The following is a 288,358-nucleotide window of genomic DNA, read 5'->3' on the forward strand; positions in this document are numbered from 1 at the left end:
ATATAAGATGTGGTTTGTCCTGTCTGTTTAATTCCTTAAGACATTATGTTTACTTTATTTTTTTGCTTTCAAGACTATGTATACTTTCATTTTGCATCATAAAAACTTTTTGAGACGTGCAAGGACGCATGCACGAGGTCTCTTCATAAAGTGTGGTGGAAGCATTTGAAACTGAAAGCCTTCTGTCAGTGAGTTTCCTATGTTTAATATATAAGCACTGCATTCCAAATAACGTAAATGAAGCCTTCATATAGCATTTGTAAGGAAAATACCGGCGGGTGAGAACACGCTCTGTAAGCGTAACATCAAGCAAAGCGCACATTTCTCAAAGCGCACGTTTCTCAAAGCGCATATCCTGTGCAATGAATCCCACGAATGTCACTGTAATTCGCTTAAACCTTTCCAAACTTTATTAAATATTATTTTAGGTTTTGGTAGAGTGTGTGAGAGGAAATGGAAGCAAGCAGAATACGGTTGTTTCTAAAACACACGCAACCCCATTGCGCACATACAGTTAAAATCTAAGCTCACATTTGTTCCGGAATCATTGGAGAGAGAATCTTTTTTCCCAGCCCATTGTATATTATGACTAACACAATATTAGATCGATTAAATACAAACTGTTCTTTCTTGTAGGCCAAGTTGGTGCTTCTTCTGCAGACTGCGCGTCATGTGACCAGAGTGTAATCGCAGCCATTGCGGTTTAAAAATCTTTTGTCATATCGCAATATTATCGCAAAAGCAATTTATTGTTAAGCCTTACTTCAGATCCACCTCTTTAAGTACTGACAAACTCTCCCTGTTGCAGTTTAAAAATACGTGAGCTGCCCCAGATTACTTGTTTAATGACTACAGTAGATTTCACCTCCTCATTTTTGGTTGTATTCATTCATTTCTTTTCTAAAACTTAACATTAAAAGTGTCAATATGTTTGCGGTATCTACATGGAAGAGGAAACTTCTGAATTTAGGAAGAGCCTTCCTCTTTTACTTCCTCAGTCCTGCTCTCCTACTTTCTCTCTTTCCATTACTTCATCTCTTTTTAACTCTTTAAATCGTATGCTGTATTTCAGCACTCCCCTTATGAATAGTCAAGGGTTTGTTCATACATGGCTGAAAGATTTACTAATAAACTTGTCCTTTGAACTCTCTATTCATCAAAGAATCCTGAAAAATGTTTCAGAAAACTAATGATTAAGCAGCACAGCTGTTTTCAACATTGATGATAAGAAATGTTACTTGAGTGGCAAATCAGCATATTAGAATGATTCTGAAGGACACTGAAGACTGGATGTAAATATTTTAAAGTTTTTCACGTCTTCACTATCACACATTCTCTGTGCACAGTGTAAAGATTCGACAAATTAATAATAAAATGTATTGCTGCCTGTTTTCATTATTGATTATTATATAATGATTATATCTTAAAATTAAATGACTAAATCATGTAGTAGGTGATTGACTGATTAGAGGAAGTCTCAGTGAGAAGTGGAACGTGAACAGTGTAAGGTGTTATGAGCACAAGCGATGGAAACGCGAGTGTTGTGTAAGCGTTGTGGAATGTAAAAGAAGTGTGTTTGGCAGTAAGTACGTCCCTATGAGGGACCAAAGCAAAGAACAGCACAGCAGAGTTTATATCGCAGTTCATATCCAGACAATCCGGCTCTAGACAGTCATTCACAGTAAATAATGTTAGTGGACGATTTATTAACAATCTGGTCATGCTTGAAAAAATCTGTATATTATTAGTTTGAAAACCTTAATGTATATTTTAAAAACATGTATATTTTAAATACATTAAAATTTAATTTATGTCATGATTTACCCACTCTGACGTCATTCCAAATCTGTATGACTTACTTTCTTCTGCAGAACAGAATAATATTTTATAAGATATTTTGAAGAATGTTGGTGACCAAACAGTTTTGGAGACCATTGACTTCCATTTCTCAGAAAATCTTTTTTTGTGTTCCACAGAAGAATGATAGCATGATTATATGATACTATTTTCATTTTAGCCATACTTAATGTTTCAACATTATTGCATTAGAATATAATAATTAATAATTATATAATATAATATAATAAACAACCAAATGACAATTATTTTTCTTTTATTGTTATTATGAAAGATAAGAAAAATATTTCAATAAGAGTTTTGGTAGGCTTTAAATTATAAAAAAGAAAGAAAAAAAGGTTATGATTAATGTTACTGATGAAAATGTGCGATGATATTAATTTGTTAATCACTGACATCTCTTTGCAATCACTGATCTGACGCAGTTAAATTTATATTTTTATAAGTGTGGCTTAAGTGTATGAATATTTTTGGCCACTTTGTGTTTCTGCTTTCTGACCTCTCTTTATTTCTCTCTGTAATTCTGTCAGGCGGCAGACAGTGACTAGCACCCCCTGCTGGATAGAGCTGCACCTGAACGGTCCTCTGCAGTGGCTGGACAAAGTGCTCACTCAGATGGGCTCCCCCTCCATTCGCTGCTCGAGTGTGTCATAGGAAAAACGCTCCCTGCACTAACACAACATTTACCACAAGATCTGGAAATAAAAAGTTCCTTCAGGAGTCGAAGGCTGAAAACATTTATACCTGCCAACTAATTGGGTTCCACAGACTCGGTAGCACTTTCACATGTGTTTGTCTCATGTTGGAGGAGTGTATTACAGAATGTGTATATACTTGTTTTTATGTTGTTATTATTAGCCATTTTTATTGCCATTATTGATATAAAATATTGCCATTTATATACATTTTGTTATACTGTAGCATGTGTATGTAAGATCTCTCCTCTGTTGTGATGCTGTTATGTTAGGTACATTTTTACCATAACAGAGGCTTTGTTTTTTTTAAGAGATACTTTTTTTTTTAAAGTGAAGATATTACGTTTTTCAAATATCAGTTAAACTGTATTGTTGAGCTTCTTTTTTTTTTTTTTGGTTTGATCAAAATAATGGAAACTTGGCCCATGTCATAATGTTATGTAGTACATATCAAGAGGTCTTGCCCTTGTTTATGAGAAGGAAACAGGATGTCTTTGACTTCTTGTGTCCAACATGACACTTTTAGCAGTGTGTTCAGATATTGAATACTCAAATTAATATTGCTTTTCGGGTTTCTTCAACACATTACATTTCCACATCACATTTTGTCCAAGCCAGTGAAATATGCTGGACAGCACTTTAAAAAAAAATCATTAAACCGAATACTATATAACAACCTTCATATGTGCACATAACAGTTTATGTAACACTTGTGAACGTGTTATCTAGGTTTCACAGTATCTCTGTTATGTTTGTTGAAATGTTAGGGGCTTTTGTCATTGTACAGGTGGTGAGAGCCTGATACTCCTCCTACAGCAGATTTCCAGTTGTAGTGTTTTTCATCTCTCATTACAGACCCATGCTAAGCATGTATGTATGTGTGTTGAGGGTTATATGAGGCTGTTTTACCTGTTTCAGCCGCCCTCTGTGAGTGTTTTGTAGTATCCAATTTCAACTTTGTCTGCAGCGAGCCGGCTGTCTGTTCTGTGGGACTGGAGTGAATGAATGTGAATTATTATTGAGTTTTACAGGATTAATCACTCATAACTTCATGTGTTGTGCCGCACTTTCATTTGTTATTCTTTAGTGAGTGGGTGAGGAGCTGTTCAAGGTCTGGTGAGGTCTCTGAGTTGTCTGCTTTGGAAATGAAACTTCATCTTTGTGTTGTGGTAGTTTTTGAAAACTGGGCATTGCATATTTTTGCATACTAAGCATTTAATGCTTCATGTCTCACAGTGTTGGTTGTGTCTAAACATTTATAGTTATACACACTTACCTGTGAGCCTGTGTCCTCACATCCTCTAGAAATAAAACCGAGTGAGTGTGCCTTCTCATCAACTTTCACAACAGTTTGTAAATGGAATATCTGAGACTTCTTCACAGGCATTCATCCATATTGATCAAGTGGGTTGTCCAGTGTTGGACCACTCAGGGTTGTGATCTTTTCTCAGCTGAACTTGTAAATATATCTGATAAATTGATTATGCATGCCTATTTTCTGAAATTCATGCCATTTGTACTGTAGACTCTATTTTGCTACCAAATATTTTTTCAGAAGTGGTACGGGAAAGTAAATGCTCTTACCTCTGTGTCTGTAACCGTCGAAAGGGGGGTGTACTGCTGGCAGGTTTTTGTAAGGTTAACCCTGTATTTTTATATATGTCAGTCGGATACTCATAGGATATGGAGAAGGGCTTGAAGAAGGGAAATGTCAGATCATGTACAGTACTTTCAGTTAGCAGCAGATCAGTGTGATGCGCTTGCAATGAGCAGCTCTGCATGCCTTTTGAATTCTCCCAACGTGTTATTAAGGAATCATGGAGGAAAGTTGCGTTTAGCATCATGTACTTCACAGATAGGAGAAAAGATGTGTGACATCTGTGTGCTTACTTTTTAAAAAGGACTGTTGTGGGATTTAGATGCTCTAAGACTTAACTTTGATAAAGTTGACGGGTTATTGTATGAATAGGATTCCTCAAAATGTATTTAAAATCTATTGATGTCATCCGGCAAGATAAAACAGAAGGTACTGATATTATTCAGGAAATGATTTATTGTCCATCTAAGCAAACATGTTTTCTTTGAGGGGAAGAAAATCAAATCTCGTTCTCAACAAATTGTTGAATATATTTTAAGTAATGTGCATTTATTGTGCTTGTGTTAAACTTTCACATTCAGTGATGTTGTGGCTTAGTGGTGATTGTTGTGCTTTCCATGTGTTAGATTTCGTCTCTGTATAAGTATATAATCTTTATTATTTCTCTCCATCTTTTAAAGCTTGTCAGGAGATAAAAATAATTGTTATTGTTGTACTTTTAATAAATATGTAAATGTAAAAGTCAGACCTGATTTGTGTCTTGTACAAACATTCTCCTTTAAGTTCCAGTAGAGTTCTGCTTATTTACTTTTTTTTTTTTAATTATGACAAAAATGTTAATCATCGTGTATTGGATACAGGTAATAAACCTGGCGTGTTCCTTTCTCTTTGCTGCAATAGGCTATGAAAGAGTCAGGGAGGCATGTGAATACTTCTGAACAGTGATTAGGCTACACAAATAATTTCAGGCAAATGCTACTATGCAGCATTACAAAACATCTATAGGCTACCTTATCGATGGATCAGACCGACACCAGAGTTTAGCTGCTTAAACTCTCAACCCAGTTCTGCTGCTGAAAAATTTACACTGAGGTTTGAGGGTCAAAACCTACTAACACGGAGGCTCATAAATGATTTACAGCTTCTCGAATGTGTGGGGCACTGTTTCAAGGTTTGCTTCAGGTTCATGAGGCAACTGAGTTTATTTCGTTAACTTTTTTCCCTTCCAAACTCCAGGTTAGGTGTAGGCTAACAGTAGTCCGGTGGATGATTTCCTTCGTGCTGGCGCTCTCTGTGGGCAGATGAGAGAAACGCATCACCACATTTCGCTGTCACAAGTTTTGTGTATGAAGCAGTGAGACGTCGATGATTGTTTTCGCTGTTGAAACCATCACTCATCGTTAAATGCCTGATTCTTTCTTCTTTCTTTTTTTTCATTCAACCAAAACACTTCACACCTTTATTGCAGAGTAAAATTTATATTAGAGTTTCTGGGCTTCACCTTTATTGGCGGGTTTTTATTGTAGTAAACAGACCGAATTCGGAGGTTCCCGAATATTCGAAGCCTATGTGATGCCTGAAATATATTATTTACTTACCCATTAGGCGACTGGAGCTGAGGGCAGACTTCACGTCTGGGTTTAAACCTTAATCATAGGGTTTAAACGAATGGCGGAAAATTCAACAGACAGTTCAGGTAAAAAAATACTGATGAAGAAGTGTGTTAATTTGTTACAACTTATTTTGTTTATCATCAATTATTTTTGCGTGTTCTTTTACTTGTGTCTTAGACTACAGACCATAAAAAAAAATACTGACACTGAATCTTCACTAGCCTACCTTCCACTGAAGAAAAGTGAAGGGGCCAACGTCCTATGGCGCTGCAGACATCTTGTGCAGATTTGGGATGAAAAATACACTTCTTTGGTACACACTTCCGTCAAAAACACACTTCTTTGGTAACATTGTTGATTTCGTGAAGTCCTGTGACAGCAGTGACCATAGAGATCCACTTTTGCAACACGACTGAAGCGTGATGTTGTGACACTTCCCGTCATTTCTGCATTTCAATTGGTTCAAATGCAGGGCTGCCTTCCCATGAGGGTCGCTGGTGCGTGCACCCTTCCGGGAAAAGAGCCCGTAAGGCCCATACAAGGACATTCCGCCCTGTTGACGTCAAGCGGACTCATACTCGGAAAAAAAACTCTCCAAAACTTGTGAGAAACCGGAATTCCAGTATTCTTGACACAGAAATACTCCATCAAAATTCCAACTTAGTTTTTGAAACTTTGTCCATTTTTAGGATGGGAATCCAAGTCTTTAACAGTGTAAAAAGCTGTCACAAAAATAAAAATACATGTCACAAAATATTAATCTGCTTGTGCTACAGTGTAAAAAAATATTTAGGAAAAAGTTACCTGGTTGCCTTAAAATTTTGAATTCATTGAAATTAAAATTTTGAGTTAATACAATGAACATTTTTTGAGATTCAACCACCTTTGTTAAAATATTAATAAAAAATTGTGTACGCATATTGGGTAATTATGTGTGTTTTATTTCTGATTACGCATGCAGTGAAACATGCCAAATAGTGCTATTTTCATGATTTATCAAATTTTTTATGTGGTTCAGACACAATAATATTTTGAGTTCCTATTTATTAAACAAATTTTCTTCATTGTATCAACTAAATTTTTTAATTTCAATAAAATCTAAATTTCAAGGCAACCAGGTTACTTACTTTTATAAGTTAAACCAAAAAAAAAAAAAAAAATTATAGTGTTGGCCTATTTTCTATTAGGTAAACTGTGTATAGACTACATATTTGTAGTTAAACTACTTTTCTCTTCTGCTCCTTTGAGTAGTGAAAATGACAACAAATAGGCCTAATCATATTTTAAAACATAAAAACATTGGTGCAAAATAAAACAGTTAAGTGCAGGGTGAACTAACTTATCGAACTACGCATAGCATTAGATTTAGATGAAAAATAAAGTGGAATAAAAGAAGGAAGGACCCTGTTATAATCATAAGTAGGCCTGTAATACAGACTGGAAGTCTTTATTATTAAAGACTAGCACTTTAGCATCACTGGATAGTGAAAGATGTCCTTACAGCTTTTGATGAAAGACTGACAGAGATAAACTGAACACATGACTCCACCTCCCTCTCATCCGGCTTACAGCATCAGGGCTAGTGACAGCCACTACCTATATTGGTAAACAAATTAATCTTCTTAAAGGTCACAATTTGCTGTAGCACGTCGCTGTCTATCGGTCTCTCTCTCTCCGTTCCCTCTTGATGAGCGCGGGAGAGGCTGTCAGATTCCCCTGCTATCAGCATTCTGCTCAGGTGACTCACACCTGATTGCGGCGCTACGCACTGCTGCGTCACAGCTGTCTCCGGACAGAAGATAAGACAGGGCCTCGCGTCTCCAACTGCCGCGCACTGGAACTCTGCCCAACGGGCGATGCGTATCTGTGTTACTGGCCAGCATTTCTCCATTCAAGCCTTCTGTCGGCGACAAAGATGTACTCTCCGTTTCTCTTTTAGATCGTGAACACCTGTTCTGCTTAAGACCTCGGCTCGGTCTCCAGAGAGCTGAGCCTCAGCGCAAAGCAAAATGATCAGGATCGTAGAACTAGGCTGCGTGTGTTAGATGTAGGCATATTTACTGTTAAAAGAAAAGGGCTTCACACACCAAATTGAGTGGAAGTCACAGGACTGATGCTATTTACTTTTTCATTGAAGTGAATGCATGTGTCAATATGTGATCACAGACAATAAACACACAAAGTGTGCTATCACCTTGTAGCCCAAGACTGTTGCCCTCTGCCACTGCAGCTAAGCAGGGTTGAGCCTGGTCAGTACCTGGATGGGAGACCTCCATAAGGAAACTAAGTTGCTGTTGGAAGAGGTGTTAGTGAGGCCAGCAGGGGGTGCTCACCCTGTAGTTTGTGTGGGTCCTAACACTCCAGTATAGTGATTGGGACACTGTCTGTATCTGAAGCTGACTCTTTGCCTTACCTTATCAGACAATGGCTTGTACGGCAGCATTTTGTGCAAGAAGGCACCTCACAAAACAAATTTCGGACAGACTTCTAAGGCAGTGTAACAGTTTAATGATCTATAGCAGAATAGTGTGAGCTTTGGTGAGGACTTGTGGGACCTAACACTTCAGACACTGTATGCTAGGGGTCTCCAAACTCTGTCCTGCAGGGCCACTCTCCTGCAGAGTTTAGCTCCAACCCCAGTTAAAAACACCCGAACCACCTAATCAGTGTCTAACTAGGGCCTTGTAAGACACTGGCTGTGACACTGGCTGACCTTATAAGGCTGCGTCCAAAACCTAGGCAGCTGACATGTTGTCTCGCTGCCTTATCAGGCAATGATTTGTAAGGCATTCACAGGAAGACAGGAAGTGAAGCTAGCATTAGATTTGAGCCTTGATGCCTTCCTACCTTAAAATGTGTTCTCTGAACGAAGGCATCCTTTTCCAGGTTTCGGACGCTGCCACTAAGCTGGTTCAGGTGTGTTTATTTGGGGTTTGAGCTAAACTCTGCAGGACAGCGGCCCTCCAGGACTGAGTTTGAAGACCCCTGCTGTGTCAAAAAGCTCTGTCCTTTGGATGAGGGCCATGAGGTGTTAAAGCGAAACCCTGAATCTCCATGCTCATTAAAAATACCATGTCATTTGAAAAAGAGTAGGGGTGTAACCCCAGCATCCTGGACAAATTTACCCATTGGTCTCTGTCCATCATCATGGCCTCCTAATCATTCCCATATATAATGATTGGCTTCATCATCCTATGGTGGGCGTTCTGTCGCAATATGGCTGCCATCGCATCAACCGGGTGGATGCTGAACATTTATGGTGTTTGAGGAGATTCCCCCTTCCATGTAAAATGGTTTGAGTGCTGAGAAGAGTGCTATAGCTAACTAATTTTTATTAATTAATTAAGTCCACATTTATTAGTGCTTTCATTTTGTCCTTCACATTCTCAGGGTTCTCTTTTGAGTGCATTAATGAAAAGGCATTTTTGTGAATTAGTGTGTTACTTTAAAAATAACTCATTTAATCCCTTTCACAGCACCAAACTGGTCCTTTTCACACCTCAATGTTTGTGTGAAGAAGTTTCAATGGAGAGTTTCCAGCTCAGAGTTTGAATAGTCAGAAACTAATGGCTTGAATTTCCTAAATGTGTAGTTATATCATGCTAGTAATAGTCAACAGAGCAGTGTAAATAATTATAAAATAGTTAAGACTGAAATGTCACTGTCTGCAAATGTATTAGGGATGAAATATAAATTGGAGATTACAAAAAGAGAAACAAAGAAAACACTAATGTTCTACGTAAAACAAGCTTAAAAACTGGGCTTGAACTTCATTAATCCGTACATGTGCATTTCTCATTTTTTATGAACATCAGCTTCATACTGTTATACAAGCTAACAACAGTTTAAAATGTGTTCATTATCAAGTTCAACTATGATAGTTGAATTGTTTTATCAAACTTACCAACGGTCTATTGTCATGTAGCTATGCCATGTGACGTCATGTGGACTGTGGAAAAGGCCTATTAAATATGCTTGTGAAAGCAATCACCTCCCTGTTCCACAGACTGCAAATCTAACAGTTTTAGTTTTAGTCCAGCAGCTGCCAAGCTCCTGATTAATGACCGCTCAATCCCTGCCCAATGAAGAGTAGCCATTTGAGTGGGACAGAAATCAAGACAGCGACCCATTACTAATAACATTCTACTCCAGCAATCTATTGAGCGCTCAGACCACTAGTGGTTATTGTACTGGTTGATGGCTGTGAGAACCATATGTGAGGCAGGGCAGCAGGTTAATAATCTTACGTTTCAGTCTGACCATTCATATCCATTTGCACTATACACTTACCTTGGTCATTTACTGCAGTACCTTATTTGATAATGGTAGAACTGAAGTCTTGATCTTGTTTATTACATGGTACTTGGTACTACATGCTCTCACAAGGTCTTGCAGTGACCTGTGGTCTTTGACTCTTTAGATTCTCATGGCTCTTTATTATTTAAGACTGCTTCAGGTTATCTAATACCTTATACCAGGAAAAACTTGGATGGCTTATTACATGTATACAACAATAGCCCTGTTAAATGTTTCTTGATCATTTTGGCCAATCATTGCCATTATATTTGAATGCATAATTTCTTTAATTTAATATACTATAGGATACTGCACGAATGTCTACACAATAAGCTACATGAAGTAATATAAATGTATTATTATCTTAGTAGCTAAAATATAAAGAAACAATTCAACAGTGCTGGGTTCAATTATTTATTTGTTTTTTAGCTTAAGTGGTACCCCACCCCAAAATGATAGTTTTCTCATCATTCACCCTCACCCTCATGCCTTTCCAGATGTATGAGAGAATTTTAATTGTTGGGTGGAGAATCCCTTTAATATCATTGGCATTGGATTGATAGATTAACTGATCCAGTCAGGGCAGCTGTAGGGTCTGTTTGGGTCATGGTATAATGTGCAACTTAATGTAGACAGATGGATTTCAATCAAAGCAACAGTTGTTGAAGTGGAGAGAAAGACAAAATAATTTCTTCTCTGTTATTAACTTACCAAATGTTGACAACGAAGTCTCAAGCCAATTTGTTCATTCCAAATTTGTGTGGTATCTCTGTCAAAGCAGTTTAGCTGCAGGGAGGAAAGGAGCAGCATCTGGATACTAATGAAGCACTGAAGAGCTTGTGCTGTTCCTAGTTGTGCTGTCATGTCATGTTGTCCTCTTGTCAGCATCACAGAGATGTTTTTATCTTCCAGTGTTCAGAAATAAGTAAAATAGCCCATTTGGTGTCATGTAATTTGATTAATGAATTTGATCAGTGTAGACCCTATAAATCACACAATTTATCAAACATATAATATTCATATGTTAAATCTCCTCTTTATGAGCAACTTTGACTCAAGATCCACTGCTGACATTTAAAGGTGCACTATGCAACTTTCCGTCCACTGGAGGGCGCCTATTCTAAACAAAGGCGTAGTTTGATGAGGCCAAGTTTGAGCACAGAATCTTGGGATATGTGATCTTCACCTCACAGCCGGTGGAAAATAGGACACGGGCAGAAATCATGTTGATGGATGCTGTTATTAACGTTACTGTAGTGTAAAGCAGAGCAGGGCCGAGTGTTGTGGAGTTGAGCAAGGCTGCTGGAGCGATTGTTAAACAAGCACACGGCTCGCGAGTACCGGGACTTTTATTATGATGGGACGGGACACAGTCGCCGAGCTCCCGCACTTCCGCGTTTCCGGTTATGATTATATGGTTAAGCAGCTCTGTTTATCATATTAGATACATTTAATTGTGTTTAAAATGATGTTATGACGTTACTCTGTGCGTTTGCTCGGCGCTGCTGTGACATGTTCACACTGCTAAAGGAAAAGTGCTTCTGCCATATAAAACTGAGGGTAACGCAGATATGACACAATTGACAGGCGACTCCCTTAAACGCTATGCTGACACGTCCTGGTTCATTAGTTAAAATAGCAATTTTCTCACAATTTACAAATAGTTGGAATAATTTGGGATATTGTAAGTACATATATACAAAATATATAACACTGGCCTAGTTTTTGGATATTTTGCAAAAATACTACATAGTGCACCTTTAAATCATTCGTTAAATATTTGCGATTATTTGAAAAACTTTTTTGACCTCCTCATAGGCTGTTTGTCCGATTTCAGCAAAACTTGATATGCATCATCTAGAGACCCTCATGGCAAAAAGTTATTAAAAGAATTTTGATCTAACAGGTAATTTTGAAGAAACATGCTTAGTTTCATGAATGTCTGTTGAAGTTTTTACAATTTAGAAATTGGAAAATGGTTTAGTATGTTTACTTTGCATTTAGAATTACGAGAACATCAGCACACACACACACACACACGTCTGGTTCACTATCTTTGTGGGGACTATCAGACGTAATGGTTTTTATACATACAAACCATATTTTCTGTCCCCCTACACTGCCCCTGCCCCTAAACCTACCCATCACAAGAAACATTCAGCATTTTTACTTTCTCAAAAAAACTCATCCTGTATGATTTATAAGCCTTTTGAAAAGTGGGGACCGCTGCTGGTTCCCACAATGTAGGTAATCTCAGGTTTTACAAACCTTATGGGGACATTTGGTCCCCACAATGTAATATAAACAAGGGCACACACACACACACACACACACACACACACACACACACACACACACACAGTAAATTCTAAACTAAAGTAAGTAAACTGTCAGACACAGACGAGGACACAGATTAGTGCAAGTGCAAAGTTTATTATCAGAGGTAACAGACACAGGTGATACTTAGATGGATGGTGACACTCAGACGAAGGACGTTGGAAGTGAAGACGATGATGATGGTAAAGACGAAGATGACGAAGGAGACGATGATGCTGAAGACGAAGAAGGTTACAGGTGAGGGCTTCGATGAAGGACAGGTAGTCACGGGTGGATCGGTGCAAGATCAGACAGTGAGTGTGAAGGTGAGGAGTGCGAATAATATGAATTATCGCATATGCAATAATTATAATGGGAACACTTTATTTTGTATAATTACTACAGTAATAACAGTAAATTATACATAATTACAAGTAACCAATCATAAATCAAACCCTATGTATTATAACCAGAGGTGGACAGTAACTAAGTACATTTACTTGAGTACTGTACTTAAGTACACTTTTTGAGTATCTGTACTTTACTTGAGTATTAGATTTTCCGGAAACTTGTGACTTTTACTTTACTACATCTGAAAGACAAATATTGTACTTTTTACTGCTCTACATTTCTATCAAAGTCGAAAGTCGTTTCTGTAGCAGCTTTGAAAGTCAGTGGATGATTTTTTTCTTCTTTAAAAGGTGTTTTTGAACACTGATCAGTTTATAGCTAAATGGAAGAAGATGGATGTCAAAAGGTTCATTTTGGCAAGTATTCACATAAACAAAGTAGATTATGTCTTAAGTTAACATAAACAGTTGGGAGAATATCAGATGTGTATCAATGTATAGGATCCGTGCGTTCGGCCGCAGAGCTCTGTAACTTTTATACAAGTTTAAATGAGTTTAAGTTAGTTGTATGCTATTATGTCAGATGGAACATCACTGACTGGCTTAAACCATGATGGCATAGTTTACATTCATACAACAACAATAAAATAATGTGCTGACATAAAAAAAAGAAATGTACTTTTGAAAACAAATACTTCTGTACTTTTACTTAAGTAAAAATCGTTTTTTACAACTTTCACTTGTGACGGAGTTATATTTGACCAGTAGTCCTGTTACTTTTACTCAAGTAATGAAGTTGTGTACTTTGTCCACCCCTGATTATAACCCTATAGTAATGTATATTACATTACATTTAATAAAGACACCTTAAAAAAGAGTGTAACCAAAATATTTAAATTTAATTTCCATCACAAAATGGAAGATTACTTTTGTTCCATCAAGCAAAATGAATAGTTTGTGAAGTTGGGAATAAGTTTAAAAATAATTTGCCTGGTATTGCCACTATTATAAACTATAGAGATAGACAAAAATGTGTGCTTTAGAGTTTAAGTTCACAGAGCAAAAAGTGCCTTTAGTCAAGGAAACATCCAACATTATACAAATATATGGTGCAAACCTGCTTTTGTCAAATATGTATTTATTTACTCTTATATATGTGAATTTCTGACAAAAAAGGGAGTGCGAGAGTCTCATTTACACATTAATACGTTGTTAATTACACCCATAATGTCCCCCTGCTAGCTACACCATGTTGCTGACTAATTGAATATATGAGTCGAAGATGTTTGAAAGCCTGTAACTGATTTAATTAATGCAGATTTTGCTTTAAGCATTGCCCGTTAAAAGATCTCCGTACGTCGGTGTGTTGAGGTGTGTATGTCTGTGCGTAGCAGTGTTAATCCTCCTGTCAATGATCAGTGTTTGTCTTGATTTCTGGCAGCTGGCAGCCAACTGGAAACACATCAGGTCTTCCAGGAGGGCAATTCCCCAGCATCCCTCATTATGGATCTCTCTCTTTTTCTCTCTCTTGCCTGCAGGTCCATCACACACGCACGCACGCACACACAGCCATCACAGATTTGAGGCAGCCTTCTCGTCTTATTCAAATTGGTCTCGGCAGGAAAATGGGTTCATGATGATGGGGGTAATAACAGTGTAGAAAAGAGAGCGTCTTCAGCTTCAAACACCATTTAATTTGGAGATTAAGCTAATAAAAAGCCATTAAGGCCAATGCCTTGCTGTTGTAGCAGGCCGTAGTGATACACAGTAATTCCTTCTCATTTAACGCAAATGAGCTATAAAAGATTAGGACTGGGCGTGTTATTCCTTTTATGTTTATATGTTTCCCAAGGTTTATGGAAAAGAATAATCAGTCTGTTTTAATGTGTTGCTTTTTTCCCCGACTATGGTTTCACAACACGAGGACCCTTTGTGCAGAGAAAACAAAAAACAGCCAGATTTATACACAGGTTTTAATCAAATTTGCAGTCAAAATGATTAGCTATAATGTCTGATATTATTTAGCTCTAATTACCAGCAGATGGTGTCTTTATCTGCACTTAGGGCACACAAGTCTTGGAAATGCTGCATGCACAAGAATAATTAAGAAGTTGACTTGAGCTGTTTTTTTTCTGGTCTACTTTTGTGAGCTTTAATAGTCAGACTCAGCAGCCTCATGTTAATTAGTGCTAATTTGATAATTTGATTACATTTATTCCTTTAAATCCAAGCATTCTCGATTGTTGCTCAATGCGCTTTATTGGCATAGCAAATAATGGTATATTTGTATTTCAGTAGTAGCAGTAGCTTCTCTCTCTCTCTCTCTCTCTCTCTCTCTCTCTCTCTCTCTCTCTCTCTCTCTCTCTCTCTCTCTCTCTCTCTCTTTCTCTCTCTCTCTCCTCTAAATGCAATTATATGTATTATTCATGCAGGAGATGATCTTGTAAGAGTACAATTCCTCCTCACCTCTGGAGATAGATGGACACTTATGTCTGTCTGTGATGTTGTTGGGAATGGGAACACAGCGCTCACCTGTGGAGAGGGAAGCAGACCAGCTCACTGGGGTATTGATGGAGTCATGCAGAGTTAATCAGACTCAATGCCAGCAATGATTCCTTCATTTCCTGCAATGCAGAATTAGAGGGTAATACAGACCCTGTTGGAACTTTATCAGCATATGCTCTTGTGTAATGTGCCTGTTCCATTAGGTATAGATACATTCCGTAGGACAGAATCGCGTTACCCGAAACGTAGTTGTAAAACTGTGGTTTTGGAAAGTACCCACTCTGCCCACAACAAAGCTGAATATTGACATTCAGTAATCTCTTGCAATCTGTCACTCACACGAGATCACAGCAATAGCAAATGAAAACAAACCAATCAATTCAAGGCAAAACTGAGCCCTGCCCTACTTTTTTTTTTTTTTTTTTATAGATGGCATGCAATGACGTCACATCCCGCTGGGACAGCCGGACTGAGTGGCAAAACATCCTGACTGGCTCCTGGCTTTACTTGTGAAAACAACACACTGTAAAAAATAAATTAAGGTCTCCAATTGAAAATTTTCTAGTGACTGATCACATCTAAACTGTTCAGTTTGCCGAATTGAATTTCAGTGAATTAAATTGCATCAATTCACAGAATTTCAATTCGGCCAACTAAAAAATATAGATGTGATCAGTCACTAGAAAATTTTCAATTGGAGACTTTCTTTTTTTTTTTACAGTGAGAGTAAAACAAATGAGTATCTGCTTAAATTAAAGGCATCTTGGCTTGACAACTGATCCTCACAACTCACAACCAAGGAACCAGTGGTCCGTGTACATTGACATGTGGCCAGAAATTGGGCCTGCCTGCCTAGGGTTCAGTTGTTTCTGCAAAATCCATTGGCTTTTCTGAATCTTTGTTAATCAAGTATTCTCTTCAAATATTATATAATTGACCAACAGTATAAGAGAAAGTATGAGCTGTTGTGTGCTCAAGTAGGCCAGCTGCCTAGATTTCACGTTTGCAATGTATTTGTTTATGTCCAAAAGTGTCCTTGATGGCTTATGAGTGTCCCGATCATAAAACCTTTTAGATATGTAGTATACATTCAGCATGTTTGTAAAAAATAGGTGATTTGATAGGATAATTTGAGTGGGATTTGGACGTAATTATGGAGGAATAAGCGAAGGCTTTGCTTTGATGTTATTGTCTGCTGTGAGAGCAAGTGAGGCAAGCTCTTCGTTCTGCTGCAATTACAGACCCTTCAGTGTAAGGCTTATTTGAGCTTAACAGTTGGCAGTGCATTTATTTAATATGTAATCAGTACACATAGGCCTAAAATGTACATTTTTCTTAAACTTACAAAGATTTTCTGCCACACTTTAATTACTATGTTTCACTGCTAGACAGGAAGCTTATGTAAACAAATTATGAAGTTTCACGGTGTCCTGCAAGCACCTTTTATAAATACGCCTTTTATTTTTATTTTTTTACTAGTCACCTACTGTATCACGCAGAACAAGCTGTTAGCTCACTTTAATTCTCAGGGTGACATAGTTAGTATCCATCCCATAATTGTAGTGGTATCTGCACTGTTAATTACTGAAGTAAATGGTTGAACTGCTGCCAAGGACCCATTGTGTTGGGGCTTTGAATTGTGTTTTTACCATCTGTAGAATTGGGAAGAGGAGAGAGGGGAGCAAAGGAGCAGGGGGAGGCTGAAGTGCAAGCTCACAGCCTCGGGGTCTGAGGCCATATGGAGCCAGCACTTCGCCTGCGCTTTATTGCACACCTTGCTGTTTTAATCAATGGCAAGCCTGTTCACAGGACACATAGAACAGAGGTTATTGCACTGTGTCAGTGGGTTTTTTTCTGCTTGATTGTTTCTTTCTCATGTCCAGAAAACTTTTGCACTTGACTTTACATGTGCTTATATATTGTTTGTGAACTGTGGTGTGTGTTTGTTTCTATGGTTGAATATATTTATTCCACTATGCTGTTTCCTTAGTTTTTTCAAACATAAGCTGAACAAATGTCTTTTTCTCGTGCATAACTCATCGTTCTAAAAATGCAGCACTAAATTCACTCTTTAAAATCTGCATCTCGAAACATTTTTTTTGTTTTTTACATACCTATGCCCGTGTGTTTTCCATTTTTCAACGCTAAAACATGAATGTTCTGAATGTTCCCCTAAACTGTCTATTTTGCTCTGCCAATAAAAGTGGTTCCAAACAAAGCCACGGTAGAATTAATTGCTCACATCCAAGCACAATACAGTAGCTGTGTGTGTCTGAATGAATCAGTGTTGTTGAATGAATTGCTTGAGTGAATGATTCAGTGACTCAGTAGTAAAGACACTTAATGATTCTGTAGCTGTGTCTCATTTCAGAAAGGCTGCATCCTCCGGAGGTCGCATTCAAAGGGTGCATACGTCATAAGGCCGTCTCATTTCAAAAAAGTGAGTAGGACTCTCCAAATGCGACCTTCGAATGCGTCCTTCTTTCACAGGAATTCGGAGTGTACATGAGGTGTAGCCTTCAGGGCTGGAGATAACCCACAATTCTTTGCATCTCCGTTAACAACCGTCATTTTTTTTGTTATTGTATGAAAAAACGGCGTCACCGCGCCAGATATACATGCGAGCGTAGGTGTGGTGTTTAAAATAAGTAGTTCAAGCTTTTTTTTTTTTTTTTTTTTAAGGTCTATTACCTCAAACAGATATTTTGGTAAACAGGATTAAAACTGTTTAGTGCATTTTAAACGTTTAGAACAGTACATTGCTGTCAAGACAAGAAACATTTCATAGTCATTTTCAAGTTATAAATAATTTTCATTCATATAACTGCCATGAGAGGCTGAACTTGTTGGCATAGCAACATGATACTTCCTGCCTGTGTGTCCTCCGAAGGACGTCTCGTTTAATTCTGTTTGAGGACACTCCATATACTGCATCCTAAACAGGACATGTCCTCCGGAGGACGCAGCCTTCGAAATTTAACGAAATGAGACACAGCTTGTGTTTTCAAACGATTTGACGGAGTGAGTGATTCAATGGCCCTTTCCAAATACCATACTTGTGGTCTTGGCCACTTGTGAACCCATATACTTGACAAAAAGTAAATGTACAAGACTATTATGTCTAATAAATGCCTAATCTCAATGTCCTTTATACACACTAAACCCACACCCCTAGGCTAATCGTTGCCCATTATTTATCATGTTCTGGAACTAATGTGCCTGAAATCACAAGTTGTTGAGTAAAACTTTCCAGATAAATTGATAAAAATGTATATTACATTATAGTACATTGTAGTATTTCAGTGGTGCAGAATGTTTATTTTGAATACTGTTTGCAACTACTTTTTACTTAATTAGAAACACCATAATTACTAAACCACATATATTGTTTAGTAGACCCAATGGTTATTTTAATGTTAAAACAAGAAAATGATAAGCTCTTTAAAACACTATAAGCGGGTAATCAAAAATAATCAGGTAATCAAAAGTTCTAAACACACTTGCAGCCTTCACCCACTTTAACACCGGAGCCGACTGTAAATGTGTCATCTAAGTAGACAAGTGGTCAAGTACAAAGACCACAAAGACTTAGTTGAGTGTATTTGAACAAACGGGTTGAACATTCACTTATAAAGTGTCAAAAGATTCAACTTTGTATAATGCTTTTATCCAAATACAGGTTATACAATTAGTCAAACAGCCACATCACAGTTTGGCTTGCTCATTCTCCACTATTGGCTTAGTGCAGTCATTATGCCTGGCTGGTGAGGCCTAATGTTACAGCTTGTGGTAATGGTTACACTGTGTGTAATGGTGAGTTTGTGTGTGAAACTCTTCATTGCAACGTTATAGTTTGTGTTAATGGGGCAGAGAGCGTGATGGGGCGTGTGTATTTGTGTGTAGGAGTGCATGGCAGGTTCAGTCAAATGTTATAGTTTGTGTTAATGGTGCATTTAGAGTGCTAACTGCTACAGTCCCAGCTGTAGACACAGCTAGGCCTCCCTCGCCCCAGTTAAACCCAACCCTCCCCAAAAGCTGAGAGTGGCTCCTGCTATTTGCCAGCCTGTGTGCATATTGTTTAATTATTGGCTGTTCTGGGAGCACCACAGGAGGGAACCCGCTGAAACTTACCGAGATGAATGCAAGGTTACTCATTTTGTACTATGCAAGGTAATCAAACCACATGTTTTTTTCATGGAGAGGATATCAAGTTTGCCTGTTGTTGAAGTGGCTGTATTAGGGCATATTCAGGTTAACAGCCCGAGGCAAGAGTGTGTGTTTCAACTGACTTATGACAGTAACTGTGCTGGGCAGCAGCAGTGTCCTCAATTATATTCATTCATCACACACTGACTCGGTATAGTATCAGCAGATGGAGACGTCTTTCCTTTATAAAAGTGATTTAGATTTAAAGTGCTTTTCTGTTAAGATTTTACTTGTGGTATGTTAAAACAAATTGCATGGCTTTCCCTGCAAATTGGTGTATGTATTTAATTTGATTTGTTTTATACATCAGCGTAGAAAGGATTGATTAAAATTTCACACCAAATAGAGTATGGCTAATGGAAATTCAGATTTCCCATCACAGAAATAAATTAATAGAAAACTTATACAAAAAAATTCTTTAAAAAAAAACATTAAAAAACGTAAACGACCACAAATGTTTGTTTAAAATTCGCCAAATTCAAAGTGAGTGTTAATTCTTTAAAAGCAATGTAAATAACATCTTAATCAACAACATTCTCGAGGGCATGAAATCTTTAAAAATACATTGCTTTACTAATCAAGCAATTTGCTGTTGAGAAAAATCAATAGTTACTATGAGAGTGGGTTAACAGTAAGGGCAGCAGCATTTGAAAGCAGGTGATCATTATCGCCTGACTCAAGTTATTGAATTGTGAATAAATGCAGCGTGCCTGGAGTCTGCAGGCGCGGCCACCCTCAATTACTAACCTGAGGGACCTCCTGCAGAAATCTTCACACAGCAATTAACAACATAATTAAGAGGTAAAGTCATTGTGCCATTCTCCCACAGCAGAAACAAGAGTGCCATTGACCAGATGAAAGAGGGCTGGCCTCTGATTGATCGTCCAGTTGACTTGCTTGCACAGGCATTTATCACCCTCTCCAGGATAGAGTGAGAGAGAGAGAGAGAGAGTATGGCTGTGTTTATAGGGAAGATGATGTGCTTAGTCTTGGTAAAGTGTCAGGGGCCTTGTATTTCACATCATTAGACAATTGTGTGTTAATGAGCTGTCACATCCATCTCTAGTTGAAATGTTTCTGATGCACATCCTTGTGTATTTCTACAGATGCAAGAAACAAATGGTTCTCTTATTTCACATCCTTTACCAAACTGGCTCTGTTTTTTCCCCCATTCAGATCAGCTGCCATTACGCAGAAGTCCCCCTTATTGAATGTCTGCTCATCTGATTGAACAGATGTAGGTGTACAGCAAAAGGTTAAGCATTTTTCATTCAGTGCTCCAGGAACGTAATGACTGCAGATGTGTTTTTGCCAACACCAAACTATCTACATTTAAAAGCCCAATATTCCCTACTGAACTGCTTGTTGTAACATTAATTGGTCCTTTGTAAGATTGCATGTCTGTTATATGTTACATTCATATACCATGTAACTCAGCTATTCATGTTTATAATTTTTTTTATTTAGTTTAGTTTAGTGTTATATGTGATAAACAAAAACAGTCGTCTGATACATTAGTTTCAGTTTATTTAATGTAAAAACCATATCTTTCATTTTGTAACATTTCAAGTTACAAGTTTTCTCTCATTATATGAGGAATCTAAAACAGATTAGCCACTATGTGGACTCAAAGGATCGAGGGACCTCCAAGCGTTATAACACCTGTGATAGATTTCTCATTTATATAGCTTCTGTTTCTCACCCTCCCGTGGGATCTGTGAAATTGAGAGGCAAACATGAGGAAGGTTGGAACACTCTGTGATGGAACATCAAATAAACTGCCAGGTCTTATTGTGTCGATAAACTAATTTCTCGTTTAGGGTTTGACCTTTGACCTCTAGCCGCTGGACCATCCGGGGTTGTGACAGGAGAGAAAATCTCTTGGGAAGGAGATGGGGGAATGAGAAACAGAGTGAGAGTGAGATTGTACCCATCAAGGATGTGTCAACAAAATATCCCCCACACATCGACTCTAGCAATAATAAAGTTCCTTCCTGTTTCCTCATGTGCTGCATGTTTTACAGATGGATCCCCTGCTACAAAGCGAGCACACCTAATGAGCCATCTCCATTTCCTTCCACACAATCATGGAATGAGGTCTGCTCACAATGCCTTTGTTTGCCAAGAAGCTGTTGTCTGTTTATACAGAACTATGGCCTCTTAGCAGATTCTTCTGAGGTATGTTCTCTTTTTTTGTTTCAATGATGTGAGGTGCTCAATTCATTTCCACCACCAGAGGGCATCATTATATGGACAGAATGGGAAGGAACTCCATCAGGATCCTTCCTTTAACTTCAAATTAGCGCATTACATCCATTTCTTTGACTTTAAAACGACCCTCAGATTTCAAATACAAACACACATTCATGAAGAAAATTCATAAAGACAAAAGTGCTATTCATCAAGCCTGCCGTCTCTGACCTGTGCAAGATTGAAACGTGTGGCCGGTCTCCATCACAGACAGGGGTCACAAGACACGACAGTCAAACATTTCCTGTGTCATTGGGGGGTTTTACAGTCTGAACTTTTACTCTGTAATCACACAAAGGCTCTTGCTAGTTCTACGCACACAAAGAAGCACAAAATCCCTAAATACAGCACAGCAGCTCGGTCAACAGACCATCACATGTTTATAGATATTTTCCACACTCTGTATGATATTTACAGGCTACTTTAGACTATGTAACATTAGCTGCTTATGTGCAATGGTACTCACAGCACTATATAAGTGCACTGAATCAGCTTTCTGCACACAAAGGGAGCTGGAGTCTTTCAAAACATTAAAGAAACCCACAAACATAAAAGCCCAAACGTTGCACGAAGTGCTGGACAAACCCAATTACATTCAATACTCCATTTACATTCAACCCTTTTGCAAAAACCTACTTCAATTTATCTATTTATTTACTGCTTTTTTTATTTTTTGAAGGCTAGCGTCAGGTCCTGTGTGTTTGCCCTTGTGTTAGATGGCTGCATTGTGGCTTTCCCTGAGGCTCAGCTGCAGGATTGTGGTTTTTAATGAAAAAGTGACGCTATAGAGCACAGGTACAGACTAGGCTTGTATTTCAGCTGCTTTTGTTATGTTTTACAATGAGGCAGTGCGGTTGGATTCTTACAGACACTGTAAATGACCCTCTGGAGCCTGCATGCTCATCATGCGGGCCGCTGGATTAGGCATACGGGAGCTGCTTTAGGATCGATACTGGGCAGAATACTTCTACCTTCTGCCTGTAGTTCTGCCCATTAAGTCTGTCTTATTTAGACGTATTATATAAATATAACTGAGACGGGGAGGCTGGGATATGTGATCAGTCTCACAGAGAAAAACCTAAACTAGAATGTGAATGTTGCAAGATACCAGGTTCAGATTTATTTCTAATATCCAATCAGAATTAGATTCAAAATACATTTCTTGGCCAGGTTGCACTTTATTATACGGTCAGTTGCAGCATTAGTGCTCAAAAATCTCCTAATAAAGACTGTTTTCAGTGGCAACACTATATCTCATCTATGAAACCTGTTTTTCAGTCTATTCAAAATCATTTTTTGTTATTTGTATCCATGTAATCAATGGAATAACAAAGTCAGTCATTTATTATCGCAAAATAAGATGATACTTTAAGATAATAAAATAAGATTGTTAAAAAAATAAGACCCTTCTGCTTGGTCATCCTGTTGGTGTTTTTATATTCAAAAGTTTGGGGTAAGATTTGTTAAATGTTTATATGGTTGCAATTTATTTCTGTGATGGCAAAGCTGGATTTTCAACATCATTCCTCCAGTCTTCAGTGTGTCACATGATCCTTCATAAATTATTCTAATATGATAATTTGGTGCTCAAGAAATATTTCTTATTATCAATGTTGTAATCAGTCGTGCTGCTTAATATTTAAACCGTGGTTACACCCTTAAAAATAAAGGTGCCAGGAAGAACCAAAAATAGAGTTTTACAGTGATGCCATAGAAGAACCATTTTCGGTTCCCCAGAGAACCGTTTTGTAACCATTTTATAGTCTAAAGAACCTTTTTACAGTACAAAGAACAGTTTGTGCAATGGAAAGGTTCTTTGGATATTAAAGGTCCTTCATGGAACCATACACCCTGCCAAAGAACCATTTAAAAACCTGTATTCTTTAAGAGTGTACGTTTTTTTCTTTAGGATTTTATGGTGAATATAAAGTTTGATAGAACAGTATTTGTTTGTTTTTCATTAGAATATTTTTTGGGGGGGCTTTTTCATAGTCAAGTCACCTTTATTTGTATGGCACTTTTTACAATGACAATTGTTTATATAGTTAGTTATTAACTGTGGCTGATCCAAATAAATAAATGTTGTATAGAAGTGTGTGTGTGTGTGTGTGTGTGTGTGTGTGTGTGTGTGTGTGTGTGTGTGTGTGTGTGTGTGTGTGTGTGTGTGTGTGTGTGTGTGTGTGTGTGTGTGTGCTGATGGTATCGCAGACATTACTGGATCTTATAACAGGACTGTGGTTGTCTAAAATAGAAGGAGTAGCACTTATTATGTCTTCATTATAGGTCAGATCTAGAGGCAGTGGTATTTGAGTACATTAACATACATGCTGGCAGAACGTTTAAGGTGACGAATAGGATAAGCTCAGAGGGCTGTGCTACCTGGCTCAGAGCTATTACCAGACCCCCTCAAGGCTTGATTTATCAACTCCCCTCTCGCAGTGTTTCTGCTCTGGTATGACTGTGGAAATGGAATAGTTTAAACACAAAACCTTGATCCCACTGACCTCTTAATATGCTTATAATGATCCCATTTAACAAACAGATGTTAGGGCAGACATGGCAAAGCCAGGCCACCATGGCATTGGCATGTAGAGACTTAAAAAGATGCAAGCGCCTTTGTCCGTCAACACACAGCAACAACAATATTATTATTGAATCTAGTACAAACACTGCTGTTGTAAAGCTGGTTTAGAACTGTCTTTTTTGAGATTCAATGCATTGTCTTGAAGAATTATTTATTACAGAACTTTACATTTTTGTAGGTAGGCCTTCCTGAAGGGAACCCTATATAAAAAAATTAATAAATTAAAAAAACTCTGTTTGTAATCAAGACTGCATTTATTTAATATATTTTCAAATAACATTTTTATTAGTGTGATCAGTGATGGTAAAGAGGTTTTTTCAGCAATCCGCAGTCTTGTGTCACATGGTCCTTCAGAAATCCTTCTAATATGATTTTATGGTCAAGAAAACCTTGATACATTTTTGTTCCATGATTCTCTGACGAATAGAAGGTTCAAAAGTACAGCATTTATTTGAAAGGCAAATCTTTTATAACATTGTAAATGTCTTGACTGTCACTTTAAATCTATTCAATTAATCCTTGATGAATAAAAGTGTTAATTTATTTTATAATTATTTATAAATAATTTCAAAATATATAATTATTGTTCAGGATATGATAAGACTGCATGCAGACATAAACTGCGGATAAAAAGTAACTATAAATAAATAGGTGGTGCCCGATGCAGACCCCTACTATGGTGATAGATGAGCATAAAATAAACAGGTAATGAAATATTCACAAGCCAATTAATTATGCATGTGCATCGCTACTTTATGGATGCAGTGAGGATCTCATTTACATATTGCTCATACTTTAGCTATTACAATCAGTGATGCTGGACTCATTCCTGATGCTGTGGATCAGCTGGGTGAGCGATGTGATGGTCAATACGGAATATATGCTGATCTCAGGAGGAGTGTGGAGTTTAGGGCATTGCAAGACTTTTTGCTGATTTGTATGATGAAACTTATCAGGCTAATCAAATGCCTTCCAAACGCCTTTTTAAAAAATCAAGAAATCAGTATGTAAGCCACATATAACACTTACTGGCATAAAAATATGCCTGGAAATGACGTTCGTCACCAGAGAGAAGTCTGTTGTTTTTACCTCAATTCAGGTCCAGTTACTACATTTTGATTACATATTTAGGAGTCAAAGCATTCATTTAGAAATAGGGTTCATTTCCATTTCAAGCCAACTTTATCAAATTATTTCCTCAGTTGCTGCTCCACTGATTTGCATTAAATAAATGTAGGTAACTCCCACGGTGCTTGGTTTTTTTGGCTTCTGGTGAAAATAATGATGTCCAAGGAACTTATGTGGCTTTTCTACCAAGACAGGGGAAGAACTCACTACAGACAATTTTGCTGTAATGGAAAATTCCTCAGCTTGTCTTTTGTTCCTCTTCTCCAGTGCCGAGAGTTAAACACCAGCAGCTCATGTGTCTGCAGTCAAACTGCTCTGTCTCAGCTAAGCAGCTTGTCGATGAAGAGGAAGAGAGAGAGAGACCGTTTGGCCTGATAAAATGTTTTTTAATTACCAGACACTGCATTCTAGCCCATGCTCTTCCTCACAGCTATTGGTCCAGTTTGATTTCTGATAATTGTGTTTGCTTATGTGGCATGTTTTTTTTTATACTGCACCAGACCTTAACAGCAGGTCCACAGAGGGACGACAAACTGCAGTTACTGTACATCTCTCTTGTAATCAGCACTTTACTGCTAGATACATTGAATCTGGTACTCCATTTCTGTCTACAATTCCGTCTGTAAACGGGCAACAATGAGACTCAGCCATTACTTTGTGCTGTTTGACACACAATCAATGTCATGCAGAGCAGCTGATGACTCATTCAGAGCATGAAGGGTTAACCACTCATTAGGTTCGATTGTGTTTATGAGCCACTTGTGGATTCAGCTGTTTACACAAACTGTACATTTTAGAGCTATCAAAACTATAACTCCTCAGTTGACGATTGTTATATGAGTAATACAATCTGATCATTAAATGGAGAGCTCTTAGTAAGTTTTCACTAACATCAGGAGGTTAAAACCTGACTGTTTCAATTGTACTTTGAGAATGGTCTTTATTCAATAGTGCACAACCCCATTGCGTATTTAAGCATTTTGCTATTATCCTCTTACAAAGTGAGCAAAGAAAACATTTATGGTGGCATTTTTCCACTATTCTTTCAGACTGCACATTTGTTCCATTGACAGGGCAGCTTTAGGGCCAATAATAAGGTCATTGATAGGCTGGAAGTGCTATTATTTTAAAGTTTGATGTGAGACCTGATCCTATTTGGAAGGATGTGATCATATCATTGTGGATTTTAGCTTCTCAGTCAGACTTCATTTTTATAGCTGTTTGTCATTACACGTTGCTCTAAATCTGCCAGCTATCAAGACTGCATTAGCTGAAATCTGAGGTCGAAAGAAACAAAACTCTACTTTGATGAAGGATCAATGTCTGTTGAGGCTTTTGCAATCAGGCTGTGACCATGAATGAATCGAATGAGTCTTCCCCTAAGATAAGGCTGTAATCAACAGGGCACTTAATGTTCTTTGTTGTACATTCAATTACATGCTAATGAGTTGTGCAAAGTGGAAATCTTTAATGCTATTTAATTTGATATAAATAAAGTAGAAAGAGGTAATAATAAAAGTACAATATGAAGCAGGTGGAGTAAATATAATAGAGGTAGCCTAAATGGGAAATTATTTACAATGGTAAAGAATAGGCTATATTAACCTTCTTATACCAAATACATATTTCAACATGCAATTAAATAAATAAATAAAAAGGTCTTTGAATAATTCAAATATAATCATTATTTTGTAATGATGACCATTCTACTATAGCTCACATATTACACTGTTTTTTTTTAACAAATAGCTAGGCTATATGTAAAATAATTATGCTTAAAGGTAAAACAAACAATTACTTTCATACACAGTTAAATCTGAATTTCATAGGTTTTTTTGTTAAAGTTTTGTTTTTTTTTTATGATCAAATGTAGGCTATGGGGTCAAATTATACAAACAGCTCAATTGAAAAAATATAATTTCAATATAATATAAATATAAAAACAATATAAAGTCTTTGTAGCAACTTTAAAAAAAAAAAAAAAAAAAAACACTGCAGCATTCTGGGTTAGCCTGCAAATTGACGACATGTTTTGAAATAATTATATACAAGCAAATGAAATAGATAAAGACACATCTAGCAGTCAGCTTCTATACATTATATGAGGCTTTTATATGTCTTCAGCTGACGTTCAGCTTCCGGGTAAATGTCGATACGCTTCCGCAAAAAACTACTTTCATTGTTGACAGTTTGTTAACTACTAGCGAAATACTTTTTTTATATTCTAGAAAGCAGTCGGATTAAATCTAGTCCGTTTATCTGGAATGACATGTCTCTCATTTATTAGTCGGACTGGCCGCTGCGTCAGTTGTGCGGTGAATGTTTTCTTCACAGTTAGTGAGCTAAGCAGCTAGCCGCCTAGCATGCTGTACAGCTGCTGTATGTCTGGGAATCTGCACTGAAAGCCAAGATTATGTTTCTCGGTGGGCCTTTGTTATGCTTTTACTTGTTTTAAATAACCTGTGCAGCATGGAATCTGAGGGAATCGTCATCCGGATAAAGACACCGGTGGGGGACATGGACTCATTAGTGGATTGTCCATCACATCTCAACTTTAATGATTTGCTAGTGAGTTGCTGTTTTACCTGTAGTATGTTTTCATGTGATGTTTCTCTATATTTTAGAGGGAGAAAACATTAATGGAGTAACTTAATACGTTCCTTGTTGAGTGGTTTTGAGAATAATGGTGCTGATTGACAGCTGTCAGTCAAATATTTATCTGCTCAATGGATTCTCTCGTTTGGCAGGCCGCGATCAGAGATGTCATGCCCGAAGCCACAGTCACAGCTTTTGAATGTGAGCATTGTTATTATATTTTAATTATTTTAATAATTGAGTTTTGTTTCAAGTTATAATTAGTATAGACTATAAAATGGTATGAAACAATCCAGAAAATATTCCTGATAAACTATCTTGTTCTCTTTTCAATGCTGTTGTCTTTATTGAACAAAACACATTTATTTTAACTTTAAAATGGATAAAAAATGGTTGTTTAAATTAGCAAGCGACTATCTTTTTCAGATGATGATTCAAATGATTCTCTTATATTTCAGATGAAGATGAAGTTGGCGACCGAATCACAGTTCGCAGTGATGAAGAGCTCAAAGCCATGCTGTCGTATGTGAGTGCACCTTATGTATAAATGCAGTTGATTCAGCTGTTAAACAGTAGGATTTCAGCATCATTTCTAAGGGGCCGTTTACTCTACACCGGTTTCAACTAAAAACGTTTTATGCATTTTAGCTGTTCATTTACACGACTTTGGTTTTGTGGGCCTGATAATGTAAGCTTTTGAAAACGGGCTTCAATGTGCAACAATTTGAAAATGATGCCAATACCGTTGTCTCCATGTAAACAACAAAAACGTGAATTTGTGAAAACTATCAGTGCGTCTCAATCAGCTCCCTATTTAGTACTCCGGTCACTGTTCAGGGAGTCAGCCACATTCATGTACACAATATACTGATTTATTTGAACATTCTGTTTGCACTATGGCAAAACAAAATTAGAACATTACAATAATTATGAATAACATAATAAAGATAAACAAACATGAATAACCAATACTATAGTTTAAAGTAGAACCAAATAGTAAATAAAAGGAAAGAAGAGGTCATTTCACAAATTAATAACAACATTGAGTACAGTGAAAAGTTTGTAGGCCATGCAACTGTACATGCTCCAAAGAGCTTTTTTGTAGCCAGAGTGAAATTGTAAATAAATAATCTTTTATCTCTTGTAAGAGTACTACAAAAATATGTAATTTATGAATGTAAAATCCACATAGAAAGAGAATTAGGTTTATTATAAAGAAGGCATTTGAATCTGCTTAAACAAACAAACAAATTTGAGGTTCATTGAAAAACTTTGTAAAATAGTACTTGAGGTAAACAAACTAACATCTTTCCAGAGCTGGAAAGTATAATGGCATGACCAAAACAAATGAAGAATAGTTTCAGTGTCATTCTGACAAAAGGAACATTTCGAAATTGTAAAAGAAATATGACAATAGCTGGTGTCCTCCATCACTCCATCAACATTTTTGCAAAATTTGGAAAACCTAATAGCATCTCAGACCGACTGAAACATGTCAGCTTGACGGTCGCACAGAAAACATCAAGCTCTGATCACATTTGCCCCCGTTGTAAGGCATTCATATTGCGATTAGATTTGTGTCTCACAAACTTTATTCAAATTTAGTCATTTCAGATGTGTTAGAACAATGACTTGAGAATAGTTACGCTAGTTATTTATTTACAATTTTTACATGACTACCAGATATAAAAACAGAAAGGCCTGATACAGAGCTGCTGTGTGGTGTTAACACATGATCACATTCCCCATCCTTCTCATCAAAGTAGCCGGTGTAACCAACATCTGGCAGCCGAGTGTTGTTCTTTGCGATTTCAATCGATTAGAAACGAGTTTGAATGGGCTCTTTGCCAGACTACTTGCAGAGCAAATCTAAATTTGCCAGAAGTTGTGTGTGTTTTCCCAGGCTAGCAGCCTTGGTGAGCAGAATATTTTTTTTTTCAAAAACATTAAATTGTAATTCCAAAACTTTATTTTTTTTTCTTGGCCATTGAAACACTCAAAATATGAGTCTAGTGAGGTGAAGCAAAATTTTGTAACCATAAACTGTACAAAAGTGTTCAAAAATAATGTATTATGTTTTCCATTTTTATGATGGATGATGTCACCTATTGTGTTGGAGTGTCATCCAGATACTGGATGGTGTTGGATTTTAACGATGATATTGAATGTGTAATACTAACTCACTATCAGCTTTTAAATGTTTTAATATGGGGCTATCGTCAGTACCGATACATTGCGACAGGTCTTGTTTGTAATGTTATGATTCATCTCGGAGCTGGTTGTTTCCTGAGACTCTTGTCTTCAATAAAACGGCTTTAAAGAAATGCCTATGGAGAAAATACTTCCGGAAAGCAAGCCTGGTGAAAAGTGGCTGGTCACCGTTGCGCTCTATTACAGTCTGTTGTATTAGACTTTTGAATGCTCAAAGTGTTTTGTTGGAACGGAAAAGCTATTACAAATCTTTTATTCCAGATCTATTCACCCCTGGGGAAAGTGTTCTCATTACTTTGCTGATTGGCAAGGATGACAAGTAGCTACATATTTTCTTTTTTTCTTTTCAATTTCTTCATCCATTTCCTTTTTTTCTGGCTTCACCTCTCCATGTTTCCATGGAAACGTGCGTCTCTGTCTTGCACCCCCTATTTTAAATTTTACAGGTGTTAACCAAGCAAGATTAGCAAAGGGAAAAGTGTAATATTAAAGTCCTGTTTATTTTCTTAGTATTCATTATTTTTGTGTTGACTCAGGCAGTGGCCTCCCTCTGTGACCAGGCACAAATTGAAAAATGTATTTGTGTCTCGTGTGTTTAATAAGAAGCTGTTGTAAACTTTTACCTGATCACGTGTTTAAATGGTCTTCCTTTTAAAGTCAGGTTGTTTCCTCTGTTCTTCTCTGTCTGCTTTTCATGTGTTGTTTTTAGTCTTCTTCTTTTGAGACAGCCGTAAAAGTGCTTTCAATACTTACTGCTCACATTGTGGACACCAAGCGTAATGACTCGTAATATTTTTTTTCCCCTTGTGAAGTACAGTGGAAGTTAAATGAACTATCAACTTTTATTATTTATTATTCAATACTTAAAGTTTCGCCTCATTAGAAGCACAGCCCTCCTGGGTAGAGGAATTTTTCAAAATCCACTTTCAGCTGGTGTTGTCTTTTACCCCCCATCAGCTCTCAATGACTCTCGAGTAGCCATGGGCTTCAAAACCACCACTTCTGCAGGAAATGAAATCACTTATATTTGATATTTATTTATTTTTAGATGCTTTATCAATGTTGTACCTCTCAAGGCCATTGCAGTCATTAGCCAGATTAGGCCAGAAGGTGACACACTGACAATGATGTCTCGCGGGTGTCCTGCACTGCCTGAGTGTAATTCAACTTTTTTCCCCGTCTTGATTAATTCTGCTGTCGCTGAGTAGCTGGTTTTGAAACGCACATTCTGACATTGGAGATATTTGCGGGAATGCAAGTATTCTCATCTGTTATCGCAACAATCTGCATTAATGCTAATGCGCGGAGAGATTTTCCTCTTAAGGAACGTGCCATCGCACATCACAAAATAATTCTTTGAGGCCATATTACTCTGACAGTGAATACTGCCGCGTTTTCCCGTTGCAGATTGCCTCCCAGTTGCATTTTGGTTAACAGCACAACTGAGTCCACCTTTTCTGAAAATGAGTTTTTCCTCCCATGATGCTGTTTGCTTCTCTGGGGAGAGCGCAAGCTGCTGAGAAAGGTGGAATTTAATATGCGTGTAACATGTTCTGAGGCTTGTGCCTATGTTTAAACTGATCATTGTGGCCATTTTTCAAGTGTGCGCCCTTTGACTTGGTGGCTCTTGGGGTCTCTGCGAGGACCTTTATAAATTCGCTTCAATTAATTCCATGTGAAGGGATCTACTGTTATGTAGTCTTAATATGAATTAAGAGATGACTTCTTGCTTTACAGGTGCGTAAGCTAATTCACCGAGCTCTCTGGTGGAAACCGACCTTCAAACTGTCTTCACTGCACTTTTTTTTTACCCTAGCAGCGACCATCATTCTGAGATCTCTGAGATGGTCTGGGTCCCTGGTGAACCCCTTCTTACCGTTAGCCTTATTAGGATGTTAGTTCAAAGTTAAAGACTGACCCGTGTCAGATGTAGCCTTGCCAACACACACTCACTCTCTCTCTCTCTCTCTCTCTCTCTCTCTCTCTCTCTCTCTCTCTCTCTCTCTCTCTCTCTCTCTCTCTCTCTCTCTCTCTCTCTCTCTCTCTCTCTCTCTCTCTCTCTATCTCTGTATCTCTGTCTTTCTCTCTCTCTCACACACACACACACAAACACACGCACACAGGCACTGATCTCCCAGGCTGGGCCAGCTAATTACAGAGCGCTTTACTTGGGGTGTGTTAATGATCGGGGTCCAACAGAGCGGAGGTCCGACTCCTCTGTTCCCTCCAGCTCTCAAGCTGCCTTTCTGTGATCAAACTGCCTTTAGTTATTGTCCAACAAAGGGAGGTTTCTTTTAATACACTGTTACAGATTAGTTAGGTAATTGCAGGCCTAATCGATAAAGCAACCGAGTGGAAAATTAAAGGTGTGTGTTTTGGTAGAGCTACATGGTTTCAGTGCCTGCAGGCAGTGCAGAGAGGTGACAGTGATAAATAGGGTATTTAATAACAGCTGCTCTAACACTGCTTCCTCTGCATGTCCTCGCGCGCGGCCCGGCGTATTCATCATGCATTCGCACGCGGCGGAGGGACGGTGCTGTACCGCCGGCCCCTTGGTTAGGCTTGCTTTTGACCTTTGTCTTGTTCTGCCTTTGTCTCTCTTTCCCTCTGTCTTTCTTTCAAACACTGACACTCTCCCCTCCTCTCTTGTCCATCTGGGTCTGTGGTTTTTAATGGCTTTATTGTGTGCGATGGGGCTCTGTGTTTGGACACAAAGGTCTCGTGCTGGACTGAGAGGAGAGGACGAGCGACCAGATGGTTCTGTTAACCAAAACGTCCATTGAATGTTCTTTTGGCAGGAGAGAGAAATTTGTACGCGCGTTTTGAAGTTTGAAAGAGTTCTTTTGAAACCGAATCGGCAAGATGACACGTCAACTGCAAGATCAACTTTAAAACAATATTATGAATTAGAAAAATCATTTCTAATATATAAAATAGTAATAATAATAATAAAAACCGGAGAATGTCGGATCGTATGTAAGTCAATGTAGTTTTAAAATTGCCTCTTTTTTTTAAATGTAGTTAATATATGACACAAAGTCTCAGCTGTAACTACAAGTACAGCACCAACAAAATTTGAAGTCTATATTGCTTTAAGTTAAAAAATGTTTTATTAACAGCATAGATTAATTAGAGAAAAATTATAATTACACAAAAAGCTTAACATGACATTAATAATATAATAAAAGGTTTATAAATGCCAGACTACATTTCAGCCTATTATGCAGTGTAATTAATTAATAGGCAGCCGTTACTGGCAGATTGCTTTTACATCAGGCTGAAATGAGAAAACCCAGTGATTGGGCTGCGCCTGGCAGCCATTACAACGGATGAATTGATACAGAGGGTGACTGGTGTTTCAAAAAGATTACCTGAGCAGGGTGCCCAATTCATTTAGCGTCTATTCCTTTCCTCCTTACACTGCAAGTAGCTCTAAAGAGAAAGAGAATGTAGAAATAAGATTGCTTTTATATACTCCGTGGGACTTTTTTTTCTGAAATATTTTCACAGAGCATAATATTGATTCTGTGTGTAATATAGCCTACTGATAAAAGGAACTGGACTGTTTTTAAGTTTTGTTTCACTTTATTCTCCGCAGTACTGCAACACAGTGATGGAGCATCGCATCAATGGACTGTTACCCGAGCCTTTACAGATATTTCACGAGGTGTGTAAAATGTGTGTTAGTGTGTTGACCCAAATTACAGTTTAACAGTGCAACAGGGAACGTGCCCGAGGCCCACCTAGAACCTAGATCACAGTTTAAAATCCCATATTCAGCACTGCCCTGTTCATGTGTGTTGGTGTGAGCGATTTCTGTTAGCAGATTTCACATTACTCATGCTCACTGTGAGAGGAATACATACAAAATTCTTTCTGAATACATACACATTCACGTACACATTATTCTTTATGATATACTTATAAGCTCCCTAAGCTGTATTTCAATGTCTGTTTTGTAATGTTACAGGGAGACTAATTCTGACATTTTAAACATTTAAAATATTCTGCTCATGTTCTTTTTCTCTGGCCTCCACGTGATCTACAATCTAGTCAATTCTCTTTTCAGCCGGTAAGACCCCAGGGATCCGCAACATACACGGCCTGAAGGTATGTGTCTCAATGATTGTTTCAGCAGAATTGGCCATGGATCGGTTATGCTGCATACACTTATTGAAATGTCAATTGAAGTCAAGAGTCTCTCTCTCTCTCTCTCTCTCTCTCTTTCTCTCTCTCTCTCTCTCTCTCTCTCTCTCTCTCTCTCTCTCTCTCTCTCTTTCTCTCTCTCTCTCTCTCTCTCTCTCTCTCTCTCTCTCTCTCTCTCTCTCTCTCTCTCTCTCTCTCTCTTATTTCTTATTTTCTACACCCCCCCCATTGTATTTTTTTTTATGAACCTGCTTATTTAATAAACCCTGTAAACCTAAAAAATTATGCTCACTAAGACTGCATTTATTTGATCAAAACAGTATGGAGCTATTATTGCAATTTAAAATGACTGTTTTTTTTTATATTATAAAATGCAATTTATTCCCGTGATGAAAAAGCTACATTTTTCAATGTCACAGGATCCTTCAGAAATCATTCTAATATGCTGATTTGGTGCTCAGGTAGAATTTCTTATCTAAGTTAAAACATTTGTGCTACTTAATGTTTCTGTGGAAATTTTTTTTTTTCTTGTTGTCAGTAATCTTATTAAAAAATAGATAGTTCAAAAGAACAGCATTGTTTTTAAATGGACATCTTTTTACATTATAAATGTCTATGGTCATTTTTGATTTAATTCATTTTGTCATTGCTGAATAATAAGTATTAATTATTAATTAAAACTATTAATCTATTTAGCAAAAAATACATACTAACCGTAAAGTGTTGAAGGCTAGTGTTGTTTCTGTTTACCTAAATAGTATGATTGTTCTTGTTTTGGTTTAATTCGGAATTAATTGGCTTGAAAAGGGTAAAAAAAAAGCCTAAATGGGGTCTTCATAGATACTAATTAAGAAGAGAATCACTGCTTTACTGCACTACACTATACAACCTACAGACCTCAATTAATCTACGTATTTATATAGTGTCTTAAAGCTTTTTTCCTTCATTCTCCCACTGCGATCCGTTAGCGTGGCTCTGACAACAAGCAGCTTTTTGAATTCTCTTTAATGACAAATAAAGGACGTGATGTTGATTCATTCTTTTCTTTTCTTTTTTAACCCAAGGATGTTCCCAGAGTTATATTTAATTTTGCCTGATAGATGAAGTGACCCCTTTCCTCAAGCCTCTCTCTTTATTTCTCTCTGTCTCCCCCACAGAAGCCAATTAACCTTGCGGCCAAACCAGGCAGTTTGCTGTTGAATCACAGGTTAATTAGCACAGGGTTCTGATTGTCTTTGTTTGCCCGCAGGTTAACACGCGGCCCGAATCCTCGAGTGGCAGGGGCTCCTCTGCAGCTGATTCCCGGTCCAGGGATAGGTAATACAATTCTATATTAATCCCTCAAGTTTTCTGCTTTGCTTGTTAAAAATCTTATGGTTATCAACTATATTTCTAATGAGAGGATTCCTCTATCCAATGCCTAAGAATGCTGCTTACCTGTGGTAAAATCTCTGTAATTTTGCAGCCTCTTTTGGCTTGTTGGCTAAATAGTGTTTTTTTAAATTAGGACCATAGCTTTTTAGGTGAATCCCTAAGCAAGGTCACAGTAAATTGATCAAAAGTGACAACAAAGACATTTATGTTACAAAATAGTTTTGTTTCAAGTAAATTATTTTCTTTTACTTTCTATTTCTAATCCTGACAAAAATTGGTTTGTTGTTAGCGGTTCATGGTTTGTTCATATTCACAGTGCATTAAGTAATTTTAACAAGATTTTAATAATGCATTAATAAATGTTGAAATTAACATTAACAAAGTGGTAACTAACAAGTAAGGGATAATGTACACCCAGCCGGTTGTTATCGCAGAATAAACCCCGACTAGTGTTGTCACGATACCAAAATTATGACTTCGATACGATATCAGACTAAAATATCGATATATCGATACTAAATCGATACCACAGTAAAAAAATAAATAAATAAAATAAATAAGATAAGATGCTTAATATGACAACAGAACTTGTTATTATTCATTGTTATTTTTTACTAAAAATTCATGTGGCCAGCATGTTCCTTAGGGTTGGGCATCGTTTTGATTTGAACAATTATTGATCAATTGATCAATTACTATTAAAATGATCTCACAAATGTTTGCTATCTCAATGTATTTTTTACAATGGGGTAATTGTGTTGCAATAGCTTACACACAGCACAAGAAAGCTTGATTTCGAATGGTATATTGAATTTAAAAAGACGAGTAAACAGTAATAAAATAAGAACAAATAAACAGATTACAAACAATAGCACAAATAAATGCAATAGAATAGAAGATACAAATTAAACAGACTGCTTTATTTTTTCAGGTAAGTCTAACATTCGGATAAGAAACTGAATTAAAAAAAATGCATAGTAATTACATTTAAAACAACATTGGATAATGTTCTTTGTAAAAAATTCAATAGCGTACAGATGAAACTATTAAAGTTACACAAGTTGATCAGTCAAGAGCAGTTGATTGTTTGTCTTTTTGTAGTTTGAATAGCAAATGACTGCGCTCCCTTTAAGACTAACGCACACATGGATCCTGAACACTGTTCCTGTTACTCGTTCTTCCTGAACTGTTTGCGACTGTGTTTACGGTAATACTCTTCCAGATGTGCACTGATCATTCTGTGAGTGTATTTGACCAATAATAAGCTGGAAAAGGAAGCAAATGTTTGCATTTGTATCATGTCAGAGGCGGCTTTATTACGGTAGGCTGTGTGTGTGCGCTTCAGATGTGAGCACGAAATCTGCGGGGATTAGTAGAATTAATTTATGTGCAATCCCGCGCGAAATTCAGACCAATCACTCACTAACACTAACACACTGTCATGAGGAAAAAGTCCAGCAGAACGCGCGTTCGCCGTGCTCAGAGGTTAACCGGGCTGAGTGAGAATATGCCGGTGTGTGTGTCAACTCGCTTTCGGTCGGAGAGGAGAGCGCAGCTGATATCGATACTGTAAAAACTGAGAATCGTATCGTTTCAGATATTCCAGTATCGATATATATCGAAATATCGATATTTTTGACAACACTAACCCCGACAGAGTGATCAGGACTTGCATCACTCTGAAGGGGTTTATTCTGCGATAAAAACCGGCTGGGTGTACATTATCCCGCTTATTACACGGCTACTAGTCTCAAATAAATAATTATTAGACACAAAATATTGTCTCGAGATTAAATATTTTATTTGCTCTTACACAAAGCTTCCGCAAAGGAAAACAGTTCCAACCTGCTTTAAGCCTTTATCTATTGCTGAAGATTTGAATGCTGAAAGGGTTAACGTTAGTTCACCCAAAAATGAAACCAAGCTTATGATTTACTCACCCTCAAGTTATCGTAGGTGTATATGACATTCTTCTTTCAGACAAATACAATCAGAGTTATATTTAAAAAGTCCAGGCTAACGTTAATCCAAGCAGTTGTTGTAGTTGTGTTTGAAGTCCATAAAAAATGCAGCTGTCCGTCAAATAACGTGCTCCACACGACTCCGATGGGTTAATAGAGCCTTCTGATTCGAATCGATCCGTTTGTGTAAGAAAAAGATCTATATTAAAAACGTTATAAAGGAAACCTGCCTTGATGTCTTCCATTGTAACCCACGGCTGTTTAAGCCAGAAGATGGCGCCAGCGTTAAGCATAGAAGTAGTACCGGTCAAGTAACTCGTAGTACCCGGATGAGCGGGTGTTATCTGGAAATAACGTACCGCTGGAATGCGCGATTGACCAATCAGAATCAAGTATTTCACAGAGCCGTGTAATAAAGTTAGTTAACAAATGGACCTTATTGTAAAGTGTTATTTATATTAAATTGGAGAACATTTCTTTAACATTTTAATAATATTTCACAATGTTACTGTTTTACTGTATTTTTGATCAAATAAATGCAGTTTAGATGAGCATTAGATACTTTTCAAAAACATAATTAAAAAATCTTTCTGACCTCAAACTTTTGAACATTAGTGTACATTGCTAATTTAAACAGAAGGCCTGAAAACAGACGCTGAGGTTGTGTTGTTTCTGCCCCATTGAACATAACATTAGTTTTGCTGTTTCACCCAGACTGCAAGATATTTAAATGTATGTAATGTTAGCTTTTTTAACAGTTTGTTGCGACTAACAACACAGTCTTGCTTGTACACTCTTGTGTGCTGGATGTTCATTTTTTTGTTCCTCGTTATTCGTTTGTCATCTTCAAAGGTGATGTTGATTTGTTTTTATATTAAAGGTCTAAATAATGTAATTCCCTTCAATAAGAGAAACACACACAGGAGCTGGGAGTCTTCATACCCTAAACATACAGCAGAAACATTTTGTTAGTTATAATTGGATCAGGTCTGGGATAATGAAACCCCCTGGCACAGGACAAAGACCTGCAGTCTGAAGGCCAGTGTGTGTGTATTCAGCAGTGATGCGTGTCAGATTAATACAGAGCCTTCTATTGAGTCTTCTAGTAAACAATTTCATACTTTGTATTTTTGCTTCAGCAGTTTAAAGAAGTCTTCAGCTGAGCTTAAGAAGATTTTGACGAATGGACAGGTATGGTAGCTCTCTCTTCACAACACACCAACTCTCTACAATGCGAGTAAATCGTCACTTTGGGCAACTAAATAATATCTATCATTAGCCATTGGCTAATAAATGCTTATATTTTAGTCGCCAGTGTGTGTTTTAGAGGCTAAAGCCCAGTTCACACCGCCAGCGATTTTGTCACTGCATGTCGCCAGAGATTCATTTCACTAGTGGGCGTTCCCACTACGGGTTGCATATAAACGTCATTAAATATATTTGTACTATAGTACCTTTTTTATTACTAGTGTTTTGCAGAACAGAGCAAGTTATTAGAATACATACACACTGTACTGTTATAGGTAAGGCATTTATTGCCTTGCCTTGCCTTGCCTTGCCTTGCCTTGCCTTGCCTACTGTAATAGGTAGACCATATTGCATGCAGTTTAGTCAAAACTTACTTTATATCCCCACAATCCAAGACACGTTTTTCCATGCATCATTTTTTTAAATGTGTCTCTGTATGTAGGCTACACAGAGACATATTATAAAGAACAGGGGGCTTGCTAAAAGCTAATATCAACAACTCCTTCGGACACCGCAGTAGCAGCAGTAAAGCAGACGGATCACGTGCACTCCACTGACTTCACTCCTATTGGTTGTCGCTCGCGAAAATCGCTTCTCGTTTGCATAAAGTTGAAATTTCTGAACTTTTGTCGCGTGTTTCGTGTCGCTTGACACGCCCACATTCTGTCGCCAACGGTCACTGTCGCTTGTGTCGCCGCAAGTCGCCAGCGCTCCATTGAAATGAATGGGATCATGTCGCTTTGTCGCTGCGTGTCGCTGGCGGTGTGAACGGGGCTTAAGAATACATTTATAATAGATATATCTTTACTCGCTGAACACTCAGAGAAAGAGTTTCACTCTCCATCAAGCAATCTGTCCATTTCAATGGAGCTTAACGGATGCGTAACATACCTGTATTTGACATGTTAGCACTGTTCTCTCTCTCTCTCTCTCTCTCTCTCTCTCTCTCTCTCTCTCTCTCTCTCTCTCTCTCTCTCTACAATAGTGTTTATAGTGATTTGTAACAACTGAGCATAAAAAACTAAACAAAATATTAATAATAAAATAAATTAATAATAAAAATAATACAATATGAATAGTAAAATAAATAAAGATTTATGATAAGAAAATCAAGCTAATTTGAATATAGAAAACGTAACGGCTGAACATATATACACTATATACATGGGTGCAGGTCTAATGGGTGTGTGTATTGGCTGTGAGAGAGTACACACTCACTGTGTGAGTCTCACTCTCACTCTCACTCACGCAAAGGGAGTCTTAAATACGCAGCATCGATGCGCTACATGTAAACCTCATTCTTTGTGGTATTTTTTTTTCCAACACTGTCTTCCCACAGAGACAAACACTATATTATAATATAATAATAATAATAATAATAATAATAATAATAATAAAAATAATAATAATAATAATAATTTAAAAAAAGGTACATTATTATCTTAACACCTGATGCATGCTAATCTTTGTTGTATTTTTTCTTTCAAAACAACAGTTCATTTGGAATTATTCAGCGCAAACAACAGTTTAATTGGCTGCTGCTCATCTATTACCTTCACTGTTTCGATTTCAGCAAATCAGTTTGAGCGAATGCAGACAATGTGATTTAATATTCATGAAACCAGCAGCTCATCAATCTTAAATCAACAATTTGTAGTAGTATTATTTTATTAAAAATATATATTTAATATATATTATTACTATTCATTATATTAAAAAGTATATTCTTAAATATATACATGCATCTGTAAATATGTATATACACATAATAATTATACACATTACACACATATTATGTAAACACAAACTTTTATTTTGGATGCGGATAATCACGATGAATCAATTTGACAGCACTAATATAAATAAAATAGTATATAGCATATCAGCATGGCGAGTAAACTAAAAAATGTTCTAGCAAATGGCGATTCTATTGCCACTGTGTGCCTATACATTTTTGATGCACACAGTATCATCAGTACCACTCAACCCTTTGATGCTTCACTTATCCCATTTAATTTCTCACTGTAGATGCTCTGTGTAAATGTGTGAAAGCATCTATTGATTGCTCCTAACAGTCTGTTCACTGACCCTTTCTCTGTGGTATGGTTGAGATCTTTATCTTGAGTGATCAGAGCTGTGTCCTTTTGCTGCCCATCCCTCCTCCTTTCCGTGTCACCTTTTCTCCCCCCTCCACAGGCCCCTAGCAGGCCAGTCTGTCAACTAAAGTGTGTCAGATAGACAATTAAGACAATCACATCCCCTGTGACACCAGTAACATGCACAGTTAATAGAGCAACAGCATCTTCCTTCACACACACACACACACACACACACACACATACACACGCGCGCACACACACACACAAACGCGCACACACACACATGCACACACACACCTCTCTCTCTCTCTCTCTCTCTCTCTCTCTCCCCCCTCTAACATACACACACACACACACACACACACACACACACACACACACACACACACACACACACACACAATGTCTCTCTCCCACACTTTAGCCTAATCAAATGTCCTGCATTGAGCCCCTGTAGTCGGGGTGAGGCCTGTCAGCAGAGCATTGGCTTCACATCAGGTCCAGTTCACAAGGGGAAACACTTCCCCCACAATAACACACACAACTGCTGACACCTAACCAGAGTGTGTTTTCCTTAGATACTAAAACATTTAGTGGGAAAAACATGGAAATAGGGGTCCAAAACATTTTGGGTGCCACTTTATATTAGGTGGATTTAACTACTATGTACTTACATCAAAAAATAAGTACATTATACTTATTGTGTTCATATTGTATTGCAAAACATTTTTGCTGATATTGAGATGGGATACGGGTGAAGTGAGGGACACGTGTGGTGGTATGGATAAATTTAAGGGTACGGTTAGGTGTAGGGAAGGGTCAACCGTGCAATTATAATGTAATTATAATAAATGTAATCCAATGCAGGTAATGTTTAAAATGTAAGCACAATGTAAAAACATGTATGTGCAGATGTATGTAAAGTAGATTGTGTCAAATTATTATTTTAAATGTTAATACATAGTATTTAAGGCCACCTAATATAAAGTGAAGCCATAATTTGTATCATATTATTTTAAAGCTGCAAGGACCTTTGAAATGATTTGGCAGACTTTTTATAAATATAAATCTGTTGATTTATTTATTTATGGGAACTTTTGCTGTGGTTTTTCATTAAATTCATTGACTATTCAGGTTTAAGCATTCAAAAGCCCTCGTGGCTTTCATACACTGCTCAAAAACATTAAAGCAACACTTTTTAATCAGAGAATAGTATCAATTCAGTTAAACTCCCGGGATATTGATCTGATCAGTTAAAGGGGTACTTCAGCGCTGGGAAGTTGAATCTGTATGTAAACTGGGTCATCAGTGTTGTAGAAATGTGAAATTATTTTTGAATTTGGTGCCTTCTAGACTGAGAAAAGACAGAAAATGTATTTTTGTCTTATGGGGATGAAAGACTACAATTCCCAGAATGCTTCGCTGCCCTGTGAGGCCATTCCCAAAGCCACCAACTTGATTACTGTGACTGAGTTGGAGAAGACACTACAATTAAAAACTGAAGGTGTCTGTTCAATATAATGAAAGAGTCACCGCGCGAGTATCACAGCACTGAGCACTAACTGCAGGAGTCAGATAAATGAGCTAATGAGCTCTCGTGATGAGAGCTGAGGTAATCACGACTACACTCGCGGCATACATCCACAATGCGAGTTCAGTCTGGCGCGTTTCAGTTCATGCCTTTGCAAGCTTAACTTTCATAGAAATTAATTTGAGAAGTTATAATACTTACATATCTCAGTTTTAATGATTGCCTGCAGCTGCGAGCGGAGCTCTGAGTGTGATCTCCCATCCCCCATGCGTGGGTTCAAAACATGCGGAAATGGCTCCCTCTGCTGGCTGTAGTCTTTAGCCAATTTGCATCATAGGAGGAATTATTCCAGAAATAAAATGCATAAATCTCTTGTCTCAGGGGGATATGAGGGGGGGGGGAAAGCACATTTATTTGAATATACTCCAGGGTTTCTACTGATACAAAGCCATATGCTAATCGCTGAAGTAACCCTTTAAGTAGCAGAAGAGGTTGTTAATCAGTTTCAGCTGCTTTTGTGTTAATGAAACTAACAAAATGTGCATTAGGTGTGCAACAATGAGATGACCCCTCCAAAACAGAAATGGTTTTAGAGGTGGAGGTCACTGACATTTCTTTTCCAAGTTATCTTTTCTGACTTTTCATCAGTTTTGCATTTGGCTAGGGTCAGTGTCACTGGTGATAGCATGAGGCGATACCTGAACCCTACAGAGGTTGCACAGGCAGTCCAACTCCTCCAGGATGGCACATCAATACGTGTTGTTGTGTCTCCCAGCACAGTCTTAAGAGCATGGATGAGATTCCAGGAGACAGACAGTTACTCTAGGAGAGCTGGACAGGGTTGTAGAAGGTCCTTAGCCCATCAGCAGGACTGGTATCTGCTGCTTTGTGCAAGGGGGAACAGGATGAGTACTGCCAGAGCCCTACAAAAAGACCTCCAGCAGACCACTGATGTGAATGTCTCTGACCAAACAATCAGAAACGGACTTCACAAGGGTGGCCTGAGGGCCCGGCGTCCTCTAGTGGACCCTGTGCTCACTGCCCAGCACCGTGGAGCTTGATTGGCAATTGCCATTGAACACCAGAATTTGCAGGTCCGCTACTTGTGCCCTGTGCTTTTAAAGCAAGCATGTGGGGGCCATACAAACTACTGAGTACCATATTTTGAGCTGCTGCAATGAAATTTTAGCAAAATGGACAAGCCTAATGCATAGATTTTTCACTTTGATTTTCAGGGTGTCTTTGAATTCAGTCCTCTGTAGGTTGATCATTTTCATTTCTTTCAAAAGATGTGGCATATTTCCGTTCATAACACATTACACAGTCCATTTAAGTAAAGATATCCAGCATGATATTTTCCCCAATGAGATCTGATATGTTTTCAAAGTGTTCTTTTAGTTTTTTTGAGCAGTGTATATTTCATTGACGGCTCTGATTTTAAAGTAAACAGAGTTGCTCTGAACTCAGTTCTAATGTCAATGATTGAGTGGGAGTTAATTTGTTGACTGGATGAATCAGTTCAAAGCTGGATCTGAAAATCCTCTGTTGCTGGAATTAGCATTTACAGGTCTGTCAGAAGATTACCAGAATGACCTTCCTCAGCGTTTTTGTGCTTTGTCAGCCTAAGAGATACTCTGGCCCTATGGAAGCTGCATCTGGTTGTTACAGGCCACTTATGTTACAAACCCTTAATGGTTAAAAAATGTGTTTAAATTAAATAGATTGTGGCACCTGGGCACTGATGTACAGTCTTACTCACAGGCTGGAAATCTGAAGCTCTGAGAATTAAGATCCCACAGCATGCATTTTATTTTTGTATTCAAAGAAATCAAAAGGTTGAAATAAATATGGAGGGCATTCTGGTGTGCATAAAACGGACTGCGTGTTAAAACATACTGGTCCCACTGGCCTCTCGGTGCCAGAAGGGTCTGTATTGTATTACCATTTTGACAGCTTTTGTCAAAGTCGAACATGACAGCATAGGCAAACAAATCATCATTAAACTTTCTATCACTCTCCTTGCTGATGTTGCCTTTTTATTTATTAGACAGGAAATGTTGTATTGATCCTCCCTTTTTGTCCGTCACTGAACTTCCAATGACCTTACAGTGGGATTTTTTAGGACCTCACTAGTTTTTTTTTCCCCACTTGGTGTTGCTTTTACTAATTCTTTCTTTCTTTCTTTCTTTCTTTCTTTCTTTCTTTCTTTCTTTCTTTCTTTCTTTCTTTCTTTCTTTCTTTCTTTCCTTCTTTCCTTCTTTCCTTCTTTCCTTCTTTCCTTCTTTCCTTCCTTCCTTCCTTCCCTCCCTCCCTCCCTCCCTCCCTCAAATAAGCTTTATTGGCATTGGCAATATTAAAAAAATCTCTCTCTCTCTCTCTCTCTCTCTCTCTCTCTCTCTCTCTCTCTCTCTCTCTCTCTCTCTCTCTCTCTCTCTCTCTCTCTCACCATTTTACACATTTATCAAGAAATAAAATATGTCTATGAATGCATGCATACACATAACCACGCAAAGAAATGCACAGAACCATCTGATTCCACACACACTGACACGCATAGTAACACACTTTTTCAAGATGTTTTAGATTATTACATAAAGTAGGATTGAAGAGTTTTGCTCCCCTTGAATAAAAACAGTATCTAGTATCCTTTTTCTTTTTCTTTGTTTGTTTAGATAAATGAACATGACCTCCAGTACCAGGAGCAGCTTGGCCATGGAAATGGTGGAACAGTTTACAAGTGAGTGCTTCTCTCGTGTTTTGAGATTTTAATTAGAGCGATTGTGGTCAGCCTCTTCATCCTTTAGTACAATCAATAGGTTGTCCGCACTTATGTTCTGATTAATTTTACATTGCTCATATTTTCAGACATCCTTCAAAACCTTCTCAATATTATGATTCTTTAAATTTCTTGAGACATCGGCGTAAAGGATGGTGCTGATTTAGGTTGAAGTGACTCTTTTTGACCCTTCTAAAGCTCCTTTCTGTGCCAAAACTATACACCCAGCCTAAAAGATAAAGGGATTTGACAGGACAAGGCCATCATCTTACACATACACAATCCATTTTATTAATTTGAACCTTGTTGACAAGGGTCTTTGTGCTTTTAACACAGGCTCTCATCATATTCTTCTCTTGCTGGAGGAGCGCACCTCTGTGTTGTTGGAAATTGTTCAACCATTTTAAAAAAGCCAATACTGCAACCCAAACAAGAATGCATTCTGACAAGCTCAGCACTAAATGTGTTTGCCTAGAATAATTTTTTCCCCTCAAACAAAAGAAAGTGCTGAATTTTGCATTCATCATCTCTTCATTCAAATACATTTTTCATTTTATTTCTCTTTAAAGTGATAAGAAATAGAGCTGTTCTAAACATTGACGTTTTATTTGTAAGTCTATATAGAACATCAATTGATAATCAATGATAACTTTGATCTCACTTTTTTTTTCACTGTATTTTCATGATCTTTAAAAAAAAAGGAAACAGTTATTGTGTTTCCTGCTCAGACTGACAGCTGCAGTACAGTACAGGCAGCGACAGGTGAAATGTAATGTAATATAATCTCTGATGTGGCTTGTAGGGAAATTTAGGCCAGTCTCCCATCCATCTCCACAGCTGTCCTCGTTCACCTCTACTGTGCTCCCTCACATACACCCAGTCTCATTTATGCAAAACACGCACATTTGTGACCATCAGACTGCACATAGGATGGAGCCAAGGGTATTTGCTTAAATTGCTTTCCATAAGAATAAATACATTTTTCTCTAAAGCTTTTACCTAACCTGCACCCCTTGATGTTGTGTTACTGTATTTATAACCCCGTGTCTTACATATCCAAGAAAAGATAAAGTAAACCAAACATTCTTACATTTTTATAGACTAAAATTCTGAAAAAGTATTGTATAGATGTAGGAAAATGCCACTTTCTACGTTTCTCTTGAATTGGTTTTGTGTTCCTTGTAATTCACCACTCACATCATATTATGGACAGTACAAACCATGTGAACGCATAATTAATGTAATCCTGTCATATTGTCTTTCACCATGTATTGTTTTGTTCATTGAGGACGTCACATTACCAAAATACTGTAGTTTGATTGGACACTGCCTGTGAAATCAACAACAAAAGATACGGGTTTATATATGTATAATATACATACATGCATTAATACATTGTACTGTATATGAACAATGCTAAATGCAAATAATCACAAATCATTATATATGTATACAATTATTTTTTGTAGTCATTTTCCTTTTAGCATAGTTCTTTCACTACTGATTATGTATCCTATTAGAACTAATCAGCGACTTATTTTTTAGGTCATGACCCATTGGTGTAGACTTTGTTTCTTCTCGCGCACCTCTCTTTATGGCTTTCTTTTCAGGTGAGGCGATCATCTGGTCATCTCAGGTTAGATGGCATAGAGAAAGAGACGGAGAGAACTGTCTGGTCCGCATTGGTCACTGTAATCGAAACCTGTTTGTGTGGTTGTGTGCGTGTGTGTTCGTCTGCAAACGCACATGCATGGGATGACTGTCTTCTAGAGGACCATGAATACTGCATGACAGAGCTTTCATTACCTTGGGCTCTGGAGTGTAAATAACAAACAGAGAATAGGGACACATTTACGGGGGTCAGGACCACACGTCACTACGTCACCTCGCTCTGACCATGCGTCTGTCAGTCTTAAATCATCCCCGCATGACTACTCAGCAGGGTCAAAGTTCAAGGACTTTAGCTGAACTTTGTTAATGGGCTTAGTAGGATCCATTACTGTTCAGGATGTCCTGAAGCGACCATTTAGACGACACCATTGGTTGGGTTGGCAAAGTTGGCTTTAGTGAGCAGCAAGTAGTCATTTAGCAGATGCTTCTATCCAAAACAACTTAAAGCATACATATTACACAGGCAATCCCTGTGGAAAGACCTAAGGTTAAGTGTCTTGCTCAAGGGCATAATGGTGATGGCTTATGACTTGATGAATACACAGTGTGGAACAACTGAGGACTGGCCTGAGCTATACCCGTCACTACCCATTAAGCCGTACAACCTCCAACAAGTGATATTGAGTTTGACTATTCCATTGATCATAAATTACTAGAAAACGTTCCCCTGGTTTCACAGATATGGCTTTAGCCTAGTCCCTGTTTTTTCTAGGCACGTTTATAGGAACTACTTACATGTCCTAATTGAACTAAAGCCAAATCTTGACTTAATCTTAGCCGTGTCTGTAAAAGCAGGCCTTTGATATTTAAAATGTTCCATACATATTAATTTAATAATATGTGTTCCCAATAAGCACATGTTGGGCGTATCACACTGTGTATCTTGTATGTCTCAGAATCATCCCAAGTGTAAAGTGTACCTGCAGAGGACTGTGAGGTGAGATGGGATTGAGTGTCGTCGCCCTAAATGAGGGAAGTTAGTCGTCGCGTCACTTAGAGCGACATTAATTAAGGGCTTGCTGGAGTTACGAGGTGTCTAGAGCTGTAACAAGATCAGCCATCTATTTCCCATAAATCACATGCACTGTCACAAACCATTACGAATTTGTTAACTGCAGATGTATACGCACCTATGAACAGAGCATCATAATCAAATCATTATTTTTCTTGTTCTGTTCTTTCTTTTGTTTGTTTCTTTCGTGTTCACACACACACACATGCAGTGCAGTGTGCATGTGTTGTTGAATCCACCCTCGTTTGGCAGCTGTCTGTTGTTATAGTATATTATCTGGTGGAATGGACCGTGTCGTGGGTTATTGTAACCCAAACCCTCTTCAGCACCTACTGCAGTAACCAGATCCACTGCTCGGAATGAGCAAGGATCATAATTAAATAATTGCGGCTTTGCCGTTAATTCGACCTGTAACAGGAGGCCTGTCTGGGAGAGCTCACACTGAAACGGGAACGGAGCTGATAACGCTCCACAGCTCAGAATGTCTGAGGTTTCGCAGGTGACTGACTCAAGGTTGACCTCACCTGCATTTGACACTTAGGATGAGGACACTCCTCCTCTGAGCTCTTTTTTGTAGCCATTAAGATGCGGATAATCTGTAAATAAATACAGATGTTTAAAAAGCACCTGCGTGTCTTTCTTAGTCATATAGATGTACATGTCAGGTTGCTCTGACTTAAACAAAAACATAGTTTTGATAGATTGTCTATCCTTACATTTTGTTGGCCTCATAATGTATTTGGATATTTTTAATATGCTTAAATGCATTAGATAGCACACATGTAATAGATAGCTCATTTAAATATCTAAGTAAAATGCATTTTATATAAAACTTTGGTGCCCGTAATGAAAAGAAGTCTATTATGCTTACCAATGCTGAGTTCAGAAACAATACAAACAGTCATATTGTGAAGGAAAAACTGTTTTCTATCTGGATCAATTTTCAAAGTTGATTAATTCCTGTGATGCAATGCTGAATTTTCAGCAGCCTTTACTCTAGTCTTCAGTAACACATGATCACATGATAGCCTATCATTTCTGTCTGAATGAATGTCTTACATATCTGTTATACATATCTGATATATGGAACATACTTGGATACAGTGACATGTGATAACGGATTACTCTAATTATGTAGAAATGCGCATTTCCTGTAAGCCCTATACAAATAAATGTGAATTGAATATATCTTTCAGAAATCATTCTAATATTCTGATTGGGTGCTCATGAAAGATTTCTTATCAATGTTAAAAACGCTGCTTATTTTTTGTGGAAACAGTGATATATTCTTTAGAATAGAAAGTTCACCAAACATTGGTGTGTATATAACATTTGTTTGTTTGTTTGTTTATTCATTTAATGTGTGCATTGACATTAATCATAGCTATTTCCTTTTTGACAGAGCATACCACCTGCTTGGGAAGGGAATTGTAGCAGTGAAGGTAAAAATGTACATATGACTATATATAAGCTTAAGAACTGAAAGCGCCCCACTCAAATGTTACATTAAGTTAAATTAATTTACTGATGTTGTTTAATCAACCTTAAAGAATGATAAACAATGTTAACATATTTTGTCATTGCATTTTGGCTTATTGTTCAGAATTACTTGGCTCACATGAAAACATTCCACAGACATATGATATTATAACTCACATTCCACTAATGGGTAAGAGAACTTTATAGCCAGTTTGCTTTTGAGAAAAGAATCTGCAGTGGTGAACTCAGGCAGGATGCCATGAATAACTGCTGGAGATGTTAATAGTGCTCTGCTAATTGAAGAGCACAAAAGAGCAAATCCAGCACTCCTGCACGCGCCGCCACAGTTAAGCTTGTTTGAGACATTGTGACCCTCATACACAAGAGGGTCTTCCTTTTTCTATCTAAGCTGTTCAGTCATTTCTTCTTCTGTTACTTTTCTCACATTTACCCCCCCCCCCCCCCCGTCATCCTCATTTACATCTGTTTAGTTATCCTCTCACTTCTCTTATGTCTTATCTCCTATCTTTCCTCCTTTCCTTTCATTTCTTCTGCTGTGTCTGCTCATCTTTCCGTCTGCTCTCTGCCTGGGTTTGCTCGAGCAGGGCTATCTATTTGGCTAAGGCTGTAAGTGATCTCTGCTGAGCTTTAACTGTGTGGCCTTGCCTTACTGCCTTACCTGTAATCAATTATTTCAGTGGGAGGCTGATAATCTAGCCTTAACTAAAGAAGCATTTTAGCTAGTCGCTGCTTCATTACAAAAGTGGGCAAGAGAGGGAGAGCAATTGGTTGCAACAACAAAAAAACTAGTTTCTAGTTCAAAACTTTAGTAATATTGGATGAAAATACAGCCTTGGAATGTCTTTTTTGCTGTTGTAAATGTAAGACTGTTGATTTTTCTGTCAATATTGGTTGAAGAGAAACTCTTTGTGCATGCTTCACAAACATCCATACTCAACCTCAAAGCGAGCTGAAACCGAAGTATTGATGCAGTTCATGTAGATGATTACAGTCTCAAAAGTTATTTTTTCAAGTTCTTTTTTCTTGGTGTAAAATTGTTGGGTAAAGGAATTTCACTGGTGTGTAAAGAGTCTATTATTGCATATGTGGGTTTGATATTTATTTAGTTGAAGAGTTCTCTTTCGGTGTAAATGGGTTTTAAATTTGTTATATTTGTAAAGTTTAACTTGAGTTTTTTTTTAAACGAGGCCCTTATGCTTAACTCTTCCAGGTTATTCCTCTCGACATTACGGTGGAGCTGCAGAAGCAAATCATGTCAGAGCTTGAGATCCTTTATAAGGTCTGAATCTTTTTTTCTCTGTCTCTTGATTACTTGATCTGTATCTATAGTCCTTTTTTCAGTGGCAAAAAGCAGTAACTTAATTTTGTAAATGTGCACACCCAGTGTGATCAACTACTTGTTGCTACAATGCCGTATTCCTCTAATTAAACTTTTTGCAATTTGCCCTCTCCTGAAAACTTAAGTGTCACTTAGTTAGCTTTCTGTCCTTAAAGATGTCGATACTTTAGTGAGAGATGAATATAGCATTGAGAATCAAAAGTAACGTGCATAAATACTCAAAATAATTTGCTCTGTATTCCTCACTTTGGTCTCGATTAAATTCTGAGTCCTTTTCCAGGTGAAAACCAAATTCGTTTGGAGCTGTGTGTGGTTTCAGATTTCAAATTAGGTGTGTTTGAGGTGTATGACCATGATAAGTATGAAAGAAGTGTCATTAATTATTCAGGGATCAGTGCCTATGTAGCTTAGTCCATCTGCTCTAGTAACCTGCTCTGACAACAGCTGCTAGATATACTTTAATTGATACCAATAACCCTTTGCAGCGACGAGCCAATCACATCGCATAATCAGCCAGTTTTACATATTGAATTAAATACTACTGACTGCGTCATTAGCATCACATGGCTTACTATAAATAACTACCAACTACCAGTCTCATCTTTTCATCAGTGGTATATGTTTCTTAATAATAAAGTATCAATGACAACCATCAGATGAATCATGCAAATTAGTTAGCCTAAAACAACCCTGTGCAATGCGAGTAAATCACTCGCCCATGCGACCGAAATTTCATGAGGTGACCAACAAAAAAAAAACCTTTAATTTGCCAATGGCTAGTAAATTGTATGATTACAGTCGCTTGAGTTAGAGCCAAAAAATTTTTTTTAGCACAGTTATAATTTCATTTTCTACTTAACACCGCGTTAAACACCGTCGCTTGGCTGAGAGCGCATGGCTGTCACTTTCTCTCAAACATGCACACAATGCAGGGCTTCAAGAGCAAGAAGATGCAAGCGATATATCTCGCGCATGCTGTGACAATTTGTGTGCGCAAACTTCTCATCTGAAGCACGCAACCAGATAGCCGGGTCTGACAGCATGTGAATACTGAATTAAGCTCTCTTTCACGTCGTCTTGCGCTTGAAAATGGCTGGCGAGTTTCCTAGTAAACATAGTCGGTTATGTCAGGGATCTCCAATCTTGGTTCTAGAGGGCCACTGTACTGCAGAGTTTAGCTCCAACAACAAAATTAAACACACCTGAAACAGCTAATCAATGTCTTACTAGGGGCCTTGTAAGACACTGGTTAGCTGGTACAGGTGTGTTTATTTTGGTTTTGGTTTATTTAGATTGGAGATCCCTGACTTAAGTCATGAACCGTGCCACCCCATATATACAGTGCCTTGTGAAAGTATTCGGCCCCCTTGAACATTGCGACCTTTTGCCACATTTCAGGCTTCAAACATAAAGATATAAAACTAATTTTTTTGTGAAGAACCAACTACAAGTGGGACACAATCATGAAGTGGAATGAAATTTATTGGATATTTCAAAGTTTTTAACAAATCTGAAAAATTGGGCGTGCAAAATTATTCGGCCCTTTTACTTTCAGTGCAGCAAACTCTCTCCAAAAGTTCAGTGAGGATCTCTGAATGATCCAATTTTGACCTAAATGACTAATGATGATAAATAGAATCCACCTGTGTGTAATCAAGTGTCGTATAAATGCACCTGCACTGTGATAGTCTCAGAGGTCCGTTTAAAGCGCAGAGAGCATCATGAAGAGCAAGGCACACACCAGGCAGGTCCGAGATACTGTTGTGGAGAAGTTTAAAGCCGGATTTGGATACAAAATGATTTACCAAGCTTTAAACATCCCAAGGAGCACTGTGCAAGTGATAATATTGAAATGGAAGGAGTATCAGACCACTGCAAATCTACCAAGACCTGGCTGTCCCTCTAAACTTTAGCTCATACAAGGAGAAGACTGATCAGAGATGCCGCCAAGAGGCCCATGATCACTCTGGATGAACTGCAGAGATCTACAGCTGAGTTGGGAGACTCTGTCCATAGGTCAACAATCAGTCATATACTGCACAAATCTGGCCTTTATGGAAGAGTGGCAAGAAGAAAGCCATTTCTTAAAGATATCCATAAAAAGTGTCGTTTAAAGTTTTCCACAAGCCACCTGGGAGACACACCAAACGTGGAAGAAGGTGCTCTGGTCAGATGAAACCAAAATTGAACTTTTTGGAAACAATGCAAAACGTTATGTTTGGCGTAAAAGCAACACAGCTTATCACCCTGAACACACCATCCCAACTGTCAAACATGGTGGTGGCAGCATCATGGTTTGGGCCTGCTTTTCTTCAGCAAGGACAGGGGAGATGGTTAAAATTGATGGGAAGATGGATGGAGCCAAATACAGGACCATTCTGGAAGAGAACCTGATGGAGTCTGCAAAAGACCTGAGACTGGGATGGAGATTTGTCTTCCAACAAGACAATGATCCAAAACATAAAGCAAAATCTACAATGGAATGGTTGAAAAATAAACATATCCAGGTGTTAGAATGGCCAAGTCAAAGTCCAGCCCTGAATCCAATCGAGAATCTGTGGAAAGAACTGAAAACTGCTGTTTACAAACGCTCTCCATCCAACCTCACTGAGCTCGAGCTGTTCTGCAAGGAGGAATGGGCAAAAATTTCAGTCTCTCGATGTGCAAAACTGATAGAGACACCCCAAGCGGCTTACAGCTGTAATCGCAGAAAAAGGTGGCTGTGGCGAGGGGGGCGTGGTTTAGCGAAGTCTGTGACAGGAGAGAGACTCAGGGGACGGGCAGCACGTAAGTAGGTCAAGTACAAATGACGTACACCTGTTTCTTGTTTCAGTAATTGGCGTGGAGAGACAGGATAAAAGCCTGAAGGAAAGGAGGAGCAAAGAGAGAGAGAACCACTACGGCTCTGTGACTCGTGGACGCTGACGCAGAGAGGCACTGCTAAAACCGACGATTGATCTAGGAAACGAGCTTGCTTTATGATTTATGTTTTGGGCGCGATGTGCACCCTGTTTTGTTGACCGAGAGAATAATAAAAGTTACTCACGAGTCCCAGACACGCCGACCCCTTGTCTTCTTCCTCACCCCACTCTGAACTGTTACATTGGTGCCGAAACCCGGGAGGAAGGAGGGACGCGCTGTCGGAGAGCCCTCGCTGCTGAGGGGGATCGCGGTGCTGAGGAGTTTGGGCAGCGTGGATGATGAAAGACCGCGAGTGACTGCCCGAGGCGGTGGTGCTGGAGCAGTGAAGACCGGTGGGACGGAGAGCTGCCGTGCCCCTGGGTCGAGGTGGGGTGGTGGCCGTCCTGGAGGGAGCAGAGGAGTTGCCGGAGCCTGCTGCCGTCCGCCAGAGTGGGGAGGAGCAGGGAACGCGGAGCTTGCTGCCGACTGCCCTCAATCGGAGGAGCCACCGCCTGCCGCCAGGGGGCGGAGGAGGATCGGGCCGTCCACCGGGCATCCAGCACCATCGCATAGCACCGCGAGGAAGAGCCTCTCGGCTGGTGAGGACCGAGCGGCAGTGTGTCGGGGAACCGGACCAGATTTTTTCTTTCTTTCTCTTTTTACCTCTCTCCCCTCTCTCGTTCTGTAGCTCCGTGATCCCGTCTCCATTTCTCTCGCCTCTCTGTCCTTACCCCCAGGTGCCGCGGCCGCCGTGATCGCGCCCCCCGGGAGAGGGGGGGGGGAGTTGGTAGAGCGCAGTCTCGGGAGTGCCCCCCGGCCTGCGAGGGGCGATGGGGGTATGTGGTGTGGCAAGCAGCGTGGCGAGGGACCGCGAGAGCGGCCGGTGACGAGTGGTAATGATTACCAGCTGCGTGACACACCGGTCTCGTCTCGCGGCCAAAGGACGGGAGCATAAAAGGAGGAACGAAGGCAGCGGAAGACGAGAGAGGACCAGGCCTGGAGTTTATGTTGAGTTCTGTTTTACGTGTGATTGTGTTAGTGGGCAGTCATCCGTGAGGGGCTGCCCATGTTTTATTTTGTGGCGGTTTTACTTTCGTTTTGTTTATTTATTTTGAATTAAAAAGTGTTTGAACGTTCGCCGGTTCCCGCCTCCTTCCTTCCATCCACAAACTTTATTACAGTGGCGCTACAAAGTATTAACTTAAGGGGGCCGAATATTTTTGCACGCCCAATTTTTCAGTTTTTGATTTGTTAAAAAAAGTTTGAAATTTCCAATAAATTTCGTTCCCCTTCATGATTGTGTTCCACTTGTTGTTGATTCTTCACAGAAAATTACAGTTTCATATCTTTATGTTTGAACCCTGAAATGTGGCAAGAGGTCACAAAGTTCAAGGGGGCCGAATACTTTCGCAAGGCACTGTATATATAGGTATATAGCTGCTGGTCATTAAAAAAGGTTGATTTATGTCACTAATTCCATAGAGCTCTGTGTCCAAGTTTATTAATTGAGAGGCAAAGGGAAGGAAAATATATGGTTGAAAAATAGTGTAACCTGGAGAGGATTGTGAAACAAAACCCATTCAAAAATGTGGGGGAGATTCACAGAGTGGACTGCAGCTGGAGTCAGTGCTTCAAGAACCACTACGCACAGAACTGTGCAAGACATGGGTTTCAGCTGTCGCATTACTTGTGTCAAGCCACTCTTGAACAACAAACGGCATCAGAAGCGTGTCACCTGGGCTAAAGACAAAAAGGACTGAACTGCTGCTGAGTGGTCCAAAGTCATGTTCTCTGATGAAAGTTAATTTTGCATTTCCTTTAGAAATTAGGGTCCTAGAGGTTGCTTGAGGTCCAGTGTAAAGTTTCCACAGTCAGTGATGGTCTGGGGTGCCATGTCATCTGCTGGTGTTGGTCCACTGTGTTTTCTGAGGTCCAAGGTCAACGCAGCCATTTACCAGGAAGTTTTAGAGCACTTCAGGCTTCCTGCTGCTGACCAACTTTATGGAGATGCAGATTTCATTTTCCAACAGGACTTGGCACCTGCACACAGCACCAAAGCAACCAATACATGGTTTAAGGACCATGGTATCCCTGTTCTTAATTGGCCAGCAAACTTGCCTGGCCTTGTTAAGAGGAAGATTCAATATGCCAGACCCAACAATGCAGAAGAGCTGAAGGCCACTATCAGAGCAACCTGGGCTCTCATAACACCTGAGCAGGGTCACAGACTGATCGACTCCATGCCACGCCGCATTGCTGCAGTAATTCAGGCAAAAGGAGCCTCAACTAAATATTGAGTGCTGTACATGCACTTACTTTTCATGTTCATACTTTTAACCTGGCCAATATTTCTAAAATAATTTATTTGTATTGGTCTTAGGGAATATTCTTTTTTTCTGAGAGACTGAGTTTGGAATTTTCCTTAGTTGTCAGTTATAATCATCAAAATTAAAAGAAATAAACATTTGAACTACATCAGTCTGTGTGTAAGGAATGAAAATATATACAAGTTTCACTTTTTGAATGGAATTAGTGAAAAAAATCAACTTTTTTGATTATATTCTAATTATATGACCAGCACCTTTGTGTATGTATGTGTGTATATTATATTATATTATATTATATTATATTAATTAATTATATTAATTATTATATTATATTAATTATATTATATTATATATTTTTTTTGCATTTCATGTAAAAAAAAAAAAGACTAGCAAATGGTGACTTGAGCTTCAGTGTCTCTGCAGAAGGTTGTAAAAGTATAAATAAATGCTCTTGTCATAATCATAAAGAAATGTTTATAACACTATATTGTCATAAACTAGCACAGATTCCTCATTCTATAAATGTGCATACACTACTATTCAAACATTTGGGGTCAAGATTTTTTTTAAAGACATTAATACTTTTATTCAGCTGGGACACATTCAATTGATCACAAGTGACAGAAAAGGCTTACTTCAAATAAACGCTGTTCTTTTGAATTTTCTTCATCAAAGAATCCTAAAAATGTATAACAGTTTCCACAAAAAAATTAAGCAGCTGTTTTCAACATTCATAATAATAATAATAAATGTTTGTTCAATATATATTAGAACAGAAACTAGTTGTTTTAAATTGCAATAATAATTCACAGTGGTACTGTTTTGTGCTTTTGATCAGATAAATGCAGCTTTGGTCAGCATCATTTGAACATTTGGGATAAACTTAGTGATCATTTTAGTGAGATAATTTGTGATAGTTCTGATATATTTGATTGTCTGTTTACAGTGTGATTCTCCATACATCATAAAGTTCTACAGTGCTTTCTTTGTGGAGAACAGAATATCAATATGCACAGAGTTTATGGATGGTGAGTCTCATCTGTTTTGGCATTGTCAGTAATCTGGGAGGCAACATTTGCACAGGAAGAGTTCTCTCTTCTCAACAAATTGAATTGAATTATTTGTGTTTGAAATAGGAGGTTCTCTGGATGTCTACTGGAGGATCCCAGAACATGTTTTGGGCAGGATTGCTGTTGCAGTAAGTCCTTTCAAGTCTTAAAACTTTTGTCGATTAAGCATATCAGAGAATTTTGAAAACTGGGAGATTTTGGCATATCCAGGCATGCGTTACAGCTCAGACTCCTATGTGTATGTGCAGGGCCGGCACAAGCTCATCTGCCGCTCTAGGCAAAAGATTGTTGTGCTGCCCTCCACTTCACACTCACAATTAAACACAATCTTTTGAAATGCATGTGAAAGACTGGAGATTTTGTTTAGCACAAGTCAGGTTTTTAAAAACATTAGGCACCAGTAGTAAAAGTCATCATCTTTAGTCTAGATAGTTTTATTCATTTTTGTTTATTGCAGATGCTCCTGTAAAAGTGGGTGGGGTGGGAGTGACACAACTAGGTAGAATGAAGGAAAGTTAACTTAGATTTAGAATAACTAATGGGGGGATAACTTGAAGTGCAGTAATTCCCTAGGCCGCTGCCTAGTTCGCCTATAGGCCCACGCTGCCCCTGTATATATGTGTTTTTTCTTTGTAACACTTTATTAGTGCTGAATTGTCATTTACTCCCGGTTCTGACCCTCATTACCCTCTCCCTCACGCTTTCTCACAATAATCAAAGATATGCCACTGTTTAGATAATTTACAACTCTATCCTCTACAGAGAGCAGACATAGACACTCACACCGAGTCTCTTCTGAGTTTGTTTTCATTGAGCATGGGTGTTTGTGTGTGTGTCAATAGGTGGTAAAAGGATTAACATACCTCTGGAGCCTGAAGATTTTACACAGAGGTGAGAAAGCTTGTAAACTTGTAAAACATTTGAAATAATAATAATTTAATATAATCATAATTACTTCATTTTTCATTTATGCATGTGTATTTAGCAGTAAATTAATTACACAGTTTAAAAGTTAATAATTTTATTCAGCAAGGGCGCATTATATTGATTCAATTAATTAAAGTTACAAAAGGTTTTCATCTCAAATAACTGCTTTTGAACTTTCTAGTCATCAAATAAAAATGTTAAAAAGTTAACACATCTTCGTTCAACATTGATAATGAGAAATGATTCTCAAACACCAAATCATTATATTAGAATGATTTCTGAAGGTTGAATAGTTGCTAAAAAAAAATAACTGCCATCACAAAAATAAATGACGTTTCAAAAATATATTCAAATAGAAAATGGTTATTTTAAATTGTAATAATATTATGCAAGGTTACAGTTTTGCTGTTACTTTTAATCAAGCCTGTAGTCTTGGTGCACATAAGAGACTCAAACCCCCCCATAAGCGACTCAGAAAACAATAAAAATTAAAGCTGCAAGCAGCATTTAGCGGGGTTCAAGCCTTTAAGGCCTTTTAAGCACATAGGCATTAAAGTCATTAAGTTTTATTTAGCAAGATTTTAAACACTAAAATAATAGATGGAAAAGTCCATTTACAGTCAATATAGGCAATTTAACATAGGAAATGCATGGTTCTTATAGCTTTTTAACAGTTATAGCGCCACCTATAGTCCAATCTCTTTAAAACTTTGCATGCTTCGTCAGCATGTTATGCCACATATACCCAACAATTTTCGTGAATTTTTGAGCTTCCCTTTTGAGTTAGCGCCAACTAGTGGCCGATTTCTTTCAAAATTCTTACAGACCTCTAGGACCATGAGTCAAACATGCCCACCGAGTTTCGTTCCGATCGACCTCTGTTAACCCCATCTAATAGGTGCTCAAACTTCATTGGCTGATGGCGGCCATGTTTTTTTAGATACACCAATGTCCTCATAGACATACATGGTGCCTTGGACCAAGACACTGCCTACCAATTTTCAAGTCAATCGGACTAGTGGTCACGTGGTTATAGCCCTTTTCATGTTTTTTTAACATTATAGCGCCACCAAGTGGTCAATCGTCGCGATTTTTTTATCGAGACCAAAGAATGAGCCCATACACATGTCTACCAAGTTTGGTGAAGATATCTCATTTCCTTCTTGAGTTATAGCCTTTTTAGTAAAATAGGCTCCGCCCACAACATTCTTTTTCCACCCCTTAGCAAGCGTGAATCGAAATTTCAACTTTTTCTCAATGAATATTGATATTCAGACTACAGAGAACATTTTGCCACTGGTTTGGTTTCAATCGGTCAAAAAACCAGGGACTAGTTCGCAAAAGTAGTTTTTCGACAAAATTCAAAATGGCGGAAAAATTTTCATGACGGAAATGAAATCGGAGATATACGTTTTGTTCGCCAAGGACTCAGCTTTCCAATGATATAAGACACTTGATTGTGGACCAAAGGGTTTAGGAGTTATGACCCTTTTTGCGCATTTGGTTGCTGTAGCGCCACCTATTGGCCAATCGGGGTCATACTTTCTGAGGTTCTCCCCAAATTGAGGACTACCATCTGACAAAGTTTCAAAGTTCCACGCTTTACGGTTTGGGCTGCACGATGCGTTTTAGCGGAGAATAATAATAATAATAATAAAAATCAGTACAATTACAATAGGGTTTCAGCACTTCGTGCTTGAACCCCTAAAAATCCTACTGAATCCAAACTTTTGACCGGTAGTATATGTGAAAACAGACATGTTGAGTAGGAATGACTTGGATTTGGAGTAAATTATGTAATCATATTACAGAAATCAAGTATTTATAAAAAGACATATATAGAGTCAGATTTGTTTTTATGCATTGTGTGAGACAATAATGTGCAATACATTTGTTGTTTATTCATTTTTTATTTTCTGAACAGACAGAAATGACAAGCATAGCATCACAGTCCAATGTAATTCTTTCCTTCGACAAACTAACAAGTTAACTATTAATAAAATGATTGTTAGTTTGTACTTAATGCAAAGAGTATTGCTTACATTTACATTAAAAGTTAAACTCTACCTGATTAACCTGGAGAAGTAATCTAGTCAAAGTGGTATTTGATGCTGACATAATGCATTGTTTCTCTGCACAGATGTGAAACCCTCCAACATGCTGGTTAACACACGGGGTCAGGTCAAGCTGTGTGACTTTGGAGTTAGCACGCAAGTATGGTTCAATTTATATCTTGTGATTTGTTTGCGTTTGTTTGCATGAATGTGTATACTCACACAAGTGCTCCTCATGTTGTGTATCTCTGTGTTTGTTGTGAGCACAGCCGTTGTCCCTTCAGTCTCCATGTCTCTGTTCTCTTCTTCGTCTCATTCCTCCAGGGACTTCGTGCCTTTGCTCCCTAACCCCCAGATACCCCCTAGATTGCTCCTCACTTCTCACTTCTCGCTCTTTCTAATTACCACATTGAACAGATATTCAGTGCATGTGAGTGACGGCGTGTGCGCGTGGCTGGAGACAATAGCTCAGACTGAGAAAGTCAGCATCAGTCTCTCCGCCTCTAATACACTCAGGAGCCCAACAAAGGGGCCCAATCACTCCAAACAGCCCTTTTTTAATTAATATTCATACCCATGTTCCCCGAAGAGATTGTAGTGGAAGCTGACCCCTGGATGAGGTGTGCGTGTGCGTTCTCCTCTGTGCCCGTTCAGACCATGACACTGTATAGTAAACCTATGTCTCTCTTATTCACTTACACACACACGCACACCGACTCACGTCAGGCCGCGGGGGAACACTCTCATTATGTTTGTCCTGTCATTGCTGACATGTGCCATTGTGCCCGTATCTCACTGTCTCTCCCCTGTGAGAGTACAAACTAAAATTAAACCAGGCTGGCATTTCAATAACACTTCACAATAACATGTTCTTTTCAGTAGATTTAAATCAGTTCCTCTTACTGTGTTCTTTAGCTTATGGCTTATGTGTGCGTGCGTGCGTGCGTGCGTGCGTGCGTGCGTGCGTGCGTGTGTGAGAGTGAGAGTGATGTACTAGTCTAGATATCCAATACTGTCACTGCTGAGATCTCCATCAGCTATTAGGATGAGTAACAGGAATCCGTTTGTTAGGTAGTTTTGAAGATAACACTTTACAATACAGTTCAATTTATTGATATAAGTTAATCTATTACCGGTATAGGCTATAGAAATTAGGAATAAACATTTTACATTTTTCAAACAGATTCAATTGTGTTTACCGATTAGGCTACCGTAATTCTGACCCGAATTGCTTTGTCGCCTTTCTGGCTGTTGTTGTATGGTGATATTTTTGCAAATGTTTCTGAAAAAAATCTATATTTGTCCACTGGAACGATCACTTTAAATTTAAAACGGTTTATTTAAAGGGATAGTTCACTTTAAAATGAAAATTCTGTCATCCTTTACTCACCTTCAAGTTGTTTCAAACCTGTATGAATGTCTTTCTTCATCTGAACACAAGGGAAGATATTTTGAAGAATGTCAGTAACCAAACAGTTAACTGGAGCCATTGACTTCCATAGTATTTTTTTCCTACTATGGAAGTCAATGGGTCCAGTTAACTGTTTGGTTACTGACATTCTTCAAAATATTTTCCCTTGTGTTCAGCTGAAGAAAGAAATTCATAAAGGTCTGAAACAACTTGAGGGTGAGTAAAGGATGCCAGAATTTTCATTTTAAAGTGAACTATCCCTTTAAAGCAATTCAATTTCCATCAAATAGATGGAATTAGAAATACATGCCTGCCCCAAATAAAAGCCTGCTTCAAATAAAAGCCGGCTCCCATCAGCAGTTCAGGTAAATAAAGTCCCCGGTCTTTATTTGAGGAATTACGGTAATTATCATGAACATAACCAACAATGCATTTTTGTTGTACGACTTTTACAGCATTTATTAAAGATGCACTCTGTACATTTTTGTGAATTGCAACCGCCCACCCCTCTTTTTCGAAGCAAATAGAGAAGCTATGGTGGCCGACACAAGACAAAGATGTCGTCTGAGACAGCAGACAGTATCTAGCGCTGTGTAGAGCAGTTTGTCCGTTTAGGGCTACTGTAGAAACATGACGGCGCAAAATGGCGACTTCACTGTAAGGTGACCCGCGGTGTATGTAGATAGAGATGGCTCATTCTAAGGTGATAAAAACATAACGGTTGTTTATGTAAGATCTTTAGACATCACTGAAAGCATATTTATGTATATTATATTGCATTTCTATCAATAGATCCTCATAAATACTACACACTGCACCTTTAATGTAGGTTACCGTTAATTTCTGGGTGTACTAATACAGTTCAAGACTCAAGTATTTATTTATGTTAATGTATTATAAACAAACATTTTTGTTTAATAATTAACATGAATCTAGATTTGTAAACACTGTAAATAATTGTGTTTCATTATTTAAATGTAGGGTATGTAAGAATTGTGACCCTGTCTGTGAAAACCCAGCTAAAGTCATTTTTTTGTGATTTACTGTTTTCTACATAAAATCATCCTACATAATGTAAAGAACATTCTGTTAAAATATAACCTTGATATCTCTAATATGAACTGAGTATGGCTATGTTAAAAATTTGCTGAATTTCAGGCTCAGAAAATCATGTTTTTGAGAAATTCCAATGTAAACACAAGCTTATTTTTAAAACTGCAGCACATTTGATGCATAATTATCCTGAATATGAGCCATATACCACATTGAATCTAAGATTCTCCCATTTTCAGTGATATATGACATATTTATGGGAAAATTCTTAAAGTTTTATAAAACAGGCCTATTTATTATGATGCGTATGTCCAAAAAGCACAAAAGCATTCAAACAAATTGGGGGTACAGGAGCTTGAATGTAGCAACAATTACCAAATCAATGAATTGAAATTATTTATATAACTTTATTAATAAAATTAAATATCCATGGAAAAAGTCATTAATATATTAATTAAGTAATATATTACATTTCAGTAGAAAATCTCTAACTCAAATTATTTTACAGGGCTACATTAAGTACAGTACTGGAGTAAAAATAAAGAAGCGGATAGTTTACCCAAAAATAAAAATTCTGTCATCATTTATTTACCCTCATGTTGTTCCAAACCTGCACTTTCTTCAATAAACCCGGTTATATCATTATTCGGGGTAATTCCACCGAGATTAATATCGGAAAAGCTGTTAAAGCAATCAGCTATTTTCTGTTCCTGCTCACGTTTTAAGTGCTGCCATGTCAAATAGCCTAGATAACTTAATTCATTAATCCAGTGTTTCCCAACCTTTTTTCAGTCATGGCGCCCTTTGAAAATGTTCTCAATTTTGTGGCACCGCCTCGCATACGTTACGCTAGGGGTGTAACGGTACAGATTGCTTACGATTCGGTTTATATCAAGGTTTTATGTTCAGTTTCAGGTTCACGGTTTCTGTATGGTTCGGGATTTGCTATGTTCATGGAACAAAGGACTACTGTCAAATAAAAATAAAAATAAAGAAAAGAACAAATAACTTAAATACAAGCAGCAGCACAAATAAAACTACAACTATTGAGCGAAGGCTTCTAATAAAATAATGCTTTTCGGGCTTTTCAGGTAGGTCTAACATTAGTTTTTAGGTAGAGAACCTGAATTAAGTAATCAAATGAAAAATTACTGCATATTTAACTGTTTAAATTAAATATTAATCCTTATTAAACTTACAAAAGCTATTCAATCAATAGCAGTGAGTGATTCCTGTCCTGTTCTTTGCTGTTGTAATGTATCACCGAGGAGCCAGCACGTGTATCCATCGACAGAAACATATATAACGCATTATTTTCAAGTTACAACCCATATTAAAGATGCGTCATCAGATGTGAGAAGCAAGTGCGTGCTGAAACCTTTTATACGGCACCCCGCGCACCCCGGTTGGGAAACACTGCATTAATCTGATGCACCACCATCCAAAAAATGTTTTATATTGACACATAGCAGGCCTAATATGACCTTAAATTAAGATGATTATTATAGGCACAGTGTTGAGCTACAAAACAAAGAAGAAAATATTAAAATATTGGCGATGACACAAAAATATCTCGCCAGACATCTGAACCCGGCTTAAGTCGCGATGACCTGATTGCCACTCGTGCCAATTTATATTAATGTCTTTCTCTTCCTAATGGTAAAAGAAGTTCCTGAACCGATCTATCATACAAATCAGTTTGTTGTGATGAAAACCCCCTGAGATGATTAAAATCGATGTTTAGGGAGCCCGCATCTGGTATTTTTTTGTGTGCAAAAGTATAAAGTGTAGTGTCAATAAAATCACTAATTTCAGTATTTATAATGTTCTGAATTAAAAATTGATTATTATATCTCAAATCCCTTAATGTAATTGATCATTTACAAGAATAAACACAAATTACCTATTTTCGTCATTTTTATGGCTATGGCACTTTAAAGTGACGATCAATTGACGATCATTATCTCATAATTAAATTTTGCGACTTTAGCCGGGGTTTCACAGACGGGGTCACAATTGGTTAAAACACTTTTTTCCCCAAATTTGTTGTTGTTATAAAGTTAGGGATAAATTGTTTTAAAAAAAATTAACTAGGCCCCTCATAATTATTAACTACCCAAATCTCGCTCTCTGTGATGCACATTTTAACATTTTGGGTTAATAGTTCTTGCGACAGATATTTGGCTATAAGCGTTCTAAAAATATAAAAGGTGCCATTCAGTAGTAATCACTATAGATCCGCAGTCTTTACAGACTACCGCTAAAGTTAAGGGGTTTCCGAGAAACGTGCATTAGTTGGTTAGCGAATCACAACACACTGGGCCCGAAACCATCAAACCGTTTTTACAAGGAGGGACAGAGCAGTGTAAAATAAAGGTAACATATATGAAAAATAATGCAATTTTTAAAAAATGAAGCATGAACATGTTACAGTGCACCCCACAAACACAATCAAGCCTTGAAAAGAATGTGTTTACCACTTCTTTAACATATCTTCTTATCAGAAGAATGCTCATACTAAGTGATTGACAGCTTCAGTGATTATAAAAGGATTTCTATTAGCTCACTATCTGTATATTATCCAATCAAAATATTTAATTTCATTATTTTTCATTATTATTATTTATAATGCTGGCAAGTACACAATGCAAAGTTTCGAGACTGACAGCTTTATTTAAATGTTTGGTTGACTAAATTGTAATGATTGACCAATTTTGCATAATTACATGCCACTAACCCTACCAAACCCTAATCTTAACCCTAAGTACATGTTTTTAATTAACATCACTCAGTACTTAAATGTATAATTACACTGTAACAAGGACATCTTAAAATAAAATGTAACCAATATTTCTCCTGCTTTCTTCCACAGTTAGTGAACTCCATTGCTAAAACATATGTCGGAACTAATGCATACATGGCGGTAAGTAGCGTTCATTTCTGTTTCTTTTCAGACAGTGTTTCTACTTACTGGAGTAGGGAACGCATAGGTCTTTCTTTTCTATAGTCACACAAATATTTTTTGTTTGTAAAGGCTGTCAGTCAAGTGTCTGTATATAATGCACACAATCAAATGCCTTTTGCAGAAAAATCAAATGCTTCCAGAAGTACAATTTACTCACATGCACACACACATATAAACAACAGAGCTTGTTAAATAGCTCATCCAAGAAACACTGTGACTGCATAAATGCTATGAATGTGTGTGACCTTCAGTACCAGATATACTCCAAGCACAATTAAATGTGTCATTGTAAGCTGCATTATAATGATCCTTTATGTGTCTTTGCTTCTATAGCCAGAGCGGATATCTGGGGAACAGTATGGTATTCACTCAGATGTGTGGAGCGTAGGGATCTCTTTCATGGAGGTAAAACAGTCATATAATAATTTCTTAATGTATGCTTTTATATAGGGTTGGGTGATTATACCGGTAGAAATTTGTCAACTGGTAGAGACTGTTATCTTTATTGCGGTTTATGCTCACGTGATGTTGCTGTGCTGTGTGGTCACGAAAGCTTATAATTTGAATGCATTTTTAAGCATTGCCTTTTAAAAACAAGTGATTTTAAACCATTGAAGAAGCAGAGAAAGTCAACATTTCACTACATGCGGGCACAGAGAGATTGTTTCTAAACACTGTCTGAGAGATGCGTGAACATAAAGCTGCTGCTCATAAAGCATGTAAGTACTGAACTTAACTGTAATTGAGTTCTTTTTGCTGCCTAATTGGGCTCGCAAGTTATGGCGAAAAGTTAGTTTTTTACTTAGGCTATTATTCAGGTTTTTTTTTGAGATATTGAAAATAGTGCCAATAATTATAAAATTTCAATATCAGAAATGTTTATATAACTTTATTTAAAGCAAAATTATAACTATGATATACAGAGGGTACAGAAAGTATTCAGACCCCCTTAAATTAAACTCTTTGTTATATTGCAGCCATTTGCTAAAATCATATAAGTTAATATATTTAACTCAGGTGCTGTCCATTTCTTCTGATCTTCCTTGAGATGGTTCTACATCTTCATCTGGACTTCAGTCCAGCTGTTTTTAAATATATTGATTGGACTTGTTTAGGAAAGCCACACACATACATAATACCTTACTGCTCTCAGTGGATGTCAGAATAAATGAGAATCATGAGGTGAAAGGAACTGCCTGAAGAGCTCAGAGACAGAATTGTGGTAAGGCACAGCCTCAAATCTGGCCATGATTACAAAAAAAATCTTTAGCACAATGGCTTCCATAATCCTTAAATGGAAGACATTTGGGACGACCAGAACCCTTCCTAGAGCTGGCCATCCGGCCAAACTGAGGTGAGAGAAGTAAAGAAGAACCCAAAGATCACTGTGGCCGAGCTCCAGAGATGCAGACGGGAGATGGGAGAAAGTTGTAGAAAGTCAACCATCACTGCAGTCCACCAGTCGGGGCTTTATTGCAGAATGGCCTGAAAGAAGCCTCGCCTCAGTGCGAGACACATGAAAGCCTGCATTGGGTTTGCTAAAAAACACCTGAAGGACTCCCAAGATGGTGAGAAATAAGATTCTCTGGTCTGATGAGACCAAGATAGAACTTTTTGGCCTTAATTCTCAGCAGTATGTGTGGAGAAAACCAGGCACTGCTTGTCGCCTGTCCAATACAGTCCTAACAGTGAAGCATGGTGGTGGCAGCATCATGCCGTGGGGGTGTTTTTCAGCTGCAGGGACAGGACGACTGGTTGCAATCAAGGGGAAGATGTATGCGGCTAAGTACAAGGATATCCTTCGCCAGAGTGCTCAAGACCTCTGACTGGACTGGGTCGAAGGTTCACCTTCCAACAAGACAATGACCCTAAGCACTGCTAAAACAACGAAGGAGTGGCTTCACAACAACTCTGTGACTGTTCTTGAATGGCCCAGCCAGAGCCCTGACTTAAACCCAATTGAGCATCTCTGGAGAGACCATAAAATGGCTGTCCACCAACATTTACCATCCAACCTGACAGAACTGGAAAGGATCTGCATGTAGGAATGGCAGAGGATCCCCAAATCCAGGTGTGAAAGACTTGTTGCATCTTTTCCCAAAAGAATCATGGCTGTATTAGATCAAAAGGGTGCTTCTATTGAATACTGCGCAAAGGGTCTGAATACTTAGGACCATGTGATATATAAGTTTTTCTTTTTTAATAAATCTGCAAAAATGTCAACAATTCTGTGTTTTTCTGTCAACATAGGGTGTATGTGTACATTAATAATAATAATACAAAAAGAACTTAAATGATTTTAGCAAATGGTTGCAATATAACAAAGAATGAAAAATGTAAGGGTGTCTGAATACTTTCCGTACTAACTATATATTGTTATTGTGAAATAAAATTGCTCATATGATGATTTTTAAGTTTTTAGTCATATCGCCCACCCCTTTCCATATACATATGGCCCACCATTCATAGTTCGAGTGGACTGGTGTCTTAGTGTTTCTGCTGAGTGCTGTTGATGGTCCCTGCAGGCAGCCTGTCCAAACAGATGTTGGCCTACAGCTATGCATGGATCACACTCAAGATCTCCCACTGACTGCTACACACACACACACACACACACACACACACACACACACACACACACACACACACACACTCTTATGTTCTGCGATCCTTTTGGACCATCTCCCCTTGAATTCCCATGACAGCCTAGAGTAAGGAATGAGATTGTTTTTTTTTTTTTGTGCGCGTATTTGTGGTTTCATTATATTAAAGAGAATTAATAAATACTATGGGTGTTTATTAAGAAAGGTGTGTGTGTGTGTATTGTGAAACCTTAAAGAAATGAGTGTGTGTGTAACTGAAAGATGTGGAGTCAGTGTGGCAAAACGCTATCAATCACTCAGCCAGCAGAACGTTCAGTAATTAGAGTGCTGTGTTCTCTACTTCAGAGGTGTGTGTGTGTGTGTGTGTGTTCCTAAAAAAGAAGAAAGGAGAGGTGTATGAGTGTAATGAATTTTTTTTGTAATGGATGTTTTTCTAAGCAGAAACTAAGCTGCATGAAATGTACGTATGAGTGGATTAGATTTTAGTATGGTGGTTTGACTTGTGTACTGAGAATGCCGTGCTGGTAGTTTTCATTGGCTTTATTGATTCCCATTTTGTAATTGTCAGCGGTTCTCATTGGCTGTGATGAATTGTTATTATATCCCTCGAGTTAATTCCTTGATTGCATTTATCAACACTGTTAGATATTATCAGTGAGATGTTTAGGGAGGGAAATATCAAGGGTCATATGGATTGACATTATCATTAGTTGATGAACAGTATATTGATCTGATTATGATTTAGTACTGACCTTACCATGTTGTTAGGGACGTGATCGATTTGGCTCGGCGCCTGGCATTTTAAAGCAGTACGGATGAAGTACCTTTGTGTTCTGTTGGCAGATTTCTTAACTAATGAACTGAAGTCACCTCCTGAACTGAGATGCGTATGCTTGATTTAATAAATGAATGCACTGTGGTTTGAGTTGGAATAATTTTCTAAATAACTGTAATCAAAGTATGGTTTGAAAATAGTTTGTCTTTGCTTTTGGTTTTTGCTGCTTTTTCTACATTCTTCTTTATGATAATCTTAAGCATATGCTGTAGTCTTCAGTCTTCACAGATTAACGCCTGCCGAAGTACATACACCTGCTGTGATGCTGGGATGTAGGCAGGATTAAGAACTTTACTGCTCCTTAAACCCTTGTGAAAAAAGTGCTCTTAATTGTATTGAATGCACTCTTGTACAGGGTTTTTCCTGCATTGAAAACATTTTGGCAGCTGCCAAAGTAAATTTTTGTCCTGCAAGAGATTTAGGTGATCTTTTAATGTGACCATATATGTTGTTCTGCAGTACCAGTGCCTGCTGATATCCGCTGCTTCAAAACACTCCCATGAGAGTTGTGTAAGCACTTTGTGAAGAGCATCAAAGGTTTCTTTCTATTTATGTGGTTTTGCAGAGTTGAGCTTTGTAGCCAATCACAGACATATCTGTTGAACGTTTGAACGCAGTTACCAATCGCTGGTGTTTAAGTCAATCATAATCCGCTCAACACCGCTTAAAACGCCAAAGTTTTTGTTCAGCATTCTACATGCTTGTGAACCCTTTCATTATAACCAACAAAATATAAACACAAGGCCATTAAGATGTTCATTGCACAGCGTAGAGTAGACGGCTTCATTGATTATAACCTTAACGTGACTTTTCGCAAAAGTGCAGCTTTGTGTACCTCGCATTATAATTGAAAGTTTCAGTGAGTGATCTTTGCTAGCTTTCTTATATACAATATTTCTGGGATTGACAACCGTATTTAAATGTTTGATCAAATCGAATTGACAGTAATAACCATAGCATCAGATGGAATAAAACAATGTCAAATGATCTTTATCAATTTTTTGTCATACTTTTTGGAAGTAAAGTGTGAAGTACTTGATTATAATTTTAACTGTAGTGTATTATTCATATTACATAAGTTTCAATAGAAATTACATTCAAGTTTTTTTTGTTTTTTTTGTTTACCATAAATGCTTGTCAGTACATTCAGTAGTACTTTTTAACCACATTTGCAAGACAATAGAATTATGAAAATATGTAAACATTTAAAGATCTACTTAAGTCCTTAAAAAAGTATAACAGTTTACATGTATATTAAATGTGGGTCAAAAAAACACTTTAAAGTTTAATATAAATGTAAACTGTCATACTTTTTTTTAATTAATTGCAATTATTATACCTGGAAATAAATCACCCTTTAGGTGTAGCAGTTGTATGTAATTTATTATTTAGAAATGTATTTTAATATGTTAATGTTAAGCAGATTTGATTGAGACATTGTCCGTCATAGTTGTGTATGTGAAAACTCATGTGCTTATACAGGTGTTTGTGAGTGAGTGTGTATGTGTATATACCTTTGTGCTTCATTATAAGTTAGCTTTCCCTTTGTTCTTTCATTTGCAGTTGGCGCTGGGCTCTTTTCCATATCCACAGGTGAGTCTGCTCCATCAAACCAGATACTAGTTAAACAAACGTAATGTTGAGCTCTTGAATCCTCAACATTTCTTTGCCCTGGAGGTATGGCAGAGACCAGTTCCTTCATGATCTTAGTGTATGGGCAGCTGTTCATCCTACAACTGCTCATCCCACTCTTGTTTGCTCAGTTTACATTACATAGAGTCCTGCTGACCTGCTCCATTTCTCAATCCCATCAACCCTGTAATCAGATTTCATGCAGGGATTTATCAAGATTATCCCATTTTAAGAATGACAAACCCGGATTAAAATTCGGATTTATCTGGAGGGTTCCCAGTTTAGGAACCACATAGCACCCATGTACAGAACATGTCAATTTATGGTGTCTGCATGTAGTATGACATGGTGTAGAATAAATGTTGTGTAGTATATTTAATCTACTTACTTACTTTAATGTAAGAAGTTGTTCTTATTTAAATTTAAAAAAAAATAAAAATGGGGGGGGGGTAATTAGTAATTAGTAATTACTTACTTTTGAGTAAATTACTCACAAAATGACTCGCATGAAAGCAACTCTAAAGGCCCCAATATAATCACGGCATGGTTATTTTTCGTTCTTCGTTTGGGGATAAAACAAAGTTTGAAATAAGTGACCAGTGATATACTGTTAAGATGCCGGGCAGTGTTGCTGAAAGATGTTGCTGTGGGCTTTTTCCCATTGGGAATGGGCAACAAATTTCTCTTTGCATATCCTCTTGGGGAAATGTGTTGCCCATTTTCAATGGGAAAGTGCCCACAGCAACATCTTTCAGCAACGTTGCTCAGAAAGTTGCCCTGTGTATCATCAGCTTGAGTGCACAGGTCCTTCTAAAACAATTAGCATATTGTGATAAAGTTCATTATTTTCCATAATGTAATGATAAAAATTAAACTTTCATATATTTTAGATTCAGTGCACTCCAACTGAAATATTTCAGGTCTTTTATTGTTTTAATACTGATGATTTTGGCGAACAGCTCATGAAAACCCCAAATTCCTATTTCAAAAAAATTAGCATATCATGAAAAGTTTCTCTAAACAAGCTATTAACCTAATCATCTCAATCAACTAATTAACTCTAAACACCTGCAAAAGATTCCTGAGGCTTTTAAAAACTCCCAGCCTGGTTCATTACTCAAAGCCGCAATCATGGGTAAGACTGCCGACCTCACTGCTGTCCAGAAGGCCATCATTGACACCCTCAAGCGAGAGGGTAGGACACAGAAAGAAATTTCTGAACGAATAGGCTGTTCCCAGAGTTCTGTATCAAGGCACCTCAATGGGAAGTCTGTGGCAAGGGAAAAGTGTGGCAAAAAACGCTGCACAACGAGAAGAGGTGACCGGACCCTGAGGAAGATTGTGGAGAAGGACCGATTCCAGACCTTGGGGGACCTGCGGAAGCAGTGGACTGAGTCTGGAGTAGAAACATCCAGAGCCACCGTGCACAGGCGTGTGCAGGAAATGGGCTACAGGTGCCGCATGCCCCAGGTCAAGCCACTTTTGAACAAGAAACAGCGGCAGAAGCACCTGACCTGGGCTACAGAGAAGCAGCACTAGACTCAAATTTGCTCAAATTTTGCATGTCATTCGGAAATCAAGGTGCCAGAGTCTGGAGGAAGACTGGGGAGAAGGAAATGCCAAAATGCCTGAAGTCCAGTGTCAAGTACCCACAGTCAGTGACCTGCTCACAGTGCCAAAACCACTGGTAAATGGTTTACTGACCATGGTATTACTGTGCTTAAAGGGGGGGTGAAACACTCAGTTTCAGTCAGTGTCATGTCAATCTTGAGTACCTATAGAGTAGCATTGCATCCTGCATATCTCCGAAAAGTTTTTATTTTTTTAATAATTATATAAGAAAGATGCGCTGTTCCGAGTCTTTCCGAAAAAAGCCGAGCGGGTGGGGGCGTGTCGTGTGAGCGGAGCTAAATAATGACGTGTGCAGCAGCGCGCTGTGTGATGAGTCGAGTGCATCCCTAACAGCGGAAAAAAACTTTATTCAAAATAAAAATATGGCTTTTAATCGGATACAGCCATACATCTATGATCCGGAATCAGACCCAGAGGCTGCAGTTGAACAGGAGCAGCAGCAAAAACGACTAGAGCAGGACGTCTGTATGTGGTAAGTTACAAGTTATACACTAACTATATAATATGCTTAGCGGCTTGTGTTATTTACATATTTATACTTGAATTATATCGTCGTATTTTTGTCTTTGAAGGTGTACATGTGGGAAGTGCAGTTGTGCACGTGTGTTTGTGTGTTTACGCGTGGTTTGTGTAGACAGTAAGGTGACTAAAAGCAGTCTCACTCACCCTTCTAACGTTGGGACTGCTCCATCCTTCAGCATTAGGCGATTGGGAAAATTCGGCGTCGCGCTGGGCCTTGTTTATGAAACAGCGAACAGATATAAACATTCGCGCAACTCAGTTGCTGATCCGGAAAAGCAAATTACATCCACTGTTGCCTTAACGCGGGGGTTTTGGCGAATCTGTGCAGGACTGTCTTGGTCTGGCAACCAAAAACCCACTTTTTTGGTGACATTGTTATGTGCTATGTGTAATTGTCACCTGTCCAGCATCCTACAAGCCCCGCTTTGATGGGCGTAGGCTGTTGCTTTCGCTCTCTCCCTCGCTCTCTCTCACGCGCAGGCTGTTGCTTTCGCTCTCTCCCTCGCTCTCTCTCACGCGCTTCCGGTAGAATTGTCCGTAAGGCCCATACAAGGAAATTCCGCCCCCACTAACGTCAATGGGGACGCATGATCTCAAAAAACTTGCCGAAACTTATGACTAACCGGAAGTAGTATTTTTGACAAAGAAATACTCCCATCAAACGTCCACCTTAACTTTTGAAACTTTGTCTATGTTTAGTATGGGATTCCAAGTCTTTAACAGTGTAAAAAGATCAGTATGCATGAAACAGCATTTCACCCCCCCTTTAATTGGCCTGCCAACTCTCCTGACCTGAACCCCATAGAGAATCTGTGGGATACTGTGAAGAGAAAGTTGAGAGACGCAAGACCCCACACTCTGGATGAGCTTAAGGCCGCTATCGAAGCATCCTGGGCCTCCATAACACCTCAGCAGTGCCACAGGCTGATCGCCTCCATGCCACGCCGCATTGAAGCAGTCATTTCTGCAAAAGGATTCACGACCAAGTATTGAGTGCATAACTGAACATAATTATTTGAAGGATTACTTTTTTTGTATTAAAAACACTTTTCTTTTATTGGTCGGATGAAATATGCAATTTTTTTTAGATGAATTTGGGGTTTTCATGAGCTGTATGCCAAAATCATCAGTATTAAAACAATAAAAGACCTGAAATATTTCAGTTGGTGTGCAATGAATCTAAAATATATGAAAGTTTAATTTTTATCATTACATTATGGAAAATAATGAATTTTATCACAATATGCTAATTTTTTGTGAAGGACCTGTACATCTGATTCCGCCCTCGCTGCTGAAAGCGGGGTTTAGATGAATATGTAAATATGTGCTGGACACTGTCCTCTCAATAAGAAAATTGAGAAGCAAGCATTTTTGTGATGCATGAGAAAGCATCATAGCAACATGGATATGTTTGCACGAGTTCTGCAATTCTACACTCCAGTAAAGTCCCATCCCGTTTATTCATATAGCACTTATACAATAGATTGCTTAAAATCAAGAAGCTTTACCGTATTAAACATGAAAAGTGTAAATGTTTCATCAGGACTAGGTTACAGCTTTTTCTACTATAAAGAAGCTTTTCAGGACATCTGACCTCAATGGACTGAACAGGAGAAATAAAGCAAAAAATATTTCCACCTAAAAGAAGGCACTCCGTAAACACCACAAACCAATGGTATTACAAAGATGTTTACCAGCCATAGCAAATTTTTCCAGAAAGGCTGTTTCGATCTCTCAAAACAAACTCCAAACAAAGTTCGTTTTGGTCTGGTTTTGTTCAAAATAACCTCACATTGGTTCATTCTTCGATTTCGCTTGAAGTATATCGAGGCCTTATGAGTTAAATAAACCAGTATTATTCTGAAAATTTCTATATAAATTGTTGTTTTGTTTATGAATAGCAGACTTAGTTTCAGTCTTTTATTAAAGGCAGCTATAGTTCTCTGTAAACTGCATTTTCTTTTCTAAATTAATTTATACATGGTAAATAAACATTACCTTTACATTATGACTAATGCATGAAGTATCATAAGTAATACTTTTCACAGAATCTATTAACCTAGGTTCATTTTAAGGATCAAAAGTGCTGTTCTTTTAAACTTTCTATCCATTAAAAATCCTACAAAAATACATAAAACCAATTAAGCAGTGCAATTTTTTTCAACATTGATAATAATAAGAAATGTCTCTTAAGCGCTTCTAAAGTAATCATATTAAAATGATTTCTGAAGGATCATGTGACACTAGCTGCGTCGAAACTGGCGGGCAGATTAAATTTGCTAGGATGCGTCTAGATTTCTAGGCTAGTTTTTACTGCATTTTTGATCAAATAAATAAGGACTTTGAGCATAAGGGATTTATAAATGCTCTAAAAGTATTGTTCATTGTTTGTTTGTAATGCCTTATGCATTGACTAATGTTAATACATTTAAAATGATTATACTGTAAAGTGTGACTTCAATTATTTAGTTTGGTGACAGGTTTCAGATGTGTGCGTATAGAAATATACTGTATACCCGATTCTGATTCAGTGGCCTAGTTTTTTTTTTTCTAATCAGACTCTCAGCTTTTAAAGTTCTGCATGTAAGAGTGCCGTGAGTTTAATGAGGGAAATGTTGACTAATGCTCAATAAATTACTCCCAGCATGCCTGTTGGGTTAATTAGCATATTAAAACAAAGCAGCCACTCAGGGCATGCAGGGGAAATCAGAAAGAAACATTTTGAGGCTGCATCTAGAGCCAAAGCCTTCAGCATCAAACAGTCACGGAGGCTGGGCTTGGCGTTGTGTGTGTGTGTGTTTGTACTTTATCTCACACTTCACTTGATGCAAAGCTATTGTGCACAATGGCAGAAGTAACAAAATAAAATCGATGTGCAATACATGAAATTTAAAGGACATTATGAGGAGTGCTATGATTAATCATAAGGTCTAATCTATTTTAGTATATATATATATTTGTAACCAAATAGGAAGACAGAATACAGGATGAACAAACAGTTTGAGCTGATGAATAGTTGATGGGTAAAAAAGAACATTAGAAGGCTAGAGGCCTGCATTCGTGTGTGCATTATCCCGGGGCCTAGAGGCTTGTCTCATTTGAAATTGTTTTTCTCTGCTCTCCAGCATTATCTATTAACAGGGCCATTATCATGTTAATCCACTGAGTATTATTACATAAACTAATGTATTCACATGTACACCCAAACACTTTATACACACGTAGTGTCTGGAACCATGATTGGATCTTTTGATGGTAAATATTGTATAGTATTTTTCATCCGAAATATGTCTTTTAGACGTTGGCCTCTACCTAACCCATCAAAACAAAAACAAAAACACTCGTAGACAGAGATATGAGAATGTGTGAAACCCATTCAGGTCTGTGGTTCTCCTCCGAGTGCATCATCATATATCATTATCAGATAAAGTGATGGCTGTTGAAACCAATGAATGGCAAAACTTTTGTTCTTGGCCCGTAGAGCCAGAGGCATTATACTGAAGCATTTCATGTATACACACCCCATTAATTCATTACTTCCTCCTTTAATCTTTCTTACTCTCCCTTTTCCCTGTTCCTGCATTTTAGAATTCGTTTGGAATGAAAATGGAGAGAGAAAGAGAGAGAGAAGCATGAAGGAGAAAGAGGGAGGGGGGATTAGTCAAGAAAGAAAGGGAGAGCTAAACCTCCCACTGCTAGAGCGTTTTTGCTCTTGATGTTAATTTTCACAGCTCCATATGGTGCTGCAGACTCTTCACCTGCAGGCATCGCACACACACGCGCTTGCACACGCCACCCAGCCAGCACACACGCTACCTCAGGCCTGGCCTGTCACTCACATCAGCCCAGGCATCTGTCTGTTCTCTCTCTCTCTCACACATACACGCTCGCAGAGTCATTGTCCATTGTGTGGCGAGATCTCGAGAGATGCCCTCTGTATTTCTGCATCAACTTCTGCGGCTCGACCCGCACTCAGAGCCACAAAACCGCCACTGTTTTGTGTGTGAGTGCATGCATGATTGCAAGGGTGTGTGTGTTTTCTATGTGTTATCTTGTCATTGATTATAAAAGGCTCTTTAATTTCGTCTCACCCCATGTTGGGATTAATTTGCATTCTTTGTCAGGAGTTAATGGCGTCTCCCGATGGCTCGCTCGGAAAATCTTTGAAGACTGCAGACTGGCTGGCGTGTGTATACAGCCTCCAGCGCTTCTCCTCCTGATTGATTTGTTGTTGCCTTTTCTGTTTTCCGGCTGTTTTGGTTTGAGCTCATTTTAAGCCCCGTATTCATCTGAATATATACTGTATGATTTTGCTCTCCTAAAGCTTTAATGCTATATTTAAGGAATATCACCCTAGCAAGAGTGTTGTTGTACAACAAGCTGTTGAGGCTAAAGGTACCGGTAATCACAGCCGTGGCCATATTTAGTATAACCTTTATACAACACAGTTCTGTAAACAAGAAGTTAATATTGAGTAACTTGCAGTTCAGAAAAAACAAGGCCTAAATGTTGTGTAGTCATTCTGCTCCAGCTCCACTCCAGGTTTTTCATTTTCCGCCACATGATCACTGATGAAACCTCATTGTGAGCGTTCCTGAAGTGAAAGAAAATATTGGCTGCTCCTTTTTTTAGGCAAAATCACACAACTCTGCACATACTTTTGCCTAGGACATTGCAAACACAGACAAGTGGCGTGATACAAGCAGAGAAGCATCGCAGAGTCATTACTAAATATCACAAGCTGGTTTGTTTGTATATTTTTCCTTACTATTATTGTTTGGACAACCTCTATCAGCATTATTTTTTTGTTTTTGTTATCTATACACTGACTTTTTTTATACTTTGAATTTTCACACCGAAACCGCCAGAAAATTTCACAAATATTTACAAAGAGACAAGAAGTAACACTCCATTAAACATGACATTTCAAAATAGAAAGACACAAATGTTATTTTCTTTTAACCTACTTAAATAAGCATTTAAATTACTTTGCGTTTAGTTTCCGTTTAGGAATTGTAGCACTTTAACATTTAAAAAAAGGAGCCGAGCTGATGTGTTTAAAGTCGTGTTGATTGTTTAGTGGAGATCACATTTAGGCATTACTCCAGTGGTGTAATTGGAAAACAGCACAAAACAAACAAATATTTATGCCTTTAATAGTCCGGTCCGGTGATTGCCATGCTTTGCAGTTTCAGCCAATGCTGTGTGTTATTTAGTTCCTACATTAAAGGTCCAACGTCTCCAGGTATTTAAAGAGAGCTGGGCCGTGTTTAATTGAGAAAGATAATCAATGACTTGCTTAATGTGTCATCAGAGTGGCTTCACATTGTTAGCTGTTAGCTTAAATTATGCGGTCCAGGCAGAAAGTTTAGACCAGATTGCATGAGGGAAGTGTTGGCCTCATGCGACCAGGTAAAAAAAAATAGCATTTAATTTGAAACAACAAAATATGTGAAACCGTTCTCTATCTCTATCTATTCCTGGAGATTTTTTAACCTTTCACTGGGTCTCCCCTTTCCAACAGAAACACTATGTATTGCGTTTTATAATCATGATTATATGTGAAAATGTATATAAAATAATGCCTATTGCAATAACATACAAACCTGGAAGTGAATAAAATGCAGGAAAATAACATTAATAGTAAAAAAAGGCTAAGCGAAGCTTGTCCTAATTGAGGATCAGACTTTTTGTGACCGTGTTTTCATTATGTAAACGATGTTAACACATCATGCCCATATATTACCATCAGGGTTTTATTAATCTTCCGCCTGTGATCATAAACATGTTCTGGTGCAGTGCTTGTGATTGTAACATGCTAATTGCATGTAGCTTGCTTTCACACCTAAATCCTTTTCTCTATTATGTTTCTCTCCATACAGATTCAAAAGAACCAGGGCTCCTTAATGGTAAGTGTTTTTCATGTATTTTCGGAGATGTAGGTGGCTCCTCTCGCAACCCCTTGCAGTTTTCTCCTCACTTCGCTTGGTTGCCTCCCTCTGAAGTTAATACCAGATAATAATACGCTCTGTCTTAACAGCCTGTATTCAGATTAGGTGCCATTAGAAATAAGAAAACATTACAGATCAAATGGCTTTTCCCGAGTCAGAGTGCATTTGATTAAGCTGTATTGCTACCTGTTTTATTGCATTAATGATTTTATTTCCTTTGCACTGTAAGGACGTTGTATGGGGTCTAATCTCTTTTTCTCCTACCCCCCTCTATCACAGCCTCTTCAGTTATTGCAGTGCATTGTTGATGAGGTGAGTCTGTGTCCCATGTACGAAACCGTCCCTAATGGGGTGGAAAGCTGATATTTTGTTTCCTAATGAAGCGAAGTGCATTATCAGCTCTGCTCAGGGTTTGAGCTCTGAAGAGCTAAAGCCGACGAGAGCTCGGCCGTGCTGATGTCAAGGCCTTTAACAGAACAATCGGCTTAACTCCAAATGTGGGAATTTTCGGCTAAACTTGACCGTAAAATAGTCATAGCTTAACAAATAAATGGCTAAATTATAAATTGTTTCGTTTGTTTTCTTATTTGTATAAAGTGTTTGTTTGTCGGCCTGTTTGCAGCTCAACATTTTTAAAAAACTTCTTTGTATTTTTCTCTCTCTTTACTTCTCAATCTCTCTTGTGTAAAACACTTGTGTAAACACACACACACACACACACACACACACACACACACACACACACACACACACACACACACACACACAGTTTTCTGGTTTAATGTAGCATGACAGGGCTCTGGACAACTGAGGGTTATGGACCACAGAGTTGTTGCATTAACCTTGACATCCGTTAGGCGCTAAAATACACCCAGCTAAACCCTGACACATTTTCTCACCCTCATCTCTCTGAGGAGTTGGGTCAGGGTCAGTTAAACCCGGATATTCCTTGAAATAGATACAGCTCTGTGTTAAACTCACTTCTCTGTGGCATGTATGTGGAATTGTATCCAGTGTTTCACCCAGTCAGGCTAGCAGTTCTTCACATTTTTACTTGAATAAATGTTGTTTTTTGCAAAGTTTGCTGCTTCAGTAATTGTAAATTATTTTATCCACACAAAAAAAACCCAATGGAAAACAATGAAAAACATTCAACATATTCAAAGAATCAATATATTTACAGAGTTGACCCTTCTTCTTCATAACCTCTGCGATCCGCTCTAGAATGCTGGATATCAGCTTCTGAGCCAAGTCCTGACTGATTTGGCGATCCATTCTTGCCCTATTAGTGCTGAGAGTTGATCATAATTTGTTGGCTTCTGCTTGTCCACTCTTTTTTAGGTTTGACCCCAGGCTCTCTGTGGGATTAAGATCCAGGGATTTGCCTGGCCACAGATCCAAATTTTCAATTAAATGATCTCCGAGCTACTTTATTATCACTCGTTCCTTGTGACGTGGTGCTCCATCGTGCTGGAAAATCATCACTAAATTGCTCCTGGGTTGTTGGGTGAAGTTGATTTTGCAGTGCATTTGGATTCCGTTCTTTATTCATAGAAGTGCTTTTGGGTAGAATTGTGAGCCCACTCCCTTGGATGGTATAGGATGCTTCACTGTTGGCACAGAACAGGACACTCATTCTGTCTTTGGATTTTTTGTGTATGTGTGTAGTTCAGAGTAGTTCCTCCCTTAAGGTGTTCACCGTTTCTTCTCCAAACGATCGATTTTCCAGATGTTCCAAACAATCAGAAGGAGGCTTCATCAGAGAAAATAACTTTGCACCTGTCTTCTGCTATCCAATCCTTGTACTTTCTGCAGAATTTCAGTCTGTCCTTGATGTTTTCTTGAAGAGAAGTGGCTTTTTTGCTTCTCATCTTGACACTACAACTTCTTGATGTTGTCCAAAAGTCTTGGCCTCACTGTGCGAGCTGATTCTCTCTCACTCATCTGCTGCCAATACTGAGCAAGCTCTGCATTGGTGGTGACACGATTTTAAAGCCCTCATGAGGAGACAGTCTTGGCGCTTGCTGGACCAAATGGGACGTCCTGAAGCCTTCTTCACTGCAGTTGAAACTCTCCTTGAAGATCTTGATGATCCAGTATCCAGTTCTTTCAGGTACAATATTCTTTACAGCAATTTCCTTGCATGTGAGGCCACTTTGATGCAAAGCGATGATGGCTACACATCTTTCTTTGGAGGTAACCATTGCTAATTCAAGAACACAAAGATTGGAAGCCTCCTTTTATAGCAATTAGCCTTCTCTTAAAATCCAATCAGAATTCTAGAGTAATTCTACTTAACTGGTACTTGTTCACACTTTCCATGTGCTAATGATTAGTGAAATTATGTTAGCTGGTTATTTTATTCCGGGGCCAAACAGTGAAATGTGGGTTTTTGTGTTTTTAAGTTTTTGACCAATTAAGCTTTTTTGCAATTATTTAAAATTTATCTCATTACTCTTCACAATAATCTACATATAATGTGAATTAAAACCACAGTTTTATTTAAATGGTTATTAAACTGTTTTATTGCAAAATATTATTACAATGTAAAATGTTTTCTATTTGAATAGATTTTGAAATGTAATAAGTTCCTGTGATGGTAAAGCAGAATTTCACCATTTGTCCAGTCTTCAGTGTCACATGATCCTCCTGAAACCCTTCTAATATACTGGTATGGTGCTCAAGAAAATTAGCCTGACAAGCCAGACCCACATCAAGATGTTTGGTCTGGGAACTCACCATTGACAGCTCAATCCCAGAGACGGGATAAACGGTTGTCTTTCAAATTCCCTCTGCACGCAATAGCATATTACTACAACCAACCATAATGTTAAGCCAGCCCACCAACTCTATACATGATGTGATTGGCCTGACTAGTGTTTGGTTTTTCCTGCCCACAATCAACAGAGAGTTGCTAGACAACCCCAGCAAATTAGATTTGCTGCCGTTAGGGTGCTTCTATATTTCTAGGCTACAAAAAAAAATGTATCATCAATTTTAAACAGTTATAAGAACAGTTATAAATCATAAGAAATGTTTCTTTGTAAATTATATTATAAATATATATTTTATTGATCTCACTTTTTTCCACGTCTTGCGGCAGGAACATTACATTTTTAAACAAGTTTTAAAATATTTGGAGGATAAAAGTTTCAACCGCACATTCTTTCCATACTGTTGTTCCCTGTCTAGCTATTATGAATTTGTTTGTTGTTTGCTCACTCAACAGCAGCCCTACACATTTTTCTAGTAAAATAAAGATGGCAAGATAACCGAAACATATGATCTGAATGGCTGTATCTCAGCAAGCCTCTGCTGATTCGATCATTAAATTAACAGATCTGAGGAAGTAGGAGAGGTCATCTCTTACCACATCCAACACTCAAACAATCTCCAAATTTGCATCGGGCTCCTCAGCATTTAGTTAAAGCCTGTAGGCCATGGTAACTTTGTCATTTAAATGCGCTTTCCACCACTATGTGAGTAATTAATAAGTAATTGTGTTAATTGTGTGTGTGGGGAGTGGGGGGTGGGTGCTCTTCCTTCTCCCTTCTCCTCTCTCCTCTCTGCTTGAGCTACTCACTGACACATGCTAATAACAGAACGCCACAGAGAGATGAAGGAGAGGGAAGCATAAACACACATTAAACATACCGTACGTGTCCTTTCTGCTATAGATTGCTGCACGTAATTAATAATTAAACGGCCGCTCGTGTAATGAGTTGACCCGCGCGAACCGTTCATTACTCACCCGGCAGAGGCATCACTCAAACTATTTTCTGCTGTGCCCTTCGCTCCGTCTCCCTCAGGCCAGAGAGCGCGCCGCCACGCTGCTACCGACTGCATTCAGCTGACCAAGGCCTTATTACTCACTGCCACTGATTTACAACCTTCGGAGGAGAGACAGTGAGAGGGAGCTTGAGATGGGAGTCGCGGGTGCTCCCCAGGACCTACTTTGAAGAGTAATCTAGTGCACAGACCGAGAAAGAGGCAGAGTGAATGTGATGGACTGAAAGAGCAGGAGAAAAGAGAACATTTAGAAACTGTACCTGAGAGAATATGAGAAAAAGACGGAATAAAGAGGATATTCACCCGAGAAGGACATAAAGACCAGTCTATTAGAAAAACGGGAAATATTATTCTGCGGCGTGAATGTACGATCTGAGACCCATTAAACGCGAGCTTACCGTCAGTAATGATGAAAAGTCACTATATGTGTGAAAGAGGTGTCATGAAGTAAATGGGAGAAAATCAGGAAGGTCACAGGTAGTTGATCTGGTAATCTGACCACTTTTACTTGGAGAGGATGCCATAATGACAGTCTAGCTTGTTTGAAGGGCATTGCGTTTGAGTATGTATGGCTGGTTTCCATGGTGACCTCAGTATAAATAATCAGCCGCAAGGTTTTGCGGGGCTCACGGGAAGGGTGAATAAACGGCTAAATGAGGTGAAGCATGCCAGAGACGTTTTTTTGTCGTCTTGTTTACGTTCTCGATCAGGTCCAGCTCTGCTCAGCATCTTGCTGATTTGTAGTGCGCTTCTTTGTAGGACGGGAGGCGGTCTATTTCAGAACTGCCCGTCTTTAATTGTCCCTCTCTGCTCTCGTATTGAAACAACCCTGATGCTTCTAATAAGACTCGGGCTTAAATTCACCTCTGTAATTACTGATCTAATTTTGCCTGATAATTGCTGCTGGGCAATTACATGTATATTTACTGCTGGTATTGTGGAGGGAAGACGGGCCGTGGTCTGGCTCTGTTTGTAGTGTTGGATAATGGCAGCAAGCTGCATAATATAACAGTGCTTTCATCATCATCATCCTCATCATGCAGCCGCCACATCAAAGACCCCCAAATGAAGGTGTTTGTGGGTCCGTAAGTGTATGTGCATCTGTTTGTGTACGTGTGTGAGGCCGTGTGCATCTCGCTGTATTTACATCTGCCTGGTTATGCGTGTCGCTCTGAATCTGTGCTTTTGGTCCAGGCATGGGACGTGTGTACTGTATGTGCTCTGTGGCCTCCGGGCTGTGAGTCTTGGCTGTGTAATGATGTATAGCTGTGCTTGTTCACCTCTGGCTATGTTCATTTAAAAAGGTGTTTGTTTCACGCTCTCTAGAAAATTACAAATAAAATAACTAGGGAGATGTTGGCTGCTAAAAAGAAACATTTAAGAGCCAAACAAACTGTATTAGTTGACTAATTACAGATTTGCTCAATAAGCATGCATTTAGTTCACTTCCTACTTTTCACAGACAGCGTTTTGTACACTTTATACTTTCCGCAACAGTTGTATTTACAGTTATATAGAAATACTGTTGTATTTGCATGTTTTATACTGGCACTCAAGTTGTAATAAATATTATAAATATTATTCTAGCATGTGACCTATGTTTTGAGTAATTATTCACGATTCCTTTTGAATTAGATATAGCTGAGAACTCTAGTTCAGTTGTGGAAAAACTCAGTAACAGCTCTGAATGAATCAATGACTGAGTCTGATTCTTGAATTAGTCATTAAAAAAAAACAGTTCATAAGAGTTGAATCCGACATCATGGCTGTTAATGGACAAAAGGTTTTCCTTACTGCGATAAGTACATTTTTGTTTTTGTTGTGGAGCCCCCAAAACAGCAGATCAGATTATTCCTTTCCGTTTTCCATTATTAATTTGTAAACTGCATGAGCTTCTATTGTGATGGAAAGGTATCATTTAATTTTTACTGGCTGTTAAACAGTTTCTTCACTTTGTCAGTCCTTTCCAGACACCTTGAATCTTAATTCTGTTTTTAACAACAAGGTTTTTGTGTTTGTTTAACATGTTGATATCATCTGTTCTTTCTTTTCTAAAGGTCATATTAATTCAAATTATTTTTGTGGTTGAATAAAAATAATCTCTAAAATAGGCCACTTTTTTCTTCTTCTCTAGTCTTAGATTTAAAAAGTCTCCTGTTTTCTGATAAATATATTACAATAAATGTCTCAGTTTGATCTCAGTGGTGTCTGAACACATGCCTTGATGCAAGTGTCCTATTCACACAATCTGAAAGATATCTGGAATGTGACTTTTTTCATTTAGTTTCAGTATGTTTGCCTATTACAAGTGGCTGCTTTAATTTGGTTACCATGTTAACTATTTGAAGGTTAAGGTTGTAACTAAATGTTCTTAACTGTATGCCTTCTGCTTCAAGTGCCAATGAATGACAATGTCTCTCTCTCTCTCTCTCTCTCTCTCTCTCTCTCTCTCTCTCTCTCTCTCTCTCTCTCTCTCTCTCTCTCTCTCTCTCTCTCTCTCTCTCTCTCTCTCTCTCTCTCTCTCTCTCTCTCTCTCTCTCTCTCTCTCTCTCTCTCTCTCTCTCTCTCAGCTTTTTGTCTGTTTGTGTGTTTTTCCCATGTTCTGTGCATAAGAAATCTTCTACTGTCCAACAAAAGAGGGGTTCAGGTGCTTCCAAAATTGAATATACACAGCTGCTTTTGACTGTCCGCCCATAGAATACCTCATTATGCATTGTAACCTTTCTGCAACCTAGTCAAGGCCACAAAAAGCCTACAAGTTATAAACTATATATATATATATATATATATATATATATATATATATATATATATATATATATATATATATATATATATATATATATATATATATATAAAATGTTTTGTTGTAAAGTATGAATGTTATTGATATTTTATTATATGTTGTGGATGTTTTTGTAAATGATAATTTTGACAATGTGTATATATGTTTATTTTAGGATCCTCCCGTGCTTCCAGTTGGACAGTTCAGTGAGAAATTTGTCCACTTCATTACACAATGGTGAGTGTTTCGAACCAAACATGTTTCTTCTCTTGTGCCTCTCATAAATAAACAAATCCTTATCATGTTGTGATGAATTTGCTTTGATAAACGACAACACAAACTTAAAATGATAATAAAATAAAAATTCAACAATGTAGTATATGTATGTATATATATATATATATATATATATATATATATATATATATATATATATATACACACATACACACACATTAATGCTGTCATTCGATTAAAAAATTGACTAATTCATTCCTTTACGTTTTTCTGTAATTAATTGCACCTAACATTAAAGTTTTTAAATGATTTTAATGTTGTTTTACTTTCACATTTAATCGACAACATGATATAGAAATAAACATAAAGACAGCATATTTTAAATATTAGTTTAATGGCATCTTTTTACTAAGCACTATGAATGTGGGCAATATCACTGATACCAATACTGATGTCTGTATGACATGGATTTTTTTAGCCATTAATTATAGCCATTTAACATAACAGTATAATCGGAAGCTATTGATTTTAACATGTAATAGGCTTCTTTTTTTTCTTTTAAAACACATAAACCATAAACCTGTGCCTTGTGTGGGGTCTAGTCAGGACAATTCACATTTTTACCTGCCTTGCTAAAATGCAGAAAAAAGTTATTGTTTTCCTTGTTTTTGACCTATGTAACCTTGTAAACAGTGCTTTAAGATTCTCAGGTAGGTATATATGCAGAAAATTGATAGTTATCAAACACTTCACACACTTTACTGCAAAAATGATACATTAAATATAGATGAATCCTTATTAAAGCTTCAAAAGTTAATTAGTCGATAGCAATAAGTGATTTTCTCTTGGTCTTTTGTTTCTTTGATTAACGTTAATCACAGGCAGGAGCAGGTTTATTAGGCTGTTGTCACTGTTGTCACAGCCTTTATTCGGCTGTTGTTTATTAGGCTGTTGACCTGAACCACGAAAACATGGCGTGGATCTGACACATTCTGTTTTTTCACAACTTGCATTACTTTAACACTTTTTAATTAATTTAAGACTGTGCTTATGAGGATACTTGACAAAATGGGAATTTTGGCATCATTTTGTGTTTTTGTCTGTTCAAGCAAGAAAGAGAACTTAATGCGGTGCTCAGACTGAAGCGGCATTCTGTGCGCATGTTTCGGGCATTTGTTAGAGAGCCACCTCTCTGACAGCGTGCAAGTAAAAATTTGAGTTCTTTTTTGCATCTTATTACACTTATATGGTGTACTGAATGATAGCATGATCATATTCTATAGGGTAGTTAAAGTAAAAAAAAAAACATATATATGGGGTATAACTGTACACATATTCGTACAGGGCTTTCGGTTCAGTGCAAGTGTGTACCAAAACCGTTCTGAATGAAATCTTTTACAGATAACTGTTAGAGTCGGCGTGTTTTAAGCGCGGCACATATTTCAGTCCCACACGATCATATGTAGTATTCAGTCCATGTTATCACGAAATTCAAACGATAAATTTGGTTTTGACGCTCTATAATGTGACGTGACTGTTCACTGGCATCTAGATGAGACAATTAATGTGCAAGGGCTCCCTATATAGTTTACAGCATTATCTTTAAGAAACATTTTGTTATAATGGAATTAATTTAAGGACAGACAAAGGACAGACGTGTTAATTTTTTTTCCAGCTAACCGGTTTAATAAAAATAATGCTGTACCAAACCCGTACCAAACCATGACTTCAAAACCGATTTATTTATTGATTTGTTTTAGAATTGTTATATTTCACAATGTAATTGTTTTAACCGGATTTTTGATCAAATAAATGCAGCATTTGGTTTCTTTCAGAAACATTTAAAAAATCTTACCGAGCATGAAGTGACCGAAAACACAATAGGCTTTACTGTGTCTACACACCAGACGGCACAGCAGTTAGACCAGCTATACACAACAGTAAATATTTATACAACATCTGTCCCTGGTCTGCTGACCTTGCTTGCACAAACACATCCACACTCAAATCTGCCCTTTACAGGTCATGCCCCAAGAAACCAGAATTCCCCACCAACCTCTTTTATGGTTTCTCTGGGGCTCTGTGCCTGTGGGCATGGTGGGTGAAGCCAGATGTTTTGGGATTTGTTTAGCAGCTGATGTTTACCTGCAACACACTTTATTTACACAAACAGGTCACCAGGCTCACTAGCGCCACCCCTGCCTGCCACTGCTCTTCCAACATCCTTTTCTATTATTAGCCTGCTTTGAGTGTGTGTCATTCATCATGATCCAAATGGGCCCCTCTGTAGGCTGCGCTGTCCCTATAATCCCTCCCATTTCTTTTCTGGGTCAGCTTGACTAATTTACTTGCACATAGGTGTGATCTGTGCCAAGGAGAATTGATAATTACTTACCTCTCCCTTTATCACTTTGTGATGCAGTTATATTAACCTCAACAGTACAATGATACAGAGGATGAGAGAATAAATATGATGTAGAAGGTATACTGGATGCAAGATCTAGTAGCTTTTATAGAAGGCATTTGTTGAAAAAAAATTGTTTTATTTTAAGTTGATAATATAAATAAAATGCTGTAAACTCTGTTAGAAATCTAAACATTCTCCTCAGTCTAAAAAAGGATATTGACAATAAACTACTAAGCTATTCTCTTATTCTTAGATTTCTGGTATCAGAAATTCAAATGCATGAATGTGATTTGTTTTGCACGTTAATCACGCTTATTAGAGCTGCGAGAATAAATGTTCAAAGATCGCGATCTCGATTAAAACACCCACGCGATCTTATTCCTAAATGACAAGGATTTGATTCTGTCTATTAAACCTTTGACAAGTATAGACTGTGATCACAACAGAACATTCGAAGCTGTGCTGGCGCTGCCTCTGAGCCAGAGAGAGCAGTTTTCACGTTTAGGTATGAAACCGCTTCACAAACAGTCTTTCAACCACGCAGTATCATTATTTCTGTTACAATCAAATGATCACAGAAGAACGGGGATAAATGTTTATAGTTCGGATATGAACAATGATGTCTAGGGAAGCGATTAAAAGAGAGTAAATCCTCTTTTGAAAGTAACTTGATGCTCCAGTATTTAAACAATTGAAGTCTTTATGAGGGAGTCATTGAATTATTCATTTAAAAAATAATTATATTAAATAGACATTTTGTCATGACTTGTGAATTACATTTATTTTGTTTAGTTGTCTATTCAGAATCATGGGAGTATTTTAACCTCTATTTTACCAACAAACAGTGATTCTCAATTTGGCAAGAATTGCACAGCTTTAACACTGATTCAGTGAACAGAAACTTGGCCTGCACAGTCACAGTGACATAATATAGAGAAAGGAGGAGATACGATTATTTACAAAGTCCCAAGGAGTGAATATGAGAGTAGTTCAATGAGAGAACCGAAAGCTGCTTGAATACTCTGTCAGATGGAAAACCTAAACCTTTTCTTTTGGCATTCTGATTGAATTTTAAAGATCATCTGGTGTTCCGCTTCACATTTTTGGACATAAATCAGTTGCATGTGGCAGGCGTAATGAAATGAGTCTAATACAGACCAAGTTCAATTCTCGTTATTTGTTTATTAGCATGCATATTAATAGAATTAATAGTACTTAAGCACATATTAATGTCTTATTCTGCATGACCTTATTCTACATCCCTCAATCCTACCCAGTACCTAAACTTAAATGCAACAACAACTAGCTTACTAATTATTAATAAGCAGTAAATTAGAAGTTTATTGAGGCAAAAGTCGTGATTAATAGTGAATGTGTTCCCCATACTAAAGTGTTACTGTTGAGACCACTTAACATTGATTTTTCAATGTTAAGTGGTCTCTTAATTTTTCCCAGAGCTGTATATATAATATTCTATAGTTTTAGTTTATTTTGGTTTAGTAATTTTACCTTGGGAACTATAGTTATAATAAAACAAGTTTAAGTTCATTTCAGTTATGATATTACTTTTTTTTTAAAAATGCTTTTAGAACTAGTTTTAATTCATGATGATAACCCTGATACAGACAGACCATGATGATAATGTAAAATGGATTGTGAAATAGTAGAATGAAGAGGGTGAAAGTTTTCTTTGCAGGTTCATGGACAGTTCGGTAGACTTGCCATCAGAGCCGTTTCTAGCCATTCTGATGCCCTAGGCGAAATCCTTATTGGTGCCTCAACTCATATATTAAAAAGCAACATTGATATTACTGGTATTAATTAACATATACATACATACATATATATATATATATATATATATATATATATATATATATATATATATATATATATATATATATATATATATATATATATATATATATATATATATATATATATATATATATATATATATATATATATATATATATGCTAAGAAATTGTTCTCTGACATGACTACATAATTATTACGTGTTATTATTACATTTCACGTGAAAATAACAACAATAAATACTGATTCTGTGATCTGTGCGTACGACATTGCTCGCATTAAGCGCTATTAGAACCGAATGAATACATTCAGCATTCAACACCATTCGTAAAGATGTGTTAAATTCAACAAAGGGATTTAATAAAGGATGTTTTAATGTTGTGAATTAGCACATTTTATTATAACATTTTTAAATTGGCCGTTAAAGTTTTATAATGGGACAATTACAAAATACACTGACCCCTTAACAATGCAAAAAAAAAAAAACACTTTTTGAGGTGTAAGTATGAGAAGACCGCTTTATAGAGTATAGAGTAAAATATAACTGCAAACTCTCTTCAGCATTTCGTTGCCTTTAACATAAACAAATGCTACCTGCCCATTTCACAGCATGATTTCTCGACTGCCACAAATACTGGCCTAACAAAACACAGATTTGTGCACTTTTTACTGTACCTTTGTTTTTTATTTATTTATTGACCTTTAGTTTTATTGTATGGTTAAAAATAAATGTGACCTTGCCAAAGCATTGGCCGAGCTCTTTGATCTAATGGTGTTGTTGAGTGCTCCAAAATAAATTGACAGTATTTGACAGTACTCTGATCCAATCGAATTGACGCTGTTCTTTCCAGACACATCAAAATTACTCAAACAACACAGCACATGCACTGATACAAAATGTCAACTTTTTTGACAGGAACAACTGTGCAAAGTCAGAGGTGCAGTGGGTCAGTGGGTTCTGATTTCAAAGTAAAATTTGTTGTTTTAGGTTATTCCACAACAAAATGACCCCCCCAAAAATCTTGATGAATTGTAAGCATCTGCATTGAGCTTAAAGAAAATATGTTCACACATTAAATGTTATGCTTAATTTATTATTATAATACATATATTGGCCATATTATAGGCCTTTATGTACCCCATGTATTCTGGCGCATGATTAAAGGGGGTGCTTGATGAAAAAGCAGGTACTTGAAGAGTCTTTAATCTGGTGTTAAAGAGTGGGAAACCCTGGGTTTGCTGTGTCTGGCTGTGTCTATGCAGAGACAACTTCTACATAAAAATCTTAACAGCACAGCAGCAAAAGATTATCTTTAGTAAATTATAAAATACATATTATATCAATCCTTTAAAAGTCTATGTTATGAACTTAAAGACTGCTTCAGACTGCTTTCAAGATTCATGTTTTGAATACATTAAATATTCCAGTTTTGATTTAAAACATTTATTATTAGTGTGAATCATTTGTATGTCATCATGCAAAACACATAACCAATATCACTGAAGCTTTAACTCATGAACACGAACGACTCAAGGTTTGTCCTCCTCAAACACATTTCTATTTATTCTCAAGGGGTTGTGACATGCTTCTTTTGCTTCATCCTTTTGAATTAACAGTGGAAGATTAATTGCTATATGCATCACATTTATAATTACCTCTTCTCCTTTTGTTCCCACAGTATGAGGAAGCAACCCAAAGAAAGACCAGCTCCAAACAACCTTATGGTGAGTTTTTTTTTTTTCCATCGCTTTTACACCCCCCCCCCCCCCCAGTCCAAATAAGCCTTCAATAGGATTATAAGATGAAATGCCAATTATTCAATGGGCAGAGTAAGTGAATGGGTGTATTTGATGGTAGGAAGGCTTTTGTTGGGACTCTGTGTAGGGGTTTGTATAAGACCTTGACCTTTTTGTTTCTTCTGGTTTTTGTTTGAAAACTTCTATCCTGTTTTCCATACTCCACAAATCTACACCATGCAAGTAAGTTCTATGACCGTCAGACTATTAATTTGAATTTTGTAAGTGTTGTGTAACCTTTGACACCTCTGCCGTGGATTCAGTTGAGGAAGGGTAAAACGGTGCTTGAGCATTGTGATATTAAACCCTTTTAAATGTTTTAAATGTGTTTCAACATCTTTAAAAAACATGTATATATTTTAATATTCTTGGAAATGTAAGCACTTCGTTTAGTCTTCTTCAATCAGTTTATATAAAAGGGATCATGAGGAGCAAAATCTTGTTGATTTTTTGAGTTTGTTGAGATTGTCAGCCAGAGGTTAATTAAAGACTGTAACAAGCTTTGAATGTTAAAAACGTCTGATCAGTGAGATTTCTGATGCATTTCTTTGCTCTCTAAATTAGAAATCAAAGAATTCACATACTCAAAATCATATAGAATCACCCTAGTGAACACAACTTTTTGTTTGGAAAATAAATATAATATCATTTAATTTATAATCAATGACTTATGATTTATAAACATATACACAATTATACATTTTTATGTTTCATTTTATGTTTAAAGTTCCACCTTTTCGTGGAAATTGTCATGTGCAATAAAGTTAAAGCAATAATTTTTTTTCCACACATTGTGTCCTCTTCCGTAAAGGAAACTTATGAACATTATTGTCTCATTTCTAGACTTAAATTAAATACGTAATGATTTATTCACTGGAGTTTTGAGTTTCAGCCTAGGCTAAATCTGTATCTGCAAATTTAGCCCACAGGCTCTAATGCTTATTAACTGAAAAACAAAAAAAGGCAGTGTCCTTTCTCCATTCTGTCTTTGTGCCACTCGGAACAACTTAAACTCCCCCATTGGCTGGGCTGATGTAATCTGAGGTTGTGTGTCGGCTCACACTGTCACAGAAGTAAGCAGCTTTTAAAAGCTGTCACATCTGCTGGGTTTCCTCAGCACCACGGACAGCGCAGTCCACAGAAAACTGACTGCTAATGCAGAGATGCTGCACACTGAGGCCCTGTTTACACCTGGTATTAAGATGCGTTTTGATCGGATCACAAGTGTACAACGCTAAACACAGGTGTAAACAGGGTCTACAGGGTTTTGAGCTTGTCCACTTTCAACCACTTCCAGAGATAGTCGAAAACGCATTCCACCAGATTGCTTTAATAGTTTAAAGAGTAAGCGGGTCTTTTGGGGCTGTTCCAACACATTAAAGTGTCTACAGTGTGTAGATAGTAATTCGGTGGGGTTTATTTTTTTATTTTTTATTTAATTAATTTTTTTTGGGGGGGGGGGGGGGGGGGGTTGTCACTTTTACTCAGGACATGCTAGCTGGCAACATAGGATTCCATTCATTATGCTAAGCTAAGCTAGCGGTGACCCTGCCAAACTAAAACAATGCATGCACTGAGACAAAAATGCATTTACCCACATATCTAAATGTAGGAAAGAAGTTGAATAAGCCCTATTTCTAAAAACGGTGGAGTGTTCCTTTAACTCATCCTTCTGAGAATGATGAGAAATTGGATGCTATACGGATCAAGTCACCTTTTTATAATTTTACAATAGATCTCAAATATATTTCAAATAACTGTTCTTATGAACTTTCTATTCATTTTCAACTGATAACAAAAGGAAGTGTTTAATGAGAAGAAAATCATTATTTTAGACTGATTTCTGAAGGATCATGTGACACTGAAGACTGGAGTAAAAATCAGTTTTGACATCACAGGAATGAATTACATTTCAAAATATATTATTAAATAAAAACTGAAGAAACATAACTGTATTCAACTTTTCTACTAATCACTTTTTTTATTTTTTATTTTTTTGCTTAATTCTGGAGATCCAGAATTTCCCCCTTTTTTATCTTCTGTTCATATGTCTGTAACGTGTAAAGCTTTCAGTTTTAGTTAGATACAGTGCAGTGATTGACATATTTCTCTCTCATTGTCAGTCAGCCTTTTAGCACCTTTTGTCCCCTCCTGGCCTTTGCCATCCCCCCTTTCCCTGCGGGCTGTCCAGGGGCTCAGCTGCAGCAGCCTCAGCCTGAGACAAAAAGCTGAAAGAGTCCAACCAACTCACAGAATCTGTCACAGCGCTCCTATATCCACCCCCACGTTTCCTGATTACGTGGGCTGATGAGCTAAGGAGCGATTGCTTGTGTTCATGTGTTTTAAGACCCATGGGAGCGGCTCTTAAAAAGACACGGCCTCGCTGAATGCCAGTGGCCTGTTCCGTGGGGATTCGGATGAGAACAGGCTTTGAAAGCCCTCTGACACCGCTCTGATGACTTGTTTACACATTAGCACGCTGAGGAGCTTCTTGAACTCCCCGGAGGGTAATCCTACCTTTTAGCTCTCTGATACTGTCTGTCTGTCATCCCTCCTTCTCACCCACCCCCTTAATAATGGGGGGTCTTCAAAGCTGCCGGACTCTCTTTGCCACAAAGACTTGGTCAAATGTTAGAGCTCAGAAAATCAGAATGACTCAACCGATTTCAGTTTAACTCTGGGCAGTTTTTAACATCTGACAAAGGCCAAGTTATATGGGTTTGTCTTTCATTCCTCTTAATAATTCCAGTTTACAGTAATGTAATGGTTACATTTAATGATTCGTGGAATTCATCTATTCCATTAATCATTATTTTAGTTTTTTAAAAGGATTAAATATATGGAAATATATATGGAAGAGTGAGAGTGTAATACACTTTAAAAAAAAAATTTCTATTTTTGTATATTTTAAAGTATTTACATTTATGTGATGGCAAAGCTGAATTCATTCTTACATGATCCTTCAGAAATCATTCTAATATGCTGATTTTACTTCTTAAGAAACATTTCTTATTATTATCAACAGCTGTGGAAATCATGATGAATTGTTTGATGAATAGAAAGTTATATCTGGTCTGACCCCAGACAATAGTGTATCTTTAAATACTTTTAAGTCCATATTTCTTTGATTCACTAGAAAGACCCAGAACGTAAGAGTAATTTGTTCTAGAATCAGTGTTAGCTCAGAATAAGAACATGTTTTTGGGTTCCCAGCCATAAGAAACATTATGTATTCAGTGTTCAGAAAACACTGAGTTTGAAACACAAATGTTTGGGTGTTGTTAATGTGTTTGTGTTTCATAGGTGTTGGTAGCCAACACTCCCATCTCACGTTAAATGGCTCGTTAAATTCCAGTGAGTGGTACGGCTCAGTATAGTTCCGTAAGGTACGCAATTTTTGCCGTTTCCATTATCAGAAGTTGAGAATGGTACCCTAATTCCAAACCGTACTGTACCACTTTCATGGCACCCCTCCATTGGGGTACCTAGCATAGTAGTCTGGTACCAAAGGGTGGAGCTAGATGTGGATTAGTTGACAGAGAATGCTGTTTTTCTCCTTGCAGTCTTGGCTTAAACAAAGCATGTCTTTGTAAACAGCCACATTCTGAGATGCAAGAACAAGATCTGCTGTACGTCTTCCATTGTTGTTTACTGTGTCACTTTCTTCTTCGCATGAGAATGACTTTGATCGCTACGCCATGCCTATCATATGGGTGCTGTTGGTGGTGGAAACGCAAGCCAGATCAGGGTTTATGGTCCCGAATCGTACTGTACTGTACTGTACTGAACCGAACCGTACTGTACCGCTCGGTGGAAACGGGCCATTAGTTGAACTATAAGTGAATAAGACCTACCCTGCAGCTTTTTAATCCAGATAGATGGTCTGTCCCATGGTGACTGCTGAATTAAAAGATCAGCATTTATGAAATCTTAACATCGTCATATACATCGTCCTGTATCCAGTGGGAGCAGGTCGTTAGTATGCAAATCTGAAAAGACCTAGTTATTACTCTGACTTCTTCACCTTCCTTACACTGTCTCCCTCTCTCTCTCTCTCTCTCTCTCTCTCTCTCTCTCTCTCTCTCTCTCTCTCTCTCTCTCTCTCTCTCTCTATCTCTCTCTCTCTCTCTCTCTCTCGTTTTGTCTCGGCTTCAATATCAGCCTCACGCACGCGCACACACACACACACACACACACAATGACACGCATTACGCCGAGCTGTCGCTGTTCTCCAACACATTCTAATGAGGTGATGACCAACCACTTGTTATAATTGCTTTGGACTCCTTTTAATTTTCAAGCTTATTAATCATATGTAGAGTTATTTAAAATTGCATAAATTAATCTTAGATTAAAAAGCCTTTAACAGACTCAAAACAATTAAAGAGAGAGGTGAGATTTCCCCTGGGTTTGGCAGTTTTACTTTAATAGAGAATTCAGGTGATTATCACACTTTGATATAGGGCTGTGATTAATGTAGCCACACTTTTAAATGAGATTTTGTCATTTATTTATTTTTTGTCCACGTGTTGGAGAGGTAAAGCAAGGAGACGATAATGACCTAACTAACAGAGTATTTATACTGCCTCTCCACTCTGCAAGTGTGCTAAGCTAGCAGCAGGTGGGTTAATTAATGGAGGTCCTGTTTCTGGCATGCTCCAGCACGCACACATGCATGGAACAGAGGGACACACAGGTGGTGCGCTTTGTGTGTTTGTGATCCGTCTCGGCACATCCAAACAAGCGGGTGACCATCTAAGATCTGATTTATTTCAGGTCATCCGACACACACCCCTAATGTATGTGTTTGCATTAGTTAGCAGACCAATGTTTGACATTTATTGTTAATGCACTTAAAGAGATAGTCCACACAGAAATACAATTTGTCATCTACTAACCCTCAAATTGTTCCAAATCTGTTTCTTTCTACTGTCGAAGACAAAAGAAGATATTTTAACGAATGTTAGTAACCAGACAGTTGACAGTAGAAAGACATTTGAAAAGTGATTTTTATAACACAACCCAAAAAGTTTTAATAGACCTAACCCCCCAGATATAAAAGTGCCTGAAGTTGCAGGAAAAAAAGTCATCTGTCATCATTTATTCATTACCTCCATCGGAGGGAGTAAAAAAATATAATATGAAAGTTGAAAGCTACGGTCAACTGACTAAAAAGAAGAACTTGAGGGTAAGTAAATGGCAGATTTTTCATTTTTATGCTCTTTAATTTCAGGCACTTTTATGTCGGAAGGGTTGGTTTTATTTAAACATTTTGGGTTTTGTTAAAATACAGCAAGTTTGCCCCTTATCAAGTTTTTTTTGAAAAGTTAGTATACTTTGTTATCAAAGAGATAACAGTGTCTCTAAAGTGCTTGAGAGGAAATTTGAGATATGACATGAGGAAAAAATGTGTGTTATCCTGTAATTGTCAGATTATGCTTATTAAAGTGTGTGTATTTAGGACATAAATGCAAGCCTTAAAAAACATGAAGAGTTTTTCATTTTATTTAAAATGTTATTTCTATGCCAGAGTGTTGTTGAACCATATTACAGGATGACACTGTGGTGGAAATGTTTGTTACTTTCAGGAAGAAAAAAAAAGACACAGTTTCTACTGTGACACATGTACTTGACATTGTTAGTGTTACAATTAGTAGTGTAGTGAAAACACAAAAAAGGGATTTTTAATGGTTCCATAGTATAGAAAACTATATTTAACTTGGCATAGTTGAATAATAAGTGTTCTGTATATACCATGAGTCTCATACACCATTGTTTTCTCTTTCATATTTAAATCTTGTGCTTGGAAAAAGACCACTGAAAAACGGAGGAATCCCAACATAACACAGACTGTGACATAACAGTCGGGATCATTAATATTTACCTCCCCAAATTTGCATATAGCCTACCAGCCCATGTTCTAGGCCAGGTTGCTACACAAGAACAAATAAATTTGTTTGTTTTCTTAAGGTGGCAAGAACAAAGTTAGTTCTGGCCAGGACATTTTATACTTCACAAGAAAAGCAGGTGTTGAACTTCTGGGGAGTCCTGGATTAACTCTGTCCACGTTAAATTTCTGACCAATCACACAATAGTTCTCGGACATCCACAAGAAAAAAAGTTCTGCTCAGATGATTGTCGAGAACAAGCTGCGAGAAGATCTCCTAAATCTGGGCTGCGAGAACTTAAATCATCAGAACTTCTTCTTGCGGGTATTGTGAAGATGAGAACCGTGTAGTGAAAGAAGAACATTCGAATATTCATGCTTGTGGTTGTGCTTGTGCTTTTTGCGATTGTCTTTGCTGAATAACTGCACTTGTATGAGCTACAGAAATGAGCCAATCAGAGCAGAGCTCAACATTATTATTCATCATTCATGACCCTTCCAAATGAGGCAGAAACAGACCATGTCATTCTAGAGACAAATCCTAGGGTTGTAAATGGACATAAACCCGTGCCCATTACCTGAGCCACATACTTTCTATGTAAATATCAAAGAACAATTTAAAATATTGTATCAATGCATCCTATAGCACCTTTAAGAGACTTTATTTCCAAGTTCAAACGAGCCCATAGTTGAAGAATTCTCGCTGGCCTCTTCTGTCAGGTCAGAAAGCAGGCTATCGCTGGGGTCAGACCCTAACCCGAGCGGAGGCAGAGCTGCATTTCACCTCAGCATGTATGGTTGTGGAGCTAGCACCCAGCGTTCGGCTGCCCAGGCTGTGTGATTGATGAGATGGGTGGCTGGTAGAGCCGCCCCGCAGGAGTCGGCAGGACTGCCCTCTCCAGCACTCCAGCACTGAGAGTGATTAACCTCACTGTGGCACAGGCAGAGCTCACCATTAAGAGGACAGAACGATTGATGGTATAGCGTTGTCCTCGTTGAGAGAGAAAGAAGGAAAGAATGAGAGGGGATGATGTGATGGAAGGGGATGAGGAGATCATCAAAGGCGTTGAGTGTACGTCAAATGAACATCAGGTTAAGATAACAGTTGCCGCTTGTTTACTGTTGATACGTTTTTTTTTAGGATGTATCGGATTGTTCAGCTTCAATTTAGCTTTTTTCCTCTTGCAGTTCCTTGTGTATCTCCTCATTAAGGCGTCCTAATGATTTTGCGTTGGGATCACTGTCATTCTATTGTAAGTTAAACTATTTAATACCAAGTACTTAAGAGGCTTTGTGGCTGAGAAATTAGGGTTGATGTGCTCATTTACGCTGCTCAATCTGTCACTTCATCTCAGTAGGCATCACCTTGGCATATCGTATTGCATCAGTCCTTCTATGAACAAGTGAACATAATTGTTGTTCACTCTCCATTGCTAATTTATTTTGCTGTTGTGTGTCATTGAAGATTGGAAATTAAAAATCCTTTATTTATCTGCCTTGTTCTGTTTTTCAGGATCACCCCTTTATCATGCAATATAACGACGGCAACACTGAGGTCGTGTCCATGTGGGTGTGCCGCAGCCTAGAGGACCGCAAAGCCCAGCAGCCACAGAGACTCATGTGAACAGCAGTGGCACAGGGTGGAATTATGGGAGATGGTGTCCACAATTCCTCACTTTATTCTTTCACTGAACCTAGAAACGCAGCAGCTGAACTTGCAGAACTTCCTCCCGTGCTTGAGTTGAATGGTGCACGGTGAGACAACTGCAACCAGTCTAACGCAGATTATGCTAGCATCCTGCACATAAGGATTTTTACCACGTATATTGGTTTGCATTGATGCAAATTTTTCACTTTGTTCTTCTGCAGTGGGTTTCTTTTGACTTTTTGTGCAGATTCCAAAGTAAATGTTTTCACAGAAGATCCTTGCGGGGGGCTGTTGCTCGCTTGACTCCACTTGAGTAAAAAATAGTCTCTGTCTGTACTTAAAGCCACAATCTGGCTTTGCCAAAACATTGTGGGCACGTCATAAATCATCTCGACTTCAGTGAAACATTACAGTTTTCAAATATATGGGGTTGCGTCGAGCATCGCTCCCTGCTGCAGTGCAAGTCATGCTGCTGTTGTTTTAAAAGACACTTTTTGTTGAGTTTCACAAATGGCCTGCCACTTGTGGCGATACCCCATTGAGGTTAGAAAAATGTGATGCCTTGTTACGGTGGAAGGCAGGGGATGGCAGCTTGTGCAGATGAGCTTTTAGATGGTCCAGCAGTAGCCGACTGTAATGCTACATTAGAGGCCAGCAGGTTTCGTTCTTGGCCTCATCCAGCATGAGCCCAATTGTGAACATGATGCAAGTGGTTTATGGGAATTGATTGCTTTGATTCATGCATTAACTAAATCTCCTTTTAAAGTTGGTTTTATGTACTTTTAACTCCGTACGCTACCATTTGAAAGTTCGGGGTCGGTAAGATACATTTTTTTTAAAGAAATTAAATATTTTATTCACCAAGTTCTAAATTGATCAAAAGTTAAAAACTATTTAAGTTTCAAATGCTGTTCTTCTGAACTTTTATCAAAGATTCCGGAAAAAAAGAAGCATGATTTCCTCCTAAATATTAAGCAGCACAACTATTTCAACATTGATGATGTTAATACATGATTTTTGAGCACCAAATCAGCATTTTGAAAGGATTTCTGAAGGATCAAGACTCGTTATGCTGAAAAAACAGCTTTTGCCAACACAGAAATACTTTACATTTTAAAATATACTTAACTAGAAAACAGCCCTTTTACATTGTAATCATATTTTGCAATATTATTTTTACTGTATTTTTTTATTTTTAAAAATAGCAGCCTTGTTAAGCACAAAAAAAATAATTGTTTTTAAAATCTTACTGACCCCAAACTTTTGACCGGTAGCCTAATCTACATGTCAAAGTTTTACAGCTAATCCTACCCGTATTTTATGAGGTGGCTAATTCGTACGATCTCAGTCGCACAAATTTCTATAATTTTTGTTCAATCATACACATTTTATGAGTTGCCTATTCATTTGAATTTGTAGGAATTACCTACCACTAACCCCGCCCCTAAACCTATACATCACTGGGGTTTAGCCAAATCATATGAATGAGGTCGTATGAATTAGCCACGTCATAAAATACATATGAATTGATAATGATTTAGCTTTGGCAAATCTTTCCATTTGGAAAAGAAAATTAACTTATGAAATTAACTTCAGTTGAGAATTTAGATCACATTAGCATATTAGTCTTAAGATATTCCTTCATACATATTAGCACAGCATGATCCGCTGAACTGTTGCAAGAATGGCAATAGTGACTCATAAAACCCCATAACAGAATCTGCTTTTGTCTTGTGCTTCATAAAATATTGAGCAAACTCCCAGTACAACTGTAAGCATCTGAATGAATGTCACTTGACTGATGATTTTATCAAAGCAAATCAGCAACCTCCTTACATTAACCTCACCAAGCCACAACATCCTTGTTTTCTGATATTTTAGTAGCCATTTTAATATCTCATCAGTATTACTTTAAAGTTTTTTTTTAAATGCAAGGTCAACATTTTTTTATTGTGGTTCATCAGTGCCTGTGTCTGTTGAGAAAATGTTTAGAATTATTACACGACACGACTCAACACAGTGGAGTTTTTCTATATAATGATGAATATGTATAGTTATGAAATGTAGTTGTCGCATACCAAAGCCAAATACATTCTATTGTTTTTTTTTTTTTTTTTACTGTATCATGTTATATTATTTGTTGCTCCTTTTTTTCTTAATATGTAGAACTCTCTCAAATTAATGTCTCAGATTATAAAGACAGTTGGCCAAAACAACATCTATAAGGATGAAAAACGAACCATGTGACTACCTAATGCAGTCGAAGTGAGGTTTGCACATAAAAATAACTTTTCTAAATAAAACCTTTCAGATCTAATTGTTTCATTTATCTGCATTTTTAATGTTTCCCTATTTTGCAGGATAATCTAAACTAGATTTTATATGATTTGTGAAGAAAACGTGGTGCTGTTGCTAGAAGCACACCTCTCCAGACCATTTGAGGTATCGTTCATGTCTGAAACGAGTTGTTTTCTCTGAATAAAACTCAGCAGTGCAAGACTGTATGGATTTGACCATGGAATGTAATATAAATGTATTTACATTTGGCTATCTGTATTCTGAAAGCCTGCTTAAGTTATTTATGAGATAAATAATTTAGTATATGGTATTATAAACCTACTTCCATCTTCAAAGACTCTATTTATTTAAACATACTCCTCTGGATTAGGTTTAGTTATATCCCTCAGATGATTAGCATTACATAGTTTACACTTTGTGTGTTTGAAAGGATAGTATTTGATTACACATAATTCATTAGTGGTCATGGGATGCAGTTTTGGTCCAGTGTTTTCCGAGTGTTGGGGTCCGTACAGGATGACTACAATGAGGAGGACAGGAATTTGATACGGAGGTCGGAGTCACTCTCCTCTTCCACATGAGTGCATATTGAACCGGATCAGTGTTAGTGTTCACTTACACAGTCCAACCTTAATGTTTACAATAACACCGTGCATCGGATGTAACATTATGGTGATCAATAGAAGAAGCATAATGAATATCCAGACGGAATGATTTTAGAGAGCATTTGTGTGTGTGTGTGTGTGCGTGCGTGCGTGCGTGCGTGTGTGTATAATATATATATATATATATATATATATATATATATATATATATATATATATATATATATATATATATATATATATATATATATATATATATATATATATATATATACACACACACATACATGGTACCGGTCAAAAGTTTGGAAACATACTTTTATTAAATGTTTATGAAAGAACTCTCTCATGCTTATCCAGCCTGCATTTATTTGATCAAAAATACAGAAAAAAAATGAAATTGTGAAATATTGATTTAAAATGATTTATTTCTGTGATGGTAAAGCTGAATTTTCAGCATCATTGCCCCAGTGCACATGATCCTTCAGAAATCATTCTAATATGCTGATTTGATACTCCATTATTATCAATGTAAACATTTCTGCTATGTGTTGGGAACCTGTGATTTGATATATATATACATACATTTTATTGATAACCCCAGACATGAACATTAGTGTATACTGTCAGAAAATATTTCTATTTTAAATAAATGCTGTTCTTTTTTATACATTTTTATTTCATCAAAGAATCCTGAAGAAAGTTAGCCTGACAAGCCAGACCCACATCAAGATGTTTAAATTAAATCAAATTAAATTTGCTGCCGCTAGGGTGCGTCTAGATTTCTAGGCTAGAAGAAAGTATCATGGGTTATATAAAAAAGCAGCACTACTGTTTTCAACATTGATAATAAAAGCAAATGTTATCAAATCATCATATTCAAATGATTTCTGAAGGATCAGGCGAAACTGAAGACTGGAGGAATGATGCTAAAAATTCAGCTTTGCATCACAGAAATACATTTTTTATGAATTATTTTATTAAGTAGACCTATTTTTTTATTTTCTGTTTTTGTTTTTCTGTTTATTTTTGATCAAATAAATGAAGGCTTGAGCATATATGATCATTCTTTCAAAAACATTAAAAATAGTAGGCTAAGTAATGTATGTTAGGATATATAGGTTCTTCACAAGGTAAGGAACAATTAAGTTAACAATATCAACGATAACTTTAGTTAATGGTCAATGAAAAATATAGCCAAACAATTGGAAGTACTTTTTGTGTCATATGGGGACAAAGGGTCAAACGGCAGTCCAATCAAACTGGACTGCAGGAGAAAGGTCTCGTTAGAGCAGCAGTATATGGGCCCCAGCAGCTAAAGGCCCTCAGTATTCCTCCTCCTTCAGCTGTTGGGGCCCATATACTGCTGCTCTAATGCGACCTTTCTCCTGCAGTCCAGTTTGATTAGCGCGGGGGCCGGACGAGCACTGAAAGACCTGTTCACAGCCATTACCGAGATTCCTTTATCAATGTCTAGTAATTAAAATGTCACCACTTAATTTTCAGGCCATGGTGAACCTCTTGTAGCAATCTTTTCCTAATAAAAACAGTAATCGAAACGCTATTTTCACTCGAAACAAAAAGGTTGCGGCAGGCGACTCGCCGGTGTCAAGGCGACAGAGATCAATATGAGAGAAGCTGATTGATCTCGCGCTAAAGTGAAATTTATTGGGGTCGTGCTTTTATACAGCGCGGATATACCGGTGACTGTAGAACACTGCTTTTCAGCTGATGCGTTTATTAAACCTCTCTTGCTGAATTAGTCTGCCTTTGATTTATGTGCCAATCTTCGCAATGACCTCCAGGACAGGATCTCTTGTTTTTTTTTATAAATCTGAGGTGGTTCTTATCTGAACTTCTTTGTAAAATAAAATTATATATTTGGTTTAAGATACCACCAGATACAAATGTATTGCTTCAGTTAAAGACTTAAAAACGTTTTTTTTTATTGATTGATTTTTTTTATTCAACCTAAAAAAAATCTAATCGCCTTGGAAATAAAGAGTTGCTTGATCTCATATTCATTGCCTTTATTTGTCTAAAACGGCAACCAGAGGGCATCAGTTCAAACTGTCCTGTAAGCGATGATGGCATTAGGGCATTCCTTTAAAAATAACTAGCGGCTGTGCCAGACTCACTCCAAGACATTCATGACAAATTAAAGATAGGTTATAATTTAGCCTATTTCCGTGTGGTATATGGTAAATACTGCTGTTGTAGGCTACTATAGGTCTTATTTCATATCTTCCCACTATTAGCACAACTTCATGTGCAGCTAATTATCTTTTAACAGCATGTAGACTAATATTTATTCCTAATGTCATTTAAAATATCATAGGCCTATGTAGGGAGTTATTTAATGAAGACCTTTAAAAATAATTAAAAAAAAGATTCTTTCATACTCAGCCACTGGCCTATATAAAGTTTCTTTAATTAGTTTACTCGTGCCCGTGTAATATAATAGCGCGTATATTAATGAGCCAATAATGGCATATGTCGTCCTGAAACACAATATTTATCGTATTGATTCAACCGTTATGTAAAAACAATCATTGATTATTTAATAGCATGTCAGAGAGGTTACTAAGCACATCAAGTTTAATATACAAAGTAACCTGGTTGGTACTAAAATGAATAGGGCATAGGCCACCTTTAAATTAATTGAAATGCATTTTTGTTGGATATATTGCAATACTGCGAGGAGGCGCATTATCACGTGAGTTACACATTTTTAAAGGGATATTATTCTGTGTTGATGATGATGGCAGGATGGCTTGTTTAAAGACGGGTGTCGTGTAGCTGTACCTGCTCTGGGAGGATCCAGTCTTGTAGGACATGTGAGCCCCTGTCCATCCGCTATAAACGCTAACAATGCTGCATTGAGTCTGACCACTAAATAATTAACAAGAAAGGAATAATTACAGAATAAAATTGTAATTATTGTTGGGCCAGAACGAAGCTTCTTGGTTGTGAAAGGAGACACGACGAGGCAGATCTGGTTAAAGTTTCCCTTCCTATTAATATTGAATTAGGTTAAGCCGTGGCCCCTTGGTCACAGGACATACTGAGCATCGCTTGACAGATTTTTAAACTTTCCCGTTTGTTTTCAACTCTGATGATATAATTGAACTAAGGCAAACATGGGCTATTCGGTTATTTTCATTCATTTATTTATTTATTGCTCGAATATTTTGAGAATGTTTTTTTTTTTTTTTTATAAAAACGCATCCATTTATCCTACTCGTGTCAAACAGCCTATAATACAACATATCCATAGCCTGCAGTTACATGTTAATGCAAAATACACTTGAGCTCGAAGGCTGTTCTGATGTAATGGCTCTGCTGATGAACCATTCCTCGAAGGCATTTTTTACATTATAAACTAATTGATTCGGGTGTTAACATTTTATATAATTAATTAGACCTACCGTTTAATCAAAGTTCTTTAAAAATAACATATAAGACGATATGTAAATAAAAAAAGGACCGTTGCTGAAATAGTAATTAAAAAAAAAAACATTCAAAATAGGTAAATGAAAAAAAAAACAAGATATAGCCTATCAGTTATTTTGTGAGTTTGTTTTTAATCCAGTGTCTGTCTTTGCAAACCCCCATAAGGGGAAGAAGCGCACCGAAACGCGTGACTGATGATGGTCCCTGACACATCGCCAAAACATTTCTGAGAGAAACAGTTTGAGTAGTGTCGTACTGTTCCAAATAGACAGCACAACTTTACCCGGTTCGATATTGATATCTTTACGTCAAGACATAGTGGGGTTAACTGAAGGGCATTGATCAGGTTTTAAATAGTTAATACGGCCATATAAGGTTGCACCACTTACCTCAGTCCATTGCTCTGATATATCACTGTTTGTACACACTAGCCGCTCTCACTGGCTGGTGTGTTTAACAAATGTGCATCATTCACCGGGAGACATGTGACGTAAAATGTGATGACCGCGAGCTTAATAGCAGTTTAGACTGCATGGCCCGTGGACATGTTGCCTAGAGGAAATGTTCAATGCAAATTCATAATGATATATTGTCGGGTTCCGAAGTGTCACTCAAACATGAACATTATTAAGTTCTAAAATTCATGGTGAACTTATTAGCCTAGTCTTTGAGGAAAAAAGACGCAGGTGTACATGATATGAGTGGTGGGGGTGTGTGTGGAATAAGCATATTGGAGAAATACGCATCATAATTTAGGCTACTGTTGTTCATTGTTATTCACCCTTTATTCATGCGCTATCGTCTATGCGCAAAATCGCTTAAATTACACTAAGCACGTCTATCTATCTATCTATCTATCTATCTATCTATCTATCTATCTATCTATCTATCTATCTATCTATCTATCTATCTATCTATCTATCTATCTATCTATCTATCTATCTATCTATCTATCTATCTAGCAGCTCAATGCAATTGGCAGTGATCTTTGTTTTGGAGTAGTGGAAGTAAACGGTTAATACCAGAATCGGATTTGATCTCAGTGGGTGTGCCTTCTTATTCTTTTTGGCGTGCTCTCTCTTGAAGTAGATCGCGCACAACCTATTAAGAAGAGGCACGAGCTCCGGGACTGCCATGTGGTCACTCAGCTCGCGCTCCCGTCAAAACGCACGAGAGCTGTGTGGGATGGAAACTCTAACGCTGTTTTGAGAGGGAAGACTGTCCAGCCTCGCAGTTGTCTTTACGCACTACAGACGGACGTTTTATCCTCCTTGTTTTAGGCCTGTTAATTTGACGCAACACACACTTGCTCATCTGACTCCTTTTCTTCATAAAAAGGTAGGTTTCTTTTTATATTTAACGCAGTATATTAAGCTGTTCAAAATGTTAATCAGCCTTGTATTTTCTTAAATCAACGCACTTATTATTGTAAAAAATAATCATTTTGGTCTACATTTAACAAAATGATTAGGTAGAAAGTAGCCTGTAATGTTTTAAAATATGCTGATCCTTGATTACGAAAGAGAATTTATAGCACCTAAATCAGGCTATTTAAAATATGACAAATCTAAAGAATATTTATACATGAACATTTAAACATTACGGAGACATAGGAAACGAAACCATGCGTAGGACCGAAATATAACAGCTCCTTGCGCAATGGTTTAATTATAAATGATACAACTTTTATTAACAGATCAAAGTCGAACAACACAGGCTGTGTAATTACACAGAAAGCGGCTTACTGCTTCTTTCCTTGTTGCTAAGCTTATTGGAGTAGCTAAAAGATTCTTCCCTTCTGCCCCTTTGCGTATTAGCGCCGTAAGAGGCCTTTAAGTAATCGCTCCGGCTTCTGAGCCGATTTGGAGACATTAAGCAATGATGCAGTCTCTCTCAGGTCAGAGAGTGCGAGCTTTTATAGATAATGTTATAGCCGTCAAAAAAAAGTATTAATTGTAAATATGAATTAGGCATATATCTGTTAATTAAAAGTGCTAGCTAAAATACTAACTTTACAGTATTTTAGGCTAATAGAATGCTAAAATAATTATTGTAAAAAATACAAAAAACATTTAGGGTATTATATTGCAAAAATAATTATACGAATAATTAAACAAAGTAACTAATTGTAGACAGGAAGGAGACATTTGAGAAAAACAGCCAGTATACTGGCTTTTTGTTTATTTTTTATTTATTTAGCCTTTTTATCGAAATAATGTTGCAGGCATATATTAGCCTATAATAAAAATACTAGTTATAACAAATAACGTGTTTATATTAGGATATCGTGAACATAAAGCACACACGGATAATTCTAGCTAATCTCTCAAGAGTTGCATAAAACTCAACTCCAGTTCTTGAATTGGATTGTAATTTTACATTTCCGACTCGTTCTTCACAGACTTCCAGGAATGGAGTCGATACCCGGTCAGCTTTCTACGGGACGAGATGCTTGCTCTTCCCCCAACTCGAAGCAAGAACTGCAGCCTTATTCTGGCAGCAGCTCGCTGAAGCCAAATCAAGTGAGTGAGACTGCGCTGTACGGAGTGCCCATCGTCTCTTTGGTCATCGACGGCCAGGAAAGACTGTGTCTGGCGCAGATTTCCAACACTTTACTGAAGAACTACAGCTATAACGAAATCCACAACAGACGCGTGGCGCTTGGAATTACGTGTGTGCAGTGCACACCGGTGCAGCTGGAGATCCTGAGGCGCGCGGGGGCCATGCCCATCTCCTCGCGCCGCTGTGGCATGATTACCAAACGCGAGGCCGAGCGCCTCTGCAAATCCTTTCTCGGGGCTCACAACCCTCCCAAATTACCCGAGAATTTTGCCTTCGATGTTTCACACGAGTGCGCCTGGGGCTGCCGAGGAAGCTTCATACCTGCGAGGTACAACAGCTCCAGGGCAAAATGCATCAAGTGCACCTATTGTAATATGTATTTTTCACCCAACAAGTTTATTTTTCACTCGCACCGCACACCTGAGTCTAAATACACACAGCCGGACGCGGCCAATTTTAATTCATGGAGACGCCATCTAAAGCTCACCGACAAAAGTTTGTCTGATGACATTTGTCACGCGTGGGAGGACGTCAAGGCCATGTTTAACGGCGGGAGCCGGAAACGGGCAATGCCGGGGAGTGGATCAGAAATGTCCTCCTCGCTCAAACCGCAGGCCTCTGGTAACATTACGCAGACCACCTCCCCTGACATTCCTCACAAAACTTTGCGCTGCGACGACGACCGTGGTAACCTCAGTTTGTCCAACAGCGTGCGTAACTACCCGGTCATTCCTGTGCCTAGTAAGAGTTTCGGCATGCTCCAGAAGATCCCGCCACCCATCTTCCCGCATCCGTATACTTTCCCAGCATTTGGACTGTGTCAAAAGAAGGATGATGGAGTTGGCGAGCAGAATAAGACTAATGTACCTGGTGTTTTCTGGCCAGGTGCGAAGGACGGTATCTATCCATCGTTCCCCATGTTTTGGCCCACCGCGGGCAGCCTACCGCTCTCGTCTTATCAACCAGCACAACTAAAACCACACACGGAGCTCATGAGTGGCCGGCAAACCGAAGCTGAGATGTCAGAAAGCGAGCGGGGAGGAAACACACCTAGAGACAGTCTGTTCGACACCGAGCGATGCTCCAGCTCGCAGTCCCTAAGGAACGACGAGGACAAATCCGGGGACGAGGCCAGGTCAAGTGAGGGTCAACCCAGCACCCCCAGAAAGTTGAGCTATATTTCTGCGTTCAGACCAGTTGTTAAAGATGCAGAAAGCATAGCCAAGCTCTACGGGAACAGGGACGCGTACAGCGGAGCTCACCCTGGCCATTTGTCGCCGGACTTTGTTAGTGAGAGCTCTAGCTACAGATCAGTCTCTCCGGGTGTGGATAGCGATGAAGAGCCAGATGTCGACGTGGAGACTCACAGAATTCCAGATGATGAGGAGTCTATACAACTTTCCGTGGATGATCGGCAAAGTCCCGTGGGGGAAAACTGTCAAACGCCGCAGCCGGACGATGACCAAACAGCCACTTTCAGTGACGCGGGCTCCCCTGAACAGAAGCAGAACAAGCAGGTGGCAAAGAAGAACGATGCCATTGCTTATGATGTGAGTCACAAAAACTGACATGTTCAATGGTATTAAAATAATAATTAAAACATCAAATAAATATCTACAGCTTAGTGTAAAATGATTTTAAATCAACAAACTGGCAGAGTGAATAAAAAAGTAATTGCTCAGAATGGCACTTGTCTCTTACAGCAGTCTTTCAAATCTAATAGCGAATGATGACGCTTAATTATGAGCATATGGGCTCTACCTTTATACTTTTCTATTTGTGAACACTTTGCAATTTGTGTTGTTATGGATACAGCTCGTTCAAATTCTTTTTATTAATGTAGAGCGATCTAAATAAAAGAACACAGCGGCGCGTAATTATAGTAAATTAAATGTTTAGAATGAATGGTCATTTCTGTCGTCGCCCGAGGGCTATTAGTGCATTGGTTTAAGGGCTCCCCTGTGGTTACTGCACAAATTATTCTCTTTGTCAGCCCATCTGACCGAATTTACCTTGTAATACGAGTAATTTGCCTTGATGTTGCCAAATATTCGTAGATAATTATAAGAGTAGGCTACCATTAAACGCAGTCTGTTATCTGACGCATGGTTGCGTGAGGGGAAAAAAAGAAGAAAATGATGCATAATTGGAGTTGCATTTATTTTTAATGCTTGGATATTTTTTGCAGGTGTACTCAAATGAAAAGGAGGGAGCTCTTCAAAGCACATGTTTGGCCTCTAAACTTCCTCGCGCCGCGCCGGAAACAAATGGTAAGACAATTTAAATAGGTGTATAATTCATATAGCCTAGGCTATAAAATGTAAACGAATTTAATTTGATCGATTTTTAGAACAATTATATTGAATTATGGCCTCTGAATAAATGGCCTGTTAACAAATATTTCCCTTTAGATTCACGCATTTCAACTGACGACGAATGTGAATCACAAAAATCTTGTTTGGACCAAATTAGCGTTAGCAAAGAGAACCTAAGTGAGTAGCAGATATAACAATTGTCATGTTATGTGTTTTTTTTTTTGTGTTTTTTTTTTTACACTAGCATATGGAATTCAGTAACCTATAATAATATCTTTCTTATTTTCTGGCAGGCGACGCTGCATTGAGAAGAACTGGTGACAGATTTAATTTCGAGAAAGACATCGAAAATATGGCGAAAGGTAGGCCTATACAAGAGGAAATATGGACGTTTTCTGGACAATCTTGAGCTGTGATATTCCAATCTAAGCTAAGATGTTAGGGAAATAACACATTTTACACAAAACAACTTGAATATTTACAAATACTCTGACCACCAATATATTTTTATGATTTAAACACAGATGCAACAAGGCACTGTCTTTTTAAAAGGCAAATATATAGGCGAGGCTGTTTTGGTGTAAGGCTACGTTTCCCCCTTTTTGCACGCATTATGCATTTAATAATAAGTGTAGCTAATCTCTACACGGTTGTGTATTACTGAGAGTTGTCCTTGAACTGCAGACGATCCACACTGTCAGGCTCGTTTTCCACACACCCCTCAGGCAACTGTCCTAATTATTTTGCAATGTCATGCTTGAGAACACGGGGACCGTGTGTTTAGCCTTAGTAACCTAAATAGCGCTATTAGACAAGAAAACCAAACAGAGGCGTTGAAAATACATGATCAAAAAATACAGTTCTGAAAAAAGACTAGCATACTCAAAAGCTATTGAGATATGTGTGGTGATTAAAAGTCACAGTGGTATGATAAATGATGGGATTTCTATCGGTTTCCACAGAGGAGCTCCAAAAGCAGCTCTTGGAGCAAGTGGAGTTGAGAAAAAAACTGGAACGGGATTTTCAAAGTTTGAAAGGTAAATAAGAAAGTGGATTTACACACAACATGCTTGTATTTGCTATATCATTTCTTCATTTTATAACTTAATACATGTTGACTCTAACAGATAATTTTCAGGATCAAATGAAGAGGGAACTGTCTTATCGAGAAGAGATGGTCCAGCAGCTGCAGATTGTACGAGGTAATGCATCATTTGCACTATTGAAAAGAAAAGAGGTCCGTTTAGAAAAAGTAACACTTGCATATTTTCAAAAGTACCACTTACATATAATTTTAAAAGAAAATATTAGGTCACACAGGGAATCTAAAACATTCAATAATGTTTGTGACCCACCTCAAAATGATTTATTCATTTTTCTTTTTATTTTATTTAGACACATTGTGCAACGAGTTGGATCAGGAGAGAAAGGCTCGTTATGCAATTCAGCAGAAGCTTAAAGGTAATTTATGAATAAAGGATACAATGCAATATCCGCCATTAAAGTGAAATGAATAAGATTTTTCACATTGTTCTAAGAGGACAGAAATATGCAAGTGCTACTTTTTACTCAAAGTACTTTAAATGCATCAAAATGTGTTTGACTAACTGTAAATTATAGTAGGGTGAATTCAGGTTAAATGGGACACTTTTTCCTAGTCATCTCAATGGCAAAAAGTGTCCCAATATACCTGAATGCACACTACTAATTAGAGAGGAGGATGCATGTGTATCATACGTCATACAGTATTTGGAGAATGATTCAGTAAAAGATTAGCTGTAGATTTCCCTTTTGCTGTGATGCATTGATCTCAATCAACCTTTTCCCTAGAAGCTCACGACGCTCTTCACCATTTCTCCTGCAAAATGCTCACTCCACGCCACTGCACAGGGACCTGCACCTTTAAGCCGCCCCTCTTACCACCTTAACTTAAAGCTGCATCCCAGGATCCCAGTGACATCTGTAAACCTCCCCTAAAGGAATTCTCCATGTACACACTGTTTGAGAGGTTCGAGATATGCACACTGGACACTGAGGACTGCTCAATCACAATCCATCCAAAGTGGCATTTGAACATTCTACTGTGGATGAAAGTGTCTAGGATAACTTAAGGAAAACAAACCAGAGGATTACAATAAACGTTCAAATAATTATACTGTTACTTGTGTAAATAGGTTGATTTTTTTAAACAATACAAATACATAATATGTGGCAATGTGCAATGAACTGTATAATGTGAAGTTTCATAAACTGGAATTGATTATTCTCATTATTTATGTGTTTTTACATGTAATTGTTTTTTTTTTCTTTCTCTAAACAAATTCACTGATGTGCTATCCCAAATTAATTGTATATCATCAATATTAAGCACTTTAAATAAGCAACATTTCAGACCAATCTATCCAAAATAATTAAACCCAAACTTATTGAAAATCAGCTGTACGTCATATTAATGTACAACAAAGCACTTATCCCATATTTCCAAAATAGACAATTGAGAAATACAGCAAATGTTGTAATTTCACATCAACGTGCTCAAACTAAATGTCATAAGACCACTGGATTGTTTCTTTACTTTTTTTTCCTTTTCTTTTTTTGTCGAAAAGAAAATTATCTCTTGGCTCATTCTTCAATAAAAGTTCAATCAAAGCCACAAGTATTGACTCGTGAATTCAAGATATTTCCTCACTTTTAATATTTTTTAATTGTCACAAATGAAATAAAATAGGCCTGTTTAATGCGAAATCCATAAACTCTAGGCCTACTGACCTTACCTGAAATGCATGACTGAAAACGTCAAGGCCTGCATTGCTTCAGGCTACCTTAAGAAAAATAAAATATATAATATAATATTAAACAACAATATTTAAATAGGTTTTCCATGAAAATATAGTTTCTTTCCCAATATTAAAGCTTAATAATTGCCAATAAATATATATTTACCCTACAAACGTGCCAACTGTGTTTTATTATCGTTTTATTTTTACAGAACTGCACACCGCCGCGCAGTAACCCACAGCTGAAACTGAGCCTCGCGTCTATACTATTGTGAAATACAACACTTCCATCTAGTGGAGAAAACTGTTACTGCAGATTCCAGTGTTTATTCAGCGGTCCTTTCGCTTCAATCGTGCACGTATGGTTCTATTTAAAGCGGTCAAACACACGATTCTGTTAAACGGGGTTATGAAACCATGACATAGCCTATGGCTCATATAGAAGATCTGATCTGAATACGTTCTCAACGGCGACAGTAAAAAATAAAAGAAAAAGAAATCGCCTGAATGTAACATTTTCTGTGGCGGGAGTTGTGTTGCTTTTATTAATCAACTTGTTTCTTGTTTAATAAACACGTGGTACTTATGCAACTGTACCCTTCAATTACAGAGTAGGCTATTTAATTTGATTATCCACTTATTCCGACCCATGCTAGCACCTGCAACTATCTCTGTGGAAAATGATTTATACTGGGGAGCAGGGGCATGGAAATGCAGAAGACAAAATGCTGATTCAAAGAAATACTTTGTAATGTATTCGTTGGTAGCCTACAGTTTGTAACCTATGTTTTTTTTTAGATAAATATAATCCATTTGAATGCGTACGGTTTAAAGGCGTCACTCTTCGATATGACACTTGTAGTAAGCATGCTTTCCCCCAACACAATCCAAGTTTTCCACGCAGTATTTTGAGCACTACTCGTTGCAAAACGTGTGAGCGGTTACGCCGGCAACGAGCTGCGCGTGGATACCACGTGACTCGATAGCGTCACGCCTGCGCTAGCAGTCACAAGATGGCGGAGAGTGCGGAACTAAAGGTAAAACGCTGCGCTCAATTTCCAGTCGGATAGTGTGTAGGGATATCTTATTCTACCCTTAGAAGTACGCGTACTACTTACCTGCTGTATCAAGGGGCCGCTATAATGCATTTAACCTCTGTTCTCGTAGCCAAAGTTGCATGAGAAATGATTTGGCAGTGGAGCTCTTGTAGAAAGCTTTCAGCGTGTTATTGTTGATGTAGAGGGAGCTGTCTGTCCACCGCTCTCCTCAGGGGAATTACTAACTTTAACTCTTTTCTCTCTAATAACTCACGTTAAGAGTAGTTGTTGGAAATCAGTCTCAGGCTCAGGTTATTTTAATATCTGATGCTAGTAGACCGTATGTGTGGATTTTTATGGTTAATCTGTGATGTAGTCGCCTGTACTTGTGGATTTGCTAGAAAGCTCCATCGCTTCGCGTGCAGGGCGCGAGCGCTGTTGACGTGCTGTCAATCAAGTGAGAGGAAGCGCACGAGAATCGCCACTCAAAATTTCAGCGCCGAAATAACAAGTGACATTGCAGTTGATCATCAAACTTCAGTCAGATATCATACCCAGTGAAAATCTAAGTTCACCATCATTAAGCTTCAATTTCAGGCGACATCTTTCTGTTCATATAAGGCTCACATAAGCTTTGCCTTCTTAAAAAAAAGAGTTCCAATATTGTATTATTATATTGCTGTTATTTAAAGTGTTAGTTCACACAAAATAAGAACTTCTGCGGAACAAAGTTTAGGCAGCAGAATGACAGCATCAGTCACCATTCGCTTTACTGTGTGATAAAAAGATATTATGAAAGTGAATGGTGACTCAAACTATGTTGCTGCATCTTGTGTTTCACAAAAGACAATATGTCATACAGAGTTGGAACAACATTTATTTTAGCATGAACCAACCCTTTAAGTTTAATGTAATATGTTTAACATTTAGGAGGGTCTGTGAGCGCCTAACTCTAAGAATGGAAAATAGCCCAATCAACATGCTAAAGCACTATTTTGTTTCTCTCTCTCTCATTTTAGCAAGCTGTGTGTGTCTGATAAAGCTTTTTGATATGTGTCTATGGAAACTGAAATCCTCTGCACACTGTTTTAAATGTCTGTGCTTCTGTGATTTTTGCTGCTCTTGTTTATTCATTCTCATTCAAGGTTTCATCTGGTCTTTTTGCTTTATAGTCAGTTAGAAAAAAAGAGCCCCCTTGTCCAGTTTTTCTACTTTTTTATTTATTACATATTGACCTATTGTTTGTCATTGGTGTCTTTGGCAGGTCCACTTCTTTACAATGCAAAGTCATAATTAGATTAGGCTTGCATCTAACCTGATATTTACAGCACCTCTTTTCCCTTTGCTTGCAGAACTGTTTAATAGCTACTTAAAGGCAGTAATCAGCAACTGTACACAATGTTACTTTGGTTTGAAACAACAGTCAAATTTACAGAAGGTGGGGTTAGGTGGATGAAACATCCTCACATGTTGCTTATTGGACTGATATTCATCATGCCTTCTAGGTGTCTAGTTGTCTCTCTGCACTTCTGCAGTCTTAAAGGGATAGTTCAACTTAAAATTCAAATTATTTCATTAATTTCTCACCCTCATGTTGTTTTAAACCAGTAAGACACTTTAACGCTTCAAAAAGTTCATAAAGCGATCGTAAAACTAATCCATTTGAATTGAGCTGTTTAGTCCAAGCATTTCTGAAACACAAACACAAATCGCTTTATATGATGAACAGATTGAATTTAGGCTTTTATTCACATTTAAAACATTCATCAATTCACACACCAGTTGTGGTAAACCAACAGAAGCTCAAGCATGTTTTCTTGACGTGCAAGAACCAATGAGGTTTGTTCTCACGCTTCTAGCAGGTCCGGTTAAGCATTTTGTTGTTCACTGATCATTGTTTATGTGTGAATAAAAGCCTAAATTAAAGCTGTTGATCATATAACACGGGCAAGTCACTTCAAAAAATGTGGGAAAAACTGCTCAGTTAAAATAGATTCATTTTACAATCTTGTTGGGAACTTTTTGAAGCGTCAAAGTTTAATTTGCGTAACTGTCTGTCTTTAGAGCACAGCAAGCTCAAAACGTGCTCCAGAGATGAACAAAAGTTTAACAGGTTTGGAATGACATGAGGTTATGTAAATTATGACAGAATTTTCATTTTTGGGTAAACTATTCACACTTGTGGTTTGGTTTACCCCCCCCCCCCCCCCCCAAAAAAAAAAAAAAACATTTACTCCTAGTCAGCTTATTTTTATCACCAAACCTAAAGACACCGATATCTTAAAATATACCAAAGATACTAGGCTGTGATGGGCAACATTACGACAGATGAGAAAAAACTGGTATGCGTGAGCATTTTGTCCTTTTTAGGGTCTTCCTTTTTTTATATATATATATTTTTTATACATATCTTTGCTCTGTGTTGCATTCATATTTCATTCGAATGGCTCTAGAGTTCATTTAAGAAGTGGACCACGATCCATCTTTTCAGTGGTTTCGCTCCACTTGTTTGGTGCGCAAGACTGCGTACCAGGGTTCGGATGGCAGTGATCACACTATTCAAATGCACCGCACTAACAGAGGAATCGTACCATGGTTCATTTTAATCAAACCAAACATGCCAAGTCTGAACACACCCTTAGAATGTGTGATGCAGTCCAATCTGAGCTGTATATTTAGTTAACTTTTTGGTGCTTTGAGGCATTTGGCAAAGATTCAGACTGTTCCTTCACTGCAAAAAATGTTTTTCTCACTTAGTATTTTTGTCTTGTTTCTAGTCACAATTTCTAAACATTCTTACATTAAGAAACATTTACTGGATAAGTAAAAAATTATTGTCTTGTTTTGGGGAAAAATAACTCAAATTAAGAGAGTTTTTGCTTAAAAGATTTTCCCAGTGGGGTAAGCAAATATTATTTAAAAGATTATTTTGCTTACCCGACTGGCAGATTATTTTGCTTATTTTAAGCAAAACCTCTCTTTTAATTTTGAGTTATTTTTTCCCCAAAACAAGACAATTAATTTAGCTTGTCTAAGTAAATACTTCTTGTTTTAAGAATTTTAAGATGTTTAGACTAGAAACAAGACAAAAATACTAAGTAAGAAAATCATTTTTTTGCAGTGTTCCTGGTAAACTCTATAGACTCTATGCATGCTGACTATTTCCGGTAAAATCTCAGTGCTACATTATCTTTCTTTATAGTATTCTCCAATAGCAGACTGTGGTATTAGCAAATTCTTTCTGTATTTCTAATAACTGCCGATAACAACAAATTATGTTTTATTATAATATATAGAGGTGCACTGATAGGAATTTTTTTTGGCTGATAAGCATTTTGACAAACAACTATTGGCCCATTCTAATACTTGTCATTGCTGCATCATCAAATAATTTCTATTGAACATGGATTGGATCCATTTAACATTCAGCTACAACACAAAAAAGATGCATATGAAATAAACAGTGCTTAGATCTAACAGTAGTTTTCAGGTACAGAAATAATGTAACCAAATGTAAAATATATTCCTCATTGTATAAATTAAATATATATAAATCCTTAAAGCTTAAAAAAAGTTATTGTAGTGTAGTGAGCGATTTTTGTCTTTTGTTGTTCAAATTAAAACAGACAGCAGCACAGTAGGAATATTAGGGCTACTGTCATTTCAAGAGCTGCATGGATCAGTACAGAATACTGGTACACATGCATTTTATTTCTCAACTTTTTACATTAATTTAAGATATAACTGAATATGTTTACAAGGATACTTGCTAGGGATGCTATTCTAAAAACAATACTGAACCGTTCGGTACGGCATTCATGGTTCATTACGTGCTTGTGAATTTCATTTTTTTTTTTTTTTTTTTTACATTTTTTTTACATTTAATTAATTATTTCTATTTCTCTCCGTTTGAAATATATCTCTCAGTTTATTTTGTCTCTGTTTGAGTGTGCCTGATATGAGCAAATATCCAATCATATATGCACTAAAGTTAGGGGGTGTTAGTTAGTTATTCACAATCATGAAAGTTCATTATTTGCATGCGTTTTAAAGCCTTGCGGTTAAACATTTCATTCAATAAATTATAGAAGTGATTGTTCATTGAGTCCATTGAATTACCGGAGTGATATGTTGGGTGGTCTAGACTGTATTCAACAAATCACTCATGTTTTGTTATTTATTTAAGAATTGCTCAGTCTCATTTTGGGTTAAGACTGAATTTAAAGGGGGGGTGAAATGCCGTTTCATGCATACTGAGCTTTTTACACTGTTAAAGACTTGGATTCCCATCCTAAACATAGACAAAGTTTCAAAAACTAATGTTGGATGTTTGATGGAGTATTTCTGTGTTAAAAATACTCCTTCCGGTTTCTCACAAGTTTCGGAGAGTTTTTTCAGAGTATGGGTCGACTTGACGTTAATAGAGCGGAAGGTCCTTGTATGGGCCGTACGGGCTCTTCTCCCGGAAGGGTGCGCGCACGTGTGACTAGAGCGAGAGAGGAAATGCACGCCCATAAACAATCAGGTGCAGATCCAGGCGCCGCGCTCCACTTTATTTCTATGGGTGACATCAAGCGACTTCAACGCTTCAGCACAGCATTCCGGGAAGGCAGTGCTGCATTTGAACCCGATTTGAACACAGAAATGACGGGAAGCTTCACAACATCGCTTCAGACGCGACGCAAAAGTGGATCTGCACCGTTCACTGCTGTCAGGACTTCACCAAATCATACCAAAGAAGTGTGTTTTTGACGGAGCGGTCCCAGCGATAAAGGTTCAGTCCTGCTTTGGAAGCAGCCGGTGAGTAAAACTGCTTCAAATGTCTGTGCTGTTGGCTATCGTCGCATTAGTAAACATCAGTAAACGACACGATCGCGTGCTTCGTCATTCAAATGCGCTAACGGACTCTATTGTTGTTCTATGTACACTAGTCTGACGTGCAAAACCGTTTTGCTTGCTACTGCTCCATAAACCGAATCATGTCCTCATAAACTGCGAGTAAAGACACAAATGTTGACAGGCCACTAAATACAGTACATACCACAGAGACTGACCGTTTCTCCTGTTCAATTTATTTTAGCCTCCGAATTATTCTGGATCATTATCTGTGATAGCCATGGGTTTCTCCACGCTTGAGGACGTCACCGCTTTGCACTTGTCATTCTTTAGCTCCGCCCACACGATACGCCTCCAGGCGCTCGTTTTTTTCCGGAAAGACTCGGTACAGCCCATATTTTTATAAATATAATAAAACTAAAGACTTTTAGGAGATATGAAGGATGCAATACTACTCTATAGTTACTCAAGATTGACATGAGATTGACTGAAACTGAGTGTTTCACCCCCCCTTTAATTAATCCCAAAAGGGATATCTGAGTCATGGATCAGATTATTTAACTTCACAATTCCTTAGACTTTCTTACATTTTCAGTCAGAGGAATTGTGTTGATTCCCACAGGAGCATTTGTATCTTCTGATTTATATAATAGTTATTAGGTAAGAGTTGATGTAACCTGAGCTGTTTTTAAAGCATGTGAGTTTTTTTTCTGCAGGAATTATCAGTATTCTGGGTGTAAACGTATTCCTTGTTTTATTATTTTAACCATTTGATGAGTTCCACGCACACTCATACTGATGTGCTCATTCCCTCTCAGGCTGTAGTCAGCTATCTCTGTCCACACAAATAGCCTCCATCAACACAGAGGTGATTAAGGTGGGGATTTTGGTTCTGTGTGTGTGTGTGTGTGTGTGCGCGCGTGTTTTATATCTCCCTTCAGCAGATGTTCTCTTACCTGGCTCTAGCTCCTGTACCAATTTCCTGGGGGTTTAGCTCACACTGCACGTTCTCACACACAATGCAGCACATATCCCAATACTGGAATAGAAAAATTTCTACCAGAAAATGTGGAATCATCCTACTGATCTGGGGTCATTTGCTGCTATTATGGCTTTATAAATATGTGTAGTCAGCTCAGCACTCATGCAGTGTTTGGACAAGGACTGTCCTCTTAATTGTGTATTAAACTCTTCCTGTCACCTCTCAGCATGCTTCACACTACATCACAGCATTATAGATGAATGAGGTTTAGATTTAAGACCCAATGAGCTCCACATGGCCAACAAATTAGATTTTATGTTTTTAAACCTGCCAAGAGACAGTGATGCACATGCAGACTGACTAAAGAAAGAGGATACTAAGAAGCACTAATCTTCTCATGCTGTCTGTGATTTGTTTGTACTTGAGGGTGTTTTGTAAATGCAGGTTATAGATCTTATTCATCCATGTATGTTTCATATTTTATTATTATTTATTATTAACCTTGCAATACTAAAAGTGTACAATTAAAAGGTGCATAACCCACAGTTTCTTTGAATCTCATGTTAACCTTGACTACCTTTAGAGTAGTATTGCATCCTTCATATCTCTGAAGAGTCGTTAGTTTTATCATAGTTATAAAAGACATACAATGTATCGATTGTTTCCGAAAACATTCAAGCTTGTGGATATGTGCAGTGGGTGGGGGCTAAAGATAGGGGCTAAAGGGGGGCACACACACACACACACACACACACAAACACACACACACACACACACAATATATGATGGGATTATCAAAAACTTCGATTTACTATACGTTTGTGTTGTTACATTTGATTTTGCCCTGCAACTCAGTCTGGAAACCCGTACATTCTTCTGTTACACTTTTGCGGGAACCAATCGCAGACTGGCTTATCCACCTGGCACGCTATTGCCGGGTTTAACATGATGACTGGTAGAGAAATGATGGGTCGTTGCCTGTTGATTGCGCCTCTTGTGGTCAGGTTTAAGGACTATCCAATTGCGTACAGAGTCATTCGAATAATGCTCGTTTATCACACCCCTTGTGCAGTAGACAATACAGAGCAGACTCCCCAGACCAATGTTTAATCTCAAATTGAGCTTGGTCTGTTGATAGCCAGACAATACCAAACACACATGACATTTGATGCAGTTTCACTTCCTGTGGTTTTGACTGGGAACAAACAAACACACTTGCAGAACTCAGTTGCTGCTCTGAAAAAACAAAACATCCACTGTTTCCTTAACGCTGGGTTATCTGGGAAGCTTATCTTTCCCTCACAACCAAAATCACACTTCTTTAGTGACATTGTTGATTTTGTGGTCTAAAATCAAAAGGACAGCGCTGCCGACAGCTTCTGTAACCCGAATGAAGCTTATTGATGGATGTGCTCGTGCTCTGGTTGACGTGCATACGTGCTCATCCGGGAGAAGTGCCCATAAAAGGAATTCTGCCCTTATTGGCGAATTTGGCGTCATAAAGTTGCCTTACTTGGAAAAAACGTTCCAGAACGTATACAAATCTTGAAGGAGTGTATTTGGCATAGAAATACTGTCATACCTAAAAATACATTTTGGTCATGTTTAGCATGAAAATTCAACACTTTAACAGTGTAAATAAGTCAGAATGCGTGAAATAGCATTAGAACCCCCCTTTAATCTAAGACTTTCCTCAGGTGATGTATGCTGGACTTCTCCAAGTCTGTTTTAAAACCAAAATATTCACAGAAACCCAAAAATATTATTGCAACAGCCAAATCTTAAAATCTAATCAACAACCGATGGATAGATCCAAATCCTTGCCTTACATTTTTTTTCTTTTACAATAATCCATTCCACTCAAATTTACATTACAATATGGAAGAAAATATCTCTTGATACTTCTGTTCCATCAAGACTTTAATATATGTGTACGGCCATGCTAATCAAGTAAATCTTATCTTGACCCTTCTCTCTCTTTTTTTTACCACCCTACAACTGTCACTAGTTTTTTTGCAGTTAGTTGTTTGGAAATGTTTAGAACATGAAGAGATGGGACAGCTTTAGATCTGAATGTCCGGACTCTGGGTGTGTTTGAGATATTTAATAGAGCTGGCTGTTCCTGAAGTGAAGGTATTACACAAGGACACACATTATTACATCAGGAAAAGTTTTTTTTTGGAATGCATTAGTGATTAGTAGTGGCTCGATCTGCACCTGCTTCATCAACATATGTGTAAGAATGCCATGTGGGCTCAGAAAGCTGGCGTATCCTACTCCACTTACTCCATCCTCCTGTTTATAGCAAATAATTTGGAAGTTTTCAAAACTGAACTTAATTGACTCAGGGACTCAATGATCATGATAGACCGATGTATCATTCAGGCTGATTATGTAGCCATTGGGAAATTGTCGGCATCTGTCGATAAGTGTCTGATTGACCCATTAACGGCAGTGTTGGTTCACTTTTTCTTTTTAAATAGTTTTGAAATGTACCAACAGTATTTTTAAGGCATACCCCATTTCTATTTTTGTGGGAAATAGGAACAGCAATGTTGTGTATATTTCGGTATTGTCATTTAAATTGTGGTATGTGAGTAAAGATAAAATAGAATTTAGTGGAACTTATGGCAGTTTCACACCGCAAGCGTGAGCGGCGCGTGAGCAGCGCATATTTTTTCCGGCGTCCATGTTAAAGGGGGGTGAAACACTCAGTTTCAGTCAATCTCATGTCAATCTTGAGTAACTATAGAGTAGTATTACATCCTTCATATCTCCAAAAAGTCTTTAGTTTTATTATATTTATAAAAGAAATATGGGCTGTACCGAGTCTTTCTGGAAAAAAACGAGCGCCTGGAGGCGTATCGTGTGGGCGGAGCTAAAGAATGACGAGCACGCAAAGCGGTGACGTCCTCAAGCGTGGAGAAACTCATGGCTATCAATCTCAGCTAATAGATGTATGATCCAGAATCATTCGGAGGCTGAAATAAATTGAACAGGAGAAACAGCAACAGCAGGACGTCCATCTCTGTGGTATGTGGTATTTAGTGGCCTGTCAACATTTGTGTGGGTTTACTCGCAGTTTATGAGGACATGATTCGGTTTATGGACTATTGTATGTGATTAAACCTTAGCAGTAGCAAGCAAAATGGTTTTGCACGTCAGACTAGTGTAACGTTATACAGAACAACAATGGAGTCCGTTAGCGCATTTGAATGACGAAGCACTCAATCGTGTCGTTTACTGATGTTTACTCATGCGACGGTAGCCAACAGCACAGACATTTGAAGCAGTTTTACTCACCGGCTGCTTCCAAAGCAGGACCGAACCTTTATTGCTGGGACCGCTCCGTCAAAAACACACTTCTTTGGTATGATTTGGTGAAGTCCTGACAGCAGTGAACGGTGGAGATCCACTTTGCGACGCGACTGAAGCGATGTTGTGAAGCTTCCCGTCATTTCTGCGTGCTGAAGCGTTGAAGTCGCTTGATGTCACCCATAGGAATAAAGTGGAGCGTGGCGGGAGTGTTTATGCTGCATTAATGCCATGTAATTTCTAAGAGATGGAAACTCGTGACGTATTTGGAGCGGTTCGAGACTCAAATTTATGCTTTTCAATGGCAACACTATCAATGCCAAAATGAATCTGCTGCAGTCAGGTGATACAGTGCTCAGGGGATACAAGTGTTTATGTTCATTTTTATGTGCTTTCAGAAAAGCACATAAAATTTTGTTTGCTCCCTGCTTTACGTGTTTATGTGTTTTAGAGAAGGCATGGTTTTGGAGATGCTCTGAATGGAGGGTGGGATCTTTAGCTTTCAAAGCTATAGCTCGCTATTGCTAACCTCTCCGAAAATCGTCTTACCTACCCTACGTTTCTTGTAAACAATTAGATTAACAGAGTGCAATTATAGCTTGTATACAAAAACGTTATAACATACGAAGTATACCCTAATGTAATGTATTTACTGTTGTTTTTTATTTTCCTAAAAATGTATAATTATTCTTGTGAACTCAGTCTATTTGACTTTACTCTTTAGCCTATAATAAACGCCCCCAAAACCTTAATTTTAAATGGTAGTTTTAACAAATTATTAGTTGTGCAAAGACTCCCGCTTTTTATAATCTTAATTTGAAAACATTACACTTTCTCAGTTAATTTCACCTTTTGTTGCTATCGTTGCTGGTGCTGCTAGCCTAGAAATCTAGACGCACCCTAGCGGCAGCAAATTTAATTTGCCCGCAAGTGTCGTCTAGGAACTCTCAATACACGTCTGAGCTGTATTCCTCAGAATCTGGACAGGCCAATCACATCGTGTATAGAGTCAGCGGGCGGGGGCCATAATGACGACTGCCGAGTTGCGTTTGTGTGCTTCTAGTAAACACAGAAACTGGCGAACGGCGGCCTTTCGAATCAGCTTTGACCACGATCCTGGAAGACTTGGAGTTAAGCTTTTCTCTGAGAAAAGAAAAAAGAACGGCACTGAAGTCATTCTTAAAAAGGGAAGATGTGTTCGGAGTTTAGCCGACCGGATACAGTGAATGTTTAGTCTATCAACAAGCTCTGTTTCACCTTCATTGCTCTGGTTGGTGGTAACGCTATCCTATCGCGTGCAGAGGGAGTTTGAAAGACAACCGTTTATCCCGCCCCTCGGATTGAGCCCTGTCTATGGTGAGTTTCCAGACCAAACATCTTGATGTGGGTCTGGCTTGTCAAGCTATGGTGCTGCTGTTGTTATAAACTTTTTTTAAATTCATAATGTGAAAATAAAATGGAACACAAACAGATACATTAAAGGAGTTCAGCGCTGGGAAGATGAATCTGTATTTTAACTTTAGGTCATTAATGTAGTAGAAATGTGAAATAATTTTTTAATTTGGTGCTTTCTAGACTGAGAAAAGACAGAAAACGTATTTTGTTTCATGGGGATGAAAGACAACAATTCCCAGAATGCTTTTCTGCCCTGTGAGGCCATTCCCAAAGCCACGCTACTAGATAACTGAATCACTTTCACTTTCCCACCACGACTGCGATCATCTTCACAAAATCAGTTCAGTTAGAGAACAGACACTACAATTAAAAACTGAACGTGTCTGTTCAATATGTGATTTAGCCGCTGAGGGAGTCTCACAGCCCAAAACGCTGCAGGAGTCAGAATACAGTCATGGATGAGCTCGTGATGAGAGCTAAGGTAAACGCGTCCGCGGGATAGATTCACAGCACATGTTCAGTCTGGCGCATTTTCACTTTCATAGGAATTAGTTTGAGAAGTTGAAAGACATACTGCTGGCCACAGCGTTTAAACATGAATGCCTGAGGCTGCAGCTGTGAGCAGAGTGCTGTGAGTGTGATCTCCCATCCCCCACGCGGGAGTTGAAAACATTCGGAAATGGCTCCCTCTGCTGGCTGTAGTCTTTAGCCTCTGGCCAACAATTCCTGCTACGCAAATTGACGATATTTGCATCATGAGAGGAGTTTTTCCAGAAATAAAATGCATAAATCTCTTGTCTGAGGGGGATATGAGGGGGGGAAGCACAATCATTCGAATATACTCCAGGGTCTCTATTGATACAAAGCCATAGGCTAATCGCTGAAGTAACCCTTTAAATAAAAATCGGTTCTGCATATCATTTATCAGACATAAATATACGAATGATCAGTAGTTTAGAAAATATCAGTAGTCTGACTGTGTTGTGCTCTTTCTCCAAAAATATATTAACTTGTAATTAATTATTTGATAGAACAGTAAAAAGGACATTACTTTTTTGAATAATAATACTGCACTAAACTGCACCTGTTCATCATATTTTAGGCTTTTGTGGTCTCAATGTTCAATCACTTGTTCCTTCTTCTCTGAAGGAGCTCCACTGAGAAGCACACGCATCATCTGTAGTTCTGTTTGTGTGTAGTGTAATTGTAGACAGTTAAGTGGCTCTGCTGGGGACTTTGCTATTTACTGCTGTCATATTCAAACCCTTTAGATCATGCTATGATGGTATGGTTACACGGATGTATGTGTGCGCGCTCACCGCTGGAGCTGTGTTGGTGAAACACAAAGCACTGAGGTATGTGAGTGTTGATCTTCCGCCAATGAGCTGCAGGGCTGGAGATGGTGGGGGAGGGGTGGACCAGAGAAAGAGAGATGGAGGAAAAGCTGGCACACTAATTGTGTTCTGGGCTCTTAGCTATAGAGAAAGAGAGTGTGCATACATGTGAAATTGGGGGTAGTGTTTGTGACTCTTCAACTGTTTGTTGGCCTTCAGTCGCAGCAGCAGACAGACAGACAGGCATGCAAAATGACGGAGGGATTCTGTCTCTGAATCACCTTCATTCTCTGAAATTACACTTCAGGAAAGATGATCTTCATCTTGGACCCATGTGCACCTGAGCCCCAAAGACAGACCACAAACACCCCTACACAAATGCTCAAATTAACATGCTACACACCTGAGCCCTAAAAAAATGCTTTTCTGTTTCACCATTGGAGAAACACACAAACATCTTCATGTTTTGTGCTATTATATGTGGCATTTTATGTTCTCCTTTCTGTTTTTAATAAGTAAAAATCTGCATGACCTTGAAGAATATTTGGCTGGATCACCTGCATGAAGCAATATTAGAGCATGTACCTGGCACAGATTTACCCTGAGCAGCAGGAGCCAAAATACATACTCACACACACACACACACACACACACACACACACACACACACACACACACACACACACACACACACACACACACACACACACACACACACACACTCTGGAAAACGAAAAAGATTTTAAATGTTTTTCAGAAGAAATGAGAATGAAGTATTCTTCTTTCTATGCCCCCCTAAGACAAAAACTCTAACCCATAAATTTGCATTATATAGCCTGTAAGTAAATAATTCACCTTCTTTTTTGATCGTACACCAAACGGTCGTAACCTTTGTGCTATTTGTGTTGTGTGCGCTTATTAATTCACTGACCTCCCCTAATCAGGTGCACTTTTTTAATAAGCCCTTCAATAGATGGTCAGATTTCAGCTGTGTTCTTTTTCACAGGGTCTCTTTTTTGCAGTGTTCATTTCCCCCTAAACACAGAGCTGGGGATTATTAGAATTTAACTTGCCGCAATTTATTTGTTTGGAACTTCATCAAACTCAGACTACATGTGAGTCAAACAGATCAAGTGTTTTGAGTATGATGATGTAATAATATCATGATTACCATACTTATATTTATGAAATTTAGCCATCAAATCACTGCCTGCAATGTCATCATACCAGGTTGATATGCAACCCACCACAATAGCTTTCTAACGATCACGTCTGTTGTGCTTTACTCACAAAACTTCCTAGTGACTGCTAAATACAATAATTGTATACATTGAGGTTGAATATATTATTGGGGTAGTTTAATTTTTTTTGTGTGTAATATATAAAATGTCTTATTATAGCAAAATACCTTACATTTATGATTAAATTAGCATAGTGAAATAGCCTAGTATAATGTACATTTTTTGCTTTAATTATTTCTTGAATGTGTTGATTATAAATGTATTCATATGCAGGATTCCACTGCTTGACTATACATTCAACATGCCTCAACAGGTTGTGGATTCTTTCTTAAATATGGCAAGAAATTAATATACACTCTATATTTTCTAGCTACTATAATTAGTGTGAACAATTTACTACGTGCATTTGTTGTTGCCGTTTTAAAAAAGGTTTGATCTCATAATGTTTAATGAAAATGTAATTACTGAACCTTCTGCTGAAAACAACAAACATATCTCTGGTGACATAAGCAAGACTTCTCCAAGTCTTCTGTTAATCTGTTTGATCTGTTAATCTCAGAATGATATTACAATACAGCTAAAGAACCTTTGCTACTGAAATTTGGTCTGAACTTTAAAATGGCAAAATACCGTTAAAGGGATAGGCCACCCAAAATTTGCCCCATAATTTACTCGTCCTCATGGTGTTCCAAATCTTTATGGCTTTCTTTTTTCGGTGGAACACAAAATACGATAGACCTATTTTGATAAAAAAAAAAAAAAATAATTGTCTGTACAATGGAAGTACAGTCTGTACAGGTGAGTTTTGGGTGAACTATCCCATTAAATTCACTTGAATGAACCCCATGTCCACCTTTTTCCAGCCTACTAAGTTTTTAATTATGGGAGGCACTTCCGGTTTGGGGAACTTCCACTCAAAAAGACTGAAACAAATCATTTTAAAATGATAAGATTGCACTACAAATAGTTATTATCAGTCAGTTTGACTTAATAAGATGTCAATTTGCCTTAATGCTTTATTTTCATACGTCAGAATTAAGAATAACGTAACACTTGGTATTTTAATGTGATATGGTATCTCAAGAATATCTGTAGCAAGAGCTCTTTTCAGTCGAATGCGTTTTTTTCCCTCCTGATTATTTTTTTACTTTGTATTCCACTGTAACAGTATGAAAAAAGACAACATACTGTGCACTTGCGGTTTGCTCTCCTGATTTACTTCACGATATATCCCATGAATTATTCACAGGAATGCACTAAGAGAATCTCGTCTTTTTCTCCCTAAATTCTTGCATCTTTTTCCAGGTATGTTTTCACATGGCTGGTTAAAAATTTAATTGTCTCCCCTTTTAACTTCTAATCCCTATTAGCAGTGTTGACTGAAATGTTTCTAAAGCAGTTAAATCTATAAAAATGACTAAAAGCACTTTAAAATATTATCACTCAATGCTTAAGTTAATGAACATTTTTAATTAAGGCAGCGTGTGTTACATAATACAGACATATTTTACTACAGTGATATTAAATATTTGTGTAATATTGCTGCGAAAAATCGAGCTTTTGTTTTGTTCAGATTACTGTTGAAAGTAATTTGTTAATGCTTTTACACTTTAAATTTTCTATTTAAAGTTCAGTGATTGAAGGGTGAATAAAATAGTCACTTAAGTTTACCCAGTTAAAAAAAAGCTTATTATTGTGTTCATAGACTGAGCCTTTTACTGATTGTTTAATGTTATTCTTATAATTAGTGCAAAGTGTCATGGGGTGTAGGAAAAAGGTTGATATGTTTAAAAATAGTGAGCTCACTTTGCAGGCTTCTTTACCTGCCTGTTTGAACCACATTCAAACTCGTATGACAGTGTTGTGCAATTAAACCTAAACAAAGGTGGCTGAATCTGACGTTGACACTGGTGCAACAAGACCTTTACTTTCTGACTTCTGGAATTGTGTGTGTGATATTGCGCTGTATTAGTTGGTTGTAAATGGCTGTGGGATAAAGCATTAGACCCACTGGACTGTGAGGAAGAGAGGTTTGAGTGTAGGAGAATGATGGTATGTGTGGGCATTTGGTGAGAAAAATCTGAGAAATGAAACATGAATATCATGCATGCAGTACACTTGGCTGCTCACAAAATTGTTTGGTAGATCCTGTATTTTAAACTTAATTGTGTCATAGTTTTCTAGGCTAAACCCTGCATTTGGCATGTGATATACAGTCTTGTTCAAAATAATAGCAGTACAATGTGACTAACCAGAATAATCAAGGTTTTTAGTATATTTTTTATTGCTACGTGGCAAACAAGTTACCAGTAGGTTCAGTAGATTGTCAGAAAACAAACAAGACCCAGCATTCATGATATGCACACTCTTAAGGCTGTGCAATTGGGCAATTAGTTGAATTAGTTGAAAGGGGTGTGTTCAAAAAAATAGCAGTGTGGCATTCAATCACTGAGGTCATCAATTTTGTGAAGAAACAGGTGTGAATCAGGTGGCCCCTATTTAAGGATGAAGCCAACACTTGTTGAACATGCATTTGAAAGCTGAGGAAAATGGGTCGTTCAAGACATTGTTCAGAAGAACAGCGTACTTTGATCGTTGAAATGCCGTTTCATGCATACTGAGCTTTTTACACTGTTAAAGACTTGGATTCCCATCCTAAACATAGACAAAGTTTCAAAAACTAATGTTGGACGTTTGATGGAGTATTTCTGTGTTAAAAATACTCCTTCCGGTTTCTCACAAGTTTCGGAGAGTTTTTTTCGAGTATGGCTCGGGTTGACGTTAATAGAACGGAAGGTCCTTGTATGGGCCGTACGGGCTCTTCTCCCGGTAGGGTGCGCGCGCGCGTGACTAGAGCGAGAGAGAAAATGCACGCCCATAAACACTCTTTCAAGGTGCAGATCCAGTCATCCGTGAACACTTCTGACGCGCCCTATGGTCGCGCCGCGCTCCACTTTATTCCTATGAGTGACGTCAAGCGACTTCAACACTTCAGCACAGCATTCCGGGAAGGCAGCGCTGCATTTGAACCGATTTGAACGCAGAAATGACGGGAAGCTTCACAACATCGCGTCAGTCGCATCTAAAAGTGGATCTCCACCGCTCACTGCTGTCAGGACTTTACCAAATCATACCAAAGAAGTGTGTTTTTGACGGAGCGGTCCCAGCGCTCAACTTTAATAAGGTATTCATAACTAACCTTTCTTTAAAACAAATGAATCCCAAAATAGAAATTAAATTAGTAACACACAGTGATTTCAACGAACTGTAATAAATAAAGAACACGGTAGCATGCTTATAAACAGTTGAATAAGAATAAATGAATTGTTTTTAAAATGACACAAAATGTAATATCTATTACAATTAGTTTTATTCTATATAAGGGATTTATTTTGTCTTATTCTGACTTTTTGTTAATTTAAATCTTTAAAATGCGCGATGCTTTTATTGAAAGCATGTTGCGGTGTTTTTTTTAATTTATTATTATTATTTCAAGCATGAGTGAGAGAATGAGTCCGCGACGGAAGTCACGTGTTGGAAAAAAAAAAACGAATATTCGAATCTCAAAACTGAAAATCGAATGCCACCTCATCGAACGAATATTCGAATATTCGATTATACTAGTACAGCCCTAATCAGTAAACGACACGATCACGTGCTTCGTCATTCAAATGCGCTAACGTTACTCCATTTTTGTTCTATGTGCGTTACACTAGTCTGACGTGCAAAACCATTTTGCTTGCTACTGCTAAGGTTTAACGTTAGTCGCATAAAATAGTCCATAAAACGAATCATGTCCTCATAAACTGCGAGTAAACACACACAAATGTTGACAGGCCACTAAATACAGTACATACCACAGAGACGGACGTCCTGCTGTTGCTGTTTCTCCTGTTCAATTTATTTCAGCCTCCGAATTTGATTCTGGATAATATATCTTTTAGCTGAGATAGCCATGGATTTATCCAGGCTTGAGGACGTCACCGATTTGCGCTCGTCATTCTTTAGCTCCGCCCACACGATACCCATCCAGGCGCTCGTTTTTTTCCGGCAAGACTCGGTACAGCCCATATTTCTTTTATAAATATAATAAAACTAAAGACTTTTCTGAGATATGAAGGATGCAATACTACTCTATAGGTACTCAAGATTGACATGAGATTGACTGAAACTGAGTGTTTCACCCCCCCTTTAAGCAATTTTGAGTGTGGCATGGTTGTTGGTGCCAGACGGGCCGGTCTGAGTATTTCACAATCTGCTCAGTTATTGGGATTACTGACAGCAGAAGACCCCACCGGTTACCACTCATCTCCACTACAAATAGGAAAAAGAGGCTACAATTTGCACAAGCTCACCAAAATTGGACAGTTGAAGAATGGAAAAATGTTGCCTGGTCTGATGAGTCTCGATTTCTGTTGAGACACTCAGATGGTAGAGTCAGAATGTGGCGTAAACAGAATGAGAGCATGGATCCATCATGCCTTGTTTCCAATGTGCAGGCTGGTGGTGGTGGTGTAATGGTGTGGGGGATGTTTTCTTGGCACACTTTAGGCCCCTTAGTGGCAATTGGACATCGTTTAAATGCTATAGCCTACCTGAGCATTGTTTCTAACCATGTCCATCTCTTTATGACCACCATGTACCCATACTCTGATGGCTACTTCCAGCACGATAATGCACCATGTCACAAAGCTTGAATAATTTTTAAATTGGTTTCTTGAACATGACAATGAGTTCACTGTACTAAAATAGCCCCCACAGTCACCAGATCTCAATCCAATAGAGCATCTTTGGGATGTGGTGGAACGGGAGCTTCGTGCCCTGGATGTGCATCCCACAAATCTCCATCAACTGCAAGATGCTATCCTATCAATATGGGCCAACATTTCTAAAGAATGCTTTCAGCAGCTTCTTGAATCAATGCCACGTAGAATTAAGGCAGTTCTGAAGGCGAAAGGGGGTCACAGTATTAGTATGGTGTTCCTAATAATCATTTAGGTGAGGGCGAATACGGTGCAGAGTTTAGCTCCAACCGTGATCTCACACACACCTGTGATTTTCTAATGATCCTGAAACCTGAATACATTGATTAGCATGTTCAGGTGTGTTTGATTAGGGTTGGAGCTAAACTGCAGCGCATTGGCCCTCCAGGGCAAGATTTGAATAGCCCTGATGTAACAAGATATTTTTTAACATCGGAAGTTTTCAAAACACTTCCACGCGTGTAATAATTAAAAAAAAAAATTAATATGCAAAACTGTTAGCCAATCATAGCAGTGTGTGTTTATGCAGCACACCTTTCAAAATGGAGTGTACAGAAGAGAGGTCTGCAGTGTAAACTCAGAAGGCCTCAGGTCATGTGTCTCACTTCAGCAGCTCTGAGTACAACACCCAGCCAGCTGTACCAGCCACTGTGCTACATCAAGTGTTTTAATATGAAGACCAGTACATCAAGAGCAATGGTGCAAATGACACTGTAAACCATGCATTAAACAGAGTTTTTATGTTACTTTGATGATAGACCAGGAGCCGGCTCACCACTATTGGAAATGGAGCCATGTAAAGAGATGATTAATTGTGGAGAACAAGAAGGGGGTGGGCTAATTAAATATTCCCTAATCAAATGCCTATTGGCTGAGCAAAGCTGTGGGCAGGGTGTAAAAATTAGTTTTGACTGAGATTGTCCAATGTTCTTCAAGCATCTTGGCTTTGTTGTCTCCAGTAAGTTTTGGCATCTCTGTGACTCAAGCGGTTTCTTACAAAGAGGAGAAGACTTTTTCCATGACGAAGCTCAAAAACAGAAAATGTAAAACACTTTGGATGGCCATATGGGTCTGTTAAAAGCGCTATATAAGTCCATTTACCATTACCATTTACAGTTTAATGAATGTATGACAGAAAAAACAAGTGATCATTACAGTGCTGGGAAACCCTGCCCACATGAAATATCAGTTTCAAAATACCTTTCCAATCACTTTGAGGTTGGCAAAAACTCTTGACAGAGAACAGACTTCTTACATCAGTGTCCTTAGTATGTTCTCAAAGCATACATTTTAAGGCTTTCACACAGTACAGAACAATACAGAACTTTTCCAGCATCGTCTCAAACTTTCTGAGCTGATATGACAGCAGGTGTTTTCACATGACCTCCAGTCCAAGAGACTTTAAAATGTGGTTAAATGTACAGAAAAGGCATGTGTGAAAACCACGGTTGTTTGTATGCATCGTTTTGGTTCAGTGGTGCTCAGCAAATTGCTTCACAAGGTCTCATGCTCTATGATATCCGTTTCCTGGAAGGTAATTTAACCACAGCCAACGGCTAATTAGACCTGAGATTTTGTTTTTCAGAATTTCTTCAGTGTACTGAGCTGCACTCATTATTACATCATTTGACTAATAATCTCACTATTTTGACACTGCATGTGAAAAAAAAAAAGAAAGAAAAAAAAACGACATGCGCACGTCTTACATGTGAAGCATTTGAGAGAGGCTGTGTGCATGCTCATGGTCAGGAGTCTCCATCTCGCTCTCTCGCTCTCTCTCTCACTCTCTCTTTATCTTTTCCCCCTTTCATTTAAGCTTTTCAGACTCATAAGCTCAATCATACATTCTCTCATTCTGTTACACACACACACACACACACACACACACACACACACGCACACGCACACACACACACACACACACACACACATACGCACACACACAGACAGACACACACACACACAGACAGAGAGATCTCTCTCTTCAATTCTGTGTGAGTCTTCTGTGCTGTCTGTGTGTTTATGTGAGATGTCCCTGGCTGGTCTGCAGTATTTCACCTGAGTGTGTTCACCAGACCGAATGATTTCTTCATGAATGAATGTCTGCATCTGCTTTAGTTCTGATTGCTCCATCCATTCATCTAAATAGCTCAATTATTGATTGTCATTTCTGTGTTTGTTCCTGACACTTATTGGAATATGATGGATCAGTAAGAGAATTAATGACTGTTTGGATTGATTGGCATTACCCTTATAGGCACAAATGAGTTGCATGATGTCTTTGTCGGCAGACTCTGCTTTCAAACTGCATTATGCCTGCTGAGTATTTTTACTGGAGCCATCTCTCTCTCTCTGTGTGTGTGTGTGTGTGTGTGTTCAATTTCATTTGTTTTGGAAGCTGAGCAGCTCTTGTCTCTGCCCTTCCCCCAAGACCCCCTCTCTCTCTCTCTCTCTCTCTCTCTCTCTCTCTCTCTCTCTCTCTCTCTCTCTCTCTCTCTCTCTCTCTCTCTCTCTCTCTCTCTCTCTCTCTCTCTCTCTCTCTCTCTCTCTCTCTCTCTCTCTCTCTCTCTCTCTCTCTCTCTCTCTCATGCCCACTGTCATTCTCTTTCTGTTTTTCCTGAACTAACCTCTCCTCTCCTCATTTTAAAGCAGAACTGCATCATGGGTTTTATTCAGGAATGTCTGGCAGGCTCTCGGTTGTAAGAGCATCTGTTCTGATGTGTTCTCTTGTGATGATGCACCGGGATTGAGTTGTTAATCAGTGCATTGTTAGCTTTTTATTGTCTGGTTAATTCCAAACTATCTTGTCCAAAGGAGAAGCTAATATATATTTACACAGGAATGAACACAAGCAGACATTAACAGTGAACGGCACACTGCGGTTATGTCGTCTGCCACTTTGAACTGCCACTTTCTCTATGCCTAGAAATGTTTTTATCAGTCATCACTCATCAGCTAGAAAAATAGTTCTGAAAGTTATTCCAATTATATTGTTTGTCTGTGTTGTTGTTTATTATAATTTGAGACTTGCCCATTCTCATCAAATTAGAATGTTTATTAAAACTTTACAGTTGAAATGTCACTCTAATCAGTAGGAAACGCATATTAATAAAACTAGGCAGCACGTGTTGCCATTCTGGAGAAGAATGGTTTATTATTAAGAATGTGAGTGTGTACATTGATGTCTTTACTCTGCATTGTCTGCCCTATTCTGTTTGGTTTCTCTGTCTTGTCTTCAAGCCTGTGGAATGTGACACTTCCGTTGTGTTTGTGTGTGTTTAGGGCTGCTCCTGCATATTTCATAGCTTAGGCCATTACTGAACTATCCTAGCCTGAGGAGAAGTGTGTGTGAGAGATGTGTTTGTATCTGCGTGTGTTTGGGTTTGAGTGTGTGCCTTCAGATGTGTGTGTCAGTGTCTGAGCTGTGAATATGTGTGTGTTTGCCCAGTAAACAGTTTAGCCTATGCAAATGAAGTGTGTTTGGCGCTGGAAGTGTGATGTTGTCACCAAGTTGGCTCGTGTTAATTTCTGCTGCTCTCTTTCTTTCGTTCTCCTGCAGCAAATGGTGATGAGCCTGCGGGTGTCAGAGCTGCAGGTTCTTCTGGGCTACGCGGGCAGAAACAAACATGGACGAAAACACGAGCTCCTGACGAAAGCCTTACACCTCCTTAAAGCCGGCTGTAGCCCCGCCGTCCAGATGAAGATCAAGGAGCTCTACAGACGACGCTTTCCCACCAAGTTGGTGTCCCCGGCAGAACTGGCCCTGCCCGGAGTCCATCCTGCCGCTGCTTCCTTGCCCCCCGGCCTCACACAGCTTGGATTTGATGGGCACGGAGCGCCCCCGTCCCCTCTGCTCCCCATCTCCCTCCTTGGGCCCAAACACGAGCTGGGCCTGCCCCATCTCCCCACCAGCCTGCATCCCGTACACCCTGATGTCAAACTGCAACGGCTGCCCTTCTATGACGTGCTGGATGAGCTCATTAAACCTACGAGTCTTGGTGAGTTTTTGAGGAGTGCTATTGAAGTGTGTGTGTGTGTGTTTGTTCATGCTCATGTTTAGAGGTTTTTTGAACCAAGTCTATCCGTGTTTTGTAAGGCAGTCATAGAGATGTGCAGACCCGTTTTTCCCTACATTAGCATTTTAATGGTGTTGGCTGGTTTGGCATTAGCGTGTTCGTTTGCCTGAGGAGTGTTGTTCAAATAGGCTGCCAATACCCACAACCAAGCCCGGTCTCTCTCGCTCTCTATTCCCAAACTGTCTCTCTCGCTCTCATTTACATACAGTGTTGAAACCATGAATACACACACACACCATGGCACCAGACACCATTACAACACTGTCACAAAATGTTCTACAATACACACTGCAAGGGACCCAAAGAGTCGTGGTTCAAAATGAATGTATATCATAGTAGTAATAATATATATATATATATATATATATATATATATATATATATATATATATATATATATATATATATATATATATATATATATATATATATATATATATATATATTAGGGCCGGGACTTTAACGCGTTAATTAAGATTAATTAATTACGTGACTTTAACGCGTTAATTAATTACGTAAAAAAAAAAAAAAAACAATTAACCACACTTATTTTTGCACCGCGGAACGTTTTTCAATGAATGAGTTTCGACGGACCGATTATACTGGAACACCAACTAGCGCTCGCTCCGGAGTCACGACAACAACAAACCATGGGTGCGTCTCAATCAGCTCCCTAGTTCAGTAGTCAGGGCACTGATCAGGGAGTCAGCCCATTGACTTATGTCCTGATCAGTGCCCTGACTAGTGAACTAGGGAGCTGATTGAGACGCAGGGCACGAGTGAACACGAACGAAGAAGCTGATGAGACCGCTTTGCTTGGCCCCGTGGATGGGAAATTTTGTTTTAAAAAATGAAAGAATGGAAGCGTCGTCAAGAGCATGGTTGTGTGCAAGCTATACAACAAGGAATTTGCGTATCACCGCAGCACATCGAGCCTCAAATATCACAAATATGCTATACTTAATGGCAAACATTGCGCTGGTCTGCTGGACTGAAATAAATAAACAAACAATATTTTGTTGATTAAGCTTATGTATTCAGTCATTATTCAACGGTATACAAAAAATACATGTGAAAAAATTACTTCTCATTGTTCTCAGGTCAAATATTTATATGCAATTAAAATGCGATTAATTTCAATTAATTAATTACAAAGCCTCTAATTAATTAGATTATTTTTTTTAATCGAGTCCCGGCCCTAATATATATATATATATATATATATATATATATATATATACAATATAAAGCAGCATAAAGTGCTTGGATCACACACCAACTGACATGTTTCACTGTTTATTTCAGTCATATAGGCTTCGCATTGCACATGTGAACGGTGATGTGTACAGGTTAAAAAAATAACCTGTTGAACGAACATAATTAAATTAAGAAAAACATTTCCACACAATTGAATTATGCTTTTCCAACAAAATCGAATTGGTTTAAAATAATTTTTTGCATTCTTGCTGTATGAACTTAAAATCATTTAGTTAAAAACTACAAAAAAATGTCATTCCAACTAGATAAAGTAGGATAAAAAGGGGTAGCATTGATGACCATATTTAGTCTATGGGAACTGTCACATAAATTTATTGTCTTTATTTCTATAAAAACTATTTGCCAACAACACTTGATCATTCGCTTATTGTAACATGCAAGTAATTATCAAGTAAAGCATTTCTTGTGACTGGCATTAGCACAGTTACAGCTCATTGACAGCAGCACAGCCTAACCACAAGGTCTACACTTCCCGATAATGGTAACCTAAAAAAAAAAAAAATAAATAAGTTGACACAATATAACACAACTTTTAAATGTCAAATATAACAGTCAAATATAACATCAAATGTTAACTGGTCATTACCTTTACTAAAATACACATTAAACAGCACTTAAGTTCAACATTTACTTTCTTGATCCATCCCTAAAGCATGCGGGGAACTTGTAGCCTGACAAGCCAGATCCACATCAAGGTGTTTGGTCTGGAAACTCACCATTGACAGCTCAATCCGAGGGGCGGGATAAACGGTTGTCTTTCAAACTCCCTAGATTAAAGAGTAAACTTTCGGCCACCCGGTCGGCAAAACTCCGAACACATCTTCCTTCTTAAGAATGACTTCAGTGCCGTTCTTTGTTCTTTTCTCAGAGAAAAGCTTAACTCCAAGTCTTCCAGACTCGCGGTCAAAGCTGATTCGAAAGACAGCTGTACGCCAGCTTCTATGTTTACTAAAAGCACGCAAACGCAACTCGGCCGTCGTCATTATGGCCTCGCCCGCTGACTCTATACACGATGTGATTGACCCAGCAAGAGTTAGGGGATTTCAGCTCAGAAGGGTATTGACAGTTGCTAGACGACACTCGTGGCAGATTAGATTTGCTGCTGCTAGGGTGTGTCTAGATTTCTAGGCTAGGGAACTAGAAATACACTGCCCAGTTCAGTTAGCGCAACATAAATGATTCATGTAGTCCCAAAACACAAATGGTTTAGGTTAAATTAACATTTTAAAAGTTTTAGTTCATTTAATGTGATACAATTTAGTAAAATGGCAATTAAGTAAAAAAACAACAACTAAAGATTTGTGTTGTTTCAGCTCCTTTTATTTAAATAAACTGAGCAAACAGCTAGAATATTTTTTTTTTGAGTGCAGTTCAGACAACTCAATCCCAGCAGTGCTAGCGTGACAGTGTTGCACAACGCTAGCCTTGCTGTATAATAAAGTGAAGTGCAAATTTGCCTATTTAAAATTGATAAGCAGGCACGTTAGATATGCGCTTAGTCATTAAACACTAAATAAATAAGCCTACACCTTTAGTCTGGGCAAAACAATCAACTCTTTGTGAGAATAACTTTTACTTTGTGTATGTGTATAACTTGTATATTGTGCATGTGTATAATTGTGTTTTTGAGAAGCCAAAGGAGAATTTGTTTGGTGGACAATAAAGTTCAAACTATCTTGATAAGTGTGTGCATATTTGAATTTTTATTGAGCTTTATTGAATCATAGTTAACATTCCAGTGGCTTTCAATCCTAGCCTTCATTGCAAATGCTTACCATTCTAGCAGTTGTGTGCTATTTGTTAGACCTCCGGAAACAGGTCTGTAGGTTATGTATTTGTATGACTATACACTGTTTGTGTTTTATTGAATGTAGATCATTTTGTTTCAAGTTACATTTTTGTATAATGCTTTGTCTATTTCGCAGGTCTGCTTAGTTCTTTGGCAATGTTTTGTGTCTTGATTCTTTTATTTCTCTTTACTTTAAAGTATAGGCAAAATTAACACTCCAAGCCAACACACCCTGCTAAATGCTGTGTTGAAGTCAATCTGAGATCTTCCTACTCGCGTTCTGGTGATTGTCGTTAGAATAAAATGTGGAGACTCTTTTTCCTTTTCCTTACTAAGTTTGGGGACAGTAAGATTTTTAAAAGGTCTTTTTGAACTTATTTGATCAAAAACTGTAATATTGTAAAATATTTTTACAATTTATAATAATTTTAATGTAATTTATTCCTGTGATGGCAAAGCTGTCTGATAGCCACAGTCAGAGACCCAAGTCACAGTGGCTTTTAGTGTCACATGATCCTTCACAAATTATTCTAATATGCTGAATTGGAGTGTATGAAACATTTCTTATTATTATCAATGTTAAAAATTATAGAGCGGCTTTTTTTTTCAGAATACAGCTTTAATACAACTATTAATGTCTTTAAAAAAAAGGCTACAAACTTTTGTATTTGTATGGTAGAAAGCTGATACACCATAATGACAATAAGATGATGCACATTATTTGTGCAATTGATGATTGTATGCTTGTGCTGTCACAGAGAATCATGAGGAATGCAGTTTGGTCCCTCAAGTGTATCGGCTCATAAAGCCATGTTCTATCAATCTCTGCTATTGCTATTCTTCACAAAACATGAAGCACAAAACATTTCACATTTCACATTTTTAGTTTTATTATTATCACACCTGTTACCAAGGTCATTGAGAAGTTTCATTTGGAAACTTTCAAATCCATTTAAAAACTCTTTTTTTTCTGCATTATTTGATGCCTTGTGTGCATGATTTTAGCCTAGAAATCTAGACTTATCCTAGCGGCAGCAAATCTAATCTGCCCGCGAGTGTCGTCTAGCAACTCTCCATACCCATCTGAGCTGTAAACGCCAAGCTCTTGACGGGCCAATCACATCGTGTATAGAGACGGTGGGCAGGGCGAACAGCCTGGTATAATAAACACCATGGATTTTCAATGCCTTGTATAAAAAAAAAAAAACAACTAACTTTTGAATAGACATTTCAAAGGTTACTATAATTATTAAATTATTAGGCTAGTATAAAGTCAAGATAACTAATTCCCCAAGTTGATTAATTCTAACTGGGGTAAATGCATAAACTTGAACACAAATAAAATGTACTTTTAAACAGGCTGAAAGTGTGAGAATATTATTAATTTGTTGGAGACATTTAGCCTACATTTATTTATTACATTTAGCTAGGCTACAATTTACATTTTAAACATTTCATTATTTCACCATTACAGTTGATCACTAACTAATAACTATAAAATCAAACAAGTGCAATTACAATAAATAAGTAAATAAAATTTTAGTTTTATTCCCTTCGAGTGCAGTACCATGCATCTCGAAGACATAACGACGCAATGCGCATGCGTTGTCAGAACTGCTGTGGTAAAACTGTGGCTCTGTGGCTCTGCAGTCAGACCCTTCTCACGGCGGTCATTTGAATCCGCTTTGTCCGTGACTCTGGAAGACTTGGAGTTCAGCTTTTCTCTGAGAAAAGAACAAAGAACGGCACTGAAGTCATTCTTAAGAAGGGAAGATGTGTTCGGAGTTTTGCCGACCGGATATATAACGGCGAAAGTTTAATCTATCAACTAGCTCCGCTTCACCTTCGTTGCTCTGGTTGGTTGTAGCGCTGTCCTATCACGTGCAGAGGGAGTTTGAAAGACAACCGTTTATCCCGCCCCTCGGATTGAGCTGTCAATGGTGAGTTTCCAGACCAAACATCTTGATGTGGGTCTGGCTTGTCAGGCTACATGATTTTCCCTGTGCTTTAGTGAAATATTTATCTCTGTGATTCTCTAACAGCATAGCATTACCCCCCGTTTCTTACACCACAGGAAGCGAGTATTTATTTATTTGCCATAATCGCATTATTATCATTGTCATCATTATTTTGCTCTCATCAGAGCGATGCATGCCCTGCACATACATTAGTCATTATCTCAATCACCCTCTGGCATGCTGGCATATAGGAGCATTTAAAGAACGTGGACTTTTTAAATGTATTTTCGTCATATAAAGGATGTCAGTGTCTTTTATTAATTAGCTGAGGAGCTGTGTCTTGCTGCTGAAGTCCTGCTGAATGTACTCCCACACAATGAGAGCAGTGCGCTATGCATTCTTCAGTTATGAACCAAACAATATATGCACTTTCTGAATAAAGACTGCATCAATGACAGCCGTTTCAGGACTGTCGGAATGGTTTTGTGATTTAAATAATGAGTTAAACGCTCAGATTTAGCGTTAGAAGGCGCTTTCTCTAGAAGTTCGGTCCAAAATGAAAACGTGTGTTTACCGACACGACGGAAATATTGCTGAAACTAAGAATGCATGTAAACAGAGAGTAATAGATTATTAAATATTAGTTACAACTGCACACCACCTCCCTTTCTGTTTCGCTCTTTCTCGCTCTCTCCATTTCTTTGTGTTTCTCTTTCTGTCTCTGTGTTCCGCAGAAAGACTGAGAGGAATTTTTATTGGCGTGTGTGTCGGGTTTGAAGTATCCTAGCAGTGTTTTCATTAAGATGAATGATCTACAGAGGCGTGGTATGGGACCGTGTGTGTGGGCACACTAAAGCTACAGCGCAGTTACCCTGTCTTGTTGCATTATACCATACTCAATCTATGAGTATCACTTCCTGGATTATCTTTAATCACACTCTTTCCTCTCTGGCCAAATGGACATATTTTAGTAGAGATGGGCTGTAGGAGCCTGATTTTTATTTTTAGAAGTCCTGTTTACCCTCACGTAAAACATCACTGACTGTGTTTACACAAATACCTAAATCGATCTCTGATGTGCTATTAGTGGGTCGTGCATGTAAACAGATCTGCTTACAGTCAGGTGGGTCTTTTGGATGTTGGGTTGCATAGTTAGTGTGTTTACCTGCCCATACAGATCATGACTAAATAAAACAGTTACTACTACTAGTAATAGACAGATTGATATGCAGATTCTAAAATAATACTTTTTAACCTTTTGTCTCTTCTGCTCACAATGGCGGCATTCATTTGATCAAAAATACAGGAAAAAATGATATAGTTAAATATTACGAAGAGGAAAATGTGATTCATCCAGTTTTCAGTGTCACATGATCCTTCAGAAATCATCCTAATAGGGTTATTTGATGCTCAAGAAACATTTATTTACTTAACTTATTATCATCAATGTCGGGTTAGTCATCCCTCAGACCCATTTGAATAAATCTTGCATATAACATGACACAGACAAACTTCTTCCTTCCACTATTTTCTTGAATTTAGTGGAAACAGCCCAAACTGTCTACAGGTTCCTAGAGCAGACAGGGCCTGAGTTACACACTTTCAAAAATTAATTTATAATAATCAAAAAGCGCCTACTTTTTGGGGGGTTATTACAGCTTAGACAACATATACTAACATGTTTATCACTTTTAGCAGTGTTTTATGTAACTGCAAAGGGTTTCCTGTGAAATGACACCAAAATTTTGAACTTAGACACGGAGATACTTTTAACTGTATACGTATAAATTTTGTACCGTATCAGCATTCCGTCCACACGGATCTGGCGTTTTGGAAGCATGAATCCGATATTTTTTGAAACCGGGTCCCAGAGTGGATAAATAAGAAAACGACAATCTTCCGTTTTCATGTGTACATGCAATCCGTATATTTTGTGAAATGATGTCATCACGCTACGTCCAGCACGGTGAAAGAGTTAAGGGATACAACTACGGGCACTGGGCATGCACACATCAATATCACATCATTTAATTAGCATATTTACATTATTGTAAGGTATGTTTTGGGTTGGGGTAAATGTAGGCATTAATAAAACACATCTGTTAAGTAGCAAACGTATTTATTGTTATTTTATTGTGAGATTTTGCCTTCTTTTAGACAGTAAAAGAAATGGACAGAGCGTTCCCATAGACTTCAACGGCGGATAATGAGGTCAATAAGAGGCACTCACTTCCTGATGGCTGAGCCAACTGCACAGACTCAGACTGAGCTTGAGGACGTAGATGTGACGTAAGGAACCTGTCTGACAGCTGTAGGTCTTCTAGTAGTTGTGGAAAGTGAAATCTGAATCACGTTGTTTAAATATTTTCTCCCGTTGCTTTTGGCTCACTATCGGCTTCTCCCCATTTTTCTCCCTTGACTTTATCGGACTTTATGTCTCCGCGTCCCCCTGACTGCCTCATAGACAGTAAAAGATTGCCTGTGAGCGTCTCCTCCTGTCTGTACTGTAATTTCTCAACTGTGTGACAGAGTCGCGTTGGTTATGACGCAATCGTTAGCCTATTTTTACAAAAACAGCTTCTGCGGGGCGATAGTGTAAGATACAAGGTAATGGAGCCTTTTATGCATTGTCGTGTTTCTTTATAAATAAACAATGGACAAATGGAGTCTTTAAACGCCTCAGATGTAAAGTTATTCACTGTCAAAGTGACTCAAATGAATAACAGTCAATGGGATGCTAACAGCAGGTGATGGCTTGGTTAGAAATGGCCGCCCCATGGGTGGAACGCTTTCCGAGTGCTAGATTACCCCCTTGGCTGTACCCCTCTTTGACACAACTCTTCTTCTCTGTTTTTAGTGTATTTCTGTGGCAGAAGTACAGCACCACACACTGGCCTGGCATACATACTACATCGTTTTGAGTCGTTTTCATTGCTCTCGTGTGGATGCATATATTTCTTGAACAAGGAGAAAAAAATTATTGTATACGTAAAGCTCTGGCTTCGCGTGGACGGGTGTGTGTGAATGGGAAGCTTTTCTCTTTGGGTAGGCCAAATCCAGGAGAAAATCCCCAAAAATGGTCTTGGAGTTTAAGTAGTTAATAACGATCATTTGAATATAATCCAGGGTTTCTACTGATAGAAAGCCATATGCTTATCACTGAAGTAACCCTTTAAATAGAGACCTGATCGCCTAGTGGCGATTTCAGACCAGATTTAATCTGCCTATCATATAACAGTGATGAGAAAATTTGCATTTCCTCTTACATCCATGGTACAAAATAAAAAAAATAAAAAGCTTCTTTCATTTGTATTCCATTCCATTACCATCTAATCAGTGTCTGCCAGAATTTTTATATTAATGCATTCCTGAACTGGATTAACAAAATATACTTTAAGCATTGCCACATTGTAATTTCATATTTTTGTCAGATTGCCAGTGAAAAAAAATATCATTGTGCGGTAACTGCAATAAAAAATTATTATTAACATTGTGATATGAGATTATGGTTTGTTAGTTTGATTTTGCGCCAATTCCACAAAAAGTAGTGCAGCCACAGTGTCAGTCAGTCTAACTGTTACTTAACTCAGTATCCAGAACCATGACTCAGCCAGCTCTTTGAAGAACGAAAACACACAGACATCACTATCAATCACACAACACGCAGCCAGCCGCGCAGTCAACACAATGAAGAGTCTAATCCACAAGAACCCCTCCTGCGAAAGACGAGAAAACAAAATGCTTATTTAGCCCTTTCTAATCTAAATTCAGCAACAAATAACAATAAGTGTGAGTTGTTATTGTTAGGAGAAACACGCAGCTTTTTGTCTCATTATACATACGAACACGTGAACATATCTTTGGGTCTTTATGCTTAATTTTGGTTTAACTTAATTGCACACGTTTATAATCAGATCCTAAAAAGTCAGGCTCTGACTGTCACCCTCACACTTGGCTACAGAGCAGGATTTATGTCTTAATTAGGTGCGTGCAGATGAAGAGGAAGGTTTGTCAGAAACAAACTGAAACACACAGGCCTTCATGTCCACTTTGTATCCAACTGTTGAAGCAAATCAGATGATAAAGACTGCTGCGCTATTTTTAGATTAGACAAGGGGGAGGGAACTTGCCTGCTCTCTCTCTCTCTCTCTCTCTCTCTCTCTCTCTCTCTCTCTCTCTCTCTCTCTCTCTCTCTCTCTCTCTCTCTCTCTCTCTCTCTCTCTCTCTCTCTCTCTCTCTCCCTCCCTCTCTCTCTCTCTCTCTCATATACCCCTGTCCGCCTCTCCCCCTCTCCCCGTCAATCTCCCTTTGTTTCTCTCCATCTCAACACTGTTATTTTCTCCGTCTCTCCTCCTCCCTCCCTCCCTCCCTCCCTCCCTCCCTCCCTCCCTCCCTCCCTCTCTCTCTCTCTCTCTCTCTCTCACTCTCTCTCTCTCTCGATCTCGCTCTCGCTCGTTCTCTCTCGCTCTTGTCTTTTACCTCCACAGTGTTGATTGTGAGAATAGAGATCAGGCTAATTATGTGTCGTCGAGTCGATTCTCCTGGTCTAATTGCACCCCTGCTGTTTCATGTTAAAGAAAGCGAGAGATTTGATGAAGGTTCAGGAGAGAACAAGTGACAGACTGAATACAAGCAAAGCAGGAAAGCTATGGCCTGTGAAAATGGGTAGGTGGGTGTATAGCGACACCTGTTTGGCCTTTCATTAGCAGCATGGCGCTGGTCAATATTCATAGTTAAATGGAAAGTAATTAGCTCCATCTCTCTCTCTCTCTCTCTCTCTCTCTCTCTCTCTCTCTCTCTCTCTCTCTCTCTCTCTCTCTCTCTCTCTCTCTCTCTCTGTCTCTCTCTCTCTGTCTCTCTCTCTCTTTGGTGTATGCTGATGAAATAGAGCAAATCAATAGACCTGTCAACAGGATGATGTATTGTATGTGTATGAGAAGGAAAAAGACAAATGAAGGCAATGGAGAAAATAAAAAGAATGGTGAATGAAAGCAGCCGGGAGGGGAAGAGCACCCAGCAAGTGTCGAGAAAGTAAAATGGTAACAATTTGAAAAACAGGTTCACAGAGAAGCAGGAAATGAAGACGTTTTGTCTCATTTTTGAAACGCGTTTTTGATTCTTAATGACCGTTGTCAAATTGCATTGTCAGCCTGATGACACTTGCCAAATGCCTAACCACATTCCCGTAATTTCCATTTAGGTTTGAAACCTCAGGTTAACAAAACTACTTTTATTAAGCTTTTTGCAATATCATGTGAGAGAGAGAGAAGCTGTAGTACTTCAATGTGCATTAAGTTATTCTAGCTGTTCTTCGTCTAAATTTGATGCCAACACTGGTGTCAGACACTGCTCAGTTTTATGTAAATTACAGATACTAGTGAGTTTTAGAGAGCAGTGTACACCAGAATTAGGTGTGTGTGTGTGTGTGTGTGTGTGTGTGTGTGTGTGTGTGTGTGTGTGTGTGTGTGTGTGTGTGTGTGTGTGTGTGTGTGTGTGTGTGTGTGTGTGTGTGTGTGAGCCTGTTTATGTGGTTTATGAGGACACAAATTTGTATAACTACATGGGTATTACACTGGTATTACACTATAAATGTGGTTTATGAGGACATATCAAATGTCCTCATAATTCAAATGGCCTTAAAAACATACTAAATGATGTTTTTTTGAGAAAGTAAAAATGCAAAATGTTTCCTGTGATGGGTAGGTTTAGGGGCAGGGGCAGTGTAAGGGGATATAAAATACGGTTTGTACAGTATAAAAACCATTACGTCTATGGAGAGTCCCTGTAAACCACATAGACCAACGTGTGTGTGTGTGTGTGTGTGTGTGTGTGTGTGTGTGTGTGTGTGTGTGTGTGTGTGTGTGTGTGTGTGTGTGTGTGTGTGTGTGTGTGTGTGTGTGTGTGTGTGTGTGTGTGTGTGTGTGTGTGTGTGTGTGTGTCCGACAGCGTATCTAAGTGTATGCACACTATACTGTCCATGTCCAGAAAGGGAATAAAAACATCATCAAAGTAGTCCACACTGTAAAAAATTAGTGGTGGTTTTTGTTGGTTTAAGTAACCTGTAAGTAACCTGGTTGCCTTAAAATTTTGAGTTTATTGAAATTAAAAATTTGAGTTGATACAATGAAGGAAATTAGTTTAATAAAAAGAAACTCAAAATATTTTTGTATCTGAACCACATTAAAAATGTGATAAATCATGAAAATAGCACAATTATGTTTCACTGCATCATCAGAAATAACACACACACATAATTACCCAATATGCTTACAAAATCTTTTAATAATATTTTAATAAAGGCTGTCGAATCTCAAACAATGTTCATTGTATTAACTCAAAATTTTAATTTCAGTGAACTCAAAATTTTAAGGCAACCAGGTAACTTTTTTTCTAAATATTTTTTTACAGTGCATGTGTGACATCAGTTGGTTAATTAGAATCTCTTGAAGCATCGAAAATACATTTTGGTCCAAAAATAACAAAAACTACGACTTTATTCAGCATTGTCTTCTCTTCCGCTTTTGTTTTCAAACCTCAAATAAAGATTCAAACGGTCATGAATCAGCGTTTTGATTCATGATTTGGACATTGGCAATCCGAATCATGAATCAATATGCTGATTTATAACTGTTTGAATCTTTATTTGAGGATCTACTTTGATTATTTTTTTATTTCCCTTTCTGGACATGAACAGTATAGTGTGCATACACTTAGATACGCTCTCAGACTAAATATAAAATATCTTAAACTGTGTTCCCCTGTTTTATCTTAAAGATGAACAGAGGTCTTACGGGTGTGGAACAACATCATTAAAGGGGTTCTTCAGCGCTGAGAAGATGAATCTGTATTTAAATTGGGTCATCAATGTAGTAGAAATGTGAAAATATTTTTGAATTTAGTGCCTTCTAGACTGAGAAAAGACAGAAAATGTATTTTTGTCTCATGGGGATGAAAGACTACAATTCCCAGAATGCTTCGCTGCCCTGTGAGGCCATTCCCAAAGCCACCAACTTGATTACTGTGACTGAGTTGGAGAAGACACTACAATTAAAAACTAAATGTGTCTGTTCAATATAATGAGTGAGTCACCGCGCGAGTATCACAGCACTGAGCACTAACTGCAGGAGTGAGATACATGAGCGAAAAAGCTCTCGTGATGAGAGCTGAGGTAATCACGACTACACTTGCTGCATACATTCACAACGCGAGTTCAGTCTGGCGCGTTTCAGTTCATGCCTTTCCAAGCTTAACTTTCATAGAATTAATTTGAGAAGTTAAAAGACTTACATTGCTCACCATAGCTCAGTTTTAATGAGCGCCTGTAGCTGCGAGCTGAGCTCTGAATGTGATTTCCCATCCCCCATGCGCAGGTTTAAAACATGCGGAAGTGGCTCCCTCTGCTGGCTGTAGTCTTTAGCCTTTGGCCAAACATTCCTCCTATGATGCAAATATCGTCAATTTGCGATAGAAAGTATATGTCAATACAAAGACATATGCTAATCGCTGAAGTAACCCTTTAATGACATACATTTCATTTTTGGGTGAACTAACACTTTAAGATGTGTTTTGGTCGATTAGATTACAAGTGGACAGCGCTAAATACAGGTGTAAACGGGGTCTAAAACGTTTTTAGCTTGTCCACTATCGACAACTTCCAGAAGTAGTCGATAATGCATTCCACCGGATTTCTTTCGTGTAAACGCTCATGTGGTCAAATGTGTTTCAAACAAACTCAAAATTCAGCTTACTCTTCGCCTACTAATGTAACACGCAATCCTTATAGGAAGCGCACTAGCCAGACAGGATTTAAACTTTGACTGGAGGCCCAAGTTTGGTTTAAAGAAGAAAAACTTCATCAGAGCAATGAAGAGCAGAAACGGCTATCAGAGCAGCTATCAGAGCAGAAACAAATCCAATTTTGAGTTTTGAAAATGCAGCTTGGCCAATCAATTTTGATAAGTAGAACTGTTGTATAAAAACAATTGTATTTGCATGTATTTGTCTATTTTCTAAGAATATCAAATAGCTGTTAATGTCACTTAGGAATGATTAAATTACTCAGGCTGAGCAGGAAAGATCACGATGTAAATGTGGTGTGAGTGTGTGCGGCTTGTGTTAGTTTTACATGAAAAACTGAACTTCTGTGCTTGGAGATATTTGAATTACTTGTGTGAAGATGTTTGGCTCTGCTGGGTGTTTCAGCGAATGTTGTTTTAGAGAAGATTTCTCAGGATGAGAGCACTTGCATTAGTAAGACTGTTCTTTATGCATATTATGTGAAAGTGTAAGAGGCTCTTAACCCTTGTGCTGTGTTGGAAAGCCTGTAACACCTTTTGTGTCCACTATCAAAAGTTAAAGGCATTTTAAAAATTGCTTAAATCAATCGTTATGCAATATTATTACCAAATATTGGATTCATATAGTGGATTCTATCTCTTTCTTTTTGTACTCTTTTATTCAGCAGGTTTTGTATTTATTTTTGGAAATGATTGATCATTGGCCTCGTTGATCTGAGAGTATGCAAGTATTATTTGTGGATTTAAATTTGTCAATATTCAACAAAATATGTGGAAAATGACTGTTTTTTCACAATGTGCTTTAATATTTAACCAGGAAGTTTGTTTTGAAGGCTTTTATTTTGTACAAAATTATCTGGTCAAAATGATGCATGCATCCACATATGCACAGGCCTTTATCTTTGCAAGCCAAGCACACATGTACATATGTAAGCATGAACATGATAAACGTGCTCCTGAAATATTTCTCTTATTTTCGATCTCCTACATTTATTTTCAATGGATGGTCATTTAGAGATCAATGAGGCCTATAATCCAACCATCCAATCCACAGGATAACGAGAGTATTTTTGTAGACGCGTCCATTTTTGCCGGGAAGACAACAAGTTTGAATTTGTGCCATTTTGTACAATATAAAAGCATTTAATTAAAGCATTTAAGCACACTAGTATGAAAAATGTTACGGAAAATGTTTAAATTGTATTCAATATTGCCAAAATTACCCACAAATACTGCTTTTTTTTGGTCAAAAACTGACCTACGATCAATCAGATCCAGAAAGAAATACAAAACCTGTGCTAATTAAAAGAAAACAAGTTGAAAATGATTGAATCCAATATTTGGTGATTTATGTAGAATTAATATGGGGGGGGGGGGGGGGGGGGTTCAAGAAGATTTGTTTTTTAAGTTAGTAAGATTTAGTCCATTGCAATAATGTTAACTAGCATTTTTAGGAAAATGAAATTGACCCGGACTCAACAAAAATGACCCAGACACACAGTCTGAGGGATAATTATGCAGAAGTTGATAAGTGTGCGTCTGAGTTTGTTTGACTGAGCGACACAGTATGAATTGCAGACAGTTCACAAGTTCTGGCAGGAATTGGGCTGTCACAATATCAGATTTTCACTACAGATTTTTATAACACTGTTATTATGATATCCATCAAAGAAAAAATGCTAACAAAATGCTATCAGTCAAATTCCTCTTTAACTTTGTTAATTTTGTGTTGTCTCTTTTTTTGGTCAATGACTCAAATGCAAAATACGAAAAAGAGACAGCCGTGAGACAGACAGACAGTTTGTAACCATAATTGCACAAAAAGATTAGCATGTCCTGCAGACCGAGAATCTTTTACATAATTCAAAAAACTCCCAGACTGTCCAGCTAACTTGTTTTCTTTGAAGAGTCTTGCTTTCATTTGTCAACACCTCAGACATGATTTTGTGTGGCAGTAGCTACACAGTTTGTTGTTGCAGTCTTCTTTTCGTCATTTTATGAGGGGTGGAAACCAGCATTAAGGTTCAGCACCACTTTGTATAAAATAAACTAAAAACAATGGAACAAAAGCAAGTAAAATCAACTGGTATTTATCCATTATCCAACAGATGCTGATCTGTGATTTGAAGGCAGTTTTTATTAGCCTGACAAGCCAGACCCACCTCAAGATGTTTGGTCTGAAAACTCACCATTGACAGCTCACTCCGAGGGGCGGGATAAACGGTTGTCTTTCAAACTCCCTCTGCACGCGATAGGATAGCGCTACGTGAAGCAGAGCTAGTTGATAGATTAAACATTTGCCGTATCCAGTCGGCAAAACTCCGAACACATCTTCCCTGTTTAAGAAAGTGCCGTTCTTTGTTCTTTTCTCAGAGAAAAGCTTAACTCCAAGTCTTCCAGAGTCGCGGTCAAAGCTGATTCGAAAAATGCAAGCGCAACTCTGCCATCACTATGTTAAGCCCCGCCCACCGACTCTATACACGATGTGATTGGCCTGACCAGAGTTTGGCTTTTACAGCTCAGAAGTGTATTGAGAGTTGCTAGACACTCGCGGCAGATTAGATTTGCTGCTGCTAGGGTGCCTCTAGATTTCTAGGCTAAGTTTTTATAACAATCTTATTGTTAATGAGTGTAATTAACAGCACATTCCCAAATGACTATTTCATTACTTGTTGCAGGCTGAATCTGGTAGGGCATCAGCAAATGTTTTCAATCAATAGCAACAATCCTTACATAACCTGTACCCTGCTGAAATATCCAGCATACCGGTAAACAAGCATGAATTCCAAGTTTGTCCAGACTGGTTTATATAATGCTGGTGTTTTCAAGCAAAACTGAGCTGGTGTAGCTGGTCCACCAACACTCTCGCTTCCCATGCTGGATGCCGTCATCCAAAACATACCTTATGCTGGCGATTTTTCAGCAGGGGGGTTAGTTTTCAAACACACAATCCGTCAAATCAGCTCTTTCAGATTGCTGTCTGTGACCATAATGGTTTCTGACACATTGTTTATCTTGTCCTTAAACCGTTGGAAAACAGCTCGAGTCTCTTCCTTCTATGACAATGGAAATGAACTGAGCAGGAATAATATGAACATTCCCAGAAAAGATTGTTTGGAAGGAATATTGATGTTATTTAAGCTGGACATGGATCAGAGTGGGGGGAGAAGACTGTAACATTACTCTTCGAGCTTTGATTGTAGCCCCCTCACATATGGGTGGAATTATGCGGATAAGAATCTCGTTTGGCTATTGAAAATGAAACGTTAAGAGTACTTTATCTAAATAATTATGACTGGTTAAAATACTTTGCATATTTGAACTTGTTCTGAGCATTTTCAGAGGACACTTACCTTGAATGAAATCGTTGCTCATCTCACTCATTTATAGTGTCGTCGGGAACCATTCACAGCAAGCATTACATGTGGACTGTTGTTTCAGTGTAGTTATTTTTCTTTTACTCTCTGTCTTTACAGCTTCAGACAACAGTCAGAGGTTTCAGGAAACATGTTTTGCATTTGCATTGACGCCACAGCAGGTCCAGCAAGTCAGCAGCTCAATGTAAGTCGTTTTTTCCCCTATAATATTTTCTTCGGAAATGAAATCTTTGTGTTACAAAGCAAAATCCCTAAATAACTTCTTATATCTATAAGCACTGCTTGTGTGATGGAGTTTTGAATGTAGTTGTTATTTCAAAATAATAGTTTTTACTTTTTCTTTTTGCAGGGACATATCGGGGACCAAATGTGACTTTACAGTGCAAGTACAGTTACGGTAAGCTATTTATATTCTAATACACTGATGTTTTGCATAAATATGATATAAAGTTTCGGAGCACTAGCCTGCTATTTTCTGCTTATATTATAAATATGCACATTATCCAGGTTTTGTCTATCAGAGACAAGCTGCCCTCAGGAGGACCACTTTCCCCCTAATCTTTGCGTTAAAGTCAATGGGAAACCGTGTAATCTCCCAGTAAGTTAAACTTGCATCCCTCTAAACTGAGACACAAGGTCTCTTTAGTTTAATTTTTTTTTAAATAAAATTCTCATTGATGAAACTACTGACCTATTCACTAAATTACATTTTCACAATGCTGTTTGTTTGAAAAAATGTTTTCCTTTTAAACATTTGTAACTTAAACTCATTTTTTTTTCATTTATTGTCTTCCTATTGTTTTTTACCAGGGATATCTGCCTCCTACCAAAAATGGCGTGGAACCAAAGAGGCCCAGCAGACCCATCAACATTACCTCACTGGTCAGACTGTCCACAACTGTCCCCAACACCATCGTAGTGTCCTGGACATCAGAAATCGGACGGGTAGGCTAATAAAAATCACCCTACGTCCCAATTCGTGAATACAAGTACTTTATTTGCAAATGTTTTTTTTCCACCTCTTTCCTGGCAAATCAAGCAAGCCTATTACAGGAGCCTATTATTATTTTTAGCATCCCATACATGTCTTGCAGCCATTTGCAGTCACATGATGACCAATTATAGCATTGGCTTTATGCAGTTTATGTGAAAAGGTCAGCATGTATGCAGTATTTTAGTGAATGACAAGTTAAGGGAAAGCTAAAAATCTTCCCCTCGTTTCAGTCATTTTTCAGACAAACAAGAATTTGTGTTAAGTATTCTGACATTAAACAGAAACATTTAACTTGAGCAGTATTCATTTAAATGCTTTATGTCTGTTGTGTTTGTGCTCTACACAAAATGTATATATTTCCTTGAAGATTTATTTATTTGAAATACTCTGTGAGTGCTTGTCTTCTTTTGATATGTTCAGGAAATACATTTGTGATGATCATTAGCAGTTAATGCATATTAAGACAAATTATCTAGATTTTGAGAAAACAGGACACTGTTTACTTCTGAGACTAGTGCAGGCAGACAGGAGTTCATTACTTTGTCCACAGATCCCTCTATCTCATAAGCTAACACATTAATCTTCTGGCGCATAAAACATCACTGCACCTACATATAATATTCAGCTTCATGAATTATGTCATTTCTTATCATATAACTTGCCTCGGCAAGCAATAAGCAATCCTGGCGTTCTCTGTGGTAGATTCCTTAAATTTTTCACTCTTTTTCAGGCGTCGTGAAAATTATATGAGCTGTACCTTCTCACTGAATCTGAAAGGCTCTTTATTATAGAACCTGTTCATATGGCACAGATAGAACGATGATGTAAGATCTGACCGAAGATATAAATAAATGATGCCTAGAAGTAAACCTACTTCTCACTCTGTTATATATATATCCTAGTACTAGCGTCACGTTGTCTCATTGCAACGTTACGGTGAAAATATGTCTATACATTGTGTACTGTTTTATGTAGAGGTTTTAAATGTTTATTAGATTGAAGTATGGGATGTTGCATTGTCTCTAGTAACGTATCCACTGTTTTTTTCAGAGTTATTCTATGGCTGTGTACCTGGTCAAGCAGCTGTCATCCACAATGCTGTTGCAGAGGCTACGGGCTAAAGGCATCAGAAACCCTGATCACTCCAGAGCACTCAGTAAGCATTCACATTCTCCATAGGAATATAGCTGTTCTGTTTATTGTCCTAAAAGAACAATTGCATTTTTAAACCATGGGATTCTTCTGGAGTTTCCTTTTGGATTTTAGAATGGTAGTTTTTTATTTGCTCTACTGTTTTTTATTTTATTTTATTATTATTATTCCGCAAGGATGCATTCAATTGATCAAAAGTGCAGTGAAGACTTTTACTATATGTAAAAAAAGATAAATACAAAAAAAAAAAAAGATGAATAAATGCTGTTCTTTTGAACTTTCTGTTCATCAAAAAATCCTGAAAAATAATGCATCATGGTTTACATTTAAAAAAAATTAAGCAACACAACTCTTTTCAACTGTGATGATAAAAAATATTTCTCGAGCACAAAATTACATATTACAATAATTTTAAAGTATCATGGGACACTGAAGACTGTAATAGCTGCTTTGCCTTAACAGGAATTTACATTTTAACGTATGGATTTTAAAAAATGTTTCACAGTATTACTGATTTTAAATTAATTTATTTTTATTAAATAAATGCAGACCAAAATTTTAAACTGTGTTTAACATTACTTGATGTGTTCACGTTTAGTATTAAAACCTAATTGCCTCAAATGTCAGTTATGAAGCCTCTGTGTTTAATTCGTTTAGTTAAACACAGAATGTTTAATGTATTTCAGTTGCTGAATGAAGACTTAAATGACTGAACAGCTCTTTATTGTGCTAGTTTAATTCAGACAGAAATAGTATCTATGTCCTCTTGTCCCTACCTCACAAACAAAGATAAACCATATTGTGGCCTAATAAATAGTTGGCATCTTATTGTGTCAAATTTAAAACCTTAAAAATGTTCCATGTGCTCCATGGACTGCAGTCAATAATCATTTTCTTAAACCTATCAAGGCTAAGTAGTGCTTGATTGTGTATATACCCGAATGTTTTAGTCTAGTAGCGTAGTGTGATAGAACAGAGTTAATCTGGGATTGCTCTAAACCTGACAGAGATGCAACTTCACAGTTCTTTTTTACACAGATTGCTCTTTGTTCTTGTCTGCCCTTCAAACCTTCCATGATACTTCCAAGATTTTATGCATCAACCTATAAACTGTCTGAAAAGGCTTGTTAATACTAAAAGAATGCCTTGATGCCCTTGTTGTAAACAAGCTACAGCACACCGGCCCAAGGCAGTTCAAACTAATTCTGAAGCACTAACATTTGTTTTCAGCATCATTACTCCAGTCTTCAGTGTCACATGATCCTTCAGAAATCACTCTAATATGCTGATTTAGTGCACAAGAAACATTTCCCATTATTATATGTTAAAAACAGCTGCTTAATATTTTGTGGAAACTGTGATACATTTCCTTTTCAGGGTTCTTTGCTTAATAAAAAGACAAATAGAGCAACATTTATTTGAAATAGAAATGTTTTGTGACATTATAAATGTCTTTACTGTCACTTTTAATCAATCCAATGCATCCTTGCTGAATAAAAGTATTTATTTCATTCAAAAAGAAATAAAAAAAACCTCTCTGTTACCAACCTTTTGAATGGTAATGTAGGTATGAATTTCATGTATTTGAAGTGTTTGGTTCTTTATTATAGCCAGCGTTTGGGAAAGTAATGCATTACTATATTTTGCTAATGCCTAAAAAAAAAACTAATTTCAAGTCTTTTTTTGTTGTTGTTGTTGAAAAAAGTTGTTATCTAGGAAGGGCTTTGTGTGTTTGTTTGTTTTTTAATAACAAAACAAAAAAAGTTATATTTTCTGGCAAATATAAAGTTCCATGCACACCCAAAGTGAAGTGAACTAGGCTGAAGCAAATGAATATACACCTGTACAGTAGAGGGCACAGCTCAAACACACCTTCCAGCTCTGCTGCTATTCTGGAATGTAGAAAAGAAAGTTCTTACTTGAGCAGAGCACTAAAAAAACTCTTACAAAAAAAGGAATACAAATGTAATGTTTATCTAAAGCCATTTGTGCTTATGTATGGTAAGCATTAAGTATGGTCGAATTGGATAATTGAAGGTCAGCAGCAAAGACAATGATTAAAGTGAGATTAAATACACAAAGGCCATACATATCACGGTTTTTATTTATTTTGAAGAATACTTTTATTCTAAAGTTTTGTTGTTTTTTTGCAAGTGCTATGAGTAAATGCATGCTCACATTTTAGTCTAGATGACTACAATAACCATCATATACACAGCACACACATTGCCTCTGTACCTTACAATCATGTTGGCTCTCACAATTTCTTTCAACATGGAGACAGAAGAGGTGTCATTTAATAAATGGGGGGGGGGATGTTACTTCTTTGAAAAAGTAGCTCAGATATTTTGTTGTAAATCACTACTAAAGAAATCTGATTACATACCTCACAATTACTCGTAATGCATTACCCCCAACAGTGATTATAGCCAGGTTAAATGTGACCATGTTCCTCCAAATGTATTAATAACTTGCAGATATGTATTAATAGTAGTGCAGTTGTAAAGGTCTCAGTGGGTTTTATGCTGCTAATGTATGCTTTTGCTCATGTCCTGCAGTAAAGGAAAAGTTAACGGCAGACCCTGACAGTGAAATAGCAACCACCAGCCTAAGAGTTTCATTATTATGTCCGGTAAGCATTTTATCAGATCAAATAAAACAAACTCACACATCCAGTAAAGTATATTTTTTATTCTCTACATGCTAGTTTAAGCACAGGGACCAGATAAAACAAACCAAAAGCAAACTAAGAAAACCCTTAATTACAATTGGAAACAAATGATCACCAAGGGTTTTCTTTGCTTCACAGGTTTATTGCAATCGGCTATGATCTTACAAGGATCATATGAGAACCAAAGCTTTAAAATACATTATTGTTTTGGATTTTAATGTTTCAAAGTAGTAAAAGATCACACAAAGCAAAGACAGATGTTTTTTCAAAATTAAATCAGATTCAGAATGTTTTGTATATTATGACTCATAAATCTGTCTAAATTGATTTAATGTCAGTTGTATACTGTAGTGAGTATGTAAGTTTTGTTCATGTTTCAGTTATTTTCATTCTTTGGTCCATCTCCAAGTGTGTGTGTGTGTGTGTGTGGATTGTTTCCATGCGGGATGTCTGTGTGTTTTGATTTTTTTCATGATTGTCTGTGCTCTTGCCTGTTACACAGCTGGGAAAGATGCGGCTAATGATTCCGTGTCGGGCATTGACATGTTCACACCTGCAGTGTTTTGATGCTACGCTCTACATCCAGATGAATGAAAAGAAGCCCACATGGGTGTGTCCTGTCTGTGACAAAAAAGCACCCTATGAACATCTCATCATTGATGGGTATGCACAACAATTATAGTGTGCCTATGTGCCTAAGCAGTGGAGGATTCCTGAAATCACTCGTTCTCTCCTCTCTCTTTTTTCCCAAAAATATTTTTATGTTCATCCTTAGGTTGTTTATGGAGATTCTGAACAGCTGTTTAGATTGTGATGAAATCCAGTTCAAGGAAGATGGCAGCTGGGCCCCCATGAGGTCGAAAAAGGAAGTGCAGGAAGTGTCTGCTTCATACAATGGTATTGATAGTAAGTTTCAGTCACTGCAGATCATTTCTCTGAGGAACTGCTGCAGGAGGCATTTTGGGTGCATTCTTGAAAATGTAAATTTGGTCAAAAGCATTTCAAATTATAGTTGATTATACCCTAATTCATCACTGGTCAATTTGCACAGTATTGTATTTGGTGAGTGAAGTAAGAAAAGAATTTCAGCATTTTTAAGCTAGAATGTATTAAATTGATCAAAAGTGATCATAAAGACTTTTACATTTTTGCAAATAATTTATATTTCAAATAAATGCTGTTCTTTTGAACTTTTTATTCATCAGTGAAATCACAAAAAATATATATCATATTTATACAAATATATTAAGCAGCACACCAGATTTCAACACTGATAATAATAATGATGATAATAATAATAATTATAATAATAATAAGAAGAAAAATAAACATTTATTGAGTACAAATCATCATATTAGAATGATTTCTGAAGGATCACATGACACTGAAGACTGGATTAATAATGCTGAAAATTCAGCTTTGACATCACAGGAATAAATTACTGTTTTAAAATGTATTAAAATTATTAGAAAAGTCTTTCATTTGTAATAATATTTCACAATATTACTCTTTTACTGTACTTTTGATCAACTAAATGCAGCCTTGGGAGACTTCATTTAGAAATATTTAAAAAAATCTTACCCACCTCAAAGTTTTCAACAATAGTATTGTTTTAAGTTAGCCTGACAAGCCAGACCCACATCAAGATGTTTGGTCTGGGAACTCACCATTGACAGCTCAATGCAAGAGACGAGATAAACGGTTGTCTTTCAAATTACCTCTGCAATTTGATAGCGCTACAACCAACCAGAGAAACGAAGAAGGTGAAGCGGAGCTAGTTGAAAGATTAAAGTTTAGTCGTATCCGGTCGGTAAAACTCAGAACACATCTTCCCTTCTAATGATATCAGTGCTGTTCTTTTCTCAGAGAAAAGCTTAACTCCAAGTCTTCCGGAGTCGCGACCAAAGCCAATTCGAAAGACCGCCGTTCGCCAGCTTCTTTAAAGATTAAAAATAGCACAAGACTCTGCCGTCATTATGTTAAGCCCGCCCACCGGCTCTATACACGATGTGATTGGCCTGACCAGAGTTTGGTTTTTCCAGCTCACAAGTCTTCGGAGAGTTGTTAGACGACACTCACTGCAAATTAGATCTGTTGCCGCTAAGGTAACAAAAAACATAAAAAACATACACCCTGTAAACAGTTTTGTTTACAACCCCTCTGTGTGTAACCAGGTGGGTGTCGTACACTGTCGGAGCAAAACTCTCAAACAAATGGCAACAGTGGAGGCAACAGAAAAAAAGTGGAGGTGATTGATTTGACTCTTGACAGCTCATCTGAAGAAGAGGAAGATGAAGAACCCCCTCAGAAAAAAAGCTGTCCCTCGCTGTCCAGCATCTCCCCCCAGATGGATAATGGGTAACTCTTTGAATATGCACAAAAATTGAGGGCCACTTTTTTTCTCTGGCTAACTTGTTTGCTGGCGTGTGTTCACAGGGTGCTAAATCTCCACAGACAAACATCTCCTTTAAGCCGAACTCCCAGCATGCCTCAGGTGGACACCAGTTACATTCCTCCACCTCCTCCCCTTATTCAGGACTACCGCCACTACTACTCTACGCCCACTGACCTGTCAGGTACAACACACAAACATCATTAGAGGGAATGTTTAATGTGGGAAATGTGCTCATTTAAACTTCGATGTGTCTGTTACCTCTTACAGAGCTCAACTTTTTCCCTTTTCTACAAGGGGAGAATCATCAGGTAACAAAATCCAAACATTTATTAGCCCACTGTGATTGGCTATTAAACCAGAAGCTGCTAATCTAGTGACCGTTTTTTCCCCTCTTTATATCTCCAGCACTACAACATGGTAATGGCAGCGGCTGCATCTGCATCAGAAGATCACGACCTCCTCCTGAGTCGTTTCCTCCCGTACGGGTCGTCTCAGCTCTTCCTGGACCCTCCCTCCACCCCTGTAAGCAGCAACCTCCCTCCCATTAACGTCAATGGCAGCAGCACCGGCAGCAGCCTGGTGTCCTCCAGCAGCCTACGGGAAAGCCTCGGACATCCCCCCGCCCCGCGTCCCAACTCCGAATCTGCCCCTATGTCTGCCATTTACGGACCCGTCCCAGACGTCATCTCGTTAGACTGACCCAGGACCGAACCCTTTGCACGGGAAACTGACTGAAGAGACTTCCAAACATTGGGAAGAAAACGGGACACGCAGGATGACTGAAGGGTGTTTTTGTAAACGATGATAATCGTTGCCGTGTACAGAGAACAAATATATTTTTTGTTTTACTTTTGTATATACTTATCTATCTAGCTATCTAATGTATATGTAAACTTGAAAGAGTTTTCTCCCAACACGGCTTGCTAAGTTACTTTGGGTTTTAGCTCCTTAGAAACTGACGCTATTTTTCCCTTCACAGCTTCGGCTCAACCCCTTTAACATAATATGAACACTTTTTATATCCTTTCCCCATCATATTCTGTGATTGTCTATATTTTGTCTGATTCCACAGTGCACAATAGCTGTGATCGGGCTGTCTGCCCTGGACCCTTGGTTCTTTTCTCTTCCCAGCAAAACTTGACATGTCTTTGCCAATCGCGTTTCCCGTATACATGCAGAATTATTTTATATAATGCTTTAAAGGGATAGTTCACCCAAAAATAACACTTTACATGTAATTTTCTTGTCATCAAATGAAGATATTCACAGTTTTTTTTCCTCTCCATACATTGAAAGTAAGTGGGCTCCAGTGTTGTTTTTGACCCCATAGAAACATTCTTAAAGATATATTTTGCGTTCTACTAAAGAAAGAACGTCATACTGGTTTGGAACGGCATGAGGGTGAGTAAATGATGACAGAATCTTCATTTTTGGGTCAAATATCCCTTTACGTTGGTGGGCCGTTAAGAAGCATTCCTTCACCTTCAGGTTAACAACTGGAAGTAAAAGCATTGTTACAGATTGCCAATATCTGACCTCATAATTCTTATGTGAAATGTAATTCATGACTGTTTTTAAAATAATGTAATTCTCTAACAGTTTTACATCCATATTTTTTTCTTGCTCGATGCCAAAAGAACACTTTTTAGTGTTGAAGTTTTTAGAGTGAGAGCTTGTGAGTTCAGTGAACTTAAACGTACACCTTGTGTAGAAAGTAAAGATTTATTCATTCTTTGTGGCTACCATGCTTGATTGTTCTCTCATTCTTCCTTCCTTCCTTCCGTCCCTCTCTTTTTGGATTTTTCAGAAAGGAATGATTTGTTGGGAGGTTCAGCAGTGGCGTAGATGATGAGGTTACTGTGTCTTTGGTGTTGGCGTGTATCCTTAACTTTGCACAGTGACTGAGGTCTATGTTCGGTTGTCTATTAGGTCTTCTGTGCTCGGTACTGCACGGAAAGTCCTAAAGCCACTCATTTTTTCTACCGTTTTGTCACGTGTGCCTTGCGTGAGTGTGTTTTGCATGTGAAAGACTAGACCTGTTATTTCTTGTGTTTCAGATCGCCTGTATTAAAATGTTCCTCATGGCGCCCATTAGATTTGGAGCTCTTATCTACAGCCTTGGAGTTTCTAAACAAATAATCCTATTGAGTAACCATTGGATGTCCTTTCAAGTGTTGCTTGGGATTAACAGAGGAAATTAATCGCAAAAGTTTTTCGTTCAAAAGATATTTGAAAAAATTAGAACGGAAGATTGGAAAAAAATAGTGTGTTCAAAAAGGAAAAAATAAAAGTTAAATTAGTAAGAGTTAAAAAAAAAATTTTTATTTGTACTTGCATCAAACAGGCTAAGGTGTATGTGTGTGTGTGTGCTTGTTTTTGTGAAATATCAGGACACACGTGTATAATGACATGGGTATGACATAGGTATTACAAGGAGAGGGTGAAATATGAGGGCATAACCCATGCCCCCATTTTTCAAAATGCTTATAAATCATACAGGATGAGTTTTTTTGAGAAAGTAAAAATGCAGAATGTTTCTTGTGATGGGTAGGTTAAGGGGCAGGGGCAGTGTAGGGGGATTGAAAATATGGTTTGTAAAGTATAAAAATACCTATGGAATGTCCCCACATTTCACAAAAACAAATGTGTGTGCGCACGTGCGCTGGTGTGGCTCTCTCAGCGTGTTGACCAGGCCTCTTTTCAAAGCCTAATTGGGTTTGGGACTGGGGTAATTGCCTGTGACAGAATCTAGCTATCACATCTTGCATTGTTTGATAGACTGATGAGTCTCATGAGTTTCCTTTGCCCTCTAAACCTCCTTTTAACATACATTTCTTCTGAAAGTATTAGATGTTTATCAGTGAGTCAATTTGTCTCTTGACTCTAAGATTGGTTCGCAACATAATTGGTTAAGTTATTAACAAGATAAAAATGACAGCGACAAAAATACATATGCTGTTATTACAAAATCCTTGTTACCAAACTGACTACTTGTTAGATCTCTAGCAGTGTTAATTATTGACTTTATATTTTAACAAGTAAATCTGGACAGTTCTTGTCCTTTGTTTCAATGCGTCTGTCTCACACGACATCATGTATTTGACAAGGTTTGTTGACAAGGATATAGAAGACCGATTCAGTAACAAACAGAATACGAATTTTCATTAATTTGTTCATTTTGGTTATGACTGATAAAGGGATAAATTGTGTGTGTATGAATGTGTGTATGAAAGCGCGTGTGCATGTTTTTATTCTTGATGTAAGGCAAACATTGTGCAAATTTGGATGTTCCAGTGATGTGCATTTATGTGTTAAAGTTGAATCCTCAACTTCACAACAAACTAATTTATATATTTTAGATGCAGAATTGTGTTATGAGTGGACTTGGTGTCAAAGTCCAAGTTTATTTTATTTTCCATTTCAGTAAGCAGACATCTATGCTCACTGCCTTAAATTTCATCCACTCTGTGTCTGTGGCATGTTTTATGGGGAAAAAAAGATTTTTAAGATGTGGAAGACATATTGTACAGTAGACCAATGTCAGTTTGTATAAAGTACTAAGTAAAAAAAATATTTATTACATGCATTGAAAGAAATTGTTTACCTATTGAATGTTACATGTTTATGTAGAGACATTTAGATGTAATAAAATGCATTGAGTTAACTTTGGCTTTTGTCTTGGTTGAGATGTATGATGTGTATAAGGTTTATATTTCTTTTTGTTCATTTGCACTTTCCTTTACATTAGAGCTGAATAGCTCGGCTAATTTAACTTGCTCACTGATAAGTAACTTGCGCTGTAAGATGGACATAAGACATTTGGGTTGAATGCCTTATTGTTCAGTAATAAAGGTCAGACAAGCCCGAATCAATCTTTAGAAAGGTGAGGATTCTAAATCGAGAACTGTCCAGGTGCCTGTTCATATTTCAGAAACAATGTATCTGGGGCAACAAACTTTGACCCAGTTTTAATTCGCAAAGATTTAAGATTACATGAAATGTTTTAATGTTGTTGTTTTTTATGAATTGTAAAACCTAGACATAAGGAGGCTAACCAACCAAATCTCACTTTCTCACAAATTTGACCTTCAATTCACTACTCATTCTGATAAAGCATTTGAAATCTTTCCTACCTTTAAAACAAATCCTTTAGAACAAATCATTAATCCACGTGAATTCTCTCACTTAACTGTAATGTCAGATCCCCTTGTCAGGGTGTATTATTGCATTAATGTGACAGTGAATTTAAGCATCTAAACCAAAGGGAAAACTGGTGTATATTTAGAAGTGAACAGCAGATGGCAGTGAAAACTTACCAAGCCGACAAGATCCACCTGCTCCCTTGCAACTCCACGCGGTTTAAACCAAACCCGGTTTAATAAAACATGTTTTTTTTGTTTGTTTGTTTTTTTTACATTCTTTACTTTGCTATGTTTATGCTTTCATTGCTATTTTGAGCATTACAAATTATACAGTAAAAGCGGGAGCAAGGTTTTCTATACGTTTACTCGGCGTCGTCCTGTCAATCAAATGGGAAGACGAATCATTTCTCTCGATGGGCGGGAACATTTAAAAAGCGCCCGACATAAATTCTAGAGCGCGCCGCATTGGGCTCATAGTTTTAGCACCTAGAACTTGTTTACAGGCATTAACGATCAGTGATGTTTTGTCAGTTAACATTTAAAAATCCTAAAGTTACGCAATTAATGTGATTCAACTATAGGCCTACTAATTATAGTACATTAATCTAAATACATATCATCTGTCGTCATGGGCAACACTGAAGTTGTGAAATCGCTGGATGTAATGGGAGACAGTAATCAGAGTGGTGTAATCAACAGATCCATCAGTGATCGCGAACGCTTTAAAAGCCTGGAAGACATTGACGTGAGCGCCGACGGGAGTCCGGTGTTGAGGTGCTTGATCTCCATCACCTACTCCGTGGTTTGCGTAGTAGGTTTGGTTGGAAACCTGCTGGTCTTCTTCTTTATTCGCGTGAGACAAGAAAGACGCACGTCCAAAATAAACTTTTTCATCCTCAATTTGGCCGTGACAGATTTTCAGTTTGTGTTGACTTTGCCTTTCTGGGCCGTGGACACGGCGTTGGACTTCAGCTGGCCGTTTGGAGACGCCATGTGTAAGATTATCCTCTCGGTGACCGTGATGAACATGTACGCGAGCGTCTTCTTCCTGACCGCGATGAGCATCACACGGTACTGGTCAGTGGCTTCAGCTCTGAAGGACCGCAGCAGACAGACCAGCTGCTCCATCAGGTGGGTCAGCGTCGTCCTGTGGTCTCTGGCCACCGCGGCCACCGCGCCAACGTCTATTTTCTCCACAGTCACTAACGTGGCCGGAGAAAAACTTTGTTTGTTGCGGTTCCCCGACGGACAGTATTGGTTGGCAGTCTATCATCTCCAGAAAATACTAATCGCTTTTATTTTGCCAATGGCAATAGTCTCCATCAGTTACCTGCTGCTGTTGAGGCTCATCCGACAGCGGAGCATGAAGAGCAACTCAAAACGAAGAACGCAAGTCACAAAGTCCGTCACCATAGTAGTCTTGTCGTTCTTCCTCTGCTGGATGCCCAATCATGCCATAACGTTTTGGGGCGTGCTGGTGAAATTCAATGTGGTGTATTGGGATAAGTCATACTATATCGTTCATACCTATGTGTTTCCGGTGACTGTGTGCCTGGCGCACGCAAACAGCTGCTTAAATCCACTCATTTACTGTCTGATGCGCAAAGAGTTCAGGAAAAAACTAAAGCACCTGTTTCTCCGAGTCTGAAAAACAAGTGCACGTGCACCCCGCGCGACTTAATCCTGTGGAACAAACGTGTTTAGGCCCGAAAGGTAACTTTCGTTCTTTAATTAGGCTACTCCACCTCATGTTTTCCAAACCTTTTTCCTTTTTCTAGTGGAGCTCACAAGGAGGTCAGTTCACAGGTTTTGGGACAACAGGGTGAGTATAGCCTAAATAAGGACAGAATTGTTATTTTCGGTGAACTGCCTCAACATGTGCGTGGTGTAGGCTACATCAATTTTATTGAATTTGTGTGTATGTATTTGTCTTTGTATTAAGCGTATTCTTGTGGAACAATTGTGTTCAAATAAGCTAATTGCCAATATAAAATGTTACATTACTTTTGCGTTAAAACCAAAATTTTAAAAACTCAGCTAAATTAAATTTAGTGGCACAATACCTTTCAATGCACTATTTAACAATTACTTATCAGCTTAGCATTTGTTTATTTATTTTATTACAGTATTGTACACTTTAGTTCTAAATTCCAAGGTTACTTGTTTAGGCTACTGTATATATATATATATATATATATATATATATATATATATATATATATATATATATATATATATGTATATGTATATGTATGTATATTATCTGTTAAAGTAAAATATTATAATAGCCTAAATTAAAATCTGATTTAGTAAACGCAGACTATATAAGAGACCAGGGTTGTTGTCGGGGAGGATTACGCCTCAGTAAGTATTAGGCATTGACCGTTGAGTCAAAAGTCCAGTTACACAAAATGTGTTTTCCTTATTAGTGTTTTTGTATGTTGGTTTTAAATGTTTTGTGGCTTTGTGTTTTCAGGAGTATTTTGCATAAATGTTAGGCCAGGGCAAGTTGCCTCGTGTTCTACATACACATTTACACAGCATATTAATTTTGGTTTGATATTGTAAGATGTTACCATTCACATTTTTGCAATTAAATACATTTTGTTGCATATTATTGTACTGTTTAAATCTAGCTGTGAATCCTATAATAGGCTGTTTACTGGCCAGTTTCATTGTGAAATTCAGTAGCCTTAGAAATATTAATCAGTGTAAACATTGTGATGACAACTAGCCCCAGTCTCCCCTATGTAGCTTTTTCATCATATTCCATTTAGAATTATTAAATAAAATACACATTCTCACCATTTAACATCAGTGTTTGGATACGACCTCAGATTGGATTGCTTCCCATATCCAGTCTTTTCTCATTCTCAGTTAGCATTGCTGACAGACACTCCCACAAGCTCCCAGCCAAGACACCTGATCAGAGCCTTGTGAATCAAAGCATCCTGGAATTCAGTAGGCAAAAAACTAAGCAGAAATGCGTTTCATTTAGTCGAGCAAGGCCATATCAGTTTCTTCAGAACATGTTTTTGTGTGCTGTAGAAATGACAGCTTTGCGGCATGCAGTTAATTACCCAGAAAGGGCGGTCTGGTTCATAACTGATGAGAATGCTTAACGTCTTGTTAAATTGTGGTTGCTTTAAATCACTTACATAGTAGGCTAATGATGGTCATTTGCAGGCAATTTGGAAGATTCGAAAAGACAGTACATCTGCTGCTGTTTACCGTCGCACTCACACAGGAGCCTTTTAATGGACACCCGGCACACAATTGATGCTCTTGCACTTAACATGTCCTGTTGGTTATGATGAGTCACACTCCTGTGTATAGACTGTAGATGGCAATGGACTTTGAGGAACAGTCTGGTCGGCAGTCAGTTTTTTTCCCCACTGAAGACTAACCAAAAGTATCCTTTAAAAACAAATCAGTAACCACAGTTATGGCTCCTATAACTCTTCTGCTCTCATTTTATGTGTGCACTTACACAGTAAATGTCATTTGAATACTATATGAAACAGAAACAAGTCAAATAAAAATTCTGCATGTGTCATTGAAGGTCCTGTTTGTGTACACACTGTGTGTCTATTCAAAGTCGCTTTGACCAGTACTGCTGCTACTAACAAACCCCTTCATTATATTTTGCTTTTTTTGTGCGATGTGGTCACATGAGGTGGTATGCAATGGACTACCTTCCCTTTCTGTTAAACGTCTATTTGTTTCATTCAGGATTTATACTGCATGCTCTATGGATGGAAAGCTACCAGTTTGCCTATGGATGTTTGTCAATATTACAAAACTCGCTTTGGTTTCCCGCTGAGTGTGCTGATATAATCAGATCCCCACTGTTAACAGGATTTCCTGCGGAGACAAGGTTTCCTATTACCGAATGAGTTAGGAGTTATGTTATACTAGTCACTTTTTAATGCACATCATCATATCAACATATTCATTCCCATTATGATCTAGATAAGAATTTTACCCACATTGAAATTTAATTTGCACCCTTGGATTCCGCCCACAGCATTTCAGCATTGCTGTCTGCCTCGGGACTTATTCAGTCACAATAAACCAATAAGTAGAAGTGAATGTACTTTGTGCATGTATAACAGACTTGCTTGTATTTTTGTACAGTTATTATCTCTGTTGTTGTGATTTCTTCTCATTATAAGGCCTGGTTGTCTGACCTTTTTAAATGAAAGGTGAAATATGTTGAATCATGTCTGTTTTGTTTTGACCTTTGTAGTGATACTTCAAAATCTGATGTGACAATGACTCAATAAATTCTTAAAAGTACATATACTTTGAACAAGCATTCAAAATACAATATATTTTCAACAACCATTATGTATTTTCAATATCCATCACGAAATTATTTCAAACAATTAAGAGACTAGTTAAGCATGGACTTTATTTGCATATAAATAAATGAAAGATGTGGTTGATGTTTCAGACTGACCACACAATACATGGATCCTTGTTCACCGTCCACAGTGATAAGGATTTCATAAACCTTATTCCAGGTATTTTATTAGTGTGTAAGTGTGTTACCTGGGAATTGAACTCATGACAATGGTGATGTTAGTACCTGTTTCAATCAATTGAGCCACGATAAAAATGGCCAGCAGCATTAATATGTCATGCTTGTTAAGGAGATTATTTAAGCACTTCACTAAACCCTGTGAACTTGCCCTCTTGATCCCATCCCAAGCCCCTCTACACTGAGATAGCTCTGGTTCCCTACTTAACATAATTCTGCCAACATGATAAAATATAAACCAGGCTTGCCTCTTCCTTCAATGACTACTGCTGTGGAATGAAAACACGATGCCATACATCAAACCCACGTGTTGTTGTTTTTTCTTCCTTTTTGTGTGTCTTGCAAATGTGATCTCAAAGGGTCCACATCCCTTTCTGATACCTCAAGCCTAAACTTGATAAGAGTGAATTATTCTTCTTTCCAGCTAAAATTCACCTGATCATATTTCTTACTAGCTGAAGGTCACACAGGTGTTGCCTAGGAGTGTTGAAACACTTACTGTCATCCTGGACAAGTCACAGTTTGTAAAAATCTAATTTTACTGAAATAATACTGATCAGTTGTACTGATCAATTTATTGAATTTTATAGCATATAAAGTTCCCAAATAAACAAAACATGGTGAATGTTACATCAATGTTAATTATTTGTCATTGTAATGTATCATTTATTATATTTTATTTAGAGTTTGAGATATGGCCGTCAACAATCTTTCAGTGGCAGATTATTAATAACTGAACTGAGGTCTTTTACCAAATTATTCTGTTAATATTATTGTGACAGTATTTTGTCCAGGAAACAAATTTGCCAGCAAAAGAGCCAGATTTCCTGCTAAATAACTGAGGTTGACCTGAGGGTTTATACAAGGACAGCCAGCCCTCTTCCTCTAAATCTCTCACTTTCACTTCTTGGACAAAATCTATGGTAATCTAACAAACAAAGAAACAAAAAAAGACTCAACACTGTATAATATCACTCAGGTTTATTTGCCAAAGGAAGAATAGCGCAACAGTGAAATACAAAATGAACTACATTAATTTGATGTAAAATATAAAATTACATTTGTTGCAGAAAAATATGTTCAAATAATTACAAATTATTAACATGCAAACACTTTCCTGCATAAAATGTGGGAAGCATAGCCTATCATGTAGACTGATGTTTAAAAAACAAGGCTGTGTGTGTGTGTGTGTGTGTGTGTGTGTGTGTGTGTGTGTGTGTGTGTGTGTGTGTGTGTGTTTGTGTGTGTGTGTATGTGTACCCTTGTTTATATTACATTATGGGGACCAAATGTCCCCATAAGGATAGTAAAACCTGAGATTACCTACATTTTGGGAACCAGCCAATGGCCCCCACTTTTCAAAAGGCTTATAAATCATACAGGATGAGTTTTTTTGAGAAAGTAAAAATACAGAATGTTTCCTGTGATGGGTAGGTTTAGGGGCAGGGGCAGTGTAGGCCTATAGGGGACAGAAAATATGGTTTGTACAGTATAAAAACCATTACGTCTACGGAGAGTCCCCACAAAGATAGTGAACCAGACATGTGTGTGTGTGTGTGTGTGTGTGTGTGTGTGTGTGTGTGTGTGTGTGTGTGTGTGTGTGTGTGTGTGTGTGTGTGTGTGTGTGTGTGTGTGTGTGTGTGTGTGTGTGTGTGTGTGTGTGTGTGAGTTTTAATCTGACATTGCTCTAGCCTCCTACAGAAGCGCAAACGCCGTCACCATTTTCACCGAAGAGCTTCTCGTTTCTCTTGTTCTTTTCAAGACCAGAAGGGGGCAACACATCTCTTAAGTGGCATAACCAGTGATAAAACATGTGTTGAGATATAAAAAGAAGAACAAAAAAGGTATTGCAAAACCAGGTATTGTTTTTTTTGTTTTTTTGGTATTGTAAAACAAAACAAAAAATAGCTCTGATTGTCCTTAATTGTTTAGCTACTACTAACTCTTATTTCAAACAAGACATTGACAATATCATTATCATCATAATAATTAATAATAGCCACTGACTCGGTAATCATTAGGCTATAAGGAAAATCACTAGCCTATAGATATAGGCTAGCTATTATACATAACATTTTTCCTGAACTGTATTCTCCACCCAAAGCAATTCAGGTGCTGATATCAAATAATTTCTTTCCACACTATCTCAATGCCCTCAATCTGAGACAAAGTCCAGCCTTTTCCAGGTAAGGATGACGTCAGGCGCACAAAAGCATCTCCTGTTGTTCCCTGCTACAATTTCAAACGCTGCTAGGACCACGAGGAAGTCCCGCCTCCTCTAACGTTTGGTTGGCCGAAACATAATTTATTCTGCTGTGCCTCTCTACTGTTGGTTGACGGAGTTGTCGGTAAGGAAACGGGTCCAGATAAGCCTGGTGGTGTTTCGCGTCAGGTGAAAAATCGCAGTGTGTTGTAGTCCGACGTTAAAAGCTGTTTTTGCGTAACCAAACTACACTATAAAACGTAACTGTTGTTGTAATTTATTCAAATACTAATCTACACGCTACTTTTAATTTATTCAACCAAAGAGAAAACATGAAGAGTTTGAAGTATCGACTGAAAAAGCATGAAGTTACCATCACAGTAAGTGACGAGTTTTTAAAAAGATTTGCTTGTTTTGTTTTATGAAAACTGTTGAATAGAATTTGCGTGGTTTTTGTTTCTTGGCGTAGTTGAATGACTTCATATACTTTCCGGAGTGTTATCCCATGCACTAGGCTATTCATTGTTTTGTTATCAAGAATTGCATTAAGGGAAATCTTTTGACACTTCATGTCACATTCTCTTACAGGCCAGAACATGGGCATTGTAGTCTTTGTGCTGCATGGACTAACTTTTTGGTCGAGTAACTTTGGAAAAATTACACTTTCTTTTTTTCCCTTTTTTTTTTTGACCGTATGAATTTAAGACGAGAGAGAATTTTCTGTTACACTTCTGTACTCTTACTCTTACACTTACACTTACAACTTCTAAAAATGACAAAAAAGTTATATTTTCCTTGAACATGCAATCACAAATAACACAAACAACCTTACATTCAGGAGCAGCTTCCACTTGAAATCTTCACCCTCCCCTCTTTTTAATTTCCATGTCAAAGAGCCTGGCAGAGAACCGTGTGGGAAACTGCATGGGGGTTAGTTATTGAAGGGCTTTTTCAAGGGTTTTGTTTTAATCCTTCAAAATGAAGGGATCTCACTGCGTTGTGAAGATGATTCAGAGGAACTGATGTCATGTTCACTCAACATTTGATGTTCATGTGCTCTCTTACTCTGAGTTTTGTTTTGACTTGATGACTCTGACACATGGGAAATAAGCATTCCACAGGCTTTCAGAGCCAGACTTTTGTCACTGGTTGCCCTCTGACTTAACAGAACACAAAGGATCATGGGAGCACACCCTCTCTTTTTGTGACATTTGTGTAGCTCTCTTTTAGAGTTTCAGCATTCATTCAGTATATTTAAACGCGCACAAATATTTCAGTCTTTATCAAATAATTAAATATATTATACATTAGAACCTAAAGTAATTTATTATCTTATGTTATATCCAAATAAAATTATTGTGGGTCGTATTAGATATAGACAAATGTGAAAAGTCAAGCAGGAATGGAAGGAACCGTTCTGGAATGAGGACTTTTTAAAACTAATTTATAGGAGTCTCAAGATCTACATTTTGCAATTCATTAATTTTACAATTCATCCCAGTTTACTAAAATAATAAATGTAAAATAATAAATGGCAAGAGCGAGGATTCCCCCCCCCCAGATGATGATAGCAGGACAGGAATGTGCAATAATAAACAAATGTCTATGTTTATTTTAATAATACTGATGCATACAACAATATATTCTAATAGCTGTGGAGCCTGTAAACATCTTATTTATAATAAAGGCATGACCAGATTAATTAAGAACAATGTGTTACTGATTTTGTCAGAGAGAAAAGAGTAATAAAAGAATGTGTTTGTGCAAAACATCAAAATTAGTTGTTTGTGGTTGTACTACTTAGAACATCCTGGCAATATAGGCCCAGTTCATGCAAATGTGTCACCTTAATTTTGTATCCACACCCTTATAAACCCTTCTGTAGAATGCGTAAGGGCCTTATGAAATCCAGTTCTATGTTTCCATTTAAATTCCCTGGATTCCAATATAATGGTTTAAATATGTTTTGATAGTCAAAAATGATGTCTAATCAGTTAATAATTATATATTTACAGTACATTCTACTGTAAAATAGTAATGTATTTCTGTCATAGTTTCTTTTATGTTCAAAACAAACTTTTATTTTAGCAGTTCTGGGTGTACCTAATGATAGTTTTGTCTACGGAAATGGATAAATGCTCATGATATGAACTCTATAGTTGGTCCACGTTTTCAGCAACATGGAAATCTTTTAGGGTTCGAACTTCTAAACCGATTAACAGCTTCAGCCGTCATTCATCTATGAAAAACACCACCAAATATTCAGCAAAGCATGACATTTGATGTTCCAAAAGTACTGAAGTCAAACTAGTTTGGAGCAACATGTGGGGGAATAAGAGAGTACATCAATTTCAATATGGGGGATGAACTAACCCTGGTGAAGATGTTTACAGCACTCTGCCATGTTTACATTCAACTCAACTTTGTCTTCAAGAGTATCATAGTGTGCAAGCAGTGGTGTTTCTGGCTCTATGAAGCCCTTGAGGCATGCCTGAGGCCTGAATTAAACGAATGCACGGTGGCCTAACTGCATCTCACTTGCAGTTTTTGTTTTCAGTTTTCACTTCAGTGAACAAACTACCTAAAGCTGTCAACCCTGAGAGATGGATTTCTCAAACCTTTCTGCCTTAATTTTTGTTGTTGAGTGCATATTCCACACTTTTGATAACATCTAATTGATTTAACCGATGAATCTAATTTTAATGCATCTCAACATCATAGAATATTTTCTGTGAGTACCTGTTTTGCTTCTGGCATTTTACATGAGTCATGACCGTCATAAATTTTCTTCAAGATTGGCTATTGACTAATGGACGAAAAAAAAATATTGTAATAGGCTTTCTTTGCTGAATCACTGAATCTGTTTGCATTACAAATAACCATGTTAAGGGCCTCTTTGTTTTCCAGCTCTAAAGGGTGCTCTGGCACCAAAAAGCAAATCAGGACAACTGTACACTGCTTAAAGGGTCCTTTCTTCACACACACACACACAAAAAAAAATTGTCATAATTTACTCACCCTCCTTTTTTGGTCCAGATTTTCAGCGATGGAAATCATAGGGCCCTAAACACAGGCTTGCTTTTGCTTTGAGAAACGTGAGCAGTTAAATGCAAAGTCTTGAGGCGCGCTTTTTTAAGTTGAACTGATTTTAACTTGAGCACTGTCTTTATAGAATGTCATGCGCGAGATGCTGCAAAAGATGTAAACACAAAGGTTATACACATCTGTAGCGCGTTTAGAAACCAGTAGAAACATAGCACATTGGAATGGAAAAACGCGTTCTGTGTGAACGGCCATTTAGTCACCATTCCCCTATATTGTTTGGAAAAAACATTATCAAATATTCAGCCAGTTGTCTTTTTCTCAGTTTTTTTCCTCAATTTGAAGAACAGATATAGATTATTAATTCCCAGTAATTGATTTTAGGTGAGTTGTGTGCAGAACAGAAAACAGTGCGTGGGTCTTCTTGTTTCTTTAATAGTTTAAAATCACTTCACATTAAAAATAAAATGCACACAAAGGAATTGATAATAGGAAAAGCCTATTTAATTCTGATCACTCAAACAAACCAATTCAGTATGAAAGCATTTCAGATGAAACTAGACAAATGTAAATTTATCTGGTTGTTTAAACCACGTGTGTAAATTTTACTTCTGGCAAACGGTTAAAAAATAAACTTGAGAGCGTGTTGTGGGCTATATGTTGTAGTCTGATAGATATGATGGTGCTACTATAAGTAAAGCAAGTATATATATATATATATATTAGGGCCGCGACTCGATTAAAAAAATTAATCTAATTAATTAGAGGCTTTGTAATTAATTAATCGCATTTTAATTGCATATAAATATTTGACCTGAGAACAATGAGAAGTAATTTTTCACATGTATTTTTAGTATACCATTGAATAATGACTGAATACATAAGCTTAATCAACAAAATATTGTTTATTTATTTCAGTCCAGCAGACCAGTGCATGTTTGCCATTAAGTTTAGCAAAAGCATTTTTGTGATATTTGAGGCTCAATGTGCTGCAGTGATACGCAAATACCTTGTTGTATAGCTTGCACACACCCATGCTCTTGACGACGCTTCCATTCTTTCGTTTTTTTAAACAAAATGTCCCATCCACGGGGCCAAGCAAAGCAGTCTCATCAGCTTCTTCGTTCCATAGCTTCGTTCATGTTCACACGGTTTGTTGTTGTCGTGACTCCGGAGCGCTAGTTGGTGTTCCAGTATAATTGGTCCGTCGAAACTCATTCATTTAAAAACGTTCCGCGGTGCAAAAATAAGTGTGGTAAATTTTTTTTTTTTTTTTTGCGTAATTAATTAACGCGTTAAAGTCACGTAATTAACGCGTTAAAGTCACGTAATTAATTAATCTTAATTAACGCGTTAAAGTCCCAGCCCTAATATATATATATATATAGGGCTGGGCGATATGGCCAAAAATTCATATCCCGATATAGCTCATTTGATATCCCGATAACGATATACATAACGATAAAGCATTTTTTCTGTTAATTCAGTTTATGAATTGTCTATACAAAATTGCAATGTGGAAATGCAGTTTGAAATGATATACAAAACAAATAAAGGTAGTATGGACTACATTTTTATTTTATTTAGATCCTTTTTTTCAAGCAAGACAGTTGGTAAAGTTAACACCTGCCTAGGGATGTTAACCGATGACCGTTTGACCGATGGCTGACCGTATCAACGTTAACCGATCAAAGTTGTCGGTTAAAAGAAAAGAAAAGTGATCTCTAAATTAGGCTATTATACAGTGGACTAAACGCTACTACAGTTAGCCATCTCATTCCAAAATCTTTTTATGTGAAGTGAACATATTCCTCACACTCAATTTTCCATAACTCGCCTGTTTGTACTTAATAAACCAATAAAAACATTTGACGCGAGGTCACAGCGTTTGTTTGTGCGCTCACAAGGTTTGCAAAAAGTAAACAGGCTAAACACTCGAGGTTAGAGCCAGAGCAGACGACAGTATGAAGCGTGCATTTCGCTTAAGATGGGCTTACATTTGGAAATATCTACATTTCAGTGGTAACACATAAGGTGTTGATCGTCTTTTTTTTAATTATTGTTAGCACTACCTCGAACTAAAGCCGCGACGTCTCTTCGGAGCTGTCATTTTCTTAAATGAGCCGCGGCAATGTTTCAAATGAGCTTCTTACGCTAGACAAACGCCTTTATTTTCTAACGCCATCACCTTGACCAAACCATTTCGAAACTAAGGAGCCATTGTCCTCAGATTACAAACAAGCTCCTCGGAAAAGCGTTTGCACTCGTGTTTCGCGCTGTGGGGGATTTTAAAAAAGTGACGTGAGTGGACGGGAGCGCTAGGAGGACAGTGCGTGTGTATGTGTGTGTGTGAGCTGGAGCGCGGCTCGCGGCTGTTATTTCAAATTCGCCATCCCTACACCTGCCATTAAAATATTTCAATATATGGCTATATGGTGTGCCACGCGTAAAAGCCTGTTGCAGCGTCTGTGTCTGAAGTTTGTTTTGAGCGCTATGCCACCACTCTGGCATAATTACTCTGAGAATTACCCTGGTCTGAACCGCGTCTACTACCGTCTTCCTCCATGTTTGTTTATGTATTGCAGCGTGCATGGGCAAGCCGTGCCGTGAGGTGCATCTTGACGTAAAGTTCTGCCGTAAACGCCTTATCGTGGCGTAAGCGATAGAGCCTTATATAAAACGATAGACATTTTCTATCGTCCAGACGATATATTTCGTCATATCGCCCAGCCCTATATATATATATATATATATATATATATATATATATATATATATATATATATATATATATATATATACATATATACATATATACATATATACATACATATATACATATATACATACATATATACATATATATGTATGTGGTGTGTGTGTTGTTTATCTATTAATTTGTTGTTTATCTATCAATTTCTTAAACTCTGTCTTTAATATGAAATATGAATCTCTTGTGCATCCACTGTGGGAAAAAAAAAACTCCTGTACATTGAAGAAAAACATTTATTGGACAATCCATGTATAATTTAAGTTTATTAAGTTTTAAAATGTATTAAGTATTATTTTCTTATTATTGATTACCCAAAAGTTTTTAATTCATACTGAAATCCAGAGGGCGCCGTCGAGCGGAAAACGCCACATTTGCCTCAGAGAAGTAATTGACCTTAGTTTTTAGGAAATTCCTAATCACGTGAAGCTAACACGGTGTAAACAGAATATAGAGACGCTTTGATTAAACATGACAACAATAAACACGACTGCAGCAAAAATATGGTGTATTCGAGTTCTTCAACCGTCAAGGGTATTTTCATAATAATAAAGTGTATTATAATGCAGTGCTGATTGACATAGAATACTATAAAATAACGCATCGTCTGCCTCACTCTGATGAGAAGCCACATCAGCTCACAAACACTCGACTGACGATATGAAGTAAGGTAAAACATGTTATTAAACATCTTTTGTTGAACAGGTTTATGAACGCTTTACTAGTTTTATGAAGATGTTTGACTCGTGTTGCTTTTTCAAACGCACGTTATAAGCGACTCAAACTCGCAGTCTTTCAGACAGAGCAGCGTTGATCACAGAGCCGCTCTTCGCGAACACACTGGGCATTTATTTATTTCATTAAAATCGCAGCCTTTGAGCTTTCATAATCGCACACAAGCCAAATCGCGATTGCGGTTTGATTTCGATTAATCGTGCAGCCCTAATTTAGATCTATGGCATTGAGATCTTGGCATGAATTCTTAAATGATTATCATTGTAGCCGATTACAGACAAATGTTGAGCTCATGACAGCAGTGATTTTTTTTTTTTATTGCAACTCAGTTTTTGTACACTAACGAATGCTTTCATCTTCACTAACAGTGCAAGCATGATATAAGTGGTTTGTTGAATAAAACTAGATTCCCTGTTAAACGTCTCACTGATAAACTCTCGTTGTTTGATTGACAGCTGCAGCAAGCTGCTCCAACGATTGCAAATGGAGCTTTCTTTGATCACTTTCTTTATAGAATTGAATCAATGTTAAAGCTACACTGTGGGATATTTTCCCCCATCTAGCGGTGAAAAGTTATATGACACTCCAGTGAATATTAGTTTCTGTTCCTCTCAATTCCGATTTCGTTTGCACTCCTACGGTGGCCGATTTAGTCCAAGATTTACATGGTTTCCAGTTCGACCTCGTCCATGAGTGCCATTGAGTGTTAAAACGCAAAAGGCGAAGCTTGAATTTATGAGTATGTCCCTCTTTGGCTAATGTACTTTCAAGATGGAGGGACAATGGCGACCGGCATTCGAAACCCCTTCACCCGTATGTATTTTCAATGGCATATTATAAACTTACGAGAATATTTTATTACTTGAAAAAAGTAAATATACATTAATGAGCACATATTTTGGAAAGAACTAAGTGTTTTTAGCTAAGAAACAACGCAAGTTGACGTTTAGTCACTGGTTTGATTTACTGACACAGACAAAGAACATCTGACTGAACATGAATCATTACATTTCAGATCAGATCAGGCATTAGAATGAACAGTTACCTACATGTTGCATTACTGTCAAGCCCAGGCATTGCTACCCAGAACTAGGCCTATGTTAAATGTGCGACTCGGTGGGCGGGGCTAAACAGGCAGTGATGAAGTAGACGTTGTTCTTCTTCTGCGGAGGCGACGTTTCACCACATTCTGACGTCAAGTGTTGGCACATTCTGAGATGTCTCGTTTCCTGGTGTCTATAAAAGCTTTTCTTTGACTAACGACTCTGAAATGTACAGGATATTCTTATATCACCTTGAGCTTTTATATATCAAAAGCTCAAGGGAAAATGTATTTCTCAATTCATCACCCCATTAAATGAAACTGACTGAAGCTGTATGTTACACAGTTTTAATACATATTTTCCAGAATTTTGTATTTTCGTCAGACTATAGTATATAGAGATTTTTTTTTATTCATCGTCAGTAAATTGTTTTGAAAAGAAGTAATCATCCAGTCCACCAGCAATAGCATGCAGCTTTTATTTATTTATTTATTTATTTACTATTCGAATTGATTGGCGGAAAATTCTGGAGTTTATAAACACGGTGTGTCAGTGTTTGTGCCTGCTGTGTCTGTCTGAAAGCTTTGCTGTGTCCGTGTCTCTAGTGCCCACTGAGCCTCTCTGAAAGCTTTGCTGTGTTAAGCTCGGGCCCCCAGTGTAGTGGGAAACTGACAGTGGGGATTGAAGGTTATCCTAGGATGAATAAAGGGCTGGGGATTATAGGCAATGGGAATTTGTTGTAGTTGAAAGCCCTCAGGCTTATATGTACAGCTCAAAAGACTGGAACCCGGAACCCAGTCATCATTAGTACATGGTAGAGCTAATGTCACTTCAGTAAAATGAGTTTCTATTGAACTATTTGATTAACATGTGGTTGCAGTCCAGTTCTCTCTTCATTCCTCAAAGATAATTAATTTGAGCTTTTATGTTGAACCAAAGTATTGATCATATTGACAGAGAGGGTATATTAAAACAACCTGTACTCAACTGGAAAGGAAAATTCCAGTTGAAAAAATGCACCTAAGCAGGTACATTTTTTTAAAAAGTGTGTAAACTGATGATCAAGAATATGCATCAAAGAAATATTAAACCTGAAAGTCAACGTATTATAATGATTCAAAAGTGTTTTCCTTTTGCACTGATTCAAGGTGCTTTGAAAGCCAGCCGAGCGCTGTTCTGAACATGTACAATTGGTGCCTCATTTTCATCTGATTTCATTAATTCAGGAAGGCTGATTAAAGGAGAGATGGGATGTTTCAGACAGGGTTTTTTCTTCTTCAGCAGACAGTTTTTGATAACATGAATGTCATTATTTTGTACTTGCAGTAATTAAGCTTATCCACTGCATACATTTCAGAGACTGATGAATAAGTCTGCACTTTAATGCAGCTTACTTTTAGCATTTGCATTGGCAGGTCTTGGCCAGAAAATTTGGCTCTGTGCTGACCGCTAAAACCTGCTGGTCTCGAACCAGGAACTGCTGTCACCAGAGGCCCAGGGGTGTAGGGGCAGGGTAATGTTTTCACCAAGCAAAGTTTTCAAAACAACAATCTTAAAAACTGGCGCAAAACAAAAATAGCTCCCATTATGAACAAAGCTGTCTGCACAGGAACTAGCCAATGTGGTGCACAGTTAATGGACATCCCATTCCTATGTAGAGTTACACAACAGCTCCAGCCTTTTGGTTATTTGTTATATCTTCTGACCACCAATCGGCTTATGATTGGATCAAGATCAAATTACTTGGAACATATTTTAACACAACTCAAACAAAGACTACAAAGTGTGTTTGTGGCCAAATTATGTTGTAGGGCACACTGTTTGTCATTGAAGAGTAAAATTTTAAATTGTTTTATTTTAGCAAGTTTGTGTGCGTGTTTGCTCATCTGAAAATAGAAGCCATTTGAGCAAATGTTTAATGTAATTTGATCATTGATCCTGAAACGCAGGGCTTATCAGAATGTTTTTAGTTGTATCCAGGCTTTTTGTTGCACTTCCTCATTCCGGTTTCGCTGAAGTCATCCAGGGGATGTTTGGAAAAGGAGTGAGAGAGAGAGAGAAGAACGATCTGATACCAGATGTTACCCAGTTGTGTGATTGTCGTAGACAGCACAACATCTGGCACGTTTTCTCATCACTCCTCCCTTCCACTGTATTGGAAACTGAATCTTATAACCAGTCCCACTTATGTTGGAATGGATCTGAAATGAGATATTTCTTGCCTCACCCTTTCTGAGATCAGCTTCTGACAAAGCAGAGACTTTCCTGCAAAAGGATAAGATACTTGTGATTTACATTTGTTATAGGAAACTTGCAGGGAGAGACCCATAACGCTCTGTGTTTTTTGAGTTTGATTAAATCAAACATGATTGTATTTGTCTTGAATTTGTTTGATGTATGTTTAAAGCCCTAAGTATTAATATTTTTAAGTGATTTGTTTTGTTTTGTTCTACTATGTTCTATTCTATTTTGTCACCCAGAACTGTTCCTTCTGTGGATTTTAAAGTAGTTGTGCTTACTAAGCAGAAAAGCAGCTGTTTTTCAGTTGAGCCATACCCCCATGCTTGCCCACACTCGTCTTGTACACTACAGTATGTGTTCTAAACGAGTACAAACAACATGCTTCCATGACTTTGATGTATGATTTTGAGACCTTATTAGGTCAGGACTCTCCTTTGTCTTTCTTAATCTCCCCAGAGTGGGCTCAGATAACCGTATGTGTCTGTCATGATGCGATAGAGAATACTTGACCCCTTTTTTTTCTTCTTTTACCTATCCATTTGCCCTTACTTCTCCTGTTTTTCACCTGGCTCTTTTCCAGAGATACTATAGAATACATTGAGTATCCATATCATATTACATAATTTTAAGACATTTTAAAGTATTACTGGTATTCAGCCTTTCACATATTCTATTTCACTTGGCTCCTAACTCAAACAAAGGAGCAGAAATTGTCTTGAATGGCCCCAAATTCCTTATGAATGCATATGCATATGCATAAGGCAAGAATGGACAAGGATTCAGGGAAAGATCAATGAACAAAGCATTAAAGGAACACTCCACCGTTTTTAAAAATAGGGCTTATTCAACTACTTGCATTTTTGTCTCAGTGCAAGCATTGTTTTAGTGTGGCAGGGTCACCGCTAGCTTAGCTTAGCATAATGAATGGAATCCTATGTTGCCAGCTAGCATGTCCAGAGTAAAAGTGATCCAAAAAAACAAAAACACTTACAACGTACAAATAGCAATGCAGATTAAGACTAGGCGATTTCCTAGGCAGATATTGACTTGGGACTATATTATGTGGAAGCACGGGCGAACTGCTACTTGGGCGCAGAGATATTACGGCTCTCATCCTCACATCCTCCGGCTGTTGAGCGATCGCAATGTGTAGCGTGATATCTCTGTGCCCATGTAGCAGTGCTTTGCCTGTGCTCTCCCATAATATAGTCCCAAGTCAATATCTGCCTAGGAAATCACCTAGTCTTAAGGCTGCAACATACTCCGCAAGAACAGAGAAAGAAGTTCTCACTCCCTGGGCTGCGAGTACAAAATGACGTCATTTTGTTCTTGCAGCCCTTGTTTGAGAATTCTCACAGCTTGTTCTCGACGCGTCACCTGAGCAGAACTTTTTTCTTGCGGGTGTCTGAGACCTATTGTGTGATTGGTCAGAGATTTAAAGTGGGCGTGGTTAATGTGGAGAAACGCAATCGGCACCTGCTTTTCTCGTGAAGTATGAATGTACTGGCCAAAACAAACTTTGTTCTTGTTCTTTTCACCTCAAGAAAACAAACAAATTTCTTTGTTCTTGCAGAGTATGGTCCAAGCTTCAATCTGTATCGCTATTTGTACTCGTTATGAATGCACAGGCCACAGCCGTAAAAAGCATAATAAAAAAATAAAAAAGCCTTGTGTTAATTTTTTTTTTTGACACATTGCGTTTAAAAACTGTCCAACCAATGTGATTGGCGCTTTTGTTCACGTGCCTGGAGCTGCGGAAGTTACAGTAAAACATGACTTGGTAGCACTCGGTAGTGAAAAAAAACAATCTAAAAAAACGAAAAACATCTCAAACGCTGACAATAATCGCCCCGGTGTGTACAGGCTGTGTGTTAAAGTGTGTCACTCAAGATCTATATTTTTAAGTGTTATATTTATAGTGTTTTTAAGTGTTTACAATATGCATGTTCATTTGTACTTAGTATTTAGTACATTGAGCAGCCATTCATTTGGTATAATTCTGCTCTTAGCATGCATGCAAATATTTGCACTAACAGTGGACTGTCTCACTGCTTTCACAGCAACCTGAATGTATCAAAGAGCACTTGAATTTAATATGTATATCTCAGTAAATGAGCCTAGGATTAAAAGTGGCTTAATTGCCAATGTGTACAATGTCACTGTAGTGTAGCTAGGTGCCAGGTGCACACTGTACGATCTATAATAGTCCTTTACAATTTTTGCTTGTCAGACTGTACGAACATGATCATTGCTGTAAGCCATGCTCTCAGAATCTCAGTTGTCATTAATCTCCGAGAAATATTTTAGCTAAATTGTGGCCAAAATCATAGTGTGCACCTGGCTTAGACATGGTGAAAGGGAAAAAATAAGATGGGAGGAAAAATTATGTTAATTCTTTTGCATTCCTCTGAGAAGTTTGTTTGCTCACAACTTTTGAGTGAACACAAAGTTCCTCTGGGTAACAATTTTTGGGATTGAATGCAAAAGCATAAGTATATTCTTCCCTTCAATCTAGTGATGTGAACGTGAGGAAATTTTCCCACTGGTTAATCGACGCGTACCAACACCGGTACTACCGATATCACCAGGAGGGGTCATCTTTTGAATCGTTTTTAAATCGTTAATTTCGGAATAAAGCGGAGCAAAATTATTATTATTTTTTAAAATATTTTTCAATAAGTAAGATAAATTCAATACGTTACTATTTATGATGAAAATAATTATAAGTAAATAATATATAAACATTTCAAGGATAGTCTTGCTGTTTAAAATTAAACATTGTTTAAAGATCAAGTGAAAAATAAGCAACCATCTAGGCATAATTATTATTAGTAATATAGGGATATTTTTATTATTATTAAAAAATGCTGGGTTGTTTTAACCCAATGTTGGGTCAAATATGGACTAACCCAGCAATTGGGTTGTTTTAATCCTGCGATTGGGTTGTTTTAATCCTGCAGGTGGGTTAAATATTTGCTTAAGACAATCCAATCTCTGGGTTAAAACAACCCAACTGCTGGGTTAGTCCATATTTGACCCAACATTGGGTTGTTTTTTACTCCGAATTTTTTAGAGTGTATTATATAGAGAAAAAGCTAAATCTGCTGTAAAACAGTATAATATATTGTCAATTTCTTCACTTTACAGCAAACTTTTATTTTGACGGGTTGCCGTGAAGACCTCTGAGTGTCTGTATTCATATGACCGTTTTCTCAAATGTAACCGTAAATTCTCATAAAGTGATGGTTCATTTGTTCGTGACTTTGTGTCCTCATATAGTGACATGCAGTTGGCAGAGACTATAAAGACAGCTAGCAAGTGTCTCACATGTGTGTATGTGTGCGCGCGGACGCGCATCAGCGCGCGTCATTCACACAGAGACGCAAAACATTCCGGAGTACTATTTTAAATAGTATTTTGCAGTGCAAACATGCAGGAGTACTATTTAAATAGTATTTTGCAGTTTAAAATCCACACACAATAGTATGTATTCAGCTACAATCTGGAGCCCTGTGCTTAGATTAACATGGAAGTGACTGAAAGCAGCCGCGGGTACTGGATATACTTGGGAGTCGGTACTACAGAAATGCTGGTATCGTCACATTTTTATTTTAAAATTTCAGTACCGACTTACCGATGTACTGGTACTTGTGACATCCCTAGTACAATGACAAACTTGCTTAAAGGTGCCAGGAAGAGAGTTCGTTCTTGAGGTTGCCAAATTTCAGTAATTAAATCCCCCAATCAGAGCTTTTCTGTGAAAAGAACACATATACTATCCGGTGTTTTACTTAAACATGTACAGTGCTTACATGCAACCTTATGCATGCAAGCTCTCTCTCGCATGCGGATGATCTGAAAACGCCAATAAACAAGTAGGCTGCATTTTAGTAATCTCCATTTAAAGTGTAATTCAGTCGGTCTGTGTTCTGTCAGGACAGTAAGGAGTGACGAGCCGCTTTGCTGAACTGCTGTGTGCTGTGAGCTGCTGAAATAAGTAATCAGAGCAGAGCTCAACATTAATATTCATGACTCTTCCAAATAAGGCAAAAACAGAGCATTACATCCTAGGGACAATTTCTAGGGTTGTAAATGGATCTGTAAAACTGTATCTGGACAATTTTTGCTCTTAAATAAGCCACATACTCTCTATGTAGATATCAGAGAACAATTTAACATATTGTTTCAAATCATTCTAGGGCACCTTTAAATAGGTACTTTTATATTTTGTTTAGAACCCACATCTTCCAATGTCTCTGTCAGCTCCTCACTCTCATGATAAATGAAACCTGACTCCTGCTGCTTATCTGTGCTGTGACTCTCGTATGTCTCATACTGTATTGGGCAAACACTCGTGGAGTAAAATGATGTAGCCGGTATTGTGGCTGAACACTGGTAACACCGCCAACACTGACTATAGCAGCCAGCCTACTTCAGTCTCTCTGTCCAGTTTGGGGCTCTGTAGGAATGGACTGGAACTGAAAAAGAATTAGAGACCAGTGCTGGTAATTTTAAAAACTGAACAAGGTTTCTGTGGGTATTAAAGGCTCAAGGACTTAACTTGTTTGTAGTAAAGGGCAAATTAAGCCAGAATTTTTCTCCTAAAGTGAAGATCATCTCCTCGCTGACTCTGAAGAAATGACAGATGCCTCTACTCTCTGTCAAAGCAAATCACCTGCAACAGGTCAACTGCAGTGCCTCACAGATGCTGGTGCTTCTATTTTGCTGCTTTCCAGCAAAAGTACAAAGAGAAAATTTATCTTGCCCAAAAAGCACATTTCATTACCTAAGAGCTGAGACTAGCTGCTTGCACTTTGAGAGTCTCTGAGGCTGCATTTACACTGCAGGTCTTGATGCACAATTCCGATTTGGTGACTATATCCGTTTTTTTTTTTTTTTGACGACCCGCTTACATCATCTTTTCAAAAGCGACCCGTATCCAATATTTTTATTTTTACGCTGTACACTGGCAAAACAGCCCAAGACGGTCTTAACCGGTGAAAGGAAGTAAAACAGCGCGATATGCGATGGACGCAGACAAAATGATTGTACAATGTTTTGCTGTCTGCACTGTTCCACACATCTTTAAAGGTCGGCAAAACATTTCTCTCGTAAGGCGGAGAAAAAGAGGAGAGCCCATGACAGGGTTGCCAGTTTTTCACAACCAAAACCCGTCCAATCGCAACTCAAAACTGTGTTAAAGTAGCCCAATTCTGCATGAAAACCGTGGACTTTGCAACGCTGGCCCTTGATCGCAGTTTGTGTGGCTAACACATTAGCCCTGGGACAGGGACAAGCCCTAATTTCATTCAGCAGCTGGTCTCTGGCTTTATCTGAAGCATTGGGCAAACTCTGGCCACCTAAAGAGATGGACTCAGCTGAAAAATAAAAAATGTAACCATAAAATCATTTAGTGAAGTGTTCCATGTGTTTCACTATCGCCATATGACAGTCTTGATCCTGGAGGGCCACTGTCCAGCAGAGTTTAGCTCTAACCCCAATCAAGTACACCTGAAACACCTATCAATGAGTGCATTTACACCAGTAAGCTGATAACTCCAAAAAATCAGCTTATTGAAATAACCAGTTTTCCTCGTTTACATGCAAACCAGTAAACGGACAACGCAAGTAAACCGCGTTTACATGACTTTATAAACTGTGTTATTCATTGTAATGACGTCAAAAATAATAGCGTCCGTATATCTGACTGAGTTTTTCAAATGTTATATCAGTTGTGATGTTAAATAAAGCGTGCGCCGTGTCAACGGGAGATTTACGGCTCAGAAAGCAGGTTAATGTGTTTACATGCAGCGCGAAATCGAGGTAAGAGGAAGAAAACGTACTCGGTTACTTTCGTAACCTCGGTTCCCTTTCGAGAGAGGAACGAGTATTACGTATGGGAAAAACTCCTTTTCTCGAGAATGTGAAGCAAAACTTTTAATAAAGGTATCTATGTAAAGCGCAGTGAGCTGCACGGCCATAGCCCAGCGCGAGGAACGCTCTGATTGGCCGGGCTGCGGCAACTGCAGGAACCTATGGTGAGGCGGCTGAGAGGAACGAACCAATGGGGGGCGTTCCAGAAGCCCGCCGAAAAAGGTGCTTATATTTGCATACAGGAGGCTATATAAGACCCTAATTCGCCATAGGTGTCAGGTTTTAAGATCGACTGAAGCGATACCTGAGAAGCATAAACACGGCACGGAACGTAATACTCGTTCCTCTCTCTCAGGGAACCGAGGTTACGAAAGTAACCGAGTACGTTCCCTTTCGAGAGAGGTTCCTCGTATTACGTATGGGAACACAATGTAAAGCGCCGTGTGTGCTGACTGACCCAGTATACCCAAAGCACATGTTATAAACCCCCGAGACACCGACAGAGGCGGCTTATAAGAGGAATGAAGAACCGGAAGAGTCGGTTCGTTTGAACAGCTGATCGGACATAGTCGGATCTTATGATGAATGAATAGTGCTTAAGGACTAATGTGTACAGGCCAAAATGTAAGGCAATCTGTTTGCCAGGGTCAAGATAGAGCCTAGATGGAGAGAAGCCCTGCTTGTAGAGCTGGAACCTCCAACTTGTAGAATCTGATAAAAGTGGACGGAGAGGCCCAGCCTGCCGCCGCACAGATATCTTCCAAAGAAATGTCACACGACCAAGCCCAAGATGAGGCCATGCCTCTAGAGGAGTGGGCTTAAATGCCTGTAGGACAGGTTAGGTCCTGGACCTATATGCTAGTGGGACTGCATCCACTATCCAGTGTGAGAGACTGTTTCATGACAGCACAAACTTTAGTGCGGCCACCGAAGCAATGAAGAGCTGATCCGACTGCCTGAAGGGGGCGGAGCGCTCTAGATAAAATCTCAATGCTCTGACTGGGCAGAATAGGTTTGCGTCTTATTCTCTCTGAGACGCGGGTTAAGCAGTGCAAAGACCTGCATACTGAAGGGGTTGATAGCACTTTCAGCATAAAACCATGCCTCGGTTTGAGCACAACCTTGAAGTTGCTGGACCCAAACTCAAGACAGGAAGGGCTCACGGAGAGTGCAGGTAAGCCACCCACTCGGTTAACCGAGGCCACAGCCAGCAGAAAAACGGTTTTGAGTGATATGTGCTTCAAGCTCGTGTTCTGAAGTGGTTAGGAGGGGGAACCCTTCACGGCCTCCAAAACCATGGCGAGGTCCCAAATAGGGACCGAGGTAGGGGCAAGGCGGGCTGAATCTCCTGGCCCCTTTAAGAAAACACACAATAAGATCACTTTTCCCTAGTGAATGTGCCGCGATAGGAGCGTGGCTAGCTGCTATGGCGGAGACACACACCCCGAGTATGGAGGGGGGACGACCCGCATCCATTAGCTCTTGGAGAAAGCGAGCGGTTCCGCCAGTTCGCATGAGTGTGCGTCGATGTTTCGCGTAGCACATTGGTTGGAAAACCACTGACCACTTCAAAGCAGAGCTGCCAGATAGCAGGGGCTCTAGCTTCCGAAATAGTGTTCATAACTTGTCAGAGAGGTTCCCGGATACCGTTGATGGGCCATACGTGGAGGGCCCACAGCTCGGGATTGGGATGCCAGACCTTCCCTTTCATTGGCAGAATAGGCATGGGGCTGTGTCTGACAGCTGAAACAGTATGGAGAACCATGTGCGGTTCTTCCAAAGTGGGGCTATTAAAAAGCACAGGCTGCAGCTGGATCGCGATCGGAGGGAACATATAGAGGGAGTCTGGGCCAACATGGGCCAGGGCATCCCTGCGTTTGCAGAAAAAATATTGGGCAGCGTGTGCTGTGCAAGCTGAATTGTTTGCGGGTAAAGGGACCATCCCCCTGGGGACATGGGTCCTCTGGATAACATGTCCGGACCCCGATTCAGAATACCTGGCACGTAAGCCGCCCTTAGGGAGCTCAGATTGTGCTCTGCCCATAAAAGGAGATGCTTAGCCATGCAGTGAACAGAGTCTGATCTCGGCTGTCCTAGCGATTTTATGTACATTATCAAGACGTGGTGGTTCTTATGCCGTAAGTCTTGAGTCTATGACAATGACTGTACTGATAAGCCTGCCCCTCGAAGGCGAAACTCAAGAATGGCCTGTAGTGGGGGTGGGGGGTTATCGTAACGTGAAGTATGCGTTTTTCAGATCTATTGAGAATGTGCGCGAGGATTTGTTTCACCGTCAGCACCTTGAAACGAGCGTGTCATAAGTGCTTTGTTCAGATGCCTGGAAAATGGGCCTGAGACCGCCACCCATTTTCGGCATGAGAAATTAGCGACAGTAAAAACCTGACTCGCTAGCGTCGGGTGTACTGTTTTCGCCGCTCTCTCCTTTAACAGTCTCAATGCCTCAGCGAGAAGCACGTGACTGACACTGCTTCTTACAGAGGGCTCGACCACGGCTTGAATCGCGGGGTCTGCGAGCAAAACTGTAGCGAGAACCTCGTTTTATATGTTCAACACCCAATATTATATACCAGGAATGGCCTGCCAGGCCTGGGCTCGTAAAGCCAGGGGTTGAATTAGATTCGGGGGCTGGCCGCTTAGTAATAGGGGCCTGTTAGCCGGGTTGCTTGTGCTGTAACACTGCTTGTAACACTGTGGGGATAGTGTTAGTTTTGGCGGTGCAGGCTTTGCAGTGGGCGCACGCCTCACATTTATATTGTGTGTGCGAGAGTGAACTTTGTGAAAAGTGCTTGGGTGCAGGAGTGCAGACTGTAAAGTGGGCACATTTCCTACATAGAAAGCTCTTTTGTGTGTAGTGTAAACAATGTGCAGTGGCGCACAACCTACGTAGAATACCCACGGTGCAAACCAGTGAGCAAATCCACAGGGGTAAACGCACACAGCATTAGTGTGCAGACGAGCGTGTTTAACACAGGCTAGTTGACTGCAATATTTCATCTCCAGTCACTTAACTTAAGGGAACTGGGAGAATGTAAGGAAGTGCGGGTGGTATGTGAGCCATTCCACAATGCCATTATGCTCTAGTCTAGACTGAAAGCGCGCATGCAGACAAGCGTGTTTGACCACAGGCTAGTTGACTGCAATAAGGCTAGTTGACTTTATATGGTGTAATCCGGCCGCGGCGGGATTTATTTGTGATTTTGTGAGGCTGAATTAACAGTGCTTATGTAGGGGTGCACACTGTGTAGTGGACACTTTGTCTACAGTGTAAAAACCTTTCCAGCCGCCTGAATAAAGGGGACTGGAAGTGATAGAGTGAAAAAAGGGCTTAGCTTGGCAGCCATTTTCCGACGCCCTTATGCTCTGACAGTGAGCGCGTGCTATGACGTAAGCCGCGCTCTAGTCAGCAACGCGCTGTGGAAGGGGCGCGCGCTATCATGCTGCAGCGACATTGTTCTTGACATACCCAACAGCCCGAGCTCGCTCGTCTAACTTACTCTAGTATTCTCTGTCCGCAGCGCTTCAGCACGGCGGCGGTAGAATGAGCACGGCGAGAGCTTCGGCTCGAGTTTGTTTATTCACTCTAGTATTCTCTGTCCGCGGCGACAGCGTGACTGAACGAGAATTGGAAGCGTGAGGACAAACTCTGTCCGCGGCGCTTCTAGCACGGCGAGAGCTTCGGCTCGAGTTAGTTTATTCACTCTAGTATTCTGTGTCCGCGGCGATAGAGCGACAGGACGAGAGAATTGGAAGCGTGAGGTAAAACTCTGTCCGCGGCGCTTCTAGCACGGCGAGAGCTTCGGCTCGAGTTTGTTTATTCACTCTATTATTCTCTGTCCGCGGCGATAGAGCGACAGGACGAGAGAATTGGAAGCGTGAGGTAAAACTCTGTCCGCGGCGCTTCTAGCACGGCGAGAGCTTCGGCTCGAGTTTGTTTATTCACTCTAGTATTCTCTGTCCGCGGCGATAGAGCGACAGGACGAGAGAATTGGAAGCGTGAGGTAAAACTCTGTCCGCGGCGCTTCTAGCACGGCGAGAGCTTCGGCTCGAGTTTGTTTATTCACTCTAGTATTCTCTGTCCGCGGCGATAGAGCGACAGGACGAGAGAATTGGAAGCGTGAGGTAAAACTCTGTCCGCGGCGCTTCTAGCACGGCGAGAGCTTCGGCTCGAGTTTGTTTATTCACTCTAGCATTCTCTGTCCGCGGCGATAGAGCGACAGGACGAGAGAATTGGAAGCGTGAGGTAAAACTCTGTCCGCGGCGCTTCTAGCATGGCGAGAGCTTCGGCTCGAGTTTGTTTATTCACTCTAGTATTCTCTGTCCGCGGCGATATCGCGACTGAACCAGAGAAGAGGAAGACTGAGGAAAAACTCCGTCTGTCCGCGGCGCCTCCTCAGCGCGACGGTATAGTGACGAGAGCTTCGGCTCGAGTTCGCCTATTCACTCTAGTATTCTCTGTCCGCGGCTGTAGCGCGACGGAATGAGAGAAGAGTGGGAACAACTCTGTGGCAGCGGCGGAAGAAGAGCCGCGGCGGCGGCAGAGTGAAGAGAGCTTCGGCTTGAGTGTGCTCATGTCCTCTAACATTCTCTCTTTCCGCGGCGCTATTCAGCGCGACGGGACGAGAGCAGAGGGAGAGTGAGAAGAGCTCCGTCTTTCCGCGGCGCTTAACGACGCGGCGGAACGAGAGAGTCCTCGAGTAGAACAAGCCTGTAAGCTCTAGAAGTGGCGTTGCAGCGGCAACACACACACAAACACATATAACACTCAACATAGACACAGTTTAAAGGATATATAACGCCGGATGGCGTAGCTATCAGTCCGTCGTCCTCAGCTGCAGGTTCCGCTGGTGCCTTTTCAACGGCGGTGCTTCTTCCGGAGACCAGCGAAGGTATCGCTGAAGGAGATAAAATCTGACACCTATGGCGAATTAGGGTCTTATATAGCCTCCTGTATGCAAATATAAGCACCTTTTTCGGCGGGCTTCTGGAACGCCCCCCATTGGTTCGTTCCTCTCAGCCGCCTCACCATAGGTTCCTGCAGTTGCCGCAGCCCGGCCAATCAGAGCGCTCCTCGCGCTGGGCTATGGCCGTGCAGCTCACTGCGCTTTACATAGATACCTTTATTAAAAGTTTTGCTTCACATTCTCGAGAAAAGGAGTTTTTCCCATACGTAATACGAGGAACCTCTCTCGAAAGGGAACTACCTGTCCCGACCAGTTTATGCTTACGCCATTTATGACTACTCCGATAAAAGAAAACGGGTTACCGAGTTTACATGACCATTGTCCATTGTCGGCTTATTGGGCATAATCGGCTAAAGAACGTGCATGTAAACGCACCCATTGTCTTACTATGGCCTATAAAGACATTGATTAGCTGTTTCAGGTGTGTTTGATTGGGGTTGGAGCTAAACTCCTCCTGTACTGAGTTTGGGGACCCCTGCCATATGACATCCAGTGCTGTGGAAAAAATGAAACGCATGAAAACACATAACTGCCAAAAGTTTTTGCCTAAACTTCAACGGGTCGTTTAAATGATTAAAACTAGAGGCATATCTTAACTTTAAGGTTACTTTTATCATGTAAACTACCTATATACAGCATGTTATATGAGTGTGTTTGGGACAGAGGATTGTTGCATTTGCAGCAGATATAAGCTGCCCATCATAAATCAAAGCATGAGAATGACAGTGTTGGAGGAGAACACCGGAAAATGTGACGGAATGGACAATATTCGTATGTATTTGCGTGTGCAGTGTGAAGCAGGCGTCAGAGCTCATCTGTGTCTTCACCAAGGCCGTTAATGGGCTTGGACTGGTCAGCTCCAGAAGAGGCTGCCCACAGTCTGCATGAGACTTCTATCACAAATGCTTAGGCCCCACCCACAACAGCTAATAGACTTTCCTCTATTGGCATAGACCCTGCCCTGAGTGAGCTGTACACGGCCCACCCCATTTATCTCCTCGCCAGAACATTTAACGGCAGCATTAAGAAACTAATTCTTATTACAGTGCCCCTACTATGGATTTTTGAAAATTACCTTTCATGTAGTGTGTAATGTAGTTCTAAGTGAATGAAAACGTATTGCAAAGTTTTAAATCTGAAAGTGCAGTGTATATAAACCTCTCAAAAGTAAGAGTCAACTCTGAGTCCATTAAAAAAATCGTTTTTTTAAACTAATCTTAAGCTGCTTCATTGTGACATAAAGATGAAACATTAGCATATTGCCGTCCACTTATTGTGTGTTGAGACGCCAGGGAAAACTTGAACCACCTCAAACACTGCAGTGGATATTTGATACTGCATCATGTCGAGAAGACTGTGCTCAGTGTGTTTATTGTGCTTCATATTGTGTAGGTATAGCTAACCGGCTAACTCACAGTATTACTGAAATACTACTGTAAATCAGCTGTGGGCTGCAGACACTATTAATATATATGCATTAAAACTGTCTCTATTAATGCAGGTTGTCGGTAATTCTTGGAGCAAGATTCCTGTACAACGCTGAAACAGCCAACTGAAAAGCCAACTAAAGCACAGAGAATTTGCAACATTCAATTTATTTGATCTTTTTTTTTTTTTTTTTTTTTTTTTTTTTTTATCTGCCAAAGATAACACTAGTGCTAGCTCAGGAGCTGGAGAGTCAGATAATGAGTAAAATGTGTTGCTGCATATATTATTTGTGTGGAATGTACTTGGCAAACAAGAGGCTGCAGTCCTGCATGCAGTGACGGCACTCACTGTGTTGATGAATGCCTATGAGAGATTACTCATTTAATTATGGGCTGTTTGATCAGTTATCCATAGAGAGTATATCACCTCCAAACCACATTGCACATTGCATCTCCAAAATATTTGTACTGGTTCTATTTATTACAGTTGTCAGATGCTGAATTGAATTTTAAGGTCGACATGAAACCAAAATTGACCCTTTTTTGGAATTTTGCTGTGTTTATTTTGTTTTTATCCATGCACATTATTTTATTTTATTTTTGTTCACGTGCCCTTATAATCTTCCACTTCCCTCATAAAACTCCCAATTACAGTGTAATTTCTTTTCTTCTTAATCTATCACTCCCATTACAACAATAGCAATCCACAAAAATCCAATGACCAATCAATTCCCAATGGACAAAATCATGTCCTGCCCTATTTTTTCCCCTTTTTGTGCCAACTTTAAGCCTTTGGAGTAAAAAAATAGCAGTTTCCTGTTGTGTTGAGAGAAGTCTTCATAGAATTGGGAAGTAATGATTTTAGGGTTGATTTGTATTGATCCTTAAAATATTGAGCCTCCTTTTATGAAACATTTGAGGTTTTAGCGGAGATTATCTGGTTTTTGGGTACAGGTGTATTTGTATGCTGTTTTAGAGAGAGACAATAAGAAACTGGGTCTCCAAATACTCTGTGACAGCTTGTGATTTTGCGGGGATCTGGTTCTAGTTGTGCTGACCTCAGCAAACGCACACAACTGAGTGCTGAACCACAGCAACAGTAACTTTGATTGCAGTAGTGTTGGTTGATCAGTACTAAGGTAACCTTACAAAATGGTTTCTTGGACACCTCCCCTAAATGATTGAAAATATTACAGGAGCATAGAAGCAGATTTTTTCTTTTGTTGGGTCACATTATTTAACAAATCCAGAATAGTCAAGCTTGCCTAATACATCATAGAAGACCTTGCAATGCACTGCAGGTTTGGAAATGTAAGGCATTAGCACTGCCTCCTAGAGGAAAGATGTGGCATTCGCTTTAATTACCCTGACATAGACCTTGAGTTTGATTTGAGTTTCTACATCGCTCCATCATAAAATATCTATTTGTAAACCACTGACTTTCAAAACCCGTTTAAAACAAATTTGAATGCTCATAGTTTTGGAACGACATGTGGGTGCACAACTTTTGTTTGAAATATGCCTTTTCATTTAATATTTAACTTATTTAAGTTAACTTACACACACACAGTATTCTTTAAAAAAAATGTGTGTGTGTGTGTGTGTGTGTGTGTGTGTGTGTGTGTGTGTGTGGTATGTAAGAGGTATGTAAGAAGAGGAGGGGGAGGGAGTGGGAAGGAGTTTCTAAAGGGTGTAGTGAGACAAGTCCTAACCTGCCATTCTCAACATTGGTTGTCGAGCAGGATGGTTGCTAGGCTTTAGCTGGCACCGTCCTTTCTCTGTCTCTTTCACTTTAACATTCAGACTCACAAACAAACACAGACACGCAATGCTCTTTTACTGTCTGTTCTTCATCTGCATTCTGCACTGATCAACTCGTCTTATTTTCAGGATCAGAGTGTTTGTGTACCTTGTGTTGTTTTAGTTTTATGTTGTTTCAGGTGTTTCCCTCAGGCAAGTGCAATATTGGGCCAGATGAACATTTCTTCTCTTGTTTTTCCAGTGGGATTTTAATAAAACATAGATGAGATAACTGTGGTCAGGCAAATATTGTTTTAATGAAATATGTGGACTATTGAATTTCTGGAATGCTCCAAGCTATTTTTGCAATAAGTTATTTTAAACCATTGGTGTACTGATGTAAGTTTGAGTGGGACATATTAAAGAGGTCGTAAAATTATTGAAAATAGCTCTAGTCACATCATAGACATGATTCTTGTTAGTCAAGTTTTCATTCCAGTCTGATTCAGTCCTAATCAGTAACATAACTGTTTTAAAAAGTGGGTGGGTTGGACAGAAGGTTGGGGGTGTGGAAAAAAAAAATGTTGTGAGGAAATCATTTTAAAAAATGCTTTGATTTTAATTTATCGACATCGATGAAGTCATAGAAGTAATGCAATGGTTTCACCCTTACATTTTCTATAATACAATCTATTGTTAGTCACAAGATTCTTAACATTAGTGAATAAATACATAGATCGGTAATAAACATGTATGTGCTGTAATGGGTAGAACTTTTGAGCATGTCAGTGCGTTTGTGAGTACTAATCTGCCATTTAATAGTTTTATATAAAAAAGTGCCTCTTATTTAACACATTTGTATTGGGTAACATCCATTCCGTGAGATGTTTCATAAGTGGTGGAGACTTGTTCCACACTTTAAACCCGCAAACTGCGCCTATGGAGCTGCCGACAATAGAATAAAAGCAATCGATTTCTTAAACAAATGACTGCAATCATTAGTTAACTAAATATTTTGTCATTCTTATCAAAAGTTGTGTTCATATAATTTGTCCTGGGTGTGAATGAAAGGACTGCAGGAACAGTCGTCCATCTCAGTGGTTAAGTCAGTCCGTTAGGGGGCTCCAGTGTTATTGTAGGTGAAAGAATTGAAATGTGTTAGAGAAAGTGCTGTCACGCTTTGCTATTTTCCGCCACAGGCCAGAATCCACAGAAATGGGAGCAGGCGAGGTCACTGTAATGTAATGCCAAAAATCCAAAGCATTCCCTATCCATGACCATTATTATTAAAGAGATTACTTTTCACTTTTTTGGCTTCTGTTCAGAGATATTTCACCCCTCGCTTTAATTTTTAAAAAAAATTCTCAGATGTTATACATATTTAATCAAACGTAAGTTTTGATCACTTTTATCCAACGTTTTTGGGAACTTTTTTTTTTTTTTTCAAGATCAGCAAGTATATACATCTATAGAAATATTAGAGCACCACAAGCTCACTTTTTTAGGACATATTTGTTCATGGTTTTGACAGCTTGCACATTTAAGAGAGGCTCACTCCAAAGCTCCACAAAACTTTAAATAAATCTGAGTGTGGAGGCTGTTTATTTTGGCCACTTGACATTAGAAGGGACCGTATTTAATTTAGTTTGAAATAACAATTGAAAGAGGGGTGACTGTGAGAGTTATTGTGGGAGTTTTCTAGTCTGGAATTCTTCCTCATTCGTCAGAGCGGTGATAGGCCTCTGCTCTGGTGGAATAAGATGCCTCGGCTTTGATAGAGACGTTGGACGGACTGGCGCCAACCAACAGAGGATGAACTCAGAAGTCATGACTCCCCTGTCTAGCATCCAGATATGCTGTGCCACCCACAGTCTCTATCTGTTCCTCCTGATGAAATGATGAATAAGGCATCTGATCTGACTGCATTCGGTCTGGTTTAAAGTTTATCTTGGCATTTCACTTATTCTGAGTGCATTGACCCACTGCATTTGTCATACACTATCATTCAAAGGACTCGTTAAAGGGGTCATGAAATGCATTTTTAAAACTTTTTAAAAATGTTTCCTGATGTGCAATCTTAGTGCTAGTAAGATTTTTCTGCTCAATTGTTACCATTTTCCACCCAGATTTGATTTGGACACTCTGGGAAGGGTGTCTGTCTAAATGTAAACACCCACTGCTATGATTGGCTAACATCTTTGTCTATAAAAAAGTGTTACATGTGGCACTCTCTTCAATTCTGTTACTGCATTTTTACTATTACGACTGTGGAAATTAACTAATTGTGAAAAGTGTTAATTATTATAGCATTTTTTTATAGCAAGGTTATTTTTTATTTTTTTATTTTTTTTGCGATTCTCCCACAATTCTGAAGAAAACATTTGACAAGTTACTAAACAAAATAACATAATTTACACCCAGCTTCTGACAATTTCATTGCTTACATATATATATTTAAAAAATGCATTTAATTTGAAGAAGAAAAAAAATATATACGTATTTGCATGAGTCATGTCTCATTCATTAAGACTTTTTCATTACTGGATGAATCTGCATTTGTGAATGAATCTCTTGAATGAATGATTCAAGGACAACCCCCCCCCCCCCTTTTTTTTTTTAAACAGTCTCTTGTTGTCATCTCTTGGCGTAATAAGCGATGACTTGTATGTACAGTATGTCAACACTTTCAAAAAGGTGATTTTTGCTCTATTTTGATCACTAGATATCAATGTTCATACCAAAACTATAAACCTTTATCCAAGAACACATTAGACCCCCATTTCCATGTTTGTAATGCATAAATTACAAAATGTTTTGTTGAAAATACTTTAAAGCTGCTTATCTGTACATTTTACATGACAGCTGCTCTCTCTCCAGATCAGCGGTAACAGCTCTAATCTACTCCATCGCATTAATGTTTTCTCAGCGCTGAGCAGATGACAGACATATCTGTTGAGCGCATGAATGCAGTGATCTTGTCATTGCAACTTGATTTCTGCACTCTCACAGATGTTTTCCTCACAACTAACCGTGCAAACATGATGTAAATAAGAGATTCATTGTACAGTGTAGACAGCATCATTGATTATAAATGTCCAGAACTCAGCCATTGATAAACTTGCTTAAAATTGCAGTGATTATAAAGGGAATCAAGTTCTTTGATCAAGAGAAACTGTGAAGTTGACCATTTATTCACTGGCTTGATTTACTGACACATAAATTGCAAAAAAACATCTTACTGTACATGGATTATTACATATCAGAAATGAATGAATACAGATCAGGCATTAGAATTAACATGTTTACTTGCATGTTGTGGCATTACTGTCGGTTCAAATCCGAGTCTGTTTGCAAAGCCTGTTAAAAAATTGTGACTGATTCACCACAAACGCATCTGCGGGCCGCAGGCAGGGCCAAAGACCCCCAATGGTGTAGAATTAGGCGTTGATCTGATTCTGCAGAGATGTTCTTTCTTTGCACTATTACGTCATAATTTGATAATTTAGTTTTTTTCGGAGCTTAGTTTCAATGAAAGCGGTTATTGGACAGAGGAAGTTTTGAGTTCTATAGTACAATGGGAGGCAGTGGTTCTGTGGTTCATGTAGGTTGTCTACAAACCGGATGGTTGGTGGTTCGATCCCCGGTTCCACGTGACCAAGTGTAGAGGTGTCCATGAGCAAGACACCTAGCCCCGACGAGCCCCGACGACACCTAGCCCGACGAGCTGGATGGCGCCTTGCATGGCAGATGCCGCTGTCGGTGTGTGAATGAGTGTATGAATGGGTGAATGTGAGGCAACATGTGAAGCGCTTTGGATGGCCATAGGGTCTGTTGAAAGCGCTTTATAAATGCAGTCCATTTACCATTTAGTACAAGGAAAAATTTTTTTTTTTTAATTCATGATCTCTTTAAATTAACCAAAAGTGATAACATTTTATAATGTTAAAAAATTATATTTCAAAATAAATGCTGTTCTTTTGATCTTTCTGTTAATCATAGATTCATGAAAAAATTATTACAGCTTCCACATAAATATTAAGCGGCACAACACAGCACATTTTTGAATGATTTCTGAAGAATCTGGACGGACAGACAGATAGATAGATAGCTAGATTTTGGTGTTTTGGTTTTAATTAATGAAAGGATCTTGCCCTCAGAATAAAAGTTTAATTGTTGCCAAGTGCTCGCACATTACCCATGTACAGGCATGCATGCTGATGACATGTTAATTTTTCATTCCTCTCTTATCTGTTGATATTCTGAGTGTTCAGAATAATGAGCACACTGCTCTCAGACATGATTCTCTTTTAGTTTTAATTGAGAAGCCTTTTGACAGATATTGAAGGACTTGAATATTCACAAGAGACTGAGGTAACACAAATGTATTTATTTGTTTAGTGTCGCATACATATCGCTAGATTGTCCCATAATGGTTTAAGATGTGTTAAGAATTATGCAGTGGGGTCTGCTCTCCAGAAGAACGAAACCTGAGCATGACACTGTAGAGGTCAGCAGAAGTCTGATCTTGCCCTTTACCCAGCTGTCGGAAGTAGAGGAAAATAGCTGGGAAGTTGTCTAGGCACTGGGTCAAGGGTCAGATCAGAATATTGTGATCAAACAGCTGGACGAGACCCAGTGTGTTTCTGTGTTGCACTGATCTGATGTTTTGATCGAAAGGTGTTTTATTTTTATATGGATTTTTTTGTATATTTGTTGATTAGTCCTTGTTTTATGCATTTATTTTAATTATTTATCCTTGTATTCTGCTTGTTTACATTCACATTAGACATAACTCTGTTTAAATGAATAACTTGCCAGTGCAATTTAAAGAAATGAATATGGTATGATGACCATGGTATTATTACCTTGCTACCATCCTGTATTTCTGACATCTCTACTCCCTAGTCTAGCATTCTATCGGTGACTCTAATGACACCACTGGAGGTAACTGACGTTAACTGCTGGGGTCAGAGCCGACTAGCCTAAAGTTATAACCGTAGATTAGATAATGTGTGAGAAACAGATACGCCCCAAGTCTGTAAACTCCATTTCGGTGTTGCCATGGCAGCAGTATGCCTTGTCAGTCATAATAATGGGCACGTCAGTGGGCCCAGGCTGCTCCCAGCCAGTAGCTGTCTGCGTTGAGCTATACTGTACATATAAACACAACATCTACCAAATAGTTCCTCTCTCCCTTTCTTTAGCATACCGACACACTTCGCTGAGATCATCAAGATGCCTTTTGTGGGGATAGAGGCCCTAATTAAAGCATCAGACACTGACTGTTAGCATAGCCAGCCGTAGACCTTCAGAAAGTCTCCAGTTAGTCAGTGTGCGCTGTAAAGACAGGTTAGACCCTCAAAGTACAACTTTAACACCACCAGTGACTCACTAAATGGTTCATAAAATATAAAGATATTGTATGTAATGTGAACGTGTTACAGTATATGCGAATGCACAGTAGAGAGCTGCCGTGAAATAAATGATACAAATGTTATTTTTAAGTTACTCTTAATGTGGGCTAGTCGTTTTATATCTATATAACAATTTGTTCTAGTCCTCGATTCTGATCCATGTGATTTATTCTACCAGTATCAACACGGGAACAGTTTCGTTATTTGTATCACTCCTCTTTCAGCATTTCTCACAGAGAGTGATTTTCCAGGTTAAGTTTTTCATAGAATATTTATATTTTCATGTAATTTTTAGCTGTTTCAATTAGTGAAAAATGACTTTAGCCTAATAGGTTTAGTTAATAACTGTGATGTAGATTATTGTATATCCAATGGAACGTTAAAGGTGTGGTATGTAGGATTGAAATGGGTACTGCAGGCAATTTCAATTTATTGGAGAGTGTTGTTTTCCCCAGCCTCTCCTCCTCAGGCTCGACGCTTACGCACGCAGTTGCTCACGCAATCCATAGTTTTCATGCGTCGTCACACGCTTATAAGAACGCCCACCTGGAGGGCAAAACAAGGCATTTTTGCCATGTTTGTAGTCAGTATTAATGCAGTAAGACAGTGATATTAAAATACAAAATTCAATATACACCTTATTGATTTTGCATACTTTGTACAGGAAAGCAGATGAACACAGAATATTAGTGCAACACAATGTTTCTCGTGAAGTGTTTTCACCATCAAAACCCATTTTAAAGAAAACACATTGCGTTCATATTCTTGGCTCATCTACTCGCTTGTTCATAGTATGGGTCATAAAAAAGCTGTAAACTGAATTTGATATTTTAATATCACTGTTATGTACTTTAAGGGCGGGTTGCACTAATGCAGTTTCTAGCCTATTGTCGGTTCACCCTTCGTCTGCTGCTTGATGAACTATTATTCCCTTAAAGCTGCAGTCCGTAACTTTTTGCACTCTAGTGGTTAATAAACAGAACTGCATGCGTCTTGCGGAAGAACATTGCAGCTGGAGCTACTTCTCTCTGTTTATGTCTATGGCGAGTCACGCAAGGACTGTGCTCCTCCGCAGCGGTACCTGCCCGTCTGGCCTGAAATAGTCCCAATATAAACACTTATTATAAGTGTACCATAATAATTCATGGTAAGACAAAAACACAGTTTGGAAAATGGATTCATGTTGTACATTCTCATTATATAATTTTTGTAAATCTTGAACACAAAAAAAGTTACGGACAGCAGCTTTAACTAAAACGAGTTGATACATACCCCTCTCATCTCAGTGTGTGCACTTAATCGCTCTGTCACGCGGTGACGATCTGATAGCATTTAGCTTAGCCCACTAAGCCCAGTTCATTCACTATGGTACCAAACAGAGATCAAGTTAGAAGCGACCAAACACCTCCACGTTTCCCCTATTTAAATACAGCTATACGAATAGTTGAACGATCAAGTATGATGACATAAAATAAAACGTGGAGCTTTTCTAAGTGGATTAAAAAGGAGAACTATAATGTATGGTGGAATAGCACTTCTGAGAGTACTTCGACTCTGCGGAGTAAAAAGTCCTGGCTGAAACATCCTCCCTCACATCTACCCCTCCCCCCCTATTGACATAAATGGGAGAGGGAGGGGGAGATGTGAGGGAAGATGTTTCAGGCAGGAAAACTATGGATTAACAATGAAAGCCACACTGTAAGTTGATGCGTTGATTTATCCTTGTTTTAAAGGGGGGGTGAAATGCTGTTTCATGCATACTGATCTTTTTACACTGTTAAAGACTTGGAATCCCATACTAAACATAGACAAAGTTTCAAAAGTTAAAGGGGGGGTGAAATGCTGTTTCATGCATACTGATCTTTTTACACTGTTAAAGACTTGGAATCCCATACTAAACATAGACAAAGTTTCAAAAGTTAAAGGGGGGGTGAAATGCTGTTTCATGCATACTGATCTTTTTACACTGTTAAAGACTTGGAATCCCATACTAAACATGGACAAAGTTTCAAAAGTTAAGGTGGACGTTTGATGGGAGTATTTCTTTGTCAAAAATACTACTTCCGGTTAGTCATAAGTTTCGGCAAGTTTTTTGCGATCATGCGTCCCCATTGACGTTAGTGGGGGCGGAATTTCCTTGTATGGGCCTTACGGACAATTCTACCGGAAGCGTGTGAGAGAGAGAGAGGGAGAGAGAGAGAGGGAGAGAGCGAAAGCAACAGGCTATGCCCATCAAAGCGCTCGTAGGCTGCGCTGCACAGGTAATGTGCACAATTAACAATGACATCAAAAAGTGCGTTTTTGGTTGCCAGACCAAGACAGTCCTGCACAGATTCCCCCAAAACCCCGCGGTAAGGCAACAGTGGATGTAATTTGCTTTTCCGGATCAGCAACTGAGTTGCGCGAATGTTTATATCTGTTCGCTGCATTTCGGTGCCGACTGTTTCATAAACATGGCCCAGCATGACGCCGGATTTTCCAATAGCCTAATGCTGAAGGATGGAGCAGTCCCAACGTTAGAACCGCGGGCGGTGAGTTAGACTGCTTCAAATGTCTGTGCTCATCAAGTAGCCCAAACATGATCACGTATAGTTACTATATATATTACTATATATAGAAATTGATCAATGGAGCATGCGATGTGTAGTGCGTGTACATTTGTTTAGCTGGCCACTATATGTGTAACTTTATGTTTGTGTATTGTAAAAGCACTCAACAATACACAAAGAGGGGGGAAATATGTTGAACTAAATAAGCACGCTTCTTCATTCAAATGCGCTACTATTCCGTGTCTATCTATGTAAACACTAACTTAACCTGTCTACACAAACCACGCGTAAACACACAAACACACGTGCACAACTGCACTTCCCACATGTACACCTTCAAAGACAAAAATACGACGATATAATTCAAGTATAAATATGTAAATAACACAAGCCGCTAAGCATATTATATAGTTAGTGTATAACTTGTACCACATAGAGACGTCCTGCTCTAGTCGTTTTTGCTGCTGCTCCTGTTCAACTGCAGCCTCTGGGTCTGATTCCGGATCATAGATGTATGGCTGTATCTGATTAAAAGCCATATTTTTATTTTGAATAAAGTTTTTTCCCCGCTGTTAGGGATGACAGCTTTACGACGCACTCGACGCACTCAACACAATAGCAGCGGCGTGCACACGTCATTATTTAGCTCCGCTCACACGACACGCCCCCACCCGCTCGGCTTTTTTCGGAAAGACTCGGAACAGCGCATCTTTCTTATATAATTATAAAAAAAATAAAGACTTTTCGGAGATATGCAGGATGCAATGCTACTCTATAGGTACTCAAGATTGACATGACACTGACTGAAACTGAGTGTTTCACCCCCCCTTTAAGGTGGACGTTTGATGGGAGTATTTCTTTGTCAAAAATACTACTTCCGGTTAGTCATAAGTTTCGGCAAGTTTTTTGAGATCATGCGTCCCCTTTGACGTTAACGGGGGCGGAATTTCCTTGTATGGGCCTTACGGACAATTCTACCGGAAGCGCGTGAGAGAGAGCGAAAGCAACAGGCTACGCCCATCAAAGCGCTGGCTTGTAGGCTGCGCTGCACAGGTAATGTGCACATAACAATGTCACCAAAAAAGTGCGTTTTTGGTTGCCAGACCAAGACAGTCCTGCACAGATTCCCCAAAACCCCGCGTTAAGGCAACAGTGGATGTAATTTGCTTTTCCGGATCAGCAACTGAGTTGCGCGAATGTTTATATCTGTTCGCTGCATTTCGGTGCCGACTGTTTCATAAACAAGGCCCAGCTCGACACAGGATTTTCCCGATCGCCTAATGCTGAAGGATGGAGCAGTCCCAACGTTAGTACCGCAGGCGGTGAGTGAGACTGCTTCAAATGTCTGTGTCTTTGCCTATGCTCATCTAATTGATCAATGGAGCATGCGATGTGTAGTGCGTGTACATTTGTTTAGCTGGCCACTATATGTGTAACTTTATGTTTGTGTATTGTAAAAGCACTCCAAACAACAATACACAAAGAGGGGGGAAATATGTTGAACTAAATAAGCACGCTTCTTCATTCAAATGCGCTACTATTCCGTGTCTTTCTATGTAAACACTAACTAATCCTGCTGTGCAAAACCGGTCCGCTTACTGTCTACACAAACCACGCGTAAACACACAAACACACGTGCACAACTGCACTTCCCACATGTAACGTTACACCTTCAAAGACAAAAATACGACGATATAATTCAAGTATAAATATGTAAATAACACAAGCCGCTAAGCATATTATATAGTTAGTGTATAACTTGTACCACATAGAGACGTCCTGCTCTAGTCGTTTTTGCTGCTGCTCCTGTTCAACTGCAGCCTCTGGGTCTGATTCCGGATCATAGATGTATGGCTGTATCTGATTAAAAGCCATATTTTTATTTTGAATAAAGTTTTTTTTCCCGCTGTTAGGGATGACGCACTCGACTCAACACAATAGCAGCGCGCTGCTGCACACGTCATTATTTAGCTCCGCTCACACGACACGCCCCCACCCGCTCGGCTTTTTTCGGAAAGACTCGGAACAGCGCATCTTTCTTATATAATTATAAAAAAAATAAAGACTTTTCGGAGATATGCAGGATGCAATGCTACTCTATAGGTACTCAAGATTGACATGACACTGACTGAAACTGAGTGTTTCACCCCCCCCCCCCCCCCCCCTTTAATATGTTCATTGTGCCTCATTCATGAAACACGAACAGAATGAATTTGTGTGTAAATTGTTCGTAAAGCCGCTCTGACGTAAATTTTCGGATTCACAAAAATGTTCGTATTTTCAAAATGTTAGTTGGTACGAAATAAATTTACACCTGCTCCCTACCACGTGTAAATGGTGCGTAAAACATTTGAACGTTCTGTTTTCTAATTTAGGCAAACCGATGACATTGCATTTTGATGCACTATGTAGGGCAGGCCTACCATTATAATATTTCAAGAGTTGATTTGCCCCATCTTTTTTGTTTTGTTTGTACTGTTTAACAATGGGGAATAGGCAGCGCTTGTCACTGTCATTTTTTACAAAGCCGTCCAATCACAGTGGAGGAGGGGCAGGACAAAAACTACGCCGACCAATCGTCCCACTTGTACACCACTTAGCTTTTTACTGCATTTCTAAATTCAGTAATATTCTTTAAAATTAGAAACTAGTTGTAGCACATACTGCCATGGATATTCTGTATCAAAGTATCTCAGCTGGAAAAACGCTGCCCTTGCAAAGCGCTTTCTAGCGCCACCAGCTGGCTGTTTTCAGATGAGCACCAGGTCTTTAGCTGGCTAAAACATGTTTTGGTGGACACGATAATTTAATATTTATTACTAGTCATATGGCCAATTACTCATTTATGCAAAATCCTGTAGCCAAACCAGAGAAAGAAGTCTAGAAGAGTCCACAGCATCCCTGGTCACATCATTTGCAGTTGTAACTCAAGGGCGGGGATTATGCTAATTATGAATGAGTGTGCACGCGCATACTATTTACACATGTTTGGAATTCACTAATATACACACGTTTAACTAACGAATCTGTGGTATACGAAGCGTTTGTGAATCTGGAGGAGAGTTTTCGTAAAGGTCCATTTTATGCGCATATTACTCAGAATTTGCTCATATATTTACAAAAGTTTCATGAATGAGGCCCATTGAGATTTTTAGATGGATGCTGAGGCTTTTTAGGTCTGGTAGAATCTGCTATCTCTGACCCGGGTTGTTCGCTGATTTTCATGGCTGCAATACGATATGTTTTCAGGCCAACTGGCAACCTGCGGTGTTGAAATACTACTTGGTTAACTGGCAACGTACGGTATGGCACAGACCAAAACAAAAACGGACATTCTGACACTAAATGCACATTTCAAAGTAAAATAAACTGGCTGCAGCATTTTTTCCCCTGAGAAACAAGTAGGTGTATTTAGTATGTTTCCTACATAACTGCAAGCATATTATGGTATTTATGCTTTAGTAAAGTGAACAACTTACATACAGCAGCTTTAAGCCACTTTGCCATGCTTTGCACTTAAGATTTAGATTAAAAATGTGACCCAAGAGGATTTTTATATTGGTTGCTTAAAAAAAGAGGATATTTATATCAGCATTCTATGCTTAAGGCTTGTGATATCCAGCTGTGAGAAGTTTTTGATGTGGAGTTGATGGTGGGGTATGCTTATTTTCCAAAAATTCTCTTCCCACCTTCAGCAATCCCACCAGGGTTACGTCTGCTCCAGAACTTTCTAAATCCAGCGTTGACTGCTCTCTGCTCTGCTCCGGGGGGCTGATTCATCCATCTGTGCAGTCAGTGCAGCACTAAATCAGACCTGTTGATTTCTGGATGGCATGTCACATGCCTGATGGGACGAGATATTTTCTGTGTAAGAAGAATGGAAAAATGACCAAAACAGATGTAAATGTCATGCGATGTCATAGCTGCAGGGATCCTTGCGGGGAGCAGAAGAGAAGATGAGCCTGTTGAGTGAACTGTTGTCCAGATTTCAGCTTATGCCATTAATAACTCATAGTTGTCAACATATGGCCCTGGGCTAGTGCAGGTAGTAGTTAAAGCACTGACACATCACTTTTTTTTGCCTTTATTTTTTTCCCCTTTAGACACATACTTGATCACTCTTTGTCACACCCATTGTAACTGCTTGGTTTTGTTCAGACTCTAATTCTCTCTCTGTGTTATCTTAGTATATCTGGACACAAGTATCTATAGCTTTCTTCTGTGTCTTGATTTATGGCCATCTACGTTTGCTGTTGCCAGGCAAGACTTTGTGGGTGTGTGTATGTGTGTGATTTGGGATGAGGGATAGGGTTTCATTTTTACAAGGTGTTGACATGAGTTATAACACATAGAGTCATCCAGACTGCCCGGCAGCCAAGATTCAACTTAGATACATTGTCCATCCAGAGAGCTTATCACTTCATACCCCGTTGGTCCTATTAACCTGTTCGCATTGAAAACACACCATAGAGTGTGTTTTTGTGTGTGGATTTCACAGGTGCACGTTAAATCAACACTAGAAATGTGACACACCCTGTTACTCAACTTTATAAACAAACCAACCTGTTTGCACCCGTCCCTTGTATGCAAATGCATTGCGCCGCACACACTATACGCCTACTTTTTTACCAGAGTTTAAGACTCTTGATATTAAATGCATACAACTAGGGGATGTTATGATTTTGTAGAAAATAAGTGCACTGATCTTTGGCTATAATGATTACAGAGAACATGCTAAGGTAGTTAAGTTTCTTATGTAGTCTTAAAAGTAATATTTTATTCCAAAAATATACATATCAGTCCCGCTCATATCATTCCAAGCTTCTTTGACTTTCATGTGGAAAGGTTTTCTTTTTTCTTTATTTTTCATATAAGAAAGTAAACTTACTACGACCCCCCTCCCTCCCCCTGTTCTTAACATGTGATGCCACATTTGATATGAGCGCTACAGCAGAAGGTATTTTGTTTTTTGTTTGTTGTTGTTGTTATTATTATTATTAATATTTTTGAACTGGAGATGTTGATAATATCATCATAATCCTAATTATCTGTACTTTCAAACAACAAAAATGTTATGGCGTCCTGTCATCAAGACGGTTTCTTTCTTAAAAGTTATTAAATGCGTTTAGCATTTTTTTTTTTATTAATAAAAAAACAATGGTGCTGCTAACTAGAATTTAATCTAAATATTGGCGCGAAGAACATAGCATTACTACTGGTGTGACGTAACTGAAGAGATGAATTAGCATATTTTTTTATTAATATTAGAATGGAGTTCTAATGCATGACAAAATAAATAACATTTAAAATAATTATTGAAGAATTGTTGGCTCTAATGTTAGAAAATGGTATTATTAAAAAAGCTAAAATGGAACATAAGTCCACTCAGGTCCTACCTAGCAGGTAGCTAGGCTAGTGGTATAGTGGTACAACAGTAATATATTTCTGTCAAGTTAAACTTGGATTTTGATGGGTTGCCATGAAGATCTTTAGTTTCTGTGTGTTTATGATATGATGGTAGTTTTTCTATTAAAAAAATTAAACCCTAAAATGCTCATGAAGTGGCTCTTGGAGATGACTTTCATGTCCTCATGTAGTTAGGCTACAGAGGCTGAAAACACAGCGTGTGTGTGGTGAGTGTTTTCTGCATTGCGGAAATCAGAGGGTCTTACATAATGTACCTCAAAATTTGTAGCAAATCACTGAGAAACGTCCTGCTCAAGTCGTCCTTGCAATGGAGGTTCCGGTTGAATATCTAGTTAGACTCGTGCTCGGATTGATATGGTCAAATCTGCATTATTGTAAATGTCTTTACAGTGTTTACAATCGCTAAGCTATAGGTAGCCTCCGGATAGGATCTGAAGTTCAGTTATGGTAATGGCCATTTAACTTTTAAAACATGCACTTTATACTGTAGATTAATCACAACAGACTGGGCCGTCTGGCCAATCAGAGCAAAGTTGGCGTGTGGAATGTTTGACAGTTTTTCTTTTGGCCTTTCTCTCACTACTTTGTAAACTTCCTCAAAGTTTCACAAAGTAATCTCTTTGTCAAAAAACTACATTTAGACACTTAATTTCAAGGTTTAAAAGATAAATATTTATTAATATAATATCAGTCAAGTGTGTCCTTTAAGATTGCATTGAATAACTGTTGCGAGGTGTTTATAGTCCATATACCCAGTGTCCTCTGCAAAAGACAAAACAAAACAGAAATAGTCTTCTCTCTTACACATCCACACACTCTCTATTGTGCCTATTTAAGGTACTAGACCCTATATGCATCCATTTCGGTTTCATTGTTTATATGGGACCGAGCAGGTTTTGAGAGTCGATATCCTACCCAGCACCCCCACATGACATGCTATATGTGTGGCCGGGTATTCTCACATGTATGCTGCTGTATCTGTGGGGGTAGAGGGGCATTTTAAGGGGTAACCAAACTCCCTCACTGGCACTGGTGTGAAAATCTAACACGTCCCTGCTGGCTTTTGAGCCGCTTTCAAATCTCTCACCTACCAAATTAAAAGCTGACGTCTTGCCTTTGGAAAAAGATCTTTTGTATAGTGTTTGTCTTGCAGATACAGAGAGATGGCAGGGGGCAATAGTAAACGGGCTCCTTCCAGGCTCCATATGCCAGACAGCTGATTGTAAAAAGCCGACATCTAATCCTGCTACCGTGCGGTTCATCCGTCAACTCCGACCCCTCCCGGTGTGAGGCTGGAAGTGTCTCGTCAGACTGCCAGATGATGACCTGGTCTGGACTTGAGACTTTAATCTCTCAGAGATTAATGGTTGTAGCTTTATGTGCGGCCGTGGCTGCGGAGGGGGATGCAGTATGTGCCAGCAGCACTGAGGTTCCTCTCGTTTGGCCGGCCTTGTTGCTCATGGGTGTCACCGTAACAGTTACTCATGGACTAGATATGCTAGGATGGTTTATTATTAGCAGTTCTACCCCAATCAGTCATTAGAGGAAGGTCTGAGGGTCAAAAATAAAGAGGTAACGGCTTGTCTGCGTGCTGTTTACAGGGATATTTTAGACCTGGAGGAGCGCACATATTTACCACCAGAGGTTGAATAACCTTGTCATTTCGGATAGTGGAGCAAAGCAGATAGAGACAGAAGGAGAGGAGCAGGGAACTGAAAGCAGCCTAGATTTAGAAGATAGAACCTGCGCAGACAGGAGGACGGTCTGACAAAGAGGGGAAGAGACAGACTCGGCCCCGAAGGAGGAGCTGCTGTCCCGGGGCTGGTCCCTGTGCTACAGCGGCTCTCTGTTTTGTGTGTTTGCATCGTTTCTCATGCCGTGATGAAGTCTCGGGGAGAGGCTGTGGGCTGGAGAGAAGTTAGAGGACTCTGCCGAGGTTTCTGGTCCCCCTACGAGGCGCTGGCTGCCTGCTGGAGAGGGGGATTTATCTGAAGACCACAAACACACACAAACACTCGCTGGCTGAGTGTTTATTTTGTCAGGCAGGCAAAAGAAGAACTTGTTCTTATTTCTGTACTTCTCCTGAACACTGCAAAAGGACCACCAAGATGAGTCGATGGCTCAAATGCACCTCCATGTACTTTGTATGTATCAAGAGATTTCTAGTAGTGATTTTTCACTTAAACTTTTCTCCCTTCTTTTAGTCTTGTATAAAAAGGCTTTTTGTGTGCGTGTGTGCGCGTCTGTGTGTGTGTGTGTGTTTGTGCGTGTGTGTGTGTGTGTGTGGCCTCAGTGTGAGACATTGACTTATAGCCATCTCTATAAATTCAAGGAATCCAGGAATGCTGCAGGATTCTTTAGAGATTGAATTGTTGCCTGAGATCTTTGGAGCTCAGAGGTCTTTTGAACAGCTTGTGTCAACTTGTGTGATCATGCCAGGCTTAAAAGTATATTTTTGTTGATTCTTTTTCTTTTTTTAATTACATTTTTTTTTTGTATTAGATTTGCTAAAAAAATACAAAGTATAGATTTCCTTTTTATGTATCAGTTCCAGGTTTTTTTTGTATTGGCATTCAACACCAATTATGGATTTCCAGTAGATGCAGATGTTAGATATATGAATATGAGAGTATGTATATGTGTTTACCATGCATCTTGAAATGTTACTTTATTTTAAGTATGCACATTAACAAAATAAAATAAAAATTATGACTATGTATGTAGAATTACGGAGTGATCTTTTTGTACATCACTACCATTAGCTTGCGAAAATATAATCAGGCCTATAGGGTCTCGCATAGTAAAACCATTTTTCCAGTTTGTGGGTGACTAATGCTGTCATCTTTTTTTTTAAAAGACCTCAAGCCTTTCATTTCCTGTTACGCTTTTAATGTTGGAACATGTGATGTACAGGAGTTGTTCACATTCCTTCACTCAGCTAATTACACTAGTGATCACCACCCTGATCATTTAAAGTCATGAATAATAGGTGTCACCTCGGCTGACACTGCTGTCTTTGTGCATATGCTGATAATTCTCTTTCTCACTATCCTGTAGAACACAGACTGGAATAAGTATGATGACAGGCTGATGAAGGCAGTGGAGAGGAGGGAGGTGGACAAGGTCGCAGCAGTGCTTGGCAAGAAGGGCATCATCCCTACCAAACTCGATGTAGAGGGCCGCTCTGCGTAAGTTCCCATCACTAGGGATGGGTCACAATGGTTGACCAGTCATCCAACAACTGACTAGAATAGACTAATGTTAAGGACAACTAGTTTATCTAGATTTGTGTGTGTGTGTGAGAAAGTGTGTTAAGTTAAACAGTCCTACATTTCAAAACCTTTTTTTCAGAACCCTGTATTCTGATCCCCTTTGCGAGCTGTGTAATTGTTTAACATAAGAACACGTCCCTAAGAAACGTGACCTCACTTGGTGGGATTAACCCAAAACCAGCCTAATTATACAGGGCATCCTTAAGACAGATTAATCGACTAGGCAGCATACCAATTAGCCTGCTTTGAAAAACTGTCGTTTTGCACATCCCTGCCTATCACATGCAGTACACACACTGTGGGGTTATTTATAATAGTCACATAAATCTCATATATAATACTCGCATATAAATCTCACATACATCCACACTCTTTAGTTCTGCATGTTTTTTTTAAACCTGTAATTAAGTTTTCTGTAATAGTATAGGCACAATAGGGTTCAAAAGTTTTCATTTTAGGAAAAAAATATATAATTTCTTCTCTTGAATATGATCTTCAACTAACCCTTTTAATATACTGCACCTCTTTATCATACAGCAGGCACTAATTGTCACTTCATTACCTTCCCTAGGTATTTATGCATATATTTGCATTTATTTATGCTTTTGTTTATACTTTTGTTTTTATTTATGCTTTTCTTTTTTCTTTTATAAGTGGTAGTGATGGACTGGTTTGGGGTCATTCTGTGTCAACTAAAGTAATGAAAGTATATGAAAGTAATACATAAATAAAGAAGAATGCATTTACAACATAATCCTTTGTATTGTAGAGGAGGTAAAAATGACAAGAATCAAAAAGATGGCAGCATCATTTTATTTTTTACACAAAGATTGGTAGGTCTGTTAGTTACATCTGTTGACTTTAGCAATCTTTGTTGCATTATATGCCAATAGTGACAGTTCAAAAATGGGGGGGGGGGGGGGGGGGGTAACACTTATGGTTTAATCCCAGAGATATGAAGATCTTAATGTGGTTCCATGAGTTAATTGATTGGTTTTAGTGGTCCAAGACAAAATGTGGGTCACTTTGCATACAGCTGATACTTTGTTCTTTTTAAGAGGAATATGTAAACAACGAATAATGTAGAAACTAGAAATATATCATTATTTTCCATCAACAACTGTCTTGATGCCATGAATGTTATTTTTCCGAAGTTTGTGTGCCTGTAAAAGTATTAAAGATATATTGATATCCCTCTAGATTCTAAATCTTAATAAACTTTTCTTTTGGAATCTTCATTTTTAATCTTTAATCATTTTTAAACAAGTGCTTTCCCCAAATTTTAACTGTCACCATTGGCATATAATGCAACAACGATTGCTAAAGTCAACAGATTTTACAAATAGACCTATACCAATATTCGTGTAAATATATAAAATAATGATGCTGCCATCTTTCTAAAGTCATTTTTACCTCCTCAAATTTGTCTTCGAATCTATCAACTAGCTCCGCTTCACCTTCTCCGTAGCTCTGGTTGGTTGTAGCGCTATCCTATTGTGTGCAGAGGAAGTTTGAAAGGCACTTATCCCGCCTCTTGGATAGAGCCCAGTTAGGCTCAGCTTGTTTGGCACTGATAGGCCAATGTTTTTGTCCAATCTGGGCTGAGATGTTTTGTGCCTGGCCAAGGATTTAAGTTAAGATTGGAAAACATGTTGTGATCAGATATGCTTGACCAGGCGCAGAACAGAAGAGCCAGAACATCCGGAACTCGAAGTTAACACGACAGTTTCCTTCCTAAACTCATGTTAACTGCTTATGTAATCTTCTGAAAACTCCCAGTCCAGAGAGCTATAGATGATGCTGCTTTATTTTGGGATGAATGCAAGAAAAGCAATTTGGGTTAGAGGTGAATCGTTTAACCTTGTTATTCGGAATCACTGATTGATGTTTCACATTATTAAATGACTACACTGTAGACTTCAACACTATCAGATCAATTGCGTCTTTTCCTGTTTTAGAAAGCCACGCTGGCCTCCCGTCCATCCCTGATGTTTTTAAGGCTTAGATGAACTCATTTCAGCTTGATTTAACCACAGCTTTGTTTCATCCCCTCATTTAGTCCATAAGATTCCCCTTTGGGTATTTTTATCATAGTGTGAGATTCTTCTTGCTCAGTTGGATGGAGATGAGCTTGACTTGTAATAAGGTGCTAGAATTTCTCAAGACTAAATCAAGTGCATTCGCCACCATCACAGTCGTCAGGTCGGTGTTAGTGTAACAGAGCTCAATTAATAAACACCAGCCTGTTATATGAAATGGATGTCTGTGCACCCTAATGGTTGCCAAAGGACCTGGACATGAGCGTATGCAGTCTTTTTGTGCATAGTCTAGTAGGTCACACATGTTGGAATTTGGGATTTGGAAATCCTCTGTTCATATATAGCAGGACCCCACATGCAGACTGCATATCCAGCCTGTTATTTTCTTCACCGGTCAGAATAGCTCAGAGGGAGGACAGACCACAGGGCTTGTAGGGTGTAATACAGTAGTTCTAGTGGGTAAATTGGTAACATGCATTAGTGCAGTATTTTTGCCATGTGGCCAGTTGGAAATGAGCAGATTTCTCTGTTAATGTTTAAATAAGAGCATGGCATGAAACACACCTGCTTGATGGTTAGTTCACAGGAAACCTAGACTAAGCCTTCTTGAGACCATGAGTTTTGTTTCTTTAACACACCCACTTTTGAAAATAGATTTATCCAAGATCTGTAATAAATAGCTGACAAGTGTCAAAATTTGATTTTGATGCATGTAAAATAAGTTGACCAGTAACTTTGTTAGGAACTTATAAAATAATACATGGTTTAACATGTATAGCATGCATATTACATATCACTTTCACTTTAGTGACAATATGGCCTGAACTGTTTGTCAAATATTACAATAGAGAATAGAAAAATGCTACAAATGTTACAATTGGAAAAACAATGGAATTGTCCATTTTGGCAAAAGTAAAAAATTGTTTTTGCCTTTTAATATAGTGTATATGAGAAGCAAAAGAAAAGTACAGGAAGAGACAGTGGAGTAGGATGAACTTAAAACAGTGGTGTTATTGTGAACTAAACCTAAAACTATTCAAATGTTGTTGTTTTTATTTAATATTATGTTATATTGTTATATTTTTTTATTGAAAACTAATGCAAAATTCATGACCCGTAAGGCATATATGTCACTAGTACATTTTCAAATTTTTTAGTTAATTTTGGACCCTGAATTTGCACAGAAATTTCTCTGGAAGCTCAGATAATTATTTTTGAGTTACTTAAAGTTTTGCTGCTGCTAGAGGCTTTTAGCTGCCACTGAGTCGTGTGTTCATTAAAGTATTAAAATTCCTAATGCATTCCAGATTTTTCAGATATTCAAATGTTTTGAAATGGCTTTTGCTGAACTGCAGAGACTCTGGCGACAGACTAGTGCAGCATGCAAAAGTCTTGTTTTGAATTCAAACTGACCTCCCCCCCACCCCTCTCTACCTCCTCTAAAAATACATAATGTATCTTGGAGCCTCAGATATGTGAGTCAGCCAAGGAGTTGGAGCCAAGCTAGAATGACATGTCTGGGTCTTCGTGACCATCTGAGCCCTTCAGTCTCTTCTAATCACCAAGGGGCGCGTCCATAATAACAGCCACCTTCTTTCCATATACCTAATGTTATTGCATAGAGTTATTTTTTCATATGAAGTCACATTTGCAGGAACCCGTAAGAGCAATGAGCTGTGACTCCCTTTGGGGGAATTATTTAGACATTTAAAAAAATCAAATGTAAGTTTGTAGTAGTTGAACAATGTGGTTTTGATGGCTTACACAAAAGCAATCATAACCAATGTTGTATGAATTTTCATAAAAATATGGTTTCAAAAAGTGACTTGCACTGGGCATTTTGATGAGAGTCACCATATTGCTGAAATGGTATTAACACACACAAGACATCTTCTCTTTCCTCAATTCTAATAATAAGTCTGACTTTTTTCCTCTCAAATTGCCACCCATCATCTCTCCATGGGTGGTTGTTTTGGGACAGTGTGTGGAGTTATCCACAACTTCACACGTCAAGCTTCAGGTCAGGGGCCTGTCTACATGTTTGACTTTTCACCATCAACACTGTCTTAAATAACACAAACACAGGTGAACATCTGCACGTCTATCTTATCAACATCTCAGAGGACATTCTCACCTCTTTAAACTGAGCTCAAAAAATCTATTCTGAATCTTGTGTGAATGTGAATCAGTTAAGAACATTAATCTTGCATCTAAAGCAGTTATAGATATTTTACATGGTCAGCATTACAATAATGAAAGTATATTTATATGAATAAATAGTATGCTCATGTAATTTAAAGTGAAAGGTATTGCGTGCAGATGCATTTAAGGGGGGAGAGAGTTTCTCTTGATGGTGGTCCTTTCCTCCTCTACAATGCTGATGACAGTGGTAGGAGCAGGCATCAATTTTTAGCATGCATTCATCTGTTATTCTCTCTCTTTCTCTCTCTCTTTTCTCCAGGTTCCATCTTGCTGCTTCCAGAGGACATCTCGACTGCCTGAATCTCATTCTTAATCATGGTGTGGATATTACAGCCACGGATGCCACAGGTGAGGATGTTGCTCTAGATGAGTGTGCTCATCTAGCTTGTGAGTTGGAATACTAGAGAACACACATAATGATAAACATTATTGTTAATAATTTTGTGTAAAAGAGTGAATTTCCTTAAAGGCATAGTTTCCCCAAAAATGTTTTTCCAAACTAATAAGACTTTTATTCATCTTCAAAACACAACTGAAGCCATTTTGGTAACACTTTGCAATAAGGTTGTATTAGTTAATATAATTATACAAAGATTAACTAATGCTGAACAGATGCTGAACTAATGCTGATTAACTAATGTCTATGGTTAATTAATGTTAACTAATGAATTAACTAATTGCACTGTTAATGTGAATAGATGCATAAATATATCTGAGTTTAGATGAACTAATGCTGAACAGAGGTGTTAATTAATTTAAACTAATACAACGTTATTGTAAATTACGAAATGTTTAATGAAACCTGAAAGATTTCTTTCGCTTCATTGAAAGTTTGTTCCACCAAAACGTTGTCGCTTTGAAAAGTTCATGAAGAGATTGTAATAGTTTTAAGTTAGACTTTTATTCACATTTAATCATTGATAAATTATTCAAATGCCCAATGCATTCCACATTTATCAGATATTCAAATGTTTTAAAATGACTTGTTAAACTACAGAAGCACAAACACATAGGAGCTTCTGCAAGAACCATTGATGTACTCGCATGTCAAGCAAATATAGTTCAGAGATAGTGAGCTCATTATCAACTGACACCTATAGAAGAACTGTTTTATGTAAAATGGGAATACATGGGGTGTGTTTTTGTTATGTTGACATTGGTCTAGAGTAGACAAGCAGTTAAGACTGTTTCACCTGGAACACTTTTGTTACCTAATGGTTCCTGTTGAATTGTTGTTTTGTTCTTGTAGGAAAAAATGCCTTACACCTGGCTGCCAGAAATGCCCAGTCACTGTGCGTGCAGAAACTACTCCAGGTAAAGCTGTTTTTCCCAACCAACTCAGTTGAAAGTAGAATGTTGAAACTGAATTTCTGCTATATTTTATCCTCTTTTTGACGAGGTTTTCTAAGGGCTGTGGTGATACGAACTTCAGAGAGGAATATTTACAGCCTCCATTGTAGGACTATGCCAATACAAACATATATCAATGTGTCCTGGTTCTTATTCTCACTATACTGTCAATATTAGGTCGGAATTTTTATTTTTTATAATTAGATTTGCACTCGGTCAGTTCAAATCATATTTTCAGTGCAGTCCAAAATGTACGTTTTGAGATGCTATATTGATTAAAAGTAAATCAAACAATAAAAGAGGAACATACTATTGTGTTACATGGCAATGACACTTGAATCATGACATATACACTTCAAAATTTTGGGGTTGGTAAATTTATGTTTTTGAAAAAAGTGTGTTATGCTCACTAAGGCTGCATTTATTTAATAATATTTAAACTTTAAAAATATTTGAAATGAATACAATTTAAGATATTAATTTATTTTTTATTTAATTTCATTTTATATATTTTAATATATAATATATTATAATATATATATAATATAATATTAAAATATAATTAATTTCTGTGATGGCAAAGCTGAATTTTCAGCATCATTACACTAGTCTTCAGTGTCGCATGATCCTTCAGAAATCATTAAAATGCAAGATGGAAGAAAAAAAAGATTTAATGCTCAAGAAACATTAATTATTGTTATCAATGTTGAAAATAGTTGTTATGCTTAATATATTTGAATTGAAATACAATTGTGTTTTAAACTGCGTTTAAAAAAAAGTTTTATGATGTTTCCTGGGGTGCACTTATAATATTAGAACATTTTTGATTGAAAAAAACAGACATAGTTTTTTAATAAAATAAATTTTTCCTTCCCTGATTTAGTCTTCTGCTCTGAACGCTCCATTTTAAGGGGCGTGACTGCTGTGAGACTTAAAGGGATAGTTCAACCTATAAATTAAAATTGTCATCATTTTACTCACCCTCAAGTTGTTCCAAACCTGTATGAGTTTCACAATGCAAACGCGATATAGTTAAGAGATTAGTTGAATAAAACGTCCCTGTAGAGATTCCCTGTTAAATGCGTCACCGATAAATTCTCATCGTTTGATTGACAGCTGCAGCGAACTACTCCAACGATTGCTAAGGGAGCTTTATTTGATTGATTGCTTTATAGAATTGAATCACTGTTAAATAACAGATTATTTTCATCCGAAGAGAAACAACTCAAGTTTACGTTTAGTCACTAGTTTGATTTACTGACACGCAGACAAAGAACATCTGACTGTACATGAATCATTACATTTCAGATTAGGCATTAGAATGAATAGTTACTTACATGTGCATTACTGTTGAGCCAAGGCACTGCACAATATTTTGTAATCCTCAACAGTATGTTTATTGCTTGGTAGCTGGACTAGGCCTATGTTACATGTGCGACTCGGTGGGCGGGGCTAAACAGGCAGTGATTAAGTAGACGTTGTTCTTTTTCTGCAGAGGCGGTGTTTCAAGTGTTAGCACATTCTGAGATGTCTCATTTCCTGGTGTCTCATTTCCTGGTGTCTTTTCTTTGACTGACAAGGAAGTTTTCAGCTCTGAAACGTACAGGATATTCTTATATTTCCATGACCTTTATGTATCAAAAGCTCAAGGGAAAATGTATTTCTCATCACCCCTTTAAAAAGAACAGCATTTAATTGATTTAAAAAATGTACCCCCCCCCCCCATACACACACACACACCACCCCACTTCTTTCACAAAATAATAAACAGATGACCTGAATTCAACTGCATAATGCTGAACCTGACATCCTCATTTTGAAAAAAAATGATGCTGTTTGAAGGCAATTTGGGCAGAGCTTGTTTACAGATACTGTTTAATTTAAATCAGTTAATCCACTAACACATTTTGCAAGAGGGTAAAGCTCAAAATAATTAAGATGGGAAATGATTCCTATCAGTTGCTCGTTGATGACTCTAACAACAGCGTCTTTGTCGCAGTGATTTGTTGGTGTTAATTACTTGTACCACAGGGAGCAAAATTAGAAAAGTCTGACTTGACTAATTATGTACAAATGAGTCTTCATATATAAAAGTTTGTTCAATGCTTGTTTTTGAAATCACTGGTATAACACTTTCAGCTGCCAGCTAATATAACACATAATCCACCATAATGCTCTGTCAGTGTTCTGACTGCGTACTGCTTATGCAGACAACATTGAGTGACTGAATGAGAGTATTTTCCGGGTGTCTGCAGTGTTGACAGGTTTCCTGTACTGTAACCTGCAGTCTATATTTCTAATGCCGTCATCATGTGCAATCTGAACCTGGCTCCTAGAGCCCATCAGATAGTGTTACCCAGGACACAGTTAGCCAACAGGACCATGTGACCTTGCTACTGGTTTTGGATGCTGTTGCTAGAGTATAAGGGGTTTTTATAGTGACTGAAGTCAGAGGAGTTGTTTTGTTAGAGGTAGCAAAAAGATGTAGAGAAAGTATTGGGCTTGAAAAAGTAGGGCATAGAGTGCAATATGGAGAGTAAGAAAGATTTTAGAAATGAGGGCACAGAGTGGTGGGATACAGACCACTGAGGCCAGTATCTTAGCAACACTCTCCTTTGCTTGACCTGTTTTTACTTCTTGGGTTCAAAATCAAAGATTCAAACTAGAGTCTCACACACCGGTGTCGTTCTTTGTTTTTATGTTCTTATTTTGAGAAGAAATCAGTTGCCTGGAATGTTTTTGTAAGTTTAAACTTATCCTCTGACCTTTTAAAGCTCAGTATATATAAAGTGTTGAATGGCCTGACAGTGTGTGTGACCAGTGTTTTGTTTTTCAGCACAATTGCCCAGTGGGAAATGTGGACCTGCAGGGAAGAACAGCCTTGCATGATGCTGGTAAGCAAAAACGTTTTGTACGTTTTGAGATTTTGTTGAAATTGAACTCAGCTGTCAACTCTATTCAACCTGACTTTGGCTTTCCCACTCCCTCCATTTCCTCTCCGTTTCCATTCCTCCTTTATACTGCCTCCTTCAATGAGTAGTGAAGCAGAGGATGGAGGCAAGGGGTAGTGGATGGACATTTGAAAGGAATTCTTTGAGGCGGCAGCAGTCGTAATCAATAAGATGTAGTTCATGGAATTATTTTCCTTCCCTCAGAAGGCTTTCATGTAAGATTTAGAGCTGTTGCTTAGTGCCCAGTGGAGAGTTTGGATTTATTTATTCATATTATTTTTATTTATTTTAGTGTGATGTCAGATGAGTCTACTGAATCTAATTGGGATGCTTCGGGGAAATGTTTAGGAATATTATTATTGTTTGTCTTTTCAGTCATGGCAGGCTGCGCTTCCAGCGTGAAGCTGCTCTGTGACAGCGGGGCATCAGTTAATGCCAATGACTTTGTGAGTTCATATGTGACTTGTTGAATATTTAATATCCTGATAACATTTTTTACATTTTTTAAATCTTTTTATCTGGCCAAATGTTCCATATTTTTTTTTCCCCCTCAGATATACTTTAACCTTAAATGTTCTCTCTGATTTAGATCTTGAAAATGTGTACTTTTATATATATATATATATATATATATATATATATATATATATATATATATATATATATATATATATATATATATATATATATATATATATATATATATATATAATATGTGTGTGTGTGTTTATAGGATGGTCGGACCCCATTAGTGCTTGCCACTCAAATGTGTCATCCGCACATCTGTCAGCTGCTTTTGGAACGAGGAAGTGACATCACAGTCAGAGACAAACAGAATAAGTATATATATCACATTCATATTTCTCTTTTCTTGTTTTTGCCAGGCATGCTTTATTCAGAAATTTAATACTCTGACTTCTCTTTAGCTTTATCTAACTTGTTTTTAATGCAGTTGTTGGCACAGACATTTTTTTAATTAAATGTTCAAGGCTTCTGGCGTCAGCCGCTACCAGTTATTTCAGCTGTACAAGAACAGTCTGTCATGCTGCTTTTTAATTTGATTTGTTATCGTAATCATAAACACATTGGGTTGTAGTGTAAGTAGATTACTGTATGTTATTCATTCAGTTATTAACCTGGCGGCTAATGAAACTGAAGTCTCATGCATTCACAGGAAACAGGTTGTTGTTCTTAAAGGGATACTTCACCGCTTTTTCATATTGAACTGTTATTCCCTTAACTAAAACAAGTTGATACATACCCCTCTCATCTGAGTGCGTGCACTTAATCGCTCTGTCGCGCGGTGACGATCTGATTCTGCATTTCTGCAATCTGCATTTAGCTTAGCCCACTAAGCCCAGTTCATTCACTATGGTACCAAACAGAGATCAAGTTAGAAGCGACCAAAGACCTCCACGTTTCCCCTATTTAAATACAGTTACACGAATAGTTGAACGATCAAGTATGATGACATAAAATAAAAAAAGTGGTGCTTTTCGAAGCGGATTAAAAAGGAGAACTATAATGTATGGTGGAAATAGCACTTCTGAGAGTACTTTGACTTTGCGCAGTAAAAAGTCCTGGCTGAAACATCCTGCCTCACATCTCCCCCTCCCCCCCTTTTGACAGAAATGAGAGAGGGAGAAAAGCACCAAGTTTTATTTTATGTCACCTTACCTGATCATTCAACTATTCGTGTAACTGTATGTCAATAGGGGTAGGATATGTATGTAAACGTGGAGGTGTTTGGTCACTTCTAACTTGATCTCTGTTTGGTACCATAGTGAATGAACTGGGCTTAGTGGGCTAAGCTAAATGCTATCAGATCGTCACCGCGCATCAGAGAGATTAAGTCCACGTACTGAGACGAGAGAGGTATGCAACAACTTGTTTTAGTTAAGGGAATAACAGTTTAATATGAAAAAGCGCTGAAGTATCCCTTTAATAGTTTAGAGAAATCTCAGAAGTACTTTTAAACGTCATTGTCCTCTGAATGATGTGTTTTTGTCTCTGTTCACTCAGAACAGCGTTGATTCTGGGCTGTGAATATGCGTGCAAGGATGCCGTGGACGTTTTGTTGAAACATGGCGCTGATGTCACTGCTGTGGATGGTTTTGGCCACGACAGTTATCACTATGCACGACTGAGCAAAAACCAGGAGCTTGTCTCTCTTGTCAAGAGTTATCTGGACAGTGCCACAAAAGGTTTGGTTATGCTTCCTGTTTTTATAATATATCTCTCCCATATGTCTACAATGTTAGAGCTGTAGAGCAGTGCTTAAAATTGAATTGAAAGCAATTAAAATGTACCTCAAAATCAAAATCAGTAAAATGACATGGTCTGAATTGTATAGTGACCGTGTCCAGAGATTGTAAAGTTTGATTGGATGCACAATTTTATGGTTAGATGCATTTAATGTGCATCAAGTATTATTATATTAGAACAGATCATAGTCTAAAACTGCAATCTAATATGCTGGACAGTCACGTAAATGAGAGGGAAGGCACAAAAGGTTATAATGTAGTCCTTCATTGCAGATTTATGGACCGAGAACCTTTTGGGTGATGTGTCCAGAATAAGCACTCTAAATAGTCATAAAGGCAATAAACGAACAGAGCGAAGAGAAGTGATATCTGATGATATTTGAACAGTAGACCAACATTATTATAGTAACATTGTCCCTATCTCACCTCATTACTTCCGTTGTTCCATTCCATTATCCTTTGCATTTAAGTGATGTTTTTTTTCCAGTATGTGGATGCTCTTTCATATATTTGAAACTTTTTACAGAGGCTGATGAAAATGTCTGCCATTTTTGGTGGAAATCAGTTTTAATGCAATTTTTGCAAGGTTTTTAACCCCCCTTCCCTGCAGTTCACATGACTTTGTTGCATCATTTTTGGTGTGAATAAGCCTTTATCAGATAGTAAGGCAATAGAGAGATCAAAGCCCCAAGAGCTTATGAAGCACGCTCCCTTAGAAGAGTGTAGAGCAGTGTCTTGTCAGCTTCATGCTTCAGAGTGAAAAGAATGAGCTACTCACTCACACATATCATAGGTCATGAGGGGGAAAAAACAACTCAATACTCCAAAATAATAAAAAAAAACCTCAAAAATAATTTTTTATATCGGTTGTTTCATGAATTGCTAATTAATGATTACTCATTTGTATTCACAGCAAAAGAAGCTGCCAAGATGGAACAGAGAACGAGACGGGTATATACAGCATTTTCACCTTTGTTTTATTATGACCATCTCCCTGTGGATGAGAGTTTAATAAAATACTGTACAGTTTGTACTCAAACACAAGGTTAAAACAGTTTCCCCTTGCTGATTAAATTTTGTTAGTATCTCAGTTTTATTACTGGACTGATACATTTTTCCCCACACATACTGCACAAAGAAAGGCTACCTTTTTCTCATTATAATTTCACTGAAGCCGTCTATAGCGGTGAAACTCCAATCATACAAATGGGGTTTATAATGCAGAGAGGTTCTTTGTTTCTCATTTTTATCTATAATAAATGGAAAGTAAATTATTTCAGGCTTATATAATTTCTTATCACAAGCTAAGTATCAATATCTTGATGATGCACTTATCTGACCCCACCTGCATTAACAACTGCAATTCTGTGGCCATTTTTACACACTACTGCCACCCAGTGTTCGATTAATGTAAGGCAAAATACATTTTTCATATAAAAATATAAACCATATCCAGTTATCCACTTTTTAATTATATGCACTTCAATTCTAGGGTTAAAGGATAAACAAATTATACAAGAGCTGTACGAGGCATCAATTTTTAAACAAGCTAAAAAAATTGTTGCTGATGACACATATTTTGCACATGTATTTTAATTTGTTACCATCAGGGAGACTATTTAGGGTTTTGAAGTATAAGTCAAAAATTATTTCGTGCCAACTGCGGTCAAAATCTTAAATAGAGAATCTTATGTCTGTTATATAATGCTGTATTTTTATATTAAAATTTAGGCTTTTATGTATGTATGTATGTATGAATGTATGTATGTATTGTCCTATTGTACACTGGCCGTGTCACGATGTCTAAGACATATTTCCCAGTAATGGGACAATAAATTCTATTCTATTCTATTCTATTCTATTCTATTCTATTCTATTCTATTCTATTCTATTCTATTCTATTCTATTCTATTCTATTATCCTGATATTTACTAATGTTCACTAATGTCATAATTTGTCAATTTAAAAAAATGTGACATGCTGTAATGATCAGAGACAGCTCGTTTCTTTCATTGGAATTTGTCAGTAGTGTATGAAGAGCAGCTGTTTCTGCCCCACAGCACACTTTTGCATCTGAATAATAGTGTTCTCTAGTAGTGTGTATGAATTAATTCCGCCCATCTGATAGGACTAAAATGATAACAATACAACATTTTATTGTTGAAATTAGTGTTTCTCAGACTTGTAACCACTCCACTGATTTACAAAGATTTCTTCTTCTTCTGTGCTCTTACCAAGGATTCTGAAACTATATTAGAAAATAATCCTGGCCATTTTGCGTTGGATTGATAATTTTATTTTCTGTCTGTGTCAGTTGCAGTCTGTGGAGATGGCGTCTGAAACCTCTAACCATGAGAAGATCATTCAGGTGAGGGCTTTTTAACTCCATGACAGTTGCTAGTAAATTGTTCATCTTTTTTGTTGTTGTTATTATACCAGGACTTACACATTATTTTACCTGCTTTTGTGTTGGTTATTATGGTTGTAAGAAATGTTTTGTATTGTGAACTGTACATTTAATACAACTGAGTGTGCATTCATTGACTGTGTCTGTAATTGTGTAAACGCTTTTGTGTTTTCTAGGACCTGGAGAAAAAGAATGAGAGTCAACAGGAGTCTCTAAAGAAGGTCCACCAGGAACAGAGGACGCTTCTAGATAAAGTTAACATGCTTCAGCAGCAACTCAGCCAGGTGTTTCTTCAGTCTTTTCATAATTGGCCAATTTATTTGCAAGCCTGTGCCTTACACAAGTGTTTTCAGCACTGCAATAAATTGAAGCCAAAATACTCATCTGTACTTATCTGAGCAGGTGGTTGTGTGTGCTCTGCAGACATCTTGTGTAATGCATTTTCTCTCTCTCTTTCTTTTTGTTTTCAGGAAAAATCTACAGTGGAGGACATTCACAAGGAGGTACTTTGTGTTGTCCTGGAAGATGCTTTCTTCTGTCCTAAAATCAAAATTGGGCTAATTTCCCATAGACTGGAGTGAGACCATAGTCTTGCCTCCGTGATCTTTTGTGGTGTGAAAGATTGCTGTACCACCTCTTTTCAAGTGAAGTGTAATTGAACCAATCATCTTTTCCGCTTAACATCAGAAAGTATGTTGAAAGATACAGTACAACTGACCGAAATCTGAATCAAAATGTCACATGTAATCAGGGCTTGGCATTAACTTTTTTGCTCACCAGCCACCGTGGCTAGTGGTTTTCCAAAGTTACTAGCCACTCAGCATTTTCACTGGCCACAATTTTCCTGTTTGGAAATTACATTGTATATGTTTAAAGTTGACTTTGGCATGCTTAAATTACTTGATTTTGAATCATTTTACTTGATTTAGAAGATTTAAAACCCTTTCAAACTTTCAAATGCAGAGTGACCATCCGAATCAAGACTACATTGTATATCAGCTGGGATGTGCAGGTGGGCAAGGGGTGGGCAATATAATAGATTATAATAGAATACGGTATAATAGGCTAATATGAGAAATGTAATATGATAGGCTATGAGTTATTTTAGTTAGGCTATATATAAGCAAATTATAAAAACAATAGGTAATAAAAATAAAATCAAAATTCAGACACTAATAGACCTACATATTTATTTAATATGTAGTCTTATACATTTATTTAACATCTGTAGTTGTTTGATTAACATTAATGACAGACGGGTATTTAATTGGGCTGCTGCATGCATGGATGTAATATTTGTGACACATATCCAGTTATTACCCACCTGTTTACCGTACACTTAAGCCATAACCGACAGTGTTCGTGCGATGGACATTTTGACATCAGTGTGCGCGTGTATTTGAGTTTTCAGGAGCAAGGAGAACTGATCGCGCGTGCGACAGAGAGCGCACGAGAGAGAGCGCTTTTGTTGTGTGTCATTCAGCGTGATTCCGCCTATCTTGCCTTCACTAAGTATAAAGAATTGTAGTTGAATGGTAGGCAATTTTGTGATACGACGGTCTTGGCATTTCATTTAGCTTTAAATTATATTCAACCCACCAAAGTGGCTAGTGGGAGTGGCTGCCGTACCCGCCACAGCTGAAATCTACCCGCATTTGGCGGGTTGGCGGGTGTTAATGTCAAGCCCTGCATGTAATCCCTATCAATCAGTGGTTTAACCTTGGAAAGGTGTTAAAAAAAGCTTGTAAACAATGTCATATAACGTTAAAGGTGCCCTAGAATGAGAAATTAAATTAACCTTGGTGTAGTGAAATAATAAGAGTTCAGCACATGGCCATCACATACCGTGAGTATCAAACACCATTGCCTCCTACTTCTTATGTAAATATCGTGCATGAAAAACACTACGGAAAAATAAGTGATTTTGCGGAGAAATGTTCGCAAATAAGAAAGTATTTTGAGCGAACGAAAATCTATTTTGCATTTAAAATAAGCTTATTTGGATGTGCGCCGACGTTATATTTCACATGTGCAACGTCTCGTTTGCTTGCGCTCCGATACACGCTCAGACTGCTCGACAGCTTGCTTGCTCAACACAACTCCACATTAAAATATCACATAATTCCAGCCAATCAGAGATGAGAGGCTAAATTCTGATAGGCTGGCTTAACAACAAGACTCCCTGCCATGTTTTGGCATGCTTGTATTTCAGAGTACATCATAGTCACATCGTAGCCTACCCTTGTGACTAACGTTATATAAACATGTAATATCGTTGACGAAAAAAGACAAGTCTAAAATCACTGGTTTTGGTTTTGTCTGATGGAATGAAGAGCATTCGTGCTTGTGGTTGCCAGATTTCAGTTATTTAAATTCCCCCAATCAGAGCTTTTCTGTGAAAAGAACACATATACTATCCGGTGTTTTACCTAAACATGTACAACCTGGCAACCATATGCATGCAAGCTCTCTCTCGCGCGCGCGGATGATCTGAAAACACCAATAAACAAGTAAGCTGCATTTCAGCAATCTCCATTTGAGATGTTCTGCTTAAAGTGTCATTGGTCTGTGTTCTGTCAGGACGGTCAGGACTCACCAGCTGCTTTACTGAACGGCTGTGAGCTGCTGAAATAAGCAATCAGAGCAGAGCTCAACATTAATATTCATGACTCTTCCAAATAAGGCAAAAACAGAGCATTACATCCTTGGGACAATTTCTAGGGTTGTAAATCCTAATGTGTAATTTGAACATAAGCAGCCTACAAAATCATATATTAAAATAGTCAAAATAATTATATTAATGATATCATGTATTAATGAAATATTAAACCAACTGATGTTCCCTGTATACTTTACAGAATTAGTTGAGAGATTTTTCTTTTCTTCCTTTTAGTTAATTATCCATGTACTGAATCCAATCTAATATTGATTCAAACTTAATCGAATTCCAAGCTTGTAAATTGAATTGAAACCAAATCCAATTCTGAAATTTGCCAACAGTTGCCAACCCTAGTGTCAATGAATGTTTTTTTTCTTCTTCTTTTTTTCTTCTTTTTTTAAAATTTCCTTTTTTATTTTTTTACTTGAAGCAAATGTTGTATTTTCCTGGGGGACGATACCCCCAGACCCCCCCAACAACATTAAATGTGTCACCTTTTTCATCTCTTCTGAGTTTGCAGGGCTGATCATCCTATCATGGTTTAGATGGACGTTAATTTGTATTTTTAAGGTTGGCCGTTGAATATGCATGTGTATCTGTTTTGTGCACCAGAGAGAACAGCTGAAGCTTTTACTTTCTGCCAAAGAGAAGGAAGAAGGAGCCAGGGCCATAGAGACTGTGAGAGTCCAGCAACGGAGCCATTTGGTTAGTGAACATCTTTGCAAGATGCTCATCAAGGACTGGTGCTTGTTAACTCTAGATCCAAAAATTTGTGATTAAAGTGATGAATAAATCTGCATGTTTTTATTTTACAGGGAGATTACCCCGGTCAGTCTGTGATCAAAGGTGATTTTGGCTTTTAAAATCTGGATCTTTAGACTGTGATTTAAGTACAGTACAAATTCATATTGATATACCTCAATATAAACTGTGCTGCTGTTGAAATAATGCAGGGATGTTTAAATTTGTCATATTTCTATAAACAGTCATGTGTGTGTTTTCATTCTGGGTTCTTTTTTTTTCTGCAGGAAAAGACAATGTACTAGTTCGACAGTCACACAGCTTGGACTCTGCTCAGGTGAATTTAAATTTCTTTAAAATCTTCTCAATCAACATAAATACCAAAGATTTCTACTGAAGACGAAAACAAATTGTATTTTAGATTTAATTTACTTGATGTGAACACTAAAATATGCGACATGGGAGAAACTTGAAATCGAGGGTCTTTAGGGGAACAGTTGTGGAGTGACCTTGAGGGATGTTACTTTTGAGGGAATTTACTGTTGTACTACATTTTGTACTACTGTTTTATCTGTACTTAAAAGGAAGTACAAGTTAAAGTTTATTGGTAAAGTATGGCATACTTTTATTAGGGAAGAAACTGAGGTAATTTAGAGTAATGCACTTGAAAGTCTGTACTGTGATTTAACAAATGACTTTAAAGATGTGTGTTCAAATGAAACTATTGTGATTTTATAATGGTTGACCTTGTTTCAACATTCCAACCTGCCAATCAGTAATAAAATGTCCAAAATGCCTAAATGTGTGTACATATTAAACATTTCCATAAGTATATATATTTTTCCATTAAGAAGGTAACACTTTTATGCATGTAATATGTATACCATGGGCACTGTGAATTAATTACTAATAATATAATTAATTGCTATAAAATAATCTGTAACATTCAGGTCTACAAAATTTTTAAATGCGTAAATGCAGTTACATATTTTACTCATGTGCTTGGGTAAATACCCAGGAACCAGTTTATGTCTGATTTCCCTCATGAAGTTCAACAACAGCATCAGACTTCAAATGTGAATGCTTAAATGTAAAATCAAGAAACTATTCTAAAGGTTTGCTGAACATGCACAAGGTTCCCAAGGTTTGAAATTTTATATGCTTATGTTCAGTAATGCAGTGAGCAGACTGTCTATGTCAGCTGTGTTAAGCTTAGGAGAGGCAGTGGCAGTCAGATAAGTTGCTCTCTCTCATTTCATTTCAGAACCTCCATAGCCTGCAGTGTCAGACGGTTTATGATTTATTAGTACAATTCTCTGGAGGGACATAACATACCTGGGTTCAGCTTTTGGGCAGATGTGGTGGATGCAATTTTGTTGTCACATTAGCACCAGAGAATACTTTACTCTCACGTATGTTAGAGGTCACTGCATGCTTTAAAAATATATAAAAAAATGCACCTGCTAAAGTAGGATCCGATGTCTGACTTGGGATGTGGCCTAGATAAAGTTTTCTTTAAAAGGTTTAATCCCTTGTTATGAACCCATGTGAGAAAAAGGATGGGAACCATTCCATCTTCCCTTCATCAAAAGATGGTTGGTCATGGATTTTTACAGTCTAGATTCTTGTCCCTAATTTCTTGTTCCAATAGTCGTGAGGAAAAGGAAAGCTGTGAAAATAACAATTGTAGGCCCTTTCCAATCTTTTCCACTTTAGCTTAATAACTATTCACTCATTATTATGACAGACTGTTTATGTGATTAATAATTAATGCCCATTTGTGTTTAAATTCAGATATTGCAGCCTATAGGACCATCTCGATCCGTGGCGCGACCCTTGGAGGTGTCTCGGTCGGTGGCTGGTGATTATGAGAAACTTTGTCAAGAGCTTGAATGTGTCCGTCGACAACAAGAGGCTGCACAAGAGGAGGTGGGCCGCCTCCAAAAGTCTCTAGCATGCAAGTCCCAAGAGTGTGACGAGCTGACCAGGAAGTGTGAGACCATCAAACGTGAGTCGGAACAGCAGGTACATGAGCTGGAGGAAGCCATGGGAGATGTGCAAAAGCGAATGATAGATTCTGAGACAAAGGTTAAACAACTCCAGGCTCATGTGGTGGCGGTAAAGGATCATCTCAATAACCAAGTTGTTGATGACCTCAAAGCACAGCTGAATGAGATGAAGGCAAAGTATGAGGGAGCTTCTGCTGAGGTTGGACGTGTAAGGAACCATTTGAAGCAGAGTGAGAAAGCATTGGAGGAGTATAAAAAAAGTGAAGGACTTCTGGCTGTGGAGGTTGAGAAGCTCACTGCAGAGCTGAGCGCAATGCAAGAGGACCATAAAGACATGGAGGAGACTCTTTTAAACATGGAGGGTCAAGTGAAGACTGCAGAGGTCAGGTTGACGTCAATGGTTCCAGGAGAGAAGTTTGACAACATGAAGAACCTCCTCACCAATGCTGTGGATGAGAAGGAGCTACAGTTGGCTGAGTTAAGGGAAGATTATGACCGTGTGCTGGAGGAAGTTGCAGAGCTCCATCGTGTGATGGACGATCGACAAACTGTCCCCCTGCAAGAGCATGAGCGAGTCCGGGCTGCTCTGGAGGAGCAAAACTTATCCCTGAAGAAGAAACTTGCTGATGTCACTACGAAGTGTCAGTCCTTAATATGTGAAGTGGAGGAGGGTGATGATGAGAGAGAACTGCTCAGAGAGGAGCTGCAGGAACTCAGCAACAATATGAAGACAAAGTTTGTGGCCTTAGAAAACCACGAGGAGGTGAAGAGGTCTATGGGCCTTGCTGTGGAGGAGTTGAGGGTTAGGTTAGCAGAGGAGACGGAGATGAGAAAACGTGCTGAGGAGCAGCTACAGAGGCTGCAGGAGGAGAAGACCTCTCTCTGTGAGAATATTACCAACCTGAAGAGCATATACATCCCCTGTGAACGTTATGAGAGCGAGATTGCTGCACTCACAGAACGCAACACAGAACTAAAAGGAGGTCTTAATAGCCTTCAAGATCAATACCAGGAGAGAGTCAATGAACTTGAGATTTTGGCAGCTGAAAAAGCAGCACTGAAGCAGAGCTTTGACACTGACTTTGTCACAAAGGAGGAGTATGAGAGAGTGCAGATGGTATTAGATAAGGCTTTGGAGAAAGCTAAGATTGAAATTGCAAAGTTAGAGGAAGAATGTAGAGCTCGGGACGAGGAGATACAGAAGGCGAAAGAAGGAAATGCTATGTTGAAAGAAGAGTTTGAGAATGTGCAGGCCAAGTTAGCAAATGACTATATCAGCCTTGTGGAACATGAGGGATTAAAAAGCACAATGAGCAAAGCGTTATCAGAAGCAGAGGGGCAAGCTAGAGATGCCAACTTAAAGTACCAGCGTGCTCAAGAGAGCGCATCACAACTACATAAGGAAATCGAAGCACAAAAGAAAGAGTTGGATACTATTCAAGAGGCATTGCAGTCAAAGTTTGTGCCATTGACTGCTATGGAGGAAAAAGAGATTTATTTCAACATCACTTTGAAGGACTTGGCAGATCAACTTGCTCAAAGGCAGGAGATGTACAATGATGAAAAGACAAAGGGGGAAAGCCAAAGAATAGAAAATGAAAAATTGAAAGAAGAGATGGCATCTGTGCAGCAGAAACTTCAGACAGGGCTTGTGTCCAGCGAGAAGTACAAAGAAATGGAGGACCGTTGCAAGGGCCAGGTGGAGGAGTTAAGTCTAAAGTTAGTGGAGCTGGAGCAGCAATATAAAGAGGTTACGATCCAGCGGGCTGAACTAGAGGAGCAAAATGCGTTGTGCGACTCTGAGATCCAGAGTCTCCAGAAGAAACTGGACCGTGAGTATATTCATCTAGATCAGTTTGAGGCTATGCAGAGCTCTCTCAGTGGGAGCCTGCAGGAGGCACAAAAGGAGGTCAAGTGCTTACATGAAGCTCATAAACTGGAAGTCCAGCGTGTTCATGAACTAGAGAAACAACTCCAGAGTCAGTGCTGTGATGAGACCCAGTATAGCCAGGTTAAAGAGGCTCTGGAGCATGAGGTTGACAAGCTTCGCTTGGCACTGCGGGAGGAGGAAGAAACCAGTGCGCAGAGGGCTGAGGATGTAGCAACCCTGCAGACTGAGCTCCTCAGAGCCACACACGCTCTTGATGACCTCCGTAGCTATGAAGAACAGGTGACCGAGCTCACAGCTGAAAAGCACAAGCTTGAGGAGAAGGTGTGTGAACTTGGCGATCGGCTGTCAGGACTGGATGAGCAATATGAGGATCTGTACAGGGAAACAACCCAGGCCAGGGAGGGTGAAAAAAGGGCAAGAGCGGAAACCGAGGCCCTGCAGATAAAGAGCACCTCCATCGAGAAGGAGATCAGGGATCTGAAAGAGAGATATGAGGAATCGCTCAGCACCATTGGAGAACTACAGAAGAGGATTCAAGCATCCTCAGAGCAGACTGAACTTAAAGACAAAAGGGTGAGAATGTTATACTCATTTGTTATGTTCAAGTGCTTTTTTGATAAGTGTCTGATATTTTGTCTCATTATAAGCAAGGTGTTCTCGGTTTCAGATCACAGAACTGTTGGCAGATGTTGAAAGGCTGAAACAGGCTTTGAATGGCTTATCCCAGCTGGCTTATGCTGGCAACACGCCCAACAAAAGACAGACTCAACACATTGACACACTCCAAGCCCAGGTCAAGAGCCTCCAGCAGCAGCTGGCTGTAAGTAGCTCTGTTCATATGCACATACTAGTGGATTTGGTTATAATTGCACAAAAATATTACATGGCATCACTTTGGACTGAAAAAATACAGCCACTTACTCAGACTTGCATTCACAATTGACTAAATAGCCTATGAAGGGAAATCTCTTTCTCCCTCAGGTTATTTCAGCAGTAATATAATTATATAATTAAGAAATCTTACAATATTTGTTGTTATTAAAATAAGTGGTCTAATATTACTTAAAGCTAGGGTGGGCAATGTTTTTCATAAACGCTTTTTGTTATACTGGTTAAAACTGTCTTCACATCCTGATAGCAATCAATAATAGAAGTGGTCTAATATAAAAATTAACATGCAGTATATCTTCTGTGGAAGTCTCAGGACCAAAAAAAAGTTGGACCAAATGCAATAATAGGATGTCCTACCTGCTTGTCAACATATGTATTTGGATAATTTCATGCACCCTGCTCATGCAGACATCACACTTCATCATCGTCACAGCATTATCATGCAGAGTTGTAGACGCAAACAAACAGCAGTCACCTTTTACATTTCCTCCTGAACCATAACAATGAGCTTATGCTGAGTTCACACCATGCCACGATTGAGATGACAACCCATGACGTTCTACCCAGAGCTGTTTGTGTCCTCGGACTCGGATATGTTTCAAAGCAACACTATTCATTCTGAAATGAATCTGCAGAAGTCATGTAGTACAAGTCAGTGTTCTTTAAGTTGTTTGCATCAGTCAAATCTTAATTAACCGACAGCAGCCTTTATACCCGAATGTAGAGCGACGCATTTGAGTCAAACACAGACCACACACTATGCAGCTCTGATGGAAGACAGGGACCTGACACATCTTCCTCTCTGAAAGTTACAGATGAAAGCACGCTCCACGAGAGACGTGCTTGTGTCCAGTGCAGAGTGGTTCTTTCACACTGCATGACATGACAGACTACTTGTCCAGTCCAGTTCACATAGCAAGAGTTTGCAGAGAATTGTCATGAAAATGTATGTGTGAGTTCAGAGATAGTGTAGTTAATTAAGGGAGTAACAACCGCATTCTGTGTGTGTATGCAACCATATTAAGCAGTCAAATACAGGACTGACATACATATTCTATTGCTGTGTAAACAGCCTTTGTAACCTCTGGTGCTCGGGTACAAGCAGCTTCTGTACAATGGCAAAAGTAGTGTTCATTGGAGCATAAAAAATACACACACACACTGAAGAGGTTTTATGCTGCTTAGGTGGAAACCTCATAGTGAAAGCCCTGCACAATTAATTTCATAATGAAACATGTTGCCTATTGTTTGTTGCTTACGTCTTGTCTTTTTCCATCTAAACAGGACGCTGAGAGGCAACATAGAGAAGTGGTTTCAATTTATCGAACTCATCTTCTCAGTGCAGCACAGGTAATTGTATATGAATGTATTAAGTGTGACAGTGTTTTCTTTTTTTGCAGTAGCATAACAAGGCCTATTCATGCCTGAGATCAACAATACTGTTATAGTAAGACATTATAATAGTGTACAGGTCATAGCGTGTAGTTGCATAGAAGTTTCTGGATGGAGTTCTAAAGATGGATTTATCCTGACTGAATACCGGTCACTTGTTTTCTTTCAGGGTCACATGGATGAAGATGTCCAAGCTGCCTTGCTGCAGATCATTCGAATGAGACAAGGTTTTGTGTGTTGAACTTAACACACTGAGACCACACTGACTCCAATTCATCATTCACCCAGTAACCTCGCATTCAGCTCAGTGCAGTTTGATACTGCTCTGGAGTACTTCACTTAGAAAGTCACGTTTTGTAATGTTTGAGATTAGGTTTGGTGTTGTATGTACTAACAGTATGAAATATAGTATCTGTAAAATAGATTTGCCTAGTGACAGTACTAAATATAGCACTAGGGCTATCTAAACTCAAAAAAAACAAAAAAACATAAACATGAGAGGCAATGGATAATGATTTAATCATAATCATACTTAAGTATATTGGCTTAACTATGTATGTTATTGCTACATGCTATAGAGTCAATGAGAAGTACAGGATGCTGTTAAGATTTAAACTGCACATTCGGTGATTGAGTCTCATGTACCTTCCTTATTTCATGTTGAAATAACCTAACTACAGTTCAAAGAAGAAAATTCCCTCCCTCCACTCTCATAGCCTCTATCTAAGCTACGTGTGTGGTGTATTAATGAGGGACGCATCCCTTTAGAGAGATTTTAACGTACTGTAACAATACAGACGCTGTGTCCACTGCAATGGTTAAACTAATGATCTGGTTAGAGGAAATGGATCTTTCAACACTAGGGAAATTGGCTTTAAGGCTTTATAGTTGAGTGGTGGGCACAGAGGCATTTCCTGGGTGGTATGTTTTTTTGAAATGCCAGTGGCATAGTGGTTACATATCCTATATTACATTTTCGTCATATGCAAGCTTGTGCACATGTATTATACAGTAAGAGCATAATTGCACAGCACTGATACCAGATTAAATATCATTGGTACACTTGTTTTGGAGGGTCCCAGCATTATTACAGTCCAAAGTCACTGCAGCTTCATATTACAAAAATATATTTTGGAGTTTTGCCCAGGCCCATGTCCGTACACTGGAACATTCGTTTCAAATGCCCATGATGTATTTGAGTCAGTGAGTGTCTATTGGGTTGGGTGATTATAGGATGGAGTACTTCTTTTTGTAAAGTGTTTATGTAAAAGCTCTTTGTTGCTGCAGTAACATCAGCATATCACATCTCATGAATGATTGTATGAGCAAAGCTGAGGACTTTCACACTCTATCCTTTATGTTTCTGTATCCTGGCTGATATCGCCATCTAGTGGTGTGACTTGGCTGGCCAAGTTTGATGTGTGCTTTTGTGTAGGAGAATGTGATGCATTTAGGAATTCTCCCATTTGATGCTTTCCACATCTGATATATCACATTTTACAAGGCTTTGTACTACTTTTGATTAATGAACACCATGTTTGTGGTAACTATTACAGAATTCAGCAGGACTGGAATGGAAAGGCACAATAATCTGTTCAGGTTTCAGAACATGACTGTAGACTGGCATTTATATTTTGTGGATGTTTTTTTTTTTTTTTTTTTTTTTTTAATCTGTCATTTTTAACCATCTAAATTAGCCTTTGAGTTTCAAATAAGATATTCTAAAATGAATTAGAGTTGCCAACTATGGCTTTCCACTTTTGATTTAATTTATTTAAAAAAACATCACTGTAGTGCCATTTGGTTTGATTGTAATTAACTGATTCTATCAGTTCTCTCTGTCGGGAATGACTAATTGTAATGGTTTCATTATTTATTAGTATAACATTCTAACTGTGCTCTTATGGTCATCAGTTAGTCTGTGTATTTTCTTCATGGACATTTTCTCTCCTTTTTCCCCTTTTTGTTTTGTTTTGAGTCTAACATCAATAAAAGTGCCTCTTTTAGACTAAACTGGCTCTGTGCAAATGAAAAAGATGAATCCCAGCAGTCTCTGAGTATCATGAGGTGAACCTTGCCTTTGGCAGGCCTTTCCAGCCCTCTCGCTCTCCTCGAAGTGAACACACATGTTGTTACTTTAAATCCAATCAGATCAAGATTGAGGGCTCTCTCTCTCTCTCTCTCTCTCTCTCTCTCTCTCTCTCTCTCTCTCTCTCTCTCTCTCTCTCTCTCTCTCGCTCTCTCGCTCTCTCGCTCTCTCTCTCTCTCTCTCTCGCTCTCTCTCTCTCTCTCTCTCTCTCTCTCTCTCTCTCTCTCTCTCTCTCCTCGCTCTCTCTCTCTCTCTCTCTCATGTGGTTTGCATTGATTTGTACCTTAAGTTTAACTTGCCTTTAAAACTAAATATTTACAAAGAAAAAAACATGACATTCTATCATTTCTTTGTATTTTTTCTTATTTTTATATTAAGGTCTGGGTAAAAACTGCAACACCCTAGCAGAATCAATGTTGTTTTCCCCTTTTAGTTTGTACAATGTGCTTTAGTAAGTCATTTTATGTAGTCTTAGTCACTTGTCCTATATTTCCAGTAAAGATGCTGAAGGTCATTTTCTAAAGCTCTAAACTCATCCTACACCTAATTAATTTCACGTTTTTGTATCTTGGATTGCTTAAATGACTCTTCCCCCTTCCTTAGCAGTGTCTTGTTTTTATGAGTCTGTTATTTGTGGCCTGCCCTGCATAAGCTGTTCTCAGCAATTATGGCAAATACAATTCAATCTGTTTGGAGCTTTCCCTTTAATCTCATTTCCAGGACCATAAGCAGAACCAGACATCCTCCCATCACTCCCCTCTCCTTCCCTTTTTCTCTCCCATTAATCATGTCCATAAGGATCACAGTGTAACCCTGTCGTTTAGCTGGCCCCCTGGTAGGTGGGCAGACTGGGAGCGGAACCCCTTTAGTGTTGCTTTAATGTGGTTAGTTGTTCACTCGGTAGTCTCTGTGTCGTGATTCAAGCTTGCTTTACTGCAGAGCCCTTTGAGTCATTTAATGATTTGTTTTTTTAAATCTTTCTTGCATGTCTTTTTTTTCTGTTTTCATATCTGGATCTGAAGTCTGTTTAACCTTCCCTTTTAATAGTTTTTTAACAAATACAGATGTGCATCCCGTTCTTGTCTCTTTCACCTTCTTATCGTTGGGTCTCCTATAGGTTGTGCTGGTTGTGCTTTCTGCATTAGTACCTTTTAAAGGAATGTCATGGAAAACCCCATCTTTTCTCATTAGCCACCCTGGATCAGTCACCTTCGCTCACCCCTTTAATGTTTTTGCAGAGGTCCCTGCACTTTGTTGCCTCAATAAAGTTCATTTATAGGATAACAGGGCTCAGGAGGACACATGGGGCTGATTTTGACTAGATGGATTCAGCATGTCTCCTGCCCAGCTCCTCTCTGATCCTTGCCATGTGATCCATGCCTCCCTGACCTCATCATCCATCATCTAACACCTGGGATGAGGGGAAAAAATGGTTGAAAAAATAAGAGACTCTTTTATTTTGTAGGATTTATTGGCTGGCCACAGGAGAGTCCCACTACCACCGCCAGGCTGCGGCTCTCTCCACCCATGGTTTAGTTTTTATGCACGATGGAAGACCATTGGGTTGTGTTCTGGCCATTTTGGCTTTTTTGAACTTGTTTTACCTCAATAAAATTGTTTGTGGGGGAGGTGGGTTTAATTAGATCACACAGGTACAAAAACTTGATATTGTTGAGCACATTTCAAACAGACTCTTAAACCACAGAGTAATTGTGCAGGGTTGTTATACTCCAAAGCTGAAATTTTAAACTGCATTTAAAATGGTTACATCTGAGCTCATTGTTGTTCTTTTTTCCCTCATTAGCTCTTGGTTAACCACTAATGCCTTGTGTATCAACTCATTTTTACTTTCTCCCCCTTTTTCCGGTCAGGGCTCAACAAGAAACATGTGGTCGTCCTTTCTTCCAAGCTCAACCTCTTAATAATCCCCAGGCCTCTATGGAAAATCGACTGCATTTCACATGTCTGCTAAGAGCTGACACATGGGGCTGTGTCCTTGGTTTAACAGAATAAGCATGCGGAATTGATGGTTGGCTGCTTGAAAATAGTGCTGCAACTAATGTACTTTCTTTTAAAAAAAGCATTTGGTCTTGTCTGCTTTTCTTGCTCTGCGGTGCAGGCCCGTGGTATTTTACAAGCTTGTTAAGAGGTAAATTGAGGGGAAAGGTGAGGAGACCGTTAAGTTCTCCCTTTTTGGCTGTCTTTGCTTTCATTTTGTTAAGGACCTCAACTGGACAGTCTGAAGGCACTGAAGAAAACACTGATACATGAAGACTTTTTGTTTTCAAAATGTATATAATGACTAATTTATAAGAGTCTTTATATTAGGAAAGCCTTAGATGGTAAATATGAAAACAGGATAATGAGCATGCACAATCAGTAGGCCTATGTAATATGGAAAATTTACTATTAACATTTATTATTATTATCAATGTTTAAACAGTTTTTGAAAAATGCTTTATTTTTTTGAAAACCATGATACTTTTTTTCCAGATTATTTTTTGAGAAAGTGCAATAGAATAGAATTCATGTGACATTCATAAATCTTTTGTTTTGTCAAAAACGTATGTCTCTTTACTAACACATTTGATTAATTTAAAGCTACACTGTGTAACTTTTTTAGTTTATTCTTAGCTAAAAACACTTAGTTCTTTCAAAAATATATGTGCCCATTAATGCATATTTACTTCTTTCAAGTAATACAGTATTCTCGTAAGTTTATAATATGCCATTGAAAATACATATGGGTGAAGGGGTTCGAATGCCGGTCGCCATGTTGCCCCTCCATCTTGAAAGTACATTAGACAAAGAGGGACATACAAATAAATTCAAGCTTCGCCTTTCGCGTTTTAACACTCAGTGGCACCGTTTTGAACGGGAAGAGGGGGATTGCCATGTTAATCTTGGACTAAATTGGCCACCGTAGGAGTTAAAACGAAATCGTAATTGAGAGGAACAGAAACTAATATTCGCTGGATGGTCATATACCTTTACACCGCTAGATGGGGGAAAATATCACACAGTGTAGCTTTAATGTGTTCTTACTGAATTAAAATATTAAAGAGATCGTTCATCCAAAAATGAAAATTACCGCATGATTTACTCACCCGAAAAGCTATCCTAGGTGTATATGATTTTCACCTTTCAGACTATTACAATCGGAGTTCTTCCGAGCATTATAATGGCAGCCTTCTGTGTACAATTTACAGGGAAAAGCGTAACTGGCGTGACAATGATGTCGGACGTAGCATAAGCGCTTTGAACTACGAGAGGTTTTAAACTTTGTGGATTAGCATGACATTTTTTAAGATTACTCCGATTGTCTGAAAGAATAATGTCATATACACCTAGGATGGCTTGAGGGTGAGTAGCCTAAACTATGGGATTATTTTCATTTTTGGGGTAAACTAACCCTTTAATAAAAAATAAAAAAAACGTGTGTTTATATAATATGTATAGGCCTATATGTATAATATATCATGTATATAGGCTACACTGACTATTGATAAATAAATAAATAAAAAATCCCTAATATAGTTTTATAACCAATATGCTTCTGATAGGCTATATTGTGGATTCCAGTGTATATGTATCCTACTGCTAAAATTGCTTGTGGTAACCTTACTTTTATTGCACAATCATGTCATTGAACTGATTTGCTCTCAGTGTTGACTTCCTTCATTTAATACCTCCGGCAGGGTGAAGGTGCGGCTCTGAAGGTGTTTGAAATGGTTAATGTTCCTGAAGAGTTTCCTGCTAGCAGAACATAAGGTATTCGTTTATTCATTACTCATTAGGCTCTCAGTCAAAGTGCTTTAGGCAAATTCAGGGTTGTGACTGTCGATCATTAGCGTTGAAAATGTGCATTTGTTAGACAAAGCCGCAGTCACACAATCCAATTAAGACATGAAAGCCCCCGTCTCCTAGGAAGGAATTCACAATACATAAACAGGCTGTAAAGTGGAAAATTACATCTGCATTTGTTTCTTTTCTTGAAATTCAGCCACATTTGGTAAACTTTAACAAACCCCTGTTGAACAATTTGGAAGAAAAAAAGGATAGCTAAATTAATACCATGTGTTTTGAAATCTACACAGGGGTTTATTGTAGTGTTGAGTTATAGGGACAATTTTGCCTAGAGTGAGAGTTTGGTAGATTTTAACAAGCAAGAACATTCTAATCACTTTGAATTATGTGATTTTTACCTAATTTACCCTGTAATGTCAGATTTAAAGAACTTTCCATAAACGCACCTTTACCTGTTTTTATAACAGACATTTGCTATACTTAAAATACCTTTAATCAAGGCCAGGCTCTTTTGATGTTGGCATGGGTGTGTAAGTGTTACATGCCTTCAGCTTGTTGTTCTGGATGTTAATTTAATTGCTTTTCACTCTTCTTATAAGGCAAGGTATTGGATTAATGGCTTTAATGCCCTTTAAATCTCTCTAATCTTCCCCCTTTCATCTGTAGCTTTTGCAGGTTTGTGTTGCTGTGATTTTGCTTGCGTCGTCTGCCTTTGATTGCACCGCAATGATTGCTGCTCGCTCTGGATCGTAATGCAAATCCCCAGAATAACTGTTTCCGGATGCTTGCAGGTGTTAGGTGGAATAGGATCCTGTTGGGAACAGTGGCTTTTGCGTCCAGCCTTTGATGCCTCTGACTTTCACAGAGCCAGCTTCTACCTTTCACACCTGCTTCATAAAACAGAAAGAAATATTTATGAGTCATCTACACAACAAACGGCTGAATCCTGAGTGTCAGTGCCCGCAGAGAGAGACGGAGTATGGCACGTTAAATGGGTATGCTGCACAGGAACGGTCCAGTCAGAGTACAGGGTACATTTGGGGTCACTATATTTGTACCTTGTCACTAGAGCAGTATCCTTAAAGCGACAACTTTGTAACTTAATCTACCCCCTAAAATGATAATATTAGTACCTTAGAGAAGTAATATGTACCATTAAGATATTACCAGGATCCTTTTATGGAAGCTACCATTTCTGCACATTTTTGTGTTCGGTATGACGATTTTAAGAATAGTTATTTATGTAAATACATTGCATATATAGTCTCTTACATGCAGTTTTTTTATTTAATTGGGGGAAAAACCTGTAGCCAATTCTTAGAATTAAGATATTTTGCCTAACAGACTCTATAATGTTAAGTGGTTATAACTGCACAGGCCCCATTGCACCGCTCCCCAATTCTGTCATTTGCTCTTAATTATCATGCCAGCAGAGTCCATTAAATATTCTCCTGCTAATGCCTCATTAGCTTCTGCAGGCTAAATGGTCAAGAGATGTGCTTTTTTTTTTATTGGTAGTAAGCGTTGTCCTCTCTGAATCACTGCCTGGGGTCATAACCATGAATCAGGGCTCAGAATGGTCCCCCAGTTTTTATATCTGAATTTTAAGACTCTCTTTGGAGTTACTGCCTTTGTAGTCAAGACAGGAGTGTAATGTAGTTCCACTCCCATCCTCCAGAGGGCAGACCTACATTAAGTTTTAAGACTTTGACTTGGATTCATGGTCGAGCAGGAATGATCACTGATGCTTTTAGAATCCAGGATTTAATTTTTAATTTTTTTTGTTGACATTGTTGTATTACATGACGAACTTCCCCCTTTTTTTCCAAAAGCTGTTTGTTTTTGAATCATCGTTGTAATGATTTTCTGAAAGGAATTTAGATAAAATAATAATAAAATAATTTTCTATCATTTGAAAAAAAAAAAAAGTCTGTCCGTGCACACACTTGCTAAGGTTCCTGATGCAGCTACTGAAATGTGAAACGAGCTCACCCATGGCCTTTAAATATAGGCCAACTAGTTTTGCAGAGTATCTTGGAAATACTTGGATATAAATCTCGGTCCTTGCAGATGTACAGGCTGAGCTCATGCTTCATCTGCAATGAATATGTTGGCCCTGTATCTCTGTTTACACAGGTGAGATGGTCTATCATCAAATATTTGTGCAATTTTTTTTTACTGCTTGATTTTTCAGTTGCTGAGGTATTGGCAGGTGATCTACTGAATTTGCTGGTGTGTCATGGCCACTCATTCTCATTCTAGATGGGCAGTAGCATGCCAGCTCACATCGTAATGCCTCTGTGAATATTTACGCAGGCTCACCTGCTGCCACATCTGCTAAAATGATTGTAAAGGGTCCGTAGAGATGTGAGGTGGGGATTGAGGCATCTGAGCATACACTGCTGCTGGTGTGTGTGTGTGTGTGTGTGTGTGTGTTTACCTGCCTGCCAGTGGATGCAAATGGTAGTTCTTATCATCATATGAAAACAACAATGCTTAAATGATTAGCATATGGCTGTTGACTGCCTTTAGACTTGAGTTCCAATACCAAACTATTCGCTTTGCCTGCAGAGATTCCCAATCAGCCAGATTGCAGTGAAACTAGAGATGCCACATGCAGGGAAGTGTGTTTGTGTACAAAAGAGTAATTTGAGCTGTTTCATAAGCAGTTAGATGTCAAAACTCAGTATGTCTCCATAAATTGAGAGCAATGCATATGCATGCGAGCGTATATAAGAATGGATATAAGTACTGCCTGCTTGTCAGTCTCTGTCATTTGCATAAGCGTTTTATTCCTGTTTTCATCCAAATCATATGAGGGGAATTCATTATTAGATTCTTTCTGCTACACCGACCGCATCACAAACGGTAGATAAATGCATCTTTTCAGATGCTGTGGAGAGACCAGAGAGACTCTGCTTCTGAATTTGCGGCTTTTGATGTGCACTTTCTGTGGTTTTGGATGCGGTTCTGACAGGTATTGTCTGAAGGATTACCTGAGGCCTCCTCACAAAACAGACCAAAACAAGTTATCAGAGGTCTTGTAAGCCCCTTCGTGGAGAGTACGACATAAATTATTCTAGCCTTGCAGATGTTCTGAGATCAAAATCTGCATGAATTTATGCCATTGGCAGTGAGTCACTTATTAGTTTTCATGATGCGTGCTGGAGCAGCTGCGATGCCGGGGCTTTTACAGGGGTCATAAATCTGGATCTGTCATCATCTCAACCACTTTGGTAGAGATTATTTCACTCCGCTAATAAAGCAACTCCCGCTCGACATTACAAATGCCTGCAGGTTAACAACCTTGGCAGCCGTGCGATCTCGGTGCTCACTCGCACTTCAGAGGCTTTGCGAGCTGGGAAAGAAATAGAAGCCCGTGATATAATGGAGACCCTAATGGATCCCAGGTGGTTGTTAGATCCCGACCCCACCTGATATTTTCCTTCTCAAGGGGGAAGAACCTGGGTCAACCTGCCTCAAGTGTTTGGAGTTTCATTGTTCATTTAGGCTCTCTTTGATGTTGCTGCATACCGGAGCTTACATTTCTGCTTTGTTCAGGAATGGACCAATTTCCTATTTTTGGTAAAATGTCATAGTTCCCATTCTTCAACATGATGGAATAAAACAAAAGCTGCATTCAATGTTATTCTCTGCTGGGTGTGACAGTTGAACATTTGTGTTTCCATTGGAATTGGTCTCAGCATATACATGGTTACAATGGCGCCATCAGTGGAGTTCATGTAACTACCTTGATTAACCCCATATAATTAACTGAATGGAACCAATCAATTAAAACTAATCTTATTGAGTGTTCTTGTGTAATAGCTGCTAACCTTATTGAATGTTCTTCGACCTTTTTTTCCCCCTTCTTTCTCATGCACTGTGCTTTGTTTCCCTTGCAGTGTTTACTTATTTCTTGTTAATGTGAGAAGACAAGAAATTCCCTATTTCCCAAGTTGTCCAGCCTGACAGGACTTCTGTGCCATAGCAGGAAAAAAATATTCCAGCTGGTTGTTTTTGAAGTGGAATCAATAAATTTGGTATAATATGTGGAATAATAGTGCAATACTGACTGCAATGTACACCATATCATGCATACTGTACCATTGTGTTGTATGTGAAACAGTTGTACAGTAAAACAACTATTTTATTGACCACATTGTTAAAGTAGCAGGTGTCCAGTCCTGAAGAATCCAACCAATCAGATGACGACTTTGAAACTCCCGAATTGTTTCCCATTTTGTGGGCCTTCTTATGCATTAGACGTTCAGCCAACAGTGAAGTGAAGTCTAAAGCATGAACAGAGGTGGACAGTAACTAAGTACATTTACTTGCATACTTTACTTAAGTACACTTTTTGAGTATCTGTACTTTACTGGAGTATTATTTTTTCTGGAAACTTATGAATTTTACTCCACTACATTTCTGTCGTTTCTGTAGCAGCTCTGAAAGTCGGAGGGTGATTTTTTTTTTTTTTCCTTCTTTAAAAGGTTTTTTTGGTGTTGTTGTTTCAGACAGTCTGTCAGGAATCACTCTTATAGAGTCATATACATTTTCCCAGCTTTTTTTGAACAGTGATCAGTTCATAGCAAAATGGAAGAAGACGGTTCTTAGGCACAAGTGTGTGCACCCATAGCCATACTTTGAAAGTATGTTTCAGTTAATACAAGTTAATAATGTTAATAAATGTTCATTAAAAATGTTTTTTTCAAGATTAGTTTAGTTGGCATACACTTGGTGCATGTCTTATAAAATATTAAAAATATAAAAATCTGGGAGAAAGAGAAGAGTTAAGTTAGGAGTATATCAGAAGTGTATCAGTGTATTGGATCTGTGCATTGGGCCTTAAAGTGACAGCAGCTTTGTAAAGAGCTTTGTAACTTATATACAAGTATTTAAATTAGTTTAAGTTAGTTTTATGCTTGTCAGATGGATCATCACTGAATGACTTAAGCCATGATGACACTGTGCATTTATACAAAACATTTAAAATAATGCATTGGCATAAAAAAGGAAATTTACTTTTGATACTTAAGTACTTTTTAAAACAAATACTTCTGTACTTTTACTTGAGTAAAAATCTGTTTTAATAAATATTTAAGTAATATTTGACCAGAAGTGCTTTTACTCAAGTAATAGAGTTGTGTACTTTGTCCACTTCTGAGCATTAAGGATCTGAACATGTTTTCCAGGAGCTTAGAAACTGCAGCAATGAACCATTCAGGGGAGCAACTAAACACTAAATCTAAAAAATAAAAATAAAACGTTTGTGAAGTTCACAGCAACAAGACAAAACTGTGATTGGTCACAATACATGTCAGTCAGACAGCCACTTCCTGACTATATGGGCGTCCTTGGCTGCACGAGTATTTACTTTTTACCCGGTATATCAAGGCTTGCAAGCCTTTCCAACAGCTTGCACCCAATCTAAAGTTTTTATGGTCACGTCAGCCTGATTGAGTTGTTGATCTCTCTATTTCAATTATATTGGATAAATAGTCATTGAGGTAGTTCAGCTCTTTTGAAAATATGAGAATGAAGAGGTTTCATTCAGTCATAACATGCTCACAATTGTGTAAGTGTCACCCTCTCTTCATTTAACAGTGATTTAATGTCAATATAGCAGGATCAGTACAAGTGACTGCATTGCATCAGTTTATATGAGAACGTTTGCTGTTGACTGAAGCGGTAGTAAAACAGGATGCCTATGCAACCACTCCAAACTCTTGTCAGCCTCAGGGGATGACTATGATGATTCAAATGTGAGTTTGTTTGGTGAGTACTGGCATACATGTATAATCCTGTTGCCAGTCTTTCTAGCAGAAGAAAATTTCTGTAAAAATCTGATTTTAATTTAGGGTGCTTCCATCTTGTGTCATTTTTGGCTCTCCTTGCACCATTCATATTGTTCTGACAGCAGCTACACTGCATATATTTAATTCTGTTCTCTGCCCTCAGATTAACCCACCGGGCAGGTGTGAAGACAGGCAGGTCCATCCAGATTATTCCTAATGCTATAATGTTTCAGACTGCAAGGACTCAGACCAGCACTCTTGGGACCAGCAGGAATGTAGAAATATTCAACACTAAAATGTAGTTTCAAGGATGAAATATTTATGACGGTGAGCATTAGAGTATGATTTAAAGGTAAGTGGGGGTACAGTTTAACATCTATCAGGAAGTAAAAAGAAACCTCTTTTGCAAATGGATCGTGTGGAGAAAGAGGAAATGGTTGCAAAAAACACAATACCACTGTGCTACAAAACTAACTGCATCACTTTTGCCTTGGATACAGATGTTGCTCATGCTAAGATGGTCTCAATTTACCTTTTTTTTCAAGGGTACATAAAGAGGAGAACATGCTTAAGACAATGCTTTTTTGACCCAAAAATGAAATTGATGTCATTGACTCACCCTAATGTCGTTCCACACCCGTAAGACCTCTGTTCATCATCGGAACACAGTTTAAGATATTTGATATTTTAGTCCCAGAGCATATGCAGTCAATGCCCACTTTACTTGAGGGCATAATAAACATTGCAATTTCAGACCACCATTCTATTTGATCTAGTTTTTAATGCATGTTAGTACATAAGTCTCGTGTTTTACTCTCTGGTGTCCCCAGAATGTGAAGTTTCATCTCAAAACACCCCACAGATAATTTATTATAGCATATTGTCCAAATTGCCCATATTTGGGTGTGAGCAAAAACATTGTTTTGGTGTGTGTACCTTTAAATGCAAATAAGCTGCCTCTCCCCTTCACCTTTACAAGAAGATGTGGCTTTTAGCTCTTCCTCTCAAATCTCTGTAACAGCAAAACTGGAGAATCTCACACAGCTAAAATGTCAGAAATTGTCAGTATGACACAGACGGAAGGACTCAGGAACAAGTTACAATGTTTCTGAATGGTTAGTTGATGAATTTATGTAGTTGTTGTAGAGTTAACTTTATCATTATAAACTGTTCTAAATATGTTGGTATCGACCCATCTTTCAGAATCCACAATTGTGCAAGTCTAACCTTGAATTGACCCTTGTTTGTGATGCAGTCTGGCACAAAATGATTTGGTCAAACATATAAGACATTACCTAATTTCTTCAACACATTTTCTTCATAAATGAAATTCATCCACTGTGTCCTCATGGCTCAGATGCTGGGAGTCTATGAAGACTTTTATGTTGATTACTGCATCCAGAAACAGAGCATTTTTTATGTTTATTATATGTGGTGCAGACATAATAATAGGTGCTATAGCGAGGATATAAACATTGTGGACTATGCGACTCACTCACTCATGACAACTTCTTGTTTTGATATCTTTCACGTGGGATCGAGCCACCTTTAGGGGGGGTCAGACCCCATCAAACCCCCCCATGTAATTCTCAGATAACCGGAAAGTGAATCTAACATTGGATTTGGGCATGCCTTGCCTTGATGCCTTCCTATTTGAATGCATCCTCCGAAGATAAGTAAGGTTTTCGGATGCAGCCATGGGGATTATTAAAAAAAAGGAGTGGATGGATTTTTACCATTATAGTCTAGTTGTTTACACATACTTTGGACACATATCAGTGTTCAAACGCCATGTAAAAGTCAATTTTGCACAATAGGTCCCCTTTTAAGGATGTGTTTATTAACAAAATAAGGTCCAGTATTAGATTTTTCTGGTCAAGGGGGAGTGTTTGGCTTATATGTCAGGGTTTGGCATGAGTACAAAGAATAATAAATTAATTGATTCAAGCTTCTCTTTCAATACTCCATTTCTGGATGAACATGTTTTAAAAGGTGTTGTTTACTAGCAATGCGCCGGGAGGGAGGGAGGGAGGGAGGGAGGGAGATGAAGAAGAAATGGGCAAAATGTCACAACGTTACTGTTTTAACTTCCAGTCACTTAGCACTCAATGCAAATAGCTGGCCTTCCTGACACCTTACCCCTTTACAACACATTTTGTTTGGTAAGCATACTTTTTTAAATTTATCTGAACCATATATTGCATCTATATAAAACTTTGTTTAATTGAAAAAATTCAGCTCCACCCCAAATTTATCTGAACCATATGTTGCACCCCATTTCACAGGATTGTGCAAATGAAATGCACAGAAATGCAGTGCAAATGTTTTGGCCTTTTACATTTATTTATTTATTTGATGTAAATTGTGAATTTTAGGCATATATATATATATATATATATATGTGTATATGTATTTTATATATATATATATATATATATATATATATATATATATATATAATATTATATATATATATATATATATATATATATATATATATATATATATATATATATATATAATATTTTTTTTTTAACACAAACATATGGTGCTTGTGTGCGGTAGCCTATTGTAGTACTGTAGACCGGCCAGTTACATTAAAGTCCCCATAAAATTAAATTTTTTCGTTTTTTTGATTTAAAAAAATGACAAAATACACATTTAGAAGCCTTAACTGTTAAAAAATGTATCTCAGTTCACTAATATGGATCAACGATTTTGATGATATCCCTCAAAACTTCAGTTCTCATCAGATTTTTGTCCAATCAAAAGCTCTCTTAGAATCTGAAGCATCCCGCCCCCTACACTATGAATAGATGCTGAAGCTGAAATTGGTCTCATGTTCACACAATTACAATTTTCTATGGTAAATGGAAAATAGTGCACTATATAGGGGATAAGAAACAATTCAAACAGTGAATGAAATCTGGTTCCACGTTAGTGTCAGTGTGTGTTATGCAGAATATAGAGTGCAGGGACTGCGGTTATGCCCACTGAGTGGCAAAAATATTAAGTGACAGCATTGGTTTGCAGCGTAAATGCCGCGAAAAACACATCTAAAACAGGAAACAGTAAGACTGAAAGACTGTACAACTAGATATGACAAAAATCTGAGGTATTTTTTTACAGACTCTTGAAAGCTATAGAGAAACAAACAGATTGCTGCAATTCACAGAAACAGCTGGACTCCAGACAGCGAAATGTAGATTTGCAGTTATCATATATGTCAATATGTAGACTTGTAGGGTAAAATCATACACTATATATTGTATTGTTATAGATCCTATTGTATTAACAACTCATTAATTAAATATTTACCAATTTATATTCTGCATAATTGGGTGGATGTTTTTAAATAAACACTGACAAAAACTATACAAGATATGATGATATAGTATAGTATTAAGTGACCAACCGGATTTATACGTAGGCTTAATAAAGAGTGCATGGGATAATTTTCTTTATGCATTTCCCTGGCATGGCGGTGTCAAAATCAGGCTCATATAAATGTCAGGGAGCATGATATCAATGGATCACTGGATCTTTGGTAAGTTGTAAGGAACATTTATATTGAGTCCAAGCTAAAAACAGATAGTCTTTTGATTTAGCATATACTCACCTTTTCCAGTGTGGTCAAGGGTGCTTAAAAAGTATTCAAATGTTTTAAAGTTTTCCTATTAAGCCCTTAAAAAGTATTAAATTGTCTTAAATTCAGAGTTGAAGCGTCTTAAATATTTTTGGTCAAATTATCGCAAAAAATATCTAGTCTGATGAACACAATGTCTTTTTACAATCATTGGACAGACTAAGGCTGCGTCCCAATTCGCATAGGCCTACTATCCGTGCTAAATAGTATTTTATCGAAAATAGTATGTCCCAAATTAATAGTAGGAGGTTGAAAACATTCCAAAGATACCTGGATGGTTTACTATTTTCCGGTCAGAATTCGAAGAGCAGTTCGACACACACTCTAACGGCTGAAATTGCCCACAACCCATTGAGAGTTGGACTAAGATTATACAAACATGGGGAATAAGTGTTAAAAAAAACTATAAAAATGACGGATGTGCATCTGTCGTAAAGACGTTTAGATTTTGGTTTAAATGATCAATTATCAGTATTTAACCTGATGAAAAGATATATTTTAATGTTATCCACATTATATTTCACCTGCAACAGCGTTGTGAACTTTTGTACTGATAGGTCTGGCCATTAACTTAAATGCATAATTTATATTTAAACTGCATACAAATGAGGAGAGTCTAGCTGCATTGAAGACCTACAAATGGCAGATCAACGTGCTGCTACATTTCTCTCCGATACGGCAGGAAATCAAACTGAATGTGGAGGAGGATTTTAACTGTGAAGATCGACAGGGCAGTTTAAACCATGACAGGATGCACACTAAGCGAGTCCGTTAGATGACAAAGTATGGTGATGTGCTCTCGAAATTATCGTTTACGAGTTTCCAAGGTAAAAATTGCACATGGACACCCTCACATTTTGAAACTTGAATGCAATTATCTCCTAATCACGACTTCAGAAGTCAGAATTGCCGAATTTCAATGAAGGCAGCATGTGTCAAAGCTTGCATACTCTTCTGCTAAATGCACACTCAAAAGTATGCAACGTTACTTTTTCTTCACAAAAAGTGTAATTTACATACTTTTAGGTCATAATATAGGCTGAGGTGGTAAATTGGGATGCAGCGAGATGTATTTTCCCCGTGCTGTTGATGCTGCGTTCCAGGCAGGTTTTTGAACCTGTTATGACTTTAAACCAGCGTTCCAGGCATAGTCATGACAAACTACCTGAGCGCAAGTAATTGTGGTAATGTTGGCTAGATGTAAACAAAGCATGGCTGCCACCATATGGGTTTTTATGCTAATTTAAAATAATTTCTATTGTCCTTGCTTATTTGAGGGAAACGGGGGAGAGAAAAAAACGCATAAGGCAAGAGAATGTCACAGCCTACCTTTTATTTTACGTTATTTGTATCCATAGGGGCTGCCATTGTTGTTTTGCAGGCTATGTGTCGTCAGAGTTCGTAACGGGAGCACGTCGATCTAGTAGGAGTTGACAGGAAGTCGCGGGTTTGACTGCCGTTTTAGTTCACTTTCACGAGTAGACGGTTGGAAAAACACGGGTCATGGGTTGTCTGGAAAGCAGCATAAGTTATCAGAATCTAGGTCTAACTATAGCTAGCTGACCATAAGGTTTAATGAAAACCGTCGTTGCCATTTCATTCCTGGACCTTTGACTAATTCGCACCGGATCATTCAAATCTGCATTGGCACTGCTGCTGATCCAGAGAGGTAGGTCAGTCTTTTCAGCCACACTAGCCTAATTTTTTCTGTGTTACAGTTATTCATATAATCATAGATGTTTACGTTAGCGATCAAAATATAATGATTCAAATAACGGTTACATCGTTACGCCACCAGGTGGCAACGACAAGACTGCTAAAAAAAATGTAGGCCATTGGGCATTGAATCATTCATTCAAAATATGTATTTGAAGTACTTGAGTCATTTAATCATTTGAAACTATTTTTAAACTATTTGTTTGTATTGCCTGACATAAAAAACAATAAACAAATTGATTTAAACACTTATTATTTAACAACAGTACCATAATATTATTTAACAAATGAAACTTGTGTAAACACATTGTTTACACATGACTAAAAAAATTACATAACTTTTGAAAAGTTTTTCTTTTTAAGCTTTACTTGTCAATGACCCATATATGTATAATGTGTATTTCCATTGCAGGTTTGGTCATACATTTGTATATAAGGTGGTATTAAAAAGGTCTTAAAAAGTCTTACATTTAACTTGTTTATAACTATAAACTCCCTTTTTAGCAGTTTCCTATTAAATCCAGTCATGCAACAGGCTCTTTTGCCACTGGCTTTGGGAGCATGTTCCGGCGGGAAAGTGATGTCAGTGCATTCCATCTATATGCTATGGGCACTCCCTCCTTCATTTATAAATCTGAAGTTGTCAACATTAAAACTAAAGTAAAACATCATTATAACAAACATGTATGCAGCTGTTGTCAATCTGGCGCAAATTCTCAGTAAGAACTCTTTAAGCACACATAATTGCTTGAACTGTATGAAATGATTAGCAAATGAGGCCCAAAAATGTTTGCTTGTTATATATTCAACCCTCTCATTTCCATGTGACTCAATCGCCATGTTCGTCAACTGTATGAGATGCGTGTTATTCACAATGGCCATAGCCACAAAATCTGCCCCACCATGAACTTTAAGCAGACCACAGACATTTGTTTTCTATGACCTTTCCTGCTTCTCTGTTTGCTGATAGCATGCTGTTCTCTTCCCCTCTCTGTCATCTACCCATTCCTCTTTTCCTTCCACCATTACACTCTCACCCTTGACTTCTTCGCTGCTCTGAAAGCCCCAAGTTCTGTTTTCACTGGCCCGTGGTCAGACCCAAGAGTGCTGGCCACAGTAACCACCCTCAAAGCAAAAGCACCATTTCCTCTTTACGAAACCACACCGACCTCTACTAGTCTTGTGACATAGCAGTTAACATAACACTTGCAGTCCAAGCCGGAGATGTTTTGCGGACAGAACTTCATACCCTGTTGGCCATTAACGTCCCTGAAAATCAATGTTGTTGTATTAATTTTCAGAGCAGCATTTTGGTCTGGTTATACTGATTGGTTTGGGTCAGTCAGTCAGCCTGACTGTTATGTGGTTTGTAAGAAGCAGCAGTAGGTCTGTGTGCATGCAGAAATGGAGGATGTGTTTAAAGATGCCCCGACAGCGCACTGCGGCTGGTTGGATAACAGATTTAATGTAATGGTTTGTGTAGGAGGCCTCTGGGCGACCAGCCCAGGCAGGGGAGACAATTAGACTGGCCCCTCATATCAGCCTGATTTTCCTGAGGGCAATATATGAGTGTTTGTGTGTATAAATATTTAATTCATTAATATATATATATATATATATATATATATATATATATATATATATATATATATATATATATATATATATATATATATATATATATATAATCTCAATGTATCAGTATAAGAGACTGAATAGTGGACAAATGTGTGGAGTATGTTGTTGCTGAAAGACAAGGCCAGACCTTGAGTGTTCAAGGGGGAGATTCATTTAACATCCCTTTCTCCCCTCTAGCCACAATCCCCTCATCGCAATATCCTGCAAAATGGGGGAAAGAAAGAGAAAAGAAAAACAGGAAGAATCAAGTCCCTCATTTCCCATTCTTGCAACATATTGCTTTTACATTCCCTTCTTCTGTTCCCATAGCTTTGAGAAGAGATGAACAAAGGGGTGTAGCTTAAAACCATACAGATACACAAACATGTGGCTGTAAGATGAGCAATGGAACAGGAAGGCCTGTTTGAAATTGGACACAGGCATATAATAAAATCTGAACCACTGGTATACACTGTATATATTAAAGGGGTCATGAATTGAGAAACAAACTTTCCCTTGAGCTTTTGATTTATAAAAGTTCATGGTAATATAAGAATATCCTGTTAGTTTTAGAGCTGAAAACTTCCTTGTTAGTCAAATAATGGCTTTTATAGACACCAGGCCCAGCAACTATCGGTGTCTGGTCTTGACGTCATCGTGAGGCGAAACAGAATATTGCTTATTAAAGAATGAATAAGCATTTCTAATTCAGAAGCTTGGCCCACCAACTCATGGAGCTGTTCGGATCGTGCTAGCCAGCAGCAATAAACATGAAGAAGAAGATAGCAAGATATTGCGCTATTCCTGGTTGTGGAAGAACACAGTCGCTGCAAATAAGCTTCCTTTGGATCCTATTATTAGGAATGTGCGGTTGAACTTTATTTTTGATTGAGATTAAAACGTAATGTTGTGCCTTCTATATTGGATACGACAGGAAAGGTGCAACACACTCATGTGAGTAAAACATGTTTTTTTTTTTTTTATATGATTGCATTGAAATTAGACTCGGACATGTAAGGCCGTCAGCAGGCAGGTGAATCTTAAATAGTGAAATAACCGATCAGGCAGGCCAAGTAATACACAAATAATATTCCAATCAATTGCAGGTGGATGAGAAATAAATGATTGTGTTTGTTTGATAAAGACATTTCCTCTGAGAGAATCATCCCGGTTGCCGTTTTTAAAAACAATCCATCCCTCGTAAACTGACAGGGGAGCTGAAGCTCATTAAAAGCTTGTTTAATTTCAAGCCTCCGGTGTGTCACGCCCACCAAAACCCAGCGTTCAGGAGAGAGCCTCAAAACCAGTGTAGAAAATAGCCTTTTACTTATTGGTTATGATGTTTTTGAATGTAAAAACCTAAAGAACGTCATTAGTTGACCTCAGACAACAGTATACAAAAATTTAAAAAGCCACTTCATGACACCTTTTAATGTATGATATCAGAAAACTAACTTACTTTTTTTTTTTTTTGCTCAGAATCTCAGCTTTCAAATTCTATGATATAGTGTAAGTACACTGTGTAAATTTAGATTTTTATATACACAGATCAGGTATATATGTGTGTATATATATATATATATATATATATATATATATATATATATATATATATATATATATATATATATATATATATATATATATATATATATATATATATATATATATATATATATAAATCAACTGAGTATATATATATATTCACTCAAAGTTGATTTTTTTATATATATATATAATATATAATATTCATATTCATCACAGCACCAGTTAGTGGGTGGGATATATTAGGCAGCAAGTGAACATTTTGTCCTCAAAGTTGATGTGTTAGAAGCAGGAAAAATGGGCAAGAGTAAGGATTTGAGTAAGTTTGACAAAGGCCAAACTGTGATGGCTAGACAACTGGGTCAGAGCATCTCCAAAACTGCCGCTCTGGTTGTTCCTGGTCTGCAGTGGTCAGTATCTATCAAAGGTGGTCCAAAGAAGGAACAGTGGTGGATCGACAAGATCATGGGCGGCCAAGGCTGATTGATGCATGTGGGGAGTGAAGGCTGGGTCGTGTTATCCGATCAATCAGACGAGCCACTATAACTCACATTGCTCAATAAGTTAATGCTGGTTCTGATAGAAAGATGTCAGAATACACAGAACATCACACTTTGTTGCGTATGTGGCTGTATAGTCACAGACCAGTCAGGGTGCCCATGCTGACCCCTGTCCACCACTGAAAGCACCAACAGTGGCACGTAAACATCAGAATTGGATCACGGAGAAATGAAAGAAGGTGGCCTGCTGAATGTGCTATGCAATGGAAATTATAAGTCAAGCTGACAGAGGCAATTTTAAGGCTTTGGGCAATGTTATGCTGGGAAACCTTGGGTCTTGCCATCCATGTGATACCACCTACCTAAGCATTGTTGCAGATCATGTACACCCTTTCATGGAAAAAGCATTCTCTGGTGGCTGTGGCCTCTCTGTATCCTCTCAGGATAACGTGCCCTGACAAAAAGCAAAAATGGTTTAGGAATGGTTTGAGGAGCACAAAAACAAGTTTGAGGTGTTGACTTGGCCTCCAAATTCCCCAGATCTCAATCCAATCAGGCATCTGTGGGATGTGCTGAACAAACAAGTCTGACCTATGAACCAGGACTTAAAGGATCTTCTGCTAACATCTTGGTGTCAGATATCACAGCACACCTTCAGGGTCTAGTGGAGTCCATGCTTCGACAGGTCATGGTAGGGCCGGGCGATATGGGCCAAAAAAATTATCACAATGTAATTTTCCATATCAGTCGATATCGATAAATATCACGATAAATGTAAATTTTTTATTTCTTTAAAGTTTAAAGGCATATTTTTGCTCCTGAGTGAAAGATGTAGAAAACAGAACAGTTATCTGTGGTTTTAAACTATTCTTTATTGTCAAAACATGACAAACACTTCCCAAACAGGTGAACAATTTATTAAAACTAAGGTAGATTTATTTATTAAAATCTTAATTGTGGTCAGCATTTTTTTACTCTACACTTTATATCAATAATATCATTACTTAATCATGTAAGTAAAACACTAAGAATACAAACGGGCAACAAAAAAAAAAGGTCCACCGTGCATTCTCTCTCTCTCTCTCTCTCTCTCTCTCTCTCTCTCTCTCTCTCTCTCTCTCTCTCTCTCTCTCTCTCTCTCTCTCTCTCTCTCTCTCATATCTCTATTTTATTCATTTTAAGCATCAGATGAAATTATTTATCTTTTGATACAGGCGATGCTGAGTCATTAATACATCACCAAAGACAAACAATTATGATACGTTAGCGATCATGTACAAGTCCGATCGATGTTTTGGTGATTATAGTTTGGTAGCATTAGCTTGTTGTAAGTCACCCACCGCAACTAACAAGGTAATAAGCCTGAGTGTGAATGTAGTTTATGATTTTACCGCTGATGTAGATTTACCGTAGCCTAGAAATCTAGACCAACCCTAGCGGCAGCAAATCTAATCTGCCCGCGCGTGTCGTCTAGCAACTCTCAATATCCTTCTGAGCTGAAATCGCCTAACTCTTGCTGGGCCAATCACATCGTGTATAGAGTCGGTGGGCGGGGCCATAATGACGACGGCCGAGTTGCGTTTGCGTGCTTCTAGTTAACACAGAATCTGGTGTACGGCGGTCTTTCGAATCAGCTCTGACCGCGACTCTGGAAGACTTGGAGTTAAGCTTTTCTCTGAGAGAAGAACAAAGAACGGCACTGAAGTCATTCTTAAAAAGGGAAGATGTGTTCGGAGTTTTGCCAACCGGATACGGCGAATGTTTAATCTATTAACAAGCTCTGCTTCACCTTCGTTGGTCTGTTTGGTTGTAGCGCTATCCTTTTTGTTTGAGTTTGAAAGAAAGCCGTTTATCCCGCCCCTCGGATTGAGCCGTGTCTATGGTGAGTTTCCAGACCAAACATCTTGATGTGGGTCTGGCTTGTCGGGCTAGATTTACCGTTGTGTTGGGCTCAGTGTTATATAGAAGAACTTAGAAGCAGCACGATAATTTAATAATTGAAATTCTGGGTGAACGTGAACCAGCAGTCCACATTTTATGTCGGATGGGATCGCCAAAATATCTCCAAACCACTGAAGTTGAGCGAACTAACTTGTCAACGATATCTGTGTCCTCCGAGTGCGTGCCGTGCAGCACCCAGAAGCCCGGTCTGCAATACGCATGCGCAGCATTACGTATAGCGCGTAAGCATTATATTGAGAATTTATTGAACTGTTGTTATTGTTTTATCGAGGAAAATTATAATGTGATAATTATCGTTATTGTTTTATCGCCCAGCCCTAGGCCAGGGCTGTTTTGGCAGCAAAAGGGGGACCAACGCAATATTAGGATAAAATGTTATGCCTGGTCTGTGTTTGAAGGCTGACCTTTCATCTTTTTAGATTGCCAAACAGACTTCTTTTGGGGATGTCATTCATCTTACCTGGACATATTTGTTATTAAGTTATTGTTCCTCTTACAGTGATCAGCCCAGAATGAAGTCTCATTGAGTTTTTCCATTCACTTTTTGACAAAGGCCAAACTGTGATGGCTAGACAACTGGGTCAGAGCATCTCCAAAACTGCCGCTCTGGTTGTTCCTGGTCTGCAGTGGTCAGTATCTATCAAAGGTGGTCCAAAGAAGGAACAGTGGTGGATCGACAAGATCATGGGCGGCCAAGGCTGATTGATGCATGTGGGGAGTGAAGGCTGGGTCGTGTTATCCGATCAATCAGACGAGCCACTATAACTCACATTGCTCAATAAGTTAATGCTGGTTCTGATAGAAAGATGTCAGAATACACAGAACATCACACTTTGTTGCGTATGTGGCTGTATAGTCACAGACCAGTCAGGGTGCCCATGCTGACCCCTGTCCACCACTGAAAGCACCAACAGTGGCACGTAAACATCAGAATTGGATCACGGAGAAATGAAAGAAGGTGGCCTGCTGAATGTGCTATGCAATGGAAATTATAAGTCAAGCTGACAGAGGCAATTTTAAGGCTTTGGGCAATGTTATGCTGGGAAACCTTGGGTCTTGCCATCCATGTGATACCACCTACCTAAGCATTGTTGCAGATCATGTACACCCTTTCATGGAAAAAGCATTCTCTGGTGGCTGTGGCCTCTCTGTATCCTCTCAGGATAACGTGCCCTGACAAAAAGCAAAAATGGTTTAGGAATGGTTTGAGGAGCACAAAAACAAGTTTGAGGTGTTGACTTGGCCTCCAAATTCCCCAGATCTCAATCCAATCAGGCATCTGTGGGATGTGCTGAACAAACAAGTCTGACCTATGAACCAGGACTTAAAGGATCTTCTGCTAACATCTTGGTGTCAGATATCACAGCACACCTTCAGGGTCTAGTGGAGTCCATGCTTCGACAGGTCATGGTAGGGCCGGGCGATATGGGCCAAAAAAATTATCACAATGTAATTTTCCATATCAGTCGATATCGATAAATATCACGATAAATGTAAATTTTTTATTTCTTTAAAGTTTAAAGGCATATTTTTGCTCCTGAGTGAAAGATGTAGAAAACAGAACAGTTATCTGTGGTTTTAAACTATTCTTTATTGTCAAAACATGACAAACACTTCCCAAACAGGTGAACAATTTATTAAAACTAAGGTAGATTTATTTATTAAAATCTTAATTGTGGTCAGCATTTTTTTACTCTACACTTTATATCAATAATATCATTACTTAATCATGTAAGTAAAACACTAAGAATACAAACGGGCAACAAAAAAAAAAGGTCCACCGTGCATTCTCTCTCTCTCTCTCTCTCTCTCTCTCTCTCTCTCTCTCTCTCTCTCTCTCTCTCTCTCTCTCTCTCTCTCTCTCTCTCTCATATCTCTATTTTATTCATTTTAAGCATCAGATGAAATTATTTATCTTTTGATACAGGCGATGCTGAGTCATTAATACATCACCAAAGACAAACAATTATGATACGTTAGCGATCATGTACAAGTCCGATCGATGTTTTGGTGATTATAGTTTGGTAGCATTAGCTTGTTGTAAGTCACCCACCGCAACTAACAAGGTAATAAGCCTGAGTGTGAATGTAGTTTATGATTTTACCGCTGATGTAGATTTACCGTAGCCTAGAAATCTAGACCAACCCTAGCGGCAGCAAATCTAATCTGCCCGCGCGTGTCGTCTAGCAACTCTCAATATCCTTCTGAGCTGAAATCGCCTAACTCTTGCTGGGCCAATCACATCGTGTATAGAGTCGGTGGGCGGGGCCATAATGACGACGGCCGAGTTGCGTTTGCGTGCTTCTAGTTAACACAGAATCTGGTGTACGGCGGTCTTTCGAATCAGCTCTGACCGCGACTCTGGAAGACTTGGAGTTAAGCTTTTCTCTGAGAGAAGAACAAAGAACGGCACTGAAGTCATTCTTAAAAAGGGAAGATGTGTTCGGAGTTTTGCCAACCGGATACGGCGAATGTTTAATCTATTAACAAGCTCTGCTTCACCTTCGTTGGTCTGTTTGGTTGTAGCGCTATCCTTTTTGTTTGAGTTTGAAAGAAAGCCGTTTATCCCGCCCCTCGGATTGAGCCGTGTCTATGGTGAGTTTCCAGACCAAACATCTTGATGTGGGTCTGGCTTGTCGGGCTAGATTTACCGTTGTGTTGGGCTCAGTGTTATATAGAAGAACTTAGAAGCAGCACGATAATTTAATAATTGAAATTCTGGGTGAACGTGAACCAGCAGTCCACATTTTATGTCGGATGGGATCGCCAAAATATCTCCAAACCACTGAAGTTGAGCGAACTAACTTGTCAACGATATCTGTGTCCTCCGAGTGCGTGCCGTGCAGCACCCAGAAGCCCGGTCTGCAATACGCATGCGCAGCATTACATATAGCGCGTAAGCATTATATTGAGAATTTATTGAACTGTTGTTATTGTTTTATCGAGGAAAATTATAATGTGATAATTATCGTTATTGTTTTATCGCCCAGCCCTAGGCCAGGGCTGTTTTGGCAGCAAAAGGGGGACCAACGCAATATTAGGATAAAATGTTATGCCTGGTCTGTGTTTGAAGGCTGACCTTTCATCTTTTTAGATTGCCAAACAGACTTCTTTTGGGGATGTCATTCATCTTACCTGGACATATTTGTTATTAAGTTATTGTTCCTCTTACAGTGATCAGCCCAGAATGAAGTCTCATTGAGTTTTTCCATTCACTTTTAATGAAAAGGCACAATGAAAAACACCTGTGTTGCATCTTACTGGTAGATGGGACACATTTCTCATTTCCTTTTAATGAAAGGATGAAAGTTTACCTACCATCCAGTTTTGATGACAAGGATATTTGTGAAATTGAATGCTTTTGAGCTGGATCAATTCTGTTGATGGTCTGCTTTTAACTGTACCCCTTAGATCCACTAGTGATGCACTGGAAAATTAATTTTGGGGGACCAAATAATGCACTTTAACATAACCAAAAATTATGCTTGGATAGAAATATATGTAATTTGTTCGGATGAAATATTGAGTGACGTCTTGTTTTAGAAGTTTATTAGAACTGTTTTAATTTTAAATTGATAGCCGCTGCTTTTATATGCTCTCTTTGTGCTTGTTAAGCATGATTGTGAAACGTGAAATCAGAGGTGCTAGTCAATAAGTTAATCAGCTTAACACCGCTAAAAACGCAAAAGGTTTTATTTTGTTCAACATAATGCAAATAAGACATTCACTGCACAATCAAGACAGCTTTTTTTTATTATAAAAGTTTCCTGCTGAAAGAGCTTGCATTTTAGAAATTGAGAAATGCAAGTTTTTGCTAAATGCAACTCTTTGCTCAACTCTTTGCTAAATGCAAGTTTCGTTTTCCCCTGCTGCTACACTGTATTTAAATGCACGATTGAATCAGAAACTGTGATAACCAATGGACAATACAAAATGGGACAAAATATTTTGCTCTGGTACTGAAATTGTATCATATTGGTATCAACTACTGAAAATTTGGTACCGTTAAAAATATAAATGGTTAAATTGCCAAAATGTTATTTTCAGTTTTCAGTAAAAAAAAAAAAAAGTTGGTGCATCACTCTGATCCACCTGTCAGATTGCCCTCACACTATCATTTACCAGCCTACAGCATTGAATTCCTTGTTTGAATGCAAAACGATTCACATATTGCATCAGTATACACGGAGAAGCTCTTCCTCTTATACATCAATGACTCTATGAAATCCATCTGAGCTGTATTGAAATGATTGTGCATTCAAAGGGCTACTCCTTGCTGTTAGATTGGACACCTGTCTTCCCACTCATCATATGAAATGATCAAGGTGATTAAACCATGCAGAGCTCATGATACTACAGCACCTGACCCACACTTCCTGTCCTGTTCCCCCCAAGCCCACCCATCGCAGCTCGAACGGGGGGGTCACCCTACTGGCTTAGCTCCTCTCTCCACCATCCTCCAGAAAGCTCATTATCTTGTTAACACTACATTTATCTAACAAGACAAAAGGGAGTGAGTGAGTGACCCAGCCACCATTAAAGATTAATAGAAAGGCATTAAAGGGATGGGAGAGATGGAGAAAGGCTGGGCCTTAACCAGGCTTTTCTTTTTAAAGAGTGAGATGGCTGTGACAGGATTATTAATCAAAACGGGGGGGAAGATAAGACCTCTGTTGCAGCTCCCTCACTTAGAGTCTTTAGTTAGCTCTCCTGCAAAGCATGAACAGGTCAGAAAGGGTAAAACTAATTGGCTCTACCGGGTTTTGAATAACAATGAGCAAGGGCCCAATTATAAAATCACTCTGATTTTGACGTCGGGGAAGGGGGAGACAGTGCAAGACTAGATTTTTCTATAATGTGTGAGGAAAATGGAATATTAAATTGGAGACTGAGAGTATTACTTTGGGAGGAGAATGGGAGCAGGACACATCAGACTCCGTAACGAGGGGAAAAGAGAGGAAGAGCATGTAAGCATGTGTGCCGTCTCTCCTGTTCCCTCAATGCTTGGCTATTAATGAAATTTATAAATCATTGGTGATATAAATTTTAATCGAGGGCTGGTGGAAAACCGTAGAGGTCTCTGAAGATAGCTTCAGCTCATTTGAAATTCCATTTCCATTAAAGATTCACGTAACACTGAAAGATTTGAGGGAAATCTTCTTTTCTTTTTTATCTTCCCTTCATTCATTAGTAATGATTCCTTTTTTCCTTTTTCACTACAACAAGAGGTTTTTCAAAATCAGCGTCTCTTCATAACAAATGCCTTTTGCCTCTCTATGTCCTGTTGTGTGTCATCATAGGCTCCGCATGGAGCGAGATGAAGACCAGAATGTCAGCTAAGAGGGAAAACTTTTTTCTTTTTTTTACTGAAAACTAATATTCAAATTAGTTTGAATGCTCCTTTGTAATTAACACCCACTAATGATCTCTTTTTAATTTATGATAGCTGGTTAGCTCTTTCTTTATCTGTCACGAGCTCACACTTGTTTGAGGTCTCTAATTAGCTAATTAATAGTGGCATTTTGATTGGAATATTGTTTGTTTTGTATAGGTATGAGCCTGTTCTATTTGTCAGCTTGAAGACTGAGACGTCTTGTTGCATAATTCATGGCACGCTCCGCCAACAGACAGCATTGCCATTTAAATTATGAACACATTAGAGAAATGCTAACCCTCCCTGACTGCCTGCGGCAACTGAGAGATAGAGAGAGAAATAAATGAATTTCCCACTGCTCATTACTTTACCTGTGATAATAGGGGGATGGGAGGTGGGAAGAACGGCGTGTCAAAGGCGTTAATGTGTATCATGAGAAATGTAGAGGTGTGTGGATGTTGTGTACAGATCCTACATTTATTCAGATTCATATTATTTTTTTCTATTCATTTAAAAGAAGGCAGGAAAGATCTCCTTTGCGCTGGCTTACAAAGATAAACAACTAACTTATAACTTTTCAACTGTGATCAGATCATTCTAAGCACGTGTCTATGCTTGCACATCCAGCGGTGCCCATTACAATGAGGACAAACAATCTTTTTTTTATTGTTATTTCATTCTAATGCTAAAACTAGGTAAGACAATTTATGAATTTAACATCGTCACTGTTGGGCAGAGGACCTTGTATTTCATCATAAATCATTACTATAGTTCATCCTTTGTCTGTCTGTGGATTTTCCAAATATTTAACAAATTATAAGTATTAAAAACAGTTTGTGACTAAAGCTTGTAACTCCATTGGCTCCTCAAACTGTCGGTCAAACTCCATCTGCTTCTTGAATCTTGAATTAAGTGCCACACGCAGTTTGGAGCTTCTCTGCTGGCTTTCTATGCAAGGGCAAATAAAGGACCAAGCAGATAGAGCAACCACTGACTACTAGAGGAAGGGGGAAAAAAAACCTATGCTAGTGAATGGTTGCTCTATCTGCTTTGTTACAAAAATTGTTCAAAATATTTTATTTTGTGTTCAGCAGAACAAAGAAACTCATACAGGCTTGTAACAACTTGAGGGTGAGTAAATGATGACAGAATTTTGGGTGAACTTTCCCTTTAATATTTCACTCTCTGTCAAGCAATCTGTCTATTTCAGTTCAGCTCAATGGAAGAGCAGTGCACCTGTACATAACATAACGTACCGTACCGACTAAATAATATCTATCATTAGTCAATGGCTAAGAGATATTATTTAGTCGCACAGAGTGAATATTTACTCACATTATGTAAGTGATTTACTCGAATTGTATAGGGTTGAAATTGAAGAAATTATTTTAAATGAGTATCAAATAAAGGCAGCCTTGATGAGCATAGAAAAATATTATTGAGCTCAAAGCTTTGAAATGCAGTGTATATTGCACCATGTCTCTCTTCAGAATCATGTAAAAGATTTTTACTTTTAAGAATGCATCTCAAGACCCTGTATTCTTTTCCATTCCTCAGCGCTGTTTCACACTTTCAAAGGCATAAATGCTTTTTTCATCACAGCATAGGCCTATATCTATAATCCTACAGCTATTAGGTAGACAGTATTGTTTATACAGTAACCTACCCTGTAAAAAAAAAAAAAAAAAAGTAGTGATTGATCACATCAATTTTTTTCAGTTGGCCAAATTGAATTTCTGTGAATTGATGCAATTTAATTCACAGAAATTCAATCTGGCCAACTAAAAAATGGTGATGTGATCAATCACTAAATGTTCAATTGGAGACCTGATTTCTTTTTTTCTTTTTCTTTTTACAGTGTATGGCTCTTTTTAATGTTTTAACAGATTTTAATGTTAAACACAGGAGTAACACAATACATGACATATGACAAGGGACTGAACAAAAGTTTAAATAGGCCTACAAGATGAACCAAAATGACTGATGGGTGTAAATCATACTTAACAATAGAAACAGACAAGGACATAACCAGTAACCAAAACTGAATAGAGCAGAGAAATAGGAACTAAACGAAACACAACAGAAAATCAGAATAAGTCCATGTCCATGACACTTGGTCTTTCCTGTATCTTTGTCAAGTTTTTGCATATGTACACAGCTATGAGTTTGAACTTTATTTATCTGTCTCTGTCTATTTTGATTCTCTCTTTATTTCTCCATTCTAACCCATTCTTATTCCTCGATCATTTTATTCCATTAACCATAGTATCTCTTTCTCTCCTTCTTTGTGTGTGTATGTGTTTAGTTCATTTTTGCTTCAAGTTCTCTTGCTTTAGTAGTTTGTATTTTGACACATGTGAATGTGTGTGGTCTTCAGGCTTGCTAAACACTGCAGTCATTTATCTTTACACTTTAAATTTAACTTACTTGCTGAAACAGCACAGCTTGGACCCCCTGATGTAGCTTTGCATTTATAAACAGATGGCTGAACTCCTTTAAAAAAAAACTGTGGTGGAAATGATTGTTCGAAGAAGGTTGAATTTGCTCTGCTTCTGCCATTACTGTATTAAAATATCTAACAATTCCAATAATATGCAGTTTACACGCAAGCACTCAATAATTCCACTCTGATGGATTAGATAATGAGATAAAGATATTTTTACATCTTTATTTGTTCTTTGTAGAAAGCCAAACACATATACTTGTTTTTCAGCAGATTCAACTATATTCAGCTGCCAGATTCTCTTTAGCATCTCTCCGCTCGATATGCTAATGTCGGTCCCAATTTCCATAATTAGAGAGAGAGAGATTGTGTTATTATGGCAAGAAAATGCTGGGCTGAGGTTATTATAACTCTCTCAGCAGGGAGCTGCAGTCAAACACTACAGCAAGCTTTCTGATTCCTCTTTTATATGCAACCATATTCCCTTATTCAAGAGAATTAATTACCCACAATACCACATGATGATATTTATACTTCTCTGCTAAAGTATATATGTTTTTTAAGAGCTTTGTGTGTGTGTGTGTGTGTGTGTGTGTGTGTGTGTGTGTGTTTGACTGTGGGCATGTTATTGGCTTTGTTCCCTTGTGCTTGCATATTGTATGCACCTCTGTAATTAACAGTGCCGTGAACGCACAACACAAGGCTAAGGAACTGCTATATCATTACTCGCTTCCTTATTAAGAGAGCACTGCACAGTGCTGTTTCACACCTGCAAGACCTCCGTTCATCTTCGGAACACAAATTAAGAAATTTTTGTTGAAATCCGATGGCTCAGTGAGGCCTGTTTATCCGGCAATTACATTTCCTCTCTCAAGATCCATTTAAATAAGTTCATGTGAGTATAGTGGTTCAATATTAGTTTCATTTGCCGCACCAAAAGTATTCTTGACGCTTTATAATATTAAGTAAAGACTTATATAGTGATGGCCGATTTCAAAACACTGCTTCATTAAGCTTCGGAGCGTTATTAATCAGCGTATCGAATCAGCGGTTCAGAGCGGCAAAGTCATGTGATTTCAGCAGTTTTGCGGTTTGACGTGCGATCCAAATCATGATTGCTTATAATCCGGTAAGATATCAATTACACTGCTGAACAATAACCACTAATATTTATAATATTTTTTCCCCTATATTTTATGCCAATTTAATGATTGGTATATGTACTACAAACACTTGTGCTTTACGTCATAGAGTTTATGCAATGTAAGAATTTGTGTGTGTGTGTGTGTGTGTGTGTCTGTGTGTGTGTCTGTGTGTCTGTGTGTGTTATATTACAATTGTTAAACATTTTTGAAAGAAATCTGCTGCTCACAAAGGCTCCATGAATAACGTTTTGGGAATGTAACATTGCAGGTGTAAAATAGCAATGTTGAGATTTTGCATCCAGGGTCATTCATTTGCCAAGCGCCACATTCATGTAGAGTATAGGATTGACTTCTTTGAATGAACAATGTAGGCCTACTTACCTAAGAAAGGACTGGGTGGTATACGGTAACTACATGGGTTAAGGTTGGGTTCAGGGTTAGTACCTATTATTACCCATTTATTGTAATTACTATAGTAGGTACAGAGTAAATAAAGTGCTACCGGAATTATAAACCAATGCATTTTTTTAAAAGAATAATCTTCACTAGGCCACATTCACATAAAGTCTGTGATTTATCATTTTTTTCAAAGGAATTTCTACACAATGCATATATTTTTTTTACATTTTCTTACCATCTCCCAAATTTTCTTTTTGTTGTAAATAAAATACTCTCAAGTGTCAGTGCCTTAAAGTCAAGTTGGTATGTAGTTTCCAGCCTCATGCATGTATACAGTGAAACACTATCCACATTTCACATAGAACAGGAACAAAATAATGGTGAGAATTTACATTGGTAATAATAAAACCTATAGCAAGTGCAAAAGTGACAAGGGAAAGCTATTCCAAGTCATCAGTGCAGGTTGGGTAATCTCACAGTTGTGGTGTTGTAATCATAATGATTTCTGAGTGGCCTGTTTTTGCAGCCTTGTTTGGACTTGTTTGGAGATCTTTGTGTGTAAATCCAGTTTTTCATGATATTGCATGACTTGACCATTTGCAGATGTTATGGCATTCTTTTTCTTTCTGCCATTTATATCAGCCAAGTATATGAGTTATAACAAGTGAGGTTTACTTACAGCACCATTGGTTCTGTTGACTCTTGAAACTAGCTTGAAGTTATTGGTGAATATGAAGTGGGACTTTGAAGTCTCTGTCTGAATGATGTATGATTTTATCAAAATTTGATATCAAAAATTGCAAATATTTAAGGAACAAAACAACCATGGTATTCCAAGTAAGATTAAATAAGACATTTAGAAATGTGATACTTTAGGCAAACTTTCTCCTCATTAAAACATGATTGTGACAATATGCTTTATGTGTGTTTTTAGCAATCTCAAGGTTTATTGACAATAAAGTATATGAATATTTTTCTAATGTTGCTGTTCTTCCTATCATCTCCAGGATGATAGGGAGAAAAGCAACATTAGAAAAATATTGCAAGTTATATTTGACCTTATGTTTGCTCTCATAAACACGTCATGTCAGATCATGTGTGCTGATAACTAGGCCACAGCTCAGACAGCGCTAAATAAATTATGCCATCATTATTGATCATTCTGAGGCAAAGTCTATGTGACTGGACATTGCAGTCATATCAATTTCCAGTGGAATCTGATTGCCTTAGAACACCCGTTTCTTTCTTTTTGTAATAATTGTATTTATTTTAGATGCCTAGGTAATGTTTCCCTCAACACTGTCAATTAAACGGTATGTTTCTCATTATGCTCTTGGATTGGCTTGTAAGTATGTCACTGTCTATTAATGGTGAAACTTTCATACACACACCTGCTCCTCTGGCCTAATTGAATGTGTGATGTCTGACAGTTTCTCTTGTTTCTCTTTGCACTCAGGATGCACTACACACACTCTCTCTTCAGCCTGGCCTCTTTTAACTGCAGGTGTGTATGTGTTTCACAAAAGGTCTTAGAGGTATTATAGCATTATTCATCAATCATTAATGTCTTAAGATAACAGTGGAGCACACAGCGCTTTCTCTCTCTCTCTCTCTCTCTCTCTCTCTCTCTCTCTCTCTCTCTCTCTCTCTCTCTCTCTCTCTCTCTCTCTCTCTCTCTCTCTCTCTCTCTCTCTCTCGGCCCACTTGGGAAAACTTTATTATGCTTTGGTCTGACAGAGAAATATACAGATAAAAGATAATTGCCTGGCTTGACTCCTGCATTGATATGAAAATGAGATCTAAATTATTCAGTATGGTTTAAAGGTTAGTTGAAGGTTATTTCTGACGGGAAGCTGAAAAGAGAAAGCAGTTATGTTTGCTGTGCATGCTGTGTGCTTGTGTGAATGTGTATTTGTGTGTGTGATGTCCATCGACTGAGAGGTTAGACACATTTGAAAGGCTAATTTTCAGTGGATGCAGCGTTGCAGTCTGCTGACAAAGTGAGGGTCTCCAATGGGACCCGGATGATAGCAAATCAATTATTTACAGGCAAATTAGGCCTGATGTCTCTGGAAACACTTTTAGCACGGGCTGGAGCAGACTGCTGTTTTTGCTAACGTCGCTCTATGACATGTTGACTCCTCTCGTATCGTTCCCTGTAAAATGCCTGTTAGCTAATGAGCACAGTGCTGTGCATGAGATTGCAGGTGTTCTTTGGTTTTCAGCGTGAGCGCAGAAGCTCAGGTTTGTATTGAGATGTGTAGGAGGCAGTAAAGAGCGATGATAGGCACTCCAGGGGGCCAGAGGAAATTACCTGCCTCATTGTTGTCTGCTCAGAAGATCCATGCTGTTAACAGCAGGGGGGAGCATCTAAACCCTGGCATGTTACCACGGTAACCTACAGCCCTGTGCTTTGCTATGAAGAAGATTTTGCATGTACAACGTAAGATGATTTTAGCTCTTACAAGTCGTACTTATATTTTTGAACTCTTTTAGTGTGGCTGAGAAATGTATCAATAGTGTCAGATCTTTCTGTTAGTGTTTTTAGCTACACATTTAAATAGTGTGTGTTTGTGAGAGTAAAAAAAATAAAAATAAAAAACAAAACATATATATATATATATATATATATATATATATATATATATATATATATATATATATATATATATATATATATATATATATATATATATATATAGACAATCAAGCATTTATATATATATATATATAATATAAATGCTTGATTGTCTGGAGATGTATTACATGACTGGAAGACATTGTTAAAATATTCCCATGAGGGTTAAACTAAGCCGCCTAACTGCATCACTGGAGAGCCGTCTATAATGTTTGCACAGGAAGCTGCTCTAATGGATTCTACTTGAGCTCCCCATTAATACTCGTGTATCTACAGACAGAAACATCAGTGGCATCAGGCAGCGTAAAGGCCTATTTACAGCAGCACTACCTGATCTGCCTTTACGGCCCATCTCAAGGCTTCTCTCTTTGCTTCAGATTTCATTCTTTCCATTCCCCTGCAAAAGTGAAATAATTTATCCTTCATCTCTGCCAAGCATACTTGCTTGTTTTTATTTAGAATCCAGATGAGCCTTGTCTACGATCTCCGACTCCCTGTAGTACACCTGTGATGGGCTGGTGGGATGTATCGATCCCCTGCAGCTAATCATTCGTACCGTTTCCACCCGGAGCCGATGGGAACCTTTTTCCCACTTCTTTTTTAATTAGTGCTAGGAACCCATGGGCACTAATCCATGAGTCCTGCTCTGATATTCGTCTGATGTATGCCGCTTTGATTTCTCTGACCCTACAAGGATTGAAGAGATTGGGAGACGCTTCTGGAATCTTAATGCTCAATGCAAATCTCTGAGGAAGACTTCACTGCAAAGAGAGATGTGGGAGATCAAAAGAGACTCGCACAGCAACACATAGCAATATTTTGTTATGTGTCAGCTGCTTTGTTTCTTTGAAGAGACTCAGGGCTATGACGTGATGTAAAAACTGACGAGTATTCAGTGGCTGCTATCAAGTTTACACCGCCTGTAATTTACAAAGCAAAACTGCATAATACAATTAATCATCATTCTGGTAACATATGAAGGTGCATATACAGTAAGTTAGAATACTATAGCTGTGATAATGCACGGTACAGTTATTCTTCATTTAATTTCTCATGAGGCAAGGGCAGAAAAATCGTTTTTTTTCAGATAATTGTTTGATTATTTAATTGCAAGTAATTGTATAAGAATGAATAAGCATGTTAAGCATTTATATACAGCAGCGGTATCCATATGGCTCATCACATGTATGGTTTTAAATGAATGAAATCTTCTTGCTGTGCTTTTTAGATTAGCATTCATATGTTCTTTTAAAGCATGGTATTGTTGTGTGTTCAAAAACAGATAAATCTTATCTCCCGAATATTAGTGCCTCTTCATGAAATCAACATAAAATATCATGCATATGATATTCTATTCATTTTGATGGATAAATATTAATAATCTTATTCTCATAATGAGGTTGTCATGTACACATAAATAAATCAAGTAACTGTTTTACTCTGTCCATTAACCTATAGGTTTGCGTTCCTGCAGGACTGTCTATGTGGAAAGTTGTCTGTAAGCACTGAATCACATGCACAGAGAATAAGAAAAATGTGAATTTGCTCGGTGATCAGCTGCTGTTGATTTATATGATCCCTCTCTCCTTTCATCCTCTCTGCACTGGTCTGTAGATAAGAGCAACTTGATATGAGTGATGAAGAGAGGTCACAGGGTCTGGATCCAGCGAGTCCACGGTCATTACCTCAAAATGAAGCCTAAAGGTTGATGTGTAAAATATGTATATATATATATATATATATATAATGTATATAATATATATAATGTTCATACAATACAATATTGAGTTCAATACAATATTTATTCTTGGCATGAATGAATGTAAAAGAGTTATAGAAACTCTCTTATGAAATGCTTACATTTCTGAAGCTGTGCTTACTATGTTTTAAAATCTGTCAATAGGTCCATATTGTTTCAGCATGTATCCAAACATTGTTAATATTACGCCTGCATGCCTCTGAATATCACCGAGTAGGAGACTGGTTGCCAAGGACAAAATTTAAACATACAGTTTGACAGTTATATTTGACCGCTGAATGCTGTTCTGACCAATCAGAAGTATTTCAGTGAGCGGTGTAAAAAAAAGTGGCTTAACAAATGGAGGAGATTATAACTGTCCTTGTTTCAATTGTGATAAAAGAACAATACAGCCATTGATGGTGTTGATAACCTGCCATACGGCAGATTAAAAACAGCTGTCCCAACAGCCCACTGCCTACTTTTGTCAAAATAAACAAAACACACTGACTCAACAACTCGGCATGTTTGTCCACACCACAGAAGATGTCCCAAGAGCCTCACTAAGATCCACTTCCTTTTGGTGTATGCGTGTTTTCAGCACTAGAGACTGAGCTTTTGGAGAGGGTGCATGTGTCCGCCCAAAGAGAATAATGTGTCCCTGTTGCCACCGGAGCTTAATGCCTGCTCAGCGTCTCAGCAGCCCAGACGCTCCTATTGAGCGCTTTTATCGTGGCTTGGCTCTCCTCGTTTGAAACAATATAGGCTGACTGCTGCTATTGATTTCAGCGGATTGTACTGTGGTAAGCTTTCCTCTGAGTCTGTCTGCTATATTAAGCAATCATTCGTCCTGCTGATGGCAAAACTTCCTCCTGAGGCAGCGTGCAGTCTTCTAATAGCCCTAGTATTACTCATGTTAATTGATTGGGTGGCAGTGAGGGGTTGAGGAGCAGAGAAATTATGGCCCTTTTGAGAAGAAATCAACACAAGTGGCAGTAATTAGCGAGGAGAGAAACTAGCTGTAATTGAAAGAGCTTCAGTCATCGACTGTTCTTAACAGCAGCCCGAAGGGGCACACGGATTGAGCGTAATCGAATGCTCTGTGTCTATCCACGTGTAGATTTCTCTTCCGCAGAAAACTCACATCACATGCCGAAGAAATTAAGATATATGTGTGTTTTGAGTTGGGATGCATGCGGTAATGTTCATCTTTGGCAAGCCGGCATTGTAAACTCCTCACACTGAAGACTTTGGAAGTGCACCCTGTTAAGTAGGTCTGGCGAGCAGCATTTTAAATTTCAGATGTGGGCTGCTTTTCAGATCAGCTCCTCATAGTGTCTCTCTAAAGCCAAGTCTCTATACATCACCTCAGTTAGGGGGAAGAGGGCACATCTGGGCCGCATAAAGCTTGGTGCAGTCACGGATATTTAGATATACAAGCCTCTTGTATTGCTGCTGATTGGGACGCACATGGTGACCGCTCTTTTGCCAGAGTCGAGTGGGAAAGAGTTTTCAGCCATTTGGGGAGAGAGAAATGGCTAAACCATCTGGCGAGTGACTCCACGTTCTCGTCCAAATCGAAGGGCGTTCGTGTGTATGTCTGTCGTCCCTCTATCGAAACGTTCTGTGAACCTCTGATAAATAGTCCACTGTGCCTCTGTGTCTGTCAGCGTTCCGCCGTGTGTTAAATGTTTTTTTACATTAAAACCTCAAGAGTTCATGTGTTTTATCCCTTTCGCTGTCGCGTAGATGATAAACTACCCTGCTGAGCGTTACTTCTTCAAATATGATAACACCATGATGGGATAAAAATACAAGCAATTCACTCATCTTCACGGAACATCATCTCCCCACAACTTCACCAGTTTGGTTTGTCCCAGAGCCCTGAACCACAGACCGCTGAAACGCTTGACATAATGTCCTCTCAGAGACTACATCACATTAACAACACAGGCCGAAGGGACCTGGGCTTCTGGCTGAGCCTGCATGAAATTTATGATGTATGTGTTATTTGTGGGTCTCGCTCAATTTTGGTTTGAATCTAGTGGAAAATCCCATTTACACTCCATTTCCCGTCCTCCATGAGGACTAAGATGTGACTCGAAGGGCAGCTCAGGGCAGTTCTTTAATTTACTAATGGAGTGTTATAGCTTTGCTACCCTGTGTTGTGATTCATTATGCCTTGTTGTTTTGGGTGAGCGTTTTTATTTATTCATTTTTAGTGTCAGAGGTGCAGCTTGGCTTGCAGTAGTAGGTGGCTCCAGGACTGTCTATCATCTGTAACCTCCTGCGAGGATAAAGCTGCGCGATCTGTCCAACAGAAGCCTGGTGTAGGCCGTAACTACAGCTCATAAAGGGCCTCGGAGGTGAGCCAGCGACTGTCAGGTTAATTGTTCCCACTACTGTCGATTCTTTTTTTTCTTATAACAAATTTAGATTTGCTTATCTTTGCAGTACTGTTGTTCTGCCGTTAACAACACAGATAATTTATATGGTCACAGAGCTAATTTTCATAATGTTTTCTATATTATCAGAGGGAAAAATTAACACAGGAATATATTTACATAGCAGGCATGAATGGTAACGGCTTGCTAATTGCCTGTTAGATGATTAATAAGCTTACAGAGATGCTAATGAACAGAGCACTCACTGTTTCAGAGGTGCTCTGGCAGTGCGTGTGTTTTGGCAGCTTAATTATGGAGATAATTACACACTTGTTGATGCTGCTCTCCAAGCAAATGCCATCAACCATTAAAATATATTAAGTTGAATTACAGCAATGTGGACTAATCAAGGTGAAGTGTGAGCACTTGGATTGTCTCACAGGGAAATACATAGCACCTTTGGATTGGCAGCTTGGATGATTGCTGTAGTGTGAGCTTTCCCATTATAGAAAGATCAGTGCAGTTAAGTAAAGCTGTTTGAATACTATTTTTGAGCAATGTAATTTCATAATTTATTAGTGTATAGCCTATATAGTGTTTATGTACATGGCTGCTAAAATTCAGCTTTTCCATCACAGGAATAAAAAAGCCCAGCTAAAGCAAACACTTATCTCCATCATGGTGATTTACAACAAAACTATTATTTTCATTTAAACAGAAATAAAGTCAGTCTGGTTAGTTATAAGTTAGTTCACATATTATTATTATGTTTAGTAACTTACAAAATTTTACTTACTGATTTTAAGATTGCACACAATGAAAAAGTCTCCATCTTAAGCACTATTCGCACGGGATTAGTATTATCTAGGGACCTCTGTGATTTAGAAATTACTCCCCCACATCTGAGTTTTGCGTGGCGCATTCGCACGGGATAAGCAAAGCCTGTGATTTTACTCGAATTTACTGACTTCTCCCGGATATGATGTCAAGACTTCGTTATAGATATAGCTATATGAAATCATAAACAGGCATCGATCTCGTTTTAATTATTTTATAGTAATAAATAAACAATTTCCTTCAATTAGCGAACAGACGCCATAAACTGAGCTCAGACCTGAAAATATACGGCGGAAGATTCAGTTTCAAAACAAAATGTAAAAGTGCCTATTTAAACAAGCTTGTCGTTGTACTGTTCTGTTCTGTTCTGTTTTTCATTAAGAACAGTATTGATGTTAATATTAAACACACCATTCAATCAGTTTACTCCCAAATTGATACTCATTCTAAAGTGAAAGTATAATCCGTGTGGCTGCACGGAAATTCATAACAGTGCGCATTATGAATGCAGACTTTATTCTTTGTGAAAGATAAAGATAGAAATGCTCACAGGAAGAAAAAAAAACTTGCAAAAATGATATCTGATCCGCCTAATCCTGGCCAAATCACAGAGAATCACTATTATCACAGGACCTTGGTGTGCGGCGAAATATGGTAGGTCATTTGCGGGGGAATTTTTACTTTACAAATTACAGACATGGCCGATTCGCACGGGATTAAGATCACAGACAACCTCTGCAATTATTACAAATCACCAGAGGTCCCCAGATAATACTAGTTATTTTTTATACTAACTTTGAATCAGCGAAAAGCACTGCCTTTTGATGTTCTCCAATCAGTGAATTAGTTCTCTTGTTGCCAGACAGAACTCCTTGCATGGCCAATCACATCAAAGCAAGAACAGAGTAAGCTATTTTAATTCATTATAATTTTGAGTTAATTCAACTTGAAATCTTAAGTTTATGCATTTTGTATGTTAATAAGTTATACTAACTTATATTTTTGAGTTTCTGTCCTAAACTAGTAATATTTAGTCAAGATTACTTGATTTGTTTAAGTAAAGACAATGTTAGGGTTTACAGTGAACATTAAAGATTTTTAGTAATTTTTATATGTAATTTTTCACTTTTAGAGTTCCCTGATTGGTGATGTCTTGATTTTGCAGAGCTTTTATTATGCAGCAGACATCCATATCCAGATTTAAACATTGTTGAAAACGTCTGTACTGTAAAAAAATATTTAGAAAAAAAAGTTACCTGGTTGCCTTAAAATTTTGAGTTCATTGAAATTAAAAATTTGAGTTAATACAATGAACATTTTTTGATATTCAACAACATTTATTAAAATATTATTAAAAGATTTTGTAAGCATATTGGGTTATTGTGTGCGTTTTATTTTTGATGATGCAGTGAAACATGCCAAATAGTGCTATTTTCATGATTTATCAAATTTTTTATGTGGTTCAGATTCAATACTATTTTGAGTTTCTATTTATTAAACAAATATCCTTCATTGTATCAACTAAAATTTTTAATTTCAGTAAACTCAAAATTTTAAGGCAACCAGGTTACTTACTTTTTTAAGTTAAACCAACAATTTTTTTTACAGTGTGGGATAATGTAAGTACACAAGTCAACTAAATATATAACATTGTTTAGTGGTTTTCAAAAACCGTACCTATTGTGTAGATGTTTGGTTTGGAAAATCACCATTGACGGCTCAATCCGAGGGGCGGGATAAACGGTTCTCTTTTAAACTCCCTCTGCACGCGATAGGATAGCGCTACACCAACCAGAGCAATGAAGGTGAAACAGAGCTTGTTGATAGATTAAACATTCGCTGTATCTGGTCAGCAAAACTCCGAACACATCTTCCCTTTTTAAGAATGACTTCAGTGCCGTTCTTTTCTCAGAGAAAAGCTTAACTCCAAGTCTTCCAGAGTCACGGTCAAAGCTGATTCGAAAGACCGCCGTACACCAGTTTCTGTGTTTACTAGAAGCACGCAAGCGCAACTCGGCCATCGTCATTATGGCCCCGCCCACTGACTCAACACACGATGTGATTGGCCCAGCAAGAGTTGGGCGATTTCAGCTCAGAAGGGTATTGAGAGTTGCTAGACGACACGCGCGGGCAGATTAAATTTGCTGCCGCTAGAGTGTGTCTAGATTTCTAGGCTATATTTATGCCCCTTTCACACAGAGATTCCACACTCCAGACTGTTGTGATTGTGCTAAGCATTGCAGGTAATAAACTGTCTGTACAGTTCCTTGCACAGACAGATCGTTTTAACAAGACCTCAATATATCGTCAGGAGGCATGGTTATTAATTTAGTTTTACCTGCCCTGTAAATGTTTTTTTGAATCTCAGAGTGACTTATAGCCATTGAGTTGCACACAGGAAACAGCAAATCACACAGGACTACAGTTTCAGCTAAAAATATTCTTTAAAGGTGTCATGAACTGGCCTTTTTTCTTTTGTATCAGTTCACATGAGGGAGGGATTTTTTTGAAAGTGGCAACTGGAATAATTCTCTCGATCACAGTCTTTATCAAACAATATCATACAGGTCTTTATCAAACAAACACAATGATTTATTTATCATCCTGCCACGATTGATTGGAATATTATTTCTGTATTAATACAGATCAAACAGGCCCTGTATTATGGCCTGTCCGATTGGTGGATATAAGCGCGAACTGCACACACACACACACACACACACACGCACGCACGCACGCACGCACGCACGCACGCACGCACGCACGCACGCGCGCCCAGATCAAGAAAGGAATATTATTTCTGTCGACGGGCGTATGTTGTGGTAGCCCGTCTGGAAAACACATAACCCCTGGACTACTATTACAATTAAAAAGATGTTTTACTCACATAAATTTGTTGCACCATTCCTGTCGGATCTAATATAGAAGGCACAACATTGTGTCTGCAAATCCAGTACTTGAAGCTTGTTTACCAACGATTCCGCTGTGAAATGATACGAACACACGTAAATTGTCTTCCCCACGTCAGCTGGAACTTCATTAAAAATAAATGAAGTAAGAAAGCTTATGCAGCGACTGTGCTCTTCCACAATATCTTGCTATCTTCATGTTTATTGCCGCTGGCCAGCGTGATCTGATGAGTCGGTGGGTGGGGCTACCTAATTACACATGCTTATTATTCTGTAGAGGCGGTGTTTCGCCACGCGATGACATAAGGATGAAGCCCGATCGTTTTCTGGGCCTGGTGTCTATAAAAGCTTTACTTTGACTAAAAAGGATGTTTTCAGCTCTGAAACTTAGAGGATAATCCTATATTATTATGACCTTTTATATATCAAAAGCTCAAGGGAAAGTTGATTTCTCAATTCATCACCCCTTTAATGTTCTTCTGAAGAAAAGGACACCTACATCTTGGATGGCCTGGGGGTATGTAAATTAACAGCAGATTTTAATTTTTGGATGAACTATCCCTTTAAGTTCAATATATTATTTTTGTTTGCACCTTTCTCTGTTAACATTTTATGTAACTTTATGTGTAACTTTTTGTATTGTAGCTGGGGGTTTATGAATTAGTCTTTGCTCAATGTATGAACACGTGTTTAGAATAATGGAGAGTGTTTTGGTGATTGATGTTGTTATGATGTTTGATAAACCTGTTTGTATTTTTGTTTGATAGGGCTTTGAGTCTGCTCCTCCACAAGTTGTAAATACCTGAGTTAGTGCCGAAAGGTCCAGGTGTGAACCCTGTAAGGGGCATTACATTACCACTATGCATTTGTGCAAGACATTTAGCTCTAGTTTGTTCTATGGAGATGTCCATACAAGTAGCCTATGCTGTAAGTCACATCAGATAAAAGTGTTCGTTAAACTGCCAAGCAGATGAAAGGTTTCTAGCTGTTTCCTCTGTAACAGTAAGCACTACAATCTCATTGACCATTTGTATATGCTGACTAACATTCTCTTGCATTTTCTCTTGACACTTTTCTTTCTCTTTCTTGCCTGTGCACAGTCTCTCATCTCACCTTCTCCATTTCTAATCTGGCAGTATCTTGCTGATGTAGCTTTCTTTAATGCTTTTCAGCAGTAGAGACTGTTGGCATGTCTTTTGGTTTCTTGTCTCAAATTGTTAATTCAAGAGTTGGTTGGAGTTAGCAGAATGTTGGCTATAAAATATTAACTTCAACAAATCTTCAAGGGCTTGTTCAAAAACATAATAGGCGGACCAATTAAGAGAGTGGCCTGCAGTCAGAGTTTTACAGCTTATTCAAGTCTGTGTGGATGGAGAACGCAAGTGCTGCCTCTACATAGTTAAAACAGCTTAAAAAAACATTTTATATAGGAAGTGCTTTTTTATCTTCAGTGTAAATGGCATGTTAAATTAATTCATGGAAGCATCAGTCTCTGCCTAACTGAGTTCAGTTCAGTCTTTTATGCTTTTATTTTGTGTAGTTTGTTAGCTGCTACTACATTTATATCTTCCGAAACATTTATTTCTTCAGAAAGCTGAATGTCAGGCTGTTCGTTGGGTCTGGAGGGACAGATCTCCTCCTCTCTTACATCACTGTAACTCTTCCAGTTTTACACTCCTCATGGGATCAGAGGACATATGTGTTCTGACTCAGTTTGGAGGGATGTCAAGTTGTTATTCAGTACTATTTCTTCAGCAATAGACAGAAAGCAAGCTTGTTAAAGTGCCCTTGACATTTGAAAATCTTTTTGTCACTGTTCTAAAGGCTCCATATGGCCCTATATCATACTACTTTTGGGAGCAATATATTGCCAAGGCTAAGCTAAGGCAATGCAATAAACATATTTTGAGTTGTAAACCAGCTTATGCAGGGTTCAGGCCTTTTATTTCACTTAAGTGTCTAAGAGCTAGTGTAAAATATAATTTTATCACTGTGAGTGTGACCAAACAAAAGGAAATAATTTCCCTAGCTGAAGTCCATTATAGCTGGGTTTATAAAGACAGAATTACAATTAGACTATTTTAATATTAATTTGACTGATGTGTGATGTGGACTTGTCAAATGAGCTTATTGTCCTTTAAGCTAATGTTCAGAAAGGTTGTTGTAATTCTTATTACCTCTCATTAGGGAGCAGCAAAATCACCCCCTTAATCAAACTCACTTTGTATCTAAACTAATGTGCTGTGTGCACAACACATTCATATCCTGGCCCCTTCAGCAGAGTCCCATAAAAGTTATTCATTTGTGAAGCACCTTAAAACATTGCAAAATGACCTTTTTAGGAGTGCTGATGCTTTGTGAAACATAAAACAGGCTGTCGCCTTTAATGAATAACTCTTACACTAACGTGACATGGAGCACAGCATTGCTAAATTGCATAAACATTATAACCACTCATAAAACTCAATGAGTCCTCTCTTGTTTACCACAGTTTGGTTGCAGTGTTTGCCTAATTTAATGTTACGTGTCTTATTTCACTTTAATCATTAACATCTGGCTGCTGAAAATGAAAGTAGCACACCAATGGAGAGATCTGCCAGACAAATACAAAACGGATGCTAGCATTATTTGGTAAAGCTCAGTAAAAAACCTCTGGATTAGAGGTAAAGATAATGCTGCTGCTGAGCACATGTCTCTGGCATTCTCAGATCACAGGCTTAAAATCATCTTAAAAAAAAAAAAGATATATATATATATACATATTAATCTTAATTACAGTGTGGACAGAGGGGAGATCAGTTCAGTCTGGCATTTGCACTCTTCTGTAATTATAGATCAATCTGCACAGAGTTATCCATGCACACTTATGTTTCTGGCTCTGGGGAGGATGTGTGTCTAAGTGCTGTAACAGGATCAGATGAAGAGCTAATCTGACAAAGCAGGACGACTATAAACCTGACCTCAGATCAGTGTTTGCAGAGCCTCTCTGTTTATTTCATTCCATAATTTGGGTTAGTAACAGTAGTTGAATCTAATGTATATTTCTGTGATGAGAAAACTAATCCGAACGAAAGGTTGTTCAGGGGCAAGAGCAAAAACCAGAAGCTAAGCTAAGCAAAACTTTACTCTTGGCCGGTTTCCAGGCTTGCTACTATCGAGGTGTCTATTGCATTCTGATGTTAAAATCATATCGTCACATTCATGTAAAATGCTTTAAAACCTATTGTGAGACATACTCAGGAGTTACTTGACCCATAAGTAATAAAGATAAATGGCTTTTGGAAGTCTGACTTTTTCTACACAAAGCGCTGTGGAAAAACTGTCACACTCTCAATATTTTTCCCTTGGGATGTGCACCAGCCAAAAAGTATTGCACTTACACAGTAAAGTAGGGAAAAGACTGCCCATTTGTTCCTTGTTTTCCAATTCCAGCTTGAGGTAAACAGTTTGTAGACAGCTTGAATGGTTTCAGAAAAATAGCACCAGAAAATTCAGTTATGAATATATAATTTCTATATAACAGGTGAGGCCCTGGGGAGGCCAAAGAATGACTTGGCAACCTGTGATATTTATGCATGAAATTCCTGTTTAAATTATGAATGCATCTATTTAGATATGTGATGTCACAGTGACAGATTCAAGGTAACTGAGAGTTCAGATGATTCTGCCCTCATTTCTCTACCTACACGCTGATGTTTGCACCAAGTATTATTTTACTGGAACTTACATTGGGTTAACACATTTGAATGGCAAGAACTTCTGCCTCTAATTTCCTGTATCAACATGCAATCAGCAAATGTGTGCCTACACAACTAACAAAAACAGCTTGATGAGTGTGCCACTCCACTGTGTCAACCAGGACAGATCTTAATCGCTCTTCTCACAGAAGCGTTATAAAGAGCACTATCAGTGTTGATCTGTTGCCACTGAAAAAGTTATCTGAGAATAGTAGAGTGTGACTCACACTACATGTTGATAGTCTTTGGATCATTTATAGAGCAGCAGATTGTGCTGTGGTGGTGGGCGAGAAGTTTTTCTAATACATTCACATGAAAAGTGAGCAGCAGGGCAGGAGCGAAGAGAACCAGTCTCACACCTGATTCAGCTGATATCTAGTTACAATATGAATACTATATTTACGTTTGTATTTTTAGGCATCTTCAGAGAGAAAAATATATTTTGAAGAGTTTAAAGGCCAAAAGTGTTCTCTGGAGTGATGAATCACGTTTCTCTGTCTGGCAAGCCGATGGACGAGTCTCATGATATGAAACTGTAATTTTTTGTGAAGAATCAACAACAAGTGGGACACAATCATGAAGTGGAAAGAAATTTATTGGAAATTTCAAACTTTTTTAACAAATCAAAAACTGAAAAATTGGGCGTGCAAAATTATTCGACCCCTTTACTATCAGTGCAGCAAACTCTCTCCAGAAGTTCAGTGAGGATCTCTGAATGATCCAATGTTGACCTAAATAACTAATGATGATAAATAGAATCCACCTGTGTGTAATCAAGTCTCCGTATAAATGCACCTGCACTGTGATAGTCTCAGAGGTCCGTTTAAAGCGCAGAGAGCATCATGAAGAACAAGGAACACACCAGGCAAGTCCGAGATACTGTTGTGGAGAAGTTTAAAGCCGGATTTGGATACAAAATGATTTACCAAGCTTTAAACATCCCAAGGAGCGCTGTGCAAGTGATAATATTGAAATGGAAGGAGTATCAGACCACTGCAAATTTACCAAGACCAGGCCGTCCCTCTAAACTTTCAGCTCATACAAGGAGAAGACTGATCAGAGATGCAGCCAAGAGGCCTATGATCACTCTGGATGAACTGCAGTTCATACTGCACAAATCTGGCCTTTCTGGAAGAGTGGCAAGAAGAAAAAAGTGTTGTTTAAAGTTTGCCACAAGCCACCTGGGAGACACACCACACATGTGGAAGAAGGTGCTCTGGTCAGATGAAACCAAAATTGAACTTTTTGGCAACAATGCAAAACGTTATGTTTGGCATAAAAGCAACACAGCTCATCACCCTGAACACACCATCCCCACTGTTCTTCAGCAGGGACAGGGAAGATGGTTAAAATTGATGGGAAGATGGATGGAGCCAAATACAGGACCATTCTGGAAGAAAACCTAATGGAGTCTGCAAAAGACCTGAGACTGGGACGGAGATTTGTCTTCCAACAAGACAATGATCCAAAACATAAAGCAAAATCTACAATGGAATGGTTGAAAAATAAACATATCCAGGTGTTAGAATGGCCAAGTCAAAGTCCAGCCCTGAATCCAATCGAGAATCTGTGGAAAGAACTGAAAACTGCTGTTCACAAACGCTCTCCATCCAACCTCACTGAGCTCGAGCTGTTCTGCAAGGACGAATGGGCAAAAATTTCAGTCTCTCGATGTGCAAAACTGATAGAGACATACCCCAAGCAACTTACAGCTGTAATCGCAGCAAAAGGTGGCGCTACAAAGTATTATCTTAAGGGGGTCGAATAATTTTGCACGCCCAAATTTTCAGTTTTTGATTTGTTAAAAAAGTTTGAAATATCCAATAAATTTCGTTCCCCTTCATGATTGTGTTCCACTTGTTGTTGATTCTTCACAAAAAAATTACAGTTTCATATCATTATGTTTGAAGCCTGAAATGTGGCAAAATGTCGCAAAGTTCAAGGGGGCCGGATATTTTCGCAAGGCACTGTAACTGCACACTAGTGCAATAAAGGTCAATAAAGACATGGATGAGTGAGTTTGGTTTGGAGGAACTTGACTGGTCCTATACAAAGTCCTGACCTCAACCCAATAAAACACACTTTAGAATGAATTAGAGCAGAAACTGTGAGCCAGGCTTCTTGTCCAACATGTATATAACATTAATCACTGTCTACCTCTGAAAAGTGCATAGTGAGTCAATTGCTCATAGGCTGTCAGGAAGAAAGTTCCATAATTTGTGACTGAAATGACTAAAGGCTGACTCACCGATTTTTAGCCGTGTTTTGGCACAACCAAATTACTATTTGATGTTCGGAGCGATCTTGTTGGAGTATATTTATTCAACAAATTAGAAAGTTATATTGAGTTCAATATTATACTTTATAATATATTGCTATTTAAAAACAAATAAGAGGATATTGAATTCAATTCTGAATGATACAGGCAGCCAGTGAAGGGATCTGAGTGTTGTAGTAATGTGATTTCTAATTTTAGAGCGAGTTAGCATTCATACAGCTGCATTCCAAACTTTTTGTAAGTGTTTAATAGAGCTCTTTGGTAATTCCGCAAAAGCGCTATTGCAGTAGTCAAGTATGGATGTAACAAAATGCATGAGCAAGTTTCTACTTTTCAAAAGGGGAGAGAACGTCACATACTATGGAGATGTTTCTGAGGTGATCATATGCTTTTTTAAGTAACAATGCTAATGTTTTTTAAACCCCTCTCAGCATTTGGTGGTATTGAGTCTTGCTGTCCTAATATCTCAGACATGATCTTTAGAGAACTGTATGTGAACATTGTGAAGCTATAGGATCTTGAGTGCAGAACATCACAATCAGGTTGAAAGAAAAAAATGACATAAAGCTATGTAGAACTATATACAATAGAGTATGAAACAGGCATAGATTATGTCAGCTGGTGTTTTTTTGTTTGTTTGTTGTTTGTATCATTTGCGCCACTGTATAATATAAAAGGAACTATTTCAAAATATGATTCGATTTTCTGTACACATTCAAATAGTGTATTTCCATAATGAACACTGCCTGTTGAGAAAGTAGTTTGATAAGCTCAGCAGCAGACGTTCGATTGATAGCGGCTCCATTATAAAATGGACCATTAGAGGACACTAACACCTGTCATCACTGGTATGAATAAACAGCACGTGTCTCATTATGCATCTGCTGTACACCAGTACACACTGGGTCACTTTAGTAATTAATCACTTAATTACCAAGAGTGTTTTTTTTTCTCGTCAACCAAGATGTGATAATGATAATGACAATAAACAGCAAGGGTACAGAGGATAGAATTTCAATGACTAAACAACAGCGGACAAAACAAGTTTTTTCTTGCCCTGCAGTAAAATGACACGTAGGGTTATCTTTTTAAGGGTGTAATTGAGCTTTTATCACATTCACAATAGAGCAACCAACTTGGGATTTCCTAAGCAATATCTCATTACATGTACTGTATTTAAATGGCTTTTCTAAGGTAAAGGAAGAAGATAAAGGGTGATATTGAGAAGGAATAAAAACATTTGATTTCAAGTTTTGCAGTGAGTTCTGTGCACAAAGGGCAGATTTGTCACTCTACTCATCTGATTCAAAAAGTCAAAATTGAATGTCATTTCAGCAGAAAGAAATTGGTCAGAATAAAAAAAGGCGAAGGTCTTCTTGTTCCATTCTGTTAATATGTGGCACAAATTGGCACTGATCTGTCTCTCACCTTCTTTTTTATCTTATCTTGCTTGCCTCCTATAGAGAACTTAGACAGTGAAAGGAAATAAGACAAATGTCAAGGCAGCAGCAGCTCCGTCGTTCCACATGCGTGTAACGTTTGTTCAGTGTGTGTTCGGAGGGGCCATGTCTAGACACGTTCCGCTTCTGACTTCGGGTGCTGATTCAGATGTGGCTCCAGCCATATTTGGGAACGCCACAGAGACTTGGGGCAATCATGTGGAAGCAGAGGAGTGTGTGTGATCACAACACTGTTCCTCTGAGTTTGATCAGGAGTTTGAGTGTCATGAGTGACTGATGCAGGACATTTTTTAAGCAGGGCAAATCGTGACTCATCGCCTCCGAGGTGGTGGATGGAAGTGAAGTGATGGAGGAGCTTTTCACTGATCTGTATCGAAGAGCAGCAGAAGCTGTCTGTGGAGAGGCCTGATCCTCCTCTGATAGAGAAAAGCTTGCACTTCGGTGGGCTCTATTTGTCTTCTGTCTATCCGGATTGCATAGCGGAGCTGAAAGCCTTGTGGCCTTGTACATTGTGGCCCATGTAACCGCACTGTGGTGGATCAGCATCATCTTTGGTTGACCCTAGAAAACAAGGTCAAAATGATTTCCTCAAAATGTGCAGTAACACGATGGGTCCTTCAGCTGGAGTTTCTTTCGGGCCCCTCTTGTTTTGGTGGAGTAGTTGCTACTTTAGTGTCAGAGAGGGCTTCAACGGTACTAAGGAAGGAAATTCCTACTTTCCTCAGCAAAGGATCAATTCAGGTGGTTCAGCAAGGGAAAATGGAGCAGATGTTACAGCTGTCATTTCATCCTCCCAAAGAAAAATGGGAGTTTCCACCCTATTCTAATTTTATGGCACCTGTTACATTCTCTGCATCTCTGGGATTGGTTTCATTGGTGTATTTGACTGATGCATAATTCCATATTGCAATCCACCTGGGGCAAAGAAAATGTCTGAGGTTCTCCTTCGAGAGGATGGCATACAAGGTTCAGGTCCTGCCGTTTAAGCTATCCCTAGAACCACACATATTTACAAAATGTGCAGAGGCAGCGTTCACTCTGTTGCGTTAACAGGGCATGAGAACCTTCTCCTGGTTGCAGACAGCAGGGAACAGACACAAGTCCTTGTCTCCCAATTACTAGCTCTGGGATTCTATGGCACCGTAGTGTCTTTCCTATATGCAGAGACCTGCTATCCCAGGCAGGGGGCAGACTCTGCCCCTTTGGCCAGAGCTGTGGTCGCTATGGGCCTGCTGGCTAAAAAAGGAGAATCTGATAGCAACGGGGCTTCCAAGCAATGTCATGGTCACAATACAGACTAGGACGCCGTTGACAAGGGGGCTTTATAACGTACAGAGCCCCCTTGTCGACACCGTCCTAGTACTCTGTATTTGTGGCCATGACATTCCAGTGGCACATATTTGAAGCTTAGTGTGGGCAAAAGTGGCACGCGTTTGAAGCTTGGTGCGGGCGAAGGTCTTTATCAGCGTATCTGTGTATGATTGTGGGGTTACTGACTTTTTTGCAGGTATTGTTGGAGGATAGTTGCTCCCATTCCACTTTGAAAGTGTATTTGGTGGCCATTTCAGATTTTCTTGAGACTTCACAAGAGACTTCATGCTTTGTGTCCTGTGCAAGTTTTGTGGAGATATACTAAGCAGGCTATGCGTTCTTCTTCTGTCCAGCTTTTTCTAGGCTTTGCTAACCCGGTCCATGGGAAGCTGTATTCTAAACAACGTTGTTCACTTTGGATTGTAGAGGCTCTTTCCATAAGATATAAAAGTAAAGGGTTGGGTCTGCTTGAAGGGGTGAGGGCACACTTTTTGTGGCAAAGGTGGCTCAGTCTGTGCTTACCACATGGGTTTTAAACCAGGGTCCATGCTTCCTTTGAAAAAGAAAAAAGAGGTATGTGGCCGTGCTGGTGCTTTACATTTAGTTTTGCGGACTTTGCGAGGTGTAAATATATGTCCCATCGTCATGTGTTGCACAGAGTGAACCAACTGAATGGGAACATTGAGTTATGCATATAACTACTGCTCCCAGAAGGTGGGAAACAAGGTACAACACCTCTGAGCCCCGCGCAGTTGGAGGTTCGGTGAAGTGCTGGACTGAATGAAGGGAATGACGCATGTGACCGCATTTATATGCTGTGGCCAGGTAGGTCTACCCACATCAGCATGCGTCATTAGCCTTTCAGACGTGACTAAAGGTGTCTTTAGCGCAATGGTGCAAGAGTGCGATTTCTCATATTCATGTGTCATACCTCTTTTCCTTCCTTCTGGGAACAGTAGTTATATGGATAAAAGATTTTAAACAAATTGATTAAAGGTGCCCTAGAATGATTTGAAACAATATTTTAAATTGTTCTCTGATATCTAAATATAGGGTATGTGGCTTATTTAAGGTCAAAAATTGTCCAGATACGGTTTTACAGGTCCATTTACAACCCCAGAAATTTTCCCTAGGATGTAATGCTCTGTTTTTGCCTTATTTGGAAGGGTTGTGAATATTAATGTTGAGCTCTGCTCTCATTGCCGGTTTCACTGCATGGCTCACTAAATCACAACCTGAACTGGGTAGCGCGTGAATATTTTGTTTACAGTAACGTTACAGTTTGTCAGTATAGAGTACTGAATTAAAAGTTGATTTATTTAGCCAAACAAAGTAATGTAGAAGCCTAGGCTAATTTAGATTTCAATCCATCAAGGGATCGACATACGTATCTACTGTTGTATTTAATGACAAGACTGGCAGAAAATAATATTAACCTTTGTCATTTGACAATCTGTTTTGTGTGCTACTTGGAGTTTCCAATTGTTACTGTACTAGCATTTTGCGTTGGACCTAGACAACACAGGGCATATTTTCGTTAATGTTGTCTTACTAAGGGTGCTTTCACATCTCTAGTTCGGTTCATTTGGTCCGAACCAAGGGCAAACAATTATACATTGTTGCATTTTTCAGCTTTTTTGGTTCCTTTTCACACCACACTGATTGCTTTGGTCCAAACCAGTTGAAACGAACTAAAACGCAGGCATGTGACAACATCCACATCACTCATTGGCCATGGCGTATTTCCTAAACTGCTTTTCGATTGGTCAGAATTTACGTGTGGGACAATTCCAACTGAAGAGGCAAAGCCAGCAAACTATAATAACACTATGGAGAGACGACTGTGCGGGCCAGTTTTGTCCCTGGCCATAATCTACTACACTGTGTGTATTTACCACAGTATGCAAATACATTTCTATAATGACACGCGGATGCGACGTGAAAACAACGTTCTAATGCACTGCAGACGGCGACCGCGCATCGCTCGTCACTTCAAGAGGAGCCGTGCATTAATTATTAACTCTGACATTCTCATCTTCTGAAAATATTGCCAACGATCTATCAGGTAATAATATCATGCACACAATGTCAGCGCAGCTAACTACGGCAGCTGGTTCAGTCCAAAAATGATCAGTACTTTTGCAGTTGGTTCTGTTCGAGGTCGGATCACGTTCTCACCACAAACGAACCGCTCCAGAGTTTGAAAGCGTACCGAGACCAGCTTTTCAAGGAGGTCTTGGTACGCTTGTTTGGTCCGCTTTTGGTGCGCACCCGAATGCGATTGCGAAACGAACTCTAGTACGATTCAACCGAACTAAATGAGACAGGTGTGAAAGCACCCTAAGAAACTTTCAATTTAATCAGAAATGGGTTAGAAAGTAAATAAGTTGATCAAATCAGTACTTACTGCTTGCAGGACTGTGGTTGAAATCGGCCCTTTCTTCAGTTTTAGACGCTGAGCGAATCCTGCTTGATATTGTCCAGGTTAGAAAAACTCTCCGTGGTGAAGTGAATGAATCAGTGATTCACTCTTAAGGACACTTGTCACCACCGACTGGCATAGATACTAATACAGATCAGGTAAAGATAGATTCTAATGCATCAGATAATAATCAGATAATTAGTTAGAAAGTTGCTGAATTTATCTGAAATTGCTACTCCAATCAGATCCACAATACTGTATTTTTGAGAAGCATACATGTACTATATGATCATACAAGGAATAACAGTAGCCTTTGACACACATCATACACATTTTCTTTTAGTGATAAGGATAGCGGTGTGTCTGCAGCTGGCTGAGTGAGTGTGGAGTGGGTGGGATTAGGGAGGATTAAGTGTGGATGGAGTGAGTGGATGGCTGCTGGGATAATTCTGGATTAAAGAGATTAGGCTACAGCAGCAGGATGGAGCTCACAGCTGAGGCCCCTGCAGGTGTGGATGTCAACCCTAGGGAAAGACAACCACTCTGGGCTAGACTCCCTGATTCATCCTCCACTCATTCCACAATGGAAATTGGCCCCCCTTGCTGCTAGTCTTCAACAAATTTCATCATGAAGCAGTTGCAGGCTTCTTTCAATCTTTCTCTCTTACTCTTGCTCTCTCCTTGTCTGTATTGTAACATTCTCTTTCATGCTTTTACATCAACTCTGCAAGTCAATCCTCAGTTGTAAGAAACAGAGCCAGACAAGAATGAACATGAAATAAACATATTTGTTGAATTTGAAAGACATGACATTACATTAAAGTGTCAGGAATAAGTGTAAAAAATAGATCAGGTCATATATGGTTATCATTATGAAATGGGTAAATTAAAGATC

General features: G+C 38.4%; 6 protein-coding genes and 1 long non-coding RNA gene across 18 annotated transcripts in view; 6 read left to right on the forward strand and 1 right to left on the reverse strand.

Annotated features, from left to right (window-relative positions):
* The window catches only part of smad3a (SMAD family member 3a), a 37,462-nt gene extending 32,574 nt beyond the window's left edge, over positions 1-4,888 (forward strand). Inside the window, exon 9 of the mRNA XM_067440449.1 lies at positions 2,388-4,888. Within this exon, the coding sequence (XP_067296550.1) occupies positions 2,388-2,511 (124 nt within the window). The 3' untranslated portion in view covers positions 2,512-4,888. The remainder of the gene's footprint in view (positions 1-2,387) is intronic.
* Positions 4,889-5,305: 417 nt separating this feature from the next.
* LOC137084487 (uncharacterized) lies at positions 5,306-6,126 on the reverse strand. Its single transcript, XR_010906762.1, has 3 exons — positions 5,989-6,126; positions 5,748-5,795; positions 5,306-5,440 (listed from the first exon to the last, which is right to left on the reverse strand). It is a non-coding gene; the product is annotated as an uncharacterized lncRNA (long non-coding RNA).
* Positions 6,127-27,546: 21,420 nt separating this feature from the next.
* On the forward strand, positions 27,547-101,426 carry map2k5 (mitogen-activated protein kinase kinase 5). 2 transcript variants are annotated; one of them, XM_067440462.1, is made up of 22 exons: positions 27,547-27,965; positions 28,145-28,193; positions 28,451-28,518; positions 33,802-33,874; positions 34,273-34,313; positions 35,599-35,666; positions 38,824-38,875; positions 45,235-45,299; positions 49,424-49,463; positions 50,732-50,800; positions 57,035-57,116; positions 57,225-57,286; positions 58,001-58,049; positions 60,226-60,299; positions 65,476-65,526; positions 65,902-65,973; positions 70,570-70,599; positions 78,675-78,701; positions 79,023-79,055; positions 85,493-85,554; positions 91,457-91,502; positions 98,975-101,426. In XM_067440462.1, the coding sequence occupies exons 1-22, from the start codon at positions 27,834-27,836 to the stop codon at positions 99,083-99,085; spliced, it is 1,356 nt and encodes a 451-aa protein (XP_067296563.1). In that variant the 5' UTR covers positions 27,547-27,833; the 3' UTR covers positions 99,086-101,426. The 2 variants fall into 2 exon arrangements, with proteins under 2 accessions (XP_067296563.1, XP_067296573.1); XM_067440472.1 differs by having other exon boundaries at positions 38,827-38,875.
* A 5,040-nt stretch (positions 101,427-106,466) lies between these two features.
* skor1a (SKI family transcriptional corepressor 1a) lies at positions 106,467-113,013 on the forward strand. Of its 8 annotated transcripts, none has more exons than XM_067450815.1 (9): positions 106,467-106,803; positions 107,867-109,577; positions 110,216-110,297; positions 110,439-110,519; positions 110,636-110,704; positions 111,305-111,379; positions 111,481-111,544; positions 111,738-111,803; positions 112,173-113,013. In XM_067450815.1, the coding sequence occupies exons 2-8, from the start codon at positions 107,877-107,879 to the stop codon at positions 111,799-111,801; spliced, it is 2,136 nt and encodes a 711-aa protein (XP_067306916.1). In that variant the 5' UTR covers positions 106,467-106,803; positions 107,867-107,876; the 3' UTR covers positions 111,802-111,803; positions 112,173-113,013. The 8 variants fall into 8 exon arrangements, with proteins under 8 accessions (XP_067306916.1, XP_067306910.1, XP_067306899.1 ...); XM_067450809.1 differs by having other exon boundaries at positions 112,176-113,013; XM_067450770.1 differs by having other exon boundaries at positions 106,468-106,803; positions 111,470-111,544.
* A 1,059-nt stretch (positions 113,014-114,072) lies between these two features.
* On the forward strand, positions 114,073-163,172 carry pias1a (protein inhibitor of activated STAT, 1a). 3 transcript variants are annotated; one of them, XM_067440482.1, is made up of 14 exons: positions 114,073-114,156; positions 135,582-136,020; positions 152,396-152,480; positions 152,646-152,693; positions 152,804-152,894; positions 153,107-153,241; positions 154,341-154,446; positions 157,001-157,074; positions 157,616-157,776; positions 157,889-158,019; positions 159,288-159,471; positions 159,550-159,689; positions 159,776-159,816; positions 159,914-163,172. In XM_067440482.1, the coding sequence occupies exons 1-14, from the start codon at positions 114,133-114,135 to the stop codon at positions 160,205-160,207; spliced, it is 1,953 nt and encodes a 650-aa protein (XP_067296583.1). In that variant the 5' UTR covers positions 114,073-114,132; the 3' UTR covers positions 160,208-163,172. The 3 variants fall into 3 exon arrangements, with proteins under 3 accessions (XP_067296583.1, XP_067296592.1, XP_067296601.1); XM_067440491.1 differs by having other exon boundaries at positions 157,889-158,010; XM_067440500.1 differs by lacking the exon at positions 114,073-114,156 and adding an exon at positions 126,017-126,039.
* An 867-nt stretch (positions 163,173-164,039) lies between these two features.
* rxfp3.3a1 (relaxin family peptide receptor 3.3a1) lies at positions 164,040-167,951 on the forward strand. Its single transcript, XM_067450827.1, has 2 exons — positions 164,040-165,472; positions 166,837-167,951. Exon 1 carries the CDS (start codon positions 164,279-164,281, stop codon positions 165,296-165,298), a length of 1,020 nt encoding a protein of 339 aa, XP_067306928.1. The 5' UTR covers positions 164,040-164,278; the 3' UTR covers positions 165,299-165,472; positions 166,837-167,951.
* Positions 167,952-170,569: 2,618 nt separating this feature from the next.
* On the forward strand, positions 170,570-235,709 carry uacab (uveal autoantigen with coiled-coil domains and ankyrin repeats b). Of its 2 annotated transcripts, none has more exons than XM_067440513.1 (19): positions 170,570-170,776; positions 210,698-210,828; positions 215,413-215,501; positions 216,403-216,467; positions 219,340-219,397; positions 219,830-219,900; positions 220,188-220,294; positions 221,477-221,658; positions 222,632-222,669; positions 224,033-224,086; positions 224,302-224,409; positions 224,596-224,628; positions 227,397-227,489; positions 227,600-227,630; positions 227,813-227,862; positions 229,320-231,998; positions 232,093-232,245; positions 233,601-233,666; positions 233,878-235,709. In XM_067440513.1, exons 1-19 carry the CDS (start codon positions 170,729-170,731, stop codon positions 233,947-233,949), a joined length of 4,128 nt encoding a protein of 1,375 aa, XP_067296614.1. In that variant the 5' UTR covers positions 170,570-170,728; the 3' UTR covers positions 233,950-235,709. The 2 variants fall into 2 exon arrangements, with proteins under 2 accessions (XP_067296614.1, XP_067296623.1); XM_067440522.1 differs by lacking the exon at positions 170,570-170,776 and adding an exon at positions 209,209-209,784.
* Positions 235,710-288,358: the final 52,649 nt, after the last annotated feature.

Source organism: Pseudorasbora parva, chromosome 1 (genome assembly GCF_024679245.1).
Source record: "Pseudorasbora parva isolate DD20220531a chromosome 1, ASM2467924v1, whole genome shotgun sequence".
NCBI lineage: Eukaryota > Metazoa > Chordata > Actinopteri > Cypriniformes > Gobionidae > Pseudorasbora > Pseudorasbora parva.

Coding starts and splice junctions, on each gene's coding strand:
- rxfp3.3a1 (XM_067450827.1), top strand. CDS start 164,279: ATGGGCAACACTGAAGTTGTGAAATCGCTGGATGTAATGGGAGACAGT.
- uacab (XM_067440513.1), top strand. CDS start 170,729: ATGAAGAGTTTGAAGTATCGACTGAAAAAGCATGAAGTTACCATCACA. Junction 170,777..210,697: donor AGCATGAAGTTACCATCACA/GTAAGTGACGAG, acceptor ACTATCCTGTAG/AACACAGACTGGAATAAGTA. Junction 231,999..232,092: donor CTGAACTTAAAGACAAAAGG/GTGAGAATGTTA, acceptor TCTCGGTTTCAG/ATCACAGAACTGTTGGCAGA.
- map2k5 (XM_067440462.1), top strand. CDS start 27,834: ATGCTTTTACTTGTTTTAAATAACCTGTGCAGCATGGAATCTGAGGGA. Junction 45,300..49,423: donor AATGGTGGAACAGTTTACAA/GTGAGTGCTTCT, acceptor CCTTTTTGACAG/AGCATACCACCTGCTTGGGA. Junction 65,974..70,569: donor TAGGGATCTCTTTCATGGAG/GTAAAACAGTCA, acceptor TTTCATTTGCAG/TTGGCGCTGGGCTCTTTTCC.
- pias1a (XM_067440482.1), top strand. CDS start 114,133: ATGGCGGAGAGTGCGGAACTAAAG. Junction 157,777..157,888: donor GAACATCTCATCATTGATGG/GTATGCACAACA, acceptor GTTCATCCTTAG/GTTGTTTATGGAGATTCTGA. Junction 159,472..159,549: donor TCCCCCCAGATGGATAATGG/GTAACTCTTTGA, acceptor GTGTGTTCACAG/GGTGCTAAATCTCCACAGAC.
- skor1a (XM_067450770.1), top strand. CDS start 107,877: ATGGAGTCGATACCCGGTCAGCTTTCTACGGGACGAGATGCTTGCTCT. Junction 110,298..110,438: donor CGCCGCGCCGGAAACAAATG/GTAAGACAATTT, acceptor ATTTCCCTTTAG/ATTCACGCATTTCAACTGAC. Junction 110,705..111,304: donor CATCGAAAATATGGCGAAAG/GTAGGCCTATAC, acceptor CGGTTTCCACAG/AGGAGCTCCAAAAGCAGCTC.